We start from the raw sequence: 265,705 nt of genomic DNA, 5'->3' as shown, positions 1-265,705 counted from the left end.
CAAATACCAGGCTTATATATCAGGTTCTAAACACCGGACTCCTATATCCAGTTATCTATATGATGTCTCAATGTGAATGATTTAATGTTTAAGTCCCTCAGGTTTAAATAGCCAAAAATCTAACTCCTTTCCCAGCCTCTGCCCCCATCTTACAATGTCTTGGCAGCATTCAAAAACAGTTGACTGCCCCCTCCTTGAAACCTACTTTACTCTTGAAGAACTTCATGCTCTCCCATTTTCCTCCTCTGCTTGTTCTCTCCTGCCCGGTCTCTAACTGTAGGAGTCACCCAAAGTTTGTTCATCAGCCCTGTTATCTAATTGAATTTTTAGGGGACGCCTGGATGGCTCAGTCAGTTAAGTGTCAGACCCTTGGTCTCGGCTCAGGTCATCGTCTCCCAGTTCATGAGATCGATCTCCATGTCAGGCTCTGCACTGACAGCATGGAGCCTGCTTGGGATTCTCTCTGCCTCTCCCTGGCTCATGATCTCCCCGTCCCCCCTCAAAAATAAATAAACATTAAAAAAAAATTGTATTTCTTTCCAGATGATTTTTTTTTTTTTTTTTTTTTTTTTTTTTTTTTTTTTTTGAGAGGAAGAGGGCCAGAGAGCGGCAGAAAGAGAGAGAATCCCAATCAGGCTCTGCACTGTCAGCGTGGATCCCGATGCAGGGCTCAAACTCGTGAACTGTGAGATCATGACCTGAACTGAAACCAGGAGTTGGTCACTTAACTGACAGCCATCCAAGTGTCCCTCTTCACAGATGATCTTAATCAAGGCCACAGCTTTAAATGCCATGTAAGTTCAGATTCATTCTTTGAACAGATATTTATTGCACAGTTGCTGCACCTACTGCTTAGATGGCTTAGACACTGGAACAAAACAAAATCATTGTGCTCCAAGGATGTGAAGCAACTGACACTCTAGTATGCTGGAAGTATCTTTTGGATTAATCACTTTGGAAAATTTCTGTTGACTGTAATGTCCCATGACTAGGAAGTTCTACTTCCATGTATATATCCAACAGAAACATATCTCTATCAAAAGACATACACTAGAATGTGCATATTTATAATAGCAATATTCGTAATAGACAAACAGTAGAAACTACCCAAATTCTCATCAGTACTAGAATGGACAAATAAAATGTGTATATCCACACAATGGACATGAATGAATAATGTGGATAAATGTTATTAACAAGGTCGTGTGAAAGAAACCAGATGCAAAATAATACATATCATATGATCCCGTTGTACAATAGGCAAAGCTTGGCAAGATAAATCTTCCTGCTAGAAATCAGGCTAGTGATTGTCCTTTTGGGAGGAGTGGGGTGTTGGCCTGATATCCACTAAAGCAAGTGAGACAGCTCTGACAACATGCCAACTCCTGACTGGCACATGATTGAAGCAATAGTATCATGCAACAATACTTAACACCTTAGAATTCTCTATTCTGCTGTGACCTATTTATTTTAACCCACTGATGAGCTCAACCTTCAATTTAAAACACAGCTCTAGAGGGGCGCCTGGGTGGCGCAGTCGGTTAAGCGTCCGACTTCAGCCAGGTCACGATCTCGCAGTCCGTGAGTTCAAGCCCCGCGTCGGGCTCTGGGCTGATGGCTCAGAGCCTGGAGCCTGTTTCCGATTCTGTGTCTCCCTCTCTCTCTGCCCCTCGCCCGTTCATGCTCTGTCTCTCTCTGTCCCAAAAATAAATAAACGTTGAAAAAAAAAAAAAAAAAGAAAACCCACATGGACTGGAATGTTGGTAAAAAAAACAAACAAACAAAAAAAACCACAGCTCTAGATAGATGATCCTGTATAACTTCTGAAGTGTGGAGTAAAAATTACTGTTTAGTAAGGGAGTAGAAGGGAAACAATACACGATGGAGTGAACTTGTCTCTGACCTTTACCAGCTGTGTGACCTTGGCAACTTATTTAATCTCCCTGTTCCTGTCTGTTCACTTACAAATTAAACGTAATGGTGACCTAACGGAGCCTAAATAGCACAGTAAGCACTTAGCTTAGTGTCTAGCATGGCAAACATTTAACAATGTATTAAAGAATTAGAGTGGCAGTTTCCTGCCCCTTTCCAAGCCCGACCACCTTTTTTATTCAGGCTTGTCTAAAAATAAAGCCCAAAGTATAGGAACAATAAAAACGGAGCTTTACTGGTTGAATATGGTAGGAGGGGGCCTACGCTCCATGGAAAACACACGAATGTGCACAGGGTCAGAACTGAAACATTCCATTTTAATTTTACCCTGCCTGTGGCCCCCTCACTCTATGAAAACACAGCAGATTCCACAATAGATTTTAGTGATTGAATGATTGGGACCCAACTCATCTTACTTAATAGGTGTATTTTATAGAACACAAGATTACAATTTCTGTGCTTGTAAGGCAGAGAAAGCAATTCACGGGCATAATCCAGTCTGTAATCATGTCGTCTTTGGTGCAAACTTTGGTGATTTCAATTAGTCACCAGTGCTTGAACACTCGGGATGCTTTTCCTGACAGTACGGATTTCTCCAAAATGGCAGACTGGGCTAGGCTTCCCGTGTGGCCATGACTGGCTGATGGCAGAACAACAGCAGGTGCCGTCCTTAGGTGGGCCTGCGCGCTCCAGTCTGCACTTCCTGTGGATTCCCCACTCGAGACCAAGTGTTCGCTTTTCTCATAGAAGAGAAATCTTACCCACTCCCGTCTTGTGAACTACCTGGCCCCTGCTCGAAGGCACACCTTCCTGTGACAGGGCCTCATACCCAGATTTCTGCAGTGAGGTGGGCCACGCTCCAGCTGAGTAAGCACCAAGTCGGGGAGCACAACACCCCTCTGATTTTCCCCAAAGCAGCCCAGGATGCCCTTTGAGTGCTCCTCCTCTACTGCTCCATCTTTCAGACTTCTGCTTTACGTTTCTGGACAACACTGATTCCCACCTGGTTCTAGTTACTATCTTATTCTTGTTGCCTGGTTTTGGCAACTTCTCTGCTCACAGTTAACTACCCTGCTTCATTTCACTTCACCTTGCTAACTCCTAAATGCACCCTGTCTTTCTAGCCATTAAATGTAAAAAGATCTCAAAAAGTTCATTTTATTGAAACAATTATTTGTTAAATGAAGGAGTTAATGAATGAGGGAACACGTATCAATTTCCATTTATAACTTTCGACCCATCGTCTTTCATAGGTAGCTCTCGTTCTCATAACTGGACCAACAACCTTACAGTGTTTATTTCGCTACCACTTTTAAGGCCCAAATTGTACATTTTCCAAGCAATATATATATAGCTTTTGACCTTATGCCTTGATTTCTTCTTTAACTTTTTCTAGGTTATTCTTTTTTTTTTTTTTAATGTTTATTTTTTGAGAAATAGAGTGTGGGCAGGGGAGGGGCAGAGAGGGAGACAGGGGATCTGAAGAGAGCTCTGTGCTGAGAGCAAGGAGCCCGATGCCGGGCTGGAACTCAAGGGCCATGAGATCATGACCTGAGCCGAAGTTGGACAGTTAACTGACTGAGCCACCTAGGCACCCCTCTCTAGGTTATTCTTGAAATTAAAGCTAAATCTTGCTCTTCTAACATCAGGCCTCTACTAATGCTCTCCCCAAATTTTCCATTTTCAAACCACTTCTTAAGTTGCCACTTCACTCTTAACTACTAATTCACTTATCACTACGTTCAGATTAAATTTCCTTGAGGAATTTTCCTTTCAGTATGTCATTTTTATTTTTTATCAGTCTCTATTCTCCCAAAAGCTAATTTTCTTTCAAAGAAATGTCTTCCATTCCAGGCTCTTTGTAATATCAAGATACTCTCACATTTGAGAAATTCTTTGTACCTCTAACAACTTCCTGTCATTCAGATTCATTTCTAGGCTATTATTGCAATGCCATAAACTAAAAGGTAAGTGAGGGGATGGTATTAAAATAAACACTGTGTCTTCTAAATGTAAAATCTAGGGGGACTATGTGTTTTTAAATTTCCAGTGCCAGAAGATAATTATGAAATTATCATAGTAATATCCTGACACAAAGGTTTTCACTATTAGAATAAATTCTGTGACTTGAAATTTAAACAGTTTGAAAATTGCTGAATATACCATTAGGACTCTTATGGTGATAAAAACCTAAGTTAGACTAAAACAAGGGTTCAGAAAATTTTTAATTTTTTTTTTAACGTTTTATTTATTTTTGAGACAGAGAGAGACAGAGCATGAACAGGGGAGGGGCAGAGAGAGGGGGAGACACAGAATGGAAGCAGGCTCCAGGCTCTGAGCCATCAGCCCAGAGCCCGATGCGGGGCTCGAACTCACGGACCGCGAGATCGTGACCTGAGCTGAAGTCGGACGCTCAACCGACTGCGCCACCCAGGCACCCCATAAAAATTTTAAATATTTGTACTTTTCTTAAAATGAATATTGGTATATGGCTAGACAATAAATAATTAAACCTTAAAAATTTTTTTTTTAATGTTTATTTTCGAGAGAGAGAGGGAGACAGAATCTGAAGCAGGCTCCAAGCTTTCAGCACAGAGCCCAAAGCGGGGCCTGAACTCAGGAACTGCGAGATCATGACCTGAGCCGAAGTCAGACGCTCAACCACCTGGGCCACCCAGGTGCCCCAAAACTTCAGTTTTTAACCATAAATGTATAATCAGATTATATCTTCATACATACTTTCACATGTTTCTTAAGACTATGCAGAAAATATTTTTGCTATAAAACCTTGTAAAGTGTACCATGTTTATTATAACTTAATAACAAAATTCCATAAAATACAAATTTAAGAACATTCTAAGTTTATCATAATTTTATTGTAACTTATCAAAATTACATAGATACAAAATTAAGCAGAAACTGATGAATTTTCTGTCTTCAGATGGTCTTAGAATCTCAGAAACCTTGAAGTTTGCTGAAAATAGAAATTCATAAAATTAGTTTGGAAACCTAATTTATTATACATTTCTTAATATTTAATTGTAGTTCATTTTAAAAATAGGTCATTACATGCACATTGTTCCAAATTTAGAAGGGGACACAGTGAAAAATCAGTCTCACACTCCGTCTCTGCTCCCAGAAGCAATTATTTGTCCTTATAAAGATAATGTAATTATATGTAAGCATGTATTGTGGGGGTATATGCTTTAAAAACACTTAAGTGGTAGAAAACAATAAGCACTATTCTACACCTTTTTTCAATTAGTAACAAGTATATTTATAATTTTTAACCTAATCCCTTCCTTTAAGGCTTTGGAATTTAAATTCAGAAAGTTCTGAAGAAGCGCGCACATTTAAATGGATACACGTTTACACTGTTTGTTTTGCTATTACAAAACCTACAGTAAAGTGCTAGTACCTACTTTTATTTTTTTAATTTTTTTTAAAACATTTATTTATTTTTGAGACAGAGAGAGACAGAGCATGAGCAGGGGAGGGTCAGTGAGAGAGGGAGACACAGAATCCGAAACAGGCTCCAGGCTCTGAGCCGTCAGCCCAGAGCCCGATGCGGGGCTCGAACTCACGGACCGCAAGATCATGACCTGAGCCGAAGTCGGATGCCCAACCGACTGAGCCACCCAGGCGCCCCTTAATGTTTATTTTTGAGAGAGAGAGAGACAGCATGAGCAGGGGAGGGGAGGAGAGAGAGGGAGACACAGAATCTGAAGCAGCCTCCAGGCTCAGAGCCTGATGTGAAGCTCGAACTCACGAACGGTGAGATCATGACCTGAGCTAAAGTCGGACGCTTAACTGACTGAGCCACCCAGGCACCCCACCAGTATCTACTTTTAAACATAAACCTAAGTATACCTGGAGGATAAATTCCTAAAAATGGAATCGCTGGTATATATAGTCTAGGTGTTAAGAAATCCTGTCAAATTCCCTTCCATAAAAGTTTTTACCACTTTTTATTCTGGCCAACTATGTGTGAAGATGGGTATTTATTTCTCCACTACATCACCCATACTGTGTTTTAAAATAAACAACTGTATTTGAGAGTACATATGGAAACAGGGTTAACCTTATCTACTTTGACTACAGTTTCTGTGATTAAGTCTACAGTATGATTTCACAAATAATCTACTAAATGATTTCTTCTAAGGAGAAGCTAAAAATAGCAGGAAGACCAAATCATTCCACCGTATCTTCAAATTGTGTTCTGTTCTCTTGAAAATAAATGTACATCAACCTGTTTGAGCCAGCACTGAAAAGATTCCTTCAATTATTACTACTAAATTATAGTTTGGAAATCATGTCAAAACTTTTCAGCAGCTGAGTCCATAGAAGATAAAGGAGCCAACTATTTCAACTCAACCAACAGTGAGCATCAACTGCAAGTCAAAGGCTATGCTAGAAGCTTTTAAGGAAGACGGGTACACACATGACTTCTAACACAATAATGTCAGGAACTGTCAAAGAGTTCTGCAAAAAGTGCTTAGAACGCAAACAATTCTGCATGTCAATCGGGCAACGTTACCAGAAACAGCTGAAGTCTTTGCCATCATAATTAATACATCAGTTCATTTCCTGTTGTGATTTACTTACTTGTATCCTGACTCATTTTTTAAGAAAAGAGTATAAAATGGCTTGCAGAGATGTCATAAAAAGATAAAAGTAAATGAGGAAATTCAAGGGCAAAATACATGGGAGAGAAGATGAAGCCAGAGCTGCACCCAAAATTTATGCTAGTAATTCCTCTGCTGCTATCAAAGTGGGCTACACATCTGGTTGTACTTCCTAGCAGCTAAAGCAAAGGGAGCTTCTCAGAAGATTCACAGTCTCCCCTAAGATAAACAGTTGCTTGGGACAGACACAGAATTCTCTTGTCCTGAGACCTACTGAAAGTTCCCGGTACTGGTTTTCACAGCAGAGTAAGTTTCATATCAAATCGCAGTTCAGTAAAAGTCATCCTGAAGGTGGACAAAATATGCTCCTGGCAGACACCCCTCAGAGGTGACTTAATCCTGGGATCACAAAATCAGATGCCCTCAGGGGCATCCAGGTGTAACAGTAGGGAGCCATGAGACTGGAGACAGGTGCTTCCTCTTACCTAAGGGCATTCCAAATCATGTCGGGGTGCGCAGTTTAGGATTCAGTGTGGGTTAGGTAGAGTCAAACATTTGTTGGGCTTATAGAATAGACTAGAATATCTGCGACCTTAATGAGTATCTGTCTGGCTGTATTCATTCCACAAATTAAGCAGTGTCTGGAATGCCGTAAGAGTCAAATATGTGTCAAGTGAGTGAATCCGAGAATAAAATTTACAGTATCTCAAAGTGAATGGACTTAAATCCTCCATGAGTTATTGAGCAGCAAGAACAATGCATTTTTTTTTCAAGAAATATGTAAGAAACTGTTAATCACGGTTTCAGGGTTAGGAAGCATATGTATTTTTCCTTTCCAATTTTATACTTTTAAACATTGAAATTTTTATAATGTACTCATGTTTGCTTTTATTTGAGTAAATATGTTAATTGCCCCCAAAAATGAAAGACAACTGGGCTGTGTGTTCAAGATTATATTCTCTGACAAGAACCCAGAAGGCAGTTACTTGCTCACTTGGTCTTATCTGAATGTGGGAGCATTTTCAAAATATGATTAACTGAGAAATCGCATGTTAGGATGCCCGAATCCAAGAGAAATAGGGTCAATAATGCATATTCTTGGGCCCTAAACTAGAGACATTTGATAGGTCTGGAGCAGAATCCTGGAACTTAACAGGATTAAGTTCCAGCTTAATCCTGGATTAAGTTCCCGCCTCCAGCAGGGAACACAAAAGCAGTTCCCCACTGCCACAAATTATGCAGCCGGCCTTCCCACATTCAGGGACATTGCAGGGGTTGCCACACCTGGAGTGCAATGGATAAGCCTTGCCCTGGGAAAACCACTTTCATGACCATGGTATCTCCTGGGCCAGGGTAAGAAACTTTTTTGTTTTGTTTTTAAGTGTTAATTTATTTTGGGAGACAGAGAATCCCAATCAGGCTCTGCGATGTCAGCACAGAGCCCAATGCAGGGCTCAAACCCCCGAACCCTCAGATCATGACCTGAGCTGAAATCAAGAATTGGTCACTTAAACCAACTGGGCCACCTATGCTCCGCACCTCAGAAACATAACATTTTTAACAAGGATCCCAGAAGATTTGGATGAGAGTGGTCTATAGATCACCCTTTGAAAACCACTGCCCTCCCAGGTCATTATTCTTTTTTCCCAAGACAGCCTCCCAACCCCAACCCCTCACCATCACCACACACACATCCAGTCCCTGCCCCCCCCCGCCCTCCCCCCCCCCCCACACACACTTGTTTGCTGCCAATTTAAGGCAGATTACCTAGGTTTTGAGAATCAACCATGTGGAGGACGGGGCTGACCTCTCTGAATAATGATGTCATCAGAAGTCAGCCTATAAAAGAACTAACCCAGCTCCAGAGCTGTTCTGAGATATTCCTCAGAAAACAGTTCTTAATCTGTTTTATCGCAAATGTGCCATCAAGTACATACAATTCTATGTCCCACAGCATGACCAGAAATTCAGCCTAGAACATTCCAAAAGACAATTACAGATATTTTTAAAAACCTCAGCACACCTACAGGACTTGTGATTTTCAGCAATACACTACTAAAAGACACCTCCTTCTTGCTGTTTCTGGGGGTACACTTACCTGTCTTCTACTATCTTACTGGATGGATAAAAAACTTTGAATGAAAATCCACTTCTTGGAAAAGATCCCTTTGGGAGAAAAAAATGCCTGTAAGTGAACACTCAACTGTCCTAAAAACAATTCCTACTTTTAAAATCAAACTCCTTGCTCATGACTTAAAAAGAAAGTTGTAAGATGTGACTATAAAGTAATGAGGCAGATGTTCCCCCCCATCTTTGCTGAGAGAAGATATTACTATAAAATGGCTCCACCTGAAGCAAAAGTCTTTCAAGTTGGCTAGACTGTCTTCTACTAACATGTATCTGGAAATGCTTAGGGTGGCTCTACCTAGCCTAAGAAATGCTGTACTGTGCAATGCTATATACACCTATAAGACACGTAAACATCATGTTGAAGAAAGTTTTCCTGCCCCTGTCTCCCTCCAGTGAAAAATCTAGGTTGATGCCCCTCTCAGGTGCCCCCAAAGCAACTGAGCAGTAATCCCACAATGCATCCACTACTAAACTCTAGGGCAGAGATGGTCTTTTTGTTTCAGTCTCCGTGTGCCTGCCACCAACTCAGTGTCTGGCCCGTTGCAGGCATTCGTTAGTGGAAGTGTCAAGAAGGGATGGAGCAATGTCAAAGGCAAGTTTGGGGCTTGCCCAAAAGGTATAAATAAGGTAAAAAAGGACAGAATGATGGTGTAGAGAGGGCTGTTTACTGGCCTACCGGATGAGAAAGTGGAAAAATTCAGAAATAAGGTGTTATCAAATAAAGCATTAACTATGAGAACACCCAAAGAGTAAAATTTAAATAAGAAATAGCCTCATTGTGAAAGAATATTGGAAGAGTGAATAAAGGTTCTAAAAAAATCAGGCCACAAATTTCAAACAGTGAAACCAAACTGTTGATTGTTGTATAAATGAGTAACCAATAGTAAGTCATGATGTTTCTAGAAATGGCCTAGACAAAACAAAAAAGTATTAAAATAGGTCTAACATTCATAAGAATCAATGAAGAATACAAAGTAAAAATCACTACTGAAGATAGTTTGTATCACATCAACAATGTTTATGCAGTAATTCCCCAAATATGAAAAGGCAATTCTACTTCTGTAGAAATTGTGTCCGAGTAAGAATTCCCACATTCATCCAGCTTAGGTTTCTGGGACTTGCACAAATTTCCAAAAGTCAAAATCATCCACAAAGGACATTAAAATATTTAAAGAGAATGAGATACAGGCTCTGAAAGCAATTCCCAGAAAGGAATCCTAAGGTAAGTTACCTTGAAGGGGAAAAATACTCATTTGGATGTATAAGCTTTGGTGTATTCTTTTTTTTAAGTTACATTACTTTACAGTCACATGCTATCCTGAAAGTTGAAGAACTTTCTGTGTGTACCACATTAATTCAATGTTTCCTTAATAGCATATTTTTACTCCTAACAGTGATTTTACTAAATTTTTTAATTTAAAGAAATGACACTCCAGTCTTGACGAACTATGCCCATATAAGGTCGATGACGTTCTTACCGGGTTCATACAGAGGCACTCTGTATTGGTCACAGTGAAAGGATCGTATTTGTCTGCAATGACCAGGAGATCAGGCACAGGGTACACTCTCAGAGCATAGTCATATGCCCAGTACACTGGGCAGACATAGAGGGGGAGAGGGGTCAGGTGTCCTTGGGATAAGATCGTCTTTACAAACTACAAAACAATGATATAAAACAAACTTCAGCTCATTTGTAAAAGTTAAAATTGCTAACAAATAACTTTACATTAAATATCAATTACCAGAAGGACTTAGAAAATTTGAGAAACAATTAGGAGAAGTTTAAATCACAGAACTTTGAGAAACACTGATATGAAATGAAATTAGCTATCCTGTATTTTAGGAAAAAAATCTGTAAGTTTTCATTTAACACCACTTATCATAAAAGCTACTCCCCCAAAGTAGTCACACTGGAACAGTTGTACTTTTAACTGTATAATAAACTCAGTTATTAATTTTGTTCATCTAAAAATAATTCCACAGCTTGAGTAATGCCAAGAATAAATACGTAGCCCACATAAACTTTAAATATTATAAAATAAATACTAAAAATGCTCTGTAAGATGTACCTCCACATTTCCCAAAATGGTATATGGGGATCCATATACCACTTCAGGGAACCCTGAAGCTACAAGATCAACATTACATACCCTCCCGATGTGGACAGATCATATAAAATAATGAACGTGATGAGGGAAACATTAAAAAAAATTTTTTTTAATGTTTATTTTATTTTTAAGAGACAGAGAAGGAGTGGGGCAGGGTCAGAGAGAGGAGACACAGGCTCCAGGCTCCAAGCTGTCAGCACAGAGCCCGACGTGGGGCTTGAACTCATGAACCGTGAGATCATGGCCTGAGCCGAAGTCAGACGCTTAACCAACTGAGACACCCAGGTGCCCCGAGGTAAATACTTTTTAAAATAAATACATATGTATTTTGAAGTACAACATAAGATTTATGAGTTTTAAGGCAAAACGGGAAGACTCAAAGAAATTTCTGGTTCATTCTGGGCTTCCCTCTGCCCATTAGGGGATACTTCAGTGAGAAAGTTGAGAAACACTGACTTAGTAACAAAAATTAACTTACTGGCAAAAGTACTTTGAACCATAAACATAAAAGGTCAAATTATTAAGTGACTTAACAGTATTTTATATAATGCAACACTTATGATAGCTTAATAAAGAAGACTCTTAACTTACATGATTAGGAATATCCAAATTGCTACTAGGGAAGCGGACACAGTTTCTGCACATTTTATTCACTAAGTCCTCACGGAAGACAATAATTTCTTGTGTACAGTACTGAATTCTGAAATTAAAGCAGTAGTTGAATTTGACTTCCTCAGCAAAAAAAAAAAAAAAAATAAAGGAGATAGTTTAAAAGGCAAAATGTTTTATGATACAAAGCTATTCCCACTACCCATCGTTTACCACAGCAAAAATTCAGCTGGACTCTATCCTTCCATTCATTCGACAGTAATTTACTGAGCTCTCCGTATGTGTCCAGCACTATCGTAGGGATGAGTGAACAAAACAAAAAGATCCCAGCCCTGATGCAGTTTATATTCTAATGGAGGGAGGGCAGTCAGAAAAAATATCAATAAACATGATAATTATATGGGATGTTGGGAGATGACTAAGTGTATGGGAAAAAGAAAAACAGGCTATCAGGGATCATTTGTGAGGTAAGAAGGGCTAGATGGCTGGAGGATTAAACAGGATGATGAAAATAGGTAGGGCTGATAACGGAGTCTGATTTGAGCACAGACATGAAGGAGGTGAGAGAGTCAAGCAGATATGCAGAGGAAGAACACTGCAGGCAAAGGAGGAACACAAGACAGGCAGAGGGAGCGGCTACAGCAGAGGCCCCGAGACAGAGCATGGCTGGCATGTCTGAGGAACAGAAAGGAGGCTGTGGTGACTGGAATAAATGAGGAAGAGAGGAGCAGGAATAGGAGGCCAGATCATGCTGGGCCCTGACTACCACGGCAAGGATATGGCTGTTACTGAATGGCACAAGGAGCGCCCAAATTTCAGGATCAGTAAGGCGGAGGTGACATGCTTATGTGTCAGAGGATCACTCTAACACAGCACTAAGAACAGACTACCGAGGGGCAGGGGTAGACACTCGAGACCTACGAGGAGGCTATTACAGTAATCCAGGCTAGAGCAGATGGTAGAGGGTCACAGAGGCGGTGACAGGTGGCCAGATTCTGCATATATTTTGGTCTTCCTTCACATTTTTGAAGGACTGCCTGAAACACTACATGTGAGAGAAACCCAAAAAGTTTTGGCCCGAGTGACTGGAAGGACTAAGGTGCCATGAACTCTGATGAGGAAGAGTACAGAACAGGTTGGGAGCTGATAGGTGGGAAGTAGATGAGAAGCTCAGTGTGAGGTTGTCTACTAGACACACACGGGGGATGATGACCAGGTATCTGGATGCATAAGTCTGGAGTCTGGGAGAAAGGTTTGAGCTGAAGATGTAAATGTGGGAGTTGTCAATACACAGATGGCACTGAGAGCTTTGGGAGTAGCTAAGGTCACCAAAGGAGTGAATGCAGGCAGAAAAGAGAGAACCAAGGACTGTAACCTCTGACTATAGTAAGTGGCATGTGCAGTAACACATAATCTGTTTCCCTCTTCCATTGTAGCTTTTCTTAAAGGATGTGTAATGAGAATATCGATTTTTAAATCTCCATCTGTTTTTCAGCTTCTAAATTCATTATCAGTGAATTCAATAGTGATAAAATATTTTTAATTTTATTTTTTTAAGTTTATTTATTTATTTTGAGAGAGAAAAGCATGAGTCAGGGAGGGGCAGAGAGAGAAAAGGAGAGAGAATCCCGAGCAGGCTCATCCCTGACAGCAGAGAGCCCGATGTGGGGCTCGAACCCACAAACCGTGAGATCATGACCTAAGCCGAAGTCAGAAGCTCAATTGACTGAGCCACCCAGGTGCCCAGTGATAAAATATTTCTAAAGTTTTGAGAAACCTAAAATAAAGAGAAATTTTCTCTTTATATTTACCTCATAGTAGTCAAAGTTCGGAGACAAAGTTTAAGAAGCAAGTTAGTTTTGAAATGAAACGAAAACAAGCATAACACAAAATGGTAATATTTACCTGCAAGGATTGGTAGTAAAAATTGAAAATGGTACTCTTTGTCTGAATTCATCAGTGATGCTTTCAGCAAGTGGTGGCCTATAGAAACAATTTATGTGGTGTAGGATAGATTTTTAAATTTGACAAAATATTTTTAACTGTTAGAAAAATCTAAACACAACTTACCTTGGTAAGATGGAACCAAATCCAGGATCCTCTGGACCAGGAACAAACACAAAACGACTACTATAGCAAAATTCAATATAATTCATTAAAAAAAAAAAATTATTGCAACACTATCCAGTAGTCTAAAGTCGAGTTACTGCCTTGAATTAAATAGTAATTTTTAATATTTTTTAAATTTCATGCATTTTAATAAATGAACTAAGTCTCCAGACTACCACTGTCCAGCAGACCTTTCTGCAGTGATGGAAATGTCTCTATGTGCACTGTCCAGTTATTGAGTGCTTGAACTGTGGCGAGTATGAGTGAATTTTTAATTATATTTAACTTTAAATAATTTAACTTTAATTTTTTTGAGAGAGTGAGAGAGTGCTAGAGAGAAAGTGCTAGAGAGAAAGTGGGGGAGGGGTAGAGGGAAAGAGAAACTTAAGCAGGCTCCACCCCAGCGCAGAGCCACAGGGCTCAATCTCGCAGTGGTGAGATCATGACCTGAGCTGAAATCAAGAGTCTGGACACTTAACTGACTGAGCCACCCAGGAACCTCTAAATAATTTAAATTTAAAGAGACACATGTGGCTAGTGACCATCATATTGAAGAGTACAGCTCTAGACAAAGTACTGTCACCAAGAACTTAAAAATATAGTTGAAAGTATCACTCTTTCCTTTTCAATATTTTTCACTATAAATCTCTAGTACAGTATAACATACATTATCATGATGTGAGGATAATTTTTTCTTAGCATACTAATCTTCTCAAACTTTTGTTCCATTCATTTCGTAATAATCATGGATATAAAATTTAGAATTCATTTTTTGTTTGTTTTTTAAAAAACTTTTAAAAATATAGCAATAGAAATCATTACCTTTGGTGGATATTTGGATATTCACATATTATGTCTGCCAAAGTTTTTAAGGAATCTAAAATTTTAAAGGGACATTAAATTTAATTTGCATTTAATGCACATAAAAGTCAAATTATATTTGCTTAGCTACAACTCTACATCTTTTAAATGAAATTAAAATATTATAGATCATTTCTTATCAATTTCATTTATATAAATGTAGAAACATTTATTCAATAGACCTTCAATACCTTTCAAAGCTTGAACTTGATTTTTTCCATATGGTGCAGATGAAAAATTACCACACAGAATAAAGCAGGTTGGAGGTGCTGGTGAATAACCTAAAAATAAGAGAATAAAATGAATATCACTTTTCTAGTCTAGAAATCAGATTAAAAACCCTTTAACCATGAGGTTTTTCTTTTGTTTGTTTTGTTTCCTAAGTAAACTTTGGGCCCAACATGGGACTTGAACTCAAAACCCTGAGATCAAGAGTCACATGCTCCACTGACTGAGCCAGCCAGGAGCCCCTAACCATGAGTTTTTAATAACAAAAACTTACTAGTTTAATAACACCTTATTTTAATAACCAGTATTTTTAAACAATAGTAACAATACTGCCCATTTATTGAACACTTACTATATGCCAGGCTCTGTAATAGCTTGATTCTCACAACATCCCTATAAACTGAGAGAGAGATTAAGTAACCTGCCCAAGGTATCAGGCTGCAATTTAAACCCAGTTCTGAGTGGCTCAATCAGTTGAACATGTGATTCTTGGTTTCAGCTCAGATTATGATCTCCAGGTTCATGAGATAGAGCCCTGACTTGGGCTCTGCACTGACAGCGTGGAGCCTGCTTGGGATTCTCTACTCCCCATCCTCAAAATAAATAAATAAATAAACATTTAAAAAATAAATAAATAAACCCAGTTCTGTCAGACTCCAAACCCAAGCTCTTATCCATTCTTATGCTATACTTAGGACTAATTCTTAGCTCTCATGAACACACATACGCATGCACAATTATTTTTCAAATGTAAAAATTTAAGTTTTTTAAGATGGGCTCATTTAAAATATCTCACTGCTGAATCAACATTTGCAGGAAAATAGACTACTCAAAAAGATACATTTGTAACAATTTAGTTTTAAGACATGAACCCTCGTTCGAGTTTAAAAGGGTAGAAAAGAACGGCACCCACCAGAAAACATGGTGTGAAGTTTTCCCAACACTTCTCCTTGGTCTAACCAAACGTCAGATATAAACACAAACATGGCATCTTTATTCTCTTCTTCTAGTTGTTTTAGTTTTGCAGAAGTCTTCACAGATGTATTAGAAGGCCCTCCAAAAAAATTAATATTTCCATAGTATGCCCTAGGTAATTATGACATAATTATTAGCTTCTATCCTATATTCTGTAGGAGATGTTTTTCTTTCTTTCTTTTTCTTAAAGATTTTATTTTTTTTTAATTATTTTTTCAACGTTTTTTATTTATTTTTGGGACAGAGAGAGACAGAGCATGAACGGGGGAGGGGCAGAGAGAGAGGGAGACACAGAATGGAAACAGGCTCCAGGCTCTGAGCCGTCAGCCCAGGGCCAGACGCGGGGCTCGAACTCACGGACCGCGAGATCGTGACCTGGCTGAAGTCGGACGCTTAACCGACTGTGCCACCCAGGCGCCCCTAAAGATTTTATTTTTAAGTGATCTCTACACCCAGCATGGAGCTCAAACCCACAACCTCGAGATCAAGAGTCAGGTGCTCTACTGACTGAGCCAGCCCCATGTTGGAGATGTTTTTCTAATAATTTTACAAATTTAGTTTCTTTCTACCTAATGAGGTTATTTTCTCATCATTGTAAATAGTGCCATGAAAATGTACTACTTGTAGCACTTAAAAAGCAAATAAGTTTATTTAAATGCCCTAAAATAAGAAAAACAGAAGCAGTGAATAAATACTTAATAGGCTGTTTCTGTGTCTTTTAAAACCGACTAAAGCAGGGGCGCCTGGGTGGCGCAGTCGGTTAAGCGTCCGACTTCAGCCAGGTCACGATCTCGCGGTCCGGGAGCTCGAGCCCCGCGTCAGGCTCTGGGCTGATGGCTCAGGGCCTGGAGCCTGTTTCCGATTCTGTGTCTCCCTCTCTCTCTGCCCCTCCCCCGTTCATGCTCTGTCTCTCTCTGTCCCAAAAATAAATAAACGTTGAAAAAAAAATTAAAAAAAAAATAAAATAAAACCGACTAAAGCAAACATTAAACTTCCTATGTAATTGAAAGTAGGAGGAATGCACATTTGATTTAAACAATATCTAATAAAAGTGCTCAAAATAAGTACTAACCATTTAACCGAACAATTCCATGTTTAGAAATTTGTTCTAAGGGATTAAGGAGGTCTACAGAGACTAACATACATGGCAGAATTATAAAAATTTGGATGTTACAAAGCAATGTATGTGTCCATTATTAATGTCAAAAAAAAAGGATATAAACATGCGTAGTCACACATAAAAAGAAACTCTCTCCTTGGATGGATGGATGGATGGATGATGTGGTTCCTAAGTAAATTATGTACATATATAAACATATCTCAGATTACAATCTTAAATCCTTAAAAAACCTCATTTTAGGAGATTTTATTTTCTTTATTTTACAAAAGAGAAAAAAAGGTTCAGGAGGGTTAAGTGATTTGCCTGCGGCCCGTCCCAGTTAACAGATGCAAGTGCTCAGTTTCAGACCCTGTCTGAGAGCCAGGGCCAGAGCTTCGTGCACTACTCTGCACTGCCGCCTATCGTCTCCACTGCCTGGCAGGCTCTGTATGAGGCTGAAACCGAAGGGTTACTGCTCACGGCCAGCTTCCTTGATTATACCTCTCATTCCAAAGTAGTAATTTTGAAGCCTGTATGGAAATAAAATGTCAAAAGCGACAGAAATTTTGCTCGAAATAATATCCCAAAGAAAACCTACCATGTTGTAAAAAGCCACAAACTGGCACTAAACGCATTCACTTAAAAGTGAGTTGGTTTGATGAGGGCTTGTGTCCTCATTTGCATGAACGGCACTTTCCCCTAGGTTGCCTCAACAGGAAGAGAAGTTGCCCTGACAGTAACTTCCAGCCAGCAAACGTGGCCTGTATACCTTGATTTTGTACAGGTATACTAGGACTAGAATCTTAATTCTTACACTTCTTGAAATCACTTTCACCACAGACAGAATCTCAAGATTAGGAGGCAACTTTAATTCCCCCAAAGGTGGCAAACTCAAATGTTCACAGGCTTCAGGAAGGGAACACTGAATAAGGAAGCAGCAACCAGCTGAGGCCTCCTAGGTATGAGCTAGGGTGCACTGACATGTCCTGCCCAAAGCGCCATCACTGCAGTGGAGTGATAGCTGGGGGAGAATTCAGGGACCATGTTGCCAGATCTGGTTGTTCAAGACGACTCAGAAATCTAGACTTTTATGAGAAATCTCTTAATTTTTAAACAACGGAAACAAAAGGTACCTCAAAGGGAAATACCTCAAAGGGGAAAAAAAGAAAGAAAGCTCTTCAGACTACATTCAACCCACAGGCCACCAGCTACAACTTTTACACCATCGTTTAGCCTCTGCTCAAAAACCTGAGTGACAGGGGTGCCTGGGTGGCTCAAGTCAGTTAAGCATCCGACTTCAGCTCAGGCCATGATCTCACAGCTCGTGAGTTTGAGCCCTGTATCAGGTTCTGTACTGACAGCTAAGAGCCTGGAGCCCACTTTGGATTCTGTGTCTCCCTCTCTCTCTGCCGCTCCCCTGCTCACACTCTGTCCCGCTCTCCTTGAAAAATAAATAAACATTAAAAAAAATAAAAAAAAACAAAAAACAAAAACCCTGAGTGACAGGGAACTCTCTCTTCTCAGAGAAGGTCCTTTTGGAATGGCTCTAACATTATGATGCTTTTGCTTACATTAAAGAGCTTTTTCATCTGCCTCTTGTAACCTTTTTTTTTTATGTTTATTTATTTTTGAGAGAGACAGAGAGACAGAGTATGAGTGGGGGAGGGGCAGAGAGAGAGGGAGACACAGAATCTGAAGCAGGCTCCAGGCTCTGAGCTGTCAGCAGAACCCAATATGGGGCTCGAACCCACGACTGCGAGATCATAATCTGAGCTGAAGTCAGCCACTTAGTTAACTGAACCACCCAGGTGCCCCTGCCTCTTGTAACTTTTAATCATTAGTAGAAAAATAAGGCTTTATATTAACATGAAAATTATATTCTTCTAAGTGTCTTCCTATCTCTTACCTCAGTTGAACTTCTAATCAACCCCATAGATAAGCGAGACAGGAAGACTGGAACACGTGCCCATAAAAGCCAAAGTAGGGAGATACGAATACAACTAACCAGGAATCAACGTGCTAGTTTTCAGATGCACATATAACCCAGTCTTCCAACTCTTTCTATTACTCTTTGCATTCTGACACAAAGCCTGAGTAACCGACAAATGATACACACTCTTAAAACCACTACTGCCAGTATTATGAAATTCCTGTAGGGCTTCAGCCAAACATTTTATACCTAGTAGTACTAGAGGGTTCAGTGGGTGGAAATCCGAAGGCATTGACATGAAACACCTGATCTTCAAACCAGCCTGAAAAAAGATAAGTAACAAGTCACTTTCATTTGTCCAATTCTTCTTGTCTGAAAGGAAGAAAGTTATGGAAGACAAAGCAGTAATGCTAAGTTGCTGTCTCATCTTCTGTCAACTAACTACAGAGGTTGCCAGTCCCACCTAGCTACAGATCCAAAGGTAGTCTCAGTTCTATATTTTTAAAAAGTCATGAAGTAGAAACAGACTCAGAAGTAAAACTTTTCACTTTTTAATTTCACAATACATGTTAGAGTACGGAGACATGAGGTACAAAGATTAGGAAATGTCTCACTTTATGACCCTAAGTAAAATCTGGTTTGTTTGGGTTTTTTTTCAATTTTATTAAGACATCATTCACATATCCTTACACTTCACCCTTTAAGGTATACAATTCAGTGGTTTTTAGTATATTCTCAAGTTGTATAACCATCACCACTAATTTCAGAATATTTTTATCACCCCAAAAAGAAACCCCAGGCCCATCACCAGTCTGAGTTTTTTAATGTTGTCAAAAGTATGCTCTTATAAACAATGTTCTCCCAAATGATACCATGTTAATACATTTTAACCAATGTAGAAATGGTTTTACTGCAGAACGATGAGGAGGACAGCAAAAGGTATACTGACTTACCTTCTGCTAAGACAAAGCATGACTCTGTGTATAAACCACTATGGAACTGGTATACAAGAGTTGAGGAAAATAATTCTATTTCTATGCTTGAGGTGGTGATAAAGTCAACATAAATTCTGGGCTCAAAGGACTTCTGACTAATAAATTCAAAGACTTCACATTTGAAACTGTGAGTAGATCATAGCTTAAAAATTTTTAGGTTTAAATTTCCCCATTCTAAGATGTAGCTTGGTAATAATGTCAGTATAGATCATTCTTAGCATGGTATAAACTTCCTCACTGACTTGTTTGGATTCTCCAAATAAGGGAGAATTACAGTTTCTTTTGTCTCTGGCTAGAATTATGTCTCAATTCCTGCATCATCATCATACATAAGTTACAATAGGAAACCAAATAGGTTAACTTAAGAATGATGTGTAATCAATATCCCCAACTCATATAACATAATTTTAAAAAATATATAAAGGATATAGCTTTACTAATATCCAGTTGTACGGTTCCCGTAGGATCTTCCAGAAAAAATTTTCCCTAAAAAAGTTAAAAGAAATATGTCCACATTTATGTAAAAATGGATACTCTGACAAAATAATTAAAATACTGACAACTTTGACAACAGAATACAGTAGAGTACAGTGGATTTCTCAAAACTAGCAATTCCTGGCCCACGTGTTTCCATTTGCTAGTCTGGTAGCCTCAGATTAATCACTTGATGGAGACTGAGACTCCTAAGAGGGACGTGGAGAATGACCTCTGCAGATCAAGAGACGGCAAGAGGGATGCTCGGTGGTGGCCGTATGGGCCTCACCAGGTGCCTCCACCTAAGAGAGCCAACAGTGTCCTTCTCTGAGGGAGCAGGATGTGGTCTGCAGCCTTGCTTGTTAGAAACTCAGTACTCTCAGTTCCAGCAGAGGTCACTGAGGACTAATTTCAGGCTATGCAAACTGGCGGCCTGTCAAAGACACTCCCTGATGTCTACTCAGGAAACCAAATGCAGATGCAAAGGCTACCTGGTAACTGAGGCAGGAGCCTTCAATGAAGAATACATCCCTGTACCCTCTGCAGAAATGCTATACAGAACTGACATTTCATCAGTCCAAAGGCTGAAAACAGTTTGATGCTTATTAAGTTTAACTTACCTCTTTTAACTGGGTTATCATTCCAAGAACAATCACATCTCCAATTTTGGTTGTACTGCCCAATAGGGTTTCTACCGTTTTAAGCTTAAAATGAGACAAAATAAATTCTTAAAGGTTGAAAATTTGTCCTTTGAAGAAACTACTCTTTTTATAAATAAGTGAATTTTTAGTGTGCATTTCAGTATTTTCACCTACTTTGAGTAGAAAATCAGATAAAACTCAGATATAATTTATCCTATAAAAAGCTAAAATACCAACTCAGGCTCTTAGCAATGAAGTCTCATCTCATATTACAGGAGGTTCCGCCTTATCCAGTTTTGCTTTTCATAATTTCAGTTACCCTCTATCAACCATGGTCTGGAAGCAGATGGTTTTCCTTCTGATGAATCACCAGAAGGTCAATAGTAGTCTAAAGCTATGTCATGTTTACATCATTCACCTCCCATCTCATCATGTAGCCATTTTATCATCTCACATCATCATAAGAAAGGTGAGTTTGGTACAGTAAGATATTTTGACAGAGAGACCACATTCACATAATTTTTATTATAGTATATTGTTATAATTGTTTTATTTTATTATTATTGTTGTTAATCTCTCACTGTGCCTAATTTATAAATTAAGCTTTATCACAGGTATGTACGTAGAGGAAAAAACATAGTATATACAGGTTTTGGTACTATCTGTGCTTTGAAGCATCCACTGGGGGTCTTCGAACATATCACCCTTGGATAAAGAGGGACTACTGTATTCTGAATAATGATAAGTACATTTACCTTTAAAATATAGAAAAGAATATAAATTTTATTTATTTGGTCAATACATCTTGCAAATTAGTAGGCTATTTAAAAAGTTATACTAGCATTTCAAAAGGTTGTCATTATTATTTATTTACATCCTCAATCTGACCATTATATTTTTATCTTTAAGTTAAAGGTAGTAACAATTGGGGCACCATTTTAAAAAATCCTTTCTGATGCTTTTCTTTTTTTTTTTTTTAAGTTTTTTTTTTTTAATGTTTATTTATTTTGGGGACAGAGAGAGACAGAGCATGAACGGGGGAGGGGCAGAGAGAGAGGGAGACACAGAATCGGAAACAGGCTCCAGGCTCTGAGCCATCAGCCCAGAGCCTGACGCGGGGCTCGAACTCCCGGACCGCGAGATCGTGACCTGGCTGAAGTCGGACGCTTAACCGACTGAGCCACCCAGGCGCCCCTCTGATGCTTTTCTATACACAATCTTACATATATGTATATGTATATATATGTATATACCATAATATACCATTACTAAACACATACAGTTTTTGTTTTATTTGCAAAGATTAAACCATATTATTACTAATATTATACAACTTAACTTTTTAAATTTAATATCTCTTAGAAATCGTTTTATTTAACTATGCATAGATAAACTTCATTCTTTTTAATGGATATAGATATGTACAGTACATATACAAAAATTTATGTTACCAAGTTCCTATTAAAGGACACATAAGGTGCTCAGTTTTCTGTTGGTAAAAACAGTGCTTAATGTTTCTTGCACCTCTTGGCCTAGTGCATGGGTATAACTGTTGCACATACTTCTACAAATTCCAGAAACAGAATTGCTGAATGAAAGGGTGTATAATGTTTCATTCTTAGAGGAATTACCAAGTGAAGCTTCTTTTTGTCTGTAAAATTTTTTTTATTACAAATACTGCCTGTTTACTACTCAAAAATTTTAAAAATATAGAGAAGGAAAAATAAAGTCAGATATAATCACATTAACCCATAACATTTTTTTTAATGTCTATTTATTTTTGAGAGAGAGAGATACAGAGTGTGAGTGAGGAAGGGGCAGAGAGAAAGGGGGACACAGAATCTGAAGCAGGCTCCAGGCTGTAAGCTATCAGGACAGAGCCCGATGCAGGGCTCAAACTCACGAACTGTGAGATCATGACCTGAGCCAAAGTCAGACACTTAACCAACTGAGCCACCCAGGTCTCCCAAATAATTTAGCTAAGTCTTAAAGTTAGTTTGGGAAAAAGGAGAGGAGAAATAATGCTTCTGGGCTGTGGGCAACTAAGTTGCCACAGGAAACCTAATATATATAAGAAAACACATAGATGGTCTTTGGTAGGGAAATATAAGTAATGTCAATTTCCAAAAGTGAATACAATTTTTTCTCTCATAAAAGTTAAAAGCAGAAACTGTCAAACACTATAAATGTTTTCTCCTATGTTGCTACCATCGAACCTTAATTTGTGCATTGTGTAGTATTATATTTTAGTATCAGACTACTCATCATGACTTCTGATCTGTCATGGCAGAGAATGTAATGAACCTTAAAAGAGGGTGGGCCTCTTCAGAATCTATACGGAACCTCAGAGAACTGGCAGGGCCTAGAAGTAGCAAAGGACTGTCTCCCGGCAGGACTCTGTGTGCTAAGAGAGGAATAAAGCCACAGCCGGGCTGACAGTGACTAGGTGTGTGGCTGGAACAAGTAAACAAAGGGCATAGGAGTACAAAAGTGGAAGGAGCCCATGTGACAAAAAACATTCTCCCTCCCACCTCTTCCTCAGGCCCCAGCAACCCTGTGGTCTGTCTGTGCTGTCTCATTTATCCTATAAATGTCATTTCCTTAGTGCCTTAAGTAAACTTTTTACTCCAACGGACAAAGCACATTTTAGATGAGTAAGTGTGTGGGCTAGACAAGGACCAGGATTTTGGAGTTTGAGTGAGAGCAGGAAGGGTAATGTTGAGAGTTGGTCAGAAAGCCAGTGTCGTATCCAGCAAATGGACCAGAAGGACCAGGGATCTGTGTTGGTGGCCAGTGACGGTCTGGGGGCTACCGTAGTCTCAGGGCCTTCCCTCCCTGCTGCTTTTTTTTTTTTTTTTTTTTTTAAGTAAGCTTCATACCCAGTGCAGAGCCCAATGCAGGGCCTGAACTCATGACCCTGAGATCAAGACCTGAGCTGAGATCAAGAGTCGAACACTTAACTGACCAAGCCAGCCAGGTGTCTCAGGGCCTATCCCAAAGAAGGAAGTAGTAGCTTCTATTAGAGATTTGCAGGGCCCAGGACACAGACAATGGTCTTTCTCAACAGTGAGAATGCACAGGTCAATTAGCTAGCTAAACAGTTACCAGCGGTCCATTCTCATTTAAATTTCAATAAGTAAGAATTAAGCAATAAATATTTAACTTGTACACTTACGCCTCCTAAATAACTAACCTGGAATTTGCTTCCGGTTTCATCAGGATGAGAACCTATCACTGGAGGAGTAAATAATTCATGTCTGTGTGTCCTCTATAAAAAAGACAGATTCACATGAATTACTGAATCAGACATTTTAAACTAAAATTCATTAAAACAGTACTCTGACAAAATCTTGTCCTTAAATGAATGTTAATATTGCCTATTCTCAATAAATTTGAAAGCCCACATGTTTTAATATACAAATACCCAGAAGTGTAATTTGGAAAATAAAAAAATTATTTCAAAGAATTTTTTTTAAAGAAAAAGCTCTATCGTATAGCTGCCAGCAGCACACTCTGGACTGAGTGTCAATACAAAGTATGTATGAAGACAACAAACCAAGGGTCACCCTCAAAGCACAGGGGTTTGTGAGACAGGAAAGTAGAGGGCCACCATACTACGAAGGACCCCAGGCAAAAGGGGGCATTTAACGAGATCCTAAGTGATAAATAAGACTTTGCTAGTGAGAAACCATATGAGGCTGAGACAAGACATTTCAGGCAGAGGATGGGATGTGTCACAAGAAAGACTTACAAGAGTAAAGGAGTGTTTGGGAAGTGACGCAAAGTGTAGTATAGTTGGAATCTGAGGTACACAAAGCAGAATGTCAGACAGGGCAAGAGATTAGCTGGAGCCTCTATTTGGGGAACCATATCCCCTGCCCCACTGTGGTCCATGTGGTTTAGGCAAGGCTGGTGTCTCTTCCCCCTTCTATAAACAGGCCTAGTGAATAAGTACCCCACCTGTTGGCCAGTGAATGGTCCAGGCTCAAGCTAAGAGCCACTAAGAGACCTTTGCTAGAACTACCAGAAGAGAGGAACTTTCTCCAAGTGCAGCTGAGGCTACTAGGGGCCTCTGTCATCTCGTAGGGAGAACCTGTTTGAAAGTAAAATCAATTTTTATAAAATTGCCAAGAGATGGAGACAGGTAGATGCCTCAAGACGTGGGATATCCTGGATCCAGCCATGCTTGAAACTGGTGGACCTCCAGACCTCTCCACAAGTCAATAAATGCCTCTTTCTGTTTTAGTCAGTTTGAATTTCTGTAACCTCCAATAAAAGAGCCCTGACGATACCGACTTTACACGCTAAGTCAGGAAATTTATCTGGTAGACAATAGAAAACAAAGATATTGAAATAGGATAAAAATAACATCAGATTTGCTTATAGGAAGATAACTGTGATAAAATGTGAATGGACGAAAATGCAATGCTTTCATTTCACAGATAAGAAAAAATGAGGCTCAGAAGGGTTACGTGACACACCCAAAATAACATGATAGGCTTTAAAATCTAATTTTTAAAAAGAAAGAAAAAAGAAATGTGGTATTTACTTGGGCATCTTCTCTGTGAACAGCATTGTGCCAAGCAAGTGTGGCAGGGGAAATACACAAGGAGCATCTCATAACGGGGATAAGCACCCCGAAGGCAAGGCAGGGCCAACTCCAGTAAATGATGCACAAGACAGACTGACATAGTCAGTGCTTTAAGGCAGAAGGAGATTGCATCCGACTCATCAAGAAGAGTTTCAGAAAAGAGGAGGAATTTGAGAAGGTTAGGAGGGTTTCAATAGCAGAGAAAAGTGGGAAGGGAAGAGCAGCCCAGAGAGTGAAGAATAAAAGCAAAGTTACAGAAGGAGAAGAAATGAACAATAGTTATGTTTCATTTTTCGCTCTAGTATGGTACAATTAGAGGAAAAGTAGAGATTTTGGCCAAAAAGGTGCGATGGAAGATCTCAAACACTACATATATATAGTTTGTATTTAATTCAATAGGCAATAAACCTCCTTGAAAGACTGCAAAATCATGACAATATCAGAGCTACACATCAAGGAAGACTGATCCGGCCACATTATGTAGGTGATGGAAGGAGAGGACAGGCATCCTCAGGGTTCACTTTCTTCATCCTTTTTTTTCAACGTTTTTTTTTTTTTATTTATTTTTGGGACAGAGAGAGACAGAGCATGAACGGGGGAGGGGCAGAGAGAGAGGGAGACACAGAATCGGGAAAGGGCTCCAGGCTCTGAGCCGTCGGCCCAGAGCCCGACGCGGGGCTCGAACTCACGGACCGCGAGATCGTGACCTGGCTGAAGTCGGACGCTCAACCGACTGCGCCACCCAGGCGCCCCTCTTCATCCTTTTTCAGAGCTTACTCGCGCTGACCATCCTGTCCTTAAAACCTTCTCCCGTATACCACCACCCTGGCCTGGCCCCCACATTCTCCTTTCTTCCCTTCTCTCCCCACCACCCCATAGGGTCTCACCCATACCTGCAGTTCCATCCACTCCTCTGGGCAGATGCCCCCTAAATCTGTCTTCCCACATCTCTTTCTTTAGCTCTATATGTACTTTTCACCTGATTTCCCACTGACAACCTTAATTCAAAAATGTTTAAGACAGTACCTGTGTCATCTGAATCATCTTCCCCAAACATTCCCTTTTTCTTATTTGTTACCATGTTATTCTACTGTCCTACTCTCTGACTCAAAACCTTAATCATCTCTGAGTCTTTACTCTCTGCCTTCCCCTTCACATCCACTCTGTCACCATGAATGATGGCTTCCACTGCTCCAGTGTGGTCCCCTGTCTACAACCGTTGCCACTTCCTTCCCCCCAGCTATCATTTATGGCAGGACTAATAACAGACTCCTCTAAGGCTTCTCTTCCATTCTTTGTTGTTGTTTTATTTTTAATGTTTATTTCTTTTTGAGAGAGAGAAACAGAGCATGAGCAAGGGAGGGGCAGAGAGAGAGAAGGAAACACAGGATGTGAAGCAGGCTCCAGGTTCTGAGCTGTCAGCACAGAGCCTGACACACGGCTCAAACTCACGAACTGTGAGATCATGACCCGAGCTGAAGTCGGATGCTTAACCGACTGAGCCACCCAGGCGCCCCTTCTCTCATATTTTTAACCCATCCCCAAATCTGCTGGTAGAGAAGGGCTCAAAAAACCCAGCTGTGATGGAGTCTCTCTGGTATTCCAAGGCTCCTTGTACCAAGAAAACAGAGTCCCAAACGCCAAGAGTGGCATCCACAGCACTCTGACCATCTGGCTCCCGCTTGCCTTTCCAAACCAATCCCATGCTGCTCTTCTTCACGAGCCTTCCTCTACACACAAAAATGGACCCACTGCTTATCATTTCCTGCAGAGTTCACTCTTTCCCTTTGCTGTGTCTTTGTTCACACTGTTACCACTACCTTTTCCCCATTTCACAAGATCAAAGCAACCAACACCCTGATTTTCCCAATGAATACATTCTGTTTATATCTCTTTTACAGCACATAAAACTCTACTTTATATCTTGTTTGTGCAAATGTCTTTAACTTCATAGACTGTAAACTGCACAAAGCTAGCATAGTGTAGTAGGTAAAGGCCAGACTCCAGAGTCAGATCAACTGGGTTCAAATCCAGTCTGTACTTACTATATGTGATCTTCGGTAAATTTCCTAAATTTATCTAGGTCTCAGTTTCCTCATCTGTAAAATGAGGATAATAGCTTTTATACCTACACTGATGTTGTGATGATTAAATGAGGTAAGTAATGTCTGTAACATACTGGACACAGTGCTCAGCATGTTAAAAACCAGTAACAAATGTTAGCTATTTTTATCATCACATTTGTTAATTGTTAATTGTATCCTCCATCTGGTCTCAAACACAGGCCAATAACAGTCTATTGAACAAGCTTTGGACCACAAAATTCCATCCTTTAAATTAACTCTGAGTGTTACCTAATCTTAAACAGTCTCATTTTCTACCCTCAGCTTACCTGGTGCAAAATAGTATATCGTTCACGAAACAGCTCTGCTTTATCTCTTGCTGTTCCAAATAAATTTGGTGCAGGGTGGTTGGTCATTAATAGACTAGAAAAAAAAAGGAATGCTTATTTATAACTATCACAGTATACAAAGGTAGGCCAAAAATGAATCATGGGCTGTATGCCTTCTGAAAGAAATGTCCATCTGAAATTAGCTTAAAATCAATATACTTACGGAAGAAATTTTTTTCTTTCTGAACTGTATACAAAGCGTGGAATATCAAATGCTCCTATGATATTGAAAATATGTTCCCTGAAAAACATCCCACAAAAACACAGATCTGATTTACTAACACATACGAATTCTAGGTGAGCACAAAAACTTGTATTACAATCTTATGGCATATAAATTAAATATACTTTCCACAGGTCATATACACAATTTCTTTTTTTTTTTTAAGTTTATTTATTAAGTTTGAGAGAGAAAGCGAGTGAGAGAGTGGGGGAGGAGCAGAGAGAGAGGGAGAGAGAGAATCCCAAGCAGGCTCCACAGTGTCAGTGCAGAGCCCGACATGGGGCTCGATCCCACGAACTATGAGATCATGACCTGAGCCGGCACCAAGAGCTGGATGCTCAACCAACTGAGACACCCAGGCACCCCCACAATTTCTTATAGTGTCATAATATGGGGGTAAAATTTTCCTTTCAGAGACAAGAAAGCATTGCCAATACTCTCAAGAAAAAAAAATCAAGCTAACTTTTTTTTTAATTTTGAGAGAGAGAGAGCACAAGAGCACACACAAGTGGGGGAGGGATACAGAGGCAGAGTGGGGGAGAGGGGGACAGTGAGTGAGAGAGAGAGAGAGAGAGAGAAAAAGAGAATATGAATCTTAAGCAGGCTCCAAGCTTAGTGCAGAGCCCCACTCGGGCTCAATTCCACAACCCCAGGACCATGACCTGAGCCAAAATCTAGAGTCAGAATGCTGAACCAACTGAGCTATCCAGGCGCCCCTAATCAAGTTAACTTCTTTTTCTTTCTTTCTTTTTTTTTTTAGTTTTCTTTGATTTCCAAATCTCTTTCTTTTGCTTTCGTTCTTTTTCAAAACATCTTTATTTATTTTTTAATTTACATCCAAGTTAGTTAGCATATGGTAAAATAATGATTTCAGGAGTAGAATCCAGTAATTCATCCCCTATGTATAACACCCAGTGCTCATCCCAACAAGCGTCTTCCTTAGTGCCCCTTACCCATTTAGCCCACCCCCACCTACAGCCCCTCCAGCAACCCTCAGTTTGTTCTCTATATTTAAGCATCTCTTATGTTTTGTCCCCCTCCCTGTTTTTACATTATTTTTGCTTCCCTTCCCTCATGTTCATCTATTTTATGTCTTAAATCTCACATATAAATGAAGTCATATATTTGTCTTTCTTTGACTAATTTCACTTAGCATAATACCCTCCAGTTCCATCCACGTTGTTGTAAATGGCTAATCAAGTTAACTTCTAATTAAGAATGTCATCTGTTGAAAAAGAACATGTACGTATAAAATAGTTATGTCTTAAAAGAAGTCTCTCCCCCTGGGTACTACTTTTATGAGCTATAATATTAAAGAATATCATTTCCAACAATTTTCTAATCCAAAATTATGCAATGTTATGCAAAAGTGTCCCAGGAACCAGGTATAACATAGAAAAAGAGCCCCCCCCCTCCCAAATACTGGCATATTCTTGACACAGTGTTAGAGAAGGAAATTCAACAAAATAACTTCCTTTCAGTGTTAATAACATAACCACATTTGAAAGAGGTTTCAAAAAAACTGACAGCACTATTGTAGAAACAGTCCAACCTAAAAAAACCTTCCCTAAAATTTTATGTTAATCTACCAGATTGAATATGGTCAAAAACATTCTTGCTGCATTGGTGGCAGTACCTAGCGTAGAGCAGCCTAGAACGGGTGGACGTGAAGAAAACCTAGATTCCAGGTACAGTGCTGCTATTTTCTAGCAGATCGATCTTGACAGGTTACTGGGCTTGTCACGCCACCTCTTCATCTATAAAAACGAAAGCCTCTCTTCTGTGATAATTAGTAACTTTCTGACAACTGAAATTGCAAAGACTGTTTACCTTTTAGTCCCACTGGACCTCCACATTGGCTAACTGTGGCATATAAAGGGCTAGACAGAAACAACAGTTAACTCAATGCTTATTTTATGATTATAATCCTTACACTTCCATACAGTCATTTTGGATTTCTGTTGATGGCTGTACCCGAGTATCTTAAATAATGAGTTTGCAAAGTTAAAATTAAAATTCTTCAGTTTTCTTTGTTCTTATCAGCTCTACTATGGTAACGACTCTTTTCAATGATCTCCATTGCCCCAAAGAGGAAAAAACTGTTAAAGTTATTACTCTGTCCATTTCCCCAGTTGTTTTCCTCCCAGTTAAACCCTGTGAATCTAGAAAGAAGTCATATTCAAAAGAGGAAAGGGAGGGCACGGGCTCGTTTGTGGTTCAGTCAGTTAAGCGACCGACTTTGGCTCTGGTTGTGATCTTGAAGTTCGTGAGTTCGAGCCCCTCATCGGACTCTCTACTGTCAGCACAGAGCCCACTTCAGGAACTCTGTCCCCATCTCTCTTCCCCTCCCCCACTCTCTCTCTCCTTCTCTCTCAATAAACATCAAAAGAGGAAAGGAAAGATGGACGCTTGGAAATAAAACCCAGAAAAATTACTGCCATATGAATTTATCAGCTCTAATAGCATGACTTAGTGGCAAGAATCAAAAAACTAAGGTTCCACCCTCTTTGCTATTCACCATGTGACCCAACATAAGTCGCTGAACTCTTCTGGATGCAGCACTTTCCTAAGAGCAAAAGCAAAGTATATGTCTAAATATTCAATTCAATCCAGGAGTAGCATGCAGAATATAAAGTCAGATCAGATGGGTAGTGGCAAAAGTTGGTAATGGCATAAACAAGACTCTAATCTCAAATCTTAGGGAAAAAATAGTAAAGATGAGTCATTTAATGAGGTTTATAATGCAAACTATCAATTAAAAAGAAATACCAAGAAATAACCACTGTACAAATGCTGACCACTAATTATTTCCCCAAGAAAATAATTTAAAACAAGATTCATAGCATCTCCGGCACGGGGGAAGAGTTCATTTTATCCACATACATAGTTTCATCTACAGACTGACTGCATTCCTGGACTGCTGCTTCCACTACAGATCGTTCAATCATGTTTGATGACACTGAAAAGAGAATTTAAAGTCAAATTTTAGAAACAGACAAAAAAATTACTTATTTCCACAGGTAGCTTTTTTCTTAAAAATAATCTGCAAACACCAACCCTGAGATTCTCATTACCTAGTTCTTATGACAAAGGGTTAGGTCAGAACAATAACAAAAGCCATATCTCAAAAACCTTAAATCTTCTACACCCAAAGACACTTGTGGTATCATAATACAAGTCAAATGCCTTACTTTTCTAAATACTGTTTACTAACAAATTCAGTTATGCAAACACTTCTGTAAACTCCTAGGATTAAGAAGGTTACATTAGTATAACTTTCTATCACAATTGCTATGTTTCCATAGGCACGATAGTAACAATTATAACAGCAACCACTTATTAAGCCCTTAGTAAAACGTGACACTATGCTCAGGACTTTACAAGCATTATTTCATTAGATTAGATGTCCTTATGGATAGATTGTTGTTTATATGCTCATATCTTAAAAGGGGGAATGGGTGCCTGGGTGGCTCAGTTGGTTAAGCGTCCAACTTCAGCTTCAACTCTTTGTTTCCCCCAAACTTTTAGGAGTACTGAATCTAAGTAAGACAAAGTAGAAAGCACACAGAGAGACAAAAGTGACCATGAGGACTAGATCAAAATCAGGAGTCAAGTGCTGGAAAGCTGGCAGTAACACAGCTCCTTGAGTGGGAAGAATTTTAACAGCCTGGGGGGGGAATGTCCTGAGTTCCAACAGAACTAGAGGTTACCCCTTGGGAAGAAGTGCTACCTACCATGCATGTGTCTCATAACGCAGGAAAATTTTAATAGGGAATCTTCAGCTTCCACTTAAATCCATAAATCTAACTGAGGACATAGAACTCTAGAAATGATTTAAGAGCTATCGGAAAATGTTACTTACAGGGTTGCTTTTCAACTGCATCAATGATCTTTTCCAGCACATCTTCAAGTTCTATTTCACTGATAGGTGTAAGAGCTTCTGTGAGGTACTTAACAGCTTCACTGAGAAGGAAAGAAAAGATGAGGCATGTCATTGGTAATTGAGGCTACAAGTTTGATGCCAAAAACTGGCACTTATCAATCTAGCACTGAAATTAAGATCTACTCACTCCTCTCTGCAAGTAGTGCTCATCTCTCCTGCCCTTTCTGAACAAATTCTTCCTTCTATCCCCTGCCAACAAAACCATTCTTAAAGCCCCAAATCACAACCTTCTTTTAAGAATGCTTCCTAGGCATGGGGTGCCTGAGTGGCTCAGTTGGTTAAGGGTCCAGCTCTTCATTCTGGCTCAGGTCATGATCTCACAGTTGGTGAAACTAACCCCCAGATCAGGCAGGCTCTGTGCTGACAGCGCGGAGCCTGCTTGGGATTCTCTCTCTCCCTCTCTTTCTGTTCCTCCCCTGCTCTCTTTCTCTCTCTCTCAAAAATAAATAAACTTAAAAAAAAAAAAAAAAAGGCGGCTTCCTAGGCCAGCTCTCTCTGCTGCAATCTCCCCTTCCTTCTGAATTGTTAAAATTCCTATACATCTCAGGCTGATACATCACATTAGCTTTGTACTATTTATCACCTTACATTTTTTTTAATCTCCTTAGATTTAAGGAAGACTTCATTTGCTTCAATGTCCTGAACACAGCAGACACTTAAGCATATATTTATTAACTTGATAATGCATTTGCTTAAATTCTAGTAATTTCATCGTTGTTTTCCATTTTAAAATTTAAAAATTAGACTAGAAAAAATTATGATATATGACTAGTCATAGAAGCAATGTTCATATTGAAATCACATGAATCCCCCCCCCATGACTCCAAAAGAACTCAATAAAGCTGAACTTTAAAAAGAAAAAAAAATCTGCATGAATCCCTGATTTAAATGCCAAGAGGGCTCAGAATGAACACTGTCTAAACAATTAGCTAATTGCATGCCATTCTGTGTTTGTAGCACACAACTTCACACTTCACATCAATGTTATTGTTATAGTCACCCCACTAATTGTTTTTATCTTGGGTTGCTTATTGATTGTTTCATGTGTGGGTATTACCTCTCCAATTTATCATAGATAAATTGGTCCTTGAAAACTGGAACCATGCCATCCTTTGGCAGAATGCCAAACAAATTTGAAGGTGATCCATTAGATATTTAATGACTAAGTCCCTAAAGTCACACACATTTTGGGTGAATTGGGACAGCTCTTAGGATAGCTCAAAGCCTATAGACCTATAGAGGACCTGGCCCCTGCCAAATCTTGTTAGGCTCCCTCAGTGCTCTCCTGCCTCAGAGACTTTAAATGGTCATTTCTCCCCACTCTTTTCTTCATCTAGTGAAGTCATCTTGAACAGTCAGCTCAAACCACTTCCTTAATGATGGACTTCTTTAACTCTAGAGTAGTTACCTTGTTGTACATTATCAGAGCGCTACTTTCCTGGGACCTTTTTAAAGTTGAAATTAAATAACTGAATTATTTAATATCCATGGTAGAAAGACTTCTAAGACAACCCCTAATAATCCAGGCCTCCTGGTATTCACATCCATGTGCAACCCTTCCCCTTGAGTATGGGCTGGACCTCGTAACTTGCTTCTAACAACAGAATATGGTAAAAGTAATGGAACATTTTACTGTATTGCAGTTTTAAAAGAAAAAATTTTAAAGCAACAAGATGTCACAAAACTCTCTCTTGCTGGCTTTGATGAATTAAGCTGCTATACTGGAGAGGACCACATGGCAAAGAACTGAGGGTAGCCTTCGGCCAACAGGCAGCAAGGACTGAGGCCCCAAGTCTAATAGTTCTGGAGGAACTGAATCTTGCCAACCACTGAATGAGCTTGGAAGCAAATCTCGCCCAGATGACCTTTGAGATGAGAGACTGAGAGGCCCTGAAGCTGAGGACCCAGCTACGCCTACCTGAATTCCTGACCCACAGAAAACGTGAGTTAGTAAGTGTGTGCTGTTTTAAACCTCTAAGTTTTGGGGTAATTTGTCACACAGCAATAAATAACTAATACACTATCTACCCCCAATTTCCACAGTGTCTTTCTCTTGTACTCCTTGCTCCAGCACAGTGATCTTATGATAGACTAAAGCCTGTAAAGCTATACAGATCTGGCCCAGATCCTGTACAGATAGCATTTCAGTGTATTTCCGACTAAATTCATTAATGAATGACAGCTTAACATTCTAAGGGAATAAATTCTAAGGGGTCAAATTCTAAGGGAAAAGAGAACAGTTTATTGATCAATTGCTCATATTTTCAAAATGTCAGAGACGAACTGAACAAAATTCATTATTTTCTCTCCACCCTTGCCCTTGTTCACCACTAATCCAAAAGCAAAGTTAAAGTCTCGTAAAAGTCGAGGTGTCTGGGTGGCTCGGTCAGTAGCGCATGTGACTCTTATCCTTGGGTCTTGAGTTGAAGTTCCTCCATGTTGGATACAGAGCCCACTTAAAAAAAATTAATTAATTTAAGAAAAAGTCTCATAAGGGGCGCCTGGGTGGTTCAGTAGGTTAAGCGTTGGACTTCGCTCTCAGGTCATGATCTCACCACGGTTTGTGAGTTCAAGCCCCACACTGGGCTCTCTGATACCGCGTGGAGCCTTCTTCGGATCCTCTGTCCCCTTCTCTCTCTGCCCCTCCCCTGCTCTTCCTCTGTCTCTCTCAAAAATGAATAAACATTAAAAAAATTTATTTTTAAGTTTCATAAAACTCATTATTCCAAAACCAAAAACTTTCCACATACAGCAAGAGCGATCAAAGCCTGGTACAAAAAAAGTACATTCTATCCAGCAGGTATTTAAATATGTCTGTAAAAAACATTGTATTCTAAAAGACAACAACAACAACAACAAACAGATTTAGTGAAGAAAATCTTAACAAGAGTGCATTCTGTAGGGACTAGAAAACATGATTATGGCCAGGAAACCTGACTATCGGAAAAGTTCCAAAGGAAATGTTCAAGGGGGTTGGAGGAGGAAGACCTAGGAAAAGATCTAGTAACATGCTTCAAATTTAGCCACTTCTTAACTCTCTAGGAATTGTCACTCAGGAGTAATGCCTAATCCAAAATTTAGAAAGGGGAGGGCTCACAATTTTCTCAAAACTGTAGGTTGATAACTATGGACACGCATGTGGGCTTTCCCAGGTTGCTCAACTGACGACTCGGTAACTACGTGTAGTCGCTCTATTATTCCCATTTTGCGGAGGCAGAGACTAGGCGGGACGCGTGGGGGGGGGGGGTGGAGAGGGGAGGGAGACGGATACCGAGAGGCGCTCAAGTCACAATGCCAAAAAACCGCTGCTGCGACACAGCCGCTTCTCCGGCTCCTTGTGGCACTTTGCAGGAGGAGACCGTGTCCCACCGGGGAGTAACGTTTCGATTCCACGCGAACGTCGGGAAATCGAAGTCCTCGAAGCCTGTAAGACCCTGCCAGATAGATTTAACTCTAGACTTTTTCAAGGGTCTCTGTAATTTAAGGCCAAGCCTACGATCGGCGCGCGGCGCGTCCCTCTGCCCGGCGCGGTCGCCTGACCCTGGCCCTCCTGGTCCTTCCCGTAAACTGCCCCCAGGGAGACTCACCCCCGGAGCAGCAAGCCACGCAGCTTGAAGGCGGTTACTGCCCGGTTCCTCAGCCGCTCAGGCGCCATGTTCGCGTTTTGGCGCCACGGCCGCTGCCCCGCCCCTGCCACGCCCCTTCCCGGGATCGCCCCGCCCCCGCGCGGCCGCCGCCCAGGCTTGGGTGCCGCAAGCCCAGCCTGCGCCCCAGCCCCCGAGCCGAGAGCTCGGCGCCCCCGTCCTGGCGCGTCGCAGCCCGTGACCCTGTAGGCTAAAAGAAGAGACGACCCCGCACGCTTTTGTTGCCCAGAGACTGAAAGGAGAAAGCGTCCTTTCCTGGTGTCTGGTTGGTAGTGTGCTTCCCTCCCCCACGCGCGGTATTGACCTACCGTCACATCGCTGCCCTCATCGCTGTCATCTTCCGGGACTCCCATCCGGCTCATCCCAGACCCGGGAGCCCTGTGTACTCCTGCTCTCTATTTCACACGGGTTCTGGAAACGTTATAGGGTTTTCCCCAACATTCACTCGAAGCTGCTACAAAAATCACCACCATTGCCACCCACCCCGCTTTGTATTAGAGAACTTCCTTTGTTCCATGCAATGTCATAAGCATGAAGTATATTAACTGTCGTATTGCTCCTAAACCGAATGAGCTGTGTGCTATTTTTTCAACACCCTCATTTTACAGATGAGAAAACTGAGACGCAAAAATGGGAGATGCTTCCCTCAAGATGAAACCTTCACTAAGTGGTGATGCCAGGATATGAACTTAGTCTGATTCCAGCAAGCGAATTTGCCACACTTTAAAAACACTTGTTTCGGGGGCGCCTGGGTGGCGCAGTCGGTTAAGCGTCCGACTTCAGCCAGGTCACGATCTCGCGCTCCGCGAGTTCGAGCCCCGCGTCAGGCTCTGGGCTGATGGCTCAGAGCCTGGAGCCTGCTTCCGATTCTGTGTTTCCCTCTCTCTCTGCCCCTCCCCCATTCATGCTCTGTCTCTCTCTGTCCCAAAAATAAATAAACGTTGAAAAAAAAATTAAAAAAAAAAAAAAACACTTGTTTCGGGGCGCCTGGGTGGCTCAGTCGGTTAAGCGGCCGACTTCAGCTCAGGTCACGATCTCTCTCACGGTCCGTGAGTTTGAGCCCCGCGTCGGGCCCTGGGCTGATGGCTCGGAGCCTGGAGCCTGCTTCCGATTCTGTGTCTCTCTCTCTCTCTGCCCCTCCCCCGTTCATGCTCTGTCTCTCTCTGTCCCAAAAATAAATAAACGTTGAAAAAAAAAAAACAAAACACTTGTTTCAGTGAGTTGAACAAAACCATAGAGTGCTTATAAGTGAACACGCAGCCTTATAAAACACGAGAACAATTTCTGAGTACTGATATACAGTGACTTCCAACGTACATGATTTACTTCTTTAAAGGTATAGTAAAGGAGGGGCGCCCGGGTGGCTCAGTCGGTTAAGTGGCCCACTTTGGTTCAGGTCATGATCTCACAGTTTGTGAGCTTGAGCCTCACGTGGAGCTCTGTGCTGACAGCTCAGAGCCTGGAGCCTGTTTCAGATTCTGTGTTTCTCTCTCTCTGACTCTCCCCTGTTCACACTCTGTGTGTGTCTCTCTCTCAAAAATAAACATTAAAAAAAATTTAAGTATGGTAAAAGGAGAGAAAATAAGAATATATACATGTATATGTATTTACTTGGGTTTGTATTTTAAAACTCTTGAATGTTACACTAGACACTGAAAAAAATGGTTAACTGTAAAGGACAGGAGGGTATAGGATAGAATGAGACTTTCTTTTTGGTAAGACTTTCAACCGTAGACCCATTTATATGTCTTACATATTTAAAAAAATATAAAGGAAACACGTAAACTTAAAATTGAAAGCACACCCAAATCAATACACTTAACTGTGCATTAAATTGGAAATATAACATCTTGGAGAACACTGGTTATTAAGCACAGTTTCCTGTATATTTTCAATAAAATATATTCTGAAGGCAAAAAAAAAATTGCAAAGAAAAATTGAGCTCTTATGTAAGAAGGGAGACGAAATAAAAATAGATAAACATACAGTCTGATTCTCATTATTTGAGGTAGTTATGTTACATAAAGTCACCACCAACACTGAATTAGCAAATAGTTAATCATTGCTACCAGAGGGAATATAAAGCCTCTGGTCATATTTTCATCAATGGTTAGGTACATAACCTTGTTTGATGGATGCTTCCATTTCAAGACACTTTTAATACATATTATTGATGCATTGACATTGAACTCAAGACCAACAGCACTATTATTCATGCCTGAAGGAAACTTATCTGACACATGTATTAGCCGCTCAGGCGCCATGTTGTGCCTTGAAACACCAGAACGCACTTTAGCACTATGCTTGGAGGCCATTTTAAACAGCAAAATCACCAACAAAAATCACAAAGATGCAGAAAATGTAGCACTAAATATACCTCGAAAAAGACACCTGTTTATATGTGAGAGATGAAAAACCAAAGTGTCGTCTTGTTCAGTCTCAGCCACAAACGTGTGTGATGGGCAATGAAAATTTTGCACTGCTCTGTGCATGTCTTCGAATGACTGTGAAAGCCCCCAGTATGATTTAGGAGTTACAAATAAATTTTATCAATTAGGTAAATTCACAAATATGAAATGTACAAATAATGATGACTGTATCTGCTTAACCACTAGATAGATAAACAGAAAACAAATGGTTACCTATGGGTAGTAAAGTGGAGGGAATAGGGATATAAAATGTTAAAAACATCAGATAAGAGTTTTAGGGAACAGATATTTGTTCGGTCCCAAAGTGTTATCCTACAGGTTACTAGCTAATAATACAAAGGATAGAACTTACCTTTTACAATGGATCATTCAGAGGTTACCACTTTAACCAAGTATCACACTTAGCATCATCAATAGTGGGCTACTTTGAAGTTTTGTTATTGTTATAATGCAATATGACATATACAGTGTTACCTATGAAGCATGCTTGCCAAAAAGGTTAAGCTAAATTTAATCAAACCTAGATCTAATTTCTGGCTTAAGGAAATACAGAGAGGGAACTAAGCCAAATTACACCATGAGGACAATCAGACAAATCCAGAATGTGGGACAATCTAAAAGCCAACTGGCCTATTCTGTTAGTGTCAATGGAGGAAAACAGATGAAAGCAACCATTCAGATTGTGGATAGCCCCCCAGTGATTTTTGCTTCTGGGTGTTCATAACTTATATACTTGCCTCCCACACTGAAGAGGACTGACCCATAACACTAAAAGGATATTGTAGAAAGGACAGCTTATAGCTTCCAAAACCAGGTCATAAAAGATATTGCTATTTCCATCTTGCTTTCTCTTGGGTCACTAGCTCTTGGGGAAGCCAACTGCCCTCAAGAGCCTTTATGAAAAGTCCACGTGTTAAGATATCAAGGTCTCCTGCCACAGCCAGCACCAACTTGCTAACCATATCTCCTTCACCTGGCTACCTCAAAAAGTCCTGATACTTCAGTGAACAACTCTATGCTGATGACTCCAAAATCCGTATTTCTTATTCCTCTCTGCTTTAAAACCAACTCAATATGCCCGCACGTGAACTCACCATTATCCCTTTCAAATCTGTTCCTCTTCTCTTGTTCACCACCCGAATTCATTACCTTTTCATCCACTGACCAAGCTAGAAAACTAGGCAGCATCCTTTCCTCCCTCCTCTGCTTCATCCCCCATAAACCAATCAGCCACCAAATCCCTTGAGTTCTACTTTTTTTTTTTTTAAGTAATCTCTACACCCAACATGGGGCTTGAACTCACAGATCTCACTCTGATATCAAGAGTTGTATACTCCGCCAACTGAGACAGCCAGGCACCCCAGGTTATACTTTTTAAGTATTTCTCAAACCTGTCCACCTGTATCTCCATGAGGCCTCATTCAGGACACCAGCCTCTCTAGCCAGCAGCGCCTGACCTGCCAACTGGTCTCTTTGTCTCCAATCTTGCCATCAGAATAAACTTTCTAAAAATAATTATTTCACTTCCCAAGTTAAAACACATCAAACTCTTGATGTTAGGATAAAATGAACAGGACATCTTTCTTTCTCCTCTCATGTTCCATCTTCCAGGAACACTTCTCTCCCTCTTCCCCTCTGTTTGCCTGAACAACTTCTGCTCATCCTTCAGCTTCTAGCTTAGACTGTATGTTCTCTCAGGAATCTTCCCTGACTCTCCCAAACCTGAGTTAGTGGCTTTCCTATGCACCTCCAAGGTGCCCTTGACTTTGGCTATCATCACACTTTCTACATAGTATGATAGTTGTCTGTTTGCTGCTCTATAGCCCCCACTGAACATTAAGGTCCAGAAAGACAAGTGGGACATTTCAAAAATACAATATCAATATTACTAGCAATAAGAAAATGATAGAGTGAGGACTTTTAGAAACTATTTTTTTTACATACATTGCACATATGGGAAGAGTGCTATTCAATGAGTTTTGATGAATTCGTAAACCCATGTAACCATGATCCCAACCAAGATATAGAACATCTCCATCACCCCAGAATGTTTCCTTATACTCCTTTTTACAAATCCCCTCTCCTTACCCGCAAACACCCACTTTCCTGCTTTCTATTGACATAGATTAGTTTTGTATATCTTAAACTTCATGGAGATGAAATCACATATTTTTTGTGTCTTGCTTCTTTCTTTCCCTCCAGATTTATGAGGAATTACTGACAAATAAAAACTGTACATATTTAAGGTGTACAACGTGATGTTTTGATATATCTATACATTGTGAAATGATCACCACAATCAAGTTAATTAACATATCCATCACCTCACATAGTTACCATTTTATGTGTGTGGTGAGAATGGTTAAGACCTACTCTCTTAGCAGATTTCAAGTATGTATTACATTATTATTATCTTTAGTCACAATGCTGTATATTAGGTCTCCAGAGTCTATTCGTCTAACTGAAAGTTTGTACCCTTGACCAACATCCCCTCTTTTCCCACACCCCTTAGCTACTGGTAACCACATTCTACTCTCTGTCTCTATAAATTAGATATTTTCAGGTTCCACATATAAGTGAGATTATGCAATACTTGTCTTTCTGTATCTGGCTTATTTAAATTAGCATAACGTTCTCCAGGGTCACCCTTATTGTTACAGTGCAGGATTTCCTTCTTTTTTTTTAAAGCTGAATAATATTCCATTGTATATATATTTATATATCACAGTTTTTTTATCCATTCGTTCATTGACAGACACTTAACACTGTTCACATATCTCAGCTATCGTCTAATACTGCTGCAATGAGTGCAAGAGAGCAGATATAGCTCTTCAAGATAGTGATTTCATTTCCTGTGGGTAGAAGTGAGACTGTTGGATCATAAGGTAGTTCTATTTTTAATTTTCTGAAGCACATACATATACTGTTTTCCATTATAGCTATACCAATTTGCATTCCCAAAAACAGTGCACAAGGGTTTCCATTTCTCCACATCCTCGTCATCACTTATCTTTTGATGTTTTGAAAACAGCCAACCTATTAGATATGAGGTGATGTCTCATTGACATTTTGATCTGAATTTCCCTGATTCGTGATATTGAGCACCATTTCATATACCTGATGGCTATTTGTATGTCTTCTTTGGAAAAACGTCTATTAAGGTCCTTTGCCCATTTTATAATAGGTTTTTTTTGTTTCTTGCTCATTTTTGCTATTGAGTTGTATGAATTCTTCACAGATTTTGCATATTAACCTTTATATTGGGTATATAATTTGCAAATATTTTCTCCTATTCTGTAGGTTGCCTTTTCATCTTGCTGGTTGTTTCCTTTATTGTGTACAATCTTTTTAGTTTGATGCAGTCCTCCTTGTTTATTTTTACTCTTTCTGCCTGTGCTTCTGGTGTCATCTCCAAAAAATCACTGCCAAGACCAATGTCAGAGAGCTTTTCCTCTATTTTTTTTTCCTAGGTATTTATGGTTTGGAGTTGTGTGTTTAAGTTTAACCCATTTTGAGTTGATTTTTGTATATGGTGTAAGTTATGGGTCTACTTTGATTCTTCTGTATGTGCTGTTCAGTTTTCCCAACACTGTTTATTGAAGAGATATACTTTCCCCATTGTATATCCTTGGCTCCTTTGTCATAAATTAATTAGCCATATATACATGGGTTTATTTCCAAGCTCTATTTTGTTCCATTGATCTACATATCTATTTTTATGCTAATACCATATTGTTTTGATTACTATAGCTTTGTAATATAGTTTGAAATCAGGAAGATATACTTTTTTATAGTCATCAGATTGGCAAAAAATTAAAAAGGTAGATGATATCAAGGATTAAAAGCAATTGGACTTGTTATCTGCTGCTGATGGGCATATAGACTGTTACAATTACTTTAGAAAGCAAATTAGTATTAACCAGTAAAGTTGAAAAAATAGCTACTTTGTTACAAAGAAAGAGTTGAATAGTTCTGACAGATACTTTGTGGTGCACAAACCCTAGAATATTTACTAATAGCCTTGTTGTTATAATAAAAATGAGGACGAACTTAGGTGACCTTCAACAGTACAAAGGATAAATATATTCTGAAATATTCATACCATAAAATGCGATAGCAATGGAAAAACAGAATTTCACCCCTACACGCATGAAGTAGCCTCAGGCGTATGTTGGGTGAATAAAACCAAACCATAGGACAGTATATACACCATGATTCCATTTATACAAAGTTCAAAAAATAATCTATGTGGTAAACTATAAAGAAAAGCTAGGGAATAAGTAATGTGAAATTCAGCCTAGTGATTATGCTGGGGTGGTGGGGGCAGGGGCTGAGAGGAAGAGACAGCAAAGGGGTTATCTTCTTCTTCTTCTTTTTTTTTTTTTGAAAGAAAGTGGTGAATACAGAGATGCTCATTTTTGTCATTATTTTTTTTTTGCTTTAAAATATTGTTTGCCTTTCTTCATTATTAATACAAGCTATTAAAAATTGCAACAGCTCTGAAGGGAAGTTGGGTCTTGTTCATGCCTTTTTGTTGTCCAATATTGATGGGGTTAGTTAGACAAGGAAAGATGCTCTTAGACTCAAGTTTGGGAGTTTGGGAGAGGAGTTTGGTAGCCTGAGTTCATCTAAATAATAGAGAAGAATTTAGCATTCCTTGGGGACAATCTTGGAGGGAAAGAATGTTGAGGGGAGTCAGCAAAAGGTTCTGAGGCTGGGGACTAAGAGAAGGCCAGTGCAAAAGTGATCAAGTCTCTCTTCTTTTTTTTTTTTTTTATTTTTTGAAGGTGGGAGAGGGGCAGAGAGAGAGGGAGAGAGACGCAGGACTTGACCCACAAACTGTGAGATCATGACCTCAACCAAAATCAAGAGTCAGTCACTTAATTGACTGAGCCACCCAGGCACCCCAACTCTCTCTTTTTCTTTTTCTTTTTCTTTTTCTTTTTCTTTTTCTTTTTCTTTTTCTTTTTCTTTTTCTTTGAAATATTTATTTAAATTATTTTACTTCATAGATAATCACAATACCCCTCCAAAAAGCAACATTACCTTGAATGAGTTATCAAAATTTAGGAAGAAACAAAGTTCTTATTTATTTATTTATTTATTTATTTATTTATTTATTTATTTATATTTTTAAATATATATCCGAGTTAGTTAGCATAGTGCAATAATGATTTCAGGAGTAGATTCCAATGATTTGTCCCCTATGTATAACATCCAGTGCTCATCCCAACAAGTGTCTTCTTTAATGTTCCTTACCCATTTAGCTCATCCCCCACCCACAACCCCTCCAGCAACCCTCAGTTTGTTCTGTATATTTAAGAGTCTTTTATGTTTTGTCCCCTTCCCTGTTTTTATATTATTTTTGCTTCCTTTCCCGTATGTTCATCTATTTTATGTCTTAAATTCCATATATGAATGAAGTCATATGATATTTGTCTTTCTCTGACTAATTTCACTTAGGATAATACCCTCTAGTTCCATCCACATAGTTGCAACTGGCAAGATTTCATTCTTTTTGATTGCCAAATAATACTCCATTGTTTGTGTGTATACATATATATATACATACATATATACACATACATAGTATTTATATTGTATATATATGTACAAATTGTATATATACATATATACACAAATACATACACACACATATGTATACATATACATACATACATACATATAGACATATACACACACACGCAAATATATATACCACATATTCTTTATCCATTCATCCATCGATGGACAGTTGGGCTTTTTCCATACTTTGGTTATTGTCAATAGCACTGCTATAAACATTGGGGTGCATGTACCCCTTGAAACAGCACTCCTGTATCTTTTGGATAAATACCTAGTAGTGCAATTGCTGGGTTGTGAGGTAGTTCTATTTTTAACTTTTTGAGGACCCTCCATACTGTTTTCCAGGTTGGCTGCACCAGTTTGCATTCCCACCAGCAGTGCAAAAGAGATCCTTTCTCCGTATCCTTGCCAACATCTGTTGTTGCCTGAATTGTTCATTTTAGCCATTCTGACAGGTGTGAGGTGGTATCTCCCTGTGGTTTTGACTTGCACTTCCCTGATGATGAGTGATATTGAGCATCTTTTCATGTGTCTATTGGCCATCTGGATGTCTTCTTTGGAGAAGTGTCTCTTCATGTCTTTGCCCATTTCTTCACTGGATTATTTGTTTTTTGGTGTTGAGTTTGAGAAGCTCTTCATAGATTTTGGATACTAACCCTTTATCTGATATGTCATTTGCAAATATCTTCTCCCATTCCGTTGGTTGCCTTTTAGTTTTGCTGATTGTTTCCTTCTCTGTGCAGAAGGTTTTTATCTTGATGAGGTCCTAATAGTTCATGTTTGCTTTTGTTTTCCTTGTCTCTGGAGACAGGTCAAGTAAGAAGTTGCTGCGGCGGGGGTCAAAGAGGTTTTTGCCTGCTTTCTCCTCTAGAATTTTGATGGCATCCTGTCTTACATTTAGGTCTTTCTTCCATTTTGATGTAATCCATTTTATTTTTGTGTATGGTGTAAGAAAGTGGTCCAAATTTGGTTTTCTGCATGTCGCTGTCCAGTTTTGCCAACACCATTTGCTGAAGAGACTGTCTTTATTCCATTGGATACTCTTCCCTCCAAGACCCTCTTCTTGACCAAACTCTAGGCAAGTTCTCCTGAGCACTATTCTCAGCTAAGCTTCAACCTTGGCCAATGGAAACTGCTTACTCTCTGCAGGAATGATTTCATTCCCCACCCCCCACCCCCACATACATACACTTAGAGACTTGAACACTAGCATAGTTTCTAATAGCTCAAGGCCATACCACCTAGAATGACCCCAGGATCCCTTAGAGTGCCTTCTGGGAGGGGGGGGGGATAGCTCAAGGCTGTCAGGAGAATTTTGTGTGTTCCAGCCCCAAAGCTGGTGATAGGCAGACAGATCCCCTCATAAAAGCCCCCTCTTGGAGCAGTTACTTTGGAAAGTTTGTGATTATAAATACTTTCTCTGCCTTTAAGATGTAAACCTACCACCCAAAAAATGTTTCTCTGAAGACCAGAGAGCTGTCTTTTTGAAATGCAAACATTTAGGGAGATAACTGTCCCTCTCAATCCCAGTTCCTGAGTGGGGAAAATAAAGGCTTATCTTTGGTGGGTGTCTTGCTTTAACTTGCACCAAGATAGAAGTTTGTTTCTTCTCTGGGTAGGCTCCAATTAACAAGCCCAGATGGCTTAGTCACATGGCTTAGCACTTAGCACTCCGTGCCTTCCCTTAGCAAACCCCAGCCTGCCTTTCAAAAGTCTTCTGCCTTCTGTTTCCACAAGTTGATTTCAGGTCACACTGGACCCTCTTCCTTATTGCAGTAGTTTACTACTAGGGGAAAAATAATCTATCTTCACCTCTTAACTAGTGTCTGACTTCATCTTTGACAAAGGCTACAATGATGGCGTGGCTAGTGGAGTTTTAGAAACAAGGGTATACGATGTTCCATTTGAAATGATTTCTTTCTATGCTATAAACCCCATCATCTTTTTACTTTAACCTTTTATGTCAGTAAAATTTAGTAGAAATGCAAATGACTTTGTATTGCTCTTGAAATGACTTTTAAGAGTGGGCTTTTATCTTATTTAAGTTTTTTTGAAGGAGATGGGTTTACGCATGTTCTTACTTTTTAAGAGTAGGCTTTTCAAGAAAATAAGGCATGCTTCTGATTTTCATGTCTGGAGTGATGCGTCAGAGAAGAGATGTAGCATGCTCCAGCGATAGAAGATTCATGTATCTGTGAGTGGAATTATTCTGGTAGCAGTAGGAGTTTAAAGCCAGAAGTGACTATGAGATTATAATCCTTGTAAGAATTCACGGAAATCCTCGAGAGGGCTTTGGAATTCCGCTGCCGGTGGAAAGAGGGTTGCTGGGACAAAGACCACCAGTAGGCATGTGGGTAATATGGTAATAACAACAAGCTACTACTGCTAACACCATTTACTGAGGGCCTACTTTACACCAGACCTGTGCGATGTGCTGTCCATCTTGCTGTCTTCAGTCCTGACTTCCCCGTTTGCCCCACAAGCCAAAGTAAATGTTCTAATAATTAAGTTATATTGTTTACTCCCTGCTTAAGACCCTTTGGGCCTTAAAGTTGAGACTCCTTAGCATCAGCAAGGCTGTGTGATCGCCTGTCCCACCTTTATCCTTGGCTAGTCTCTGCTCTCTAGAAGTATTCTAGTCATCCTCAACTATTTACACAACTTGTAAGAAAATGCAAGTGTCTCTCTTTGTGCACTCCCTTCATCAATAGATCGCAAATTTCCTTCCCATTTTTCTGCTGTATTTTGTCCACATTTCTACTATACCACTTCTCCTCCCACACTGCATTTATTTCTTTTCTTTTTTTTTTTTAATTTTTTTTTCAACGTTTTATTTATTTTTGGGACAGAGAGAGACAGAGCATGAACGGGGGAGGGGCAGAGAGAGAGGGAGACACAGAATCGGAAACAGGCTCCAGGCTCTGAGCCATCAGCCCAGAGCCTGATGCGGGGCTCGAACTCACGGACCGCGAGATCGTGACCTGGCTGAAGTCAGACGCTTAACCGACTGCGCCACCCAGGCGCCCCTATTTCTTTATGTATCTTTCCCTCTGACTGGATTTTGAAGCCCCTGTGGTAGAACTATGTCTTACTCATCTTAAAATTCACTTTGTCTTTTTGCTCATTTAATCCACAAATATTTATTTAGTACCTACTTGGTATCAGGGTCTGGGGAGTCAGTAATAATAAGATTCCTTCAGAGTTTCCCATCTAATAGAACCTGAGAACGAACTATCTACATTAAGCAGGTACTTAATAAATGTGTACTGAATAAATGAATAAGTGAATGGAACTTGCTCTGAGTAATGGGCAGTCACAAGTTCTTCAAGCGCATTTATAGACACTGGTAGAATTATTATCTTCCCTCCTGACTGTAGTTTTACTTCAGTAGCATCATTTACTAACAAGGGTTAGCCAGCTTTGTCTGTAGGAGGTCAGACAGTAAATATTTTCAGCAGTATGGACTATATGCTCTTTGTTGCAACTGCTCAACTCAGGCTACTCAACCCTGCAATTATGGTATAAAAACAGCCATAGTCAACACTTAAATGAATTAGGGTGCCTGTATGCCAATAAAACTTTATGTACAAACGATGAAATTTGAATTCTTATCATCTTCACAAGTCACAAAACGGCATTCTTCTTTTGATTTTTCTCAACCATTTTGTTTGTTTATTTATTTATTTAGAGTGCATGAGAGCGGGGAAGGGACACAGAGAGAAGGGAAGAGAGAATCCCAAGCAGGCTCCGTGCTGTCAATGATGAGCCCAAGGCCAGGCTCAAACTCACCAACTGGGAAATCATGACATGAGCCCAAATCAAGTGTCCCAGGCTTAACTGACTGAGCCATCCAGGCACCCCTTTTTTCCAACCATTTAAAAATGTAAGACCATGGGAATGCAAGCTGGTGCACTCTGGAAAACAGTATGGAGGGTCCTCAAAAAAACTAAAAGTAGAACTACACTAGGACCCAGCAATTGCACTACTAGGTATTCATTCAAGGGATACAGGTGTGCTGTTTCGAAGGGACACATGCACCCCATGTTTATAGCAGCACTATCAACAATAGCCAAAGTATGGAAAGAGCCCAAATGTCCATCGATGGATGAATGGATAAAGGAGATGTGGTATATACATACACACACACACACACACACACACACACAATGGAGTATTACTCGGCAATCAAAAAGAATGAAATCTTGGGGCGCCTGGGTGGCGCAGTCGGTTAAGCGTCTGACTTCAGCCAGGTCACGATCTCGCGGTCTGTGAGTTCGAGCCCCGCGTCGGGCTCTGGGCTGATGGCTCAGAGCCTGGAGCCTGTTTCCGATTCTGTGTCTCCCTCTCTCTCTGCCCCTCCCCCGTTCATGCTCTGTCTCTCTCTGTCCCAAAAATAAATAAACGTTGAAAAAAAAAATTAAAAAAAAAAAAAGAATGAAATCTTGCCATTGCAACTACGTGGATGAAACTGGAGGGTATTTGTAAAATTAGTCAGAGAAAGACAAAAATCATATGACTTCACTCATCTGAGGACTTTAAGAGACAAAACAGATGAACATAAGGGAAGGGAAACAAAAATAATATAAAAACAGGGAGGGGGACAAAACAGAAGACCACCAGTGGGCATGTGGGTAAATGCACAAATATGCATAAATCTGGAGAACAAACAGAAGGTTGGTTGCTGGAGGGGTTGTGGGAGGGGGGATGGGCTAAAAGGGTAAGCGGCATTAAGGAATCTACTCCTGAAATCATTGCTGCACTGTATGCTAATTTGGATGTAAATTTAAAAAAATAATAAAATAAATAAAATAACATGAAAAAAATAATAAAAATGTAAAACCATTCTTGGCTGTGGGCTATACAAAAACAGGCACAGACTTACTTTGGACCCCAGGCGGCAGTTTGCTAGAATACGTTTCAGAAAAATCCCTAATTAAAAAAATATATTACACACACCCCCATTCTTATGGATAACCATCTTTGCTGGAGGTTGAGTGGAAAAGGAAACCCACACGAAGCATTAATTAATATACTGATTTATGTCACAGCAGCATCAATAGACCAGAAGCCTATTTATCCAGCGAATAAGAGACAGAGTTAGGTTGTACTGCCAAAATCACGCGATCCCGAGTGGGAAGAAATCAGCAGGTGGCAGGGTTCCGAAGCCACGGCACCGCCCTCACAGTTCAGCCTAGAGCATCCCTAACGGGCGACGCCACCCCGGGCCAGGCTTCCCGGCTTCCCGGGCGGGCTGCGGGACGGCGCAGACGCACTCGTTCCGCCTTCCCACCAATCTCGGCCCTCGACGCGTTCCGTTCGTGCGTGGAAGAGCCCGGCGGGAGGAGAAGCCGCTCCGTGGGCAGGGGCCGAGGCGCGCCCAGCGGCTGGACCGGGCGACGGCGCGGATGGCGGACTCGCAGCCGTTCTGCGTGGCGGAGGAGCGCAGCGGCCACTGCGCCGTGGTGGACGGAAACTTCCTCTACGTGTGGGGGGGCTACGTGGTAAGGGGAAGAGGCGGGACGGGGCGGACTCGCGCTGGGAGCCCGCCCGGCCTCTGGGCCCGAGCGGACGCCGAGCGCCCGCCCACACCGGCCCCAAGACGGGGGTCGGTCCGCGGCCCGGGCCCGGCGCGTCCGGCGACCCCCTCGCCCGCCCGCCCCTCCGCCGTCGGCCGCTCTCCCAGCCGCGCCAGGGCTTGACGCCGCCCCGCCGTTGCTTCCACTTTGAAAGCCTTCAAACCCGCGTTCTGGGGCTCTTCCCACTGTTCGCTCCCCACCCTCCCCCCGACCCCCCGCAGCTGTCCAGTAACCCCCGGGCTGACCGGCACTAAGTCTCTGCGCGATTAATTATCTTTAAATGCTTGCGCAGACTTAAAGGCACCACGAGGACGCCGCGCTGTATTGTTTTGTAAATATTTCCTTATTGCAAGGTTGCGATTCGGAGTATTGAAATCGCTGAAGCATTTGACTATTTCTAAGCGATTTTTAGTGGCATTCCTTTATCGGTGGGTAATTACGAAGTTTTTTTCGAGTCTCAGAATAGACTCGTATTAGCAACAATTTAGTAAAAATTGCTTAAATACGCTTATTACGATGGAGGTTTGAATGTGTGTATTTGTTTTGTTTCTATAATCATAAGATTATAGAAGCAAAGATTCTAAAGCCAGAAAACAGTTCAGGAGTATATGCCAACGCCATCAGTTTACAGTTTTTGGTTTTTTGTCTTTTTAAAGAGATCCATCTGGAAGTTCTTTTGCAAGTAGAACCCACATTTTCTGACTGTCTCGATACGATTATATGACAGATGTAACATTACTGACTCACTCACTGAAATAAAGTACATACTATCTATGTTAAATGATTCTCAGATCCAAGTTGGTTTTTGTTGTTTTGTTTGTGTGTTTATTTTTAATTTGGTGCAGTATCAGGACGGGAAAATTAGAACTGACCTTTGAGTGCCTACTATACCTGGCATGTGCTAGGAACTTTCATATTCCTAATCTTATATAATCTTTATCGTGCCTTGTAAGGTAAGTAATAACCCCGTTAAAAGTAAGGATGATGAGTCAATGGGAATGAATGATGGCCATTTGACCTCAAGGGTAGGAGATTCCAACCTAGGTATATTGGATTTCCAAAGGCTATTTTTTCTGTGATAAACTAAGGTAAACTAGATGACTATGTTTTCTTCATGTCTAATCCTTACACCATTTGTTCTTTATGAAAAAGGAGCCTAGATCTATTGATGGTTTTATGTAGAAGAAATATTTTGATTGTTTTTTTAGCTCTGCCACTTGAAGATGTAGAGGTGTCAAACTTCATCTGCTATATTGATTCTTAATATTGTAAAAGTTAAGTGAAAAAATCTAATTTAACATAGTAACTGCAATATCTTGTATCTGGTGACAGTATACATTTCTTTTGGGCCTATAAATGAAGTGTCTGAATATTTTTATCTCATTTTAATCTTGAAAATTATGTAATTAATTAGATTCCAGGTGTTCAGGTGGCAATCATTGAATAGAATCACTTTGTTTTCTACTACTTACCGATTCAATGATACGATGCTGTTAAGAACCACTCTGAAAAGTGCCATGCAGATTTAGAAAGAGTTTGCTACAGGCATACCTTGGATATTGCAGGTTTGGTTCCAGACCACCACAATAAAGCAAGTCAAATGAATTTTTTGGTTTCCCAGTGTATATAAAAGTTATGTGTATGCTATATTGTGGTCTCTTATGTGTGCAATGGCATTATGTCTAAAAAATGTACATACCCTAATTTAAAAATACTTGATTGCAAAAAAGTGCTAATTATCATGTGAGCTTTCAGCAGGTCCTAATCTTTTTGCTGGTAGAGGGTCTTGCCTTGATGTTGATGGTTGCTGACTGATCAGGGTGGTGGTTGCTGAAGGTTGAGTGGCTGTGGCAATTTCTTAAAAAGAAGATGATGAAGTTTGCAACATCAGTTGACTCTTGCTTTCATTAATGATTTTTTTTATAGTATGTGATGCTGTTGGATAGCATTTTGCCCACAGTAGAACTTCTTTCACAACTGGGGTCAATACTCAGACCCTCTTGCTGCCTTACCAAGAATAGAAAATGTCATATTCTAAATCCTTTGTTGTCATTTCCACAATCTTCACAGAGGCCTCACCGGCAGTAGATTCCACCTCAAGAAACCACTTTCTTTGCTCATGCATAAGAAACAACTCCTCCATCTGCTCAAGTTTGATCATGAGACTGCAGCAATTCAGTCCCATCTTCAGTCTCAACTTCTAATTCTAGTTCTCTTGCTATTTCCACCACATCTGCAGTTACTGCCTCCAGGGAAGTCTTGATTGAATCTTCAATTTGTAAAAAAAAACAAAAAAACAAAAAAACTAAAAAATAAAAAAACAACACAGTATCAAGGGGGACTTGGGTGGCTCTGTCGATTGGGCATCCGACTTTGGCTCAGGTCATGATGTGGCGGTTTGTGAGTTCGAGCCCCACGTCGAATTCTGTGCTGATCGCTCAGAGCCTGGAAACTGCTTTGGATTCTGTGTCTCCTCCTCTCTCTGTCCCTCCCATGTTCATGCTCTGTCTCTGTCTCTCAATAATAAAATAAATGTAAAACAACAACAACACAGTATCTGTGAAGCGCAGTAAAGCAAAGTGCAATAAAACAAGGTATGCCTGTACTTTTTAAATTCCAGGAATTATCAGCAGCTAACGAATGTCTAAGGCATGAGTGGAAGGAAAGAGAGTGGGAGGCAAAAAAGAAGACCTAGCATATCTCGAGGAAAAGTAGAATCCTTCCAACAAGTGTTTTATTGAGACCCTTCTGAAAAGAAGATAGCTGAGAGCCCTTGGAATCTGGAGGTAATCCAGTAGTCAGTAGTTAAGAATAATCCAATAATTTCAGATTGTATGTTCTAATCACAGTTTTCTTCCTTATTTTTTTTCTTTTCTTTAAGTTTATTTTGAGAGAAAGAGAGTGAGCACAAGTGGGAAAGGGGCAGAGAGAGAGGGAGAGAGAAAATCCCAAGGAGGCTCCACACTGACAGCACAGAGTCCCATGTGGGGCTCAAACTTAGGAACCACGAGATCATGACCTGAGCCGAAGTCAGATGCTTAGCTGACTGAGCCACACAGGTGCCCCAGTTTTCTTCCTTATCACCAAAAAACAATATGTTGAAATTCATGAACATACATCCTAAAACCTGAATAGTCCACAGATAACCATCTAGATTAACTCATTATTATCCAACATATTCTATAGGAAATTGCATCTGAAAACAATTCTACCTCTCTCTAGAGATGAGAGTGGCAGTGCTGAAAAAAGTAAGTGGCAAATTTTAATTGGTGCCAGAATATTCTTTTTTGTAATGTTTATTTTAGAGAGAGAGCGAGCGAGCATGAGTGGGGGAGGGGCAGAAAGAGAGGGGACAGAGGATCCAAAGTGGGCTCTGTGTTGACAGCAGAGCCTGTTGTGGAACTCGAACCCACAAACCAGACTGTGAGATCATGACCTGAGCTGAAGACAGACGCTCAACCAACTGAGCCACCTAGGTGCCCCAATACCAGAATATTCTTTTGCCTCTTCTTCCATATTCTTTCTGTATTACTGAACTTCATGCAATCTTTAGTGCTGCTACTGGGAACACTGAAAAGTTATGAGCAGTTTCCCCAAATTTTGGAGGAAAAGCGCAGTGTTTTAGCATGTTTGTAGCTGGTATGCTTTCTTCTTAGGGCTTAATCATATGAACAGTTTTATTTTCATAACACAGTTATGTTAATACAGTTGATGTTGATACATTTTCCCCTAAACTTTTCCTTATAGAAAATATCTGCACAAGTATGCTTAACTACATATTTCTGTTTTGGACATAGACTTAAAGGGAAGAAGACTCAATTTAGAATATGTTTTCAAAGAAGCAAGGTGGGAGGTTTACAGTGCCAGATATTAAAACATACCACAATATTACAATACTTAAGTCAGTGCTCCTGATGCAACATGAGATAGCATGATGGAATGGAAATGAAGTTACATAAACAGCCAAGCAAACCAAACATTCAAAAGGTAGCATTTTAATTCTGGAAAAGCAGTTACTCATTCAATAAATGGTCCAGGGATAGCTAGAGGAAAATGATAGTAGAGCCTTAGGATTGAAGAGTTAAATGTAGACAAATTAAGCTATATCATGCCAGAAGAAAAACAGTGACTCTTTTAAAATTTTGAGTTGGGAAAATAAAAATGAATTGGGTAAAACTATGAAGGAAAAGATAGGTAGATAAAACCTTTTTAAAAATTTAAAACTATGTTTTTTAAATACCATAAAGTGAGAAGGCAGATGAAAGACTGGGGGAAACATTTGCAACATCTAGGCAAAAATAAAGATTAATATCTGTAAAAGTAAAAGTATTTCCATAGAAAAATGAGCAATGAGTATGTACAAGAAATTTACGAAAGAAGAAATACAATATGAGTCGTAAGAAAAACCCAACTGAAAAAAACAATGAGATTTTTCTTCTCCTATTTGCAAATATTAAAAAGAATTTTTGAAAAGAGCATGGGGAAATGAATTAGTCTGGTAATGGGAATACAGATCTGTGTAACCTTTTTAAGGAGAAATGTAGTGATGTGAATCAAAAGCCTTAAGTGCATATTCTATTTAACTTAATAGTTTTGTTTTACATATTCATATATGGTCACATAGGCCATCCATGTCACATGGAAGACATTTGTCCTTTTTAGATGCCCCAAATTTGGACCTCCTTCTTTTATTGTAATAATCACCCACCAAATGAGTCTATTTGGGGTATTTATTGTAGTTGTCTACCTTCTACCTAGCCCATATAATGTAAATTCTATAAAGATTGAGATGTTGTTCCCTGTTGTATCCCCAGTATCTAGAAGGGACATAGCTTATGGTAAGTGACCAATAAAAAGAACCTGAGTGCCGTGTACTGTACTCACTTTTCCAGCCTCCCTTGCAGCTAGATTGTGGGCAGGTGGCTTGGACCCAGTTAGATGAATCTGTGCTAGATTTGGACTCACAGTAATAATAAGTAATACGTAGTAAGATGCAAAAATGAGGACCTAAAGAGGATTCTTACCCAGCAATAGAATCTGTAGGAAGAGCAAGGTCCTTGGCATAAAAGGTGGTGCTACAAGTTGTGGTGTCATTCTTCAGTGACAGCAGCAATTAGCTCACCAGACCTGTCCTATGACATGCTTTCAGAGCTTGTCCTAACTCGTGTGGATCAGAGGCTGGTTCTCCAGCTTCTTTGATGACTTTGTGAGTAACTAGTCATTTCTGAAAATTTTATTTTCTTAATTTTAAAGTTTGAAATGTATATACAGAAAGAATGTGTAAAATAAGTATCATTTAAAGGTAAACACCTTTAATTGCCAGTTTAAGAAATCAACTGGAACCAGTACCTTAGCAGCTTTCTGCTTGTCTTTCACTGATTACAGTGCTCCTTCCACCCCACAGGGTACCAGGATCTTGATTTCTTATTAATCACTCTTTTCATTATGATCTTACCACACATGCATCTGTCTCTAAACAATATATTATTTGGTTTTGGAGTCATAGCGTATGTTTTCTTTTGTGACTTAATTCTTTTAGTAATGCATGTTTTTTAGATTCACACATTGCTTTTATTCAGCTAGTGTGCCCTTGCATGGCTGTACCTGTTTTTAGCTGATGTCCATTCTGATTTGTCAGTTTCTGTGCTATCTGGTTATTAAATATTTTGAAAATCATCCCTGGATTCATTCATTTGATATATGTCCTCTCTAATATTCTGTTGTGTGAATTTACTGCAATTTATTTATTCTGATGTTGAATGTTTGAATGGTTTTCTTTTCTTTTTTTGGTATTGTTAAGCAATGCTACATGGAATATTCTTATAACACATCTCCTATTATACCTGCACAAGGGCATGCACTCTCTCTAGGGCATATACCAAGAGGTGGACTGCTCGGTCACTTGGTATACACATCTCCAAATTTACTCGGAAATGTCACTGCTCCCAAAATATTTGTATCGATTTACACTCCCACCAGCTTCCTCCTTGCTGCACATCCTTAATAACATTCAGTACTGTCTGGCCTTATTTTCCCAATCCTGTGAATGTGACGTGATATTTCATTGTGGTTTTGTTTGCTTTTCCGTGATTACTAATGACGTTAAATGCCTTTTCATTTGAACAATTATGAACTATTTGTGTTTCTTCTTCGGTAAAAATGCTGGTTCATGTCTTTTGCTCATTTGTCTGTTGGATTATTTGTTTTTTTCTAACTGATTTATAGGAATTCCTTAAGTATATGGCTGTATGAATTGAATATGTCTTCTCAGTTTATAGCTTGTCTTTGTGCTTTCTTGATGATTGTCTTTTGTTCAACAGCATTTCTTCATTTTAATGTAATTTCAGTCTTTTCCTTAAAGCTTTATGCTTTCTGCATCTTTAATCTTTCTCAATATGGAGATCATAAAAATGTCCTATGTTATCTTCCAAACAACGTTCAGTTTTGCCTTCCATGTTTAAATCTTTTGTTATCTGAATTTTTTGTTTGTTTAAATGGTTTAGAATAGGGATCCAATTTCATTATTTTTTCAATATGGATAACCACTTGTCCTTGTGTCATGTATTAAATAGTCCCTTTCCCTGTGAACACGCAAACTCAGTCTGTCACACATGAAGGTTTCATGTGTGTATGATATGTTTCCAGGTCCTTTATTAGGTTCAGTTGGTCTGTTTACTTTGACAACCACACCGTGTAAATTGCAACTGCTTTAGTAGAAGTTTGAAAATGTTAACATATAAATTTAAATCCCCACTCTATCTTGTTCTTCAAGAATATCTTGTGTTTTTTTAGAGCCTTTTGTGCTTTTGTATAAATTTTCTTTACTATTTTTATTTTGTAGTAAAATATGTAAAACTTATAATTTGCCATTTTTGCCATAGTTTAGTGCACGATTCAGTGGCATCAATTACATCACGATGTTCTACGATGTTACCACTATCTGGTTCCCAAACTCTGTTTCTCCAGATGGAAACTCTATACCCATTATGCAATAACTCTCTCTTAGTTCTTTCCTCAGTCACTGGTAACTTCTAATCTTTTTATGCATTTGTCTTTTTACAGATATTCTAAGTAATTGGAATCATACAATGTTTGTCTTTTTGAGTCTGGTTTATTTTACTTACCACAATGTTTTCAAGGTTCATCTATGTCATAGTGTCAATCAGAACCTCATTCCTTTTTATGGCTGAACAAGATGACATTGTGTGTAAATACCATATTTTGCTTATCCATCATCTGTGATGGGGTACTGGGGTTGTTACCATCTTTTGTGTATTGTGAATAATACTGCTGTGAAATTGGCACAAATATGTGAGCCCCCATTTCCAATTCTTTTCAGTATGTAGGAGTTGCAATGCTGGGTCATATGGTTATTCTACATTTAGCTTTTAGACGAACTGTGTAATTGTTTTTCCACGGTGCTTCCTCGTTTGTATAAACTTTAGAGTCAGATTGGCAAATAAAGTTTCTGTTGGGATTTTTTGTCACTGTATTCAAGTCTTCAGATCTTTCGAGGGTGATAGACATGTTATGAAATTGAGTATTCTCCTCTAATTATATAGTATATCTATTTAGGAGGGTTTTTAAAAACGTCTTTTGATAAAATTTTACAGTGTCTTCATAGGAATCTTGTACATCTTTTGTTGTATTCTTAGTTTCTTTATATTTTTTAATTTCTATTGCTAATTTTTTACAAACTAAATTTCCTGATTGTTGCTGGTGTTCTGAAATACAGTTTTTGAATACTTTTGTTTTTTCCCTCCTACTTTTTATTTGTTTTCTTTTCTTTACTGCACTGGTGGATCCAAAGTACAATGTTAAATAGAAGCCTTTTTTTTTTTGGTCTTGTTCCTAATCTTAGAAGGATAGTTTTCGACTATTAACCATTAAGCTTGATGTTTGCTTTGGTTTTTGTTTATTTGTTTGTAGATAACTTTTTTCAACTTGAGGAAGTTTTCTTCTATCTGATTTTCAGTGAATGGCTGTTGAACTTTGGAGAGTGATTTTTCTGCATCAGACTGAGACAATCATATTTTTTCTCCTTTAATCTCTTAATGGGATAATTTATACTATTATATAAATATTAACCAATGATGCATTTTCTAGGTTAAATGCAAGTTAGTATAATAGGTTATCTGTTTTATACATTACTGGATCCTGTTTGCTAATTCTTGGGAGGGGCATTTTTACATCTGTGTTTATAAATGGATTGGGTATTGTTCTTTCTTTTATATTCTGAAGTGGTTTTTGTAAGATTGAATTAATTGTTCTTTGAATGTTTGGAAGACCACATCTGTAAAGCCATCTGGACCTTTGTAGAGGAGGTTTTAAATCTCTGATTCAATCTTTTTAAAGCTATGGATTGTTAGGATTTTCCATTTTTTCTGATGTCAAGTTTGGTAAGGTTCCCTCACCCCACCTCCAATCTCTATCCATTTCCTTTAGTTTTAAAAATTTCATGGCATAAACTAAAGTTGTTCATAATACCCTCTATTTAATCTCTGTAGTAGCTATAGGTATGTCCCTTTTTTCATCCCTATATTTATTTAGTAGGTCCTTCCTTTCTTTCCTTTTTTGAATAATTTTGCCAGAGGTTTACCAGCCTTCTGAAACACCAGCTTTTGGTTTACTTAATCTTCTCTGTTGTATTTTTTTATTTCATTAATGTTTGCTTTTTATTGCCTCCTACTTTTTTAAATGTTTATTTATTCTGAGAGAGAGAGGCAGAGAGAGAGAGAGAGAGAGAGAGAGAGAGAGAGAGAGAGAGAGAGAGAGAATCCAAGCAGGCTCCATGCTGTCAGCGCAGAGCTGATGCGAGGCTCTATCCCACAAACACATGAGATCATGACCTGAGCTGAAATCAAGAGTTGGTTGCTCAGCTGATGGAACCACCCAGGCACCCCTTTCCTCCTACTTTCTATGGGTTTATTATGCTGTAATTTCTTGAACTTCTGAAGTTGGATGCTTAATTCATTTTTTTTTGAGACTTTTAAATTCTTTAAGTGTGTTAGACTATATATTTTCTTGTAAGTACCTCTTTAGCTCTCCTCCTCCTTTTGATAAGCAGTATGTTGTTATTTTACAGTCTTAATATTTTATACTTTTCACTATCATTTCTTATTTGGCCCATAAGTTGTTTGGGAAAATATTTTAAATTTCTGTGCTATTTTTGTAATTAGGTTTCTGTTACTAATTTCTAACTTAATTGTGTCATACAGTGTAATCTATGTCTATCTATGTCTATCTGTTGCCAGTCGTTTCAAATATGTTGAGACTTGCTTTAAGGACTAGCATATGACCAGTTTTCATAAATATACCATTAGGTCTTAAAAATATATATATATATATTCTAATTATCAGGTAAAGTGTTTTATTTATGTCTATTTTATCAATCTGCTGATTGTGTTGTTCAAAGCTCCTTTATCTTTTTTGATTATTTTATTTCCTGTTCCATCAGTTACTGTAACAGGTCTTTAAAACTCATACTCTGACTATAGATTTGTTAATTTCTCCCTGTGATCCTGTCAGTTTTTACTTTAATGTATTTTAGGCTGCCTCTTTATATGTATATGAACTTAGAATTATTATATCTTTCTGGATAATTGAACATTTTATTATTTTGTAGTGATCCTCTTTATCTGTAGTAATATTACTTTCCTTAAAATGTATTTTCTCAGTACATCTATACCAATTTTCTTTTGGTTAGTATTTGCATGGCATACCTTTTTCTACCTTCTCATGGAAACTTTGTATATATCTTTATATTTTAGATGTGTGTCTTACAAGCTGAAAATAGCTGGATCTTGTTTTTGTCTAGTCTAACATTTTGTATATTTTATCTGAAGAGTTTAGCCTATTTTCACTTAATGTGATTCTGATATACTATTTTCATCAAATGTGTTTATGTGTTTTATTTTCCCCTCGTCTCTCTTTTCCTCCTGCTTCTTAACTTTTTCATTTTGAGGATTGTTTAAGGAGTTTTTCGTTCTCTTTCCTTTTTTTTTTTTTTTTTTTGGTCTTTGCTTGTGTAGAAATTATATGATTTATTTATAACCATGTGGGAACTACTCTCTTTCAACATGAATACTTCACAAAGTTCAAAGTTAGTAGTTTTCCTTCTTCCCAGAGAGTTCAGTTACTTAAGAAGGTTTTAAGTCCAGTCACCCTTTTCCCTAGGTAGTCCTTTCCTGTTTCCCTCTCCTTAAGCATAAAAAAAAGTTTAGCCCATTTTTGTGGGTTTAAATTTACCCATACATTTACTAGTATCTCATCATACTATTTCTTATGACATTTCAGATCTTTAATTGCATATCATTTTTCTTTTGCTTGAAATAGCTGTTAGAATTTCTTTTCTTGGGGTGCTTAGGTGGCACAGTCAGTTGAGTATCTGACTGTTGGTTTCAGCTCAGGTCATGATCTCATGGTTTGTGAGTTCGAGCCCCTTATTGGGCTCTGCACTGATGGTGTGGAGCCTGCTTGGGATTCTCTCTCCTTGTCTCTGAGCCTTCTTGTGCTCTCCCTCTCTCTCTTGCAAAATAAATAAACTTAAGAAAAATTTTTTAAATTTCTTTTATTTTTTTTAAGTAGGCTCCACACCTACTGTGGGGCTTGAACTCACTGCTCAGGGATTAAGACTCTGGTGCTCTGGGGGCGCCTGGGTGGCTCAGTCGGTTAAGCGGCCGACTTGGGCTCAGGTCATGATTTCGCCCATGAGTTCGAGCCCCGCGTCGGGCTCTGTGCTGACAGCTCAGAGCCTGGAGCCTGTTTCAGATTCTGTGTCTCCCTCTCTCTTACCCTCCCCTGTTCATGCTCTGTCTCTCTCTGTCTCAAAAATAAATAAACGTTAAAAAAAATTTTTTTTTTTTTAAAAAGAGTCTGGTGCTCTGGGCACCTGAGTGGCTCTGTCAGTTAAGCGTCAGACTTGGCTTAGGTCGTGATCTCATGGTTTATTAGTTCGAGCCCTGTATCTGGCTCTACAGAGCCTGCTTGGGATTCTTTCTCTCTTCCAATCTCTCTGCCCCTCCCCTATTCTCTCTCTCTCTCTCTCTCTCTCTCTCTCAAAATAAATAAATAAACTAAAAAAAAAAAAAGTTGGATGCTCTACTGACTGAGCCAACCAGGCGCCCCTAGAATTTCTTTAAATGAGGGTCAATTATTGGCCAGCTGTCTCAACTTATGTTTGTCTGAAAATTTCTTTATTTTACCTTGGTTCTTAAAATATATTTTCACTGGGTGTAGAATTCTAGGTTGACAGTTACTTTCATTAAGCATACTGGCTAATACTTAGTCTTGGTTGTTAATGGGAATTCAGTCATTAGTTGCCATTTTGTTTGAAGGTGATTTGTTTTTTTATCTGGCTCTTGTTAAGAAAATATGTTTTTCTTTGATATTCTGCAGTTTTACTGTGATGTATCATGGTATGGATTTCTATTTATCCTGCTTGCAACTTGTTAGGACTTCCTAGATCTCAAGGATTGATGATGTTCAATGATTTTGTAAAATTCCCAGCCTTTGTCTCTTCAAATATTGACTCTTATTCTATTACATGCTAATGAAATTCTGGTTAGACTTAGTTCTTCTCTCTCTTTTTCCATGTCTGTTTTTAAAAAAATATATTCCATCTCTCTGGGTCATATTTCTGGATAAATCAGTTAACAAATTCTCTTTTTTAGGGTCATCTTCACAGAGCAGTTTTAGTGAAAAGATGGGCTCAGAAGCCAGATTAATCTGGATTGATGAGAGAATGTGAGGTGAAACAGGAGGGACATTCACTGTAGTTAACATGGAAGTTTTATTGTGGAGGGAGCCAAGAAATAGCAGATGGGGTTAAGGGAGAGTTTGTTTGTTTTTAAAGATGAGGGATATCAAGGCATGTTTGGACATCAATAGGAATGATCTGGTAGAGAAGGAAAACTTAATGATGTAGAAAAGAGGGGATAATTTAGGAATGAAATCTCTGAGAAAATGAGAGGGAACTAAGTCCAAATTTTTCACTTCTGTGATTCATTTGTGTTTTTGCACCACCCCATTTAAAGATTAGTGAAAGGGATATATTTTTAGGTTTACTTATTTTTTGAGAGAGAAAGAGTGTGAGCAAGGGAGGGGGAGAGAGAGGAGGAGAGAAAGATATTCCCAAACAGGTTCTGTACTGGCAGTGCAGGGCTCGACTCATGAACTGTGAGAACATGCCCTAAACCGGAATCAAGAATCGGACATTTAACTAATTGAGCCACCCAGGTGCCCTCAAAGAGATTTTTTTTTTTCAATCAGGCTAAGGTGAGTCTGTAGTCAGTTTAACAAGTATTATTCACTTATCCATTCACTCCTCAATCAACAAACATTACATTTGCCTTTTATGTGCGAGGTACTGTGCTCCACTCTCAGAACAGAATTCTAACAAGATAAACATGACCCATACGCTCACGCTCATGAAGCTTATAGGTTAGTGGTAGTGGTGGGTGGGTGTGATACAAAGGACTTGGAAGTGAAGTACAGTACTGCAGGAGAGCAATTAACTGGGACCTTAATCCCGTAACCTTATTCTGGGAGATTAGAGAAGCAACATTTAAACTGATTTCCAAAGAATGAGCAGCTATCCAGGCAAATTCCGGAAGAGCATTCCAAGAAGAAAGATGAGCACAGATGAAGGCCCTGTTGAAGCAAGGAATTTGCAGAGATTTAGGAACTGAAAGAAGACTAGAGCATAGTGAGTAAAAGGAAAGATAACCTTTGGAGGGATAGCATGTGCCATATAATGCAGAATCATAGAAATTTTAGACAATCCTGCGAGCAATGGGAAAGCATTGAGGGACTTAAGGAGAATAGTGACAATCTATTTTCATACTGTTTCTGTTGTAAAGGTGTATACATGAGGCTACTGGACCCTGATGCCGTTAAATCTTAGGATCATACAGTTACCACACTCCTTACAATTATTTGTTTACTTATCTATCTAATAGGGCTTCCACAGCCAGACATGAGTGAAAGTTTCCTTGGAATTAATACAATGGTTTTCTTCTTTGTGCATGTGAGTGTGTGTGTGCGTGTGTGTGTGTGTGTGTGAGGTAGGGGGAGGAAGGGGAGAGAGAGAAAGGTGGTGGCAGGGGTCAGATACTTGGTAGTCAAGATACTTTTTTTTTTTTTTAATTTAACAAGCCAATGAGAAAACTAACCAACTCTTTTTAGCATGTTAATAATTTACTCATCATACAGTCTTAGAAATTCTTAAACTGCTATCTTTTAAACTAGTTATTTTTGAATTATTTTACAGACTAATAAGTTATGGTGGATTTATGTAAGAATTTGTTTTAATCCCTACATTTTTACACTTAAAATAAGTAAGATTTCTCTATTCTTATTTCTCTTTTCATCACAAATGTCAGAATGTACTATTCTGTTGATGTTATCTGCTTCTTTAGAGATTATTTGGATTCTGAGTTGTCATTTTGACTAAATTTATCTTGCTCCTTAGATTCTATATTTAATGAACACCTAACACTATGCCTTGCACATAGTAGGCACTCAAAAAATATGCTCAGTAAATCAAAATATCTGTTAGAGTCGTCTTAATTATAGGTTATAAAAATTTACTTCCTTATTTCCTTCCTTTCATCCAAAATATATTGCCCTCTTTTGATATCCCTTTTCTTCCTGACTTTGTAGTCTTCAGTATTCTGCTCTGAATGTTATTATTTTGCCATTTTCCCTTACTCCAAATCCCTTTTTAAGGTTTAATTGCCCTGAGTCTTTTTCTTGAGACTCATATACTTGCTATTTTGTATTCTAAACCTTTCTTGTTTGCCCACTTTCTCTTAGAAAATGTCTTTTTTTTCTCCTTTTTTTTTGACCTATCTTAGTTTAAAGAAACCTTCTCGGAGCCTGTTTATGATTTTGTGTCTTGCAGCATTTTAATCACAGATTTCCCATCTTGAGGAACCATTTAATTGTTACTGTGTAATTGATAAACATAATTTTATGTATTCTGTTTTTAGTCAATTGAAGACAATGAAGTATATTTGCCTAATGATGAAATTTGGACCTATGATATTGATAGTGGGTTGTGGTAAGTAATTTTAAATTGCAGAATGTCCAATCTTAAAATCTGATTTAAATATTTTCATAGACTACAGGGAATTTAAGACCAAACTTAGAACATACTGCAACGTTTAGCATGACCCTTTGCTTTTCTTTGAATGCTTTATTCTCTCTGGCTCTTTCTTTCCCCTACTCCCTTCCTCTCTCTGCTCGTTCTTCATTGTTTACCATTCCTCTCAAGGTTCAGGCAACCCCAGAAGACTTTGCTTTGTTGTACCAGTTAATTCCCAATTCTAGTGCCACCTGAAGATTTTGCGATTTTTTTCCCCAGTAGGTTGAAAAATCTTTACCATGGATTAGAGTTTTTACCGTATTGGCTACCATTGCATTTCAATTACAGTTGTCAATGGCAATTTTCACTGAAAGAGTACTCATGGAGTTCAAAGGGAATTTTAATTTGCCTTTCTAGAAAGTCATGGAATTCCATGTTATTCTTGCTGCAGGACCATGCACCTCATGGAAGGAGAACTCCCTACCTCCATGTCAGGAAGTTGTGGTGTTTGCATTAATGGAAAGCTGTACGTTTTTGGAGGATATGATGACAAAGGATACAGCAATCGAGTAATATTTTCTTTCAATTCAGGAGTGCAGCAAAATGTAATATTCAGTGTATCACTTAATCTCGCGTACAAATATTTAAAGGAGAAGATATATGTAGAAAATCTTAAGCTTACAAGGTTTTAAAAATAGAGTGAAAATGCAGCCATTGTGTTCGTCTCTTCCATGTCTTTCTGCTTCAGAGTTCGCTCCCTGCTTAGTTGGTGTCTATAGGGCAGAGCATGATGAGAAAAGATCCATTTCAGTATGTTTTATATGTCATTTTTGCTTCTAAAACACAGCTTTCTTTTTTTATTAACTTTACAATGAAAAATTTTACCTTGCAAAAAGAAAAAAAAAGTTATATTATTAAGTTTTGGATCACATATCCCTCAGACACAGACTTGATTTTTAAATGCCCTGTCTGCTAATGGTGTTCTTCTCTTTTAAAAGCTTTATTTTGTTAATTTGCGAACAAGAGATGGAACCTACGTTTGGGAAAAAATCACCAATTTTGAAGGACAACCACCCACACCACGTGATAAACTTTCTTGCTGGGTATATAAAGACAGGTAATACGGCAGAATCATCTCATTAAGTACACTTTAGCAAGGGTGGTGGCTGAAATAGAGAAAACTTGAAAGTCTGAATTTTTTCAAGATGTAATTATAAACTTGTTTTGACTCTGTTGGTAATGGCAGTTCTGCATCCTGGGTAAGAGCCATGTCATAAAAATAAGCATTGTGGATGCAACTATTTTTTGTAATAAATTTATTATTTAATTAAAATTTCTAAATAGTTAACACATTCACATGGTTCAAAACTCAAGACCATATTAAAAAGTCTACAGTGAAAGGTCTGGCTCCCACCCCTGTCCCTATCCACTCTGTTCCCCCCCCCACCATGCACAAATAGCTGCTTCAATTAATATCTTTTGTATTCTTACATCAGTGGTTCTCAACCTTGTCTGCAATTGTAATCACCTGGGGATTTTTTTTTTTTTTTAATTTCCAAGCCCAGGTGATACTTTACACTAATTAAATGATCATCTCTAGGGTTATGATGTTTTGAAACTCCTCAGGTGATTCCAAGATGCAGACAGGTTTGGAAGCCACTGCCATCAGTGTTACTTTATGCAAATAGAAGCAAATACGTAGGAGTGTGTGCATGTATTCCTTTTTTCTCTCTCTTCCTTACACAAATAGCAGTGTATTCTGTACACTCTTGTGCACCCTGCTGCTTCCATTAGTTAGCAGTGTACCATGGAGATATTTCATCTTTCTGAATCCCTAGTTAGAAAGCTGATTTTCTTCCTCCCTCCCTTTTTTCTTCCTTCCTTCCTTTTTTTCTTTCGTAGCTGCATAGCATTCCCCTTTGAGGATATACCATGGTTTATATAACCTTTCCCCTGAAAATGAAATAACACTTAGATTATTTCTGTTCCTTTGCTGTTACAAACTATGCTTTAATTAATTTAAATGAAATTTATCCATTGGATAAAATTAGATTGCCTTTATAATTCTGACAAATGTTTAGTTTGCCAAAGCTGTTTTAACAAAGTACCATAAACTAAGGGGCTTAAACAACAGAAATGTGCTTTCTCATGTTTCTAGAAACTGGAAGTACGAGATCAAAGGGTCAGCACAATTGGTTCCTTCTCTAGGTTTTGAGAAAAAATTTATTCCATGCCTCTCCCCTAACTTATGGTGATTTGCTGGCAAACTTAAAAAAAAATTTTTTTTAATGTTTTATTTATTTTTGAGTGACAGAGATGGAGTGTGAGCAGGGGAGGGGCAGAGAAAGAAGGAGACACAGAATCCATGAAGCAGATTCCAGGCTCTGAGCTGTCAGCCCAGAGCCGATGCAAGCCTTGAAACTGTGAACCACAAGATCATGACCTGAGCTGAAGTTGGAGGCTTAACCAACTGAGCCACCCAGGCGCCCCATCTTTGATGTTCTTAGGCATGTAGAGACATCACTCTGATCTCTGCTTTCATGTTCACATAGGATTCTCTCTATCTATTCTTATCTGCCTCCAGATTTTCCCTTTTTATAGACGCCAGTCGTGCTGGGTTAGGGCCTTCCCTAATGACCTCATTTTAACTTGATTGCCTCTGTAAAGAACCTATCTCCAAATAAGGTCATATTCTGAGATACAGGGGCAGGGGGCAGGCATTAGGACTTGAACATGAATTTTGGAAGAACACAATGAAACACATAGCAATAGATTTTGCCAATTTTTCCTCCATATAAGTGGGCCATTTTGCATTCTCAACAATGGAATGCTTATTTCTCCGTAGTCTTGCCAAGAGTTTGTTGGCAAACTCAGATTGTTTGTTTGCCATACTGATAGATGAGAAATGTCTCAGTCTTATTTTCATTTTTACTGAAACAATTTTTGTGAGTTTGAATGTATTTTCATATATTTAAGGGAAATTTTGATTTCTTTTTCTCTGAACTATTTGTGTCCTTTGCTAATTATTTTCTATTTGAGTTTTGCTTTTATAAACTCAGTTTCTAGGAGTTATTTATGTATTAAGGAAATTAGTGTTTGACTCTGATATGATATGGTATGAATATATTTTTTCCAATTTGTCATTTGTCTTTTGAGTTTGCTTATTACTATGTGTTCTACATGCATTAAGCAGATTTTTAAAACTTACTTAGATAAATTTATCAATAATTTCTTTTTTTACCAATAATTTCTTTTATGGCTTGTTGATCTTGAATCTTGATTGCAAAGTTATACATTAATTCACCAATGTATTTTTCTCTAGTACTTTTGTCATTTTATTTTTTACATTTGAATTGTTGATTCATTTGGGGCTTATTCTGAGAATAGTATGAGATATGGATCCAGGTTTCTCTTTTTCTGAATGGCTACCTGTCTGTAACTCAGTTATTTCAGATGCTACCTTTATCATGTATTTACCTAATTTTCATTGGTATTTGGATCTGAGTTTTCTATTCTGTTCCATTGATCTGTTAATGTATAAATACTTCACTAGTTTAGATATTGAAGCTCTACAGAGCATTCTTATAGGACTATTATAAATCATAAGTGTATACCTTAAGTAGTTATCACAAAATGACATACTTATGTAACCACCACTCAAGTAAAGAAAGAACATCATCGGGGCGCCTGGGTGGCGCAGTCGGTTAAGCGTCCGACTTCAGCCAGGTCACGATCTCGCGGTCCGGGAGTTCGAGCCCCGCGTCGGGCTCTGGGCTGATGGCTCGGAGCCTGGAGCCTGTTTCCGATTCTGTGTCTCCCTCTCTCTCTGCCCCTCCCCCGTTCATGCTCTGTCTCTCTCTGTCCCAAAAATAAATAAACGTTGAAAAAAAAAATTAAAAAAAAAAAAAAAAAGAAAGAACATCATCAACACTGTAGAATCCTTCATTATGTCCACTCCTAATGAGTATGCTTAGCCCCCTTCCTAAAGGAAACCATTATCCTGACTTCTGGTATCCTAAATTAGTTATTGTTTTTTATATTTTATATATTTTTGTTTTTTTATGTTGTATATGGCATCCTATAGAATTTATACTTTAACCAAAATTATATTTTTGAGATTCATTCATGATGTTGTATGTACCTATGGTTTGTTTTCTTTCCTGTATGTTATTATATTAAATGAAATACTGCAATGTATTTATTCATTCTGTTGTTGATAGACATTTGGGTCATTTCTATTTTTTGACTCTTCAGAATAATATAGCTATGAGCACTCTTCTATGTATTTTGGTACATAAGCGTTAACATTTCTGTTGGGCATGTATCTCTTTATTCTCAATGGTATAATCTGATTTCAATATAGTCTAATTTATCATTTTTTCCCTCATGGTTAGTGCTTTTGTGTCCTAGACTTAATTGATCCTAACCTTACAAAGTATGTTTTTGGTCCTTTGAAGTTTTTCTTGTTCACATATACAAGGAACTGGTAACAGTGGTTGCCCCAGGCAGGGAAATTGAGTGACTGAGAGTAGGAGAAGGACTTACTTTTTACTACACCTCTTTAAAAAGTCATGATAAAATACATGTAACCTAAAATTTGCCATTTTAACTATACGTAAGCATCCAGTGCAGTGGACAATTACATTCACAGGATTGTACAACCATCACCAGTACATCAAACCTTGGATTGCCAGTAATGTGTTCTGCAAGACAAGCAAACGTTTCTAATAATTTAAAAAAAATTTTTTTTAATGTTCATTGATTTTTGAGAGAGAGAGAGAGAGCACATTGGAGAGGGGCAGAGAGAGAGGGAGACACAGAATCTGAAGCAGGCTCCAGGCTCTGAGCTGCCAGCACAGAGCCCAATACAGGGCTTGAATCACGAACTGCGAAATCATGACCTGAGCCAAAGTCGGACGCTTGACTGACTGAGCCACCCAGGTGCCCCTCTAATAAATTTTAACTTGATAAACAAGCAGTGTCTTGCAATGCGAGTAGTACATGATGCCGATTGTCCCATGATCACAACTAAGCCAATGGTTCTTGAAATTTGCTTTGATATACAAGTGCTTTGGATTACAAGCATGTTTCTGGAATGAATTATGCTGTCAAACCAAGGTTTTCTGTATTTAGTTAAAAAATTTATCATCACTCCAAACAGAGACTCTGTAGACATTAAGCAATACCTCCTCGTTCCCTCTTCGCCCCAACTTCTAGTAACCTCTAATCTACTTTCTACCTGCATGAATTTGCCTGTTACAGATATTTCATGGAAGTAGAATCATTCAATGTTTGTTTTTTAGTGTCTGGCTTATTTCACTTAAAATGTTTTCAAAGTTCACTATGTTGTGTGTATCGGGGCTTCTTCCTTTTTAAGGCTGAATAACATTCCATTGTATGCCCTGTTACATATTTGTTTATCTGTTCATCTGTTGATGAACATTTGTTTCCACCTTTTGGTTATTGTGAATAATGCTGCTATGAACATTGGCTTACAAGTATTGTTTGAGTCCCTGTTTTCAATTCTAACAGAATTTTCAGGTCATATGGTAATTCTATGTTTAATTTTTTGAGGAAGCACCAAACTGTTTTTTACAGTGACTATGCCATTTTATATTCCCACTGGCATTGTACATGGGTTCTAACTTCTCCATATCCTTGCCAACACTTGCCATTTCTTCCTTTATTTCTTTTTTCTTTTTCTTCTTCTTTTTAAAAAATAATGGGCATGGGTACCTGGGTGTCTCAGTTGGTTAAGCATCTGTCTTCAGCTCAGGTCATGATATCACGGTTTGTGGGTTTCAGCCCCTCATCAGGCTCTTTGCTGACAGCTCAGAGCCTGGAGCCTGCTTTAGATTCTGTGTCTCCTTCTCTCGCTGCCCCTTCCCTGCTCATGTTCTGTCTGTCTGTCTCTCTCTCAAAAAATAAAATAAAAATTAAAAATAATAGGCATCATAGTGGGTGTGAAGTAGTGTTCATTGTGGTTTTAATTTGTATTTCCCCAGAGACTAGTGATGTTGACGATTTTTCATATGCCCGTTGGCCATTTGTAGATCTTCTTTGCAGAAATGTCTATTCAAGCCCTTTGCTCATTTTTAAAAATTGGGTTGTCTTTTTGTTGTTGAGTTATAGAAGTTCTTTACTTATTCTGGATATTAATCTCTTATTGGATATATGTAGTTTTCTTTTGTTGTAATGTTTTTGGCTGGCTTGCCTCATAGAATGAGTTAGGAAATGTTCTTTCCTCTTCATTTCTTTTTAAAAAGACTTTGAGAAGGTTGGTATTAATTATTCTATAAATGTTTGATATCATTTATCACTGAAGCCATCTGGTCCTGGGCTTTTCTTTGTTGGTGGGTTTTTTGATTACTGATTCAATCTCCTTATTATAGTTTTATTCAGTTTTTCTATTTCTTACAAGCCATTTCTGATAGTGTCTTTCCAGAAATTTTTCTATTTCATCTAAATTATCCAGTATGTTGGCATAGTTTTTTGTAGTATTCTCTTAAAATCCTTTTAATTTCTGTAATGTTGATAATAATATCCCCTCTGTCATTTCCAATTTTAGCACTTGGAGTTTTCTCTTTTTTTCTTTGTCAACCTAGCTAAAGATTTGTCAATTGTGTTGATCTTTTCAGAGAACCAACTTTTAGTTTGTTGGTTTTTTTTCTATTTACTATTTTGCTTATACCCTTTAATTAAACTAAACCCTTCCTTCTGTTATCTTTGGGTTTAGTTTGCTCTTCTCTTTTTTGTTCCTTAATGTGTACAGTTCTGTTATTGATTTGAGATCTTTTAAATAAATTGTAGGCATTTACAGCTATAAAATTCCCTCTGAGTGCCATCTTCATTGTACACCATAAGTTTTGTTTTATTGCATTTTCTTTTTTGTTTGTTTTATTGTGTTTTCATTCATTTCAAGGTAATTTTTAATTTCCTTTGTGACTTTTTTCTCTACCCATTAGGTTGACAGGTTATTTGTTTGTTTGTTTGTCTTTTCCTTTCAGCACTTTAAAGATTTTATGACATTGCTTTTGGCCTCCATTTTTCTGGTGAGAAATTCACTCTCATTCGTGTTTTTGTTCCCCGGTATATGTCTTTTTACTCTGGCTTTTCTTTATTTGTTCTTTATTTTTGCTCTTCATTGATTTGATTAAAATGTTCCTACATGGGGGAGCATGGATAACTCAGCTGGCTAAGCTTCCAACTCTTGATTTCGGCTCAGGTCATGATCTCCTAGCCCCATGTTGTTGTTGGCACTGAGTGTGGGGCCTCCTTGGAATTCTTTCTCTCTCCCTCTCTCTGCCCCTCCCCCACTCATACTTGTGCACATGCTCTCTCTCTCTCAATAAATAAATAAACTTTTTTTTTTTTTTAACAAATATTCCTGCTTGTAGTTTCCTTTGTATTTATCCAGGTTGGAGTGTGCTGAGCTTGGGTTGGTGGGTTTATATCTTTCATCAGTTTTAGAAACCTCTTAGTAATTTTCAAATATTTCTTCTACACATTTATTTGTCTCTCCATCTTCAAGGGCTCCTGTTTAGTGCACATTAGGCCATTTGATATTGTTCCACAGAGCTTGGGCTCTCTGGGTCCCCCCCCCCTTTTCTTCTCTTTGTTTTAATTTGAATACTTTTTATTAACCTCTTGACCTATCTTCAAGTTCACTGGTATTTTCCATTGCTATGTCCAGTCTCCTGTGAAGCCTGTTTATTCAGGTCTTTATTTCTTACATTTTCCCCCATTTTCAGCATTTCCACTTAGTGGTTATTTTTCATCATTCTGTGTCTCTGCTGGAATTGTTCTGTTCTTCCTGCATTTTGTCCACATTTTACAAACTAGGTCTGTTATCATCTTTATCATAGTTTATCATAGTTATTGTAAATACCATGCTGACCACCTTGTGGTCAGCTTATATTGGCTCTCTGCTTTCTTGATCATAGGTTATTTATTTATTTATTTATTTATTTTACCTTTTCATGTATGTTGTATTTTTTTTTTACCACGTGCTAGACATTCTGTGTGAAAGAATGGTAAAGATTGGAAAAAATGATATTTGTCTTCAGAAAAGGACATGTCCTTTATGTTTTTCTCAAGCTGCTAGAGTGGGAGTTCAGTCAGTCTCATTTGTAGTTGATTTGTGTTTGAGGCTGTTATAACTTTAGTTTGATTCCATTGTACAACTGGCTTCAGATGTTTTGAGGCAAGATCAGGACTTTCCTTTGCTAGGACCCCATGTTTGAGCATCGCAGATTTTCCAAAGATGTTCTGCTGTGCTTCACAGAGTTCCAAGCCTCAGAACCGTGGAAGGTCTCTCCCTGTTTTGTAGCCTCATTGGTAGGTCTTTGGATTACTAGGGAGTTCTCTTTGCTCTCCAGTCCCCCCTTTCGCTTTCCATACCTTAGGAGATCATTTTCAGCCTTGTATGTCCTCCTCTGGGCTTTTGAGAGCAGGCATCCTGTGTGCTGTAATGGCTTGGTATGCTTCTGAGGTATTTCCGTCAGCTCTTCTGTCCTGATCTCAAATGTTAGAAGACTCAGTTTAGTAGATTATTGCCTATTGGTGACCAACCATGAGCTCTCTGAAGGCTATGTGAAAGACTTGTCGAGTGGATTCAATCTCCCACTGTGCTGATTTTCTTAAGATTCTAATTTGCCATGCCAGCCTACATGCAGCTATTACAATTTTGGGTGTCTTTTACAAAGCCTATCTGTCCCGGATTCTTCCTCCTCTTGCTATTGCACCAGGAATGAAAGCAGCTGTGCGCGTGTCTCTTCTCTCCTATTGAGAACTCATCACTTTCTGGCATTAGTTCATTTAGGATTCTTCCCTTCTCTCCTTGATTTTTTTTAAACTGGTTTTGTAGTTTATTTGGCTTGTTTAGATTACTAGGGGGAGAGAGAGATGAGCTCCTTTGCAAACAGACTGGAAATAGAACATCTGAAATGTGTTCTCTTGTACTTGTTTTTCAGATTAATATATTTTGGTGGCTATGGGTGTAGGAGACACAGTGAACTCCAGGACTGTTTTGATGTTCATGATGCATCTTGGGTAAGACAGTAACCACTGTTTACATTTTCCTCAAATTTAGTATCCCCTTAAAGTCTCTAGACACAATGAGCCCAATCTTTCTCAGTTTAAATTGCCATAATTGACACTGTGGAAAAAAAATGTGTTTTCTTTCTTTTGGATTTAGATTCAGTTGGAGGAAGTTCTCTCACCTAGTGGTATTAGCCTTCATGGCTACTGGCAGAGTAATTTCTTACATTCATCACTCACACCTGCTTCTGTTAGACAAGTGGTGACTTTAGCACAACTTGGAAAAACTTTGTTCATAGATAACCAGAATGGCTGTTGCTGATACACACCTCCTTTTAGGTATGTCCACCAGAACTATTCATAGCTCAGACTGGCCTCTGTAATGCAGTAAGTTGATAGTGACATTACCTTTCCTACGTCTTACTGGTTAGAGAATAATCTATTACTAATGAAATAAGACATGACATAAAAATGAAACCTTTTAAGAGATAACTTAAATTTTTTTTTAATGTTTATTTATTTTTGAGAAAGAGACAGAGACAGAGAGAGACAGAGGGGTAGGGGCAGAGAGAGAGAGGGAAATAGAATCTGAAGCAGGTCCAGGCTCCGATCTGTCAGCACAGAGCCAATGCTCGCACTCTTGAACCGAGAGATCATGACCTGAGCTGAAATGGGACTCTCAACCAACTAAGCCACTCAGGTGCCCCTAAAAGATAACTGTAAAAACCATTGATCCCAGGGGTGCCTGGCTGGCTCAGTCGGTGAAGCATGTGACTCTTAATCTTGGGTTTGGAAGTTCAAGCCCCATGTTGGGTATACAGATTACTTAAAAATAAAATCTTAAGCTAAACCAAACCAAACAAACACAACATTGATCCCAGCACCAAGATACATAGTAACTCTTTGGTTTTAACTTCTACTAGCATATAGTATTTTTGTACATTATAATATAAATATATATGTACACTTCATGTATATGTTTTTGTATATGGGTATTTAAAAAGTTCTCTGTATTTCCATGGTTTTTGAGTTTTAAAATAAAATATGTGTAAAGTTTTGCTACTTATAGTATTACTGATAATTTTCAGAACTATACATCCCCATTATTTCTATCTAATTTTTTTACTCATTTTTTTTTCTCCTCTAGTACAGGTTAGGCTAAGGATCATGTCCTGAAGTTTCTGGTATACCAGTAGATTTTTTTCTCTTAGATTTTAAATTAAGTAAATCATTTAGTTTGTTTAATTTGTTTCACAAGTCCTGCCAAAAATGAATGATGTATTTCTGGCACAGAACATAAAACCAACACAGTGGTAAGCTAAAGTAGTAACAGAGGATTTCAACAATCCAGAGATGCTAAATATAGTATAACTGCTAAATGGGTACCTCGCTGACAGTTTTGTTTCCTAGAAGACAAAGAAGAGAGTGAGCACAAGTTTGACCTATGCGAACAAACTGCTTGGTTAAATAGAAGTGGTTGGAACTCTTTGGAAACAAGAACCATGGTCCCCTAAAGTTCCTAATTGCAAAGATTAGGAATTCTGAGCATGTACTCTAGGAAAACAGATTGCAAAATATAAATGTCATTCTGTTCTTTGCAAGTTTAAAAGAGACAATCCTTGAGAGGATTGGCAGGTTATCAATGAGTAAAGTTATGATTCACTGGAAGCAATGCTATGAGAGGACAAGTTGCCAGGTGGTGGCTGTTACTGGCCCGGAGGCGACACTTTGTGAGCCACTGCTGTACGCATTAGCTTTATGACTATGCTAACACTTAACTCTATTTTTGTAATGGTGCCTATTATTTCACTGGTAAATATGCAATTAAATTTATAACATTAATCTAAAAATTATAAAAGCTTTTAAATATTTAAAAAACTTCTGTTTTAGGAAGAACAGATATTCTGGGGGTGGCATAATGATGTTCAGATATTTGATACAAAGACACGGAGTTGGTTCCAACCAGAAATTAAAGTAAGTATTGTAAAAAGTTACCTTTCTTTATATTGATATATCCATTGATAGTTTAAAAGGATACAGTTTTGCTAAGTTATTTGGATTTTAGCAATTGAGTTTATATTTATATATTAAGGGGGTCCCCGAGTACTGTCACTAGTAGTTTTTTTTTTAATCACCTATTTTTCTCCAGGTTAGCTAAGGTTTTCTAGAAAAATCTTCTAAGGGGCGCCTGGGTGGCGCAGTCGGTTGGGCGTCCGACTTCAGCCAGGTCACGATCTCGCGGTCCGTGAGTTCGAGCCCCGCGTCGGGCTCTGGGCTGATGGCTCAGAGCCTGGAGCCTGTTTCCGATTCTGTGTCTCCCTCTCTCTCTGCCCCTCCCCCGTTCATGCTGTGTCTCTCTCTGTCCCAAAAATAAATAAACGTTGAAAAAAAAAAATTAAAAAAAAAAAAAAAAGAAAAAAAAAAAAGAAAAATCTTCTAAAGAGGGTTCCATCATCATTCTTTAGCCACAAGTGTGATGTCCTTATTTAATAATGGCACTTTTAAAATGTCCTTTTATAATGAAGTCCACAATTTTAAAAAGCCCATATTTCATAAACTCTTGAAATCTACATGCGGTTATAGCATGACAAAAAATACATTATTAATACTCTTTCAAGTGCTGGTGAACAAACACAAATTCAAGTTGGTTTAAGATATAACGAATTTTCACATGGGGAGAAGTCTGTTTTGGAGTGGCTCACACAGTGGAAGAGCTGCAAGGGCTTGAGCCTCAGGAACTTGCCCAAGTTACTCAACAGCAACAATGTTTTCCATCTCTGTTAGTTTCTCTCTGCTTCTCTTTATATGCTAGCTCCATTCTGTCTACTGCAGACAAGCCAGCTCTTTTAGGAGGGAATATGGTCCTGGCTATCCAAACAGTCTTTTCTACTGGTGCTGTATTCTTTCAATGTCTACAAATAAGTCTTAGAAAAGGACTCTGGTTGTATTTGGGCATGTTCCCACTCTCTACATTGGTCCCTGTTGCCAAGGGGATAATTGGTTTAGGCCCAAGTCTCAGGCCTACCCTAAGGGAGCAGGATTTTGTGGCTGACGAACTCACCAGAACTGTGCAGAATGGAATGCTGAACAGGCAAAACCAAAATTGTCCACTAATATGCATATATGACATACATACATTTGAATTTTAAGATTTATGTCTTTTGTTAATGAAATAAAAGCATTTTATCTCTGTTCACATAATTATATTGGAACAAGCAAGTGCAGAGAAAATTGTTGAGAATGGATCTACTGAAACTCATCCTAGATCTTTTTCAGGCATCTGTACCCTCTATTTAGAGAAAAATCAGGGATCTATAGCTATTGAAGGCGAATTTCTAGAACATGCTCCTGTAGGGGCACCTGGCTGGCCCAGTTGATGGAGCATGCAACTCTTGGTCTCAGGATCATGAGATCAAGTTCCATGCTGGGCTGGAGCCTACTTAAAAAAACAAAAAAAAGGATGTGCTCCTGGGGATGAGGGAGCTGAGGTACTTATATTTGAACTTCAAGTCTTTCTCTGGCTCCTTCTTTCCCTTCTTACCTCAGTTCATAGCCCTCCCTTCCTGCTGTAGTAGTCTTACATGCACATGTCCCTAATTTAGTTCATATTTACCAATATTTTCACTGTAATTTCTCTGATGATTTCTTCAAATAAGTTTTTATATTATTTATATTTTATCTGAAAGTTTTTCTGACATGGTTGTAGCTGGAATCCACTCTCTTCATTTTTTAGGGACACTCTTAAATTACTTTATTATTTCCAAATATCAACATCAAAAGACAAGGCAGCATGGTAGAGTGTACCAATTATTGGTGTAAAAGTTGAAAAAAATTGGAATTGCATTCTAATTCTGTCATAAAAGAGCTATGTCCTTCAGATAAGCCATGTAATGTGTGATCTGTAAAATAGAAGGGTTGAAGGTGTTTTTCCTACATGGGATTTTTATCCCTTAAGAACAGTATGTTAGTAATTGGGATCTTTGAGTTATTTTCAGTATTTCAAGCAACTTAATAAGCATTGTGCATTATTTATGCAGTTACAGATTAATGCAGATGCCATTTCTTTGTTTTTGTTTAGAATTATGTGAACTCATTCAGAAGTTTTAGGTGGTTATGAGATGTATTTGATAAAAATTCAATATTTGTTGCATAATAGATATGTTTATAGTAGAATAATTTTTCCAAAATTTCAGATCAGGGGTGGGGTAATAATAAAAACTATGTTTTGCTGGAATGACTGGGGACCACATTTCAGAAGGTTCTCTCTCATTTAAGTGTTAAATTGGTAATATCTGAATAATTTCTTACTGTATTGGTTTCGGGACAGTGATTCAAGTAAGCCTGAAAAGTCGAGGAAATTCTGATATTGAATGTAGAGTTTAAACTTCCTGTGCCCACATTCAGTAGCCAATGTGCTGAAAATGTTGAAAAGGCTCTTTTAGAACTTGGAATGAAATGCATAAACAAAGACTCCTACCATGAACACGTGGAAATTATGCAGAAAAATTTCCCTTAGAATCTCATTAATTCATCTACCCATTATACTCTGTCTTTACCCACGAATACAAAACTTCTCCAGAGAAAAGATCTGCTGTATTTGTTCAAAGTAAAGTATAGAAAAGTGTTATTAGTTAATGGGAAGAGTTTTAACAAGCTACAAAGGACTGTTTGGCTTAAAGCAAGAGTGAAAGTTTTACTGTGGAATTTGAGATATCAAGAGTTTTAGGGGGGCAGATTTAATTTTTCAGGGTCTCTGAGATTATCACACTGTGCACTGCTTGCTCACAATATTACCTCAGGGGTGGGGGAGGCAGGGAAAGGGAAGTGAGGAAAGAATAGTTTAAATTTGATTTTTAAATATTTATATTTCAAGGTGAAATTTATATGAAATTTTATTTTGCCAAATAGTGTCAGGCATTTAAGAAAAACACTTTATTCATTTTTTTAATTTTATTTTTTATTTTTTAAAATATACATCCAAATTAGCATATAGTGCAACAATGATTTCAGGAGTAGATTCCTTGGTGCTCCTTACACATTTAGCCCATCCCCCCTCCCAAAACCCCTCCAGCAACCCTCAGTTTGTTCTCCATATTTATGAGTCTCTTCTGTTTTGTCCCCCTCCATGTTTTTATATTATTTTTGTTTCCCTTCCCTTATGTTCATCTGTTTTGTATCTTAAAGTCCTCAGATGAGTGAAGTCATATGATTTTTGTCTTTCTCTGACTGACTAATTTCACTTAGCATAATACCCTCTAGTTCCATCTACGTAGTTGCAAATGGCAAGATTTCATTGCTTTTGATTGCCGAGTAGTACTCCATTATATATACATACATACATACATACATACATACATACATACATACATACATACCACATCTTTATCCATTCATCCATCGATGGACATTTGGGCTCTTTCCATACTTTGGACTTTTGTGAATTATTGAATTATAGTGCTGCTATAAACAGGGGGGTGCATGTGTCCCTTCAAAACAGCACATCTGTATCCCTTGGATAAATGCCTAGTAGTGCAATCGCTGGGTCGTAGGGTAGTTCTATTTTTAGTTTTTTGAGAAACCTCCATACTGTTTTCCAGAGTGGCTGCACCAGCTTGCACTGCCACCAACAATGCAAAAGAGATCCTCTTTCTCTGCATCCTCGCCAACATCTATTGTTGCCTGAGTTGTTCATTTTAGCCATTCTGACAGGTGTAAGGTGGTATCTCATTGTGGTTTTGATTTGTATTTCCCTGATGATGAGTGATGTTGAGCATGTTTTCATGTGTCGGTTGGCCATCTGGATGTCTTCTTTGGAGAAGTGTCTATTCATGTCTTTTGCCCATTTCTTCATTGGATTATTTGTCTTTTGGGTGTTGAGTTTGGTAAGTTCTTTACAGATTTTGATACTAACCCTTAGCTGATATGTCATTTGCAAGTATCTTATCCCATTCCATCAGTTGCCTTTTAGTTTTGCTGATTGTTTCCTTCTCTGTGCAGAAGCTTTTTATTTTGATGAGGTCCCAGTATTTCATTTTTGCTTTTGTTTCTCTTGCCTCTGGAGACATGTTGAGTAAGAAGTTGCTGAGGCCAAGATCAAAGAGGTTTTTGCCTGCTTTCTCCTCGAGGATTTTGATGGCTTCCTGTCTTGCATTTAGGTCTTTCATCCATTTTGAGTTTATTTTGTGTATGGTGTAAGAAAGTGGTCCAGGTTCATTCTTCTGCATGTCGCTGTCCAGTTTTCCCAGCACCACTTGCTGAAGAGACTGTCTTTGTTCCACTGGGTATTCTTTCCTGCTTTGTCAATGATTAGTTGGCCATACATTTGTAGGTCCATTTCTGGGTTCTCTATTCTGTTCCATCATTTTATTCATTTTTTAATGTTTGAGAGAGAGAGAGAGAGAGAGAGCGCAGGGGAGGGTCAGAGAGAGAGAGGGGAGACACAGAATCTGAAGCAGGCTCCAGGCTCTGAGCTGGCAGCACAGAGCTCAATATGGGGCTCTAACTCACAAACCATGAGATCCTAACCTGAACTGGAGTCAAATCTCAACCGAGGGAGCCACCCAGGTACCCCTAAGAAAAACACTTTAAAAAGTAAAGGGAAACAAAAATAATATAAAAACAGGGAGGGGACAAAACAGAAGAGACTCATAAATATGGAGAACAAACTGAGGGTTACTGGAGGGGTTCTGGGAGGGGGGATGGGCTAAATGGGTAAGGGGCATTAAGGAATCTACTCCTGAAATCATTGTTTCACTATATGCTAACTAATTTGGATGTATATTTTAAAAAATAAAAAATAAAAGAGAAAGTAAAGATCAGGGTGAGTAAATTTCATTCTTGAAGAGCAGTATTTATCTATAATCATTACTATTTACAATTAACTTTTTTTTAATGTTTATTTATTTTGAGAGAGAGAGAGAGCAATTAGTAGGGAAGGGTCAGAGAGAGAGAGAGAGAGAGAGAGAGAGAGAGAGAGAATACCAAGCAGATGTCATGCTGTCAACACAGAGCCATACGTGGGGTTCGTTATCACCAACCGTGAGATCATGACTTGAGCTGAAACCAAAAGTCAGGTGCTTAACCAACTAAGTCACCCAGGCATCCCTACAATGAACTTTTGCATCAGGGTGTTTATCGAATTATAGGGGTAATGGTGACTAGGTAGTCAGGTATTTCTCATACTGAGCATGAGTGTGACTTCCTTAGAGATGTTTCAAGTTTTGCACTCTGTTTCCTCCTCTCTGCCTGCAGGGTGGAGTCCCACCGCAGCCGCGAGCCGCGCACACGTGTGCAGTTCTTGGAAATAAGGGCTATATCTTTGGCGGACGTGTTTTGGTTAGTGTTTTTCATGAAAATGATATTTTTATGTGTGCTTCTGCTCACAAAGATTATTTTCTGATTTGGGGGAACAACTGAACATTTAAAGTATCTAGGTAAATAAGATACCATTCAATAATAAATCTTATTTATCTTCCATCCCCTAAACAGACTATACATGAGTAATCACACATGATTTATAAATCATATTTTAATGAGGAGAATCCTTCACTTCTGTGCATAACCAGAAAAGCTTAATGTCTTAACATTTAAATCCTATTAGTTTAAGGCCTTTTCTTCCTTTCTCCCTTGACACATTAATTGGGTAGCTCTATAGTAATTTGATTAATGTTTAGCATTGTTTCTTCATATGTAAACTTCTGATGCTAATAAGTAAAAATAAGTAAAAATAAGTAAGATGGAGATAGTCTATCTTTAACCTGAAGTAATTTTAAAACCAAAATTTGAGTCCATGAAAAATGTGAAACAGGGACTAATTTAACACACTTTTATTTTAGCAAACTAGGATGAATGATTTGCACTGTCTGAACTTAGATACCTGGACTTGGTCTGGAAGGTACGTTTGAAATTTAAGTATGTTTTAATCAAAAGGCATTTGTGTGTGTGTGTGTGTGTGTGTGTGTGTGTGTGTGTGTGTGTGTGTGGGATCATAATCCAAATTTGAGTTTCTAAAACTGAATTAGTATCTTTTTCCTTCAGATTATATGTCTAAGCAAGGAATATACAGATTTAAATGCAGAGTTTGTTCTTAACCAAATTATATAAAACATGAGAATACCAGAGTTTGAAACTTGATTATGTAAAAGTACTGGTTTTATTCTAAGTATTCTTGAGAACTGGCCAGTAGAGGAAACGAAGGAACAGTTTGTTGGTGTCATCACAAGTAAACAGATAATGAAGTATGTAAAAGATTTTTTTTTGTGGTTCAAAATATACATTTAACAATAGAATAAATATATTTAGGTATCACTTCAGCTGTTCATGTAGTGATATGGAATCAGAGCCATATATTATTCCAAAATAGAAATACCATTAAAAATGAAACTCCAAAAGTGCCAGGAAAAAAATATAGCAGATTGTCTTTAAAATCTTGGCATGGAGCAATCCCTATCAAAAGAACACCAACATTTTTCACAGAGCTAGAGCAAACAATCCTAAAATTTGTATGGAAGCACAAAGACCCCAAATAGCCAAAGCAATCCTGAAAAAGAAAACCAAAGCTGGAGGCATCACAATTCTGGATTCAAGCTGTTTTATAAAGCTGTAATCATCAAGACAGTATGGTACAGACACAAAAACAGACACCCAGATCAATGGAACAGAATAGAAAACCCAGAAGTGGACCCACAAACGTATGGCCAACTATTCTTTAAAGCAGTAAGGAATATCCAATGGAAAGAAGACAGTGTCTTCAGCAAATGGTGGTGGGACAGCGACCTGCAGAAGAATGAACCTGGACCACTTTCTTACACCATACACAAAAATAAACTCAAAATGGATGGAAGACCTAAACATAAGACAGGAAGCCATCAAAATCCTCGAGGAGAAAGCAGGCAAAAACCTCTTTGACCCCCGCCGCAGCAACTTCTTACTTGACCTGTCTCCAGAGATAAGGGAAACAAAAGCAAACATGAGCTATTAGGATCTCATCAAGATAAAAACCTTCTGCACAGAGAAGGAAATAATCAGCAAAACTAAAAGGCAACTGATGGAATGGGATAAGATATTTGCAAATGACGTATCAGCTAAAGGGTTAGTATCCAAAATCTATAAAGAACTTTTCAAACTCAACACCCAAAAGACAAATAATCCAATGAATAAATGGGCAAAAGACATGAATAGACACTTTTCCAAAGAAGACATCCAGATGGCTAACAGACATATGAAAAAATGCTCAACATCACTCATCATCAGAGAAATACACATCAAAACCACAATGAGATACCACGTCATATCTGTCAGAATGGCTAAAATGAACAACTCAGGCAACAACAGATGTTGGCAAGAATGCGGAGAAAGAGGATTTCTTTTGCACTGCTGGTGGGAATGCAAACAGGTGCAGCCACCCTGGAAAATAGTGTGGAGGTTTCTCAAAAAACTAAAAATAGAACTACCCTATGACCCAGAAATTGCACTACTAGGTATTTGTCCAAAGGATACAGGAGTGCTGTTTCAAAGGGGTACATGCATCCCAATGTTTATAGCAGTGCTATCGATAATAGCCAAAGTATGGAAAGAACCCAAATGTCCATCGACAGATGAATGGATAAAGAAGATGTGGTACACAAATACAATGGAGTATTACTTGGCGATCAAAAAGAATGAAATCTTGCCATTTGCAACAACGTGTATGGAACTAGAGTGTATTATGCTAAGGGAAATAAGTCAGAGAAAGACAAATATCATATGGCTTCACTCATATATGGAATTTAAGATACAAAACAGATGAACATAAGGAAAGGGAAGCAAAAATAATATAAAAACTGGGAAGGAGACACACCATAAGATACTCTTAAATACAGAGAAGAAACTGAGGTTTGCTGAAGGAGGGGTGTTGGGTGGGGTGATGGCCTACATGGGCAATGGGTATTAAGCAGGGCACTTGTTGCTATGAGCCCTGGGTGTTATATGTAAGTGATAAATCACTAAATTCTGTTCTTGAAATCATTATTACCCTATATGTTAACTAGTTCAGATGTAAATTAAGAAAATAATAATAATTTAAAAATCTTGGCATGGAGAAAGTTTTCCTAAAAATGGTTATAAACCCAAAATTATTAAATAAAAAGACTGACTTATAAGATCACTTAAGAATTCAATTTTTCGGGGCGCCTGGGTGGCTCAGTCGGTTAAGCGGCCGACTTCGGCTCAGGTCATGATCTTGCGGTCTGTGAGTTTGAGCCCCGCGTCGGGCTCTGTGCTGACAGCTCAGAGCCTGGAGCCTGTTTCAGATTCTGTGTCTCCCTCTCTCTGACCCTCCCCCGTTCATGCTCTGTCTCTCTCTGTCTCAAACATAAATAAACGTTAAAAAAAAAATTAAACAAAACAAAACAAAAAAAAACTACTTACAAGAATTCAATTTTTCTGGGGGCCCCTGGGTGGCTCAGTTGGTTAAGGATCTGACTGTAGGTTTCAGCTTAGGTCATAATCTCACAGGTTTGTGAGTTTGAGCTCCGCGTAGGGCTCTGCACTGGCAGCTCAAGCCTGCTTGGGATTTTCACTCTCCCTCTTTCTGCTCTCTCTCTCTCTATCAAAATAAATAAATGAATATTTTTAAAAATATTCTGTATGTAGTTTTCTGTATAGAAAACTATACCAAAGCTAAAAGAAAAATTGGAAAATACAAACAAAAAACAAACTGGAAGTCATATTGCAGTGTTTTTAACAGGGCCTAAATCCACAAGAACTCAGAAAATCAGTAACAAAAGGACAAATAATCCAGCAGAAAAATGGACAGAGAACATAAATGAACAACTCACAGAAGAAATACAAATGGGCAAAAATTATTTTAAAGAGATGTTCAACTTCAGAGACAATCAAAGAAATGGAGCTAAAAATAATTACAAATGCCCAATGTGTGATGAAGTTGTAACAACATAATTAGTGAGAGCATAAATTGGTACAGTTTTTCTGGAAGGTAGTTTGGCAATATATTTAAAATGTAAAATGGAATTTCTGCTTTGATTCAGAGTTTCCCCAAAGACAGTAAGTGTGTGTGTGTTACAACATTATTATAAAAGCAAAAACTAGAGGTCAACCTTCATGTTCACATTTGGGGATTATTTAAATCATGGTACATTTGGCCAGTGGGCCATCATGCTTCCTTTACCAAAGAAAGTTACACTTCATAGAAATATTCTACAACATATTAGTTGAATGAAAAAAAAGTTGCAGAATAGAATGCATGATCCTATTTATGTATTTTTAATAAACATGTTTATATGTGTATTAAAGCCTAGAAAGATTATACCAAATTATTATTATTTCTTATTGCTAGAGGACAGGATTATAAGAGAACTCTCCTTTTTAAAAATACTTTTGGAGCGCCTGGGTGCCTCAGTTGGTTGAGCGTTCGACTTCGGCTCAGGTCATGATCTCACAGTTCGTGACTCGAGCCCTGCATTGGGCTCTGTGCTGACACCTCAGAGCCTGAAGCCTGCTTTGGATTCTGTGTCTCCCTCTCTCTCTACCTCTCTCCCACTCACCTCTGTCTCTCTCTCAAAAGTAAACATAGAAAAAAATAATAATAAAAATAAAAGTATTTTTGTTGGGATGCCTGGGTGGTCAGTCAGTTAGCGTCTGACTTCAGCTCAGGTCATGATCTCACAGTTCATGAGTTTGAGCCCCATGTCAGGCTCTGTGCTGATAGCTTAGAGCCTGGATCCTATTTCAGATTCTGTGTCTTCCTCTCTCTCTGCCCCTCCCCTGCCCACCTCTGTCTTTCTCTTTCTCAAAAATAAACATTAAAAAATTTTTTTTAAATATATACATATTTTTTAAATTTAATATTTATTTATTATTGAGAGACAGAGAGAGACAGAGCACGAGCATGGGAGGGGCAGAGAAAGAGGGAGACACAGACTCCAAAGCAAGCTCCAGGCTCTGAGCTGTCAGCACAGAGCCCAATGGGGGGCTCGAACCCACAAACCACGAGATCATGACCTGAGCTGAAGTCAGTCACTTAACCGACTGAGCAACCCAGGTGCCCCTAAAAAAAAAAATGTGGTTGTTGAATGTTTTGTAACCAAAACGATTCTTATAATCAATACAAAAAATAAAAATATTTCCATTTTAGAAAAAAATATCTTCCACAAATGGCGTGTATTATTCTGGAACATTCCAGAATGCTGAAGAATGATGCCTTCTCACCTCCTGAATTATGAGTTAAACTTTTGTACTTATGTTTGTAATTTTCCAAGAATAGGACAGTATTTTTAAAAAATCTTCAGAGGTTTGTCCTGGATCTGGAATGGCTCGCATGCTTTTATTCTGAAGCTAGAATAGCTAGCATTTTAAGGCAAAGAAACTTTGGGAAATCGTACAGCAAGTAAACCAGAGTAAAAGGAACAACAACAAAATCCCATAATATCCTCAAGGAAATCAGCTGAAAATATAAAACTAAACATGGGCCAACAGTAAAAAGTTACAGACATGAAAATGGTTATGTTGAAAAACTGGGGAAGTTATATTGATTAAACAAGAATGATGTTGAGTATGCATTGTGAATTAACTAGGACTTTTTAATTTTCAGTATGTGTTCTGTAACCAGGTGGAATAGACACTAAGTGGAAAGATTATTTAAATTCATCTAAGAATTTAAGAATATTTTTAAAATCTTAATGCAGGTGGAGTTCATAAAATCAGCTGTTTTTAAAAGTAGTGAAGGCAGTTTTTTCCCCTTTAATCTGAGATGATCAAAAACCTTTTTATTTTGACTTTTTATTTGACTAACCTAGATTTTTCTATTTTTTTCCCTTGCCACAGGATTCCTGTTAATGGAGAAACCCCCAAACATCGGTCATGGCATACTTTAACACCAATAGCTGATGATAAACTTTTTCTATTTGGTGGTCTAAGTGCAGACAATATTCCATTAAGTAAGTCAACTAAAGTGTAGCCTACAATTATTATCTCCTTCTTTTTTCTTAATTGTATTTGATATTTAAGGTGTCTCTTTTTCAGATTTTCTGGTTTACCTTTATCCCCAACTGTATGATTGCATTAAGAATTAGAAAAACCTTTCTTTTGTATCTTTGGCTCTCCATGTTCTCCTGTTTCCTAGATATATAGAAAAGAAAGGGTAGTTGAACCTAGATGAATTAAAGCCCCTTTCAACTATAATATTCTGTGATTCTGTGCCTTCCTGATTTTTGATCCCAGTACAGTGTAGGCTGGAATGGGGATTAGAACAGTCTTCCCCAGAAGGCTCTGGAAATATAAGGTGGGAAGGCAGTTGCTTCTCTTTCTGTTCCAGAACTGTAAAGAAAGTGCTTAGCTAGAATTTTTAAACTCCTGTCACTGCTGATCCCAATAGCTATGGTTTTGTAATGCAGGTTTTTTTTTTTTTCAGCAGTAAAACTGTGGCATCAGGAAAGACAGATGAATAAGTATCCACTTCCTAGTTTGACATAGTTGATGTTTCATGTTTTCTTAACCCAGAAGTTTTCCGTGGCTAGAGGTGTTTTCATAAGAAACCTTATATACCATTAAACTCATTTATATAATTCCATATGGGATCTGGAAACACGTATTTATTTTTCAACAAAAATGCATCAAGCATCAGCTTTGCATCCAGCAGTCTGCTGGACAACAGACAAACTCCAGAGGCTGGTTAGAGAAACAGGGATTTCTAGCAGGGGATGTTAGTTATTGCAGATTATTATGCTTCTCCAACCTGAAGGTTCGTAATTAAAAGAGATTTGGAATCTAATAACTAACATCTATTTTTTCATTGGGGGTTGTTTAATAGAACATCTTTTTGAGCTCTATTGTTTCTAATTCCTATTTGCTGATTTTGGTCCTTGACCTGTGGGAAATTCTATGTCCTAACTCTTAGTCCAGTCAGTTTCCTCCTGTATAGATTTAGTGTAACATACTGGTATTACATGATACTTAGAAGTTATTTTAATCTTGTTGACTATGATAATGGCATTGTGATTATGTATGTGATAATGCCGTTGTCATTCTGGAAAAATATGTCTCCTTTTAAAAGCCATGTTTAGTGAAGTATATATGGGGAAAATGACAGGAGATCTAGGATTTGGTTTAGAATAACTGAGCCACAAAAGTAACAAAAAAGAGAGAAATGGAGAACATGTAGCAAAATCTTGATAGTTCTTGAACCTGAGATATGTGAGGGGTCATTATCATGTTCACTCTACCTCTCTCTATCTTTGAAAATTTTTGTGAGAAAATATGCATACACACAAAAGATAGTTGCATAAATATAGCATGATAAATTTGGGGGGAAATGTACAAAGACCTAATCTTAATTTCTTAACTGTCATAATATTGCAGGTGATGGTTGGATTTATAATGTCATAACAAATTGTTGGAAACAACTTACACACTTACCTAAAACAAGACCCAGGTAAATATAGAACTTAAAGAATAGTAAAATAGTTAAGAATTAATCAAGTATTAAATATAGCATTGATTTTATAGTGTTTGCCTTTAAAATTGTAAATCATCAAGAAAGATATCTTTCAAATAAGCTTGATGTTACCCAAATAATTTAATAATCATTTCAAATTATATCTGATTGTTAAAAATGGTCTATTCTGTTTTCATCCATATTTGCATATTTGAAAATGTTACTCTTTTAGGTAACTGTATAATCTTGCCTCATAAATATGAAAAGCCTAAGAAATTGGAGGTATCATATAATGTTAATATTTTTAATAAGTAGACAAGAATGGATTTGGCTTTAGTAGTTATTTGGTTTTGGAAGAGGTTTATTGCAATTTAATGAGAAAATAAGTTTCATGTTAATAAAATAGATGGCAGATATTTATTTTTATTAACTGATCTATTCACTTATATGAATTTTTAAAAAAGAAACATGTTAGTTATTTGTGACATATTATAGAGAAAAAAATGTAGAAACAGCATATTATTATTAGACTACAGTTGATCCTTGAACAACACAAGTTTGAACTGCATGGGTCCACTTATTATATGGATTTTTTAAATAAATAAAATACTATAAATATATTTTCCATATGATTTTCTTTTTTTCCCATATGATTTTCTCTCTCTTTTTTTTTTCTAAGAGAGAGAGAGAGGGAGAGGGAGAGGGAGAGGTGCGTGGGGAGGGATAGAAGTTGAGAGAGAGAATCTCAATCAGGCTCCATGCTCAGCAGGGAGCCTGACGCTGGGCTCAGTCACACGACTGTGAGATCATGACCTGAGCTGAAATCAAGAGTCAGATGCTAAGCTGACTGAGCCACCCAGGTGCCCCATCCCATATGATTTTCTTAATTACATTTTCTTTTTTGTAATTTGAGTGTAGTCGACACATGATGTTACATTAGTTTCAGTGTACAACATAGTGATTTGGCAAGTGTATACATTGTGTTACGCTCACAAGAATAGCTACCGTCTGTCACCATACAATGCTACTACAGTGCCATTGACTATATTCCCTATGCTGTACCTCTTATTCCCATGAGTTATTCATCTATTACTGGAAGCCTATATCTCCCACTTCCCTTCACCCATTTTTGAAAAATACTTATTTATTTCGAGAGAAAGAGAGAGAGAGTGGGGAAGGGGCAGAGAGAGAGGAAGAGAGAATCCTAAGCAGGCTCCATGCTGTCAGCACAGAGCCTGATGCAGGGCTTGATCCCACAAACCCATGAGATCCCGACCTGAGCTGAAATCAAAAGTCAGAGGCTGAACCAACTGAGCCATCCAGGCACCCCATCCCTTCACCCATTTTGCCCATCCCTCCATTCCCTTTTCCTCTGTCAGTCATCACTTGGTTCTCTGTATTCATAGGTCTGATTTTGGTTTTTATTAGTTTGTTTATTCATTTGTTTTGTTTTGTTTTGTTAAGTAACATTTTCTTTAGCTTACTTATTGTAATACAGTGTATAAACCACATAACATACAAAATATGTATTAATTGACTATGTTATTTGTAAGGCTTCTGGTCAACAGTAGGCTATTAGTGGTTAAGTTTTCAGGATCCAAAAGTTACATGCAGATTTTCAGCTCTGTGGGGTATCAGTGCCCCAAACCTCGTGTTGTTCAAGGGTAAACTGTACAGAGAAAACAACATTAGTATTGTAATTTTTTTTTTCTAATTTAAGTGAGTAGTATAATAAAGATATATTCATAGGAAATTGATAGAACATTTATAATCATTATAGTTAGTAATAGATTTTACTGTTTTCATGCCATGTATTTAAGGATTTTTTTTGCTACAGATTATGTATACTAGTGTGAAGTCAACTTAATGACATGCATTTCAGAAGTTTAATAAGTGACAATGAAGTAACTTACTTGAGAAAAAAGCCTGAAAAAAATTGTATATATTTCAATGTGTACATCTATATTAATATGCACAAAAAATTTAGAGTTTATCATAATTACATAAGTGATTCTTATATTTTCATGTGTAGAAATTCATTGCAATGTATTATTTTAGCAATTTGGATCTTTTGAAATGTATTTTTTAACTTAAAGAGTTTTATATTAAGATATGGGAGCCCAGAGTTCTAGTCCTTGCTCAGCTACTACCTAGCTTTTTGGCTTTGGGAAAGTTACTTAAAGAAACTGAGCATTAATTTCTTCATCCCATGAAATGAGGAAGCTGGACTAGAGATGTTCTTAGTTCTCTTACAGTTGTTTGATTGCATTAATATTGGGCCAAAGTGGTATTAAGAATATGTTTAATTTTTAAATTGCTCCTATTTTATAATTCTATCCTTAATAAGTAATTAGAGCAACACAACTATTATCAATAATATATTAGTTAGAACTGAGCTATGTAAAGACATTTCTTTGAATTCAGCTGATGTGTCATGTAAATAATATGCTTTATTAGAATGTTTAGGTGATAAGTTTAGAACAGCTGTGAGAGGACATAAACTATCAGTCTGTAGACAAAACATCAGGTTGCAAGCTAGATGTCACCAAAATCAAGGCAGGAAAGGCTTTCCAGTGTTCTTCGATGATGAAGTCCAGGCCAGAGTTTCCCTAAGGCAGATAAGACAGAGGCAGATCTATCTTCAGGTATGAGGTGAGGAGGATACAGTTTAGTGTAAGGAGAACATATATATGTGGATGTATACTAATTTTTATGAGTGAGAGTTTACTTAACATCTGAATACGTTTTGTGCAAACTGTTCCAAGTTATACTTTAAAATGTGAATGGCCCAATTCTCCTCTTGTAATTCTATACAGGATTTCTCAACCTCGGCACCATTGACATTTTGGACCAAGTTATTCTTTGTCATTAGTCCTTTGCAGTGTAAGATGTCTAGCAGCATTTTTGGCCTTTACCCACTAGATGCCAATAGTATTCCCCCACCCACCCACCCACCTGGAGTTGTGACAGTCAAAAACATTGCAGATATTATCAAATGTCCCGTGGGGGCAAAAATCACCCTTGGTTGAGAACCACTGTTCCACAGCGTACCACCCTCTCCTCCAGGTCTCACTGTGGTTAGAGCAACGCTTGAGTGAAAGGCCAAGTACAAAGCCGTATCTAATTGCCTGTGTCAGTGGCTGTCAACAAGGACCCCTTTTTAAATGTGTCTGTGAAAGAAGTCCAATAAAGTATTGGCTTATAGAGCCTTAGGTACTTACTGTTGGGTCCCATGACTGTTGCCGAGGTTATACATGGCCTTCTCTCCTGGAAATTAAGCATTCCTTATATTCCATTTCCTTTATCCAGTCCCCATCCCCGACCCCACAATATAATATGGGTGTTGATGAAGATTTATGTCAATTTATGTTCTAACATATAAGTTGGAGAATTGGGCAGAGTGTTTCCTAAATAAAATCTCTTATGGCTCAGTTCTATCCTGGGTCCCGAGTGCAACTGTCCTTGAATGTGTGAGTGATTGTGTGAGGAAAGTATTTGATTTAACAAATTGTGCATAACCCTACTGTTTGCACTTGCTAAAGTTAAGTGAAAAGTATTAATGTACTAAAAATAAGTTATGTGGTAATAAGGGGTAATATGTAATTGTTTGGGATGTCTTTTGCTGCAGCAATTTGGTCTATTAAGAAAAGTCATCAAAATTCTCTAAGAGTCAAAGCGATGACTTTGTAAATTTCTTGATTTAGCTTCTAAAATTGAGAAATTTATGTGTACTTTTTTTCCTGAGAGAGCTCCCAGAAATCTTGAATTTTACAAAACTTAAGATTATTCTTTGTAAATACTGTGAAATTGGAGATGACCATGAGCTATCAGACCATTTCAAAAAGAACATTAGATGCTCTACTCTTATGAAATAACTTGTTTATTTAATAATTGAATATGTAATGCTGGTTTTTGTATTTGCTTTTGTTAATCAAGAGTTTTGGGGCACCTTCTGTGTGCAGAACAGTGTTTAGGTATTTTTAAAGAGAAGCATAAAATTAGATTACCCAGGTTCCAGTGGTGTGCTGGTAAAGGGTTAACGGCTGCTCTCCAGGAAAAGTAAAACCAAAAAGCCCAGCTTTGTAGCATTTTCTGGTTTCCATCATGGCCAGTTTCAAGCTACCAGCATGATGGCACTGAACATGGATTGGAAGAGGGATAGGCACAGTTGGTTTCAACTAGCTGCTAAGCCACTTCCAGCACACCACTGCCAAGATTTGACCTAAGGACCTCATGTGTGGACCTTTAGAAGACCCACACATCAAAGAATTAAAGGAGTGTATAGGGCAGTTTATCTTCAAATATAAGTCAGAAGATTATAAAATGTGTACATAAATGTTGAAAGGTGCTGACCAGAGAAGGTAACAGCCAGTTAGTTTGGGGATTTGGAACACTTCCTGGGGATATTGAGCCTATGTTTAAGGCACTGCAAGAACGATTTATCATCCTAAGCATAAGAAATGGGGTGAGCAAAAGCCTAGAGATAGATAAACTTTTCTCTTAGGGGATGAAAATAAATGAACTTGGATGAAGTAGAGGGTTCACTGCAGGGGGGGAGGGGCCAATAATTAAAACTTGTGGGAAAAAAATAGCTATTGGTTATGAATATTAGGCTAAGAAAAATGGCACAGATGCTTCCTGATCAGGACATGTCCATGGTTAAAAACATTTGAAAAATGTTATTAATCAGCTAAATGTAGCTGAGAGAGATTAGAGACAGAAAAATGAAGAACATGTTATGGTATTTTGTACTCAGAGCGATAAGTAGTATGACAGTCTAAATGTGAAGGGAATGCCAAGTTGGGTTTGTCAGATGATGGGAACAGAGAACAGGAAAGAAAAGTAAAAAATGATGAAAACAGTAACATGGCAGAGAGTCCTAAGAAAATTAGGGAAAGTGTCCATTTAGCAACAGGATGGTCAGTTCCTTTCTAACTAATTTATTTCAGTGAGAATATCTATGAGATAAAGAGACTAGAAAAAGGTTGGGGGGGGTATAACAGAAAAGAATTATTGGGTGGGGGGTCATTTTAATTGACATGATTTAATGAGGATCTAATCTTTTAGTGATTCTCGAGGAATCTTCAAAATCTAACCTCTTTTAGGATATGCCAAAGTTCAAGTTCAGTCATGCCCATTTTGAAATAGATTAAATGTGAAAGTGTGCAATTTAAAATTGATTTATATGTAACATATGGTTTCGTTCTTCATAGTATTTTACTCTCCTTATAATTTTCAACTATAGGTTATGGCATACAGCCTGTTTGGGGAAAGAAAATGAAATAATGGTATTTGGTGGGAGCAAAGATGATTTACTTTCCTTGGATACAGTAAGAAAATTTCCTATCTAAATATTTCCTCTGAGTAGTTTTGTTATTTAAACTAAATGGCTATTTAACAAGATTGTTGATGTTCCCACATTGCAAAATATGGAAGAACATGAAATGTTACTCTGTGGTATGACTAATCTTCAGAATGAGTGGCTTTTGTACAGCATTTAAGGATATTTTGAGTCTACAAATCAAAATAGGTCTATTAACCTCATTAGCCAAGTTATTTTTTATTTTTATTTTTTTATTTTAAAAAAATTTTTAATGTTTATTTATTTTTGAGAGAGAGAGGAAGACAGAGTACAAGCAGGGGAGAGGCAGAGAGAAAGACAGAATCTGAAGCAGGCTCCAGGCTCTGAGCTGTCAGCACAGAGCCCGACACGTATTTTTTTAATTAAAAAATTTTTTTTAATGTTAATTTATTTTTGAAGGAGGGAGAGACAGTGTGTGAATGGGGGAGGGTCAGAGAAAGAGAGAGAGAGAGAGGGAGACACAGAATCTGAAGCAGGGTCCAGGCTCTGAGCTGTCAGCACAGAGCCTGATGCAGGGCTCGAACCCATGAACTGTGAGATAGTGACCTGAGCCGAAGTTGGACGCTTAACAGACTGAGCCACCCATGCACCCCTTTGTTTTTTTAAAAAATTTTTTAATGTTAATTTATTTCTGAAGGAGAGAGAGAATCTCATTGGTCAAATTATTAAGAAGACCTTTTAAAGGATGACTCTTCCCTTTCTCTTTGAGTCTCACCATAGTATAGATGTTTATAATTTTATCGAATTAAAAGATTTGTAAGGTATAGTTGATATTTTATAAGAATGGATATAATGTATACGTAAACTAAGTAGAGTAATAAGTACCCATGAAATTTACTACCTCCCTCGGTAACTAGAACATCAATGCTAGTTTCTCCCGTCAAGAGGAAACTAGTTTGAAATTTTTAAGTGTATTTTCTCTCTACTTTATGTGTCTTTTGCCACTGCTTCACTCATTTTAATTTTAAGATTAAAGCATTGTCATTTTAAAATCTGATAAAACTAAGGCCAAAGAAATAAATGAATAGCATTTGGAGAGTGTTGTTCTTTCACTCCTAGCACCTCGGGAAGTTCAGAGCGAGGTGGCCATGCTCATACTGTGCTGTGTTGGGACGGGAGTTGGGCATTGGTTGCTCTGGTTTATATAGGACATTTGGGAATCGAGGGACTTGGAGCCATCAGGAAGAGTGTGCTCCGGCCAGAATCAGCCAAGTTGGTGCCAGCTCTCTGGTGGATATCTCTTCAGACTAGTTCTCTCTGGAGCTGCACCTGCCCAGTGGCAAACCCTGAAATGAGCTGGTTTCTCTCCAGGGGGGTTGGCTGAGTTTGCAGTTTTGGGGCCTCCAGTTTGAACGTTATGTATATTGGAAGTTTTAGAACTTTTTGGCTAAGAATTCAGTGCTTCAACAAAAGATCAAAACCACGACTTGGCATTTAATTAAAAAATAAACTTTGTGGTTTGTCTTCTTTTTCTTGGCACTAGAAATCGGTAGGATACAGAGTTTATCATTAAAACAGGAATTCTGATTAAAATCATCATAAATTATGGAATTCTAAAGACTTATTTGAAAGGATTAGGGACATTTTCTGCCGACTCTTCCACATTACTTTCAGATGAAAGAATCATTATTCAAAAAATCTTCTGGATCTGAGATTTCCAGATGGGACCCTTTGTGAAAGAGAGACAAGAGAAAGAGATCTTAAAATAAGAGTCATTTGGAAGAGAAAAGTTCTGCTTAAAAAACAAAACTTGAGGGGCGCCTGGGTGGCGCAGTCGGTTAAGCGTCCGACTTCAGCCAGGTCACGATCTCGCGGTCCGTGAGTTCGAGCCCCGCGTCAGGCTCTGGGCTGATGGCTCGGAGCCTGGAGCCTGTTTCCGATTCTGTGTCTCCCTCTCTCTCTGCCCCTCCCCCGTTCATGCTCTGTCTCTCTCTGTCCCAAAAATAAATAAACGTTGAAAAAAAAAATTAAAAAAAAAACAAAACAAAACTTGAAAACCACTACTTTTCTCATTTTGAACTCACTGTTCTAAGAGAAAAACATGTTTCTGAGTTTTAAATTTGCAGTTGTATAGGTTGTGGTTAGGTAGAAATTTGGTCGCTGAAAAAAGGTAGCAATGTACCCAAAGTTTGTGTGGATAGCAGGTGTTTATATGTATGGTGTGTGTGTGTGTGTGTGTGTGTGTGTGTGTGTGTGTGTGTGAGTAAATAGCTAGAGGGAGATTTTTTTGCTGCTTTACGTAATCTCTGTTACATTTACAAAAAGAAAATATTTAATTATTAATGCAATTTTATTATTTTGAACACCTTTATAATTCTTTTTTTTATGTTGATTAGGGCCACTGTAATGATTTATTGATTTTTCAAACACAGCCCTATTCACTACTCAGGTAAGTATTTTAATTATATATACATATTTATAACGCTATTAATATAGGATAATTTCTTTCGTCTTCCTTTTTGGGAAGCATTATAATTTTTCAGGTAGATTAGGATTTGAACTTAATAAAATATTTACATCTTCCGAAAAGTATAGTCAAATTTGTAATAGTGAACCATACACCAATGTGATTTTTAAAAATTAAAATATGCAGTATAATCATTTTTATTTTGTGCATAAAATTGCATTTAGTTCATATAGAAGTATTAAACACGCTGTATTTCCTTGATTTAAGTCTGAAGTTTTTCATATTTTAACTCTTAGCAAATCAGTGTGTCCAATAATAGACACACATACATATATATGCATTTACTTAAGTAGAATTTCTTTTTTAACACCAAATCTGTTATTAAGTTGATGGTGTGACGTGGTGTCTTAATTCACACACGCTTGCTTGCTTATTTATTTATTTATTTAAATTTATTTTGAGAAAGAGAGTATGTGAGCTGTGGGAGGGGCAGAGAGAGAGGGAGAGAGAGAGAGAATCCACACTCAGAGCAGAGCCTGACTCGAGGTTTGAACCCGTGAACTGTGGTATCATGACCTGAGCCAAAATCAAGTGTTGAATCCTTAACTGACTGAGCCACCCAGGCACCCCTCGAATATTCTTGCTTTAAATTTTTTTTTTAATGTTTGTATTTATTTTTGAGACAGAGAGAGACAGAACATGAGCAGGGTTGGGGCAGACACAGAATCCAAAGCAGGCTCCAGGCTCTGAGCTGTCAGCACAGAGCCTGATGCGGGGCTTGAACTCACAGACTGTGAGATCATGACCTGAGCTGAAGTCGGATGCTTAACCGACTGAGCCACCCAGGCACCCCTATTCTTGCTTTAAAAGGAGTATGTACGAGGGATAGTTGGAAGATTGGGGAAGAAGCCCCTGTCTCTGTCTGAGAGTCAGGAGGAAGGTTCTGAGCGAAGTAGAAGTGGCCCAGTGAACAAGTGTGGTGTTTTATGCAGGAGGAATAACAACAGGTGAAGGCACATGAGAGAGACATATGTGTTGTATGTCAAGGAGTAGGCTGTAACTTCCAGACGTTCTACAACTTGGACCACTTCAAAACCATTGGACCAGCTCAAACTGGACCATCCTAATATCTTTCATAACTGCTCCTTCTCTTATTTCAGTGGTTCCTTCTGTTACTGCACATTAGAATCTCATAGGGAACCTCGAAAAGTATTGATGCCTGTGTTCCATGCCCACATGTTATGATTTAATTGATCTGGGGTGTGGCCTGAACTTAGGAATTGTTGAAAGACCCCAGGATAATTCTAATGTGCAGACAGAGTTTGGAAGTTGCTGATGTAATGATTATACTGCCTTGTATTGTTACTTACCTTTTACTGTGAACAGAGCTACTTTCCCAAAGTAGATTGCAAGTTCCTTATATACAAGGATCAAAAAAATACAGTATTGGAGTGCCTACCATGGGCAGGCACTGTGCTATAAAATGAAAAGTCACGATCTTTCCCTTGAATTGCTAATAATACAGAAGGCAGGGTTTCAACAACTATAAAAGAAAAATAATGTTGCTTTAAGAGTAACATATACGAAGTTAACGAGACTCGTGGAAGAGAAGGCCCTCTGTCCACGTGGTTAAGATGGTGAAGGTTAGGGGAGTCTTTGTGTAAGAGGGAGGGTTCGAGACAATTTGCTATGAACAAGCAGTGCATGGGGGTTAGTACAAGATATGCGAGTGCAGTATGTTCTGGAAACTGAATTCCTGAATATTCCTGAGACAAACATATGAGGTAGGGAGTTGGACAAGAAATCAGCAACCATATATCATCCAGAGCCTTGTGTTTCATGAAGATAAGTTAACATTATCTAGTAGATCAAGAAGCATTGACTAATTTGGAGCAGAGGAATGAGATGTTAATATTACAAATTAGATGTTATACATACAAAAATAGATGTTAATTGACTATGTCATCTGTAAGGTTTCCTATCAACAGTAGGCTATTAGCAATTAAATTTGGGGAGAGTCAAAAGTTATATGTGGACTTTCTACTGCATGGGACCTTGATACCCCAACCCTCTCACTGTTGAAACTATATTTATTTATATGCTGAGGAGAAGAACCAGCTGTTGGAAACACAAGAAAATGGGGCGCCTGGGTGGCTCAGTAGGTTTAACCTCTGACTCTTGACTTTGGCTCAGGTCATGATCTCAGAGTTGGTGAGTTCAAGCGCCGTACTGAGATCTGCGCTCACAGCACTGAGCCTGCTTGGGATTCCTACTCCCCCCTCTCTGCTCCTCCCTAGCTTGCTGTCTATCTCTCTCAAAATAAATAAAAATAAACTTAGAAAAAAAAAACACAAGAAAATGAAGGAAAAATTGGTGCAGCGGGGTCTCGAGGAGGTGGGTTTTAGTGAACAGGTAATTGAATTAGTCGTTGAGTAGAGCAAAAATACTTTTTAAATAATGAAGAAAGTAGGGATGTAGAGGCAGATGAATTTGTTGGCTGGGGGGCAAAGCACTGAGAAAGCGTAGTTGGTAGCAAGGTAAGAAAGAGGAGAGGTGAGGACATGGACTTAGGAGTGGAGAAGATTTGAAATCACTGCTGCAGTGGCTTTGAGAAGATACCGACTGGGGCTGTATAACACAGCACTGCAGAACACTCAGGGGGCTCAGCTGAGACCTCGGAGAATTGAAGGGATGGGCCCTGTCTGCAGAAGCTGGTTTTCTCCAGCCGCACTGAGCAGGTGGCTGCTGCAGAAAGGAGCTGGCTGACTGAATTCTCCCATGGTTGGAGTTTAGCCAGGGTGATGTAACAGAGGGACAGCAGAGACGGGGATGAAAGTTTCTGGCAAGAGAATGAAGTGCAGATGGGCCGGGCTGGGAAGGAAAGGAAGCTGAGAACAGAGGGGACTTACTGTCTGGAGAACTGGGAAGAGCGAAGGGAGTGCACATAGGAAAAGGATGTAAGGCTTCTGGTCCCTCCTAGAGGAGAATCTGGAAGTGGAAGGTTTTAGAGGCAGAACTGTCCTGAGTGAGGTTATAAAGACTCAAAAGAGTTTTCCACACAAAGTTCTCAACAACAGGGGCGGGGGGTTGGGGGGGTGGGGGGGGGGGGGAAGGGTGCACCACCTGCAGGTGAAATGACAGCAGCCTGGAGCGACAACAAATACTCGAGTAGCTCCTGGACTGTGTTAACGGAGACACGGGAGAAGCGGCACTCTTTTCTCAAGAAGGCTGCAGGCTACGCACTTTTCTTAGATTTCAGTTAAAGCAAGGGCAGGAAGTCAGAGGAAGCAGAGGTGTTTGCGGACACAGCTGGTGTTCTAAAAAGCACAGAGTTTGGAAGGAAAGATAAACAATGATGGGGAAGGTGGACCAGCATAGAAATGAGAGAAAGGCACAGCACAGACTGGATGGGCTTGTGTTTGGGGCTGGAACTGAGTGTGACTATCAGTCAGGCTTCTTGGTGTCACCCTTTGCCCCTAGCACAGTGCTTCTGGGAATGCATACACACCCTTTCACACCCTTTTCATGCTGGGCTCATTTTGATGCATCAGAACTTGAATTAAAAACAAAAACCAAAAAACCCGTTGACTATAGTAGGAATTTAGTGGTATTCTTGCGTTGAGGTGTATTCACCACAACCAGTGGCCCACAGTGCAGCCAGAGCAATCTTTTTATTTTAAATTATTTAATAATAAAGGATTCCTTTTATTTTAAATTATCTTAAATTCTATTTAAATTTTAAATTTAAGTCAGAAGGCGTTTGGCACCTACTGTGTTGAGGCAGTGGAAACAAATAGGAATTTGCCGCAGAGGCTCCTCATCTAAAGATACTTGTCTGATCTAATGTATTTGTGGGATCATGCTCATCGTACATTTGGATACCTATATAGGTTTAAGATGAAATACCACTGGTGCTTGTTCTGATAAAAAAATAAGATGTATTTACCAAGAAAACTCACACAGTATGAAAGGTATATGGTAAAAAAAAAAATCACCTTTGAGCCATCGTCCACAATGATCTTTGTTAAGAGTTTGCTGTTTATCCTTCCACACTTTAAAATGAAAACAGTTGTGGTTTTAACCATGCTAAGAGGCCACTGGAACCTTGAGAGCAGTATACATATGCATGTGTATGCTCACGTGTGCATGTGTGTCTAAAGGGTCAAAGTATGCATCCTGTTTATAATCTGCTTTTGAGACTCGTACTGTGGGTATCTGTCATGTAAACATATAATCATTTATAGACCTATATTTATGTTCGTAATGGCTGTCCAGTGTTCTGTTTCATAGAAGTACAATTTCTTTACTAGTGTATTGATATTTATTTAGGATATCTCAATTGGGGGCTATTATTAGAAATTTTGTGTTGTCATATTCCTGTATATGCTTTTGGAAAACTTGCATGTCTCCTCAGGAGAAACTCCTAGAAGGGCTGTTGGTGGATCAAGGCACGTGCACATTTTATACTGTGATGATCACGCAGTGGCTCCCACTGCCTTAGGCAAACCGCACATTCCTTACTGTGGTGTTCAGGGCCTCCACCTGTCTCTCTACCTCATTTCCCGCCATGTCCCGCTCTCGCCATTCTCTAGCTATATTTGAACCACTCAGTTCCAGTTTCTGGAATAAATCTTATATCTCATTTCTAGGGCTTTGCAGGTGTGTGTCCTCTATCATGAATAGTTTGTTGATACTCTCAAGGTCTCGGCTTGGACATCCCATCTGGAAGGTTTCCCTGGCTTGCAGGGGTTGTCTTCGCTATTCTCCCTGTCTCGTTCCCCTAGAACCCTGTACCTGTCAAGGCCATTTCATGTTATCCCAGTCTCAACATTGTTTATCCTCACTAAATTGTAATCTGCCTGAAAGCCGAAATAGGGTTTTTCTCAGTATTGGATTTCCTGCTCTTAAATAAGCTCCTAAATAGTGCACACGAATAAATATTTGTTGAATCAGTGAATGAATAGCAATGACAGAGTCCATCTCCTCATCTGACTTGTCCCTTCTCCCTGGTGGAAGGGACACAGGAGCTATTGTGTTAACATAGCCGCAGAGTTAAACTTACATCAAGTGTAAGATTTGTGTCATTCACCTGCACATCTCCATGTCTGTGTACAGCGTTTTCACTCTCCTTGCTTAGAGTTTTCACAGAGAGAAAAGTCTTCCTGAAAGTATGGAAGATATAAATATCTAAATCCTTGTAAAAATGACAACTGAGTTTAAGTACAGCAGAATCAAGCGAATTCATTTTTAAAACTTTTAAAAAAGATTTGCTTCCCTGTTTGATTTAAAGCTTATCAGTTGAAATAGATGATTTTTTGATAGCTCATCAAGTTTCTTTCGGTTTTAAAATGCAACATGTTCTTCAAAGTAGCTTAAGATAAAAAGGGAGTTGGAATCCTTCCAAATAGGAAGGATTCTACGAGGTAGTGGAATCAGAGGGGAAAAATGACCACCCAGACTCCCAGGACGGGAGAACCTCAGGTGGGCTCTCATTGGCTCTTTCTGCATTGCTGTTCCATTCCTCTCTTCAGACCTGCTCTCTCGGGGTCAGTGTCAGTCACTAAGTCACATGTGCCAGTGAAGTGAGTTACAGTGGGGGGGGGTGGGGTGGGGGGACCAGGTCACTTGGCTTCAAAATGGATGTTAGATGCTTCATCTTGGGGCAATGGAAGAAAAAGACAGTTCTCAGAGAAGAGTAAGTGGTTATTGGACTAGGAGGATAAATGAAAAATGGTCTGCTACAGACTAACATGCTTTGAAATTAAATCTGAATCTTTTCTGTTTAAATAACATTATGCACGGTGCATAGTAAGTTGAAATTTCTGTTTCCATGGGCTTTTGGTCAGATTGGCCTTGAGGCTATAAAAATATACAATTATTGTGGTGCTCTGGAAAGAACATGTATCCTATCATGTTCCAAACAATACAGAGGAAATATGTTATCATGTAACAATTTTATAATAATTTTTTTAAGAATACTTACCTATAAATATTTTATAAGTTCAGATTCAAAAACTAATAATTCTGTAATATTTTATTTACAGGTCATGCCTAGACTGCATTGGTAAAAATGCTATAGTTTTAGAAAGTCAGATATCTTTATTACCTCCTAAACTTCTGCAACAAGTGCTCAAAAAAATAACATTCTGGACTGCAGCTAATCACCGAGAAGAACAAAGAATCCAAAAAGAAGAAACTGAAAATAAGTATCAGTGGATCAGTAGCAATTAAGTTGTCATATACTCTCTATATTTAATATGTGTACACATTTTAATTAGACTGTATATTTACACCCCCCCCTCAAAAATTGGAGGATTTAGAAGATAGAATTTGAAACAAAAATGCTATGTCCTGGTGATTATAGGCCATGGAATATATGGGAATAAGATGTTAATGGAAGATTATATTTTATATTTGTAAACTAATTTCCTAATTAGCTGCAGGAAGAAATATACTTTCTGAAAGTACATACAATTGTAAGAGATTTTAACTCACTGTGTACTCTTTACTGAAAAGTTTATATGAATTTGAGGAGAATGAGAAATTAGCCCAAGGACTTAAGAAATCCCCCAACATAATAATAGATAAAAATACTATACATCAACTTTCAGAAAGAATGGATTTTCTCAAGCCACTTAAACATTATCTAAAGTTTCTCATTAAGTAACCCAGTAATTTAAAAACTTCTCTTTCAATAACTGATGCAGCTGGGCAAAATGATAAAATAGGCAAGCGCCGATATGGATTAAATAGTGGACTCCTACCCTTTAGCCCTTACCTAGTAAAGTCTTATTGAGCTTCATTGTAACTTGTCCCCACCTTTATTTGAATAGCAGAATAAATGCCTTCAGTTGTCTTTCATTACTCCTAAGTTACTAGCTAATCCAACTTTATAAAGACCATGTTTTAAAGTGTCTAAAGTGGAGATTAACTTATCATACAGACTTTGAAATATGGGGAAACAGTAGATATATTAGCTTTTGAGACCCATCAAAATATATTTTTGCCCTGGAAGAATGCTTCTAAAGTAGTTTCTGCAAGTAATGAAATGGGATGGTAACTTAGTAATTTGCCTTTATAGCAACCCTGCTATTTGGCCCATAGGGAAATATGTTGTCTTCCTATTTGTTTTCAGTATTACCTGCCTATACAGAAATAGCATCCTATATTTATATTCCTTTAGCCAGTACTTTTGCCATAATTAAGAAGTTACTCATATTATCACAGTTATACGCTTTCATTGAATTACTAATAACAATGAATTATTAAGAAGCTCAGTATATAAAATTATTCTCCTTAACACCACCATTCAAGTTATCTCTAAAATTTAAAATACTAGAGAGAATATATTTCTATATTGAAATATATATGTAATTTATAATGATAATTATAGTAGTTTGTAGTATCTCATTAAATTTTAGATATATTTTATATATATGTACCATATTTTGGATGTGTAAAGGCTTCTATTTATGTATTGAAGTACTTTGTGCTTACATTTTATTTATTGTACAAACTCTATAGATATACTATTTTCCTAGTTTTGTTAGTGTAAACCAGTCATTAGAGTTGATTGTGCAAACAAGATTTCAGTATAAGTTTTCTTTTTCTTTTCTTTTTCTTTTTTTACTATTTTTAGGCTGAAAACAGATTTAGAAAAAGGATCTCACAGGCAATATACATCCTAGAAGTAATTATTACCATGAACTTCTGTTATCAGCATTTTTTAAGGGGAAAAAATATGAAAACCTATTGGATAGGGATACATGACATTGAATTGAATGAACATCGTTTAAAGTGTAGATTATGGGAATTTAAATTCTAGATTAGGCAGACACCTCTCTAGCCTCTTAGAAAAACACTTCTGGTTTTAAATAGTTTACTTGGAATGTTAAAAGTTGGAGTCGGCCCCTGGAAACACACTGGCGTTTAGGCTTCAAGAGAAATCTGTTGCCTGTGGCACACAAAACCGGTGCTGCTCTTTTTTGACTTAATATACTGTGCTGGTTCAATAGTAGGAGTGGCAGGAAATTCTGATCCTTACCTGCAGGTTCCACAAGTTGACTTCAACCAGGTTTTGCTTCTCTTCTGTTAGGAGCTGTAGAAATTCTGGGAGCCTGCAAAGCTCTTTCAAAACCTCAAAGCCAAGCATTATTAATCCTTCACTTCTCACTAGCTGATGGTTTCCTATCAACTCTTGTGCTGCTGACCTCCATGGTGTAGAGGAGCCAAAGACACTGACAGCCTCAGAACTTTCTCTCGGAACTCCCCTTGTGGGCTCTCTGTTCGGAAAACAATTCTGCAGGGGTTGATAGTTTTTTTCAGGTGGTTCACAAAATAGGTTTCCAATCTCATCCTCAAGGAAAAAGGATTTCTGGCCATCTTTCTTTTGTCTTTCAGGATATTTTTCCAGTTGTCAGGAAGGATTCTTTTGAGTATTAATCATCTTTAGTGTGATACAGTAAATAGCCCATCTAAGTTAGTGTACATTTTTTTTCCAAACAGTGTCTTTGCACACATACCCTTAAAAAACGATTAGCCTTTGGATAAAAGCTTAAAAGTATTCTTTAGAACTTTTTACTTTCAGTCCAGGATGAAGTGGTGCTTTCACTAATTCCTTACTTATATTGTACGTGTATGTGAGAGAGAAATAATATAAAGTCACGAATTTTCGGGGTAGTATGTACTGTCTGACAAAAAAATTTTGACTTCAGAAAATTTCAAAAGAAAAGAAGCAATTTTAAGAAACAATGCTCCCTGTCCACCTTGTGTATGTGTGTGTGTATGTGTGTGCGTGCACATGCATATGCACACACCTGTTTTTTCATTGTATTAATGTGATTCTACTGGAATTTCTGGTTTGATGAGGTTACCATCCAGTCCAGCATGTGGGTACAGCAAGATCATTCTTTATCACCCTGTTGCAGACTGAATGTGTTTCCCCCAAATTCATATATTGAAACCCTGCTCCTCAATCAATGTAGTAGTATTTGGAGGTGGAGTCTTTGGAGGTAATTAGGTTTAGATGAGGTCATGAGGGTGATGACCCCATGATGGGATTGTTGTCCTTATAAAGGGCAGAAATCAGAGCTCACTCTTCTCCTGCCATGTCAGGATGCAAGCCCATGAAAAGGGCTCCCACCTAGGGTCGAATCTGCCAGCACCTTGATCTTGGACTTCCCAGCCTCTAGAACTGTGAGAAATAAATGTCTGTTGTTCACACCATCTGGTCTGTGGTATTTTGTTGTATCAGCCAAGCTAAGATGCACCTGCGGTCCAAAACTTACATTAGGATTCATTCATTCTTGGTGGTATACATCCTACAGGTTTAGACAGAAGTATAACAACATGTATCTACCATTATAGTAGCATATAAAATAGTTTCACTGCCCTAAAAATCCTCTGTGCTCTGCCCATTCATTTCTCCCTCCCCACTAACCCCTGCAACCACTGATCTTTTTGTTTTCTCCATAGTTTTGCCTTTTCCATATGTTATATAGTTAGAATCCCATAGTATGTAGCCTTTTCAGGTTGGTGTATTTCCGTAGTAACAAGCATTTAAATGTCCTCTGTATGCTTTCATGTTTGAAAAGATCGCTCATGTCTTTGCACCACTGAATAAGAATATTCCATTGTTTGGATTGAACCAGAGAAATTTTTTAGGATCTTCTGCATAGACAATCATGTCATCTATGAACAAAGTTTTGTTTCTTCCTTCTTAACATTTTATTTCCTTTCCTTACTGCATTGGTGATGACTTCCAGTACAATGTTGAAAAGTAGTTGTGAGAGGGGACATCCCTGCCTCATTCTTGATCTTAGTGGGAAAGCTTTGAGTTTCTCATAGCACTAAGTATGATGTGAACTGTAGGTTTTTGTAGATGTTCTTTATTAAGTTGAAATTTCTTAGTTTGCTGAGTTTTTATCCTGAATAGGTGTTAAATAATTTTTCTGCTTCTACTGATATGTTCATTTGATTTTTCTTTAGCCTGTTGATGGTGGATTCCATTAGTTGATTTTTGAGTGTTGAAGCAGCCTTGAATACTGGGGCTAAGTCTCACTTGGTCATGGTGTATCTCTCTTGGTCATGGTGTATAATACTTTATTTTTTTTTGGATTTGATTTACTAATATTTTGGTGAGGATTTTTGCATCTGTGTTCATGAACAATATTGGTCTGTCATTTTCTTTTCTTGTGATGTCTTTGTCTGGTTTTGGTATTAGGATAATGCTGGCCTCAGAATGAGTGAGGAAGTATTCTTTGCTCTATCTTATGAGATTATGGAATATTGATATTTCTTTAAATGTTTGTTAGAATTTACCAGTGAACCCATCTGAGCCTGTTGTTTTCTGTTTGGGTAGGTTATTTATTATTGATTCAACTTCTTTAAAATTTTTTAGAGAGACAGAAACAGCATGAGCAGGGAGGGCCAGGGAGAGAGAAGGAGACACAGAATCTGAAGCAGGCTCCAGGCTCTGAGCTGTCAGCACAGGTACCTCCCGAACCCATGCAAGATCATGACCTGAGTCAAAGTCCGTCGCTTAACAGACTGAGCCACCCAGGCACCGCTGGTTTTATTTCTTTAATAGATACAGGCTTATTCAGAATGTCTGCTTTTTTCTTACGTGAGTTTTGGCAGATTGTGTCTTTCAAGGAATTGGTCCATTTCATCCGGGTTATCAAATATATGAGCAGAGGTGTTCATAAGATCTCTTTATTATTCCTTTAATGTTCATGGGATCTGTAGTGTTGTCCCCTGTTTCACTTCTGATATTTGTAACTTACATCTTCTCTGTTTTTTTCCTTACAGAGCCTGGCTTAGAGGCTTACTGATGTTATTGATCTTTTCAAAGAACCAGCTTTTAGTTTTCTCTATTTCTTGTTTTCAATTTCATTGATACAGCTTAAAAAACTTTTTCTTCCATTTGGGTTTAACTTGCTCTTCTTTTTCTGGTTTCCTAAGATGAAAACTAGGAGGGTTGATGTTACATCTTTATTTTTGTCAAATATGTATACGCATTCAATGCTATTAAGTGTCCCCCTAAGCACTGCTTTCACCCATCCCAGAAATTCTGATAAATTGTAAACATAGTGGCAGTGACTAGGGAAGGAGTTTTAGGCTATGAAAATCTGAGTGAGGAAAGCCTGTGTTAATTGTTCAAAGTATCCCTTCCAAGCAGTGGTAGCAGCGTGAAGATGGGGAAGAGACAGGATAATAAAGCACACTCCTCTCACCAAACGCATCCAAGTAAAGTGGCACCATTACATTAGGGATTTAAGATGCATTCAGGTACAACCCTATTTTACAGGTGACTAAGTTTAGGTTGCAGTAATTCTTTTCTTGACCTAATTGAAATGTATCAAAATGTAACAAAGCAGTATCTGTGTGTGTGAACAGAATTTGCCATCCTCCCTTAAGGACTGGACGATGATGGTTTCTGAAATACTTTTTGAGCACAATTTTCCAGACTGGGCTTGGAAAGTAAGATCTCTGCCGAAGCAGAAGAGCTCAGCGAGCAGGGGTGCCTGGAACCGCTGTGCGGGCACCGTCGGGGTGGCACCAAGTCGGGAGCCCCACGCGCACCCGCGGGGCATTGACTCTCTTTTGAAGCTGAGACCGCTAACTCACTGAGCAATGTCACAATGTCACTACCCCTTTTCAGACTGTGAACCCTTGGAGAACATTCCTCAATCACACAAGGAAGATTTGTCAGTAAAAAAAAAAAAAATTTTTTTTTTTTTTGCGAGAAGGTGGCTACTATTCTTCCCATCTTTGTAGTGCCCGCAGCGAAAGGAGGCTCAGAGAGTGTTTGGAGCTCAGTCAACACACCATCTCGGGGCCCAGGCCGGCCGCGGCGGCGGCGGCGGCGGCGGCGGCAGCGGCGGCGGCGGCAGCGGCGGCGGCGGCGGCGGGAGGACCCGGCGCTGGGGGCGCTGAGCGCCCGCCGCGCTTCCGGAGCCCCGTAGGAGGCGTCAGCGGAACGGGCGGTTCTGGCCGCGGCGTAAACAAGGGCCGGCTGCGGCGGGCGGCGAGTGGCGAGCTGGAGGCGGGGCGGGCTGGCTGGATTCTAGTCCCGGCCCCAAGCGGACCCCCTTTCCGCCCTGCTCCCGGCGGGGCCCCGCCGCCGCCGCGCCCCCGACCCGCGCCCCCGCAGCGCAGCCCAGGGGCTGTCCTCCCCGAGGAGGGCTGAGAGGGCGCGGGCGGCCAGCGGGCGGCCTTAACCCCGTCCCTATCGCCGCCCCTTTCTGCTCGCCTGTCGCCGCCGTGCATTTCTGCCTTTTCTTTTGTCTCTTTCCCCCGCGCGGGTGTGGGGATTGTTGGTGAACAAACGTGCAGCCTCAAGATGGCTGATGGCAACGAGGATCTGCGAGCGGACGACTTGCCAGGGCCAGCCTACGAGAGCTATGAGTCCATGGAGCTCGCCTGCCCCGCCGAGCGCAGCGGCCACGTAGCCGTCGGCGACGGGCGCCACATGTTCGTCTGGGGCGGCTACAAGGTCAGTGGGCGGCCGGCCGCGGCGGGCGTCGCTCGGCTGGACCCCGAGTCCGGGTCGGCGGGGGTGGGGGGGGGCAGAGCGGCCGCCCGGACCCCCCCTCCCCTCCCCGCGTCGCGACTGTGCCCGTCGGTGCATTTTCTTGCGAGCGGGCTTCTCCTCACCGGTCCCCTAATCCGCGCCGACGCTCCTGGGCTGCTGTCACTCCAGCCCTCTGCTTACGGGGCCCGCGGCGGCCCTGGGCGCTGTGGACGTTGGAGCGTTGTTTGGGGGAGGGCACGTTGGGCGGCGCACGACTACGATACGTGTTATGTTTTAAAAGGTGGGGCGCGGGTGGGAGGTAAGAGAGGTGACGTTGTGTGATGTCACTCTTATCGTTTGTCGGCCCGCTTAGAGCACTTCATTCTCTGCAGCTGGGGTCCTTTGGCCCACGGATACCGTTGCTCGCTTGGGCAGTAATCGGGGTGTAGGAAAACTCTCTAGAATTCCCGAAGGCCGCAGGGATGGCCTTATTCAACCTTCCCGCCTGTTCGGGAGGCCTAGCTACACCTGTGCAGATGGCCGTCACCCTGCTGTTTGAACATTCCAGGGCTGTTATGCTTTCAGCTGAGAAAGAGTTGACAATTTTCAGAGGAAACCCCTATTAAGAAAACTAATGGAGAAGGCGCCACCAGCAACCAAAAAATCAGTAGCAACAATTGTAACTACCAAGTTCAGCTCTCTGACCCCTGCTCATAAACAATGTTTAGAGCCAGTTGCATTTCTTGTTACCACTGGCTTCCTGTTACCAGGTGTCTCCTGTTTAAACTTTGTTCTCTAGTTCTCCTGCCCTTTTGCTATTAGAGCTTCTCAGTAAGATCCATATCCTAGCACTGGCTCATTTCATTCGCTGGGGTTGCTCTGAGACATTCCTACCAAAAGGTAACTCTTTTTAGTCCCGTTTGGTCTTAACATTGATCTCCCTGCCCCCATTTGCTTGAGATCTGGTCCACTACACCTGTGTGCTTGATGACTGACTTTATGACTCTGGTAATAGGTTTTAGCTTCTTGCACGTTGACCTGGTCATAACTGAACACTTTTGAGATGACTGTCAAAAAAGACAGATGGAATAAACCACTATAGCTGTCCTGACTAATTTAGTTTAACCACAAAAGCATTTTTTTAAAAATTTTATTTTGCCAGTCCTAATTAATCTGTAATGCTTTCCTCAGCCCCCAGTGAATAGCTGGTTAGAGGACGGTACTTGGTAGGAGAAAGAGGCAGTTATGTAGTGACCCGTATTAAAATGTCAATCCATTGGAGAAAAGTTAACCTGTTAGTCAATCACACTGTGGTCTAAACTACATATTCATAATTCTGTTTGTAAAAATCAGCAGCATTGAAGGAACAGGACTTTTCTTTGGGGAGTGGGGAGAGCGAGGGTTGTCAGGAAGGACGATTTTTTTTTTAATGTTTGTTTTTGAGAGAGATCAAGGTAAGTGCAGAGAAGGGGGGCGGGGGCAGAGGACTCGAAGTGGTCTGTGAAGGGTCTGTGCTGACAGTAGAGAGCCGGATGTGGTACTTGAACCCATGAACTGTGAGATCATGACCTGAGCTGAAGTTGGATGCTTAACAGACTGAGCCACCCAGGCATCTCAGGAACGAAGGTTTCTGATGGTGAGTGTTTGAGGGCCCAGAAGTCTAGGATTTAGGCAGGATGACCAGTGATGACCAGTGAAGTGGAGTGGTTCCAAAACCGGCTGTCCTCAGTATTTTGGCGAGAACTCTGAAAAGCCCTTGGATATTGTTTTTGAGGGCGATAAACCTTAGCTTCCCACACAGTAGTCCCTTTCCCTCTTCAGACCAGGCTGAGCTATTCCGGGTGAGCCTGCTGTCATGCTTCCAGCCTTCTTTTTGTTAAGTGGTGGAATAGAAAGAGAAATGTCTACAAGGCCACGTGCACTAATTCTGTATGGTACTCAAGCTTATTAGACTCTGACACCCATTCTCCATGAACTGCTATTGTTCACCGTATGTTGACATTGTTCAAAAAGTGGGGAGGTTCAAAGGCTAGGAAGGTCACGCAGTGATTAAAGTTGCCAATTCAGGGAAAGGAGGGTAGAATGCTGATTCCACAGTTACTTGCCAAGTAATCTTGGGCAAATTACTTACCTCTAAAAAACCTGTTTTCTTGTAATCTCAACTACTTTTTAGGGTTGTTACGAAGATTAAAGAAAGTAATCCATTGGGGCACCTGGGTGGTTCAGTCTGTTAAGCGTCCGACTTCAGCTCAGGTCATGATCTCACGGTTCTTGAGTTCGAGCCCTGCATCAGCCTCTGTGCTGACAGTTTGGAGCCTGGAGCCTGCTTCGGATTGTGTCTCCCTCTCCCTCTGCCCCACTTGTGCTCTGGCTCTCTCTCTTAAAAATGAACATTAAAAAAATTTTTTTTTTTTTTTTTAAAGAAAGTAATCCGTTGATAGTGTTCAGATAGTTCTGGCATATGGTAAACTTATTCTGTTAAGAATTACTATCTGAGGGGCGCCTGGGTGGCGCAGTCGGTTAAGCGTCCGACTTCAGCCAGGTCACGATCTCGCGGTCCGTGAGTTCGAGCCCCGCGTCAGGCTCTGGGCTGATGGCTCGGAGCCTGGAGCCTGTTTCCGATTCTGTGTCTCCCTCTCTCTCTGCCCCTCCCCCGTTCATGCTCTGTCTCTCTCTGTCCCAAAAATAAATAAACGTTGAAAAAAAAAAATTAAAAAAAAAAAAAAAAGAATTACTATCTGAAGGGAAATGGAGCAGAACAACGAACAGAAAATTTTGCACATTGACTGAATAATTGCACACTGGCAATTCTGCCATCTGTTTCTTGGTAGAGAATGGATGGATGAGAGTAAAAAATGGCTAGAAAATGACACGTGTTAGTGTGAGTCAGGCACTCACACAGTAGAGCAGTCTTTAGTGTGCAAACCATGGCATAGCTGACCTCTCCTGAAGTCATGCAGCTGAAACCCGGTGAATGGTCTGTTCAGCATAAAGTGACATTAGAGATTTCCTAGAGATGTCGTAACTTCCTGCATCATTGCACCTGCTGCATCAAAAACATGAATTAAGGGTGAGCTATATTAAGCATTACTTTGAGTATGTGGCCTGGAGCAAGGAAGATTGTCCATTTGATAGTATTGTTAAGACCCATTTAATATCTCATAACTCTTATTACTATCTCAAACAAGGTAGATATGAAAAAATATACAGTAGTGCTTCTTTAGAATACCAATTATTTTTTATATTTGCTATTTTTTTTTTTTATTCTTAGAGTAATCAAGTCAGAGGATTGTATGACTTTTATCTGCCTAGAGAAGAACTATGGATCTACAACATGGAGACTGGAAGATGGTAACTGTGGATATTATGAGGGGGACTAAAAAATTCAAGTAAGGTTGCAAATAAAAACTCTGTGAAGCCCATTCTAACAAAACTATTTTATTTGAAGATGCAGAGTTATCTCTATGTTCTAAAACCAACCTTGTACTAGTTTGGTTCAGCTGCTAAGCTTAGATACATTAGCAACTCTTCAGTAATTAGTTGGTGATTTTATTTTTTAAGTTTATTTGTTTTGAGAGAGAGAGAGAATCTCAAGCAGGCTCTGTGCTGACACAGGCCTGGAACCTACGAACCATGGGATCATGACCTGAGCCGAAATCAAGAGTCAAGATACTTAACTGACTGAACCACCCAGGCACCCCTACTTGGTGCTTTTATGACCTTGGAAGAAACTTGTATTCAGAGCTCTATGTAGTATCATTGTAATACTAAAATAAAGAGGTAGATAGAGGCTTCCAATCCTGGAATGAAAATATTATAAAAGTTCCATATATGATGTTTTTTCAAGATGTTATATCTTCTGTTACATGGAAAATGAAAAAATAATTTCTAGATTGTATCTGCTAGAAATAAAGGTGGTGTTTTATTTTAATGAGCTCTGCCATTAAAGTTTCTCTACAAATCTCTTTAAAATAGTGTGTTTTGTTTAAAAAAAGAAGTTAAATTTGCCTTCCATACAACCGGGGATATTCTGAAAAGGATCTTTTGCCAGTCTTGTGACAGTGGTCCTCAAAGAGGCTCTTGGCAGAATCTTAAGAGTTCAACTAAAAATGGGGCGCCTGGATGGCCCTGTCGGTTAAGCATCCCACTTCGGCTCAGGTCACCATCTCACGTTTGCGAGCTTGAGTCCCACTTTGGGCTCTGTGCTGACAGCTCGGAGCCTGAAGCCTGCTTCAGATTCTGTGTCTCCCGGTCTCTTTGCCCCTCCTCCACTTGCCCTCTGTCTCTCAAAAATAAATGTTGAAAAAATTTTCTTAAAAAGTTCAACTAAAACTAAGTCAGGATTATTTCTGTACATAGCAAATCAGTGTTGATCTGAGCTGTTGGCTCATCTATGTTTTGTTTTGTTTTTTTCAAGAGAGAAATTGATAATGGTATTCCTTTAATAGGGGAATTCTACGAATTTTTAAAAAATTGAGCCCCATAAGGAATTTGTAAAACTAAGCCTGCCAAAGTTAAAGCTTAGCATAAAGTGATAGAGTGAGCAGAAGGCCTTAACAGACCTATTAATACTGTGAATCTTAGGCCTTTTTGATTCAGATTCATTTTTAGATTCAGAAGGATTTAAAGCATGCAAAGCACTCCCAGGAGTGCCTGGCCTAGAGAAAGTATTACCCACGTGCCTGTAGTAGTACATTAGGTTTGAATCAGATTCATTTGAATGGCTAAAAGGTGACTAAATAAAACACACTTGTGGAATTAACCGGTCAGGAGTGGTATGTTTTCCTTTTAGGTACCTGGGTGACTCAAAACCAAAAACAAAATAGCCACTTATGGTTATATCAATAAAGAGCAGGTTAGTTTGAGAAACATAAAATGGTGTGCTCCTGGGCTTCCAGAGCTCACCGTCCCTGTGTGTGGGGTCAGCTGGCGCAGCCTGTGGAATGGGTGAACAAAGAGGAAGGAACTCATTCTTTGAATTAATTTTAGATGTAGACGAGACCCCCAGACGCTATCTAGCCGGCCAGCCCACTTTATTTTTTCCCTTTATTGTGGGGATAGAAGAAAAACAAGTAACTTTTGCATTTCTTCTCTTTTGGGAAACATTTACATTCAGTCTTTTTGCCCTCAGGAAAAAGATTAACACAGAAGGGGATGTTCCTCCTTCTATGTCAGGAAGCTGTGCAGTGTGTGTGGACAGGGTGCTCTACTTGTTTGGAGGACACCATTCAAGAGGCAATACGAATAAGGTGAGTGTTTCTAAGGGTTGTGGTTTAAGAGCTCAACTAAACATGGGGTGCCTGGGTGGCCCTGTTGGTTTTTACTCTTTTTCAGACAACCTCCAATTTCTAAGGTTAGCCCATACTTATTCCTGTCCTGGTTAAAACATGCATGTCCTTGATAACGGTATGAATGTGCATTTTAGTATTTTGTCTACCAGTCCGTATTTCTCTATGCCTTTTGTAAAGTCAACTTTGATAACTTGTTTGCAGTAATTTCCTGAGTGGGTTTTCTTTGTGCTCTTTGCAGCTGTGGTTCTCTTAGAACCCTGGGGTGTTAGATAAATATTAGCAAACCAAATGAAAACAAGATGCAATGATGAGGAGCAGGGTAAAATGAACAGACCACCACTCAGCTATGAGGATAAATTAATACAGAATTTTATATAGTAAAATTCCCGTAATATGGTACGATAAGGTACTGTTGTTCAGACTTTGTGTTTTTTCCAAATAGGAAAAAGATTAACAGTTGTTTTCTCAGGCCAGCAAGACACAAATATCAATCAGAAAGATGCATATGATTTAGGGAGTCTCTTAATAAATTTATTTAGCAACGTAGCACCTTATATACTGAGCACTTGGTTAGACATTGGAGACACAGAGACGAATGATACAGTTCCCATCTCTAGGTGCTCACATTCTAGAGGGGATACACATAATAAGTAGATGGTTCCAGTAGCATATGATAAGAAGATACATAGAGCCTGGCTCATAAAATAGCTCAGTAAATATTGTTAAATCTGAAAAAGAATCCTTGACATTGTGTTTGGCAGGATGGAGGAAGAGAATAAGTAAAGTCTTTAACCAAGAGGGTTGAATAGAATCATAACTGGGAGAGGTAGCCAAGATGCAAGTATCAGGAGGCAGAAATATAAGCAAATGTTTTGTTCACGGAAATGCTAAGTGGTTTGGTGTGACTGGAGCATATGGCTGACAAAGTTTCAGACTATTCCTAGGAGCTCTAGGGATTTCTTTGAGATGCCTTGGGACCCCTGTGGGAGGAGCGTCATGGTGTTAGGCAGGCTTCAGATCACCCCCCTACCCCTCCATCTTAACAGGTGTAGCTCTACTTCAGTTAGGCTTTTGCTTAAGATTTTGTGTGAAGTAAGGGTTCTGTGCCTAAAAGATTTTGTGAGGCACTGCTACAGGCTGTAGTGGAGGTGTGTGTGTTTTAGGGCAAGGAAGAGAAAAAGAACCTTAACACCACATGAAGCAGCTTGGGGAAAAAAAGAAGCCGTGGCTTTAGGGGTAGACAGAAATGGCTAGAGTTGAGTATTTTTAAGTCTGATCAAAAGAAAGCTTAGGAGTCTTAGGAGAAGTAAAAAGATATACATATAATGGCCAGGTCTCTTCAAGTATCTGGATGTGAAACCTTGGAAAGACAGACCAGTACTTAATCTTTTAAGATTTATCCTTTGCTCCCAAGAGTTAAGTAGGCGCTTAAGACATGTTTGTTAAATTGAATTTGAAGGTGAAATTGCGAAGTTGAATTCTTTTGGTGATACCGTCTTCAAACCCATAAATAAGATTAGCATAACTCAAAGTGCCTATGTAAGGCACAATATACTTCTGTTCCTTCATCCAAAAAATGAGGCTGTTAAACTGAGAACAAACTGAGGGCTGATGGGGGGTGGGAGGAAGGGGAGGGTGGGTGATGGGTATTGAGGAGGGCACCTGTTGGGATGAGCACTGGGTGTTGTATGGAAACCAATTTGACAATAAATTTCATATATTTAAAAAAAATGTGGCTATTAGGAAAAAAAAATGAGCTCAACAGGGTGCTTAGCGACTTAGGTAATTTATATTCTGGCATAAGTTCCTTATGTATATTTGGACCAGTAACAGTCTGTAGTCACAATTGTAGATGCACTGAATTAGATGACATTCCTATAGTCATAAATCACAACAAAACTAAATGCCAAGGTTGAGTTTCTTTTGCATAACCAAATCTAACTGAAATCATTGCTTCTGACAGTTCTACATGCTGGATTCAAGGTCTACAGACAGAGTACTACAGTGGGAAAGAATTGATTGCCAAGGAATTCCTCCATCATCAAAGGATAAACTTGGTGTCTGGGTATATAAAAACAAGTGAGTTAGCAGCCCCGTAGGTTTGGGTTTTTATGTGCAAAGTGGTTTGCCATTCAAGTATCCATAGCCCATAAACACTGTAACCCTAGAACATAACTTCTAGGGCCCATATGAGGATTATGTGAATTAATACATCAAAGCCCTTTACACCTAAGACATAATTAGGCACAGTAGGCATTATTCTATGAATAAGAATTTTCATATACTCAAGCATGCCTTCTCAGTTCCTAGCATGACAAAAGAAAAACTTCTTGTAACTTCCTAACCTGTGGATGTTAGAATGTTTAGTGTCTTGGTTTTTTATCAAACAGGTTAATATTTTTTGGAGGTTACGGATATTTACCTGAAGATAAAGTATTGGGAACTTTTGAATTTGATGAAACATCTTTTTGGGTAAGTGAAGTTTCATATTTGTATATGGTCTACTTAGTATGTTGAAATAATACATCTTATGTCTGCTAGTCTTGTTCATTTTGCCTTGTTCATAAACCAGACAAGGATATGTAATTTTACAAATATTATTTGAAAAATAACTCAGATTCTTACTCATTTTCTGTAGAATTCAAGTCACCCAAGAGGATGGAATGATCATGTACATATTTTAGACACTGAAACATTTATCTGGAGTCAGCCTATAACTACTGTGAGTTACTGAAGAATAATGAATTATTAAAGTAAGGCTGCCTAGAGGAGAAAGGGAATTGGGAGGTGGTGTAAAATTGACAGTTCATTCTTGTTTTTCTGGAGAAAATCCATTGCTTTCATTATTCTCCAAGAAGTCCATACCTCAGAAAAGTTTAATGAATATGTGGACTAACCTGGCATCTACTATCTAATAGATGTTAAGGGGTATTGCTTATAACTAAATAAATGACCTGGCAGTAGACTGTTAAGTTAATTAGATTTCTTTTTCCTCTGACGCAGGTGTCTTATAATGTGCTACCTTTTTATTTAAAAAAAAAAATAAAATAAACAAGCATTCCATTAACTAGTGCATTCAGTAATATATCTCCAAAATCTAAAATTACAGCTCCCAGGGTTAGTACTGCTGTTGACTAGACATCTGCACTTGAGCTTAAAAGCTCAAGCGTCTTGCATACCCTCATCCCACCTCCAGAGAAGACTGGTGTTTATTTTAAAAAATTGCTTTTGTGACTTTTATAGGGTAAAGCACCTTCACCTCGTGCTGCCCATGCCTGTGCAACTGTTGGAAACAAAGGCTTTGTGTTTGGAGGCAGATATCGAGTAAGTTTGTGAACAGTTTCAATGATTTGCTTATGAGTCATTCAAAATGATAATTACTTAATTATCCTTTTTCAGGATGCTAGAATGAATGATCTTCACTGTCTTAATCTGGATACGTGGGAGTGGAATGAATTGTATGTATCACTTTAGATAATTTCTAAAATTTTTTAATATTTTTATTCTGTTAGCATAGAAATTTAAGCAGGTAAATAACTCAATTTAAATAAACATGATGTCTAGATCCTTAAATAAGGAATTTTATTTTTTGATTTCCTGTTCCACAACATGTGCTCAATGTTTGTTGAAAAGGTCTAAAGTTCACTCTGCCTTCTAAAAACATAGTTAATACCAAGCATGCAGCTATTAATACCAAGAAGCTTTTGGGACACCTGGGTGGCTTAGTCGGTTAAGCATGTGACTTTGGCTCAGGTCATGATCTCATGGTTCATGGGTTCAAGTCCCGTGTCAGGCTTTGTGTTGACGGCTCGGAGCCTGGAGCCTGCTTCCTGGATTCTGTGTTTCCCTCACTCTCTGCCCCTCCCCGACTTGTACTCTCTCTCTCTCTCTCAAAAATAAATAAAACATTTAAAAAATTAAAAAAAAAATACCAAGAAGCTTTTTAAATTTAAAGTCTCTTCTGTCAAATATTCTGTATAAATTTTCACAGAAAATTTAAATATTTTTCCATATTAAACAGTAGCTACTTTTAAACACAGAAATTGTAACTTAGCTATTATTTTCAGAATTCCACAAGGCATATGCCCAGTTGGCCGATCTTGGCATTCACTAACACCAGTTTCTTCAGATCATCTCTTTCTCTTTGGAGGATTTACCACTGATAAACAGCCACTAAGTAAGTCCTTTAAAAATATAAGAAATCATTATCATTCATATGTAATATATAAATAGAAGAAAATAATTCAGTCTATTTTAGATGTATCAGAAGGCTATAGGGTTGGTTGGAGGTTTGCTATTATTTTTGATCCTATAATCTATAATTGTTTTTGTACTATAACATCCATCTATTCTGTCCAGTGCAGCCCTTAAAAGCTCCACCTAAGGGTTGTGACATGCAAAGGGCTTACTTGATTAACTGCAGGGAAAAACCAGGATATTTACTTTCTCTTTCTACTTACAGTTTATTACCTTTCTTGCTAAAGCTGTGCCCTTTAAACATGAATGTCTCATTGACCAAATAACGTATTTCATGGCTCTTCTTTCTTCGCTTCAATCAGGTGATGCTTGGACTTACTGCATCAGTAAAAATGAATGGATACAGTTTAATCATCCCTATACTGAAAAGCCAAGGTATGAAGTATTTAAAAAGTAATTCTTGTACATCTTTATGGACTTCTATTATTCAGTACAAGACTGGGGACACCTGGCTGCCAGTCAGTAGAGCATGTGACTCTTAATCTCAAACAACCCTGAGTCCCACGTTGGGTATAGGGATTACTTAAAACCTTAAAAAAGATGTACAAGACTGGTAATGATTGAGGAAATTGTGGCTGCATTACATCCACTATTCTTATGATAAACACCCTAGCATTCACTAAGGTTTAACATCCTACCTTTTTTTTTTTTAATGTTTGAGAGAGAGAGAGAATGCACACGTGTGAGCATGAGTGGGGTAGGGACAGAGAATTCCAAGCAGGCTCTGTGCTGGCAGTGTGCAGATACAGGACCCAGTCTCAGGAACCGTGAGATTGTGACCTGAGCCCGTATCAACAGATGCTTAACAGACTGAGCCACCCATGCGCCCCTAACATCAAACCTTTTGAAAGAAAAGAAAACCAATGCTATCCTTGTATTAAATGCTTTCTTTTCTGTCATGGTGCATGAAAAACAGGGCTGGATGTTGACTTCTGCTGTTTTTATCATAAAATTGATGTAGTTAAAATTTATAATCAAGGTCTTTACTCCAGTGAATTGAACTGCTTCTAGGTTTGTCACTTAAAAAAAAAAAACTTGAGAGAATTTCAAAACCTTGAAGAATGTATATGGGGGGGAAATACAGAACTTTCTATTAGATTGGTAGGAGCACTGTATAACAAATACTAAATCAAATCACCCAAAGAGAAGAGTTATTTTTGTTAATCTCAAGAAGAATTCTTACAAAAACTGCCAAAGCAAATGATATAGTCACAACTGGTATTCAAAGCATATTTAGGTAGGTCAGCCTTCATTTCCCCACAAGTCTCTAATTTAAGTACACTTATGCCATAAAGGCTTCATCTGGCAGAAAAATTCTTCCATAGAATTACCAGGCCTGAGACTTTGAGTAGGTCAGGCAGATTCACAGCATCCTTCAGATTTTTTCTTTAATGTCAACTGACTCTGCCTATGAAAAGAAGAAGATTGAGAGGGCATGTAGCACACATCTCCCGTAAGATTTTTATTGCTAACAAAAACCTAGAGAACAGATCATTCAGTTCAAACCCGTCATTGCATAAGTTAGGACTGGACCAGATAGATAAAATGGTAACATCCAGATAAAACTGACATTAATAGATTTTTCTAGCTTTTGCTACTTAAGATAATTGCTGCTCAACATTAGGTTTTGGTCTGTACTGAAGATCTCTAGTCTTTATTTCATCATTGTGTTCGTAGTGTAAATTGTCAACTTGGTGTCTGGGTAACTTAAAACTCTTGTTTTAAATTAGATTATGGCACACAGCTTGTGCCAGTGACGAAGGAGAAGTCATTGTTTTTGGTGGATGTGCCAATAACCTCCTTGTCCATCACAGAGCTGTAAGTGTATTAAGTATACTACCCTGTATAAAAGGACACTTCATCATATTTCTGAAACTTGTGGAGTACTTACTTTTTAATATGTTCTTCATTTTCTGTTTTTCAGGCACACAGTAATGAAATACTTATATTTTCAGTTCAACCAAAATCTCTTGTAAGGTAAGTAACTTTTTACTTGGTACTCAGATTATTTTAAATTAGTGCTCTTGAAAAACCAGGCTTACAGATAATTTAAAGGCAATGACAAGTTTCCATTGATAAAACTAGTTCTTTAAACAAAGTGGGCTTTTGTTTTTTGGTAATTCTTCAAACAGTAAATTTATTTTTCTCTTGTCCACTTTCAGGCTAAGCTTAGAAGCAGTCATTTGCTTTAAAGAAATGTTAGCCAACTCGTGGAACTGCCTTCCAAAACACTTACTTCACAGTGTTAATCAGAGGTTTGGTAGTAACAACACTTCTGGATCTTAAGGCTTCATAGATAATGCCTCTGATCACCTTGCATGGACAGCAATTCTGTAAACATCAGAGAGTGGCATCGTTTGTATAATTATATGCATTGTTGTAGTTTGCAGCTTTTTGGTTTTAATGTGCATGTGAATGGCCTAGAGAACCTATTTTTGTGTCTAAAGTTTACAATAAATGTATTTAACACCAGTAACTGTCTTCTATTAAAGCAAAAGAAAATGATACTTGGCTTTTTACCCCAAGGAATGGTTATTATATTTCCTTTTTGGTAACTTCAGGATATATAGCTATAGAAACATACTAATTATTCTTATCACTATCAAAATGGTGATGTTATTTTTTTTAATTTATATATATATATTTTTAAATAGCAAGAGTAGTCTGTTGTATTTACAACACTGGCTATATGTATAATTACAAAGTTGTTTTTTTTTTTTTTTTTTTACATTAATTTCAAATGGAAAAACGTTATCAACAGGACTAAGCTGGTAAAAGAAGTTTTGGAAGGACCAACAGCTGTTTAGTGCTTTGACCTTAATGCTTTGGTATAGGGGCTGGGGCAAATGGTCATATTGACTGTAGGTAGCCATTGTCTCATCATTTAAAAAGTGACAGCTTTTTAGCTCATAAAAGAATGGAAATGACGTAGGACTTTATTCTCCATTTGTTAGGAGACAGAAGAAGAAAGCTGTGTCAGGAGTCTTTAGTGGTAAGCCTAAAAGTGCACTTATGATATCCTAGGTTAAGATACTCTGTAACATGCTGATAATTACTAGAGGTAGAAAATAAAATGGTACAGAACTGAATGAGATTACAAGGAAGAAGTGAGGATGAAAAGTGAAGTTGTATAAATGAATGGAAATGATCAATACCATTTTTTCTAGGTGTTATTTCTTAGGCTGAATTATGTCTATTTTAAATCTGGTCTAATATATTTTTTGACAAGTACAGGTAACGGCAGAAGGCTTCCAAGACTTAATCCTAAATGTTTAACTGCCCCCAAGCCCCACCACCGCACCAGAACACGAAAAACCACCTGTGATTGGCCTGTAACAGAGCTCTGACACTGTACACGGTAGATGACCAAGTCAATGTCCGAGCAACTGAGCCACTTCACTCCAGTTTCTGTACAACATGAAATGAAAACTTAGTATTAACCTCCCAAATTTTAAGAAAACGTGGGAGAATAACTGCAGATGTATACAATTAGCATTTAACTGTCCACAAATATTTTAGGAAATCCTATCCGCGTTTCCTCTCTATAAAACTGGAAAAAAAACAGTAAGTCCTTTTGGCGAATATAGCAAGGCAATGTTTAGTTCATTTTTAAATGCGGAAGTCTTGTGACATGGTGTGTTTTCATCTCTGAACTTCCAAAAGGCTATAAAATTGGCTCTTCTCAAATATTTTAGGGTTTCATTTCAGCTATTTTCTTTTTACATTCAGAAGATTGGGTGCAGACACTTTGACTTTGCCAGGAATATTTCTTGATAAATCCGTGTCCTAAAAAAAGAGAATTGCTGAATATCTTCACATGCTATATGGTAGTCATGTTTCTTTTATGATAATTATGTGCCCTCTGCTGTCAAAAGAAAGGCATTTCCAAAATTTCCAACTGAAATGATATTTTACTTCTTCTAGTAAGACAGCATTTTCTACCAAAACGAGCTGCAGCTTGGCATGTATTAAACAAAGAACCAAAAGTAGAAAAGTATAACTGCTAACATTTTTAATTGCACCACCCATCTCCAGACTTCTGGAGGAATACTTTACCTTTACACTGCGAAATAAGTCTTTTTCTCTTGCTGTTGCTTCTTTGGAATGCATGAAACTATTCAAGGCTGTTTTTGCAGCTGTAAATAGAAAATAGAAGAATCTACTTCTGTGCAGAGAAGAAGCGATCAAAATCATTCATATAAAGATTTTAAATACCTTTTCCCTTTTTCTGAACTCCAGGAGTAAGTTTCACTTTGTATCTTTAAGAAGGAATTACATGTATTACTAAATAGAAATTTCAAAACAATTCATAACCATTATGTCAGCTATTTTGAGTAAACTAAAGACGACTTACTTATAGTTTGTCATGGTGGAGTAAGGGGCACAAATTGGGATGGCAAATAGTAATACATCTTCAGGATGTGGCTGCCCTGTCAAAGAGTCAAAGAGATTTTCCTAAAAGGGAAAAGAAAAACAATTATAAAATGCATACCAGTCCTAGAAAAAGGAAAACTCTAATATTTCAACTCATATTTTTATCATTTTTATCTTTTTCTGATCTTTTTCCCCCACCCTTCCCTCGATAGACCTTCAGTCTTAAGACCAAATGGTATTTATATTTCTATTCTTCACTAAAAATTTTTTCCATAGCATAATTCTCACATGATTTTCAAAATGGCACTTGTAAATACATACAAGGGAAAAAGGAGAAAAAACTTGTTGGATAACAGTACATTGCAGAAAACTGCTATGGATTAAAAATAATGTATAATAATGACCACAAATAGATTTAAATTCATTGCATGGAAATGAGACTGATACTTTGGCTAGACCAGTAGTTCCTGACCACGGGGATTTTTCTGTCCCCATTCCCCACTCCCCTCCGCCCCTGGACACTTTTGCCTGTACTTAAGGAAGAATCTTCTAGCCTTCTTAGAGTTGCTCTTTGGTGGGCTGCCTATAAGATGAGCCGTATTTATTTAGCAACATGAATAACCTTAGACAAGATGCTTGGTGTTCAAGTAGTGTTTACTATGTGCCATGGACTTCTCTAAATGCTTCATGTGTATTTTCAAAACAACTCTCTCCTGGTAAGGACAATTATCCCCACTCTTCAGATGAGGAAACAGAAGCACAAAAAACAATGGCTCAAGGTTGCAATTATATGTAGCAAAGTTAGGATTTAAACCCAGAATGTTGGACTCCAGAGCCTGTGATCTTGTCTTAGCTTTTAAAGTTTTAATTAGTGCTTGCTTCGGCAGCACATACACTAAAGTTTTAATTAGTTAGAAACTGTGTGTCAAATGTTTTGGGAACTAGACTGTAGTCATTGTGTGTCACTGTAGAGACCCCAACACAAAAATCATACCTCATTACCCTGTTGATCCAGATCTTGCTCTTCCTGCTCCAAACATAAAATTTTAAAAGTCAGCTATAACTTAAATTGAAATTCCACATGATTAAAAACTATGAGGAGAAAAAAATATTAATATAGCAAGACTGTCACATTGAACCAACAGGTTATGGACCCCAAGAATGTATTCTTCAGTGTCACAAAACTCTAGTGAATTAATTTGTGCATCTAATATTTTATTATTTTTTTTAACATTTATTTTTATTTTTGAGACAGAGACAGAGCATGAACGGGGGAGGGTCAGAGAGAGGGAGACACAGAATCTGAAACAGGCTCCAGGCTGTGAACTGTCAGCACAGAGCCCAATGTGGGGCTCGAACTCACGGACCGAGAGATCATGACGTGAAGTCGGACGCTTAACTGACTAAGCCACCCAGGTGCCCCTGTGCATCTAATATTTTAGAGAACAATGCAATTCAAAGAGAAAAAGGATTGTTCTCTGAAGTGTTGTTTTTTTTTTTTAAGGACTTTCATTTGGAGTACATGCTAAAACAGTAAAACGTAAAATGCCAATTTAAAATTACAACTAAATCTGGTGTTTGCCAAAAGGAAATGGAGAATCCTAGGGAACAGAACTTTTATTTTTTAGTCTTTAAACAGTTCTAAGAATTTTTCACTATTAAGGTAAGCTTAGGGGCGCCTGTGTGTCTCAAGTTGGTTAAGCGTCTGACTCTTGATTTTGGCTCAGGTCATGATCTCACCAACTGTGAGCTTGAGCCCCACATCGGGCTCTGTGCTGTATGGAGCTTGCTTGAGACTCTCTCTCACACACACACACAATAGGTAAATATAAAAGAAAAAGGTAAGTTTAATTTTGTTTTGCTTTGCTTAGATTATCTCCAAATAGATTTTTTATGTATGATTACACCCCAATATTTATGAGTTTACAGTTTACAGAATTACAAATATGAGAACAGTGTAAAAAAATCTGAGGATCAAACTGAGTTATAACATCACTAAACAGTAACATTGTCCAGAGGAAAAAAACAGTAACACATTTAGAATCCCTGTAAGCATTATCTGCACTGAACAGAGCAAACCATTCTAACCAAAGCTTTAACTGCAATAAATAAAATACAGGCTAAGTGAAATTTTTTCCAATTTTATAAAATCATTTGCTCAAGATTTCAAGATCTCAGGCAACCATCTTAACTGGAAAAAAGTTAACTTCTAACTGGTTTTTCAACCAGAGCACTTGGCAGTTTCAACATTATGTAAGATAATACAGCATATACTCTCATAGAAAAATCTAGAGTAGCGCAAATTTATTCCTACTCTTCAAGATAATCCCAATTATTTGTCTTATTTTAACAAAGTTCCCACTAGAATCAAAGCCTCTCCATACAATTCTTTTCTAAAGGCTTGTGATAAACTACTTACCTATGAACATGACCATTTTTACGCTTACATCCTGGAAATGTAGTCTTTTAGGTTGTATTTCTAAAATGACTTTTCCATTAAGGATAAAGTTACCACTTGTCCTGGTTTTAGCACTTGTAAGCCTCATATTTTGGGAACCTGAAGTGGTTAGTGACCCTAATTAATGAAGCAAAAGCCCACATATGTGTGGTAGCCTTACCTTGTCATCATGTGGATCATCTACAGCCAAGTCTTGTAACTCTGGAGTTACAACCTCAAGGGAGGGAGTTTCTTTCTTTATGCTGTCTGAAGCCCTTTGTCCACCTCTAGGTTTCTGGGGCTGTTTCTTCACAGGTTCATCCTTTGTTTTTCCTTTCTTCCCCTTCTTCCCCTTTTCTTCTTTGTTTGAACCTGCAGACTTTAATTCATAAAGATAATGTAAGTATGTTCAATATTGTCAATATTTTAAAAGTTTTTTATTTGTTTAATTTACACCCAAGTTAGCATACAGTGCAACAATGATTTCAGGAGTAGATTCCTTAATGCCCCTTACCCATTTAGCCCACCCCCACCCCCCACAAACACTCCAGTAACCCTCTGTTCTCCAGATTTGAGTCTATTATGTTTTGTCCCCCTCCCTGTTTTTATATTATTTTTCCTTCCCTTCTGTTAATATGTTTTGTATCTTAAAGTCCTCATACGACTGAAGTCATCATATGATATGTCTTTCTGTAATTTCGCTTAGCCTAATACCCTCTAGTTCCATCCATAGTTGCAAATGGCAAGATTTCATTCTTTTGATTGCCAGGTAAGACTCCATTGTATATATATATACCACATCTTTATCCATTCATCCATTGATGGACATTTGGGCTCTTTCCATACTTGGGCTATTGTTGATAGTGCTGCTATAAACATTGGGGTGCATGTGTCCCTTCGAAAAACCATACCTGTATCCCATGGATAAATGCCTAGTAGTGCAATTGCTGGGTCCTAGGGTAGTTCTATTTTTAATTTTTTGAAGAACCTCCATACTGTTTTCCAGAGTGGCTGCACCAGCTTGCATTCCCACCAGCAGTGCAAAAGAAATCTTCTTTCTCCGCATTCTTGCCAACATCTGTTGTTGCCTGAGTTGTTCATTTTAGCCATTCTGACAGGTGTAAGGTGGTATCTCATTGTGGTTTTGATTTGTATTTCCCTTAAGATGAGTGATGTTGAGCATGTTTTCATGTGTCAGTTGGCCATCTGGATGTCTTCTTCGGAGAAGTGTCTATTCATGTCTTTTGCCCATTTCTTCACTGGATTATTTGTTTTTTGGGTGTTGAGTTTGAAAAGTTCTTTACAGATTTTGGATCCTAAACCTTTATCTGATATGTCATTTGCAAATATCTTCTCCCATTCCGTCGGTTGCCTTTAGTTTTGCTGATTGTTTCCTTCTCTGTGCAAAAGCTTTTTATTTTGATGAGGTCCCAGTATTTCATCTTTGCTTTTGTTTCTCTTGCCTCTGGAGACATGTTGAGTAAGAAGTTGCTGAGGCCAAGATCAAAGAGGTTTTTGCCTGCTTTCTCCTCGAGGATTGATGGCTTCCTGCTTTACATTTAGGTCTTCCATCCATTTTGAGTTTATTTTTGTGTATGGTGTAAGAAAGTGGTCCAGGTTCATTCTTCTGCATGTCGCTGTCCAGTTTTCCCAGCACCAGTTGCTGAAGAGACTGTCTTTATTCCACTGGATATTCTTTCCTGCTTTGTCAAAGATTAGTTGGCCATACGTTTGTGGATCCATTTCTGGGTTCTCCATTCTGTTCCATTGATCCGGGTGTCTGTTTTTGTGCCAATACTGTCTATATTTTAACAAAAATGTATTGAATCCTACCATATGATAGGCCGTGGTCTGGATGCTCCTTAAAAAACAAAGGAAGAAAAGACTTTTAGATGTTACTTACCCCCAGCAATTTCATGATGAGTTCACGTTCTTCTTCATCTTGGTCTTTGTATTTTTCCTTCATTTTTTTCATTTTACTCTACAAAATCAAAAGATTTTACTTGGAAAACTTCAGTTAAAAAATGTCAACAAATGTTTGTAAAGAAAAGGTGCTCCTGGGGCACCTGGGTGGCTCAGTCGGTTGAGCGTCCGACTTCGGCTCAGGTCATGATCTTGTAGTCTGTGAGTTCGAGCCCCACATCGGGCTCTGTGCTGACAGCTCGGAGCCTGGAGCCTGCTTCGGATTCTGTGTCTCCCTCTCTCTCTGGCCCTTCCCTTCTTGAGCTCTGTCTCTCTCTCTCTCTCTCTCAAAAATAAAAAAAAATTTAAAAAAAAAAAAAAAGGTGCTCCTATTCTCTGTCAGAAATGGTTACCAAGCAAGGTACCATTATAATAAACAACATGGAGGCTAAGAAGATGGATAAACCATAGTCCTCAGCCTCAAGGAGTTTACCATCTGGTAGAAAAAAATACATATAAGAGCAAGGATAAATTAATACAACATATTCTAAATGCAAACATTATTCCTAAGATACTTCAGAGAAAGAAATTTCTTTCAGCTTAAGCAAGAACTGTGGGGAAGAAATAAAGTAAAACTTGAAAGTCTTAAGTAAATTTTATAGTATCAGGGATTATATAAAAAGCAGGATTATAAGGTAAAAACAGGACAGTATACTAACAGCAAGTTATTGCATTTGGTTGGAGTCAGGATATACATATAGAGGAAGAACAGGAAACAAGGCAGCAAAGCTAGTCTGGATAAAGGCAAGGCACTTAAGGCTTTGAATTTTCTCAACAAACTGGCTTTAATCTTTACCTTTTACCTGGGCTACACTTCCAAATCACCTAGTAATTTTTTTTTGTCTAGTAATTTTTAAAAACAGACATCTAGGCCTCACCTGCAAAGATTTTATTTTTGTCTTTATTAATCTTAGCTGGGGCCCAAATACAAATTTTACAAGATCTTATAAATCTTGTAAAATCTTTACAAATTTTACAGATTTCTTTAAACAGGACACAAAAAACTATAAAAGATTGATGATTCAGATTTCATTAAAATTAACAGATGCTGCTCATCAAAAACACATGAAAAAAAAGCAAGACTGAGGGTGCCTGGTGGCTCAGTGAGCTGAGCATCTGACACTCAATTTTGGCTTGGGTCATGATCCCAGGGTCATGGAATCAAGCCCTGTGTTGGGGCCCTTGATGAGCATGGAGCCTGCTTGGGATTCTGTTTCTCCCTCTGCCCCTCTCTCTCCAGCTCAAGAGCTCCCTCTCTAAAATAAAAAAATAAAAAAAGGAAGCCTGAAAAGTATGTCTAACCTATACATCCAAGAAAAGACCTATATTCAGAATTTCAAAGAACTCATATACATTAATGACAAAGCTGGACAACCTAATTTTTACAACTGGGCACTTCAAAAAGAGGACCGATGTCTAATAAACATGAAAAAGTGTTCAATATCATTAGTATTCAGGGTCATACAAATTAAAGCCAGAAGAAGACTGTGGTATATACATGCTTGAATGACCAAAAGACCCCTGATGATATCAAATGTTACAATGCAGAACAATTATAATTCGGATATTCTGCTTGAGAGGAAACTGGTGAAGTACTCCAGAAAACAACATGAATGCTATAAATCAGCATTCAACTCTTAGCTATACACAACAGCGATTAAGATTTTTTTTTTTTGGTGGGAATACTAATTAGGCGCAAGTGTGGGCTTTCTGGAAGAGTGAGTACTGGAAACATTTAAATATCACATGATGGTGGCTTCACAGATACATGTGTGTTTAAAAATTCACTGATCTAAACAGTCTAGATTTGTGCATTTTACTATATGTACATTATGCCTCAAAAACAAAAACAAAAACAACCCTGAAAGGGGCGCCTGGATGGCTCAGTCTATTGATTGTCCGACTTCAGCTCAGGTCATGATCTCACGGTTCGTGGCTCTGTGCTGACAGCTTGGAGCCTGGAGCCTGCTTCAGATTCTGTGTCTCCCTCTCTCTCTGCCCCTCCCCCACTTGCACTCTCTCTCAAAAAAAGTAAAAGCATTAAAAAAAAATTTCTTTTTAACCTGACAGTAAAATGAACAATATTATCATGAAACTGAACCAAGAAATGGAAAACCCAATGAAAAGAACAGTTTGGAAAACAGAAGTTAGGAAACTCAACTTTGAAGAAACAAAACTGAATGGACCTATCATCACTGGAGAAAATTTAATTAGCATATACAGTACAACTTTGGTTTCAGAGCATAATCTGTTCCATATACATGCTTATAGTCCTAAGCACTTGTATATTTTTTGTTTTAATGTTTTATTTATTTTTGAGAGAGAGACAGAGTGCAAGCAGGGAGGGGCAGAGAGAGAGACACACAGAATCCAAAGCAGGCTCCAGGGTCTGAGCTGTCATCACAGAGCCCGACACAGGGCTTGAACTCAGACCATGGGATCGTGACCTGAGCCGAAGAAGGCCACTTGGCCAACTGAGCCACCCAGGTGCACCCCACCTCCTTTTTTTTTAATGTCTAAGCACTTGTATATCAAAGTGAATTTCAAGAACCATTGGCTCCATTGTGATCCAGCATCACATACTACTCGTATTCCAAGATATTGCTCGTTTATCATTAGCTAAAATTTATTAGAAATGTGTGCTGCTCTTGTGAAACACTCACAGAACAAGTTACTGGTGCAGCCTCTCTGGAAAACAGTATGGAGGTTCCTCAAAAAACTAAAAATAGAACTACCCTATGACCCAGCAATTGCACTAGTAGGCATTTATCCAAGGGATACAGGTGTGCTGTTTCGAAGGGACACCTGCACCCCCATGTTTATAGCAGCACTATCAACAATAGCCAAAGTATGGAAAGAGCCCAAATGTCCATCGATGGATGAATGGATAAAGAAGATGAATGGATAAAGAAGATGTATACACACACACACACACACACACACACACACACACACACACACAATGGAGTATTACTCAGCAATCAAAAAGAATGAAGTCTTGCCATTTGCAACTATGTGGATGGAACTGGAGGGTATTATGCTAAGTGAAATTAGTCAGAGAAAGACAAAAATCTATGACTTCACTCATCTGAGGACTTTAAGAGACAAAACAGATGAACATATGGGAAGGGAAACAAATATAAAAACAAGGAGGGGGGACAAAACAGAAGAGACTCATAAATATAGAGAACAAACTGAGGGTTACTGGACGGGTTGTTGAGGGGGGGTGGGCTAAATGGATAAGGGGCACTAAGGAATCTACTCCTGAAATCATTGTCGCACTATATGCTAACAAATTTGGATGTAAATTAAAAAAGTAAAGAGCCAAAAGTAAAGTACAGAAACCAAGAGAGGGGGATGAACGATATGATCTTCGTGTACGTGACTTCTTCCCAAAATTGGTATTTTGTATAACGAAGGCAGAAATTTGGTCTTTCTTGTTTACCACTGAATGTGCAGTACCTAGCAGGGTAGCTGGTACAAAGTAAAAGTAAAACCTTGCATTGCAAGTAACCTGTTCTGCATGTGTTCCACAAGACAAGCAAACATTTCTAATAAATTTTAACTTGATAAATGAGCGATGTCTTGCAACACGAGTATTACGTGACACCGAATGTCACATGATCACAAATTTCCTGATTACCAAGTGCTTTGGATAACAAGCATGTTTCCAGAACCGATAATACTCACAAACCAAAGTTTTACTATACTTAAAAACCGACCCACAAACTGCCAAAATACCAGGTCCAGTTATAAGCAAACACTATCTATCACATTTCAAGGAACGATCTCCATTTTATACAAAGTTCTAGAGAGCAGAAAAAGGAAAACCTTCCAAACTTATTTTATGAAACTGGTATAACCTAGATAGCCAAACCCCAAGGGCAGTATGAAAAATCAGAGGCCAATTTAATCGATTTTCTTAAGTAATTTACCACATTAACTAAGGGAAGAAAAAGCATAAGGAAGTAAAAGAAAAATGCAGAAAAGGCATTCAATAAATTTAATATTAAAAATAACCCTTCATAAAGGCTATCTACCAACCAACAACTCCCAGGAAACATCCCACAATGATAAAAATCTTAGCAACAGTCCCTTTAATGTATAATTAACAAAGATACACACTATTATTATTTCTATGCAACACTGTACTAATGTTTGAGCCAATGCAAAAAACAGAAGTAATAGATATTAGGATTAGAAGAAAAGCCATTATTTGGAGACACTAATGCTGCCTACAAATGGAATACTAAAATGTACAGTAAGATTACCTAATACTAAATCAATGTAAGAAAATCCTCTCCCCACAAACCAGTAATGATAGGAAGTGAAAGTTTTAAAAATATACCATTAACAAAAAGTAAGAAAAATTATAAGCAGGAACAGATAAGATGTATAAAACTCTATGGGAAAATATATCTTTACTGAAGACTATAAAATATTCTTACAAGACTATAGTCACATTCAAGGACAGGCAAACTCAATGTGGTAAAGATGAAAGTTCTCCACAAAATTATCTAAAACTTCAATGTCTTTTAATAAAGATCCTCAGGATTTGCCTTGGAACTTTATCTGCAGAATATTTCATTGTATGAAAGCACCATGCTATTTTATGTTGTTGGGCATTTAAGATTTTTTTCAATTTTCGGTTTGTTTTTTGCAATTACAAATATCAACCTGATGAATATTCTTATGCTAGTGCATGCACATGATTTTTTTAGGATAAATTCCTAAAGGTAGAATTGCTGAGTCAAAGGGTCAATACATTGTTAGGACTCTTGATGGGAATTCCCATGGTGTGCACTCAAACATTTACTGAATGACTGAATACACATTTTCTATTAATTTGATGGGTGGAATTTCCTTTTATCACTTTTTTTTTTTCACATTTGCCATTGGTCTTTCCATTTTATAAATGGTTCTTTTTGTCACCTGGAATCATTTTTTTTTAACATGACTAACCACTAATTTTGAGTATTTGATACTTTCCCCAATAATCTGTAATAGTATTTTATCACATACTAAATGTTTAAAAATTACAGTTAATGTCTTATGTCTAGATTTTATTCAGTTTCACTTTTTGTATTTGGCTTTTTCTATGTTAATACCATACTGTTTTAATAGTTCTAACATGAAATGTTTTACTACCTAGTAAGGAAATCCCTCCTCAATCTTCTTTTTCAAGATTTCCTTAGCAACTCTCTAATATTTACTCTTTGAAATGAACTTTAGAATTATTTTATCAAGTAAGTTAAAATCTCAATTGTGATTAAACTCATGTTGAATGTACAAGTTTATTTACTTTGAGAGAGCATGCACGGTAGGCAAAGAGAGAGGGAGATAGTATCCCAAGCAGTCTCCACGCTGTCATAGTGCAGAACCCAATGTGAGCTCGAACTCACAAACCATGAGATCATGACCTGAGCCAAATTGAGAGTCAGTGGCTTAACCGACTGAGCCACCCAGGTGCCCCTGAATGTACCTATTAATATGAGGAGAATTATATTCTTCTCTTCCATATGCTCAGCATGTCCTTTTATTTTATTGAGGTCCACTGGAAAAAAAATCCAGGAAATTGTGACCACTATGGATGGAGGGAAAATCATAAAACATGACCTTTATTAAGATTTCAAAGGAATTTAATTTTTATAGTGATAAATGGATACATATTAGCTCACAATTTCCTCTTTTTACACTGCTACAGCATTTTTTAAAGTATATTCTGTATCTACTACCTCTTCCTTCATTATCCACCTTTAATAAGAAATATAGGACCTCTAACCAAAATCTCATTAATATTTGAAAAAAACAAGTATCACTAAATATCACTAACGACCAGCACCAGCTGTTACTAGCAGAGTGTCACTAGCAAATCACAATCTTCTAATTCTTCTTCTACATAAAATGAGAGCTTGTATCTAGATGATCTTCAAGGAACATAGAACAGTGATCTCCATGTTCCCCAAACCTTGTCTCTTTTTAACTAATTTTCAAAGAAACTCACATAGGATTATTTTTTTGCCTACATCTTTTGTTTCGCTTAAACTTTAAAAAAATTAAGAGCCTCATAACTTCATTTGTGAGCCAAGGAGTACTAAGTTTAACAGTTTACTCCCAAGTTTTATTACCTTTTGTCCTCGCTTCATTGGCTGCACAGCTGGGACACTTTTGCTTGTGTTCTGATGAGTTTCAATGTGTAGAGCATTTTCTTTTTCTTTGTCCTTTACCTCTATCACTTCTAAATCCCCTGAGTCACTTGGAAGCTTTTTCTTCTTCATTTCCCTAAACATAAATGAAATGGGAACATCTAATTCTTTGAATTTCAAATCTTTAGTGCCTTAAAATAGTACAGGGGAAGGAGAACATGTACAATATGTAAAAGATCATGGCTCCTGCTTAACTTCATAACCACCAGGCTACACTATAAAAGAAGCACAAATCATCACACTGGAAAAAGTTGAAAATTTTTTGTTCATGGATTTATCATTCTGTCAGCCAGGCTTAATACACCATTACACCCTTTACTTATCCTTACTCAGTAGCCACATTCAGTCCCTCCACACCTTAATGACCAGGCACTGGGATCTGCAGTCTTGTTAGCATAGCCTTGACCGATCTTAAATATTCAATAAAATATCTGTTGCCAGGTTAGTTGAATAAATAATGGATAAAAATATGCAGATTAAGGAGGAAGGGGAAATTCTATTACTATGCTATTTTTCATGTGCAATCTTTTTATCCCCACTGCCACTGTCTAGTCCAGGTCCTCATCACTTCCTACCTAGACCTTCCTCCAGTGTTTCCCCGTAATCTGCTCTATGTGAACTTCTAGTCTTCCTACCTATATCACATTCCCATTTAAAGTCTCCCAAAAGTGCTCATCACTTTCAGGAGAAAGTCCAAAAATCCTTAATTTATCATTCTAATAACTTCTCCACTTTTGGTCCAAATTCACTTTGCCAATCTTACCATCTACCAGTTCACAAACATGAACTTTTTGCTCCTTTCACCTCAGTCTATCATTTCCCCAAAGCACTATGTGTAATATTTCCAATTCCGTGCCCTGTTCTGTTCATGCTTATTTTCTTCTGAATCTCTGACCATCCTACCTTCATTTACCTAAATAAGTTCTAACACATCTTTAAGGTATACTTATGATGGTATTTCCCAAAACACCTGAACTCATAGCAATTTCTTACCCCTGAACTACTGTATCCCTACCATATGGCTCTTTCCTGATCCAGGACTCAAAAACTTCTCGAAGGCACACATTTTATATTTTACCTCTTTGTATACTCAGTATCTAGCATAGTGCCATGTCCTCAGAGAGATCACTGAAACTGTTTCATGACTACCTTCGTAAAACAAAAAGGCCTATCGTCCACTCCACCCTAGGGTCTCTAGAGTGCTTTACTAGCTGTATAGCCTTTTTCTTTTCTTTTCTTTTCTTTTAGCCCTATAGTGGGTTTTTTTCTTTTACCCTATAGTTGTTTCTTTCCTTCTGCTTCCCCCTTTCTATTTGCCTTCCGAGGCCTGCTATGTTAAAAAAAAAAAAAAGAAAAGAAAAAAAGTCTTTTTATTAAATAAAACTTTCCTAGTTATTTTCAAGTATTCCTGTCAATATTATCCTAGAACCAGTCAATTTAATGCACTGCAATCGCTATTGCATATATTTATGTAACAAAGGGTCTCACTCACGTTACTTTACCTATATAACTGATTGTAGTGACAGATCAGGGCTCTAAAACAGAAAAACCTATGAGAGCTGAATATTAAGAACTAAACAAGGTTTATGCTAAATCTTGGTAATTTTAATAAGGGAAGTCTTTGGAATAGCCAAGTGATCTGTCATAACTGAACTGTCGTTAAGAAAAAAAATTATATGCTTTTCAGTTAGATAACACAAATATGTTTACCTTCTTTCCTTGGCCGACAAATGTCTCCGGCTCTGTAATTTACTGTCACTCTATTAAAATTAAAACAAAAAAAAAAACACAAGCAAATACAAACAATAACATCACTACTATTAGTTTTTCAGAAAGTAAAATTAAAAAGTACAAAATTACTCATTGAGAAGAACATGATGTTCTTCACAGAACTTTGAAAACAGCTTACCATACTAGAAGATTCTTCTTTTGAAGCCAATTTCTGGAGGGACCTATGAAAACAGAACGAGGCATCTACTAGGTTGTAAAAGGCATTCATTTAAAGTCTGCAAACATTCCCATATCACACGCTTAATTACTGGCAATCCTACAAACTTTCAAACATTGACAAAATTTTAAAAAACATAATCAAATTGCTCATCTCACACTTCTAAATATATTCTTAAATAGCAGACATGTATTGAACACTTACTATATCCCAGGCACTGCCAGATGCTTTATATACAAATAATCTTCACCAAAACCCAATGAAAGGAGTAACATTCCATTTTCACAGAGAATGAAACTTAAGCTGAGACACAGAGTAAGTTACCCTATGACACCCCCTAAGACCCAATTCTGGTCAGACTCCTAAGGTGTTCCTAATTACTCCAGTGATAGAGCTTTCAGAACTATGTTACTGTTTACCTGATGATCAATAAGACATTAAAGATTAAAACACCTATTTTTTTTTTTAATGGAACTGCCTCTCTTACATTATTAGCATTTATATTCATTTACTTGTTTCTATTTTGACCTACTTTGGCCATTTTCATATTTACTGTATTTTTCTACACTGGGTCCTCGAAATTTCTTTACAGAGATCTACCCCCCAATCAAACAGTAAAAAGATAATAAGACTGTCGGACAATGGAGGGTAAAGGTACTGAAGTCAATCATGTTATTATCTTTGTAAGGATTAACTCTTCCATCATTCCCAGCTATAACAGGTTTTAATTACCTTTGAGATTGAAGGTGGGACAAATCAATGGTAGTGTCAGGATAATTTAATGTGTCTTCGCCTTCATCCATCATTTCAGCAACAGGTTCTTGATCTTTTACCACTTCTTCAGATTCTCCTTCATCTTCCGAGCTCTCTTCCTGAATTATTTCATCATTTAGCTCATCTCCACCACTGTGAATAGTGATATCCTCCTGGTCAACCTGACTCATAAGCTCCACTTCCACAGGAGTTTCGTGTGATTCCTCTTTATCTTCGTCACTGCTACTGTCACCTCCGTCTGTAGAATCATCATTAAGAAAAGTCAGAGTGCTATCACCATAACAAACCTAGAGGATTACCTTGAAAACTTCAAAAACAATAATATTCTGTTGATTCTCTGTGTCTCCAAGACATCACCAAAAAAAAAAAAAAAAAAGCCTGATCACATCCCCAAAGGGTACTCAGACAAAAAAGGATTCTCTTGTATCATGAACTGGTTGGAATAAATGCTCTCCGAGATACTTTACACCACAATAAATATCTTGGACAATGCAACCATTTCTATAACGAACACTTTAACTTGTCTTGGTTAGGTATTTCCAAAGAGGAGGACAGGAAAAGTAATTCCATAAATTCTGCTGTTACTGTAATTTGCACATGAGAAGTGAAATGAGACAATACATGCAATATAATTGGCACAAGAAGGTATTCATACCTTTGCAAAAGAAACACTGTCTAGTAATAATATTACCTAATTGGCTCCCTAATAAAAGGAGATGCCATCACCATCTGACAAAGACGGTTGTGAGAATTCAGTTAAAAATAATGTAAATAGGGGCGCCTGGGTGGCTCAGTCGGTTAAGTGGCCGACTTCGGCTCAGGTCATGATCTTGCAGTCCATGAGTTCGAGCCCCGCGTTGGGCTCTGTGCTGATAGCTCGAAGCCTGGAGCCTGCTTCTGTTTCTGCATCTCCCTCTCTCTCTGCCCCTCCCCCATTCGCACTCTGTCTCTCTCTGCCTTTCAAAAATGAATAAATGTTAAACAACAACAAAAAAAATAAAAATAACGTAAAGAACTTTGTACAGTGTCAGAAACATTGTGAAAATTCAAAAAAATAAAATCTTGTGATACAACAGTAGTCATAAATGAAGCCACAATATTACTCCTAAAGAAGAATGACCCTAGGAAAAAGAATAACTGTAAAAGTAAAACAGTGGGCATACTTTCCCTATTCCTTCAGGTAGGTGAGTAAATTTATTCCAGCAACCACAGTTGCTCTCTACTTGAAGCAAATGTATTATTACATCAAGCCAAAGTCTCACATGAGAAATTCTACTTATTATAAATTCATCTCTGTATAAGTTCTAATTATTAAATCCAAAGTAAATGCTCATTCACAAATACCTGAGTCTATCTTTGCTGAACACATTTACATATGACCCATTAAATACCGAAGTTTTACTACATTTGTTTATATAGTAGTTATGGTCCAATTAAATACTTTATAATTCATTAGAACAAGTATGTTTAACATTTCCAAAAACAAAATTCAGTAAAATTGACAGCAACTGTATTTTTGAAATTTCAATTATCCCAAAGTAGATACGATCTTCTAAGAATTCAGAAGCAAAACTAGACAAAAGGTAACACTATAAGCTACTTTATTAAAATCTGTAAACTACCTAGTTGTTCCATTTCTTCTGATATGAGTTCACGTGTGCAACTTGCCAATGTTTCCATGTCTTCATCCTGCACTCTGACTTTTCTTTCACCCCGGTGTCTCCAAATACAAGACTCATCTACCTATGGAAATAGTTATTTTTCACTGATGAAACTTTAGGTAAGACTAAAGAAAATTTAAAAAAACATTAACAAAGAAGCTGAAGGATACCTTAAAGAGAAAACTAAACCCCATCATTAGATACGAGGGAGGAAGGAAATTCTTCTTTCCTATAAAAGATAATAAACATAAATGTTAAAAATTGTTTTTTTCCATTTTATGCTTACAAATTATCTGACACCAATGGTCACATTTATTTGGTCTTTTCTCTGTCATGAAGGAACAGAGAATTTGGCATTATGTATAGGAACAGGAATTAAGAAAGAAAAAATATGAATGCTTGCTCTCATCTTTGGGTTAGTCAATCCCTGAATAATCTTTTAGAAAAAAAGGTCATGTTATATGAAAGCACATCCTCGTCAAGAAAAATATCTATGGAGATGACATAACAAATGCTAAATCTGCCACAGCAGCACAAAATTTTCCTTATTTAATAATAGATTTCATATATGAAATCATAATAATTTCTATTCTGAAAATATTAATAAGTAATGGTCCTCAAACCGGTCTCCATAATCATTACCTCGTATCATGAAGCTTCCTGTTGTCAAATATTCTCCAGTTGGTGCTGTTTTAGACACCTGAGGAACACAATACCACATCATACTGTTGTCTTAAGACACGTGTTTTTAAATTTTTCACTCAAGAAAGTAAAGTCATATTTAAGTAAATAGCACCATCTCCTGAAAAGTTTATGATTTAGTAAAAATTCTCAATACTGAAATATCTCTTCAAAGACAGAAATACCATTGGCAGTAACAAAGAAAAGAAATAATGAAGGATATACTACATCAATAATTTTCAAATGCCATGGATTAGAGGCAGAACTTGTTCACACATTTCCTCTGGTTTGAGATATAATAGGAAAAATAAGAAAAGTTTAATGAAACTATATTTACTAAAATAAAACTATACTGGGGTGCCCGCCTGGGTGGCTCAGTCGATTAAGCACTTGACTTCGGCTCAGGTCATGATCTCATGGTTTGTGAGTTTGAATCCTGCATCAGGTTCTGTGCTGACAGCTCAGAGTCTGGAACCTGCCTCAGATTCTGTCTCTTTCTCTGCCCCTCCCCCACATGTGTGTGCATGCACTCTCTCTCTCTCTCTCTCTCTCAAAAATAAACAAAAAAATTAAAAAACAAACTATATTTACTAAATAAAGTCCTTTCCTAAGATACTGTTTTGGGGGTAGTAAAATAACCTTTCATTTTAGGAAATAAAATGATGTATTTAAAAATTGTGTGTTATCTGCGAAACCCCCAAATCTGAGAGTACCTTTGTCATAGTTTTTGGAGGGATTAAAAGCACACTAATTTCACCATTAAAAAACCTGTTCAATGAAAGAATTAAAACCACTTTTATAACAGGTAGAAAATATAATACCAGAAATGATACTAATTTCCTGAAAACACAGTATCATAGTATAAGCAGAAAATAATGACTATAGATACAAGATGAACCTAAGGGAGGATAATAGTAATGAACTCTTTATCTTGCTGTATAGCTGTAAGACCCTGTAATATATCATTATCAATTGCAATTATTGAAAATGTGAAACAGAAAATGAAGTCAAATATGGAGTGAAGTATCAAATAACAGCAATAACGACAAAGAAGGACAATTACTAAAGCGAAATGAATAAAAAACACTGGATATAACTATTTTCCAGGAAGGGCCAAAGAGAGATCAGAAAATTCCAACAAAGATGAAGAGGAACACTCTTCATCTTATATAACTGCATAAATCATTCTCTTCCTTTAGGTGTCTGCTCAAATCTTACTTTCCTAGAAAGGCCTTCCCTGACACTACTTTCAAAATGGTAGCCCCAATCACTCTTTAGTGCCTACTCTGCTTTAAAGAAAAAACGTTATAGCACTTGTTACCAGACATTATGTATGTGTTTTTCTCCACCACCAAAATGTCACCTCAATCAAAGTAGGTACTTTGCCTTGTTGACTTCTATACCCTCAAAATTTGGTACACAATAGCTCTTAATAAATTAAGAAAAAGGACCACAGCCCTTATTACCTGATGATGGTACACCCACCAAGCACTAGTGATAACTCGTGCATCCCAGGCAGCACTGTAGCAAAGTGCCATTGTGCCGGCTTCAGTCAAGGTCCGAGGCGGAATGGGTTCTCCTGTGATATAAACACCACAATGCTTCAGTATTCAAGTATAGAGTTTCTATACAGCAAGACCTGAAAATCACATGCAACATGATGGATTTGATCCTCTTACATCTTAAATACTGATACCACATTTTAATTTCAATATTACATGAAGTTATGATTTTTATTAACAATATATTTACATCACTCACATTCAGGGAAATGCAAATCAAAAACCACAATGGACTATCACCTCACACCTGTCAGAATGGCTAAAATCAAAAACACAAGAAGTGACAAGTGTTGGCAAGGATGTGGAAAAAAAGGAACCCTTGTATACTGTCAGTGGGAATGTAAACTGGTGCAGCCACTGTGGAAAAAAAGTATGGAGGGTGCTCAAAAAATTAAAAATACAACTACCATATGATCCAATAATTGCACTACTGCGTATTTACCCAAAGAATACGAAAACACTAATTCAAAAGGATATATGCACCCCTATGTTTATTTCAATATTATTTACAACAGCCAAATTATGGAAGCAACCCAAGCATCCATCAATCGATGAACAGATAAAGATGTTGTGTACACACACACACACACACACACACACACACTGAAATATTACTCAGTCATAAACAAGAATAAAATCTTGCCATTTGCAACATAGATGGATCGATCTATAGAGTACAGTGCTAAGCAAAATAAGTCAGAGAAAGACAAATACAATATAATTTTACTCATATGTGGAATTTAAGAAACAAATGAACAAAAGAAAAAAAAAGAGTCCATCAAAAAACAGACTCTTAACTAAAGAGAACAAACAGATGGTTACCAGAGGGGAGCTGGGTGGGGGGATGGGTGAAATAAGTGAAGGGGATTAAGAATACACATTTATCTTAATGAGCACTGAGTAATACACAGAATTGGTGAATCACTATTGTATACCTGAAACTTACAGAACACTGTATGTTAACTATACTGGCATATTTTATGCCAGATAAAAAAATAACAATTACAAATATATATTTACAAAGCAGGTTTTTAAACAGTCTAAGTAAATAAAACAAATCAGAGAAGAAATGCCTTCTCACTTATGTCAATAACTCTAACTTCATTCCAGAAAGAATCACCCAGAAAAGCCTAGTCAAAGTTTGAATTCTTCCAGAATTACTATAAATCACCTAAATTGTCAAAATGAAGAGCATATTAATAATATATCCCTACCATTAGATTTCAAATACTTTTTAATTGGGATGTAATTCATGTACCATAAAATTCACCCTTTTAAAGTATATAATCCAATGGTCTTTAGTATATTCATAAAGCTACATAACCATTACCACTAATTCCAGAACATTTTCATTATCCCTCAAAGAAATCCTATATCCATAAATAGTCATTCTCCATTTTCCCAGCCCCTGCCAATCATTAACACACTTTGTGTTTATGGATTTGCCAATTTTGGAATTTCATATCAATGGAATCATATATGTCTGCCTTCTTTCACCTAGCATAATGTTTTCAAGGCTCATCCCTGTTACAGCAATTATCAGTACTTCATCTCTTTTTAAGACTGAATAATATTCCATTGAATGGATATACAACTTGTTTATTATCAACTGATGAACATATGGGTTGTTTCTATTTCTTGGCTATTATAAATAATGCTGTTAGGAATATCTGCAAACAAGTTTAGTGTGGTCAGTTTGTCTATATAACTAGGAGTCGAACTGCTGGGTGACAAATTTTATGGTTAATTAAAAACAATTTTTTTTTTAACGTTTATTCATTTTTGAGAGACACAGCATGAGTGGGGGAGGAGCAGAGAGAGAGGGAGACACAGAATCCAAAGCAGGCTCCAGGCTCTGATCTGTCAGCACAAAGCCCAATGTGGGGCCCAAACCCATGAACCATGAGATAATGACCTGAGCTGAAGTCTGGCACTTAACCAACTGAGCCACCCAGGCACCACCCCCCTCTCCCCCCACCGTCTTTTCATTTTCTTAATAGCGTCTTTGAATTAAGGTTTTTAATTTTGATTTGTCTAATTAATCTGTTTTTCTTTGGTTACTTATGCTTTTGATGTCTTATCTAAGAAATGACTTCCTGATTCATTATGAGATTTATGCCTTACTGTAATAACAGTTTTATAGTATTAGCTTTTAAGCTTACGTCTTTGATGCATTTAATTTTAATAAATGGTGTGAAGCAGGGGTCTAACTTTATTCTTTTGTACATGGATATTAGTCCAAGCACCACTTTTTGAAAACAGTATTCTATCTATCCCCATTGAATGGCTTTCATACCCTTGTGCAAAGTCTACAGACTATAAATGAGAACTCTCAATTCGCTTCAACGATTTATCAGTCCTTCCTCATACACCTTGCTGTCTTTATTACTGTTGCTTTACAGGAGGTTTTGAAATCAAGAGGTTTGAGTCCTCCAATTTTGTTCTTCATTTTAAACATGATTTTGCTGACCTGGGTCCTTTGCATTTTCATGTGAATTTTAGGATCAACTCATCAATCTTTGTTTAAAAAAAAAAAAAAAAGGAAGCTGGAATTTTGACAGATTACATCAAATCTGGAGACTAATATGGGAAGTACTGCCATCAGAAAAATATTAAGACTTCCAATCCATAAACACTGAAAGTCTTTCCACTTAAGTCTTCTTTAATTTCTTTCAATGATGTTTTTTATATTTGGGGTGTATATCTTGCAACTTCTTTTTGGTGAATTTATTCATATTTTTTTAATGCTATTATAAATGGATGTTTTATTAGTTTACTTTAGTACCGTTCATTGTGAGTGCATAGAAATACAACTGACTTTTTATATATCATACAAATGTATCCTGAACATTTGTAAAGTTATTAACTAATAATTTTGGGGGAATTCCTTGAGGTTTTAAACATATAAGATCATGTCATCTGCAAATGGAAATAGTTTTACTTGGTCTTTACCAATGTGGATATTTTTTATTTCTTTTTATTGCCTGTCTACTTAGAACATCCATACAAGGTTGAATAGAAGTAACAAGGATAGGAGCACCTGGTGGCTCAGGAGGTTAAGTGTTTGACTTCAGCTCAGGTCAAGATCTCATGGTTCTTGAGTTCGAGCCCCGCATCGGACTCTGTGCTGACAGCTCAGAGCCTGGAGCCTGCTTCAGATTCTATGTCTCGCTCTCTCTGCCCCTCCCCCACTTTTGCTGTGTGTCTCTCTCGCTCTCTCTCTCTCTCAAAAATAAATAATAAGCATCAAAAGATTATTTTTAAAAATTTTTTAAAAAAAGGGACAACAACAGACATGTTTGTCTTGTTCTGGATGTTAAGGGGAAATTTTTCAGTCTTTCACCATCAAGTATGATGTTAGCTCTGGGTTTTCCATAAAAATCCTTCACCAAGTTCAGGAGTTCCCTCATATTCCTAGTTTGTTGAGTGTTTCTATCACAAATATGTGTTGGATTATTGCCAACAGCCTTTTCTGCATCATTGAGATGATCACGTGGTTTTTGTCCTTCACCTATCAATACATTGATTTTCATACATTAAATCAACTATTCCTGGGATAAACCCCTTTGTCACAGTGTACAATCCTTTTAATATGCTGCTGGATTCAGTTTTTTAATATTTTGTTGAGAAATTGTGTGTGTGTTCATAAGCAACACTGGCCTGTAGTTTTCAATTCTTGTGACATCTTTGATTTTGTTATGAGGGTAATACTGGGCTTAGAGAATGAGTGAGGAAGTTTTCCCATCTCTTCTATTTTTTGGAAGAGTTTATGAAGCACTGGTGTTCAATCTTCTTTAAGTTTGGTAGAATTTGCCAGTGAAGCTACCTGGTCCTGAGCAGTGTTGTTTTTTGTTTTTGTTTTTTTTTAATTTTTTTAAATTACTATTTCAATCTCTTTACTTGTTATAGGTTTGTTTGATTTTCTATTTCTCCTTGAGTCAGTTTAGCTAGTTTGTATCTTTCTAGGAATGTGTCCATCTCATCCAAGTTATCTAATTTGTTGCCCTACAACTGTAGGTAGCATGCCCTCACAATCCTTTTCCCCCTCAGCAAATGTAACTTCTTTATTTATTTATTTATTATTTATTTATTTATGTTTATTTATTTTTGAGACAGAGAGAGACAGAGCATGAACAGGGGAGGGGCAGAGAGAGAGGGAGACACAGAATCTGAAACAGGCTCCAGGTTCTGAGCTGTCAGCACAGAGCCCGACGCGGGGCTCGAACTCACGGACCGTGAGATCATGACCTGAGCCGAAGTCGGACGCTTAACCGACTGAGCCGCCCAGGCGCCCCAGCAAATGTAACTTCTAAAGTTATTTAATAAATGCTCCAGACACAGACTAGAGATGTGACTAATGTTTATCACAGTGAAAAGTTCATTCTTCATTTAAAGAAGCCATTTCTTTATGACAGGACTTCATTCTGCTGTCTTACTGCACGTTCGCCACCCAGAATACTACACAAGTATTGCTAAAATGGTGTTTTATAAGAAGCAGCTAGGGCACTTTTTCTTTTAATCTTCTTGATTTCTGCAAAGTTGGTAGTAATTTCCCCTCTTGTGTTCCCAATTTTAGGAATTTGAATCTTCTCTTATTTTTTTGGTCAGTCCAGTAAAAGTTTTATTAATTTTGTTGACCTTTTTTAAAAAAACAAGTTTGGTTTCACTGATCTTCTCTATTGTTCTTCTATTCTGTTGCATTTGTTTCCACTCTAATCTTTATTAATTCCTTCTGTCCCTTACTATGGGTTCTATGCTTTTCTTTTTCTAGATCTTAATGTTACAGTTTTGTTAATGATTTGAAATGTTTCCTCTTTTTATAAACATTACAGCTATAAACTTCTAAGCACTGCTTTAATTGCATCTCCTATCATTTTGATATACTGTGTTTCATTTCACTCATCTCAAAGTATTTTCTAACACCCCCCTATGATTTTCTCTTTGACACTGGTTATTTATGACTGTGTTTAATTTCCACACATTTGTGAATTTTCCAAATTTTCCTCTAGTAGTGATTTCTAATTTCACTCCATTATGGTCAGAAAACTTACTTTGTATGATTTTAGTAGTTTTAAATTTATTAAGACTTGTCTTCTAGACTATCATGTGGTTTAGTCTGGAGAACATACTAGGTGCACTTAAGAATTAGCCTACTGTTGTCAGGTGAGGATATCAGAGATTTATATTAAGTCTAGTTAACTTAAATTATTTGTTCATATCTTCTATTTCCTAGTCAATCTTGTATCTAATTATTATATCCATGACTTAAAGTTAGGTATTAAAGTCCTGAAATATTATTGCTGAACTATTTCTCTCTCTGATTCTGTCAGACTTTACTTGAAGGGTATTCTAGGGCTCTGTTGTTGGGTGCGCATATATTTATAATAGTTATAAATATGTTGATGAATTGACCCTTTTATCATAATAAAGTGTCCTTTAACTCTATTAACAAATTTTGTCATATAATAAGTTTTGAATTAAAGTTTGGAATAATAAAGAGAATAAATAAAGTTTTGAATAATAAAGAGAAATATATTACCTGTTGGATTCTTAATTACACAGCTAGTAGCTCCATGAAGATCAGCATGTACATAAATGTCCCCTTAAAGACAAATGAGAAATAATACTTTAAGTCCTGTTCCTTTTTTTTTTTTTTTCTTTTTAATGGTTTTAATGGGTTCAAAATCCAAAGGGGATAAGAAGGCATATAAAGTCCATTTCCCACCCCTAGGAGATCTCTCATAGTCCTCCTTATAGGAAACAGCAATGGTAATATGGCAGATTACTAAAATGGTCAGTTCCTCTCTCCCTTGTTAGCCATACCTCTTTGCTCTGTGACCCTGAAGCTTCTCCCATCAAGTGGAGTCACTTCCCAATCTCTCGAATTTGGACCTGCCCTGTGATCTGCCTTAGCCAGAATATAGCAGCTGTGACCAAGTGCCAGTTCTCAACCTAGGTCTTAATAGGCCTTATGTGCTTCCTCCCTTTCTCTCAGAAACTTGCTGAGTTACCGTGTAAGCAAGTCTAGGCCAGCTTGCTGGAGGGTGAGAGATGAGTCATCTAGCAAATGTAAAGGTCCTAAGGACCATGGATATTTGACATGTATGATGAGCAGTCAAGAGGTCAGACTAAGGGAAGAATGGTAAGAAATGAAGAAGGAAAGAAGCCAGGAGGCTTGTAAGCCACAGTGAGAACTGTGAGTTGTATTCTATGTGTGTGCTACCAATGAATAAACAAATGAACAAACAAATGCAGGAATGAGATCTTTCCTCTTTTGTTAAGGAAAAAGCAAAGTTCCTAACAAGTAAAATGAGCAGCCATTGCTTGCCCCAACAGTTCGTCTGGGATTTGAAACTCAAAGAAGAGAAAAACTCATACTGCCCCAACACAAGCTGAGCTCACAGAGAACAAAGCTACAGAAGAGAGAGACCATGCCCTAAGCACCATGGAATACCATGATCCCTGCTGCTTTCTTTTCTGGTCTGGGATCTGCAGTGGATATCAGATTAGTTCTGATTATTGGTTTCTGATACCCACACCGAAGGTTCAGCCACAGCGAGGTGGCTGTTATCAGCAAAGAAAAATAAATGAGAAGACTTACATACACCACAGGGCTCAAGTTCTTTTTCTAAATATGGAAAAAAAAGTTACAAACTTCTGCACTAAAAAAACAAGCCTTTAAAAATTTGATCCACACTAACTTTGGAGGACTGAAAGCTATTTTGTTATAATGTAGAAGAGAATCAAAAGTCCAACACTGCAGATTCGCTCACCATTACTACTTTAGGAATATTCACTTAAAGTGAAGATTAAGTGTCAAAATGCATATTCAACAAACCATAAACCATCAGGATAAACTCCTTCTACCTATTAAACCTGTCATAGAAGATGAAAATCTACATCTAATATTGAAATAATTGATCCAATTATATGACAAAATTCTTTAAAATTTTTATCTTACCTAAAAAATATTTTTTTTAAATCTTACCTACCTGTTGTCAAGTATCTTTTCACAATCATTTCATTCTGTTGCTGATCTCTTCCACCTATAATTAAATAGTTCTCTGAGCTAACGAACCACAGAAATTTCTCAAACCTACCAAATTGAAAGAAAAAAAGTTAACATTCTTTTGCTTTATAGTCACCTGAATTCACATCCTTTTTGCAAACAAAATTCCAAGACGCTATCCTACCTTGTAGGTTAAGACAACTTGATGGTTTAATTTATTAAAGCATCAAACTGAATTTTATTGAAATCTTATCATACAAATTGGCCAAGGATATTCTTATAAAAGTCTTAGAAGTAATTAAATTCTATGTTTGAAAATATGTTCTCTCCTTATCTCCCTCTCATATAGTCCCTTCTTAAACTCAAGGATAACATAACAATGAATTACACAAAGCAACAACATACAATGTCACATGGTCCCTAGGTTTAGTTTTCTTTCAGTGGGGCACTGGCTAACTTTTGAGGCCACAAGAAAGAAGTTTTCTCACTCTGTCCTGAATCAACTGAATACTTACATATATGGTACTCTTTATACTTTTATACTTCTAAAGGTAATTTTTGCTCTATAAAACTAACTTTTCTCAAAAGAAAAAGTAATTTGGTTTTCATGATTAATACATACCATCATGATAAAAAGTAAAGAGTATATATTTGTATAACATTTACAAAACGACAAAATAGAGATGAACAGAAATGTTTTCTATATTACATATGACTATTTCTTTGACTTAATCTACAATTTAAAAACTTCTGATTAAAAATGATAGATTAAGCACTGGCATTAAACTCCCTTTTAACACCCAAAATATATAATAGCACATGTATTGTGTTCCTGTTTTCTCATCTGATTTTTTATTAATACATATACATGGTTCAGAAATGTTTTAAATCAGACAAAAAAGGTATAGTTTAAGATCCTGCATCCCCTTTCAGTTCTCATTACCAATATCAAACAGAAGTCCACTGTTACTAGCTTTCTGTATATCCCTCTCCAGAGTTTCTTTATATATATAAAAGCTTTAAAAAATGCTTATTCTAAACCTTTTCGTTTAAACACAACACACACTATTCTGCAAACTGCTTTCTTTTTTTCACTTAAAAATGTTTTCTTGGAGCACCTAGCTGGCTCAGTTGATGAAGCATACGACTCTTGATCTCGGGGTTGTGGGTTCGAGTTCCACACCGGGTATAGACATTACTTAAAATCTTTTTTTTTTATTTTCTTAAAAAAATTTTTTTTAACATTTATTTATTTTCGAGAGACAGAGCATGAGCCGGGGAGGCGCAGAGAGAGAGAGAGAAGACACAGAATCCGAAGCAGGCTGCAGGCTCTAAGTAAGCTGTCAGCGCAGAGCCTGATGCAGGGCTCGAACCCACAAACTGTAAGATCATGACCTGAGCCGAAGTTGGATGCTCAACCGACTCAGCCACCCAGGCGCCCCAACATTACTTAAAATCTTAAAAAAGTCATCTTCATTGTTGAATGGATGTACTATACTTATTTAACAATTCTTCTATTGATGGTAGAGAGGTTTCTAAAACAACATAAATGCACAAGTACAATGAGAAACATAAGGATGTATTTCTAATTATTTTAGTAAAGGAATATAACAGGAAAAAAAAAATCAGGAGGAGGCAAAAAGACAAAGAATAAAGAACAAAATAGAAAGCAAACAATAGGGGCGCCTGGGTGGCTTAGTCGATTAAGGGTCAGACTCTTGGTTTCAGCTCAGGTCATGATCTCATGGTTCAGGAGTTTGAGCCCTGCATTGGTTACATGCTTACTGCAAGGAGCCTGCTTGGGATTCTCTCTCCCTCTCTCTCTCTGCCCCTCCCCTATCTCTCTCTCTCTCTCTCTCTCTCAAAATAAATAATCTCAAAAAAAAAAAAAAAGAAAAAGACAGCAAATAATAAAATGGATAGATTTAAACCCAAATATATCAGAAATTGCATTAAATGTAGTCAGTTCTCCAGATTAAATGTAAAGACTGTCAGACTGGAAAATGATATATACACTCCTTTAAAATATTAAAATATAAGGATATAAAAGGATTGAAATAGAATGATGGAAAAAGATTTATCATGCAAGCACTAACCAAAAGAAAGTTGATGTAGTTTTAATATCTCACAGAGAAGGGAAAAAGAAGTTAGAAGTTAAAGGAACATCTGATTACAGTTAATAAAAGGCTCAATTCTGCAGGAAGACATACAGCTTTGTATTTATACTGCCTCATATATATAAAGCAAAAAATGGCTGAAATAAAGGGGAATGACACAAGTGCACAAGTATATGATCTTTTATTTATTAAAAAATAATTTTTTTAATGTTTATTTATTTTTTGAGAGAGGGAGAGAGACAGCATGAGTAGGGGAGGGGCAGAGAGAGAGGGAGACACAGAATCCGAGGCAAGCTCCAGGCTCTGAGCTGTCAGCACAGAGCCCTACACGGGGCTGGAACTCATGAACCATGACATCATGACCTGAGCTGAAGTCGGACATTTAACTGACTGAGCCACCCAGGTGCCCTTATTTATTTAAAAAATTTTTTTTTTAAGTTTTTTTTTTTTTTTGAGAGAGAGAGACCAAGTATGAGCGGGGGAGGGGCAGAAAGAGTGGGAGACACAGAATCTGAAGCAGGCTCCAGGCTCTGAGCTATTAGCACAGTTCAAATGGGTCTTAAACTCGTGAACCGTGAGATCATGACCTGAGCCAAAGCTGGACGCTTAACCAACTGAGCCACTGAGGCACCCCACAATTATGTGATTTTTAACAAAACTCTCAGTAATTAAGAAAACAATCACTAAAAAAAGAATTAGTCGGGGCGGCTGGATGGCTCAGTTGGTTAAATGTCTAACTCTTGATTTTCGACTCTGTGCTGACATCATGCAGCCTGCTTGGGATTCTCTTTCCCTCTCTCAGCTCTCACACTCTCTCTCTCAAAATAAATAAACACTTTTTTAAAAAATTAGTAAAGATGCTAAAGATTTGAAAAACATGATTGATGGATGTGATCTAATTAATATTTAGAGAGATGCACTCAACAACTATACAACAAACACTCTTTTAAACTATATATGAAACATTTGTAAATAAAGTGGACCATAAATATGCTGGACCATGAAGCAAGTTTCAACAACATATGTCAAAGGGTTGAGATAATTCAGAATGCTATCTCTGAACATTATGCAAATTAAGCTAGAAAGCAATGACAAAAATATAACCAAAAATCTTCATAGGTTTGGAAATTAATAAACACTACTTTTAAATAAGGCATGGGTGAAGAAATCACAATGTAAATTAGAACACATTTTGACATGAAAGATAATGAAAATAGTATATAACAAAACTTTTTAGATACAGTTAAAGCCAGATTTAAAGGGAAACTTTCTGCCTTAAATACTTATCAGAAAAGAAGAGAAGCTGGGAGAAAAAAAGCAATATACCAAATTTCCATCTCAAGAAATTATAAAGGGATATACAAATGAATCTCAAAGAAAAACAGAAAGAGAAAAATAATAAAACAGAGAGCACAGATATAATAGAGGAGATCAACAGTTAAAACTGGTTCTTTTTTTTAAGTTTATTTATTTTTGAGAGAGAACGCACTCGTGCGCAAGAAGAGCATAAGCAGGGGAGGGGCAGAGAGACAGGGAGAGACAGAATCCCAAGCAGGCTCCATGCTACCAATGCAGAGCCTGACGCAGAGCTGGGTCTCACAACCATGAGATCATGACCCGAGCCCAAATCAAGAGTTGGATTTTTTTTTTTTTTTTAATTTTTTTTTTTCAACGTTTATTTATTTTTGGGACAGAGAGAGACAGTGCATGAACGGGGGAGGGGCAGAGAGAGAGGGAGACACAGAATCGGAAACAGGCTCCAGGCTCTGAGCCATCAGCCCAGAGCCAGACGCGGGGCTTGAACTCACGGACCGCGAGATCGTGACCTGGCTGAAGTCGGACGCTTAACCGACTGCGCCACCCAGGCGCCCCTAGAGTTGGATTATTATTAACTGACTAAGCCACCCAGGTGTCCCAAGAACTTCTGAGACATGAAAATTACAAGTCAATCCTATTCATCAATAGAGATGTGGGAAAAAGAAAGGAAAGAGAGAGAAGAGCAACAAAATTTTTAAAAATGGAAAAACCAAGGGACAAGTGATCAGGCTCAAGAAGCTGAATCCCAGGCTGACAATGGAAAAAGCCAAGAAACAAATCAATCTACACTGTGTAACCCATAAAAAACTTAAAAACAGCACAAGGTACTGCTAGAAATAGGTTAAGCTGGGGTTAAAAAAAGGAAAAAAGTTCCAGCTGTGAACATGGTAGTAGCTGCTCCTTCCACATCCTAACAGAAAGCCAGAAGTTAATGTTCTATAAAGTGTACGAAAAGGATATTCAAATTAGGGGAAATGTGGCACAGTTGTAAGTAGGAGAAACATATGTAAAACAGCAATTAGGTAAATGTATGAATTACTGGGTACTAAGCCTCTGCAACCTATTATTCCCATTGGGCTTCCAAAATGCTGACAACCAGCTCTTCACTTTCCAAGCAGGGGAAAAACAAAAAACAAAAAACAAAAAATAAAAAACACCTTTCCTGAAAAATGAGACCAGCTGAGGAGGAAAAAAGCTAAACACAGTGAGAATTCCACACAAAATAGCCCCCATACATCATTTTATAAGCCTAACCTCCCACAGAGAACTTCCAATGGGCATTTTCATGCTCTACTATAAAATGTGAACAGACAATACGAACAGACAATTAAGGATCACAAGACAGTAATAAACGTCCTTAACAAAAGCTGAAGACAAACCCAACAAATAAAAGAATATTAAAAAAAACAAACAAAAAACCAAGGGGTGCCTGGTGGCTCAGTTGGCTTAGCGTCCGACTTCAGGTGAGGTCATGATCTCGCGGTTCATGGGTTCGAGCCCTGCATCAGGCTCTGTGCTGACAGCTCAGAGCCTGCAGCCTGTTTCAGATTCTGTGCCTCCCTTTCTCTCTCTGCCCCTCCCCTGCTTGCACTCTTTCACTCTCTCTCTCAAAAATAAATAAACATAAAAAACAAACCAAAAACCAGCAAGAAAAGAATACTTTTAAATAAAAATACATCAAAACTACTCTGATTATAAAGAACTTGAGCAAAAGTTTTTAAAAAGTAACAAAAAAACAAAAACACTTAAAAATTCAGTGGAAGGACTGAAAGATAAAGGAAATCTCTCAGAATATAGAACAAAAGGATTAAAAGTTGAAAAATAGAAAATGCAAAAAAATTGGAGGACCATCCAAGGAGTCCCATATTAAAATTTTTTTTTATGTTTATTTATTTTTGAGAGAGAGACAGTGAGAGCCAAGTGGAGTTGGGGTAGAGAGAGAGGGAGACAGAATCTGAAGCAGGCTCCAGGCTCTGAGCTATCAGCACAGAGCCCGGCGAAGGGCTCGAACTCACAAACCGCGAGATCACACTGTGAGCCAAATTTGGATGCTTAATTTGACTGAGCCACCCAGGCGCCCCCAAGGAGTTCCATATTTAATAAATAAGACTTCCAGAAGAAAACAAACCAAAAAAAAAAAAAATCCGTAAGAAATATTTCAAGAAAATTTATCAGAACTGAAAGATTCCAAATTAAGAGACTCAGAGTATTCAGCCTAATAGATTAAAACATCCTCGCCAACCTACATCATTGTGAAAATTTGGAAAACTGAGAGGAAAAAAATTAAGATCTACAAGTTTACAGAAAGGCAAAAACAAATTTTCAATAAAATATAAACTATCAAAATGACATCAGACTTCTGAAGATCAAATTTGAAAGCTAATGCAATGAACAATGACTTTAAACCTTTTCAAATCAGAATTCTATCAGCCACACAATTAAATAAAACAATTTTTTTTTTACATATCAAAAACTTCAGAAGCTTTACATCCTATACATGCCTTCTTATGTAGCTTCTAGAGTACACATTCCATCAACTAAGAAAAGAAGTAGGAGATTCAGGACAGAGAATCCAACACAGAGAAAGGTAAAGAGAACTTCCAGAATAAAATAAAATGAAATCTTAAGATCTTTAGGGTAACCAATTTAGAACAAAGTAGGCCAAAATCTCAGGAGAGACTTCTGCAAGATACGGATAGAATTCCAATGTGTCTGAACACACCTGGAAGAGGAAGGTAAATGAAACAAGACAATTACCACCTTCACGAAGACAAAAAGCTGAGCAGGGAAGGAAAAGAAACAGTGTTATATGACTCAGCTGTGACTACAATAAAATATTACTGTATATTAATGCTGGATATCTACCTTGACAAATTTATGTCCCTTTACTGGGAGGCTGGCTGGTGTGTATCTGTGTAATGGAGCACCAAATGGAAAGAATAAAATCTTCATCTTCCATAGTGGGAAGTCATTGACAGAGTATAAAACAGAAATACCAAGAAGCAGCAATATAAGCACATTACTAAGAGGAAAGGAGGTAAATACCAAAACAATTAGCTAAAAGAGCTAAAAATAGTTTCCATAAGGGAAGAGGCAACAGGACTAGGGGTAAAATACTGCAAGGCTACTGGTTTTTGCAACAAGCTTTGTAGAACTGCTTGATTTTTCTAAACAATGTACATGTATAATTTTAATTAAAAAACAAAAAAACTATATTTTTAAAAGGTAGAACACTTACCAGTATACTTTTCTTGCTTTCTGAATAGAGGTAACTGTTTGGACTTCTTTTAACGTTTGCTTTGTTTTTTTTTCTGCTGATTTAAATGCCTATTTATAAGGAAAAAGTTTTTAAATAATTTGTTGACAATGTATTTAAATAACACTAAGTAAATAAGACAAATTATTTTTAAACATCACAAAATGGCAACTATTTACATACATACACCATATACACACAAAATAAAGATTTGTGCCTTAAATATTAAAATAATTTAAGTCAAAGGTTAATGTATACAAATATTTGCTCAAGACCTACAAATTTTAAAAAGTTTCATTTGTTAACAGATACTGAGTATCTGTCATACGATAGGTTCTGGGCTAGATGCTGGGACACAATAGTGAATAAGAGGAAGTTCTCACTCTCACCCTACTAGAGGGTCGAGGAGAAGACATGAATATCAAACACATAATCATTCAAATAAACATGTTAAGTGCTTCTAAGGATGCTATGAGAATATAACAAGAGAACCTAACTTATAAATGCTTATGGTCAAAGAAGGTATTTCTAAGGAAATGGCATTTAGGCTGAAGTCTGAAGGGTAAATGGAATTATCAAGGCAAAGAATAGGAAGAGCACTATAAGCAAAAAGAAAAGGCCAACTTCACCAAGAAAGTAGTGATTACACAGTAAAATGTCAAGAAATGAGGTTGGAGAGAGAGAGATAGAAGACAAGTCATGAGGGCTACTCATTTAACAGATACACATATTTTTAATGTTTATTTATTTTTGAGAGAGAGCGTGCATGGGCAAGTGAAGGAGGGGTTGGGGGGGGAGGGTGGTGGACAGAGGATCTGAAGCAGGCTCTGTGCTGACAGCAGAGAGCCCCATGCCAGGCTCAAACTCACCAACTATGAGATCATGAACTGACACGAAGTTGGACCAAAGTCAGATGCTTAACCAACTGAGACTCCCAGGCACCCCTTATTTAACAGATATTAATGTTACTATGTTCAAGGCAATATTCTAGGGGCTGGGACAAAGCAATGAACAAAACAAAGATCTTACTTTCATACAATCTACATTCTAGAGGAAAGATCAACATATGTTGGGAGGGGTGTTTTTTAAGAAGAAAAATAAAGCAGAATAAGAGGGAGTGGTTGAGGGTACTACTATTCTTTTTTTAATGTTTATTTGAGAGAGAGAGAGAGAGAGAGAGAGGACACCAGCAGGGGAGGGGCAGAGAGAGGGAGAGAGAGAATCCCAAGCAGGTTCCATGCTGCCAGTGCAGAGCCTGATGCAGGGCTCAAACTCATGAACCATGAAATCATGACCTAAGCGGAATCAAGAGTTGGCCCCTTAACCAACTAAGCTTACTAAGTAGTACTACTTTTAGTAAATATGGTCAAAAAGGCCTGTCTGGGGCATCTGGGTGGCTCAGTTGGCTAAGTGTCTGACTTTGGCGCAAGTCATGATCCTGTGGCTCGTGAGTTCAAGCCCCACATTGGGCTCTCTGCTATCAGCTCTGAACCGGCTTTGGTTCCTGTCTCCTACTCTCTCTGCCCCTCCCCAGCTCGTACTTTCTCTGTCTCAAAAATAAATAATAACATCAAGAAAAGGGGCACCTGGGTGGCTCAGTCGGTTAAGTGTCTGACTTCAGCTCAGGTCATGCTCTCACCATTTGTGCATTCGAGCCTGCATCAGGCTCTGTGCTGATAGCTCAGAGCCTGGAGCCTGCTTTAGATTCTGTGTCTCCCTCTCCCTCTGCCCCTCTCCCACTCAAGCTCTCTCTCTCTCTCTCTCTCTCTCAAAAATAAATAAACATTAAAAAAAATTTTTTTAAACATCAAAAAAAATTTTTTTTAAAGAAAGGCCTCTCTGATAAAGTCTCATTTTAGTAGACATGCCAATGAATGGAAGGATCAAACCATGGAAACTTTAAGGGAAAAACATTCTCTGTAGAAAGAGCAACAAACACAAATGCCCCGAGAAGGCAGCATGCATCACTGTTACAGGAACACCTAAGATCCCAGTGTCGCTGAAAAGAATGTAGCAAGAGGAATGCAGGTGATTAAACTGGAGGGGAGTGGATCAGGTAGGACCTTACAGGACAGGAGAAGGGCTTTGACGTGTCTTGATAAGATGGGAAGCAAATGGATTTTGAACAAAGAGAAATAACTTCATTTTTTATTTAAAAGGATCACTATGGCTACTGTTTGAAGAACAGACTGTAGGGGGGGAAGGGTAGAAGGCAGAGACCCAAGAAGAGGCTACTGTTACAGTCTGTGTGAACAGAAATGACGGGGGCCGGGATTATTGAGAAGTGGTCAGATTCCGGTTATACTCTACAAAAGACCTACAAGGATTTGCTGATGGACTGGATATAATGTATGAGAGAAAAGCCTAGGATGACTCCAATACTTTTAACTCAAGCAAAGGGAAAAAGGAAGGTGCTATTTATAGCATGGGGAAGACTGGGGAAGGAGCAGGTTTGGGGAAGAAAATAAACACTGGAAATACATATAATTACAGCAAAATTAAGTTTGAAAGTTATTTCTGAATTAGAAAACCTCATTTAAACGAAATAATTAAAGCCACTCATTTAAAGCAGAGAAAAAACAATTCACATTCACTCTAAGAAATAGTACCTTCTCAGCAGCTTCAACGGTCTTTTGTGTTTTCTTAGCAGCATACCTCTTGTGATCATAGTATCTAGAAAAATGCATTTCTCTTAATTTTAAGTAAAATTAAACTATTAAAATTTTAAGTAAAATTAAGCTATTCTTTAGCTTTCTATTTTTGTTACTTCTAATTTTACACATTCAAATCATATGGAACAAATTTTGTGCATTATGCAACTTTGTTTTGTATGTTTTGAAAACAAAGTTGTATAATGCACAAAGATTTTAAAAAGTGTTTTCACCCCAAAGCACATACATACGTAATATATATACATATATTATCCTGATTATCCTGATTTATTGCAGATATTTTACTTACAATTCATACTTAACACTTACTTTTTGGCATTGGCATATGCTGACAAGCTGAGATCAACATCAACAAGTAATGGCCTATTTTTTTGAGGCTTCTGCAGCTGTTTATTCTTTTGCTTTTTCTTTTTTCCTTTTGGTGCTTCAGTTTCATTTTTTTCAACAGTGATGTCACCATCAACATCGTCATCTTCCTCCTCTGATAACAAGTATGGATTTCTATTAAAAATATTCAATAGTATTTCACTAATGTCAATGACATCACTTTTTTATTTTCAATTTTTTTCCTCAATGAAATTATAAAGTTATTTGCAGTATTTAAATAGTTGCATTATTTTAATGTAAATAATGTTTTTTCTGTATCTTCAAGGATAAACTTCCAAATACAAGCGAAAAAATTTTAAATGAATACAGTGAACAATTAAACAGCAAAATAAAAACAAGCATTAACTGCTTAACTAAGAATCAAACTCACCTTAGTAGCATTGTAACATGGTTTGTTTGTAGTTTTAATTCTTTAATTGCACTTGCAACAGGGTCTCCTTGAGCCTGGGCTTCTTTCACAATTAACCCAATTTCTGTCCAATCTATCTGGTTGGCTAAAGCACTTCGAACAACCTGAATAGCTCTGTCAACTATCTGTAGGTTCATTTCTATGAGCTCTCCTTTAAGTTTGTCTATTTCCTTAAGAAACAAAAACAGTTACTGTAATACCATGTTAAAGTTATGTTTTTAGTTTTTATTTTAATTCCACTTAGTTAACATACAATGTTTTATTTAAAGTTACCATTTTTGAAATCTGGGAAAAAGCTAAACAGAATACCTGAGCCTGTTGAAGAGCTTCTAATCTGTTTTCGTGATCCTTCCGGACGTTATCTAATTTCTTCAATGCTTGTTTTTCCTTTTGTGGGCAAAACATATTTTTCAAAAATTAGTTTTCTTCTGCCTTCTGCACCTTTCCTCTCTTACATCCTGAAACTCTCCCTCCTCCACTTCAACCCCACAATGCTGAGGTTCCTGCAGTCCAACACCCAGGTCTACCCTACCCCAAAGTGTTTCAAGCTCCCAAATTACCTCTCCCCACTACCTACTTCCCATTCCCTATATAGGAATGTATTCTGACTACAAGACATTTTCTTCTTATCACATAACTGGAAAGTTTTAGGGAAATGCATTCTTAAAGAACACAAATTACCAAAAGAGCTTCTTTTTAAGTTATTGCTGCTTTTAATTTTCTCAGTATTATTTCTACAGAGTACTCTTTTTCTTAAATTAATGCCACAAAGTCTCACAGTAGTTAATTTACCTTCTATATAGCATTTTAGCATTTATCATTGGCATTTCAAGGTTATTGATTTGAGGCAAATTTTCTAACACTAGTAACAGAATCATCAGTTAATGAAGGTTTGAATCATGGGATGTAGTATTTAAAAGATTTGAATCATAAGAATGGTGACTATTAAAAGAACACACAGTGATTACTAAAATAATTCATGAATATTCTGATGCACATAAAAACATGCAATCCAATGTTACTGCTAAATATGTTTACTAGCTAAAGTGCTGCCACCATGTGGCAGGCACACTATTTAATTCACTCAACCCACCAGCTTTGAAATTGTGCTGTTAATTTTTTAAACAGAGGGGAGGGCACAGAGATTCATATAATTCCAAACTTTTGCACACATACTTCAAGAATTTATTAATATTTTTGAAAAATTAAATCCTCTTCAAATCAAGAGTGACTGTGGCTAATTTCTAAAACAACTCTGTGGCAATGCTCCAAAATCATGGTCAAATGTACCGAGAAACAGAGCATATTAAAACTTCCTGTGGAGTTTGAAAGCCCACTTAGAATAAAACCCAGTTTAATGAAAAATACACTTATTTGTACAGAAAGAACGTTTCCCTTTCTTTTCGCCTACTTAAAAATCTCCTTGGAACAATGTTCCCTTAACAGCAAAGGTTGAAAAGCTTTGGGTTGCTGTAATAACCCATATTATACTAGGGAATAAATAACAGGACTCACCTTCCCATTGTATTTTCCATTTTAGAGACTATCTTACGTACAGATGGAACAAACGAGGGAATGCTTTTCAACAATGAGATCTCCCCTGGACCATTATCAGTGAGCCAAGGGATCAGGGCATTCCCATACTACCGCTGAAATGTCACCAATTCCTACATGAAAGCATCGTCTACACAGCAAATCACACCAAGCCTAGTTAGTTTAATGTTTTTAATAATACCATACCTGTTGTAAAGCTTTTAAATCTATTTTCTGACCTTCTATCTTGGAATAAAATTCATCCACGGCCTTATTTAAAAAACAGAAAAAAGACAGTAACTGGTTAAAAAAAAAACAAAACAGGGTCTCTACTTCAACTTAGATACACAGAATTTTAGAGTCCATTTTGTTTCATAACACTACCCAAAGAACTTGAACAGATTCCCAGGAAATGTATTATATAGCTCAAAGGGCCAAAAATCAAATTAAGTTCAAACCTTTGGTCCTTCATCTTGAAATAAAGTGACAATAAAAATTTCCAACAGTTTTTATTTGTGATTGCAATGATCTTTAATGCTCAGATACAGTGATTGTAAACCAAAAATATTTTTAATTTATCAATCAAGTTGGTATTAATTTGATAACTCATATCATACTAACTGGTCAAAAAAACAGAATTAGAAAACCCACCTTGTCAAATGATTCAAATTCTATATATGGACATTGTGAATGTTGAGAAAACAAGAAAGGATGAAATTCCTCATACCTGCAAAACATATTTATTATATCATTCAAGAACATTAATAAATATCCAAAGTAAACTGACTCATGCCTATATGCTTACGTGAGTATGTCTTCAGTTGGTTTATCTACTTCCAAGCTTGGTTTTATTTCTCTTTTCTGAATGATGTACCCCTACAAAAATCCAATATTAAAATTCATTTCTCTTCATAGTTAAGATGTATCTTCCATGACTGATCCCGATTTTATTAAACTTACAAAATTATTCTAGTTTTAAATAATCTGCTGCATTTGTCTATTGATTGTATCAATTCTCAAAATGATGTTTCTAGGCTCAATAAGTATTATTAAATAATACTTTTTTTCATATGGACAAGAAAAATAAGGAATAAAGAAAATTAAAACTAGTGATTTGATAAAATGATGGGATTATCCGTGTACATTTTGCTTTTTTCTTCCTAATTTTAGATATTCTGCAACTTTAAAAAGTCAATAGCACTTTACTTTCAGGAGAAAAAGTCTTAGGTTTACTTTGTTGGTAAGAAATTTTAATTCATTTTAAAAACTGGGCAGGTGTATCTGCACTGAATTTAGCTGGAATTAATCAGAACTTCCTCTGAACTTCTAGTATAAAGTTATACTTTGAATAGGGAACAAAAACAAGATATGAGATGATTCAGAGGATGTTTACCTATTAGAGTGATGTAAATTGCTAATTTTTTAATTAAGTGCTAGCAATTAAAAAGTATTTCTCTAAATAAAATCAACCTAAGAGGAATTATTTTCAAATTCCTCAACTTTCCTGGTATGCCAATTGTGACCTGACCTAGTACTTTCTATAAAAAGAAGAGAAGAAGGGCGCCTGGGAGGCTCAGTCAGCTAAGCATGTCACTCTTGATTTCAGCTCAGGTCATGACCTCAGGGTTCATGAGATCAAGCCCCATGTCAGGCTCTGTGCTGACAGGGCAGAAGTCTGCTTGGGATTCTCTTTCCTCCTCTCTCTCTCTCTGACCCTCCCCTTGTTTGCATGCTCTTGCATTTGCATTCTCTCCCTCTTTCAAAATAAATAAACTTAAAAAAAAAAAAAGGAACAGAAGAAAAATTATAACCCAACAGCAATTAGAAAAAAAAACCCAAAAAACCCTAGAATAAGCATATTACAGATGTTGAATTTCCAAATTAACAAAAAGCTTACATGTAGTGATACCTAATTAACTGTGAATTCTGAAAATCTAAAGAAATAAAACCACAATATACAATAGTACAATATACAATAATAATATGTAGTACTACCTTTCCACTGAAGTTGGATGTTGTTTTCATATAGTCTTCTGCTTTCTGCAGACAAACAAGTACTTTTTCAAGGTCTAACAGAACAAAATGGAAAAAAGGAATGCCAATCAAGTGTCAATTAACTATTACAAAACCATACTGAAAACAGAAAAGTGCTTAGGAAATAATAAAAGTGTTCAAGAAAATTAAATATAGTTACTTCGTGTTTATAATCAGTATATGTAAATAAGAATATGTTTTGGCCAGCTTGTGATCCCAATAGTTTTTTACTGAATCCATCTTTACCCTCATGATGTTAAAGATACTTTGTTTATATACTAAATTCCCATATATATGTGGGCCTGTTTCTGAATTTTTCATTTTGTACTTTTTCAAAAACTATTAGGTTCTTAATATACCTTTATCTGTAAAAGGGTTATTCTCCATCACTACTATTATTTTCCAGAGTTTTCCTGAACATTTTCACATGCTTTTATTCCACAGTATTTATTTAAAAAAGCAGAACACTGCAATTGCAAAAACAATACCACCTGTTGGCATTTTGATCAGGATTGCACTGAATTAGTATGTCAAACACAAAATCACTCACTAAAACATTAATTTGTATTTTTAAACATAAAAACATTTACAGCATAAAAATTAATATCCCCAAATCTTAACTGATATGTAATCCCAAAATATAAACACGAAGAATATATTTTTGTAATTTTACATGAGAATCTGCAAATAAATTTGTCAAAAGCCAAGTCTTCCTTTTCCCTTATATTTCCTCTAATTTTTTACTGTCCTAATCTGGCAATTTAGTTAGATTCCCTTAAGTAGTTACAAAAGCCTAATTCATCACATAGACACACTACAGCTCTTACAGAATTAAAATGCATGAATAAAGCTATTACTAAAAGCACTCCAACTTCCTAGTCAGAAGGTGAATAACTCAAGTACATCAAGTGTTATACCAGATCCTACCTCAAGTATGGTAACCACTTCAATTATTCAGGGGAAGGAGAATATTGTAAAGTTGAAAAGTACTAAGGTAGGTCAAGAGACTGAACTGTGAGTTACCAGGGATAAAGTGCCACATTAGAGCAGGAAGCCAGAAATACCATATGGATAGAACATTCATAGACCTGGGGCGCCTGGGTGGCTCAGTTGGTTAAGCGTCTGACTCAAGTCATGATCTCACAGTTCATGGATCAAGCCCCATGTCCCTCTCTGCCCCTCCCCTGCTCGCATTTCTCTCTCAAAATAAATAAATAAATAAACAAACATAAAAAAATTAATAGATCAAATATTTTACAGTTTTTACAGATTTACTACCTGCTCACTTTTATTACTTTCCCAGAAAGAATTTTCATAGTTTTTTAAAAAAGGAAATACATGAAAATGGGCAAAAATTGTAGCATGCAGGCATACCTTTACTTTCAAATTTTTCATCCACTTTGACATTGCCAGAGAATCCATTTTCTATAAGACAGTGTTCAATGAGAGCTGGTCCATAGGCTATAAAAGCAGAAGATATTATTTTTAGTATTCCCCTATATAATATTCAAAATATAATACGAAATTTACATCCCAATATAAATATCTACTCAGAAGTCAATGAAAATAACAATTTACTTATTTTGCTTTTTATGATTTTATTTTTTTACTTTACTTATTTTGAAATGTAATTAGAAATGATAATTCAAGTACTTACAAAAATTTGAGACTATAACTGCAGAAGTCAGTGCATAAATTTTATAAGAATTTAATGGAATTGAGCCACATATAAAGGATTTCAAATCAGGAATGAAAGACTGCTTTAGTATCCAAAAACTGGTTAATACAATACCCCATATTAATAAATTAATTTTAAAAATCCAAACTTAACAATTTTATGTATGCTATACTAACAGTTGGAAAGCTGTAAAGGTAACTTATTAATGCATTCTAATTTCAGAAGAGAGGACAAGTGACTCCCTAATGCCCAGTAACTGAGGATACCTGCCTGCCCAAGTCCTCTCCAGACTCATCAGTATAGGGATGAGTAATGATTTTTCAAGTATAAGTTTATTGGATTATCTTTATCCTGATTGAAAGTACCTGACAGATTCTGGGGTACCCTGAGACACACCAATTAAAAACAAAAACAAAAACTCAAGTGGTTATTAAATCAAAGATTCACAATGAAAAGAAAAAAAACACAATTTCTCAGAATAGTACACTAGCACTAAAATGCTAGATAACATACTATCAGTTTATTTAGCTGTATTGCTTTTAAATAAAAGCTAACACATAAAGGTCAAACTTCATGTGGTATAACAAATTCCTCTTTCCTTAAAAATAAATTCTTATTTATTCAAAAGATAATTTTAAGCTCCCTTCTACATTATCAAGTTGTTGTAATACTCTCTTGAGTTATAAAAGATTTAAATATATTCCTGAAAACTACATTTTCTTGCAAACATTTCATTGCTCTATTTAGGCTTACTCACGAAGTAATGGATTAAGAACTCTCTTCAGTAGTTCACCTTTAGGTGCACTGGCTATTATTTCAGTCAGTCTGTGAAAACAAAATTGACACGCCCCTCATTATCTTTTATTTAATAAAACTTACAGCAATATTCATATTTACAATACTTTCATTTCCATCAAATTGCCTAATCATCACAATACTCTAACATACAAGAAGAATTAGTTCACTTTGTAGGTAAGAAAATGGGTCATAAAAGTAATTTACCCAAGGGTAGTAGGTTCCTGAGCAGCAGACTAGGACCTGAAACCAAGTCTTCTAAGAAAAACCAATACTTTTCAACTTAGTCATATTGTTTATTGAAAATGTGCCCATATGTGTTAAGAAAGAGATGTTCCCATATAACAGGTAAATGTTTGTAGAGCTTCGTGATAGATCTTAACACCTGGAATGGCTTTACCTGATTATGCATTTAGTAAGAGCTCTTAAGGATGCTGTTTGGCCACTCTGATCCCCAGATCAGCAGCACAAACATCACCTGAGAACTTGTAAGAACTGAAAATTCCTGGGCTCTACACCAGATCCACTGAATCAGAAACTGGAAGCAGGGGCAGGATATGTTTTATCAAGCCCTCCAGGTGAATGTGACGCATGCTAAACTTTGAGAACCTCTGCTATAGCTATTAGCAAAACCTTCCAGCCAGAAGAGTACCTAAAATCAGCACCTTATCCTACGGTACTCCCTTTTCTTAGCTAAACCATTTCCATTTGTACTCTGTGCAAGATAGCCATCTGTCTTCCCACAGAATAGCTAGTAAGTTCCCTCACTTTACCAAGAAATCATCAACACCTGAAGTAACACCAGACTTAGATTAAAAAGACACACAGCTGCTACTTGCAAATGAGGTTTAATTGCTTACATGCACATTTAAATAGTTCAAGCAGTCCAAATTTAGTTATTTTATGCAAATGAACAAAATATTTTATGTGACAGTTCTTTAATATTCTGACATATGATCTATTTTACCTTTTAATACAACATGAAATGAGTTTAGAAACAAAACATGTTACCTTTCCAAAGTAAGCAAAGGTTCAGCAGCTCTAGCATGATCAACTGGGTAGCGTTCACGAACAGCAAATTTAACATCATCTGACTCATCAGTTCGAAATCTTAGTATATTCAAAATTAGGTACTCATAATCTGTAAGAACAATGTTTCCCTGTAATAAAATAAAATATAATTTATTGCTTTTCCCAATCATTCTTGAAACTTCTTAAAAAGTGAGAAAGAAAATGGGGTCTCTTAAAAACCTGAATCAAAGCTACAATGAAGTTACAAACAAAAAGCACTTGAGTCACATCTAAACAGTGCTCCTTGCACTTGTCCATCATAGACTGAAATAAGATAAACAAATAAAAGACCCCAAGTTTGAAACATAATGAAGGAATACAAAGCAACTTTAAACTCACTGTCTGATTGTTCTACTGAAGTCACTAATGGAAGTACAACAGTTATCACCTACTTTTCACAACTTTGCTTTACACCGCCTTGCTTTTACAAAAGACCTACATTAATACCGGTCTTCACTGACCGAAAGAACTCTGAAATTAATTTTCACTTTTATGAAAATAAGGCAAGAAACAAAAAAAAAGCACTCAGTTTGTTTGGCAGTGACCTGTTATAGAGTCAGCAGGCAACTCAAGCAGTGAGTCAAACCCCATTCCCTGGGAACTTAACTCAGCATTTCAGCATCAAGCCATCATAGCTTTGAACTGTGAGCATCTGTGCTTTACCTCTACTTATTTTGTGCATCTATAGTAAGATATGTCCTTACAGTATCAGAAAACCCTAAGAGAAGGTATTTTCTGGGGATGTTCAAAAGTTTTTCTATATAAGTTGGTGACAACTGCTTCTTTGCTTTATGCCATTTCAGCTTACAAAAGTTTCCATATGAACGCTCTACTTTCGGAGAGCAGGAGAAACCTGTAGTCAGTTAACACCTTGATGATCACCAGCTAAACTTACTGTTGTCCTTGCAGGAGGTAGGTCTACAAATACCGTGGCTTATTAAAAACAATTCAGAACAGACAGATATTTCAGAAACCAAATAAAGAGATATTTATACTTTCATCTGCAATTTGTCTTTGGATACCAATAGTTATGTGGCAAAATCAATACAGATAGTTACACTTTATACCCACGTGGTTCCACACTTGTAATGTAGCCTAATGTAAGAACTCCATAAAACCAAAAGCTATATGCTTAAAGATATTCACTGCAGTTTATTTCCAATAGAAAAAAATGGAAACAGCCTAAATGTAAAAATTGAGGAAATTGCTGAATTATGATAAATCAACCTAACAAACTATTTAAAAGCTGTTAACTTATGAAGACTGTTTTGAAAAAGTAGGAAAATGGTTATAATCTTAAGTAAAAAATAGCAAGACACAGAAAAAAATCTGTATCCTAGGAAGTGGAAAGCAAATATATGGAAAAATGAAAGTATCTATTAAAAAGTTAAGATTAGGGGTGTCTGGGTGACTCAGTCAGTTAAGCGTCTGACTCTTGGTTCCAGCTCAGGTCATGATCTCACTGGTCTGCAAGTTCGAGCTCCACCTTGGACTCTGTGCTAAGCATGGAGCCTACCTGGGATTCTCTCTTTCTCTCTCTCTCTCTCTCCTCCCCCACCCCATCCCTCTCCCTGACTTTCAGTCTCTCTCTCAGAAAAGAAAAGAAAAAGTTAACTGAAAAAGCAAAGTTTGGGTGAGGGCTTGGAAAGAAGTCCACATAGTGTCTGACTGAAGAAGATGTAATTTAACGTGACTTGCAAAACAGACCCAGCCATAGAGCCTGGCACAGAGAAGGTGCTCAATAAATGTTTGTTGAATCAAAGCGTGCAGTTATCAAGAATATCTGGCAGATTCCAGCAAGGCAGTTACTTTCCTGAAAGCATTTTTTGCCTTAAACCAGGGTTTCCCAAAACTATTCTGTAAGATGGTTCCCCCCACCTCCATAAAAAAAGAACTCTGAGCAAATAAAGTTGGCAATTCTGTGTAACATATCCTTCTCTAGGGGATATACACATCACATTATTGCATTAAAGGCACTGATAAGTCCTAGAGTTAAAAAAAAAAAATTTTTCCCCCTTTATTCTCAAAGGCTCTCAAATTTTAATGGCTATGGGACCTATTTTTCTAGGTACACCTATTATCTAGGGAAGGTAGTATCTAAGAAACATACTTTGGGAAATACTGTGCTTGACTCTGATGTACTCAATAAACTACTTTCTGACCTTAACTTACTTTCTCCAGCATCTTTCTTATTGGAATTTTATTGCAAATTTATAAACTGACTTTGTTAAATGAATTTGAGCAGCAATCACCTCTTTAACCAAGGTCTAATCAACTCTAGATAAACCATACATCAAAATTCCAGACATGAAGCCTAGGAGATCAAACCCTGGTATAAAGAGAGGGAAGAGCAATCTTCAAGATCTACTGTAAGAGTCAACCAACCTACCTCTCTTAAGTATCACAATAACTGCTGAAAATTCCCAAGCACATACTTTCATGTATAAAATCCTTAATCTGTATTTCCGACTCATCAATAACTGGACCTCTGAAACCTAGGCAGTATGCATACTAATAGCTCAAACCCCCAAAAATAGAAAGGCCCTAAATGCAATGGGGTATCCTGGATTGGATTCCAGAACACAAAAAGGGTATGTACTACAAAAACTGGTGACATCTAAGAAAAAGTCTGCAGTTTAACTAACAGTAATGCGTCAGTGTTAACTTCTTAGTTTTAACACATGTACTGTGATTATGTAAGAGGTTAACATTAAGAAAAATGAAGGATATACAAGAACTTTTCATATTATCTTCACAACTTTTCTATAAATCCTAAATTATTACAAAATGAAAAGGTTGTTTAGATTTTTTTAATTAAAAACAATTTTTTTAAGTTTATTTATTTCTTCTGAGAGAGGGAGGGAGCATGAGCAGGGGAGGGGCAGAGAGAGAGAGAGAGAGAGAGAGAGAGAGAGAGAGAGAGAGAGAGAGAATCCCAAGCAGCCTCCACACTGCCAGTGCAGAGCCAGACGCAGGGCGTGAACTCATGAAACCGTCAGATCATGACCTGTGAGCCGAAACCAAGAGTCCTATGCTTAACCAACTGAGCCACCCAGGTGCCCCTAGATTTTTTTTAATAATAGCAAAGATTACACAAAATCATTATATGCAAAGAATTTTTACATATCGTTAAGGTCTAAGTTTAAATTGAAAAAGGAAAAAAAAAAAATGGAAAGGTCCATGCCTGGTACATAAGTTTAAATTTAGAATGTAAGCATACTGACCGAAACCTAAGCATGCCTTCAGTTACATTCTAGAGATTTTTTCCCCCCACAGATGAAAAAAAAAAAAAAAAGGTATTTGGGTTTTTTGTTTGTTTGTTTGTTTTGACAGTGGTGGGAAGAGGGGAAGGAGATCATAAATAAGACACCATACATAACAGTGGTTACCTTGGAATGAGGAAATGGTTTGGGCTAGGAAGGGTAAGACTTTCTATTTTAATTTTATGTACTTCTCTATATACTGAGAATGTATTCATGAACTACTTGTATAAACATATCTAATTTAAATGGTAGTCTAGATAATTCCAACCAATGTCCTACTGAGAAACAGAAAAACAGGACAAAATACACAAAGCTTGTATTTTGAGAAATCAAAAATGCAAGCAAGACAGTAAACCTTCACAGGACCAAAACCTAGGAGAAGAAAACTCAGAAAGATGAGTCACACATAGGGGGCTACTTTTCCCCTAGGATCGTTTGTCTAACAGTTAAGAAACAACTGATAGGCTGAGAAGCTGAGCATAAATTTTGATAGACTCACGGGACAACTAAGGGGAATAAAAACTGGAGTTCAGAGCCCAAGTGAAAGGTGACTGGGGCAGTGGCAGATATCCTGATAAGTCCTGAGAAATCCAGTTCTGAATAGTGACTCCTAAAGGCTGCTTCTTAAGGGAAGGTGTGAACCAGAAATATACCAGATTTTCCAGGCCCAACTTCTAATCAATTCAATTCTTGATTGGAGTAAGGTAATCTGGAATTAGCTGTACCCTTAGCCACTTGTCAAAAGCAATTATCTTCTCTAGATAAAGACAAGTCATTCTGGATCTCAGACTACAACTACTGTTTTTTCTACTCAGTTCCTGGCACAAAATGAAATAACCAGGCATGTGAGGAGACAAGACAGTGTAATTAAAATAAAAAAAAAAACAACAGACAATAAAAATAGCAATTCCAAGTGATTCTTGTCTGGTAGCAATAAAATTAGTGAATTGGAAGACAGATCAAAGAAAATCGGGCTGAATTTCCCAAAACTGATGAAAAACATCAACTCGGATTCTAGAAACCCTATGAACCCCCAAAAGATAATTACAAATAAGAACTCAACTAGGCACAGCACAGCAAAAAAACTGAAAACCAAAGACAAAGAGAAAAAATTTTAAAGCATCCAGATAAAAAGGCCAGATTACCTTCAAAGGAGCTGACAGATTTCAGTAGAAATAACAGTTGCCAGAAGACAATAAACTATTATTGTAACTGTCAAAATTTATTTAACTAATGAATAATAAAACCACTAGATGGTAAAACTGGTTGTAAGAGAAATGAAATAAATGAACTATTTACAATGAGAATAACTGTGTAAGATTGTCAATTCAAGGCAGTAAGACTGTAACCACTGAGGATATCTTTTCTCTGGACAGATACAATTTGAATCTCTACTGGATCAAATAACTTTCATTGCTATCAGGCAAGAATCATTTGCATTGCTATCAGTTTTCTACAAGTTAAAGTCTACACTTAAAGAACTGTAAAAAAACAAAACAAAACAAAAAACCCTAATCAATAGTAAATAGCAAATTCAAGATACACAACTCTAGAAGAAAAACTAACCCCCATAAGTGCCTGCTAGACAACACCCAGCAGGATACTAAAATGACAGTTTGGTCCTTTCTGTCTCTTTTCAAATTTTAGATACTTTTTTACAGTCCTTTCTCATCATAACATCTAAAATTATTTTGATGACAAATATACATAAACACAAGCTACTCTCATTGCATCTTGGCCTGATTTACATAGGTCCAGCAAGAAATGTTAAGTAACATAAATATATCTCCTCAGATATAGTCAGCAAATCTAGAGTCACAAGGTATGAAGCAATTACTAAAGCCATAATAATCACTGCTGCCTGGAGAATTCATAAGAAATCTGGGATTTTATTTTCAAAAGTTTTCTATTATCCCAGAGACTTAAAAATTAGTATTTGAAACCAAACAAAAATCACTACTGATTGTGTCAGTGGTAGACCTATAAATACAGGTAAGTTCCTCTTTAAAGTTATTCAGATCTACAGTTATTCAAATCTATTCAAATTCTTTACCACCAATAGGCTAGGATCATATACGCCACAGAATAGGTAAAATATCAGTTTCTCAGGATGTTTTGTGGACACTGCTTCTACATATAAAATATAACCTTTGTCATACCTAGTTAAGTGAGACTTATTCACAAATATGACACCCTAAGTTTGACCTAGTTTGCACAATTTGCCTTATTATATCTTGGTAAAAAGAATTACAAATTCTTATTGAACCTATGTAAACATACACATTGCCATTAGCTGTAAAAAAAAAAAAAAAAAAAAAACTCAGTAAAAAATCTCATTTGTTCCTAAATTCTAAAGGATCAATGAGAGCAAATCACCATTTAATTACATATCACTCCAATTTGCAGAAGTACAGACTACTAAGGATGAAGAGAAAGGTAAAGGGCTCTATCATACATCACCATAAAATACTCATCATAACGCCAAAAATATTCTAGAAAATAACTAACCACAATTAGATTCTCTCCAGTTTATTCAGTCCTGTGTAATTTATTCTGATCACCCTAGAACACAGGTTAGCATTCTATTTTCATGGAAGCACTTGCTTCTAGATTAAAATGAGTCTTATAAGTCCTACCTTGGCCCTCTGATATATTTTGGTATTTGTCTACACACTGTGGGCTCATACAACATGAGTCTATAAGAGCAGAGGCCAGCAAACTTTTTTACAAAGCAAACTCTGTAAAAGGCAAGACAGTAAACATTTTAGCATTTGTGGCCACATATGGTCTCAGTTGCATATTCTTTTTTGTTTTTTAAGAGCCCTTTTTAAAATATAACCATTCTTAAGCTCACAAGCTTTATAAAAAGGGGCCACAGGCTGTAGTTTACCAACTCCCATTTAAGAGTATCTGGTATGTCCTTCTACCAAGGTTCTGAACCTGACTTCTTTGTTGAAGACCCAATTTATAATGACAAAATTATAGGGACAGAACAGATTGGTAGTTGTCAGGAGGGAGGGATGGTAGGAGGAAGAGGAGTGGGTGGGTATGACCATAAAGGGGTATCACCAGGAAGATCTCTGTGGTAATGGAAAAATTCTGTATCTTGATTGCAGTAGTGATTACATGAATCTACAAAGGTGGTAAAATGAACAGAACTAGATGCATACATTGTACCAGCATCAATTTCCTGACTTTGATATTGTACTATAATAATGTAAAGTGTAACAACTAAGGGAAACGGACATCTCTATCTCTGCAACTTCCTGTGAATCCACAATCATTTGAAAACAATAAAGTTTTTAGAAAAATTTTTTAAAGAGGGTATCACACAAATTTCAATTGACCACTCACTACCTGAGACCACACACAAAAATCAATTCCAGATGGGCTACAGCTGCTGTTCCCTGCCCATATTTTACAGTATAATAGTATTACACAGATAATTAACAATACAACAATGAATTATCCTTCATCTCACCACCCAAATTTAACTTACCCTATCATAGAGCTCAATGATTAAGTGATAAGCAGCTTCATCACTTCCAAATTGAAAATCTACAATTCTATCCACACCAAGTTGTTTTGCACTGACTAATCGCCGACTCTTCAAATGTTTTCGGCACTAGTGGGAAACAGAAGAAAAGGGCATTCATATAGTAGAAGTGAATTCCTAACCATTTGGTATTGGCTTGTAAATAAGCTTCCTCTTTTCATATCCATCAAGAATAACATTTAAAAAATAGTAAACAAAAGCCTGCAGATGATAATCAAAGGAAAAACACTTTGTCAGGACTCTGACTGCTAACTCTGAAACAGTATTTTGTACTTTGCCCTATAGAGAAATGTACTCTGTTGTTTATATCACTGCTAAATCTCTTTTTCTTACCCTGATGACCTCACTCAAAGCCATAACCTTTTTTCATAAAGCCTCTTTCCAGTCTCATCTTTTAAGGATCCCAAATTTCCTTTGCGTTCAATATTAATTAGTGGTTTCCACCAAACTTCCATTTCAAATACAAATTCTGAACCATGAGCTTATTGGTATTCTGTAAGTTAGTCTTCAATGTACATCCAATTACCTTCTGTTCCCACAAATGTATTAATATAGCCCAGACAGAATCTTTCTGGTACTGTCTCCAAAGCTTTTGACCAACTTAGCTCAAATCCAAATATAATAACTCTTATTCCTTATCAAATCCCATTCTTCCTATCCCTAGTCATGATGTTCTTTTCTAATTAGCAATTAAAATACAATTAACGTTTTAAACCCAAATATAAATTACTTGGTCAACACCTATTGCTTTAGATTATATGTACCATCCTTTAGTACAAATATTTAAGTATAACATGAACCAGAAACAAGACTACTCTGCAGTGCCTAAAAATTCTTAACCACTGTTTCTAATTCTTTAATTTGGAAGGTTGCTTACTCAAGACCAGTAAGAAAGAATGCTTTCTTTTTTTTTTTTTTTTAATTTTTTTTTTCAACGTTTATTTATTTTTGGGACAGACAGAGACAGAGCATGAACGGGGGAGGGGCAGAGAGAGAGGGAGACACAGAATCGGAAACAGGCTCCAGGCTCCGAGCCATCAGCCCAGAGCCTGACGCGGGGCTCGAACTCACGGACCGCGAGATCGTGACCTGGCTGAAGTCGGACGCTTAACCGACTGCGCCACCCAGGCGCCCCAAGAAAGAATGCTTTCAAGACTCAAATTCAAGATAAATTTTACAGAGAAGCTAATATAAATTCACCTTTAAAAATATATACAATCATTTTTAGAACCAATGTCAACTCTTTCATAACCAAGAAGACTTCTTCCCCAGACCTAATAGTTCAAATTGACGAAAATTCTCATTTTATGTACTTATACATTCAGGCAGATATAATAAGCCTTTTCAAACTTCTAACAATCTCTCCCTCCTATATTCAATAGTTCTAAGAGTGGTCTATAATGGTTTTGATTTAAACAGTGACCTACATATAGGGCTATTTTTTAAACTCCCAGGGGAAAATCACAATCCTCCCAGAGGCCCCTACTAGTATTTTTATTCAAGAAAAACAAAGTTAAAATGGAGATAAAAGGCATCCTTGAAAGGAACAGAAATCCACACCATGGAATGGAAAAAAGGGAAGATTACTTATCATGAGTATAGATGGGCATACAGTACATACATAATGTTTGTTTTATTTATTTCCCTATTAGCAGCTTGGTGAAAACAACAGTGGGACAAGGCTATCACTGGCATCCCCAAATGTGAGAATGAAGAACAATCACTGTGATTTGCCACAACTGAGCATGACTGTGCCATACAAAGGTAGCAGCTCTTTATTTTAAATTATTTATCATGTGCTTAACACTGCATCTGCTCCATTGGAGGGTATCTCTCTATATATATTTAGATTAACATGTACACCTAACTCATAAAATTCTTTTTTTTTTTTTTTTTTTTTTTTTTTAAGAGTGTTTGGCCTCCTATTGGTATAGCCTGATTTGGGGATTTTTACACAATCCCAGTATCATGTATCTTATCATCTGTAAAGCTAAAATAACCGTTCTTCATATCCACTGACATATTAAACAGCTCAAAATATACGTTATTAATTTATTTTGAAAAATGCTATACAAATACCAAGTGTCACCATTATTATGGACAATTCCCAAAAGAACCATTTGGGGTTACTATAAATTAAACTTTTTAAGAGTTTGATAATTTTGTGACAGGCCTTGTGATTTGGGAAACACTTACCTAACTTGTAATCCAAAACAGATTCTAAGTTGCTGGGGATAAGATTCTTCTCTGTAAAGCCTCTAATGAAATAACACAATGCCAAAACAAATAAATTTCTGAAGGAAAGTGAGGAGGAGAGGAAGAAGGAAATTAATACATATGGAGCCCTAATATGTGTCAGGCATTGTGTTAGGTGCTTTACATGTTACTTCAAATAATCCTCACCAATAACCCCATGAGGGAGTTATTATCCGCATTCTACATTTAAAGAAACTAAGTTTCAAGAGGTTAAGTTACTTTTCTGGGTTATAAAATTATTTAGCGGCAAAATCATTAATTCAAAGTTAGGTATATTTGATTCTAATGTCTTTCTTCTGTACCACATAAACTTTCAGTATCTTTGTTATGCCAATAAACGGACAGGTAATACGTCCACAAATGCAGACTCTCTGTTTTAATAGAAAAAAACAAAAAAAGACAAAAGCAAAGAGAGAAGTGAAAAGTAAAAAGATATGACTGGTAACATACTAATGTCATTGAGTATTTCAATAAAATACAGATTGGCAGCTCAAAAGTGAGCTGCAGAAAACTAGGAAAAGGTTAAGGGGGGGGGCATATCACAGAAAACCAAGAATACTAGAAGACAGGATATGAATTCAGAAATTTGGGAATCATAAAAGGTAAGAAACTAATGAAAATGATGCTTTAGAAAAATTAACTCTGGTCTAACAAAGAACTGTTCTGATAGCAAGAAGTATACTGTAATTCAAAGGACTTTATGGGAACGTTATACAAGTTTAAACTAGAATAATGACTGTGGGAACTGAAAGATCTAGAGCATACTGGGGTGCGAAGGGTAACAGGGAGAAGTCAATAAATGTCTACTTTATTCATCCCAGTATCTATCAACTATTTTATCTATATTTTATTCACAATAGTGAAGGAAAACCAAACATTTTAAAACTTAAATTGTTAGTGACCAATCTCAGGGCCTTAAAATTTAGCTTCAAGTATAACTTAAAGTTTACCTTCATGGCAAAACTAGATGGCATCATATTCTTAGGCCACTCAAATTCTGTTGTGTGAATTCGTATGCCAGATTCAAGTAAAAGTGTAGCTTTAAAGTCTGGTCTGTGGAAGAAAAAAGTTAAATTTTTCTTTAAGGCATTTGTCAACGCTAACTCAATAAAACAGACTAAAAGTGCAGGTTAAAAAAAAATCAGTAATCTCATATTTAATTACCAAAGATCAAACAAGCCTGTAAAATGCTCTTACTTTTGAAGACGAATAAGATAGGTCTTATTATCCACATCATAAACATTGTTTACTCTCATTCCTAGTAAGCTGCAAGAGAAAGGAAACAGGTAACAACATTTGAAATACAAAACTTCACTCAAATTAAAGCCGCAGGAGGAAGCAGGGCCTTCAAAGAGGGGATCTTCAACTCAAAGGATATGGAGTCAACCAGGGAGCAGAGTGAAGGCCACCAGGCATTGAGCCCAAAAGAAGTGTAACTTCTTAAGAACAAAAGTTAAGACAAAAAGAGCAGTCCTAAGAACACCATGCAATGCCCTGCGTCCTTGAAATGACCCGGTATTTGTAAGGAAATATCTAACCCCCTTTATTACAAAAGAAAAAAAAGGTAACAAAACTCTCTAAAAAAAATGACAAAGCTCACACAGCTGCATAACAGAAACCAGATCAGAATGTTACTTTCAGCTAAAACGCCAATATTTGGTCTCCTAGGAATGAGGAGGAGTGTCAAAGAAACAAGGCCTCCGGTCTGGAAACCCCTGAGGCAAAAGACTGCTGGGCACCCCGGCGTCTACTTGGTGTCTCGTGTCTTAATAAACGTTCGCTGCCAGACCGGGGCAACTCAGGCCAACAAGGCGAGAGCTCGGCGAGGGCCCCGCCAAAGCCTGACACAAGATCCGGCGAGACAAGCAGCCCGGGAGTGCGGGGTGTGGGGCATGCGGACGCTGGGGTCCCCAGATATCCCGAGGGCCGCGGGAAAGATGTCACGCGCTCGCCCACCCAGGCCTAGCCAGGTCCGCAGAGGAGCACTGGGGGATTAAGTGGAAACATCAGGCTGGTCTTTTTTTCCACCACGGGGCACCGGCCTCTGCCTTCTGCATTCCCCGCAAGAGCCTAGTCACCTATCGGTCAATACCTGGCATTCAGCTCCGCGAGTACCGCGCGGAGGTCAATGGTGCTGAAGCGAGTCTTCATGGCGAGGTCTGAGGGTCGCTACCGCAGTTTTCTCCACTGACTACCTGACTCAACGCCGCTACTCTTATGCGCAGGCGCACTTGGCCGAAATCTACGGCCGCGCAGAAGACCCAATATTCCTTGAAGCGAAAGTGTTTGCGTCGCTTTTCTGAAGAATTGGAATATCAAGTCGCCGTCAACTAGCTTTTCGTTATACCAAAACAATTAGACATAGATCCGAACTAGTGTCTTGAAACTGCATTCCTTCCTGGAAAGCTGACGGACTAGTCCGGTCACCTTTCCCTCTTGTGTTTCAGGACTCAAGCTGACCTCCCTAGCGACCTCTGCTGGTCATAACAATTTATGATGAGAAAACTGGGAGGATTTCCCCCAAATGGGCGGTAGGGTTCGGTATGCAAGAGCAATGAGCCCTTTCCATTCGGTTAACTGGACGAGTAGAATTTTGAAATATAACGAAACGAACTACCCTACAATTACCCTCAACAATAAAGGCGAAGAAACGTTCAAAAAAGAGTTCCTATTTTGATGGACGCTCTCTGAAGAGCGTTTTGCGATGTCTTGTGGGATTCTCGTCTAACCTCGGTCTTGGCATCCCCTTGCCTCAGCATAGTACCTGGTATACAATAGGAACTCCGTAAACGCTTGGCAACCTGAATATTCAGGTGTTTTGCTACATAATGTTTTGAAATGAGATACAAAATAATAGAAGATTGCCCCACCATGGGGGACTCGTGGGGTAGTAGGAAAACTGCCGGGCAAGAATGCAAGTATGCCACTTCTCGTTGTGTTACGATAGATACAAGGAAAGAACGCAAAAGAGACAGGGTCTCGCTATGTTGCCCAGGCTGGAGTGCAGTGGCTATTCACAGGCGCAATCCCACTACTGATCAGCACGGGAGTTTTGACCTGCTCCGTTTCCGACCTGGGCCGGTTCACCCCTCCTTAGGCAACCTGGTGGTCCCCCGCTACCGGGAGGTCACCATATTGATGCCGAACTTAGTGCGGGCACCCGATCGGCATAGCGCACTACAGCCCAGAACTCCTGGGCTCAAGCGATCCTCCTGCCTCAGCCTCCCGAGTAGCTGGGACTACAGGCGCGCGCCACCGCGTCCGGCAAGGATCCTGAGCCTAGGGAGGATTCTCCAGCCTGCCGGCTGCAAGTCGTCACAATTTCCAACAGCAGAAGGCGACTGTAAATTCGAAGGGCGCCGATGCCGTTTCAGAAAAAACCGGGAATTGTAGATGCTAAGGGGTGCTGCCATAAGACATACGGCACAGGGCATTACTGCATCGTAGGGCACAGTAAACCATGCTGAAGAACTCAAAATGTGAAATAAACCATTTGGAGAGTTTAGGAAAGAGTGGGAGCCAAGTTTGTGCTCCAAACTGCAAAAATGAGAGGTCCGGCTAGACATAAACAATACTAAAGTTATTATGTTGGCTCTGAAGGCATCCCTAAAAGATCGCCTAGATATCTTGCATAAAAACATACGAGTAAAACTCCACAGTGAAAGGGACGACACTCAGGTGTTTCTTTAAAAACAAAAACTGAAGTACTCAGCAAAACTCCCTCCTTAGGGCACTAGACCGATAAGATAGGAGCAGGAACACTAAGTAATACAGGGAACGCCTGCCTATCAACTAATTCATTCATTTCTTCTGCTTTGTCTGTCAAGGAAAGTGGGCATCAGAAAGAGCATGCAAGAAAATACTTAAGGGAGAGAAGTAGATCAAGATAAGAGTAAAAATGACCAGAGAACTGCATCAATTACTATTGAATTCTATCATTCTAGTTTTTGAATTTCTTTGAGAAAATTCTGAACCAGGGATACTTGAGGACTTGTTGGGGGGGAAAAGAGGAAACAGGATGTGGGTAAATCATCTGATTTTCAAAGAGTAGATAAAAGTGACTATTTGAAACCACAAACAGGTGCTATTAACATTTGGCCCAACCAAAAATTTAGAGAAAATTATTAATGGGTGACTTATGAGCACCTAGAATCATGATTCTCGAACTTTAGTGTGCATTCAGTAATTACTGTGGAGATAATTAAAGTTAATTCCTGGGCACCACACCCAGAGTTATTCATTAACTTTGGCTCAAGGTATCTGCATTTTTCACTGCCAAGATGAAAGGGGCCTCTGGCCCATACTTGAACGTTCATTGATCTCTAGAAGATGAAGTGGTGATCACTAGGAACCAATGTAGTTTCACTTAAAATAAGATTTTTTTTTAATTTTTTTTCAACGTTTATTTATTTATTTTTGGGACAGAGAGAGACAGAGCATGAACGGGCGAGGGGCAGAGAGAGAGGGAGACACAGAATCGGAAACAGGCTCCAGGCTCTGAGCCATCAGCCCAGAGCCCGACGCGGGGCTCGAACTCACGGACCGCGAGATCGTGACCTGGCTGAAGTCAGACGCTTAACCGACTGCGCCACCCAAGCGCCCCTAAAACAAGATATTTAATCTTACTTTCTACTCAATTCATGGAAATATTCTATACGTAGTCTTTGAGATTTTTTTAAATTTGAGGTAAATTCACTAACATAAAATTCACCATTTTAATTCATCATTTTAAAGTGCACAATTCAGTAGTTCTGAAAATATTTACAATGTTGTGCAACCATCTCTGCTATCTAGTTCCATAAAATTAGGGTGCATTTGTCACTTAAGACCTACCCACCCACTTTGGAAGTTTCCAGTGGACACTTTTCACCACAACAGTGAGAAATAAATTTGTGAGGGGAGCCTCAGCATCCTTGAAGAGCTCCGCGATCACATTTCTCTGTAGGCCAGAACCTACTGTGGGGAACTGTTGCTACTAGCTTGGGAATCCTAAATGCAATGGGAATAACTGGATGGTGAATTGTCAGGGTCCAAATGGCAGCATTCCATCACCAAAGGCAAACTGGGTATAATTACCATAGTGGGCAGCAAAGTCAAAACAGCAATCAGATTTGTCTGACTGGAGACCTGTTATGCTGGCTGTTTGATCATGGTGTTCCTAGCAGAAAAATATATGGGAAGCCTACTAAATTCTCACTTGATCCATATAAGAGTTCTAGCTCAAGTGAACCAAAATCTAGCCTGAATCATAAAAAGTCATAGCCCTTCAATCAATTTCCAGACTTGATCAAGTTTACAGGCCCAGCGCCCCTTGAAAGAAAGGGAGTCCAGGTCCCCTTAAGGAAGGACCCTAGTAAACTTCCAAAATTTTATACTGTTAATCTCTCTCTTAGTCTTCCCCAAGGGGACCTATGAATGTTTAACAGGGTAACTATGCTTTGGGATAAAAAGAAATGGTCAGTAAATCATAAAACTGAGTGTTTTTATTTTATTTTTGAGAGAGTATGAGTGGGGAGGTAAAGAGATGGGGGGGACTGGGGCGGGGGGGGGGACAGAGTATTCAAAGCAGGTTCTGCGCTGACAGCAGTGAGCCAGGTGAGGGACTCAAACTCATGAACAGTGAGATCATGAGCTGAGCGGAAGTCGGATTCAACCAACTGAGCCACCCAGGCACCCCTGAATCATAATTTTTAAAAAAAAATCCCTTTTGGGGATTGCTGGACACTGACTCTGACCTGACCCTAATTCTGAGACACCCAAAATGTCACCTTGGTCCACCAATCAAAGTAGGGGCTTATGGAGGTCAGGTGATAAATCAAATTTTAGCTCAGGTCTGCCTCACAGTGGCCCCAGTGGATCTCCAAATCTACCTTGTGGTTATTCCCCAATACTAGAATGTATGATTGGAATAGACATACTCAGCAACTGTCAGAATACCTACACAGCTTCTCTGGCCTGTGGAGTGAGGGCTATTATGGTGGGAAAGCTCAAGTGGAAACCACTAAAACTGCTTCTACCTAGGGAAATAATAAACCAAACACAATACCACATTCCTGGAAGGGTTGCAAAGATTAGTGCCACCATCAAGGACTTGAAAGATGCAGTGGTGGTGATTCCCCACATTCCACTGAACTCACCCATTTGGTCTTTGCAGAAGACCAATGGATCTTGGAGAATGACAGTGGATTACTATAAACTCAACCAGATAATGACTTCAACTGGAGTTGCTACACCATAGTCTCATTGCTTGAGCAAATCAACACATCCCCTAGTACCTGGTAGGCAGCTATTGATCTGGCAACGTCTTTTTTTCCACCTTTGTTAATAAAGACCACCTAGAGCAATTTGCTTTCACCTGGGAAGGCAGCAATCACTCTTCTACTTTAGCGGTATCAACTCTCCAGCCCTATATCATAATTTAGGTTCACAGGGTTTTGATCTCCTTTCCCTTCCACAAGATAACACACTGGTTCGTTACACTGATGACATTATGCTGGTTGAACTAGTATGTTGCACATGGTACAACAAAAAAAGAGGTACAATGCCCAGTGGGCCTTTTGAATTTTGGAGACAACATATCCCTCATTTGCGTATGCTACTCAGGTCCATTTACCGAGGGACCCAAAAACCTGCTGGTTTTGAGGTACAATAATGATTCCATTGAACTGGGAGTTTAGACAGCTGCCTTTTCCACTTTGGGCTCCTCGTACCTCTGGATCAATGGCAAAGAAGGAGTTATGGTGCTTACTGGGGTGATTGATTGTTCCTGACTACCAAGGGGAAATCTGCTACTCCACAGTGGAGGTAAGGAAGAGTATGTCAGCAATACAGTAGAAATTTATTATGGGGGCACCTAGGTAGCTCAGGTGGTTAAGCATCTCTTTTATTTAAAAAAAATTTTTTATGTTTCATTTATTTTTGAGAGCAAGAGAGACAGAGCATGAGCAGGGAGGGGCAGAGAGAGAGAGAGAATCCAAAGCAGGCCCCAGGCGCCAGGCTCCAAGCTGTCAGCACAGCCCGATGAAAGCCCGACACGGGGCTAAAACTCATAGACTGCAAGATCATGACCTGAGTTGACGTGGACACTTAACTTACTGAGTCACCTGGGTGTCCCTAAGCATCTGGCTCTTGATCTTGACTCAGGTCATAATCCACAGTTTGTGAGATCGAACCCCTTTTTGGGCTCTGCGCTGACAGAGTGGAACTTGCTTGGGATTCTCTCTCTCCCTCTCTCTCTGCCTCTCCCCTCAAAATAAATAAATAAACTTAAAAATAAGTATGGTTTAGGAAGACATAAATGAATATCTAGTTGACAAGTGGTGCACTTGTGATAGTTAATTTTATGTGTTAGCTTGGCTGGGCCACCATGCCTAGGTATTTGGTCAAACATTTATATTGTTTGTTGTAGTTGTTGTTTGTTTGTATAGTAAACCAAACACTTCAGTTTTTTTTTTTTACTGAACTAATTTTTTTCCACTTTTTATTGTGTTTAAATATACTCTAAAGAAAATTTACCATCTAAACTATTTTTAAAATACATTTTTTAAATGTCTTTATTTATTTTTGAGAGACAGAGTGTGAGGGGGGAGGGGCAGAGAGAGAAGGAGACACAGAATCTGAAGCAGGCTCCAGGCTCTGAGCTGTCAACCAGAGCCTGACATAGGGCTCAAACCCAAAAGCTGTGAGATCATAGCTTAACCTACTGAGCCACCCAGGTGCCCCAAATATATAATGTTGTAAACCATCACCACTGTTCATCTTCATAGCTCTCTTTGTCTTGTAAATCTGAAACTCTATACCCATTAAACAACAACTCCCAATTTCCACTGCTCCCAGCCCCTAGAAACCTGCAAGCTAACAGCTCTACAACTTTGACTACTTTAAATACCTCATATAACTGAAATCATACATTTGTCTTTCTGTGATGGGCTTATTTCACTTAGCATAATGTTCTCAAGGTTCATCCATGCTGTAGCATGCTAGAATTTCCCTCCTTTAAAAACATTTTTTTAATGTTTATTTTTTTATTTTTTAATTTTTTTTTAAAGAGAGTCAAGTTTGGAAACTTTTTTTAATGTTTATTTATTTTTGAGAGAGAGAAAGAGCACAAGCAGGGCAGGGGCAGAGAGAGAGCGAGACACAGAATTCAAAGCAGGTTCCAGGCTCTGAACTGTCAGCCCAGAATGCAACGTGGGGCTCGAACTCACGGACTGTGAGATCATGACCTGAGCCGAGGTCGGACGCTCAACCGACTGAGCCACCCATGCGCCCCAATGTTTATTATTTTTAAGAGAGAGAGAGAGAGAGAGAGAGACATCTCTTGCACGCGCATGAATGGAGGAGGGGCAGAGAGAGAGGGAGACACAGAATCTGAAGCAGGCTCCACGCTCTGAGCTGCCAGCACAAAGCCCGATGTGGGCTCGAACTCATGAAATGCCAGATCATGACCTGAGCTGAAGTAGGACGCTCAACTGATTGAACCACCCAGGCGCCCCTACAATTTCCTTCCGTTTTATGGATGAATAATATTCCATTGCATGTATATACCACATTTTGCTTATCTGTTCATCTATCAGTGGACACTTGAGTTGCTACAACATGTTAGCTATTGTGAATAATGTTGCTATGAACATGGGTGTGCAAATATCTCTTCAAGACCTGTTTTAAATCTTTTTCAGTACATACCCAGAAGTAGAATTGCTGGATCATATGGTAGTTCTATTTTTAATTTTTTGAAGAACCATCGTACTGTTTTCCACAATGGCAATACCGTCTCACATTTCCACCAACAGTGCACAAGTATTCCAATTTCTCTACATTCTTACTAATGCTTCTTATTTTCTGTGTTTTTTTTCAAATTTTTTATATTTGCCATTCTAATATTTATGTATTTGCCATTCTAATGGGTGTGAAGTGATATCTTGTAATATTAATTTCTATTTCCCCAGTGATCAATGATGTTGAGCAGCTTTTCATATGCTTATTGGCCATCTGAATATCTTCTTTGGATAAATGTCTATTCAAGTCCTTTAAAGCAGAAATTTCTTTTGTATTTAAAAATTTTTTTAGGGGCGCCTGGGTGGTGCAGTCGGTTAAGCGTCCGACTTCAGCCAGGTCACGATCTCGCGGTCCGTGAGTTCGAGCCCCGCGTCAGGCTCTGGGCTGATGGCTCAGAGCCTGGAGACTATTTCCGATTCTGTGTCTCCCTCTCTCTCTGCCCCTCCCCCGTTCATGCTCTGTCTCTCTCTGTCCCAAAAATAAATAAAAAACCTTGAAAAAAAAAATTAAAAAAAAAATTTTTTTTAACTAAAAAAATTTTTTTTAATTAAAGCTCATTTAATTTAATTTAATTTATTTTTTTAATTTACATCCAAGTTAGTTAGCATATAGTGCAACAATGATTTCAGGAGTAGATGCCTTAATGCTCCTGACCCATTTAGCCCATCCCCCCTCCCACAACCCCTCCAGTAAGCTAATTTAATTTAATTTAATTTAATTTAATTTAATTTTTTTTTTAAATTTACATCCAAGTTAGTTAGCATATAGTGCAACAATGATTTCAGGAGTGATTCCTTAATGCCCCTGACCCATTTAGCCCATCCTCCCTCCCATAACCCCTCCAAGTAACCAACCTTCTGTTTGTTCTCCATATTTAAGAGTCTCTTATGTTTTGTCCCTCTCCCTGTTTTTATGTTATTTTTGCTCCTCTTCCCTTATGCTTATCTGTTTTGTCTCTTAAAGTCCTCATATGAATGAAGTCATATGATATGTGTCTTTCTCTGACCAATTTCACTTAGCATAATACCCTCTAGTTCTATCCAAGAAATTTCTTTAAAAAAAACACAAAGTTTATTTATTTATTTTGAGAGAGCACAAACATGCACAAGTGGGGGAGGTGCAGAGAGAGAGAAAGAGAGAGAGAATCCCAAGAAGGCTCTACCTGCCAGCATATAGCCTGACATGGGGCTCAAACTCAGAACCGTGAGTTCATGACCTAAGCCAAAATCAAGAGTCAGACATTTAACCAACTAAGCCACCCAGGCACGCCTTGAAGCAGAAATTTCTAATTTTCCCCATATATGCAGTTGCTTTTGAATGTCATAGTCTTTGTCATCTGGCTCCCCAAAGGGGGAAAAGAAAAAGGAAAAAAATAAGAGACGAGAAAAAGGGTGCTGACCCTTGCAATCCCCTGGAAGTTAGCAGGGACTTCCAACAATGGTGCGAGATGCAACAACAATGGCCACCTACCTCTTTTCCTGCACCTCTGTGACCAGAAACTGCAATGGTCAGTCAGAGCATAGATGCTCAATATTTGGAAAACTGGGTCCTTTTGTGCATTCTGGCTGCCAAACGCTATGCAAGCTGCTCCAGGAATATGTATACATCTGCCTGCTGTGGAGCTAGGCGCTGAAATTGACAAAAGTTAACCACAGTTTACCATCCAAGACTTTTTCTGGAAGTTGCAGCCACTCAGTTCTGAAATAGGTACCCTAGACAGACTCTGCCAGTTGTTGTCTGCTATCCTTCAGTTGTTGTCTAGGTGGAGAGACAGATTCCTGGTGCTTCCTACTCTACTATTTTCCCAGAATCCTCTCTTTTGAACTAATTTTGGTAAGTCTTTATTTATTCCTTGTTGTTTGTGGCCACTGAAGTTCTGTTCCATTAGAATAATGTGCCACTAATGGTTTGACAGAGATTTCCTTAAATGTTTGAACCAACCAACCAAACAGACAAACAAAAGAATTCTCTCTGATTTTGCAGAATGGACTATGTTGGGGTACTTCAACATTTAGCATGTCAGTTTATAACTCTGCCTTAGCCTTCATTTCCTTCTTGTTCTGAGCCTGAAGTCCAGCCCAAAGTGAGAGCTTAGTGAGAGGTCTCTTCTGAGCATGCATTCTGCCTTGGGCATGTATTTGACCTTCTGGATTCCCTGGAATATACCAGAGTTGTCAGTCTATATTCCTCCAAGTGCCTCCTTCTTCAGCTTCTTTCTTCTTAGCCTTTTTGATCTATTTTTTGCCCTATTAACTCTTGCCATGGCTGGCAGGAGCTAATACATTTGCCTTTAAATGCTTTCAACAAATATTGCTTGTGAAGCCTTTCTGGCCCTGGAAAAGCCCCTATGTAGTTAAAACAAAGGAAAACTTTCGAAGTGATCCTTTAGGGAGCCACCAGGCAGGTCAAAATGGACAACAATTTTTTGATAATTATATCTGTAATACTTCATCTGCTGTCAGCACTTTGCACCAAGAATGTGAACCCCCAAAAAAGTAAAGAACAAGAAAAGCATTGTTTTGGAGAGACAGTGGTATTTTTAAATCAATGACATGTGTACTCTAAAGATAACAGAGTTACAAACATTAATATGACTATTTATATGCTCTTGAGATGGATGAGGCCCTTCAAAGTAAACACCCAAAGTATAAACCATAAAGGTTAAGACTAATAGAATAGTTGTGAATACATACAACTTTTAAGTTAGTGTATATCAAAAATATTACACCATTAACACAAACTCTTTTTTTAAAAAAAAATGTGGTCAACATCATGATATACTGAACTTCTTTCATGGATATTGTAGGAAATTGTAGTAAAGTATAACCAAGTATCAGGAGGGTGGCTGAAATAGACATTCTCTAATGGTGTTTTTGTACATGTTTTGTACAAATGTACAAGTGTATTTGTAACTGAAAACCATGCCTTAACCCAGGACAGAGTTTTTCGTATTGGCGATTTCAGGCATGCAAGCAGGCTAATGAATTAAATATACTCAGCAGAGCATAACAAGAATGCTAAAACTCACCTTACATGGATCATTTTTAAAAAATGGTCTCCTCCTCACCCTCAATGAGACAGAAGCTCTACAAGGACAATAATTTGTCTATACTGTTTCTGCTTATCTAGTATAAATATATGATCTGGTAAATATTCGGCACTTACTTAAACAATTTTTTGAATGGGTAGATGGCTAGATGAATGGATGGATGAGTTCTAAATTCTTATAGTTTAAAGAAATACAAACCATGAGAAAAGGTATCAACCCTAAAAACTGGTTCAACATGAAAAGTTCTTAAAGAAAAAAAAAAGCACAAGTATATTACAGAAGACAGTTACTGTAATGAGTTCTTCCTGACCTCATAGAGGTTTTTTTCAGGTACAGACTAACCTTGACCCCTCTCATGTATTTTCATGTGTTTTCTATTGCTACCGTAGCAAAGTACCACAAATTCAGTGGGTTAAGCAACACACATTTATCATACAGTTCTGAAGGTCAGAAGTCCGGGATGGGTCAGCAGGGCTGCATTCTTTCTGGAGGCTCTAGGAGAGAATTGGTTTCCTTGCTTTTTCCAGCTTCCAGAAGCTGTCCACAGTCTTTGGTTGGTGGCTTTGCAGGACTCCAATCTCTACTTCCAGGCTGTATTTATCTTCTTCTCTGACTCTGATCGTCTTGCCTCCCTTCTTCATAAGGATTCTTATAATTACACTGGGCCCCCTGGGATATTCCAGGATAATCTCCCCATCTCAAGATCCTTAATTTACTCATACCTTTTACCATGTAAAGTAATATATCATAGGTTCCAATACGAGGATGTAGACATCGGGGGGGGGGGGGGAGAGGTCATTCAATATTCTGCCTACCACACTTCAGTTACAGAAAGCTGAGAAGTTCTCCTAGAGGTTGTGGAAAAGACTGAAGGGGAATAGAAACTCCAAAGCCAGCAGAGGTGGCAACTCAAATGCAGTCCTTATAGTCACAGTTAAGTCATTCTGGGCTAAATTTAGGGATCCATTGGGGGGGTAGGGGGGATACGGGGGTGAGGGAGGTAAAAAAATGTTCAAAGTATTTTTCTCCTATTTTCTGGGTGGAGTGGGGTAAAGATTTAAAAAGTAAAAATGCATTTCTGTATATTTCCATTTAGTGACAGTGCATTGATTTGGAGGTGACTTTTAAAGTCTTCAAATGTCCTGAAGAATTGGAGTAGGACTTAGTCCATGAAGTTGTAGAGGGTAGACCCAGAAGCACCAGAAGAAGATATTTGTTCAAGGAGGGCCTTTTCTAACAGTTATTTTTGTTAAAAAAAAAAAAAAAGAATCACCTCAAAAAAATGGAATACCATTAGCTTTATGAAAAGCTTACTACACTGTCCCTTTCCTTGTTATTTTACAAGTGGTGTAAATCTGTGTTTAGTGCTTAGTCTTTAAATTCCCAATAGATTATCAGATTAATGTTAAGACTGATGTGGATATTTGATCAACTTCCGCAGCCCCTAAAATGTCTGAATTTAAAAGGGAATCCTTTAAAAGACAGTTCTTTCATAGAGGTGAAATTACAATCACAACCAAGAACTTCTGACAACTTGAAAATTCTATTCCTTCAAACTTTGCTCATGTATTTCCTTTTTAAAATGAGATAGGGACACCATCCTTGCTCGCGGCAGCTCGGTGGCGGGCGCTGAGGTTTTGCTCTCCGCAATACTGAGTTCGCATGCAGCCGCGCGCGGGGGGCTCGAAGTTACCGGCGCTTCCTTCCATCTCTAACGTCGGCTTTTGGCAATCCAAGAATCGAGGGGAGACCGGGTGACGGCATTCGGCCACGCTGGCCCCTTACCTCTGCTCTCACAAGGGCGTCTGGGCGCCTCCTAAGTTGTCCCCGCCACCCAAGGAAGGAGTAGCAGGGTACCCCGTCGGAAGCTCAGCCCTATCCATAAACAGTTGAATGTAAGGATTCGGGTGAAAGGCTGCTGATCTGTCAGATCTTCCGTCTGCAATATTTGAAAGCAAAAACTTTGACCTAACAGTGGTGAAAGAAGGTAACCTTTCCTGGCAGGACGTGGGGAGGAAAGGTCCGGGGAAACAGTGGTAACAGAGCAGCAAGCTGGACCGCCGCCAGGAGAACTTGGGCAATCTGGGGTCAGAGGCGCATTTTTTGTGCTGTGGCCCGGCAGCCTTTTTCTCCAACAGGCTGTGAGTGAACGAGCAGCCCCTGTTGGCGGCGAGGGTGATTAACAGTCTTTAGCAGAGAAGTTTTGGCGATGGTCCGATAGGGGTCAGCAATGAGGTGGCTACTAAACGCCAAATATCCTGTGTCATCGGGTGAGTTTTAACCCTAAAGGAGACACAAAATAGGAGACAAACGTAAAATACTGGGGAGAGTCAGTAATATAGGCCACTTACATTCCACTTATTTTTAATGCGCCTATTAGTCGGCTCCTGAGCACATAAAAGATGGGGGGAAGCTTCTGCCGTTTATTTAGGAGACACAGGCTTCTCAAATCCAGAGAGCCAAACAAAAGAGACGGGGTCTCGCTATGTTGCCCAGGCTGGAGTGCAGTGGCTATTCACAGGCGCGATCCCACTACTGATCAGCACGGGAGTTTTGACCTGCTCCGTTTCCGACCTGGGCCGGTTCACCCCTCCTTAGGCAACCTGGTGGTCCCCCGCTCCCGGGAGGTCACCATATTGATGCCGAACTTAGTGCGGACACCCGATCGGCATAGCGCACTACAGCCCAGAACTCCTGGGCTCAAGCGATCCTCCTGCCTCAGCCTCCCGAGTAGCTGGGACTACAGGCGCGCGCCACCGCGCCCGGCGCTCAGAAAGCCTGCAAAGAAGTACTAGAGGCTGTGGTAGGATGACGTTATCTGGAGGCGGAGCAGGGGCGGGGCTTCGGGAATGGATACGCCCAGTGCGAGGCGGTCCGGAGGCTGAGGTCGTGTGACGTCTTCGGGGATGGGTTGCCGTCCTGCTTTACGACGCTCCGAGCGCTTGAAGCCGCTTTCGCTGTTCGGGCTTAGGCGCTGGGCGTGTTGCTCCGAACGCTGTGTTCCTGTACTTAAGCCAGGCTTTAATACATACTGCACCTTTTCGAGGAAGTTACTTACCAGGGAACTATCTGTCCCTAAATGTCTCATTGTCTACAGCAAGTAGGTCCTTTCTCCGTACAGCTGTAAGAGGAAGTGTAACCTGTAATAGCAAGGGGTTGGGGGTCCGCAAAAGTGCCGGGGCCCGCTCACTTTTCACTACTGAAATGCAGGAAGCCTAAGGGAACGATCTGCTTTTGTCGTCCCCGCATGTTCGTTGCCCGTTATTGTTGGAGAAAAATCGTGTCTGGGTGGATGGGCGCAAGGATTAGGATTTGGCAGCCTGGAGGGTTTTTCGGAACAAGTCTAGGTTAGGAAGGGGTAAGGAGAAGAAGGAAAAAAGGATTTCCAACCATAGTAGATCTCCAACCACCAGACTTCTCTGTCCGGTCACGATCTTCCCCATTCCTGTTTTCTTCTGGAAGGTAGTCCCGACTTACCCCTCCGTTGCATCACCTAACTGCTCCCTCCTTCATAAATTAAAGGCCATCAGAAAAACTTGGTCAACTTCTTGCCACTCCCTCCTCTAATACATCTTCAAGGAAGGACAACTTTGTTGTCGCTTCCTATCTCAAATCCAGTAGGTAAAAATGCCTCCATCAGTCATTTCCACACCCATCCTATCTCTCTCTCTCTTTCACTTGTGGAGATACTGAGCTTTCTTTCATCTTAAAAGCTCTCCTTTGGCCTTGCCTCTCTTTCCAAATGGAATCGGTGTTGTTTTCATGGCTGCACTTTTTTGAAAGCATGTTATACAATTACTACATTCACTTCCTAACATTCCATCTTTAGTCCACAGTCCACCTATACACGAAAACTATTCTGATGCTCCCATGCCTAAGCTCCCAACTGGCAGATCTAAGGGACCCTGTAAGACCTCTGTCCACATAATTTATCACCCCCACCCCCAGTTTGTGTCATTTATGACCACTACCTCCTCCTTGAAATGTTCTTTTCCCTGGTTCTTGTTGACAGCCTCTGACAGGTCCTCCAAAGCTTTGGCAGTCTCTCCTCTGCCAACTCTATAAATGTTGCTGTTCCTTGTAGCTCCCTTCTAAATCTTTATTTTCTTGCTATGCTCTTCATGAGTGATCTCACCAATTGCCAAGGCTCTCAAATCTATAGCTCCAATATGATGCTCTTTCCAGAGCTCCAGATCTGTATTTTTAGTGGCCTACTGGATGTCATCTTGAAATCATTCAACACTTCAAATTCAACTTGTGCAAGCAAAACCGACCATCTTCTGATTCCTACCTCCAAACTTGCCTGGCCAATTTCCCGTATTCTCACTCTTTGCCAAAATATTTATTTGGTCATTTCAGAACTCTTTCAGTCATCTTTGACCACTGTTTCATTCATTTAACAGCAGATATTTTTTTCTTGCCTATCCAATGACAGGTACTGTGCTAGATGATAGAGATGAGATGTGATGAAAACAGACACTTGGGGAAACAAACAAAAAACAGCAACACATACACACACACACACACACACACACACACACACACACACTTGGGTACTTATCCCAATGTATACGCTGTGATAAGTATCATTCAGGAAACAAAGTGCTGAGAGAAAAGCAATGATGGCAAGAATGGGGAAGGGACACACTTTAGAGAAAGTAGTCAGGTAAGCCTCCTTGAGAAAGTGTCATTTAAACTGAGACCTGAAGAATGAGCTATCAGTTAAGGTACTTCGATTGCCAGCAATAAGGGTTATGTGTAAACCAAAGTAAAGGAACTCCTCTGAAGAAGGAACTGATTTAAAGGAAATGGGGGAAATGTGGCAGAATGGTAGTTATCCCTGTCTGTTCTCACCTTTTACTAATATTTAGTTGGGTAGATGAAACCCTACTTAGAGACTGATGGGATTTGATGTAAGGTCCAAGAGTGAAAGGTCAAGAAACAATTGTTGAGATATTTTTGGTGCAAAAAAAGGTGGTTTTATTAAAGCATGGGTACAGAACCTGTGGGCCGAAAGAGCTGCACTGGGATTGTGAGGAACAACCAGTTATATACTTTTAAGTTTGTTGGGGCAGTAGAGACAAAGAAAGTTTCCGAAAGGATTTTCATTATGTTAAGACTTACAGGATCCTGGAGGCCTAGCTTCTGTCAAGCTAAGGTTCCTCTTTGCCACTAGTAAAGTATTAACATTAAGACAGTTGGGAGTTCCTAGAGGAATGTCATACTCAGTCTGTCTTAAGTATTTGTCAGTGGGCTGCAAGTTGTAAGGAAATTTAATTTTATCTACACTTTTTTTGCCTCTGTTCTCCACATCAGAAACCACATTTCTCAGTTTCTCCCACAACCAAGCGTGTTCAAGTTCTCACCAATGGAATATGTGTGCAAGTGATAGTTGCAGCCTCTGCATCATTTGCTTACAAATAAATCTTTTGTCCTCTACTTCTGCTATTTTGCCCTTCCCCAGAGCTAGATGGCGCCAGTGCAAACCCACAGCAATGCCCCAGCTTTATGCAAATGAAGAAAGTATCCTAGGGTGTATAGCAGAGCATCAAGAGGAAAGAAACCAGGGTCCATTAACGACCTAATGGAGCTGAGCCACCCTGCCAGCCTTGGTCACTTCTACCTCTGGACTGTTACATGAGAATTAAGCTTCTGTCTCATTTAAATTACTGTATTTGAGGGGGGCAATCTCCTATTATTGTAGCATACTCAATACTCTAATGGATATAGGGAAGCTCACAGATGACAACCCTGACTAACCAGAACTCAGAAAGGACAGGAACAAAAAGAGCTATAGGCATCTGCAGCTTACCCTGATTGGACAAATCAGCCTCAACCTCCTGTAAGAAGGGTCTGATTTTCTAGTTTGAGTCCTGTGCCCTCCTACAACCTCTATATTCATATCCACTTTTATTATAATTATGTTGTAAATAAAACTTTTATGTTCTGTTTTTCTCATTTGTCAATATACTTTTAGTGGCAGTATAAGCCTCTCAATTTGATGCATAGCTTATAATGATTTAAATCTAACGACGGTCAATTACACTAACCAGTTTTCAATCATTCTATACATTTTACCTGCATTGTTTTATAGATTAGTAATATGTATAACATCCAGTGTTAAGTCAAGTATTCACAAGCCTGAATTGGTGTTTGCTTTTTTTTTTTTTAAGGTTTTGTAACTTTTTCTTCCAGCTTTATTGAGATGTAATTTACAAATAGAATTGTAAGCTATTTAAAGCGTACAACATGAATATATATATTATATATATTAAAAGGATTCCTTCCATCAAGTTAATACAACCATTACCTCACATATTTCCTTTCTTCCCCTTTTGGTAAGAACATTTAAGTTCTACTCTCTTAGCAAATTTCAATTATGCAATACAGTCTTAAAGTGTTATAGTCACCATATTATACATTAGATCCTCAGACTTTTTTCATCTTATAACTGAAAGTTTGTACCCTTTTACCAACTTCTCCCTATTTCCTCCCTCCCCAACCCCTGCTCAACCACTTTTCTACTCTTGTTTTTATGAGCTTGACATTAAAAAAAAAAAAAAAAATTCCACATTTAAGTGATACCATGCAGTATTTTTCTTTTTCTGCCTAACTTATTTCACTTAGCATATGCCCTCCAGTTTTATCCATGTCACAAATGACAAGATTTCCTTCCCCCTCTCTCTTTTTTAATGCTTATTTATTTTTGAGAGAGACAGATAGAGTGCAAGTTGGGGAAGGGCAGAGAGAGAGAGGGAGACACAGAATCTGAAGCAGGCTCCAGGCTCTGAGCTGTCAGCACAGAGCCGGACGTGGGACTCGAACGCACAAACCGTGAGTTCACGACCAGAGCAAAAGTCAGACACTTAACCGACTGAGCCACCCCAGCGCCCCAAGATTTCTTTGTTTTTAAAGACTGAATAATATTCCATCATTATGTATATATAGATAAGCATTTTCTTTAATCCATTAATCCATTGATGGATACTTAGGTTGTTTGCATACCTTCACTATTTTAAATAATGCTGCCGTAAACACAGAAGTACAAGTGTCTCTTCCAGATAATGGCTTCCTTTGGATATACACCCAGAAGTGGGATTGCTGGATCACATGGTAGCTCTATTTTGCATTTCTTGAGGGACTTCTATACTGTTTTCCATAATGGTTGAACCAGTTTACATTTCCACCAACAGTGCACATGGGTTCCCTTTTCTCCACATCCTGGCCACCATTTATTATCTAGGTTGTGCCTTGTTTTTTTAACCTATGTGCACGTTTTTTTAAAGTTAACTTTTATTTATTTAAGTAATCTCTGCACCCGATGTGGGGCTCCAGCTCAGCACCCAGAGATCAAGAGTCACATGTTTGTCCATCTGAGCCAGGCAGGCACCCCTAGGTTGTTTACTTGTAAATAGTTCAACAAACTAGGTCTTGTCAGGCTATTTGAGGTTTTGCTTCTTCAAAACATAACCTGAATGAGTTAATTTTTAGGTGCTTATTAAACAGTAGCACTCATCCCAAATGGTTTGTCTCCATACGTCCACAAAAATCCACTCCATGGAGCTCAAAACTTTTATACATTAGTCCTTCTGGGACACTAAACGACGAAGAGCGTGGAGTCAGACGAAGAGGCTTTCTGCCCAGGTCGGGAGAAAAGGCTTTAGGGCAAGCAAGGTCCGAGCTTACGTCCTCAGCAGCCATCAGGGAAAAGTACCCGACAAGGCTGAGGCTGGCCAGGGCCGAAGAGGCCTCAGTTGCTAGGCCCGAGAGAACACCCGAGGAGGAGGCTCCCTGTGGCAGAAGAAAAGCACGCTCAGAGGTCACAGAGAAAAAAAACTGGTGCACCCTGGGTACGATTGCCAGCCAGGATCGCTCAAGTTTACTCCCGGGCTGCTGAACGGGAGAGGAACCTGGGAGGGGGAAGGCGGGGCCTCCGGGAACGAAGGTGGGCCACCAGGGGAGGGAGGGGCGAGGCCACTTCATGGAAAGGTGGGGCCTCCAGAGGAAAGAGAGAGGCGAGACTGCCCTGGGAGGAGAAGGGGGCGGTCAGAGACCTGAAGTGGTTGGGAACGCTGGAGGCGAAGGGGGAGAGGGGGAGAGGAGGCGAGAGGCGGGGTTACCCAGCGAGCGAGAGGCTGGGCCCGCAGGGGAAAGGAGGGCGGCCGCCAGGGGGCGAGGCGGACAAAGTGCTCACTACCACCTGGGTCCCAGGATCTGGCGGTCCGGTACTGGGCTGCATCATCCCCCCAAAGGCTCACCTGTCCCTGCCCTTTGACAGGCTGCCGGTTCGCCGCTGCTGACCACAGGAGGATCACTTGCAGGCGGCAGGATTTTCCCCAGGCTAGGTTATTTGCATTTCAGAGACAAGCCCCTGTGGGCTAACCTTGATTCTATTACATTTAATAAACGAACAATGCATTAACGAGAACGAACACTTTGACATAATAAACGTTTACTTCTTGGGCACACCCTACATGGAGGAAGAGCCTTTAATATGGTTAATGATATCTCATATATCCAGAAACTCTTTTCTTGTGGCAGGTTTTAAAACTTAAGAACAAATCCTAGTAGTGGGCAAAATTATTCACCCTGTCACTCCGCTGGACCGATAAATATAAAAGTTACATTTGGGAGTGCTATTTTCTTCAATTTGAATACGTTTTGACTTTCATCCAACGGTTCTGCGGAAATGTTTTAACGTTTTAGAACTTAGTAGAACTCCATCCGAGCCTGGCTATTTATTACATTGATTCTGATCTGGTGGAATAAATCACATGCCCACACCCAAACTTCAAATCCTGATATTTAACACTTGATCGCAGATATTGATTCTTTACGCCAGCGTGGCAAAAGCTTTCTGCTGTATTTAATTTATTCATCTTGAAAGTATTAGAATGCATTAGAATGTTTCATTTTCATCAGATAGCGTTTGAAAGAGTGCTTCCTTTGTTTGGGGCCTCCGTAGACTTAGGCTAATGTCGCGGCCAGCCAGAATAACTGGCAAATTGATTTACTTTTTCGTGACTTTCTATTCTCAAGGCTAATTATTTTCCCAGGTTAATATATCGGAACAGCCTGGCTTTTGGTAGGAAAACAAGTACTTTAAGTTGCATACTGCTTTCACTGACTAAGGTGAGAGACGATCAAGATAACACTCTTTGCTTAAATCACTCTCATCCAACAACTAGTTATCGAGCACGTGCAAGGTGCCCTGAAGTCTTAACTGTTGGTTAATATTGGGGATAAAGGTTAATTTTGAGAATAAAAGTGTAAACAGGGAAACAATGAATCTGCTTGATATGAAACAAATAATGTGAATTGGTTTATGTCTATTCACCTTGGACCCTGAGAAAGGGCATAATTTCTGAGAGGAATGACTGGAAAAGTATCTAATCTTGCATGACTGCTGGCCCCGAGTATGGCTAATATAAAAATCCTGAGGTTTTTCCTATGTGGAGTTGGTGAGGAGGGAAATATCTTCCCCTAGACTTCCTCCCCTTGTCATGAATGGGGGGAAGAACACTGAGACCTTCCCAAGTTCAAATAGCAACCTACTTTCACTTTTATTTTGGAGGGGGGATATTTTAAGCTTTTCTCTGTGTGTACTGAAGGAACAGGTTGCTTGTGTCTGTTCAAATGAACCCCCTCACTAAATGAAAGAGCTGTAATTCATTGTATGGCATACCTTATTTTCCACGGAGGGCAAAGTCTGGCATGTGGCAAGAAATAAAGACAAAACCATTACACATTAGTTGCAATATTCTCTTAATGGAGACAATCTAGAGTCACTATGATGTATGGATAAACAATATTATATATTACCAAAAGTGTATTTGTATAACCAAGGCAAATATATACAAATGCTGAGGTATGATTTATCATTATCAAAACTAACAGTAATGCTCTTATGCATTAACATAATAATAATATAAACTATAAGAGAGATTTACCCTTTTATGATAATTTTATTAAAATAGTAAGTCCCTGGGGCCCTCAGTTGGTTAAGTGTCTGACTCTTGGTTTCGGCTCAGGTCATGATCTCACAGTTTCTGGGTTCAAGCTGATGGTATGGAGCCTGCCTGGGATTCTCTCTCTTCCTCTCTCTCTACCCCTCCCCTGCTCTTTCTCAAAATTAAATAAACTTAAAAAAAATAAAAAAAATAGTAATTCCCTTTGTGCATTCATTCATTCATTCATGAACTCTACCCATGAATTCTATATCATTCCCCACTAAGGAAATGGAATCAAAACCACAATGAGGACTGCCTGGGTGGCTCAGTCGGTTAGGTGTCCCACTCTTGATTTTGGTTCAGGTTTTGATCTCACTGTTGTGAGAGGGAGCCCCACCTCAGAGTGCGGAGTCCGCTTACGATTCTCTCTCTCTCTCTCTCTCTCTCCCACCCTCTGCCACTTCCCCACTCATGCTCTCTCTCTAAAATAAAAATAAATAAAATTTAAAAAATAAGATACCACTTCACACCTACTAGGAATTGCTATAATTTAAAAAACCAAACAAAACCAGATAATAACAAGTGTTGACAAGAATTTGGAGAAATTGGAACTCTTGTACATTGGTGGTGGAAATATAAAATGGTGCAGCTGCTGTAAAAACCAGGTTGGCAATTCCTCAAAAAGTTAAGTATACAAGTACTTCATGGTCCACAAATGCCACTCCTAGGTAAATGCCTGAAAGAATAAAAAACTGGGACTCACTTATTTCCAATGTTTGTTACAGTGTTATTTACAATAGCCACAAGGTAGAAACAACCCAAGTGTCCATCAGCTGAAGAAGGGGTGGACTAAATGTGGAATGGAATATTATTCAGCCACAAAAAGAAATGAAGTTCTGACACATGCTATGCCACAGATGCGCCTTGAAAAAACATTGTGCTAAGTGAAATAAGCTAGACACAAAAGGACAAATAGTGTATGACTCCACCTACATGAAGTACCTAGAACAAGCAAATACATAGAGACAGAAAGTAGAAGTTGAGGGGAGCAGGATATTATTGCTTAATGGATATAGAGTTTATGTTTAGGGTGATGGAAAAATTTTGGAAATAGATGGTACTGGTTGTACAACCTTGTGAACATAATCAGTGCTTCTGAATTGTATACTTAAAAATGGTTACAATGGCAAATTGTATGTTTTACATATTTTACAATACTGTATGTATGTGTATACATATGTATGTGTATATATACATATACACAAATCAGTTGGGCATATTTGTGTGAGTCTGTATCTAGATTCTCCATTGTGCTCCATTAATCTATATGTCTATCCCTCCATCACGATCACAGTCTTTTACTGTAACTATATAATAACAAGTCTTGAAATTGAATAGACTGATTTCTCCCGCTTTTTTTTTTTTAATTGTTTGGCTTTTCTAGTTCCTTTGCTTTTCCATATATATTGTACAGTAATTTTGTCTATAATGACAAAAAGTCTTGCTGGGATTTTGTAGGAATTGCATTAAACTGGAGAAAATTGACTGGAGAAAATTTACCATGTTGAATCTTCCAATCCATGAATGCAATATATCTTTCCATGTATTTAGATATTCTTAGATTTATTTAGCCAGTGTTTTGCAGTTTTTAGCATACACATCCTGTTCATGTTTTGTTAGATTTATTCTTAAATATTTCAATTTTTTGAGTAATTATAAACATTATTGTATTTTTAATTTCACTGTCCATATGTTCATTACTACCATATAGAAATACAATGCATTTTTGTGTTTATCTTGTAATCCTGCAGTCTTCTGAACTCACTAATTAGTTGTAGAAGGGTTTTTTTGTTTTGTTTTTGTAGGTTTCTTAGGACTTTTCTATGTAAGCAATCATGTCTTTTACAAATAGAGGCAGTTCTATCTCTTCCTTTCCATTCTATATGACTTTTATTTCCTTTTCTTGCCTTAACACACTGGCTAGAACTTCCAGCACAATCCTGAATAAGAGGAGTGAGGGTAGATATCTTTGTCTTGTTCCTGATCTTAGGAAGACAGCATTCAGTCTTTCATCACTGAATATAAGGCTAGTTGTAGTGTTTTTTTGTAGATTAAAATTTAAAAAAGCAACTTGGGGAAGTTAGTTCTTTTTTTTTTTTTTTTTTTTAGAGCATTAGCCATAAATAGGTCCTGGGGCACCTGGGTGGCCGACAAGAGTCGGTTAAATGTCCAACTCTTGATTTCAGCTCAGGTCATGATCTAATGGTTTGTGAGTTTGAGCCCCACATTGGGCTCTGTGCTGACGGTGTGGAGCCTGCTTGGAATTCTCTCTCTCTCTCTCTCTCTCTCTCTCTCTCCCTCTTTCTGTGCCCCTCCCCTTCTCTCTCTCTCTAATAATAAACAAACTAATAAAAAAACATAAATAGGTGCTGAATTTTGTCAAATGTCTTTTCTGCATTGACAAATATGATTGTGTGCTTTCTTCTTTAGCCTGCTAATATGGTGGAGTACATTGATTTTTCAAATACTGAGACAACCTTACATCTCTGAAACAAATTCCATTTGGTCATGGTGTATGGTGCATGACTGGTGTATGATTTTTTTTTTTTTAGAGAAAGAGAGAGAGAGAGGAAGAGGCAAAGGAAAAGGGAGAGATAGACTCAAGTAGGTTTCACACCCAGAGCAGAGCCCAATGCGGGACTCGATCTCAGAGCCCTGAGAGGATGACCTGAGCTGAAATCAAGAGTCGGATGTTTAACCAACTGAGCCACCCAGGTAACCCTGGAGTAGGATTTAAAATATATAGAGAGAGTAAAACCTTGGATTGCGAATAACTTGTTCTGTGAGTGTTCCACAAGATGAGAAAACATTTCTAATAAATTCTAACTTGATAAATGAGCGATGTCTTGCAATATGAGTAGTATGTGATGCCAAACATCACATGATCACAACTGAGCCAATGGTTCTTCTCTCTCTTTCTCTCTCACTCGCTGTGGGATTGTGGGTGATCGTCTCTCCTATGCTCAGATGCTTGGTCTCAGGCCAAGGTGTTTGGGAGAAATGAGTGATTTTTCAGAACGCTGGAAAGTGCCCACAACTAGCACTAGTGTATTTTTGTCACTTCAAAGCACCTATGGACGGTCCTTTGCTTTTCCATACAAGAGTAAGCTTAGGAATGCTTGGCTTCATTCTAGGTCAGGCTGCCTTTAGATATAGAACCTTTCCTTTTCTGCCTTATTGCCAGCTACACTAAATACAGTATATGACAAGAGTTTATTAATACTGTACTACAGTCAACATCCGAGCAAACACATACAATGGCTCCCATGCAGAAAAGATTCCATTGAGCCAATAGATAGCAGTGATTCCATTAGTGATAGTGAAAGTTGTCCTACACAATAACCCTCCTCCCTGTCTCCCTCACATCAGCCATGAAGGTTTTCAAAAGTAAGTGCAGGTTAATTTATTTTTCTTTATATTTTGTGTTTTCTTTATTATTTTGTATTATATTACAGTACTGTAATCATTTTTATATGAATATTTTGGGGTTGTAGAACAAATAATCTGAGTTTCCATTATTTCTTAGGGGAAAATTTGCTTTGATATATAAGTGCCTTGGATTACAAGCATGTTTCTGGAAGAAACTATACTCACAGACCAAGGTTTTACTGTATATTGCTGAATTTTACCTGTTAACATTGTTTAATCATTTTGCATCTTGGGGCCCCTGGGCAGCTCAGTCAGTTAAATGTCTGATTTTGGCTCAGGTCATGATCTCATGGTTGATGGGTTTGAGCCCTGCATCGGGCTCCACATTGATAGTATGTAGCCTACTTGGGATTCTCTCCCTCTTCCTCTCCCTCTGCCCCTTCCCGACTCACGCTTTCTTTCTCTCAAAATAAATTAAAAAAGATTTTTTGCATTTTTATAAATGAGTAATATTGGCCTGCAGCTTTGTAATTATTTGCTTTTCATATCAGGCTAATACTACTTTTATAAAATGAATTGGGATGTGGTCCCTCCTCTTCTATTTCCTAAAAGTCTTCAAATGTTTGGTAGCATTCTCTAGTGAAACCATCTGAGCCACCAGATTTCTTTTGTAGAGTTTTAAAAGTATTCAATTTCCTTAATAATTATAGGGCTACTCAAATTATCTATTTCACATTAGGTGTGTTGACGTAGTTTGAACTTTTTAAGAATTGGTCTTTAATTTGTCAAATGTACATGTGCAGAGTTGTTTGTAGCATTCTATTATTATCATATTGTTATCTGCAGGGTCTATTGATATCTCATGTTTCATTTCTGATATTAGTAATTTGTGTCTTTTTTTTGTCAGTCTTGCTAGATAGAGGTTGTCACCTTAATTGATTTTTCCAATGAACCAGCTTTTTTGTTTCATTGATGTTCTCTATTGTTTTTCCGTTCTCAATTTTATTAATTTCTGTTTTTTCATATTTCCTCCTTTGGTTACTTTGGATTTATTTTGTTCTTCTTTTTCTAGTTTTCTAAGATGGGAACTTAGATTACTGATTTGTGACTTTTCCTCTTATTCTCATGTGTGCATTCTATTGCTATAAATTTCCCTCTCAGCACTGCAGAAGCTGGTCCCACAAAATTTGATATGTTGCATTTTCATTCATTTCAATGTATTTTTCTTTCCCTTGAGACTTACTCTTTGACCCATAGGTTACTTGGAAGTGTGTTATTTAGTTTCCATTTAGAGACTTTCCTGTTACCTTTCTAATTTTCCAGTTTGATTCCATTGTGGTTGGAGAATATACTCAGTATTATTTCATTCCTTAAAATTTTCTGAGATTTATTTTATTGCCCAGGATATGGTCTATTTTGGTGTATGTTCCATGGGTAAGAATGTGTGTTAGGTGAAATATTCTACAAATGTTGATTATATCCTATTAGTTGATGCCACTGTTCAGTTCTATAGCCTTGCTGATTTTCTGTCTAGTTTGTTCTATAAATTGTTAAGAGAGAGGCACTGGGGTCTCCAACTATAAGTGTAAATTTATCTATTTCTTCTTCCAGTTCTATCAGTTTTTGCTGCACATATTTATGTTCCTTCTGTTTATATTGTAATTGCCTTTAATACATTTCCTCTATATACATTTAGAACCATATCAGATAGTGGTCTAAATTTTTGATGCAATCATCAAATGTAATTTAGAAAAATGAAGAAGGAAAATCTATTGCACTTACCTATATTTTTGCTTACTATGTTCTTTATTCCTTCCTGATGTTCCAAGATTCCTTTAAAAAAATTCCTTTTCTTTCCATTTAGAGAACTTCTAACTTCTGTTGGACGTTTTTTTAAGGCTAGGTCTGCTGGTGAAATTCTCTTAGTTTTCCTTCATCTGAGAATGTTTTGATTTCCCTAACAATATTTTACTGGATATAGGGCTCTGGGTTGACAGTTTTTTTCTTTCATCACTTAAAAAATGTTATGTTGCTTCCCCCTGGCCTCTATATTTTCTGGTAAGAAATCCACTATTGTTTAATTTTTTTTTTTTTTTCCCTTGTGGGTAAGGTGCTTTTTTTCTCTGGTTGCTTTCAAGATTTTTTTGTCTGCAGGTTTTAGAAGTTTGATTATAATGTGCTTTGGTGTATCAGATTTACCCTATTTGGAAGTTCTTTCAACTTCCTAAATCTGTAGGTTTATGGTTTTTGCTGAATTGGGGAAGTGTTTAGATATTACATCTTAGGGAACTTTTTAAGCCCTACTCTCTCTCTCCTCTCCTGGGGTTCCAGTGATATGAACATTAGCAGTTTTGTAATAGTCCCACAGGTCTCTGAGGCTCTTCTTGATGTTTTTTACTCTATGTTCTCTCTGTTGTTCAGATTGGGTAATTTCAGTGGCTGTATCTTCCAGTCCACAAACTTTTCCCTCTGTCCCTATCATTCTGCTGTTGAGCCCATCAACTGAGCTGTTTGTTATTATATTTTTTCAGTTCTGAAATTTCCATTTGTTTTTCCTTGTATCTTCTAAATATTTGCTGAGACTTCCTATTTCTTTGCTGAGACTATTTTTTCAGTTGATTCAACTGTGTTCACAATTGCTCACTGAAGCAATGTTATGATCGCTGCCGTAAAATCTCTGTCAGATAACTCTAACATCTTTATCGTTGTAGTGTTGGCATTTATTGATTGTCTTTTCTCACTCAGTCTGAGATCTTGGTATGATAAGTGAATTTTGGTTGAGATCTGAATATTTTGAATATTATAACAATCTGGACCTTATTTAACTTTCTGTTTTAGCTGGCTTCCTCTCACACCTCTCCAACAGGAAAAGTGGAGCACCATCTAATTACCACCAGGTTAGGTAGTCCTGATTCAGAAGTCCAGGTTCCTCACTCAGACTTTGTTGACACCCTAATGGGAGGCTCCTTGTTACTGCTGGGTAGGGGTGGGAGTACTGGCTTCCCACCAGGCTTCCAGTGATACCTCCCTGGTTGGAAGGGATACGAATACCTCATTACTGCTCCCACATGTTTTTTCATTAACACTACACCACAAGTGGTGAGGGGTGTTGGGGATGAGTGAGGTGTTGGGAAGAAGGGGTGGCCTTGTTACTATAAAAATACTGACTCTCCACTAGGACTTTTCTGATTCTACCCCAGCAGACAGAAAGGGGTGCCTCCTGTCAATGGAGATGGAAGTCTAGTTTTCCACCTGGTCTCCACTGACACCAAGTGTTTGCATGGGGCTTGTTACCCCCTGGTGGGGATAAAAGCCCCTATTCTCTACTCCACCTAGTGGTGGTGCACCTCATGAAGAGTCCAGCAAGGGTAGCAGTGCCTGGGTGGCTCAGTCAGTTAAGCTTCGGACTCTTGACTTTGGCTCAGGGCATGATCTCACAGTTCATGAGTTCGAGCCTAGTATCGGGCTCTGTGCTGACAGTGTGTACCCTTTCTGTCTCTCTCAAAAAAAAAAAAAAAAAAGAAAAAAGAAAAGAAAAAAAGGAAAAGAAATTCCAGCAAAGGTGGAAATCTAAGCTACTCACCTGGCCTTTGCTACCATGGGTGAAGGTAGGGCCACAGTCTTTTCTTTGTTGTTTGGCTGGAGTACAGTGGTTATTTTCCAAAAGTTTTCTGTCTTGCTAGGTTGCCCCTTTCCTAATCCTTTGGCTAAAGAGAGCATTCTTTGGTTAGAGTTTTTTGTTTTGTTTTTGGCATTTCTGACTTCTTAAGCTCCAAGTCTGGGATATATGAGGAAAAAGCAAACCCAGGGAACTCACTACCATGTCACTGCTTGGTCTCTAGTCCAGCTGCAGTCTGCTTTCTTCTCTCCGTCTTTCAGAGTTTTCTTATGCTTGTTGAATATGTAATGTCCAGGGATTTTTGCTGTACTTAGAGAGTGGAACTGGAAAAAGTATGTCTACCCCATCTTCCCAGAAGCGGAAGTCTATTGTATTAATTTTTATAATTGCCTTCTGTTTAGGGCAAGTGATGCTAATGGAAAAACTCCTCCAGTGATTCTGTGATGTCCTTTTCTCCTCCCACATTAAGATAACTATTGCTATAATGTATCAGAATACATTAAATTATTCTAAGAGCTCTGGGGGTGCCTGGGTGACTCAGTTAAGCATTTTCTGTCTTCAGCTCAGGTCATGATCTAATGGTTCGTGAGTTCAAGGCCCACATTGGGATCTCTGCTGTCCGCGCAGAGACCCCTTCAGATCCTCTGTCTTCCTCTCTCTCTGCACCTCCCCTGCTCATGCTCTCTCAAAAATAAAAATAAATAAAAACTTAAAAAAATTATTTGAAGAGCTCTATAAAGCAATTCAGGGAGAGGTCAAAAGACCAGGTTACAGACTTGTTTAGAGCTTTTTATATAATGAATTAGATTTACCAGTAGGCCACTCGTTCCCACCCTAATTCTAATGTGGTTTTATTATGCAACAGTGATGGCAGTTATTATGCATTAGATATTTGTATATTGTATATAATTCTTCATAAGGCATAAAAGTCTGCAACTTTGATACATTTACATTATTTTTAAAATTTTTTTTGCTTATGCACTACATTGTCATATTTTGTAAAGTTCGTACTTTTTAAAAAAATTTTTTTTTTCAACGTTTATTTATTTTTGGGACAGAGAGAGACAGAGCATGAACGGGGGAGGGGCAGAGAGAGAAGGAGACACAGAATCGGAAACAGGCTCCAGGCTCTGAGCCATCAGCCCAGAGCCCGACGCGGGGCTCGAACTCACAGACCGCGAGATCGTGACCTGGCTGAAGTCGGACGCTTAACCGACTGCGCCACCCAGGCACCCCAAAGTTCGTACTTTTATTTGTAAGTAGCAGCATCCTACTGGAGCTCCCTGTAGCAAGAAGAAAGGTAATTTTATACAAAGATACAGGATGTCTCATAAAACTCAAAGGTTGGTATGCAGACAGACACCAAGAAGGGCCTGGAACTGTGCACTGGAACCTAGGAAATAATCTGTTTTGTCTCTGCTCCTTTCTGTGCATCTGGTTTTTTTTCTTCTTTGTCCCTGAAGACTAACTTCTGTCTGCCACCCAATACTCAAAGCTGAATATGGCCGTGACCCAGTCCCTAGTTAGTAGGATATGGATCCACTGGGAAGAGACAGACTAATATGGCCCTTCTTCACATCTGATTTTAAATTCTCAGGAATGAGAATCTGATTGGCCAATTAGAATAATGAATCTACCTGTGGTCCAACTGGTATGACCAGAAATGTATGTGTTGAAGAGTCTCACGGAAAAACCAGGACTGTCAGGAATCTACTACTATATTCCTGTGGAAGGGGGGCAGGTAGCTGTTTCCAAAGACATCCTATGCACCGGGCATAGGCTTATGCCTCTATTCCACCCATATGTATCGGGAAACTTGTTCTACTCCTAGAATCTTTGATATACTGTTAAGGATGTGTCCATATCAAATTGTTATAAAGTCTCAGGTTAACCTTATATAACCAAGGTTATTACTGCGTAAGCATGTTGAATTCATGACTTATAATGTCAAAAAGATATAAGCAGCGGAAAGACCCGTGTTTACATTTAAAAATGAAGTCCCGGGGTGCCTGGGTGGCTCACTCGGTTGAGCGTCCGACTTCGGCTCAGGTCATGATCTCACAGTTCATGGGTTCAAGCCCCGCATTGGGCTCTGTGCTGACAGCTCAGAGCCTGGAGCCTGTTTCGGATTCTGTGTCTCCCTCTCTCTCTGTGTCCCTCCCCTGCTCACGCTCTGTCTCCCTGTCTCAGGAATGAATAAACATTAAAAAAAATTTTTTTTTAATAAAAAGAAATACAAGAAAAAAATGAAGTCCCAATATCAGAAACTGCTTCAAGAATTCTAGAACTTTCCTTTTCCAGCAATAATCTAGTTAGTTTGGTAAGGTGGCACACTGGGTAGCTGACCTTCCTTCCACAGTGAAGAGACCACAAGCACTGTTGTCCTAGTTCACCAGAGAGGGTCATAGCACTCTAGACTCCAGTCTGTGAAATTGTAATGTTACCCTGAAGCCAGATTTTGGCTTAGTAGGTTTATATTATCTGTTACTGTGGACACACAATCCAGTAGGTGTCTTTCTAAGCCTATTGAAACATAAATCTTTCTTAACACAGAAAGGAAACAAACCCATAAATTTTGCCCAGATAAATCATTGTTAAATTGGTTACAGTGCAACATTTACCTAGGATTTTACAACCATTTCCACACATAAATTTTGGACACTGTGCTCAAAACTGTATCTTAGAATAGGACCTACTACAGACAGTTGTATACTGAAAGTCCAAAGGTACTCAACAGCAAAAACTGCTCCCTTGTTTGTTCTTGGTATGCCTATGACGTGTACACGAAGCAAAATAAAAGAAGGTTATGGAGGAGGAAATCTCATCTTAATCTACCTGGTTATGTTTTTCTAAGGAATCTTTCCTTTCTAACCCAAAGCTAGGTTTGGATTAGGTTAAGGTATCAGTTTACAAGATTGCCAAGCTCCCTTTTTCAACACAATTATCTCCTTTTCTCCTTTATTCCTCCCTTCTTTTTCTTCTTCCTTCCTTTCTTCTTCTTTCTCACTCATTTTTATATTCATTCATTTGTTCTCTCTCTGAAGCAGCACTGTGTGGCATTTAAAATCATCTTATTTATTTGGTTTCTAATCCATAAACAGTTTTAAATTTAGTGGCTTACCACCTTTTCTTGAGATTTGGACGATTAATTTTTTCTCTGGGTCCTGTAACATGGAAAGTTCTTCCATCTTTGCTTTCACCACCAACTTGGCCATTAGAAAGATCTCCTTGAGAAGCTGAATCCCTTACCAGCAAGTCAGGAAGTAAGGCAGATCAAATGCAGAATACTATGCTAAAGGAAAAAAAAACTAATATAAAGAGCTAATATTGCATGATGTTTTAAATCAGTAAATCTATTTGTTTAGTACCATTGTGACTCATTCATCAATCAGAGGTCAGTATTTTACTTACATGCCGTTTCCTTCATATATCTCTAACAACAGGAGAAAACTAACAAAACAGAAACAAAACAAGATAAAGCAAAAAACAAAGCCTATAAATTAAGAAATTTAAAGCTGGAACCACCATAAAGATAGAACAAGGTTAGTTTTAGCCCTCAGCTATTTGGTGTCCCTTGAATATCTTCCTGAAGAGCACACTATCCATACCAACACACAGCCATACAGTATGTTATTGTATAATAACAACACATCTGAGTAACTGATAGTACAGAGCCCGACAACTCTTACTGTAAACACTACACACAAACTGTTGTTTTATTACTTAATTACAAAGCTTGGAGGATTCAGTTAAGCAATCTGAACGACTTAGCTGCTCTGTTCTTAAAAAAAAAAAAAACTTTTTCAGAAAATCAATATTGCACTCTTTGTCAGTTTAGACAGAAATAATAATCTTGTTTTAGCTTAAAAATACTTTCCTGATACCTAAAACCAAATTTCTGACATGATATGCTTCTTTTTTTTCCCCCAGAGAGAGAGGGGGGTGGGCGCAAATGAGGGAGGAGCAGGGGGAGAAGGAGAGAGAGAATCTCAAGCAGGTTCCATTTCCAGTGCAGAGATGTGGGCAGAGATGTGGGGCTCCACACGGGGCTGGATCTCACAACTGTGAGATCATGATCTAAGCCAAAATCAAGAGTCAGACGCTTTAACAGTTGAGCTACCCAGGCTCCTCTATATGCTTCTTCTTAACAGGAAATGTTATGATTATCTCCAGGAAATGAAATGTTTCCCACTCCAACAATCTTAATTCAAATGGTTGATATAAAAATGATAGTCATGTACTTCCATGGAAAAAAACACAACTTTAACTGGTTGGAAATGATGATTCTAGAATTCTACTCATCTGACTCCATCTCCAAATGGCCACATAATGGTAAAATTACTAGCATAATCAGATCTCTAGTTTGCACAACGTTAAAGATTTTTTACTCATTTATTATTTTTTTCATGTTTATTTGTTTTGAGAGATAAAGCACAAGCACAAGCGGGGGAGGGGCAGAGAGGGAGGGAGAGAGTGAATCCCAAGCAGACTCCATGGTATCAGCTCAGATCCTGACCCGGGGCTCAATCCCACAAACTGTAAGATCGTGACCTGAGCCAAAATCAAGCCAGACGCTTAATCAGCTGAGCTACCCAAATGTCCTAGTCAAAGATTTTATTTTTCATTCTTTAAATTAAAATGTTTGCCATTCAGCATTCTTTTTTTTTTTTTTTAATTTTTTTTTCAACGTTTTTTTTTTTTTTTTATTTATTTTTGGGACAGAGAGAGACAGAGCATGAACGGGGGAGGGGCAGAGAGACAGGGAGACACAGAATCGGAAACAGGCTCCAGGCTCCGAGCCATCAGCCCAGAGCCTGACGCGGGGCTCGAACTCGCGGACCGCGAGATCGTGACCTGGCTGAAGTCGGATGCTTAACCGACTGCGCCACCCAGGCGCCCCTCAGCATTCTTATTTACAATCAAACTGACCATGGTTAACTTGAACTGAAAATAATTTTATTGGAAGTATATTAGGAGACCAAAGAATTGTCAGGAAGATTGTAGAGACAGAGAAAAGGCCCTGTTGAGACTATGCCACAGAACAGTTTTCTGGTGCTTTTACTATAACACTTGTTGCCATTGGCACTTCTGCCACCATCTTATTGGACTCAGTCACTCTGGGCACTTGTCACAGCAACTCTGTAATTCTGAATCTCTCAAAATTCAAAGCCTGTAGTAGGACATTGATTAATTAAGTGGTTGAGCCCACTTACCCAATCCCTAGCTACCAGGGAGATAGGAAAAGGAATGCATCTATTTGCCCTCCTTCTTCTTCCCTTCTACCTAGTTTGGGATTAAATCAAATAGGAGAGGTATTTGCATACTGAGCAGCCAAATGGCAAGTATCCACAGACAAGTTAATCTAGAGCTTATGAATTTGATCATCCTATGGTTGCCAAGTATTCCATCTTACTTTCTTTTCATTGGCGCTGACTAGTTGAGAGTGGTTCCATTAATAATTCAATAACTTTGGCTATAATGTTAGCAGATTTTCAGAATACTTTTTTAACAAGAATCTCAAAAATATTTATGCCTTTTTCTGACAGGTCTAATATCTTGGTAAGTTATACCAGTGATTAAAGTGTTACTGCACTATACTATGCAAAAAATTGTGGGTGGAGATATGCATCTTGGGGATGAGGAATAACAGAATAAGTAGAGTTCAGGATTCATAGACTTTTTAATGTGAAGGGAAGTTAGCAATTAGTTCAGTCATTTCCAATTTTAGCGATACATTAGAATCACTCAAGGAGGCCTTAAAAAAATACTGGTGGGTAGAACTTCCAGCATAGATATTTTGGCTTCATTGATGTGGGGTGGGACCCAAGCAGTTATGCAGTTTTAAAATGCTCCAGGTGATTTTAATATGCAGCCAGGGCTGAAAACTATTGATCTAGTCCAGCTTACTGAGTTCACACAATTATTTGGTACAGTAGAAAAAAGAACACCGGACTTGGATCAAAAAAAATCTTAATTTGAATCTCCTCTGTACCATTTTATTCATCTTAAGAAAGTAGCTTACCCTTCTCAGTGGCTCAGCTCTTTCAACTCTAAAGGGAAAAAACAAATACTGCCCTAATCAATTAAGAGATGTCTCCATTGCAGAAATAGAACAAAATGATGATCAGTGAGGATGAATAACTTACCCAGGTTAAACCTAATCAAGGAGTGTTGGGAGTAATTTAAGGATGTCATTCAGCCTTTTCTATTCACTTGTGCCACTAGAACATGTTGCCTCAGTGTTTCTTTTTGCGGTCTGAAGCAGTGACTATTAAGCAATTTGCTAAAATATCAACTATAATTCAATGTGTTTTTAGCTTTATCATTTTCACCTTTAATATTGCTAAAAATGAGATGAAGTCTTCGTACTCAGGCATAGCTCAAGGTTTTGATTGGAATATAACTTTTTTTCTGGTTAAAGAGGAAGAACTAGAAAGTGATTTCTTAGCGAACACAGAAAGAGGACAAACGAGTGAACTATTATTTTGGTTCCCAGTGTCTCTTCAAATATTTTTAAATATTTGTATCCATTAAAGTTACCAAGAATACTTACAAATTAAAATTGTTTTCATTGTCTTAATTGGATTTTTTAGTTTTATTTTTGAGAGTCTTGATCTTCACTACGTTATCATCAAAAAATATTTGAGATTTGGGGTGCCTGGGTGGCTTGGTTGGGCGTCCGACTTCGATTCAGGTCACGATCTTATGGTTTGTGAGTTTAAGCCCCGCATTGGGCTCTGTGCTGACAGCTCAGAGCCTGGATCCTGCTTCAGATTCTGTGTCTCCCTCTTTCTCTGCCCCTCCCTCACTTGTGCTCTGTCTCTCAAAAATAAATAAATGTTAAAAAAATTTTTTTAAACATTTGAGACTTTATTTTACGACATGCCCAGTACTATGGTAGGGACTTAGGGTTCAAAAATGAAAAGGACATGAAACCTCTCTTAGAAAGCTTATAAACAGATATGTATAATACCAAGGGAGGGCTAATTCTCCTGCCTCAGTGTTTTGGTTGGAAAGGATTAGAAATTTTTCTAAAGATATGCTTTATAATAGCTTCTTATTTATTCTTTATTTCTACCGCTAATAGTATTCCTGGGGCTCTAGTCTTCTTTAAACTAGATAGAGCTCAATGCTGGGTACGTCTAGACTAAGGGCTCAAAATGAAGCCATAAACAAGGGATGCTATCTTCCTCAAACAGGTATGTAGTCTGACCATTCTCACTGTATGATCAGAACTGTCATTAGCACTGCACGGGATAAAAAGAAATATATGACTTAGTCATACAGAATGAATGATTAAGAGCTTTAGGAATTCAGAAATAGGGTAAATAGCATGGGCACTATTGTTACAGACTTGTTCATCTTATTTGAAAAGCAAAAACCTAAGCCATTTTTATAAGTAAATCTTTTTCGTACAACATGGTATGTTAGTCAGGAATATCATAAGACAACATATGTGGTTGTTCAACAGATTAGAAATTATGGTGTTTTCTGAAAGGGGAGCCTTGTTTCTAAGTAACCTGGAGAAATCTTTTCATTTATAGGCTTTGAGTTAAAAAGCAAAGATCAATTTTTCTGTAGTGTTGGAGCATTCATTTGTGTTTAAAACTTAAAAGAGTGAAACAAGGTACATATTGAGAAATGTAATACTTTGTTTCATATATGCATATTTTAGTTTATGTGTAAAATATTTCAAAGAATGGAAATAATATTTTTTAAATTTACTATTTTTGAATTGCTTTCAAGAAGAAATCAAGAAAATGTTTCATCAATGGTATGATTTAATAGTTGCTTAAATTGTTACTTTTTACAGATATTTTTCTTTTATTGAAATTCACTTACTTTTCAACTGCCATGATTGTATATACAAAGTTAAAATGTTCACTGTATTTTCTGGCCATTATATTGTTTACGATTATTACTTAAAATAATTTATTGTATGATGACCGACTCTAGATATCCAATACTCTAACCCCAGACAAAAATAGTATATCCCTTTCCTTTTTTGTTTGGTCTTATTTGTGTGGTATAAATGACATTCATTCATTCAAATAATGATATCCCTGGGGACATTATGTTGACAAAATAAGGTCTCTGCCTCAATGAAGCTTGCATTCTGGTGGAATATAAATGGAAGATGGCTTTCAAAAATAAACTTTTTAGCCCTAACACAGTGCCAGTGCCAGGTAGATGCTAAGTCTTCAAGCTGCTTCTGTTTTTCATTACAACACTCCTTCCATTGAAAAATAAATCCAAGCCCGGCAGATCAATCTCCCATCAACTTGGAAAAACTGGAATCTGCTATCAAAACTATTATGTTGGAATGCAACAAAATATAATCCCTCTATTTGCCACATGTAAATATATAACAATATATATATGTTAACTATATACATAGTCAAATAAAACAGTACTGTACCACTTTATAAAGTACTTTAAAAATACTGTAATTGAGATTCTAAAGAATTGTGTGAGGTAGTCAGGGAGATAGCATAATGTGGGGGTTAAGAGAGGGTCCCGTAGAGTCATGATTTAATCTCAGCTATGACCTCCAAAAAACAATTTATCCTCTTTGTCCCTGAGCTTCCTCATAGGTAGAATACTGATAATATTCAAAGTTACTTCACATGGTTGCTGTGCAGATTAAAAATATATATTTAAAGTACAGTATTTAGTACAGTGTTTGCCATAACTAACACTCAATAAATGGTGACTGTTTTTGTTAGCGATCATTCTTTGTCTGATTTTATAAAGCAAATGAAGTTTATGAAGGTTGAGGATTCACAGCTATAAAACGCAAGGCAACCCTTTGAACTCTAATCTTCTCACTCCAAAATCCTTCTTTCAGTTTTATGACAGCGCCTATTAAGGCAGATGGGAAGTAAATTAGACCATTGTCAGAATATTAGTAACTCCAGTAAGTTTATTTTAGCTGGAGCTTATAAGGTTATCATTCAACCAATCTACCATTATCAAGTTTTCTTATATTGTGAAATAAGTATGTTATCCTATGCTGTTATAGCATCTTCCTTTTTAAAAAAAGCTATTTCCTGTTTTTCCTCCCCTTGGTTCATTTATTTTAAGCTTTCGCCTAGCTTTAACTCTAACTTTATCGCTAACCATTTGATACAAAAAAGGTTTCCTGAAGTCTTCCACAAACATTTTGTTATTTACCCTCCAACAGAGTACAAAGAGCAAGGTCGGCATTACACTTGGTTTACACATGAGATAACAAACTTAGCAAGGTTAAATGCCTAGATCCAGGCCTAGATCTAGTTAGTCTTTCTGATTCTAAACCGTATGCTAAGATTATTATCACTAGGCTTCTTAAAGTCAAGAGAGTGTGGGTGAGAAGTTACCGCTTATCACACTAAAAGGACGTAAATACTTGAACAGGAAAAGTTTTCACCTTAAAAAGCTGAAAATGCGCCAAGGCACGGGAACTCTTGGTAACACTGTTACTTTTAAGTAACGTGGACGGGTCCTGAAGAGATATATAAAAGACAGGGCTCAAACACTCACAAGAAGGGTTTCATTGGTAACCCAAGCCTAGTAAAAGCGCCGCGCTGTCTAGCAGATTCCACACAAAACACGGGCCTCCCCACTTGTCTTTCAAGAAATGAACAGAACACGAGGGATAAGGGAGGCCAAGGAGGAGTTGGGGGAGACGCAGAAACAGCAGGACTGTAACAGCAGGCTGTTGCAGGGCTTTCCCGGGAGACTGAGGACGCGCGACGGCTGGGGCGGGATGGAGGGAACTCGCGGTGCACACGGCGGGCACCGACGTCTGAGAACAGGTCTGGAAGTAGCAAGCGTGGGGAGGCCTTGACCGCGGGAGCGGGCTGCCCGCGGCCCCACCCTGTAGAGCTCCCCAGTGGATTTGCTCCTCTGGTTCGAGGGGGATGGATGAGGAGAGCACGCGGAAGAGAAACGCAGAAAGTACTGGGGCCGCTATTGTAGCGACAGGTGGGCGCGAGTCAAAGTCCGAGTTTCGCGGGTCTAGGGTCTGGCCGCACCCGCGAGGCCTCCGAGCCGCCGTAGCCCCGCCCCCTCCGCGCGTGGCGCCCCTGACGCTTGGCGCGCGGGCCGCTCTCCTTACAGAGGTCGCTCTCGTTGAACGGTCGGTCTTGTTGCGCCTGCGTGATCGGGAGGGGAAGTGAGGCGGTTTCTTCGGCGCCTTTTCCGGCGGCGGCGGCGGCGGCAGCGGCAGAGCTGGGAGGAGGCGGAGGTGGAGGCCAGAGGGAGCCCGCGCTCAGGGCGGCGGCTGGAGGTAACCTCCTGGACTGAGCTGGGAAAGCGGGCCACCTCGGCCTCCGCTCCCCTCTGGTGCTCCGCCAGTAACTCCCTTCTTCCTCTCTGTGTCTCTGCAGGCGGCGCACCAAGTTCCCGCGAGGATCAATGACCTGACGAGGCGCCGGAGCCGCGCTGACTCTCGGGTGGCCTGGGTCGGTGAGCCCGGTGCTGGTGGACCGGCGGGCGGCCCGGAGGGCCTCGGTCTCCCGCGGCGGAGTGAGGAGAAGGCGGAGGAGCGGGAACCGCGGCGGCGCTCGCGCGGCGCTCGCGGGGGGAAGGGCAGTTCCGGGCCGGGCCGCGCCTCAGCAGGGCGGCGGCTCTCCCGGCGCAGACTCAGGGCCCCGGCGGCAGCGGCGTCTGGAGGAATCAAGTTGTGCGGTCGGTGATGCCCGAGTGAGTCGCGAGCCCGGGCCTCTGCCCCGAGGAGGAGGCGACTCCCACGCAGGCCGCACGGGCGCTCTCGCGGCCGGGAGGCTTCGTTTCGGTTTCGCGGCGGCTGCGGCGTTGTTGGCTGAGGGGACCCGGGACACCTGAATGCCCCCGGCCCCGGCTCCTCCGACGCGATGGGGAAGGTGCTATCCAAGATCTTCGGGAACAAGGAAATGCGGATCCTCATGTTGGGCCTGGACGCGGCCGGCAAGACAACAATCCTGTACAAGTTGAAGCTGGGCCAGTCGGTGACCACCATCCCCACAGTGGGTTTCAACGTGGAGACGGTGACTTACAAAAACGTCAAGTTCAACGTATGGGATGTGGGCGGCCAGGACAAGATCCGGCCGCTCTGGCGGCATTACTACACCGGGACCCAGGGTCTGATCTTCGTAGTGGACTGCGCCGACCGCGACCGCATCGACGAGGCCCGCCAGGAGCTGCACCGCATTATCAATGACCGGGAGATGAGGGACGCCATAATCCTCATCTTCGCCAACAAACAGGACCTGCCTGATGCCATGAAACCCCACGAGATCCAGGAGAAACTGGGCCTGACCCGGATTCGGGACAGGAACTGGTATGTGCAGCCCTCCTGTGCCACCTCAGGGGATGGACTCTATGAGGGGCTCACATGGTTAACCTCTAACTACAAATCCTAATGAGCATTCTCCACCTATCCCCCGGAAGGAGAGAAATCAAAAACCCATTCATAGGATTATCGCCACCATCACCTCTTTCAATTGCCACTTTCTCTTCTTTTGAATTTGAACTCTGGAGTTACTGTTCTACGGTTGGGGAGGGGGGGGTTAGGGGTTTCCTTTTTTTGTTTCTTTTTTTTTTTTTTTTTTTTTTTTGCTTTGCGTTAGGAAGCTCTGATCTGACATTTGCCATGAACACAAAGTGCTAGATGCTCTTAATGACTTCCAGCAAATGGGATGGGGGAAATATAGCAGTTTTTGGTAAAGTCCTTTATAATAATGGTTTGATTTTTTATTTCGAGAGAATCTTTTTTGCAATGTATGCTTTTTTCCTTTTTGCCCAGTTTCCTTATCACTTGCTGTAGATGGCTTATTTTGCATTCATGCAGACTATGTTGCAAGTCTGTTTCATCTAGTAAACTGAAAATTATTGCTTAATCAAACTGCCGTTTGTCTTTTATATTTAAGGCCTTTACCCCTCCCTTCTGAGTTTTACCTTTAACTTAGTAATTTCAAATGTGACCTTTTATATCTAAGACCAGTGTAGTAAACTTAGCCTACAGTGGCAAATCACGAGTAATATCATTGTAATATGTTCCAGTTGCACATCAGTATGTTAAACAGGTAATGTAAGAAGTTTTTTGAAATGTCAGCTATTAAGTTCTGAAACATACATCATGCATGAGTAGGGATAAAGCTCAAGTTCCTTATTACATAGCCAACTTACACTGCATAAAGATACGAAAATGTAACCCGTCAAGAACACAGGTTTTTTTTTCACTGCAAAGTTAGCAACTTTGCTGTTTTCCCTCTTTTTTAACTTTAAAAGTAGACTTTTTCCAGAAAGTGGAGCAATAATGGTGTATGCCACACACACATGAGATCTCTGTAGATATCTTACGTGACTTTGGGGCAAAACTGGAATATATACTTTACCACATTTCGAATATCTAAGACCAATAGTTAAACAAATTATTAGAATGTTTACTTTGTCCATTAATAAAACATCTAACAATTCAAATTAAATACACCTTCTACCTAGTTGGAAAAACACATTCCTGTTTTCACGTTAGAGCAAGTGATTAAGCTGAAGATAGAAGTCTTTTTTTATAGATGAGTGATCCACATCTCCATTAATTAGAACACTGGAAAAGATGTTTTATGAAAAAAGTATTTAATTCTGTTTGTAGGATTAACTCATACAAAGAGTAAGTCAGATATCCTGTTGGTTCATTAATACACTATCTCCTTTAAGGAAGGAAATGTGATGAATGAATTATGTGTAGACTTGAGGAATGACAAAGGGGAAGTAGGATGAAGAAAACGAACCTACAGATGACAATGAATGTAAACTTATTTTTCTTCAAGGGTAAGCATTGTGCTCACTGGTGATAATAAGGTCCTAGCAAGATTACTTGCTTAGCTTGTTAGGACCGGTAACTAGGTTATTGAGACCACTATGATTGATACTTTGAACCAAATGTTAATGCTTGATACAGAATTGTGAGCAGCATCTGGTTCTCATATAGCCTTAAGGATTAATTTTAGAGATCCTCAAGGAATTAAACATAGGGAATTTAAGAAATGTAGACTGCAAAGGCAGTATACAGGAGAAGGTAGAGTGGGTTTTGTTCATGAGGGTGTCTGAAAACTAAAATGGAGCGGGATATCATGGTACATAGTTGGACAGTATTGGTCCTTCGTGCTTTGGCCATATTGTATAACGGAGCTTTTACCAAAGATGTATGAGAAGCATAAGGCTACAAAAAGTTAACTATTCAAAGTAAAACTCTTGACAAACATTTTACTTAAAGCAGATGAGAAAAGGTGCTATGTTGTAGGCTCCTGATGGTGCAGAGGGATTTTTGAATTCAAAATGCAACTAAGGTACAGAGTTCTCAGTTTTGCTTTAGAAAGATCTCTAGAAATCAAGCTGACAGACACATCCGAGAACATTTTAGTTGCTTTTAAAATTCCCAAAGCTCCACCATAAATTTAATTCTTAAGTGTTTTAAGTGATTGCATTTTAAGGTATATAAACATGGGTTATACAAATATCAATGCTATAGTAACATCCTTAGACAAGACAAGCACAAAGGTATAAATGCCTAAACTGGAGGAAACTTGAAACCCTCATCTTAATTCTTAAATGTAGTATTTCTAACTTGTGACAGACAGATTGATAGGCAGCCATTTTTTTTGTGTTTTAAAATACCTGGGAGCATAGTTAAAATTTTATACATCAAGTGATTGCTATTGAATGTTGCAGGTGAGATGTGGTGGTTATTTTTAGTTTATTTGAACTGTCTAACTGAAGGGGGGAGGGGGGAAGCAAATATTTGAAATTTGGAAAACCCTAAACTTTTTGGTAAGAACTTGTAATTTTCATTTACATTTTCTTGAAGGATATAAAAGGTGGATAATTGATGTAGTTAAATTGAACCATAACTATTGGTAATCACGGGGCAGGTAATTGTAGCCTGCAGAAAAAAGTTACAATCTAGAATTTAAAAAAGATCCTGAAGTTTTTGTTTAATTGCATCAATTTCTGTATTTATGTGAATTTATAAACTGCAGTAAGTTTTTGAATGAGGTTAATCTTGTCTAATATAAGTAAATGAGTCTGTAGACTGTGATCTCCCCAAACTAAAAAGTACAGTACTTGGAATTGTGTTCTTTATGGTTGTAGTGTTGGTAAAGCACTAATATGCAGAAAATAAAGGAATTACACAGTGCAGTTTCTCACGTTATGTTACTCGTTTGGACTAGATTAAGTGGGACGTGGTGTGTTGGGCCATGTTATTCTCCAGGGAAATATGGTATAAATGACTCAATTTGGGAGTCACCTAGCTGTTATAAGAACAAAAAAGATTCAGTTTGGTTCTTACAATGCTGAGTGTATAAAAAAGTTTTGTACTGACTTAATTCCACCAAACTTACTCTGATTTTGTGATTATTTAGGACACAAAAGCACTTGAAAATAATTTTGAAAAATTAAGCTGCTAAGCAGTTTCTATTCTACCATTTTTCCAAAATCACAACCTTAGTGTTTTTAGGAGTAGAGAATTGTATCTCTAAAGAATTGGCCTACAGAGTTGTCCTAACCCTTGACAAATGACTTTTAGATTTTAAAGTTAGTCTTCTAAATCCAAAGTTGCTTGTCTCCTAAGAATGCCTGAATTGTAGCCATTTAGAAAGTAAGAGTAGATGAAGAATAACTTGTTGGATAAAGGATTTTTTAAAAACACATTTCCTTTTCTGTAAGCATTCCCTCTTATATCAGCAATTTTTGTAGCTTGATTTTAGAATGTCTTAGTGTAGTCTCTAGTGTGATTTACTCCCCACATTAATGTTAATATATTTACTACTGTGATTTACTAATGGCTGCCAAGTATCAATTTATCAGTGCTAGAAGTAGAAAATATTTTTCTCTTTAGTGGGTTTTTATGTTTTTCATATGTTTAGAAATATAGTAGCCATGGGGGACCTGGGTGGCTCAGTCGGTTAAGCATCTGACTTTGGCTCAGGTCGTGATCTTGCAGTTTGTGAGTTCAAGCCCTGTGTCCGCCTCTGTGCTGACAGGTCAGAGCTTGGACCCTGTTTTGGATTCTGTGACTCCTCTCTCTCTGCCCCTTCCCCGCTCACTGTCTCCAAAAAATAAATGTTAAAAAAAAAGAAAAGAAAAGAAACATAGTAGCCATAATCTGAATGGTGGTGGGGCTTACTAAATTCCCAGTTAACCGTCAGTATCTTGCCAAGTATCTATCAGGGTATCGTAAGACAAATCTTGTTGCTTGTAGGGAAAAATTGTAAAACCACATACAACAATTAGAAACTTTTAAGTCTGCCTAATCACTGAGCATAATGTATTTGGAGTATAACCTTCAATAGAATTAATTTTTTGTTTTGTTTATATTGAATGCTGAAGACAAAGTAGGAAAGATTGCAATATTAGGAAGTTTATGAAAAAAAGAGAATGGTGGGACATAGAACTGTAGAAGAGGTAAAGTAACTTTTCCCTGATTTGCTAAACTTTAAACTTGCCAAACTAGATTAGTGAGTTCAGTGGGCAAGGAATACATACAAGTGAGATCAAAGAGGCAGAACAAGTCTGTAGAGAGGTTTAGGAATGACAACTGAAATATGTTATAAGTAAGCTAAAGTAATGGTAACCTTCCTGGGAATTAGTCTGTAAGAAAAACCATTTTGTGGGACAGTAAGAAAATGCTTTAATTTTGAATATTTTTTTTCCTCTAAAATGTTTTATGACTACTGGAAACAATTTTAAAAGCAAAGTATTTGTCAATCTTGTCCTTGAAAACTTTGCTACTAGTTAAATTGTTTCATTTGGATATATATCTCCTCCGTAGTATTTGTTTTATAGTTGCAAGAGTAGATTTATTTATTGAGAGCCTACTGATCTGCCTGCTACTGGTCTAGGTACAGGAGATCCATCAGTGAAAAAAATACAATATCTGCTTTCATGTAATTTATGCTGGTGGGGGTGGGGTGGGGGGAAATAACAAAGATCAAATAATGAATTAAGCTATGTAAGGTGATGTACTATGTATTACATAGTATGTTATATATATAGGAGGACAGGTAGGAATGTCTTCAGAGGCCTTATTGAGAAAGTGACATTTGAGCAAATACTTGAAAAATATCAGTGGAATTGACATAGTAACAGAAAGATAATACTGTGTGGTATATAGAGCAGGGGTGGGGAACTGAGCCTAGGGCAAATGTGGCTGTGACCTGTTTTATAGGGAGTAAAGGAATGGTTTTTACATTTTTAAAGGATTTTTACAGACTGAAAAAACAAGGGTGACTAGGTGACAGTAGTTAGCCTGAAAAGCCTGAAATATTTACTATCTGGCCCTTATTAAAAAAGTTGGTTGACCCCAAGTCTAAACCCCAGTTTTTAAAATATTACCAAAATATATAGGAAATCCAACAATCCAAAGTAAAAGACCATGGTTAATGAATGAATGAGTCTTATCAAAACTTTAAGGAACAGCACATACAATTTACCACACTTGAACATTTAGTGATCCTTGAGACTTGTGATTGAGTAGTCTAACCTGGAGGTTTTTTTCTCTGAAATTTAAATGTGTGGAATCAGTAGTTTTTCAAGTTCAATTTTAACATTCTTTAAGATCTTGTGAATCATTTCATTAAAATTGTTTCCCTTATTTTTATGGTAGTTGTACTGGTTTTTGGATATAAGTTAAATGTGTTTCCCTGTTGAAGGGCCCTTTCCTCCAGATAACCTAGATTAGTTTGGAATAGGTTCAGATAACATCATAGAACGGACTTTTATTCAGTTGGTATTACTGTAATCAAGTCCTGAGTCCAGTATTTTATATTATGAAACTTTGTAAGAGGAAGTGTTTTGTTGACTTGGAAACTAACATGTCACAGGATATTTGGTTTCTTCTGGTGTTAATTCCTCCAAGTGATATAAACTAGGAAATTCACACATGAATTATTTCTTGCCTAGAGAGTTGTTCTATACTGCTTACGTGGTAGAATGTAAGAATCTGTAACTGTCTTAAAAGAGAAACTAAACAATAATTTAACAGGAGTTATGGGAGTAAATTTTATGGAGGACATTTACAAATGGGCTTTAAAAAATAAAAGCACTTGTAGTTCATAGAAAGATCTATGTGAAACTGGATATTCATGACCATAAAAACTCTTTCCCATTATAACTAAATAGACTGTCCTGAGAAGGTCATAGCATTATGGGGGGGGGGGGGGACCATTAAAGGAGTTACAGAAGCAGGGATTTAGATCTTTGATGTTTGTTCTAATTTGGCAAACTAAAGTGCTTTTTCTCTATATCTTTATTTCTAAGTCAGTTTTGTAAATAAGTCCTAGGTTGGCGCTAGGCCTAAAGATACCAAATTGGGAAACATTCTAAAAATATTAAGAGTTAGCATCTTTTGAATGTTTGCCACGTGCCAGACATTGTTCTAAGCATTTCATGCATATTCTATTCATCCTCACCAAAACTTGGGAGAAAAGGCTCCCATTTTATAGTTGAGAAAACTGAGGCTTAAGAAGGTATATGTTAATAAGTGGCAGAGCCAGACTTTGGACTCCAGCAGTCTGTGCTATACTATGAGTATGGCTGAAGTGAACCAGTGGTTAACAATGTGCTTAATATTTTGTGTGTGTGTATTGCTTATGAAAAGGTTAGTCTGAGTAATATAATTTCATGTTTGTCCATCACCCAGTTTTGAGTCCCTATATAATTTGAGCCTTCTGTATAATGGAGAATGTGGTATTGGACTCTGAGAATTATTTTTTTCTGTAAAAATCACATGTGACTACTTGGTAGATTGCAAATTTTACAGATCGTCATGAAAAAATAGAAGTTAGTTTTCACCGAGTTGATTATTTGGATGCTTGTTTATACAGAGGCTCCTTTTGATTTAAGAAAAAGGTTTTAGAAAATTTAGAGTGTACGATTTACATTGTGTTTCTACCTAATAAATTCACGACTACAGACATTTAGGTATTGTTTAATAAGTGAATTTCTTGCTTTTTAGATCCTATTGTAGCTCACTTTTTGTATGTGAGATTTACTTAAAGAACATTATATCCTCCTATCAGCAAGAACCTGGAGCCTAAGGTTACCTAGAGTGCTTTAATAATATACTTTGGTGTTTAAGCCAGGACTTAAGAGTAAAATCTGATAATTTTGCTAAAATGCAAGATGCCATACTGAAAAATCCTGTTTTGTGAATAATTTCTATTTGAGGTAGAAATTTAAGGCTAGGGAAGACATACGCTCGAAATGTTCAGTCAGTTATCAAGTGCTCTATCAAATACTAGACAGTGCAAAGAAGTATTATATTGTGGGCTGGAATGGGCTAGGGAAGGCCAGTGGGAACTGAGTTGGACCCACAAAGGGGAATTACAGCATTATTGATTGTATGCTCACTGTGTGCTAGGCACTGTTCGAAGTGCATTATTTGCACTATCTCACTTAAAATGTGTAAGTAAAAGTGCATTGGTGGTATATCATATAGTATTTAGGAGATGGAGAATAGACTTGTCTGGCTAGGGTTGCCAGATTTAGCAATTAAAAATACAGAGTGCCTTGGGTGAAGGAGAGTGGGAGGCACAGGCTTCCAGTTTTGGAACCACTAGGTCATGGGGATAAAAGGTGCAATATAGGGAACATAGTCAATGGTATTATAATAGCATTGCATGGTGACAGATGGTAGCTATGGTTGTGGTGAGCATAACATAGCATGTAGAGTCATAAAATCACTATGTTGTACACCTGAAACTAATAGAACATTGTGTTCAACTCTACTTCAATAAAGAAAGTAAAAGGTGCCCAGTGAAAGTTCAGTTTCACAATCTTTAGTACAAGTATATTCCATGCAATATCCTAAAATTATATATAAAATATTATTGTTTATCTGAAATTGAAATTTAACTGGGTGGCCTATATGTTATCTGCAATCCTTTGTTTGACTCAAGTGGTAGAGGAGGAGATATGGTTCAAAATAGAAGTTGAAAACGCGGTTTTTAGAAGGCCTCAAGAGCTAGAGCAAGTAGTTTGGACATTTTTGTGTGTGTGATGTGAGCCACTAAAGTTTTAAAATATTCCCATAGTAGGAGAGACTCACAATGTTTAGGACTATTGAATCTAGTAGCTTTGTGTAGAATCCTCAATCAGGGTCATGAATAGAAACTGGAAGAAACAAATCCTTTCAAGAGACTTAATAATTCAAGAGAAAATGCAGACAAAGTATAGGATACAGAAGATGAGAAACAAGTGAGATGAAATAAATTGGTAGACATACATTGTGGAGGGAGAAATAATGATTTTGATCCTTAATTTTTATGCAAAAGATAATGATGACATCATTGATAGAAAGAAACCAAGATGTAGAGCACCTTTGAACAGAGACACTTTAATAATTGGGTAAAATGCTTCATTTGCAATCTTGATATTAAGTCTGTTAGGCATACTCTGTTTTGTAATTATTCTGTCTTAGAGCATTTTTGTACAATATAAATATAATGCAAGCTGCCAATGTAATTTAAAATGCTTTAGCATCACACTCTAAAAAGTAAAAAGAGGGACACCTGGATGGCTCAGTCGGTTAAATGTCTGTCTCTTGAGTTTGGTGCAAGTCATGATCTCACAATTCATGGGATCTAGCCCTACATCGGTCTCTGTGCTGAAAACATGCACCCTGCTTGGGATTCTCTCTCCCTTTCTGCCCCTCCAGTTCATGATCACTCTCTTTCTCAAGATAAATAAATAAACATTTAATAAAATTAAAAAAGGTAAATATAAACAGGTAATATATATTTTAATAATGTTTTATTTAGGGGCTCCTGGGTGGCTCAGTCAGTTGAGTGTCAGACTTGGGCACAGGTCATGATCTCCCAGCTTGTGACTTGGAGCCTCGCGTCGGGCTCTGTGCTGACAGCTCGGAGCCTGGAACCTGCTTCAGAGTCTTTGTCTCCCTCTCTCTCTGCCCCTAACCCACTCGTGTTCTGTCTCTGTCTCTCTCAAAAATAAATAAAAATTAAAAAAAATAATGTTTTATTTAACCCAACATATCAAGTATATTATTTCAATGTCACTAGTATAAAATAATAAGATACATTCCTTATTTCATGCAAAATCTTCAAGATGTAAGTGTATATTTTATACTCGAAGCACATCGAATTTCAGACTAGCCGCATTCCAGAGCTCAATTGTTATATATGGCAGGTGGCCATCATATTGAACAGTTCATTCTTAGAGGGTGGTTATTTCTAATACCATGCCTACAATTTCAGAAACTGTACTAGAGAGTACCAGTTAAGATCACTGCAATATGATGAAACTTCTAGGCCAGGGATTCCCAAAATATGGTCTATGAGCCAAATCTGGCCCACTGCCTGTTTTTGTAAATAAAGTTTTATTGGAACATAACCATGGTCATTTGTGTATTGCCCAAGTCTGCTCTTTCACACAACACAAGACCATACGGCCCACAAAGCACAAAACATTTACTATCTGGCCCTTTACAGAAATTTGCCAATACCTTTCTAGATCCCAAACTAAAGTTTCAGGGATAAAACACATACTATAACATTTAAATGAGTTTTCAGAAATAGTATTGAAATAGTTAAAAGGTAATGTATATATATATTTATCCATTTATTCACCAAGAATGTATTTACTATGTTCTAGGCACTGCAGTAGGCCCAATAAACAGGAATAAATAAATGTCATTAATCTTTAAGACGGTCATAGTTTCGTTGAAAATAGGGATGCATCCATAGATAATTACAAAGATGTCCTATAACACATGGTGCATTGAGCGTACACCAGTGAGACACCTTTCTCTGGCTAGGGAATGGGAGGTAGAGGAATGGAAAGCTGCAGAAGAGGTCTGTCTGAGGTGAATTTTAAAGGATGAATAAGAATTATTCAGAGAGAAGGTGATGACATTTTAGTCAGCAGAACAGTTATATGCAAAAGTCAGGTGTTAGCATAGCACCATCACGAATTGACAGCTTCTTATGCCTGGAGCATAGGATGGACTTGTATTAGATGAAGATGGGAAAATGGTCAGGGGCTGGATTATGAAGTGCCTTCGTTTTTTATAGGAATTTTGGATTTTATAATTTGGGTCCTGAGAAAACCTTGTGGGATTTTTAAGCACAAAATCGCATGAGACTTACATTTTAGGGTGCTTACCAACTACTGTAAAGGATGAATAAAGGTCCTAGGCAGGAAACCTATTGTCGACTAGTTGAGAGAGATTTCCCTAGTTGAAGCAATGGGTATACGGGTGGAGAGGAGAGAACATATTTGAGAAATATTTGAATTACATTTTGCAAAGTATATTCTGTAGAACACTGATCACCAAAGATAATCCTTTGGAAAAAGGCTTCCAAACTCTTTGGGAAATGCTTCATATTATATCTGCATTTGAGAGTCACAAGTCACGTTAGCAGTATATTGAAGGGTCTTAGAAGTCTTGCTTTAACCCAGTATTTCCCAAGCTCATTTGATCACAGAACCCTAATAATTTTTTTAAAAAACTATGCTGTGGAACAAAGGTTCATTCCAAGAACTATAGTTTAGGAAACCCTATTTTAGGCAGAATCACCAAGTTTTGGCCAATTGAATGAAAGGGAACAAGGGAAAAAGTCTACATGAGTGACTGTTAATGAAAATTAACATTTATAAAGACAAAAATTAGAGGGAAAAGAGCAAGTTTAAAAGCAGGAGGCCCAGTTTTGTCAGCAAGTTTTGGGTGCCTATGGCATGGACATCTACATGGAGATATGCAGTAGAGAGGTCAGGAGACATCTAGTCTACAGATAGAGGTTTACGTGGTAGCTTGTAAATGGGTTCTTGAAACCACAGATGGTAGTGAGATTTCCTGGGAGTGAGAAGAATGAAGAGCAGAGGATATGGAAGACTTCCCAGAGGAACGCTGATGTTTAAGGGGTGGGTGGAAGAAGAGGGTATTAACAAAGAAGACCCAGAAGAAATGGGAGAGAATATCAATGACTTCATATCCTACAGGGAGATCAAGAAGGTTGAAGTTCAAAATGAATTCTTTAGAACTGACATTAGAAAGCCATCAGGACCTTCCTTAGGGATATTTGAATGAAGTGGCCAGAAACTAGTTTGCAATGAAAGAGACAGGAGGCAGTAGAGAAGTTGCTAACAGAAGTGTTCCAAAAAAGCTGGGGATTAAGGGTTGATAATAGATGTTAAGGATGTGATAGTCAGAGGGAGATAGGTGCAAAAGTTTATATAAATAAATACATTAATAAATAATTAATTAAATATTTTACACGTTAATATACACTTTAGCATACACTTAAATATAGAAGGGTCATTTAATTTTCAAGACATTATTTCAGGTAAGCGTTGTACGTATTGATTGTTGAGGGTGGAATAGGAAATGAGGAATATGTGCTTCCTACCACCAGTTTCCTAGAGGTAAGGAAAAATTGGAAAAAGAAGCCATTTGAAAAATGTTAATCTCAATTCCTTTGAGCTGCTCTTTTTCCATAGGTAGGGTTCTCCTCCTGAAAATGCCTACAATGAACATGCCCAAGTAATTCTAGTCCCACGGCAACTACGGATGTAGATGGTGCCATCCCTATCTCTCAAATGTAGAAAGTAAGCCATGGTGGCCATGGCCTGTCCAAGAACTCATAGAAGTTAGTGATATAACTGAAACTCAAAATTCCTTTGTATTATTATTCATATAGTCATGGAGCGAAATTTAAAAGATTTTCTTTTTTTAAAAATGTGTATTTATTTTCGAAAGAGCATGAACTGGGGTGGGGCAGAGAGAGGGGGACAGAGGATCTGAAGCGGGCTCTGTGCTGACAGCAGAGAGCCTGATGCGGGGTTTGAACCCATGAACTGCAAGATCATGACCTGAGCCGAGGTTGGATGCTCAGCCGATGGAGCCACCTAGGCGCTCCAAGAATTTCTAATATGTAAGCATCGTGCTGATTAACTTAACCCCTATTTAGGTAAAATATAGAGTTTCCAATTTACTATGAAACTTCTCTTAAGATTTGCAAACCGAAGTTTAATACTTTCTGTCACCATCAGTTTTGAATTTTAGGATATTTTCTTCCATGATTTAGGGTTAGAGGGAAAAAATCTATAGGATGACAAAATGGAGTATAGAATTAAATAATGGTACACATTATTAAATAATTTATGTGTGCCTGCCAGTGTGCTACTGGCTTTAAATGTAATATTCACAACAGACTAGCAAAATAGGTGGTATTCTCTTCTATTTTACAGATAGGAAACTTAAAGCACAAATGTAAGTAATTTTTTTTCGTTCTTTCTTTTTGTTTATTTATTTTTGAGAGAGACAGACCATGAGTGGGGGAGGGGCAGAGAGAGAGGGAGACACAGAAGCTGAAGCAGGTTCCAAGGTCTGAGCTGTCACCACAGAGCCTGATGCGGGGCTCCAACCCATGAATCGTGAGATCATGACCTGAGCCAAAGTTGGACGCTTAACCGAGTCACCCAGGCACCCCAGTAATTTCTTTATGATACCACAGCCATTCCATGGGAGAGCCTGTATTCAAACCCAAGTCTTGTTGAATCCAAAGCAATAGACTTTAGGAAAGGAGGATTCTAACAAACTGTAATAAATTATAATTTTTTAACACTGAATTCAGTAAGTCATGGTGGCTGTGATCCAATAATCTGTCTGTCATCAGTCCAGTTTATCAGGAATACTTGTGTCTGATCCCGGAGACAAAGCAATATTTTGGAGGGACCGAGGCTTATTTGAATGTATGAAGAAGGTGCTTCTGTCCAATGAGTGAGAGAGAGTTGGCAATTAAAAAAAATTTTTTTAATGTTTTTATTTTATTTTTGAGAGAGAGAGAGACAGCGTGTGAGTGGGGGAGGGGTAGAGAGAGAGGGAGACAGAATCTGAAGCAGGCTCCAGGCTCTGAGCTGTCAGCACAGAGCCTGATGTGGGGCTTGAACTCACAGACTGAGAGATCATGACCTGAGCCGAAGGGACACCCAACCAAATGTGCCACCCAGGCACTCTGAGAATTGGCAATTTTAAATAACTCCTAAACATTCTTCCTTACTAGATGCTAGAACCTGAGGGCATGGCTGATAAGAAAGGCATTGGGAATGGGGTGGGGCACAGATGGTGAGGAGGAAGAGGCCTTCCTCTCTCCTATCCTATGTTAGAAGAGGTGACATCAGGTTAGTTTGAACTGTATCTCTCTATATCCTTAACTAGGGGATGGTTTGCAAGTTACTGTTTTTCAACAGCAGCATCAGGACATGTGACTAGTGAACCCCTTATAGTTGCCTGGATCTTGTCTTGCTTTTACTTGGGGAGGAGGAGCCACATGTATTCTGTTTCTGTTGTGCATTTGGCCAGGAATTACGGGCTTGTACAGACATGCCTTTGATGTATTTGTGTTTAATTATTTTAATTTGTCTCTGTCAATCTGGACTTTGTATTAGGTAAATTCATGAATTTATTCGCAAAGAACTCAACATTTGAGGTATATAAATATTTAAAGAATACACGGAAAAACAAGGTGAAGCACAGACTTTCAAAGGTTTGCGTCGGGTAGCAGGGAAATACACATTTTAATGAAATCATCTTTGTAGCAGTGACAAGTTAACTGTTCATTTTTAAGAGGTGGAAGAAAAACCCCTGGATGTTTTCAGTAACTTTCAGAAAATCCATGTAGCATGTGTAAGTTTGATCCACTGTTAATTGGATTATATGATAGGACTGCAACATCAAAAGTGTATAAAAGCTTATAGAAAGACAGTTTGTTTAAAAGATTATGATGTGGTAGTACAGGAAAGCTAGCTTTATAGTATCAGCGGTTTATCCCCCCCACCCCGCCCTCATACAGAATTAAAATTTGAAGGGGGAGAGGAAGGCAAGGCTGTGTTAAAGCCAGGAGGTTGAATCATCTAAGGAAATGAGTCAGTGGCTATGAACCATAACTTTCCTTTTTCTGAGGCTTTGACTTTGAGGGCTTAACGTTGAATTATTTTAAAAAATCTCCTTGCTTGCTATCAGTAAATTGAAAACAATTTTTTTTTTTTTTTAGGAATTTAAACATAATTAGTATTTGGGATTCATTTTTTTCTTTCAACAAATATTTAGCAGAAACACAGGGATATTAAAACCAGTAGTTATGTTTTAAAAAGCAGTAGTTACATACTTCAGACTAAGTAAATATGTAGTGATTTGGTAATAAGGGATTATGTCAGTATCTTTGTATATATATTTGGCTCTAGGTAACCAATAGTGATTCTTTTTTTTTTTTTTTAAGGTTTATTTATTTATTTTGAGAGAGACAGAGACAGCGCAAGTTGGGGGTAGAGAAAGAGGGAGAGAGAGAGAATCCCAAGCAGGCTCCACACTGTCAGCACAGAGTCTGACATGGGGCTCAAACTCACAAACTGAGATTATGACCTGAGCCGAAACCAGAGCCAGTTGCTTAACTGACTGAACCACCCGGCTGTCCCCCAGTAATGATTACAATCAGCTTTTAAAACAAGATTTTTGAGGTTAATAACTGGTAACTCATTTATGGATTTAAGAGGAAAAACCTGGGGTGCTGGTAGCTATTGACAATCATATTTCTATTCGATACACTTGAGTTTTTTCCTAAGCCATGAACTGTTTCTTAGGAACACTGAGCCCATGGGAACCTTGAGCCCGTAGGAACCTTGAGCCCGTAACTGAAATGAACACATTGCATTATGGCTTATTTTTTTAAGCTTTAAAGATCTGAGCTGTAATCATCAGGTTTGAGAGTAAGGACAGGTAGTTATCTCAGAGTGAACACTAGTGCTATTAAATGAAAAGTTTCAGCTTTTTGTGGTTGCTTATCTTTATGAGTTAAACTTTTTATATGATTGGATTGCATTTCTTATTCTTTTCAATTCATGACTAATACTTAAGATAGTGAATGCATTTCTCATAAGAATCTAGTATTTAGAAAACTACTTGAGGAAACTTCTTTTAATATTTTATTTTAATCAATCAATCAATCAGTTAATTAACTTTTGAGAGAGGGAGGTACAAGTGAGCGAGGGGCAGAGAGAGAGAGGGAGAGAGAGGGAATACCATACAGGCTCCACGCTGTCATTGTGGAGCCAGAAGCAGGGCTCGAACCCACCCGATGCAGGGGTCAAACTAAATGAACGGTGACCTGAGTGGAAGTAGGATGCTTAACCAACTGAGCCACCCAGGCACCCTACTTGAGGAGTCTTAAGTCCTATTTTTGTCATCTACACAAACGTGAAATATAGAACAAAACATTAAATTTGTATTCCTTTTTTCCCGCAGTTAATGTAATAATATGCTAGAGGCGTCTTGGAGAAAATCTTTAAATAAACGTTGATAGGTACTCTTCTTTTATTATTTGTTGGATATGTCATTGAATGGAGATTTTATTTATTTATTTATTTAAAAAAATTTTTTTTAACGTTTATTTATTTTTGAGACAGAGAGAGACAGAGCATGAACAGGGGAGGGGCAGAGAGAGAGGGAGACACAGAATCTGAAACAGGCTCCAGGCTCTGAGTTGTCAGCACAGAGCCCGACGCGGGGCTGGAACTCATGGACCGCAAGATCATGACCTAAGCCGAAGTCAGACGCTTAACCGACCGAGCCACCCAGGCGCCCCTGAATGGAGATTTTAGACTAGCATGACAAAACTAAATTACATCCTGGGCCTAATCTTCCTAATTAGTAAGGTTGGCAGGGCTATTTTTTCTGTATACTTAGACATGTTCATTTTTCTCCATTCATAACTTTGGTGATATCTAGACTTTTCTTTACTTTTTCTTTCTGCATATCCCATCCTAATAAAACCTAAATATGTTGCCTACTGGTACGCCTAATAATTTTTGCCTTGCTGAGCCTCAAATCAGTGAGTTAGGAAACTGTGTGACTTTTGGATTCTGAATTACAATATTAGTAACACTAGAGGACTTAGGATCTGGAAACATCCTGTGTATGATGTTGTGAATGCCATTCATAGCACGGAGGGAAGACTGACAGTAGAGGAGATCCCTCTTTCCTCAAAGTGTCATATAAGACATTTTCTATCTTTTCATAGGTATTTTAGTTCCCTGCCTGACAGTGTTGACTTGGGGCAAGAGCACAGGGCTTTGAGTAAGATAGACTTAGGTTTGCATCCTAGCCCTGCTACTCAATAGCTAAGTGACATTGGAAAGTTTATCTCTTCATCTATCTTTTCTAAAAATGGGAATGGTAATGTTCACCCTGTAGGGCTTTATCACTAAAAGTTGTAACTTAGGAGAAAGTGTCTAGCATAATACCTGGCATGGTAAGCACTCAATAGAAGTTAGTTCTAGTCTCCTTTTCCTGCTCTAGTTTAATAATTAAAAAAATTTAAAGTAGAAGTAAAATCCAAAATTTATGCTAGCATCATTGAAATATTTAAAGATGAAATTATATGACTTGGATTTGCATTCAATTAATCCGGGAGTAGGATTACACATGAAAATCTATACAATTGTTCGAGTAGAGTGAATATGTACATGGGCATTCATTGTATGTTTGGAAGTATCCATAATAAAAAGGTTTTTTTAATGTTTATTTATTTTGAGAGAGAGAGAGAGAGAGAGAGAGAGAGAGAGTGCAAGCAGGGGAGGGGCAGAGAGAGCAGGAGGCAGAATCCAGAGCAGGCTCCAGACTCTGAGGTGTCAGCAAAGCCTCACGCAGGCCTTGAACTCATGAACCGTGAGATCATGCCCTGAGCCGAAGTCAGATGCTTAACCGACTGAGCCACTCAGGAGTCCCCATAATAAAAAGTTTTAAAACTTATACTGTACGTAAAAAAATATTTAGTGAACAAAGACTTTCTCAAGGTGATGAGAAACCATCTATTTGTTGGTTGTATCTTTTACAAAAATGTTTATTTTTTTGAGAAAGAGGGAGAGAGAAAGGTGCAGAGAGAGAGGGAGAGAAAGTATCCCAAGCAGGCTCCACAATGTCAGTGCAGAGCCTGACGCTGGGCTTGATCTCATGAACCTTGAGATCATGACCTGAAAGCCTCAAGAGTTGTACACTTAACGGACTGAGTCACCCAGGCGCCCCTAATTGTGCCTTTTTAAAGATGATGATTGAGAACAGGCATTATTGATTTATGAATGGTGGTAGTTTTTCCCCCTCAACTACACAAAATGAATAGTTCTTTGACTAAGAAGAAAAAATGTCAAGTGGGAAGCCTGAAAAAAATCCTGAAGAAGTCAGTTTAAATGCTTTTGTCTAATTATCTGAGTCACTCCTCAGGGTGGAGGTGCTGTGGCATGGCTCACAGCCAACATAATTTTCAGCTGAAAAAAGAGAGCAGTTAGGCCAAGAAACACAGTAACCAAAATGACTAGTATGATACGGGAACCAGCTTTATGTACTGACATTTTCTTTGTTATCTTAGGATAATAATGAAGAGCTACTGGCGTTTCTTCTTCTGAACCATATTAATTTTCTAAGAATGACTGTATACTGAGTTACAAACATTCGAATAAATTCCAGAGAGCAAACAAATGTGGACTACTTACTCATAGGGATATGACTGTTCTATACAGCATTGAAATATAGAAGGAACAAAAGACTTTCTTGTGTTTAATGATTGATTAAAGGCACATTGCTTACTGCAGAAATCTAAAGGTCTACTTTTTTAAAAATGCCTGCAAATCTTGTTGGAAGAATTCTAGAGACCAATGTATTTGATAACCATTCCTGGAAAATAGAATTGCCATTGACATATCTAAACAATTGGATTCATATTGTAGTATATAATTAATGAACTTAATATTTCAATCAGACATGATGTTCTTGATCATTAATTACTTATTTTTAAAGAAGAAAATTAGAAGTGTCAATTTACAGAGAATGGGAACTTTCACTTTCCTGACCTCCATTTATAGAGTAATCGTTTCTTTAAAAAAAATTTTTTTTAACGTTTATTCATTTTTGAGAGAGTACAAGTCGGGGAGGGGCAGAGAGAGAGGGAGACACAGAATCTGAAGCAGGCTCCAGGCTCTGAGCTGTCAGCACAGAGCCCGATGCGGGGCTCGAACCCACAGACCATGAGATCATGACCTGAGCTGAAGTCAGCCGCTCAACTGACTGAGCCACCCAGGCACCCCAAGACTAATTGTTTATTTCTTAAAGCTTTCCCCAAGGGTGTTGGTATCCACACCATAACGCGGTGTAGTAAATTAATATTTAGATGACTTTTCATTAAAGTCTCAATTCAGAAATTGTAATCATTCAACAATGACACTCACCTGCAGAATATTACTATGAAAGAGGTATGGGCACCCAAAGTGCCTGTAGGCACCCAAGAGGTTGATTTAATTTTTAATAGGGTTGAGAAGTAGTAAGGGAAGAAGGAAGAGAGGGAAGGAAGAGACCTGGAAGGGAACTAACATTTATTGAAAATTTACTACTGTGGGTAGAAAATCCTTTTAGTACGTTATTTATCTTATAAGAACTGCTTGACATTACTTGAAATTAAGAGCAGTTGTTCCAAAGTCAGATGGCCTAGTTCCCCATTCAGATACATAATAGCATATACTACTATGAGACCTTGGGCAAAGATTGCATAGGACATAATTATTCTTTTTTTATCTGAAATTTAAATTTAACTGAGTGTCCTTTATTTTATCTGACAACCTTATCACAGGGGATTACATTAGTGAAATCTTAGACATTATCTAGAACAGTGCTGGTGCATGTAAGTGCTCAATAAATGTTTGTCTTTATTTTTGGAATCATCCCATCCTACAAATGATGGAAAACTCAGGTTAAATAATTTTCATTTTTTTCCATAAGTCAAAAGTAGTTTACCTGGATTCTAATTCCCTGCGGCCACTTTAGAAAACTAGTTTAACAGTTCCTCAAAATGGTAAACATAGAGCTACCCAGTGACCTGGCAACTAATCCAGCCCATGCTCTGGGATCAGATTAAACACTGTTAATATCGAGAGGTGGGGAACACTGGGGGCCATCTTCAAGGATGTCTATCATGGCATGGAATGGATGTCTACCAAATCAGGACAGAAGATACTTCAGTACCTTACTCTGAGGGGTTGCCGATCTTTCTTTTTAGAGGGAAAGCAAAAGGTTAAAATATAAAAATACGAGAATTTAGAAGTCCCTTTTCAGTCCCTTAGGAGAACTAAATGCTTATAGAATAATTTAAACATATTGCAGTTAAAGAACTGAAACTCTCTCTTTAACACAAATTAAGGGTTTAATAGTTGGCTCTCCTAGATTCTGTGAACTTCAGAGAGAGTAGCTGCTGCAAAAAAACCCATAATGGGCAGAATATATGTGTGTCTACGTATCTTAGCTGGCTTTTTGTTAGATATATGTTTGAACTATCAAGTGAATGTTAATTTTTGTGCATAGAAGACTCGCATACATTTATTGGCTACTAGAGTATGTTACTGTGTGAAAAATATATAATGTGAGCAGGCCGTGTTTATCAATTTGTAATATCTTCTGCAACAACAAATAAAAAACAAACAAGACAGGCAACGGTAGCCTAAACAAGGAGGGGCTTATTTTCTCACACAGTTTAAGTCCAGCAGTAGGCAGTCCTGGCCTGGCACAGCCCAGAGAAATAATCGAGGACCCGGAATCTGTGTTTCACCCTTGTAATCCTTAGTGTGCTGACGTGTTGATTGATGATACCACAATGGATACTGCAGCTCAAGATATCTGTGCCCATTTTTAAGGCAGGAAGAAAAAGAGAGCAGCACAATTGGCCAGAATTGGGTCACATGGCCTCTCCTGGTTTGAAAGGATGCTCAGAAAAAAGGCACTGACTCTCTCCAGCCTCTCAAGTGGAAGAGGACAAGGATGAAAAGGGTTGAGAATGGGTTTTGAGTTAGCTTTAATAAAGGGAATCATGGTAAAAAAGTTGACAAATACTGCTTTAAATGCTCAACAGGAATTGGATAAGTTTACAGGGGGAAATTAAAAATTAGGGGTACAATAAGAACCAAGAATTGATTGAACACTGTGGGTTAGTTCACAGGACACGGAGGAGCCCAGCCCTATCAGGTGAAGAATAATGTTGAGAAGTGATAGAATTGGGTATGAGGCTGAGATTGACTGTAATAGTTAATAGGACATCCCTGAATGATTTTGAGCAGGGGAATAATGTGTGAAGAAGAGGGTGAGAAATATTTGCTAAGATGAATTATAAGAAGGTGAACTGGAAGGTGAGGAAGCTAAGACGCTGCTATAATAATGCAGTTGTGAAATGCCAACTATTAAGACTGAATCACATGTGATTCTAATATTCAACTAATTTTGACCTACAACATCATTAGATTCATTTCATGTTGGAGGGGATGGTAGGATGTCCATATGGAGAAGTCTGGTAAGTAAATGAAGACAGAGGACACAGACTTTCTGAGACTAAAGTATTGGAGAAAATGTGAGTATCTAGATAAAAGTAGGTACTTTCCATTCTATAGTTCCTGGGTGATTTCATTTCCTTTCAACGCTGAAGCTGTCACTTGCTAACAGCTTTAACCCCCACATTTATTTCTAAGCTCCACACTCTTATATTCAACTGTTCACAGGACATCTGCCTTCATATATTCCAATGGACCCTTCCAACTCATCATGTCAAAATAGGTATCATTTGTCTTCCTTCCCTTTGTTTCATCTCTTTCATATACGGCTCTTATTTTTTGTCTCATTTAATGATATCAACGTCTGACTTGCTGACTATGCTAAAAACTTTGAACTTGTCTTAGATTGTTCCTTCTTTTTACTCCCTCCATCCCTTTGCCCATAGACCTGATCATTTCTGCTTGTTGAATCCATTCTTACTTTCCATCTCCCACTGCCATTCTCTTAGTTCAGGCTCCCAAGACTTCTCTTCTGGATTATGAAAATGCCTTTTACTTGCTTAGGTCTTCTCTTAGGGGATCGTCCAAACTGCTACCCAAGGGATCGTTTAAGATACAAATACCACCTTGTCTCTTTCTTGCTTAACCCCTTTTAATGGCTTTCAATACACAATGAATAAGGTCTGAATTTATTACCAGGGCCTAGAAGAATCCTCCACAACGCTCACTTTATCTCCCACTTCACTTCCTTACACCCACCCAAGCTCCTCTAAGTTCCTCCATACCAGACTTTTTGTCAAATTATATAATTCTTGCTCAAGTGTTTTCCTCTGGCTCATGGACAATGTGGTCTTGGAGTGTCCTGGTGTCTTGTACAGTTCCTGGCTCATCGTTGGTGCTCCATCCATATTGGTTCAGTGCACTGACAGAACGTGGATAAGTTGTCCCCAGGAGAAAGACTAGGACAGGGGAGCAAAGCTGATCCAAAGGGATGCTCGTAATTAGAGGATGGAGAAAAAACTCAATGGATCAATCAGTGAGATTAGGCAAGAATCATTCACTTAGCATGTTGTAGGACACTGTACAGACTATAAGGATATATGCTGGTGTGTTAAGTTAATGAGATATTTATTTTGGTTTATCTTTGTCTCCGGTTACATCCAGTCGTCTAAAGCCAGACCTTTCTCTGTTACTTTGATTTGTAGTTTCTAAACAGCTCTTACAAGTTCTGTCATATTTTCATAAAGGTACTCAACTTATAGGTTTTTGTAACTGAAATACAAATTTTAAATTGGTGAGAAGAAGTACAGAGGGAAAATGTCTGAACCTAAAATCCCAGAGGTAAGTTCCTTCCTAGACACTTACCAAGTTGACAATGTTCCTTTGTCACATTTGGAAATTATACTTTCTAGGAATGTTATTGCTTGTGCTCACTATTGGTCTCCTGACTATACTCAGCTCCCACAGAGTGAAAGTGAGTACGAAACATGATGTTCAATCCCTTCTCACGCTCACCAACCACAGAAGTGGTATTATCATATAAAATCTAATTAGAGGCAAAACTAGCAACAATTATGCTCTAAATATTAATTTCCAATTGTTTACAACCTAGTGCTTAAACTCCACTGTATATATTTTGTGGTCTATTGATTGTCCCAAATATACATACTATTGCCTACACAGAATTTTTACATTAGTCTTCCCATTCCTCTTGTTATTTAGGGGATCACTATGTTCATATATTCTGTTCAATGTTTCGTTTTTTACTTCCTACTGGCCTTGACTCCTAGGACTCTCTAAACTATTCTTCTTGGGTTTGTGCCATATTATGTTCTATTCTTTCTTTTTTTTTTGCCCCCAAAGTTTATTTATTTATTTAGTTTGAAAGAGAGAGAGCGTGCACACAGCTGGGGAGGGGTGGGTGGGGGGCATGGAGAAAGAATGCCAAGCAGTGCAGAGCCCGACGTGGGGCTTGAACTCACAAACCACGAGATCATGATCCGAGCTGAAACCAAGAGTTGGATTCCTAACCAGTTGAGCCAGGCTCCCCTGTTTGATTATTTCTTAATCCAAGTCATAGCCTCACCAAACTCCTTCTCTTTCAATAGCCTATCTTATCACCAACATTGGCTCTTGATCAAGCTCAACCTGCTCATAAGAGATCCTGGCTTATTTAGCTTATTCAAAGTCACCCACTTCAATTTTTTTCTTAATTTTCTTCATTCTTTTAAAGTTTTCCTCTTGCAATTTTACCTTCTGTAGTCTTTCATTAAGGTTTTAAAATTATGAAAGTGAGCCATGTTCTGTATGAAAAATCTGGAAAATGCAAACACAACTGGGAGGGGAGAGGAGAATAGTTTGTAATTCCTCGACCCAACTACTAGCATAGATATGGCTATTCTCTTTCAATTTTCTCTTAGCATGAAAATGTATTTCCCCATGTCATAAACTCTTCAAGGCAATTTGTGATTGTACTAGATGTTCCACTTTCAAGATTACGATGTCATTATTTTCTGTTAGAATATTAACTTAAAAGAAAAAGACCACTGACAATACCAAATTGCTTTCAAAGAGTATTAAACCAATGTATGCCCCGCAGTAGTATGGGAGTGCCAACCTCTCTGCATTTTTTTCCAGTACTGAATATTATTATGCTAATTTGATAGGCATATTTTTGTCTTTAAAGATGATCAAAAGCCCTAAAAAAACAACACCAAAGAATTCATAAAGCTCATAGAGTCAGAACTTAGGAGTCAAAGGAAGCTATAGAAGCCGTCTAGTCCAGTGCTGAGGGGTATTGGGTATGGAGCCAGAGGCAAGCACTACCCAGGATTCAAGATTTTCGGCATCTCTTATAATCTCGAAACAAAATCAGCCTTAGCAATTTTTTTTTTTTTTAAAGATTGAGAAAAGTTACAGTTATGTCAGCTTCTAGAAGACCTGGTACATCAATAATATTGGTGTCAACACACATTTCACCAGCTAGCTGTCCTCTTTCCAGTTATAGGTCCAGTGTATGGACATCTTTGTCCCAGAAAAGGCCAAGTTAAGCCAGGACCATTCCAGTTTGTTTCCCCTCCAAAGTTTTGTTTCAGTTTGGCACATACTGGCCACCAAGGTCAGTAAACAGAGAAAGGTCAGTCAGTTGGGATAGTCGAGGTATCCACTGACTGGGTCTGGAAGGCTATGGAGGGTGGAAAAGAGAAACCAGATGAAAATGGTATGAGTAAGGCAGACTCTTTCCTAAATCAAATTAAAACTCCTGTCATGTCTACTTCCAAGAAGAAGAAAAGTAGCTGGTGAAAATCATATGCTTCAAAGCAGGTGGACTGGTCAAAGAAGGCACCCTTGAGTGATGGAGAGTTAATGCATAATAAAGAAATGCTTTAAGTTGCAGATATTGCATTGTCTGATTTTAAATTAAAAAAAAAAACTCACCAACCACAGGTATTTTATTTTTCATAAATAGGCCTTTGTGTTGCTCACTGTAGACTATGCTTTGGATATAGTATCCCAGAAGGAATTTTTTTTTCCCTCTCTCTCTCTCTTTTGCCCTCCTCTATTGAGTGCCAAAGCAGGCCAGATCCCGTTTATCTAGAGTTTATAATCTAATGAGGAAGACGGTGAATAAGGAAATGAACAAATGGATATTTTGGAAGAGTGAAATGCTTCCACTGAATGGTCACGGGAGTCTTTCAGAGGAGGTACTATTTGAACTGAGACCCAAACATGGACAAGGGACCAGCCTCGGGAAGATCTGGGAACAAAGTGTTTAATGAGAACATGGCAAGAATAAAGATCCTGAGTGGGGAGAAGAGACAGCATGTCCCCAATATGCAGCTTTGGGTTTGGGTGAGAGATCATTTGTGTTATATTCAGGAAGTATCTATCTATTGATGGGGTGAGAGGTGTTTTTTTTTTTTTTTTTTTTTTTTTTTTTTTTAATGTTTATTTACTTTGAGAGAGAAAGAGAGCATGAGCAGGGGAGGGGCAGAGAGAAAGGGAGAGAGAATCTCAAGCAGGCTCCCCACGGAGCCTGATGCGGGGCTAGATCCCATGTAACCATGAGATCATGACCTAACCTGAAATGAAGAGTCGGACATTTAACCAACTGAGCCACCCAGGCACCTCTTAGTGAGAGTTTTTAATCAAAAGGTGATATTGTATTTTTATCAAATCCTTTAATAGCATCTACAGAGATGACTATATATATGATTTTTCTTTCTAGATCTATTATGGTGAATTACATTCATAGATTTTCCAACATTAAAGTAAACCACTGTTCCTAGAAGGAAACCTACTTGGTGTATTACTATTTTAACATGCTGTTGGATTCTGTTTACTGACAGTCAATATAGGCTTTTTGGCATTAATAATCATTAGTGCTATTGGTCTGTAGTTTTATTTTTTGGTGCTGTCTTTATCATATTGGTGTCAGCGTTGTAGTCATTGATATTGTTACAAAGTAACACTTAATAACATTATTATAATTATTAAGTATATTTAATTATAACTATTATAAGTTAACATATGCTTTGTGACTCAGTCGGCTAAGCATCTGACTTCCAGTCAGGTTATGATCTTGAGGTTTGTGAGTCTGAGCCTCACGTCAGGCTCTGGGCTGACAGCTCAGAGCCTGGAGCCTGCATCAGATTCTGTGTCTCCCTCTCTCTCTGCCCTTTTCCCACTAGCGCACACTCTCTCTTTCTTAAAAACAAATAAAAATTTTAAAAAAATTTAATGTTTATTTATTTTTGAGAGAGAGACAGCGTGTGTGAGTGGGGAAGGGGCAGAGAGAGAAGGAGATGCAGAATCTGAAGCAGGCTTCAGGCTCTGAGCTGTCAGCACAGAGCCCAATACATTAAAAAAATTTTATAAGTTAACATACAAAGCAATACCGTTAATAATATTACAAAGTAAGAATTTATTTTGTAGATTATTAATTTCCTTTATTTTCTACACAAAAGAGCAGTTTATTATCTTTTAAATATATTTTTTAATGTTTATTTTTTGAGAGAGACACGAGTTGGGGAGGGGCAGAGAGAGAGGGAGACACAACATCCAAAGCAGGCTCCAGGCTCTGAGCACTGTCAGCACAGAGCCCTACACGGGGCCCGAACCCACAAACTGTAAGTCATGACCTGAGCTGAAGTTGGCTGCTTAACCAACTGAGCCACCCAGGCTCCCCTACACAAAGGAACAGTTTAAATAACATCACAAATGTCTTGAACAATTTAACTTTGTAGTTCTCAACCTCGGCTGCATATTGGAATCACCTGGGGAGCTTAAAATCTACCACTACCTCCCAGAGATGCCAATTTAATTGGTTGGGGGCACAGTCTGGACTCCTAGATGTTTCCAAAGATTCTGAGGTGATTGCGATGTACGGCCAAAGTTGAGAGCCATTGGTTTAGCTGAAGTCTCCCAGTGAAATCATCTGGGTTATGTTCTTTTGGTGTGGGAGAGCTATGGGACCACTTTTTCTGTTTCTTCTCTATATAGTTGATCTGCTTAGATTTTGTCTCTTTTGGGGAAGTTTCATTAAGTTACACTTCCTTAGATAAATATTTGTATTATTAAGATTTTTCAAATTTCTTTGAAAGATTGAGAAAAGTCAACTTTCATGAATGTTTTAATTTTTTCTGTGTCTGACTATTTTTTCTTATGTTTCGTTTATTATCTGTATTCAGGATTTGTCTTTTTTTCTCCTTGATTTGTTAGATAAGATTTTATTTGCCTTTTTGTTTTTAAAGCACCAGCTCTTGGGATTTATTTCTATTTTTCTCTGTTTTTTATTTAAAAAAAATTTTTTTTAACGTTTATTTATTTTTGAGACAGAGAGAGACAGAGCATGAACAGGGGAGGGGCAGAGAGAGAGGGAGACACAGAATCTGAAACAGGCTCCAGGCTCTGAGCTGTCAGCACAGAGCCTGACGCGGGGCTGGAACTCACGGACCGTGAGATCATGACCTGAGCCGAAGTCGGATGCTTAACCGACCAAGCCACCCAGGCGCCCCGATTTTCTCTGTTTTTTTAATTAATTAGTCTCTACCTTTATCTTTATTGCTTTATTTTATTTTCCTTAGAAAATAAACAAACAAGAATAAATAAACCTAACCACTTGAGTTATTAGAACTTAAAGTTTTTTTCTTTCCTTTTTATGTGGACATAAGTATTATCTAAGGCTATGAGATTCTCTGGAACTATTGTTTTAGTTTTACCCCTAAAATCTTGTAGTGCTTCATTGCTGCTATAGTTTAGATATTCTCATCTTTGATCCAAGAGTTGTCTATTAAGGGTAGTTGACTTTGACTGGCTGGCTCAGTCAAAAGCACATGTGACTCTTGATCTTGGGGTCGTTAGTTTGAACCCCACATTGGGTGTAGAGATTACTTAAAATAAATAACCTTAAAAAAATTACTTTCAATGTTTATTTATTTTTGAGAGGGAGAGAGACAGAGTATGAGCGGGGGAGGGGCAGAGAGACAGGGGACACAGAATCCAAAGCAGGCTCCAGGCTCTGAGCTGTCAGCACAGACCTTGATGCAGGGCTTGAACTCATGAATTGTGAGATCATGACCTGAGCTGAAGTCGGACGCTTAACTGACTGAGTCACCAAGGCGCCTCATAAACAAAGTTTAAAAAGAATATTCGATACTATTCTTTTCTTTCTTTTTTTTTTTTTTTTTGGAAGTGAGTTTTATTCTCTTATCAATAGAAATACTTCTAAATACATCCAAATTCTGTTAGCTGCTGATGCTGTGGAAAAATAAATAAATAAATAAATTCTGTTGCATCAGACACCATTATAAATCTTGTAAGAAATATCAAGATGAACATGGTGTTCTATCATTCCAAACTTTCAGATCTCTCAAAATTATTGAAGAACAGTAGGAATGAAACATCCTACATCTGATAACACAGAAACTTATCAAGAGAATACAAGTTCTGGGGCTCCTGGCAGGCTCAGTTAGTAGAGCATGTGACTCTTGATCTCCGGGCCATGAATTTGAGCCCCACATCCGGTGTAAAGATTACTTTTACTTTTTTTTTTTAAGTTTATTGTCACTGATTTTGAGAAAGAGATAGAGAGACAGCAGGGGAGGAGCAGAGAGAGAGGGAGGTAGAATCCCAAGCAGGTTCCGTGTTGTCAGCACAGAGCCTGATTTGGGGCTCAAACTCACGAACCCTGAGATCATGACCTGAACTGAAGTCAAGAATCGGACACTTAACCGACTGAGCCACCAAGGTGTCCCCAGAGATTACTTTTAAAACAACAAAAAAAGAGAATACAAGTTCTTCAAGGCTTTCCATTTTTAAGTGTCCCTTGTGTCAAGAATCGAATTTTACCAGAGAGCATTTATTGGATCACCGTAACAGCAATCACCTATTTCAATGTTTATTTATTTTTGAGAGAGAGAGACAGAGAGAAAGGGAGACACAGAATCCAAAGCAGGCTCCAGGCTCTGAGTTGCCAGCACAGATCCCAATACAGGGCTCAAACTCACAAACTGTGAGATCATGACCTGAGCTGAAGTTGGCTGCTTAACCGACTGAGCCACCCTGGCAGCCCAGCAATCACCTATTTCAGATAGTTCCTGTGACATGTCCTATTTGTGTGTCTCTCCCTTGGGCACATCCTAGCCAGATTACTGGGACTTTTTTCTAGTTACTTAAATCAAAGATACCAGTTTGAGTACAGAGAATTTGTGAATCTTCAAGCAGATAAGGAAACCCAACATTAAACTGCTGTTGAAGAATCTCTTCAAGGAAACATCTGAAGGCTGTAGACAAATCTGCATCTTTGTACCTTTCACTTCAAGAAGTGAAACCTTTCAAGAAGAAATCCTTCCGTGTCCTAGTCCATGTGGAGTTGCTGGAAAGTGAGAGATCGGAGCACAAAGCCACAAAGCTGGAGAGCACCGACATGCATTCGCCCTCCATGCTTCCACAGGAGCAGCAAGGATAGGTGATACTATTCTTTTTTTTTTTTTTTTAAGTCTATTTTGAGAGACAGAGAAAAAGCATGAGTGGGGGAGGGGCAGAGAGAAAGAGAGAGACAATCCCAAGCAGGCTCCACACTGTCAGCACAGGACAACCTGGGGCTTGAACCCACGAACTGTGACATCATGACCTGAGCTGAAGTTTGAGACTTGACAGCCACCCAGGTGCCCCTAGTTGGTACTATTCTTTAAATTTTTTTTCAACGTTTTTTAATTTATTTTTAGGACAGAGAGAGACAGAGCATGAACGGGGGAGGGGCAGAGAGAGAGGGAGACACAGAATCGGAAACAGGCTCCAGGCTCTGAGCCATCAGCCCAGAGCCTGACGCAGGGCTCGAACTCCCGGACCGCGAGATCGTGACCTGGCTGAAGTCGGACGCTTAACCGACTGCGCCACCCAGGCGCCCCGGTACTATTCTTAATCTTCCATTTCTTTAGATGATGTCTGTTAATTCTCTACTAGCAAAAATGATGAGATTAATTTATTTTTTCTTTATCTCCCTTCCCTTTCTTTTATCACCTAATTTTAACTATAGTATCTATTACCTATATCCTATTATTATAAAAAAAGATTGTGTTGTATTTTTTGGTAACTGTTAATTATGCTTATATACTCAATTGATTTCTCGGTGTAAAGAAAACTTTTAGCCCCAGGTATTAAAAAAATAGAGAAATCAGTACTCTTTAACTACTTCCTACCTTTTCCCCATTCCCCTCTCAACTTTCTTATTCAGTTTCCACTTTGTCAGAGTTCACAGCGTTAGAACTCGGTTCTGTAACTGCAATTCTCCATTTTGTTTTAGTTCAAGTACAACTATTAAATAGATTCAATGTTCATGGGCAGTTCTTTGCTGTAGGTTTTCCATTTATGTCTTGGTTGACTGAAATTTGTCCTTTGAGAGTTTCTTCAGATGGACCTCATGGGAACAATATTCCCTGAGTGTTTGCATGTTCAAAATTGTTGATTGCCTTTAGAAGTGAATGACAGTTTGGAGTACGTATTTTCTTTCTGGGAGATACTGCTATCCTAACAGTGAATGTCATCATGGGGAAATCTGAGGCTAATCTGATTTTTCACCTTTATAAGTGACTTGATTCTTCTCTCCCCTCCTCCTTCCACCTTGGCTAATGAAAGCATCTCTATTTTAAAGTAACCTTTTAGGGGCTCCTGGGTGACTCAGTCAGTTAAGTGTCTGATTACTGATTTCCGCTCAGGTCATGATCTCATGATTCGTGAGTTCAAGCCCTTCTTCGGGCTCTGTGTTGACAGTGCAGAACCTGATTGGAATTCTCTGTTTCCTTCTCTCTCTGCCTCTCTCTCTCTCTAATAAGTAAATAAACATTAAAAAAAAAAGACAAATTAAAAAAAATGACCTTATATCTTCAAAGTCAAGTAAATCTTCTACAACCATTCCAAGTCAAGATTTTTGTGGGATAGGGTGTGCCATTTCAGTCTGTAAATTCAAGTTGCCTTTTATTCCAGGAAAGTTTTTTGTTTTTTTATATAAATGTTTACTCATGTTTTGAGAGAGAGAGAGCATGAGTGGAGGGAGGGACACAGAGAGAGAGGGACAGAGATTCTGAAGTGGGCTCTATGTTTACAGCAGTGAGCCTGATTCGGGGCTTGAACCCATGAACCGTGAGACCATGACCTGAGCTGAAATCAAGAGTCAGACATTTAACCAACTGAGCCACCCAGGCTCCCCCAAATTTTTCTTTTTGGCCCAGGATTTTGCACGTGAGACATTTTAGCCTTTTCTCCTCAGCCAATGAACAGAAGCAGCTACAGAGCTTTTCAAGGTAGTCTCTTTTTTCTCCTCATGAACATATGACTTCCTGTGAATATGGCTTATTTGTGGGATTCCAGTGTAGTCCCACCTTCTCTGCTATTCAAAACCAGGGAGACTCATTCTAGATAGCTAGGACTGCCAGAATAAAGTACCACAGACTAGGTGACTTCAAACAGAAATATATTCTCTCACAGCTCTGGAGGCTAGCAGTGCAAACTCAAGGTATTGGTTTCTTTAGAGGCTCTGAGGGAGAATCTGTTCCACGCCTCCATCCTAGCTCCTGGTGTTTCTTGTCTGGTAAATGCATCACTTCAGTCTCTCATCTTCACATGGTGTTCTCCTCTCTGTATCACCCTGTCCACATTTCTATATTCTTATAAAAGACTCTAGTCATTTGATTAGGGCCCACCTGAATCCAGGATGACCTCATGTTATGTTGAGTCCATCTGCAAACACTATTTCCAAACAAGGTCACAGTCAGAGGGGTTAGGACTTCAACACATCTTTCGAGGGGACACAGTTCAACTTATAATACCACCTCATCCTCATTGTTTTACCGACAATGCTTTACAAACACTTCATTTTTCACCTCAGTATATGCATCTCATGAGATGTGAAGCCTTGGGTGCCCTCCCTCAGTTCCCTTCAATTGCCTTTGCTTAAACTCCATTGCTTTTGGTATCCCTTCAACCTATCTTGTGGTTAGGAGCCTCACCTCTTCTACATTTTTTATTGACGATGAGATTTTTATTCCTGTCTCTTGTTTCCTTTGTTTTTGTTTGGGCGGTTTCTAAGAGATGAAGGAAATGCCAATTTTATGTGACATCTTCAAACTGGAGAAGCCTTGGGTGTTCCCCATTCTTGAGGGGTCATTGACACATTGAATTGAACAAGAAAGGAATGTACACTATTTTTAATGCTTATTTCATCAAAATAGCCTTGTAATATCCTAGTCTCAGTCTAGCAGACACCAGTTTTATCTACCAATTCCTCACAGGTAGGAATTCATAAAATTTACTTATATCAAGACTTAAAAATATTTCATAAGGATCATATTGAGCTGATACACAATTGCAATTATTTTTTACTTTTATATAGCAGTGTTAACACTTCTTTCATTATATGATAATTAGAAAGCTAATATTTATTTATTTTTCTCAGTGTATAACGAGTCTGTGTTGTATTTTTAGAACTGTGTAGTGTTGAAAAGTCTTTTTAAGGTCTAAATGATTTTTACTCTAGTTGAGCCTTTCTAAAAATAAACATTTTAAGAAACCTAAAACTATTCTGTCAACTTAAGGGATTCATTTCCAGGAATAGCCATTCACTTCTTATATATAGAATACTTTAAAAATTCTTAGTCCCCAAATATTCCTGGAATCTGCTGATTTATTGAGATTTATTCTTGTAATACTTTCTACTAAGTCTACTAAATACTTGATTCCATTTAATGCTAATAACAGGCCTGACTTTTCAAGTCTCTCCAAGCTTGTCAGTTTTGAATTATTGCCACTTCAGCTTCGTGTGATTCTCCTGAATGGCAGAGTCAGCTAAGTAATGGAGGCACTCAACATACAGAACTGCTCAGAATTACAGAATACAAAGCAGCTCATTTTAACCATTTGTCTGCTCAGGACTAGGAGAGGTATATGATGTAGTTACCCAAGTGATTTTTGCCACAATAGGCAGGAATTTGGGGAAGACGACTGCTTTTTGAAAAACAACACTCCTGGCCTACCACTAACCTAATCATGTGAGAGCCAATGTGGCACAGTGTTCAAGGATGTAGCCTTGGAGCCCAGCTGCCTGGGTTCAGATCTTGGCTCTAAAAGCTGTGTGAACTTGGACAAGCTTCTTAATCTCTGTGCCTCAGTTTCTTCATCTGTAAAAGGAGGGTTGGGGTTGGGTTAAATGGGTTAACATAAGTAAAGCACTTTGAACGGTGCCTGGCCCACCTTGAGCACTGTACGAGCATTAGCTATCAAGACAAGCATTAGTTACTGTCTTCATTTACTCCCTGGACCTACAGCCAAACCAGGAGAGTAGCAGCCAATGACTAGCTACACCGAGAAGTGCTAGCCTAGTGATTAGGAGGTGCTCAAAAACCACTGATGAAACAAGTCACTGATTGGAGAAGTTTTGTGTGAAGGAAGGACACCAAGCTCGAACCCTTATCTCAATATCTGCCAGACAGGAAGTTGCTTTCAAGAAATAAAGCACCTCAGAGTGCCTGGGTGGCTCAGTCAGTTAAGTGTCGGACTTCAGCTCAGGTCATGATCTCATGGTTTGTGGACTTGAGCCCCGTGTCGGGCTCTGTGCTTGATACCTCAAAGCCTGGAGCCTGGTTCGGAGTCTGTCTCTCTCTCTCTCTGTCCCTCCCGTCTCACACCCTGTCTCTTCCTCAAAAATAATTAAACATTAAAAAAAATTAAAAAAAAAAAAAAAGAAAGAAAGAAAGAAAGCACCTCAAATCTCCAAGAAGACTGTCTGGCCCATGGGTGCTCTGTAGCTCTCAGTGGCATCTGAAGAGTTAATGGCCCTATTTCAGAGTGGGAATATTTAAGCCCCTCATTCCAGCCACAAGGAAGGAAGGGTAAGGTACTGAACACCAAGGAATGAATAGTTCCTAATGGTAAACAGATAGAAATTGTTGGCCCAGAAAATAAGCAACCAGATAAGATGAAAGAGATTAAGTAATAAAATTAAGTTACTCTATCTGCTCTGTTTGTGAATATTTTAAGTCAGTAAAACCTTTCCCTTTTTATTTCAAGAACTTATGAATTTTTAATAGGTAAAGTTCTGGGCAAGGTGTTTGGCTTCCACTTGCATCTGTGTGGAAAAGGCTGCAGTACGGTACTCATGACCGTCCATATCCTCTGTATCCCCAACCCTCTATATCCCCAACAGACCTCAACTCATGGCTCCTCATGTGATATTTCAGTTTTCTTGTGGGATGACAAAGACCTGTAAATCTATGTTGGTGCAGGGGCGCCTGCACGGGTTAAGCATTGGACTATGGGTCAGGTCATGATCTCATGGTTTGTGAGTTCCAGTCCTGAATCAGGTTCTGCACTGACAGTGTGGAACCTGCTTGGGATTCTCTCTCTCTCCCTCTCTCTCTGCCCCTCCCCCCCCTCTCAATATAAATAAATAAACTTAAAAAAAAAAAAGCTATGTTGGTTCAAATAATAGGAGGCCTAGGGATAAGATAGAAAATAAAAGCCCTGTTTAATAGGTCAGGTGGTGCTATGAGAAGCCATGAGAGCTTCCAATCCAGGCTTTAGGATTTACAGGCTGCTGATTTCAGGAAAGTTATTTAATGCCTCCAAATATATATATATATATATATATATATATATTTAATGTTTAATATTTAAGTATATATTAAATATATAATAAATTTAATATATAAGAAAACATATTAATATATTAATATACATTAATTATAATGTAATTATAAACATTGTAATTATAAATTAATTATAATATATTAATATGTAATATATTAATATATTTTATTATATATTAAATTTATTATATATTAAATATATGTGTATATATACATATATATATATTTTAAGTAAGCTCTACAGCCAATGTGGGGCTTGAACTCATGACCCTGAGATCAAGAGTCACATTCTCTACTGACTGAGCCAGCCAGGTGCCCCTGAAGTTATTTAACCTTTCGAACCATATTTTCCCTATCTGTAAAATGGGGTTAATATTATCTTCTGAGGCTGTGGTAAAGAAGAAAGGTAATCTATGTAAAATGAAAGGCACAAAGTAGGCCCTCAACTAATAGAGTGTTTCTCATTAGTAACTGAAGACAGAAGCATCTGACCTGATTATATTTAAACCAGCTTGGTATTTCCTGCCTCCAGCAGTAAGGTGAAAGCTAGAAATCAGGATTTTTAAATATATACACACAGAGATCCTATTCAAGATCTCTATGCATTATAGAATAATGGAGAATCTACATTTTTGGAAAATTATTCACTATAGCACACGATTAGAACAACACGGCCACTTGCTCACAATGAAACAAGTGAGTTCTGATGTTAGCTGTGTAGTGGTATAAAGTAAGATTTAGACTCTGAGGGCGGAAACTGTCCTCTTCAGGATTCCCGGAAACAGCTGCTCTGGTGTGGGGTACACAGGAAGTACCGAAAATGCTTGTTAAGTATTTTATTAAAGTGCACCTTATACATATTCATACACACATACATTTCGAGAACTCATTTCTGTACCTTTGAGAATGAATCTTAAAAGAAAAAATGTAGTCAAGCAAAGCTTTTGCACGGACTGCTAAGGTTAGGGTTGAACACTGATTTATCCTTTCTCATAGTCTAGGACCCCTGGTGCTGTACAAAGCAAGAAAGCCAGGGTAGGCAAAAAGATGGGAAGGAAGTAAACAATGTGAACTGTGGTTCTATTAGCAGACGGACTTCAGGTTAAGTTTTTCTACCTATGTTTTAATTTAGTGAACATACTCCTTTAATACTTTTAAACCCTGATTTTTTCCCTCCAATCAGGGACATATAGGTATGGACATGTCCTACCCTCCACCGCTCCCTCCACCCACCCAATACTCATACTCCCTCTTACAGATGCATTCTTGGCTAGGCTGAAGCTAAACCAAACATTAAATATAGAACTAAGGATTGAATGAAAGTGTCCTTACTTTATTGTTTTCTTGAGATTTAAGTACTGATGTTCCAGGCCTAAATAGCTTTGGTTCTTGTATACACCAGCTGAATTTACAACCCATCATTTTGTCCATGAACTTCAATTTTGATATTGGTTGAGGATTCCAGAAAATATTATCATACAACAGATTTGGATTTTTAAAATCAAAGTTATGCGGGGCGCCTGGGTGGCTCAGTCGGTTGGGCGTCCAACTTCGGCTCAGGTCATGATCTCGCGGTCCGTGAGTTTGAGCCCCGCGTCGGGCTCTGTGCTGACAGCTCAGAGCCTGGAGCCTGTTTCAGATTCTGTGTCTCCCTCTCTCTCTGACCCTCCCCCATTCATGCTCTGTCTCTCTGTGTCTCAAAAAAAATGAATAAATGTTAAAAAAAAATTTTAAATCAAAGTTATGTGAGTATATAGTACAGAGTTAAGTAGTTCTTGCCCTGGTTATCTATTGCTACATAACAAATTGCCCTAAAATCCAAGGGCTTAAAACAATGATAAACATTTATTATCTCATTATCTGTGGGCCAAGAATTTGGGACAAGCTTAGTTCTGGTCGTTCCGGGGTCTTTCAGGGCCTTTCGTGAGGTTGTAGTCAAGGTGTTGGCCATGGCCAAAGACATCTGTAGGCTTGTCTGGGGCCGGACGATACACTTCCAAAGTGGCTCATTGTCATGATTGGTAAGTTGGTGCTGGATGTTGGCAGGAAGCCTCAGTTCTTCACCATGTGGACTTCTCCATAGGGCTGCTTGTGTGTCTTTACACATGACAACCGGCCTCCCTCAGATCCATGTGGGAGCCTCAATGTCTTTTATGATCTAACCTCGGAAGTCACATTTCATACAAGGTCCTATTGGTTACACAAGGCAGGCCTATTCACTGTGGAAGGGGACGACACCAGACCAGACTTCTCAGGGTCACCTTAGAGGCTGGCTACTAGAGTTCTGCAAAGTTTGATATACACGCATCCAAATCTCTCTGTCACACCTGTGGAGTAGAGGTGGGGTTGGTGGAGCGGGTATGTCGGGGTAGATTTCTTTTTTTCCCGAGATAGAAATTTTTAATTTTTAGCTGATTCTTTTGGTATGCTTACTTTTGATATAGATTTTCTCTCTCTTGCACTTTCATTTTTCACCGCCTGCTCCACTCCGTGTACCTATTTCTAAGATGGTCTCCCTGCTCTTCTCATTCCTATTCTAGTCTACTTGGATTTGCAGGTAAATAAAAGTATGGGGTGCTGAGGAAGGGCCTGAGATGCCCTTCTTTGAGTAAAAATATTTACATTTCAGAGAATGGTTTCTCTGGAATGATATTCAAAACAAAACAGTTACAAATTGGACTTGTGCTTAAAATAAGGATGTGCGACTCATTCATCACAGAAAGAAATAGAATTCATCATCTATGTGATAAAGACATTTGGTTGTCAAGAACTAATGTGACACATGATGAAGTTAGCTTTGTTAGAGGTGATTCCTGGCCTCACCGCCATGGCCTACGGAAGAGCCAAGATGAATTTACATATTTGTAAAGACAGCTGGATGATTGCATATTTGTTAAAAGTACACGTGCTTAATCTATGTAAGCTTTTTAGTAGATTTATATCTGCCAACTCCACAGGGCTTTGTGCTGCCTCCGGTGCCCCCACCTCATGGTGATGGGTCCACAGAAGGAGAGCTCCTTACGCTGAGGTCTGTCTGTGCCTCAGCCAATGAAGAGCCATGGCAAGGGCAGACTCTGGACACATCTAGAGTGCCTGTATCTTCCTTTGTTTTCCAGGCTCCTTCTAACTCTACCAGTCATCTGTCACCATCTCCTGGGGTCAGCTTCCCCCTCACAGTCTCTTCTAAGTTTTTATTCCTTTAGAATTGCTGTGGGCCAGGAAGCAAAATAACGAATGGTATTTCATTGAAGTCTAAAAATGGATATTACTACTATTAATAAAATGAAACATTTAATGCTGCTCAGTCAGTATTAGATGAAGGCAGCCACTGGGATCTGGGCTGGAGGCTGGAGGGAGTCCAGTGCTGGGTAAGTTGGAGTGGAAGAGGTGTGCGTTAACCCAGAGGAAACACTGACCTGCTGGTTCTGAGTCACCTGTGCAGAGCAACTGCAAAGGAAGCCTCACTGGGGCATTTCCAAGAGGGCAAATGCCTGGTCCCTAGTGTGTGGGTGGGGGTAAGGGATGGTAAGAAGGACCTTTGAATTCAGTCTGTACAGCTGCTTCAGCATACCAGCTGTGTGACCTTGAGCAGATTATTTAACCTCTTGAAGCCTTAATACCACTTCTTTCATTTTATTTATTTATTATTTATTTATTTATTTATTTTTTTTGGGACAGAGAGAGACAGAGCATGAACGGGGGAGGGGCAGAGAGAGAGGGAGACACAGAATCGGAAACAGGCTCCAGGCTCTGAGCCATCAGCCCAGAGCCTGACGCGGGGCTCGAACTCACGGACCGCGAGATCGTGACCTGGCTGAAGTCGGCCGCTTAACCGACTGCGCCACCCAGGCGCCCCAATACCACTTCTTTCAAATGGGTGATAAAAGTACCTGGTACGTAAGGTTGTAAGAATTAATGAAAAACTGTGTGTAAGGTACTCAGCACATTTCCTGGCATATAATAAGCTTTCAAATATTAGCATTTATTAAAAGACACATACATACACACTGTATTTTCCCATGGGAGCCCATTTTTATTTTGTTTTTAAGTTCATTTAGTTTTGAGAGAGAGAGAGAGAGAGAGAGAGAGAGAGAGCACTAGTGGGGGAGGGGCAGAGAGAGAGAAGGAGAGAGAGACACAGAATCTAAAGCAGGCTCCAGGCTCTGAGCTGTCAGCATAGAGCCTGACGCTGGGCTTGAACTCATGAGCCATGAGATCATGACCTGAGCCAAAGTCAGACACTTAACCAACTGAGCCACCCAGGCGCCCCATGGGAGCCCATTTTTTAATAGGTAGGACATTTAAAATAAGAATCCTTCTTATTTTCCCCAATAATTAAAACTTCTTGGTAAAAAAGCAGTGTTACAGCAAGAATAGGTCTTGTGGAATAGCACTTAGGATATGATTATGGGATGGAAGCTATCCACACATGCATACAATGAAGACTCTAAGTCTTTGGAAGCTATGGGCCATACAGGCCAGGTCCCTTTAAGAGTTAGATTTTGACCTGAGTTTAAAGGGCTGGAGGGGAGAATACGGAGAATTTTAGGCAAAGGCCACGAAGGAAAGGAAGATAATCATCTAAATAAGTTAAGTAGCAGCTGAGAAGGGGATGAGGTTAGGTGTTCATTAGCTTCCAGGGAAAGAACCACATCCTGTGAAGCTTAAGCAAGAGGGACTTGATTAGATTAGCTCACGGAAGTGAAATCTTGCTAATCTTGCTTGGCTCCAGGCAGGGCTGGATCCAGGGCTCGAAGGGTGTGGAATGGGAGGGCCTCCACCTGGTAGATTCTCTCCAAGCGGTGAGCAAGACTCACATTCTTGAAGCTGACTCAAGAGAAAGCCTTTTCCGAGAACCCACATTTCAGAGAGGTCTCTGGCTTGGTGTGGCTCACAGGTCCAACTTTCTCCCAGTCACTGTGATCCTGGAGGAACAGGGGTGCACCGGGCGGGGTGGGGGGAGAGGGTCAGCTGACTGAACCACATGGATGGGTTCACCACCACCAGGAGGAGTTTTGCTCTCAGCAGACAGGGCAAAGGATGCTGGGCAGCCAAGAGGACTACAGCCAGCCCCAGCAGGCAGTGCTCTGCCTAACCTCCCACACCATCTGCCATTGCCTCATGGGCACACCTATCTTCTGTTTAGCTTGACATGGGACCCCTGAGCCAACAGGACCCCCTGAGGTGATCATGGAGTCATGTGATCATACGAGTTCCTGGAAACCCAATCTTAGAGCAGATAGTTGCCAAGAGAACTAAGTGAAGACGGTTCCTTTTGTTCCAAGAGATTTGGAGCTATGACAGAATTCACAGAACACAAGGTCAGCAGAGTGAAGGATGGAGTAAGGGTATTTTTCAGGCAGTATTAAATGAATGCAGCCACCGGGACATTTGGGATCTGCCTGTAGGTTGGATGGAGTCTAGTGCCAGGCAGGTCGCCATGGAAGAGTTGTGACTGAACCCAGGTAACATGCTGACCTGCTAGTATTGAGTTACTTGTATGGCTTCATTTCCAGTGTCCTTCCCATGTGCCATATGTGGTCTTCCATTCAATAGAATATTATTCTTCCTCCCTCGTAGAAAAATCTCATGAACACTTTTAGAGAATTGTTTACTTACAGTAGGCATCAGCACACATCCTGTGCTGGATATGCATGCTTCAAAGACTCCTGGGTGGCGAGGCACATGGGGCTAGGGCATGTACAGGTGGGGAGAACAAGCGCAGATTACTAGAATGCTTTAGAAGTCCTTTTCTGCTTCAGATAAGTGGCTAATTAAATTTGGGGTTGGCTATTGGAAAAGTGCCAATTATGGAAACGAGCATCTGTTGATCACACTTTGCTTCAGACGTTTGGCTCCTCGCTAGAGCACTGTTGGAGAGAGAGCAGGGAGCCGCTGCTAGCACCATGGAGAGGAAAACATGGTAGGAGGAGTGATTCATCATATTTACTTTCAGGCGTTCGTCTTGTAACACGATTAATTCAGTAGAACTCAACTTCCAGAGAAAAACGGACCATTTATTGTTTTAGATTCAGGCTTAGGCACAGCAGGTGGATCTTCCAAATTGCCTCATCTGACATTTCCTAGAAATATAAGCTAACGTTATTCCACTTTTTGGCAACTGTAACGTTATATTTGAACATTCTACCAGTCAGTTGGCAGGACTGGGAATTTCGAGCACTTAACTATCACTCTTGAATTTGAGCTTGATTTTGTTGAGTGATTTTTAAGCATGAGACAGTCCTTTTTTTAGATCTGGAAATCATCTCAGAAAATTTAAGCTATTTGCCAAAGGTCACTGAATAATAATACACAGATTAGAGCTGGGAACTGATGAATACTGATTGGAATCCAGTTCTCTTATATCTCAGAGTCACTTGTAGAAAGTGACTGTGATTTGTGATGTGTATAACTTCGTTTAGCACATGAAATCAGTGAAAATTTTTGACATCCATCTTCTGGCTTTTCCCCCTGGTACTTCTGGGGCTTGCTTACTGTGATGTCTGCTCTTACCATCAGTGAGAATGCAAAGCTGTAAATCATATTTACTCTTCTTCTAGAAGCAAACTTTCCTGCTGTGTTGGGCAGACTATACAGGCAAATCCACTTTGCCAGCAGTATGATACCACAGTCTAGGTAATGGTGTCTTTTGATCTTTTCAATTGCAAATGGTAGGCCTAAGCAAATTAAATCCAAGTAAGTACAATCAGTTAATTACTTCTTAATTGTTAGATGAGTCTGATCTTTACCAGTTGTCTCTAAAACATCACTTTAATTCACTATTTTAATATATTTTTCTACTCCTTTGGGGTTTCTCTGTTCAATAATCCTTTAGGTTAATCTTCATCTTTTTTGCTTGTTTGTTTTATAGGTGTCACAGATTTGCCTCATATTACTCTGCATTTTTGTGGTTCTTTACAATAACTGTAGCCTTTCTTGCTTATAGATTTCTGATATTTGAAGCTAACTCTTAGGTTGATAAGATACAGGCATTCTGGGGGTGGGGGTGTAGGTATATGTTTAAGTTGATGAATTTGGATTTAGACATGTTTATTTAGGTACTTCCGGTACACCCAGTCAATATGCACTTCGAAATGGGTTGGAATTCAGAAGAGTTCAGGGGCAAAAAATACATCTTTGGAATAATCAGTTTATAAGCAACATGTGATACCGTGAGAACAGATGTAAACATCCATTGGGGGAAAAGGCTGGTATTAAGGACAATGAGGTGAGTTGTGAATAACTCGGGAAGAGAGAGAGGCCAGTGCATTCAAGGAAACTGGGGGTAAGAAGGCAAGGAGAGAAAACTGAGAGGTTCTTCAGGATGGAGAGTGTTGACCTTGACCATGTTTCTTCGGGAGAAGAGGAACAGGGGGTACTAGTGGCAAGGGAGAAACTGAAGAGCGAGGAGAATGGGGCCTGTTGATGGCTTGACATTTCAGGACAGTGGGGACAGTATCAGGAACACCACGGAAGGGCCTGGAGGGGGGTCACACGCTCCTGTAGCTGGAAGGAGGGAGGTGAGTGAGAAGGGAAGTTAGGAAGTAGAAAGTAGAGGAATAGAGAGAGTTATCAGTCCTAGACCCCTTTCTCTTCTCAATGAGGCAGAAGGAGCATAAGCTGAGCACAAAAGGAGCGTTGGTGGAGTTCAGGAGCATCTTGAGAAATTAAAATATATGATGCATCTAGATTTTGCAAAACTGACAGATTACCTTTCCATTTTGGAATCTAAGTCATTTTTCACTTCTTTCTGAGCCCTAGAACGTCATGATCAACAGTAAACAACGTACACCAAAGCCATGGAAGTATGAGGGCCTCCATCATGGTTTGTAAAAGCCATCCTGGGAATTTCTGACCAGCCAAAGGCTTGCCTTCGGATATACAACCTGGCATAATACAGCAAATCTATGCAGAGCTATGCAGATTTGAGATGTAAAGATGGATGGCTGAGCAATTGATACCTCAACTAACCTGATAAATTGACTCACTCTCTGAGAATGTTATATCTTCTTTGGAGATAGAGTAAAAACTCCTTGGGGTAGGGAGGTCCTCTGAGAAATGATAGTGTTCCTGAGGTAATAACAGGCTGGAAGGCCTTTTATTATGGATGAGTGTGACAGCTAAGAAACAGAAAGAAAGAAATGTGAGTCATACAGAAGCCTCATTCGTGACCTTTGGCCGTTGTCAATCATATTTAGGAAAATATTTTATGTTTTATATAATACTTATAAATGCTACATACATAAGCTTCACTTCTGATGGAGAGTGAGACGATTCTGTACTTCACTTTCTCCCTCTGTGTTAGCATTCTTGCTGCAGCATGAGGCAGAAGCTTCTTCTTTAGCAGGGTGATCAGCCGTGAGGGAAGGGACTGGGAGGAGACACAGGCTCCTGTGGCTTATTGGAGCTCTTTGAATTTTAAAATTTGCTCATTTCCCTTTGGGACTTCTTACCTTTGCCCTGGGTTTCCTGCTTCAGAGCCTAACTTGGAGTAAGCCCAGAGCAGGCTCACCCCACACATCCACAGAACTCAGCAGAAGCTTGCCTGTTCTTGTCCAGCCTTCACATAGCACCTCAGGGGAGGGTACAAAGTAGCTTTCAAAACCTCAGGTACAGCCAGCCAGAACCTGTTTATTGTTGGCCAGTGGCCAATGCTGAAGCCACTGGTGCTATGGCTCTCAAGGTCCTGCTAATTGGCACAGTCAGTTACACACTGGTTGGGGACAGTGGAGGGAGGCACAGCCTAGGGAGCACTTTGCTCTCCCTCTGGCCAAACTAACAACACGAGACCCTTGGATATAGAGTGAACAAAGTGACAAAGTTAAGGAAAATTAAAACAAGAAGCATTGGAAAGATTTTTGCCTCTGTTTAAAATTCCCGAACTTTTCCTTTTTTAAAGAAAATTAGCTAACAAGCACTTACAGCATGCTGGTCGTTTATGGCTTATAAATGCTCTCTAAGACTTTGTGACACTCACTGTGGCACAGCTGTAGGTTTGAATGTACCCTTAGACCTCACCCAGAGTGTCCCTTTCCAGAGCATTTTGTCTCCTCTGTCCTGTCCTGGATCCTGATGAACTACTAGGAAAAAAAGGAGATTGTTCTGTCAGACACTGAGGGTTTTCCCCTGCAGCGCTGTCAGATGTAAGAGAGGACTCCCTTCCTGCCTCAACCTATAACACGGGCTCTGTCTGCTCAGAATGCCCACTTCTCAAAGCTAGAGAAGCATCAAGGAGCCATCACAGATGCGGATATGTCCCTGGCCATCGTCATGACCCGTTGGACATCTTCCTCCTGTGCACGTGAGTGGATTTGGAGACAGCCTGTGAGCATCTTCTTCCCTGTTTTTATAAAGTGTTCTCGGTTTTCTACTGAATCTTCAAACACAGCTTGTGTCTTACTATGTATCACGGATAGTGTTTTCCTGCGTCTGAGGAGCTTAAAAAATAGACCATGTTCCTATTTTTCTGAGAACTTAGTTCTGTCTATAAGTAGGGAGATAAAAATACTTTCTAAATCTATAGTCCTTAAGTTTATCTGTCCTCTTTAGCTTCACCAGGAAGCCAATAAGACCCATGTGCTTCAGGGTAGAGGTAGGAGGTGACAGGTAAAGTGAAAAGATTGCTCTGAACTTAAGTGTCTGCTGAACATTTCAGTCCCTGAGCCCAGGGGATTGCTACAGTAATCTAAAATCAACAGAAGAAGCAATCCAGGGCCAGTGAGTAGGGCCAAGCGCATGGCAGGAATCAGGGTCATGAGTTACAAATTGATCTGGGAGTGAAATTATGAGCCTGCATAAAGCTTTTACGGGGCTTGATTCCAGGAAATAAAGGGAATGCATTGCCAAGGTAGTTAATTTAAGGCCGGAGCTCTCAGAACTTTAACACTCTTTTGTTTTCCCTAAGTGGTTGGGAATGTGGTGGACACTCCCCCACAGTATCTCTGCTCTGGAGGGAATGCCCCCTTGCATGTAGTAGTGGGGAGGTGCAGGGTCCTACATTGTGTCAAGGGTGATCCCCTCTCCCTGGCTCCAACATCCAGGGTATGGTGCAGCACCCAGGCTCAGCCAGTCACATCCTCCTCTCTGGGATTTTGACTATCAAGGGAGTGAAGCAAAGATTCAAGGATAGTTTAGGAGCCACTTGTGGTGACAGTGTCATCCCGTGGGCCGCAGTGGGCATGCACAGTGTCCTGTGGCATGACCCTGACTGTAGTCCTTGCTGCCCCTTTTCTCTTGACCTTCAGCCATTTCCTGAACCTTGTTCTCTTGAACCTCCCATTCATCCTGGGATCTATTCAATAGCCTTCCACTACATTCCAGCTTAGATAAAGTTAGCCAGGGTTTGCTTCTATTGCCTGCAACCAAGAGTTAGATTGGACCATCTGATGTTCCTGTCCTCAAATCCAAAGAGATGCTCCCTCTGTTCCTAGTTGGTCTCTGTTTAGAATGGTCTGGAAGCAAGCTTGCTATACCTCTTCACATAAGAGCAGCTGTATTAAGGGATTTCTAAGATAAATCTAGGATCAAAAGTTTGGGGTATGTTCCCGGAGTAGACACAGCTCACGTAATGTAGAGAGAAATTTCATCAAGTATGGGCTCTAAATAATCAATGTTTGCAGGTGTGAATCCCAGGCCACAAATTTAGGTGGCAAGAGATACTGAGTTTTTTCATGTATTCAAATCAACTTAATTTCAACTTTACATTTTCCTAAGCAGCAAGAAGGAATTGTTGACTTAGGCACTGTTGGCTTTCTCCAGAGCCCCTTCGTTCTAAGGGTCATTTGGAAGCCCACGGTCTCATAGAGACAAGATACCATGGGGAGGCCCTCTGGGAATCAGTCATTGAACTGTATCAGTGACTGCTGAGACACCCATTGTCCTGGCCTATAGTCCCTTCAATCATGCTGGCTCTGTTTTCTCCCCTGCGGCACTGGAAGCGTGGGGATCTTTGGCAAGGCGGCTGCCTAGAGTTCTGTCTCTTCACGTGTACCACAAAGATAAGCCTTTGAAGATTTGGTTGCCTCCTTGGGGCAGTAGTATGGAGATAGCTCTGGTTCCTGATGCTTGAGGAACCCATAGACCTCTGTCCCTCTCTCTTATCTCCCAGAATCCTTTGGTCTGACGAACATTCCACTTTTTTCATGTTTCCCTTGCAGGAACCCCCTGCCCCAATACATTAATCAATGGGCTAAGCTTTTGAAAGCAAAAGTCAAGAGGAGAACAATCTCACAGGCATCTTGTGCTTTCTGCTCTGCAACAAGCCTCCTTTGAGACAAGGAGGTATAGAACCTGGTCTTTGCTCAAATAGAAGGGAGAGGGGTCACTACATGGTGTGGGAGGGGAATAAAAACAAATTCATAGATTAAAAACGGTCTGGTCAGAGGGCCTGGTGGCTCAGTTGGTTAAGTGTCTGACTCTTCATTTCAGTTCAGGTCATGATCTCACGGATTGTGGGTTCGAGCCCCACGTCAGGCTTCGCACTGACAACTTGGAGCCTGCTTGGGATTCTCTCTCTCCCCTTTTCTCTCTGCCCCTCTCCCACTTGCGTGCGTGCTCTCTCTCTCCTCTGAAAATAAATAAAAAAACAAAAACATTTTTTAAAAAGTCTGGTCAATAACATTTAAAATTAATAAGGAGGAAAAATAACATAGAAGTGCTAGAATGCTATCAGCTGCCAAGTAGAAGGGTTAATTGGATTTGTATTCGGTGTCACTGTCTTCTGTGATTTCTTAGAGTTTCATAAGAGATGCAATCTCATCTCTGAGCTATTCTGGCAGGAATAATGTCACTCCCTCCTTTCACATCCCAACTTTTTAGAGTCAGGAATGAGGAGTGTTTCTTGTCTGTATTCTGTAAACCAAGTCAGCAATCCCAGCTCTAATTAAAATGAGATTTCTGCTCTAGCTGAAAACAAATATTTGTGTTACAAATGAAATAGCGTGTAATCCATAATCAAGTTTCTTATTGAGTCCCATGTTCCAGCTGCTTCTTTGAATAGAATCCACTTACTATAGACTTTCTAATCTTGGGTAGCAAGGTACCTTAGGTGAAGTATCTCTCCAGGCATGTAAGCCTAGTAATTCACTGATACATTTAAAATAAACATATGCTAAGAATTAATAACAGAAATACCATATGATCCAATAATTCTAGTACTGGGGTGTATACCCAAAGAAAATGAAAACACTAATTTTTAAAAAATGTTTTATTTATTTTTGAGAGAGAGAGAGAAAGAGAGAGAGAGAGGGAGAGTGCACAAGCAGGGGAGGGGGAGAGAGAGAGGAGGACAGAGGATCTGAAGTGGGCTCTGTACTGAGAGCACTGAGCCCGATGTGGGGCTGGAACTCACAAATTGTGGGATCGTGACCTGAGCTGAAGTTGGACGCTCAACCCACTGAGCCACCAGGGGCCCCCCAAAAAACACTAATTTGAAAGGATATTGCTCCATTGTGTTTATTGCAGCATTATTTACAATAGCCAAGACATGGAAGCAGCCTAAGTGCCCGATGATAGATGAATGGATAAGGAAAATGTAGATATTATAGAATATTACACAGCCATAAAAAGAATGAGATCGTGCCATTTGTGACAACATGGATGGACATAGAGGGTATTATGCTAAGTGACGTAAGTCAGATTGAGAAAGACAAATACTGTATGATTTCCTCCTATGTGGAATTTAAAAGCAAAACAAAATGAATAAATAACAAAAAGCAGAACAAGTGTTATACATACAGAGAACAAACTGATGGTTGCCAGGGGGAAGGTGGGTGAGAGGATGGGAAAAATGAGTGAAAGGGGGTGGAAGATACAGGCTTCTGATTATAGAATAAGTAAGTCATAGAAACAAAAAGCACAGCATAGGGAATATAATCGATAGTGCTGTAACAGCACTGTATGGTGACAGGCCACAGCTGCACTTGTGGTAAGATAGCATAACATATAGATAAGTCGAATCATTGTGCTGTACACTGAAAATAATGTAATGCTGTGTGTTGACTATACTAAAAAAATAAAAAATAAAATAAGCATATACTAAATGTGTTATATTTTTAATGTTTATTGTTTATTTTTGACAGAGCACACACAAGCGGGGAGGGACAGAGAGAGAGGGAGACAGAGGATCTGAAGCAGGCTCTGTGCTAACAGCAGGGAGCCCGATGTGGGCTCAAACTCACAAACCATGAGGTCATGACCTGAGCTGAAGCCGGATACTTAACTGACTGAGCCACCCAGGCGCCCCATCATATGCTAATAAAAAAAAAATCATTATAGGGGCACCTTGGTGGATCAGTTGATTAGGCATCTGACTTTGGCTCAGGTCATGATCTCATGGTTCATGAGTTCGAGCCCTGCAATGGGCTTGATACTGTCCACACAGAGCCTGCTTCAGATCCTCTGTGTCTCCCTCTCTTTCCGCCCCTCCCCTGTTTGTGCACTCTCTCTCAAAAATAAATAAACATTAAAAAAAAAGAGAGAGAGAAACAACGTAAACAAAAAAAAATTCATTATAGATGCTGATTCCAAGAAGCAAAGAATCCACATTTTGTGAATTTGCAAGTCTTGTTCATTCTGCACAGATGAAGGCTGGATTCTGGCAAAATTGGTAAATGAATCACCAGATGAGGGAAGGTCAGATCTTCATAAACCCATAACCACTTTCTGCTTTTCATTTATTCCATAAAACAATATGTATCAAGTGCCTGTTATGGGGCTTGACCTCCTATAGACCAGGGCGTACAATGGTGAACAAGCAGTGGAGTTGTAGCTCTGCTGGGTCATGTCCCTGGGACACCCTCAGGGACATGGAGGATGTGTCCTTGAGGGTGATGTATCAGGTACGAGTGAGGAGTCACCTCAGCTGAGCTGACCTCTTGTCTTTGGACTTCTAAAACTTTCACTGCTTACATAATGAAGATACAGCAATAACAAAGGCCCACGTTGAAGAAAATCTGCTACTGGAGGGGAAATAACATTTTTATCCCATTTTGTTGGGGGGCAAAAATAAAATATTTAAACTTAAAATAATAGGAGTTTTAACACACCTATTTTCCAATTTTCAATATTTTCTCAACTACATTAATGTCCTGGGAAAAAAATTAACTGGTAAAAAATACACTGAGGGGCACCCGGGGGGCTCCGTTGATTAAGCTTCTGACTTCGGCTCAGGTCATGATCTCGTGGTTTGTGAGTTCCAGCCCTGCGTAGGGCTCTGTGCTGGCAGCTCAGAGCCTGGAGCCTGCTTCAGATTCTGTGTCTCCCTCTCTCTCTGACCCTTCTTTGCTCAACTCTGTCTCTGTCTCTCTCAAAAATAAATAAACATCAAAAAAAAATTTTTTTAATAAATAAATAAATAATACACTGAAACACGTATATGGGGATGCACATTTTTTCTTTTGCCTTGGGCTCCAATATGGCTTGGCATAGCATTTTAGAAGACTGTTTTTATTTAAACTTCTGCTATTTTGTGCATCATGAATTTTTAAATTATTGCATTAAAATATTATTTATCTTTATTACAGAGGGGTTTTTTTTGGCATCCTCTGTGCCCCAGGTGAGTGCCTCACTCTAATCCTGGCCTTGAATGGCAGAGCTGGGATTCAAACCAAGGCAATCTGGCTGCAAGTCTGTACTCCTTTTTTCTTGTTTTTAGTGTTTATTTTTAAGAGAGAAAGAGAGACACAGAACGTGAGTGGGGGAGGGACAGAGAGAGAGGGAGACACAGAATCCGAAGTAGGCTATAGGCTCCGAGCTGTCAGCACAGAGCCCGACTCGGGGCTCAAACCCACGAGCCGTGAAATCATGACCTGAGCCCAGGTTGTACACTTAACTATCTGAGCCACCCAGATGCCCTTGCAGGTCAGTAGTCTTGACCATTACACTACTCGTGTCCTAGAACTGTTGATTTTTATAATTTTTATATCTACATCTATTTATCACTGTTTTTTCCCCTGAAACCAAAAAAATGCCTTGAGAGCACAGGCCAGTTTTATGCTGCCTTCTTGTATCCCCAAAGCATCTAGCATGGTGTTTATTTGGCACATAAGGGTGTTTGATAATGGTTAGCCAACCATTTTAGACAAAGGGAATCAAAAGAGACTTTTTTAGTGTCCTGAAATTTACCATCATCACCAGCTGCTTTTACCACAATTTATAGTTTTGCGTTAATTTTGCATTTTAATTTTACAAAAATAATTAACTGAATAACCTATCTCACATAAAGATGATGAATGAACACATATGAATAAAAACGTTATGAAAATAAAATGCTTTATTCAACCCCGTGTTCTCTTTTTGGCGAAACTCTTCACATTTTGTGGAAATCTATGGCCTCTGGGAAGAAATCCTAGAGATTTTAGTTTTGTAAGCCAACAGATCACTGTAATAAAGGGAAGGTAGAATGTTCATTGACATAATTATCAGCTCTTTGGTTACAAGCTGGGAGTTTCTGAAATAAAACCCTTCTGTGATTTATGCTTCGCTACAAACTGGGAACTCGGCTCGTCACCTCCTACACCCGGCTGTGAAATCCTCCTCACCTGTGGGTGCATCCACCTCAGTTTAGTCATGTCATGCCTGGTTGGTTATATTTTCTCTAGCACTACTTCTGGAAATGACAGGAGGGGCGTGAGAATTTTGTCTACTGCCACTGAAGTACTAGAAATGTGACTGTTTTAGGGGATGGGATCAATGATGAATGCAGCAATCTTTGAGAGCTCTCTTCAGGGTGGGAGTCTTGAAGACAATATAAATGAAATGAGAGGCACCTGGCTGGCTCAGTCAGTTAAGTATCCAACTTCAGCTCAGGTCATGATCTCACAGTTCCATGAGTTCGAGCCCTGCATCGGGCTCTCTGCAGTTAGCGTGGAGTCTGCTTCAGATCCTTCTCTCTCTCACAAATAAATAAATATTAATTTTTTTTTTAAAAAAATAAAGAAAATGAGTAGCACTAGAGAACATTTATGGCAGGTGACTTCTGGAGGGTGTCTCCTGCCGGGCAAAGCTGTTGTCAAAACTTCCTAATCCCTTCTTGCCGATCCAGTTCTGGGCTTGATTAAAAAGTATACAAATCCCTTTGATTTGTTTGTCTGCATGTTAAAATCCTCTGAGCAGGTTTTAGCTTCTCTTGAGTTTTATTTTGGAGTATTCTATACTTACTAGTTTATTTACTCATTTTACGAAAGAGAATAGAGCCAGACAAACTGTCACTTGCTTGAAATTTGGGAATCATATGGATGCTCCCTTATGCTCCTGGGCTCTGCAGGGAATAAAATACTGCACTCAGTCTAACTCCAAAATCATATCACTATAGGAGGCAGGATGAAGCATTGTGTAATCATCCCAAATGCAGCTATTAAAATTTGTGTAGGGTGTGTCTCATTATGAAGAAATGGGGTGTAAGGGACACTGGTTAGAATTGTTAGTTTGCTCGACATACAGCTTTGCTGAACATCACCCCATCGGATTTGTAGCCTGAAAACCTTTCTCCATTCCTGGTGCAAATGCAGGCACGTCTTTGGGGGGGAAGAAGAAACACTCCTGGGGAGCGCATTATTTTCTGGTGCAATCCTTAGCTACACTGCAGGCACATCCATATTCATCACCTAGACCACTGTAGATTGTCAATGGGGTGGGAAAAAGCTTAAAGCTTAACCAAGACTCAACTTCATTGTAACTTCTATTTTAATAATCTGAGAAGAGAAAATGGTCAATTAGGTCCATCTGAATTAAACTGGAGAGAGACAGTCTCCAAATGTAGGAAGGAGGGTAATAAAAAAGTTGTGCAAAGTGAGGAGAAAAGTTGCAAAGGGTGGACAGTGGCAGGGTCCAGTGCCTAAATTCTGGTGCTGAATGTCTCGTCTCTGAGTTCTCAGGGAAAGCAGGAATGTTTTGAAAACAAGGCAGCCAGAACTCCATGGGAGGTAAGCCAAGCTCAGATGAGGACGCAGCAGAAGTCAAGAAGCATCTACTCCTTCTGTATCAAGGTTGGTTCTAAGTACAATAGTAGAGTGCTTGACATTTAAAGACATAAGGGCTTAAATTTGACCACTAGTCTTAGATTTAGATGTCAAAAGATTAAGAAAGTAACAAATGGGGGGTGCCTGGGTGGCTCAGTCGTTAAGCATCTGACTTCGGCTCAGGTCATGATCTCAACGGTTCATGAGCTCAAGCCCCAATTCAGATGAGCACGAGCCCCACATCTGGTGAGCCTGCTTCTCTCTCTCTCTCTCTCTCTCTCTCTCTCTCTCTCTCTCTCTCACTCTGACCTTCCTGGGATTCTTTTCTTTCTTTCTCTCTCTCTGCCCCTTGCTCACTTGTGCCCTCTTTCTCTCTCTCAAAAAAAAAAAAAAAAAAAAAAGTAACAAATCTGGAGGTCTGGAAGGATGTGATTCAAGGAACATGAATTGAGAGCTCAGTTACCTGACCCCAGGGCTGGAGACACAGACTTGATTAGACATAATGTTGCCCTTACAGAGCTACGATGTGTCCAGGATCATGTGTCTTCTACTCTAGCTCACTACAGGTTTCCAGGATTGAATGGTATCAGAAGAATTGCAAGTATGCTTACGGAACCACATACTAATCCGTATGGAAATTATAACTAGAAAGGTCTGCCCTCACAGGACTCCCTTTGCTTCCCCGACTTCAGTGGTATTGCCCACACTTTGCAACCCCTTTGTATCAAGCATCTTTTATGCAGTGTTTCTCCAATACCTGCCTTGACTTCTGCAGAATTCTACTCTACCACACATTTGCCTCCCCAGAGAGCTAATTATAAGCCTCTATTTTAGTGCCTACTTACAAATGAAAGTGTGTGTCAAAAGCAACACATACCTATATAGAAATTTCAAAGGGTGTAATTCCAGAACAGTGATGAAGCAATGCTCTTGGATATGTTTGCCATCCAAGTAGTGGTTCAGGGAAGTTGAAATAGGTCTGGTCAGGTCAGTGCTGGCCTAGTGGATGCCTCATTAGTGTTTATTGATAATAACCATCACAATAATGATGCAATGACCTAGTGCAAGCTTATTTGGGACATTTTCTATTTATATGAAGAGGCAGAGGAAACCCCGCAGTCATCAAGATCAGAGCTTGGGCTGCACCAGCCTTGTGGGTAAATTCACACCTTTGCAGACCTATATGGTTTTTCACCAGCCCATCTCTGTCTTGAGAAATAATGTGTTTGATGTAACCATGGCTTAGAATACAGTAAAATCTTGGATTGCAAGTAACTTGTTCTGCAAGTGTTCTGAAAGATGAGCAAACATTTCTAATAAATTTTAACTTGATAAGTGAGCGTAGTCTTGCAATATGAGTAGTACGTGATGTTGAATATCACGTGATCACAACTGACCCAGTGATTCTTCCCTCTCTCTCTGTCTTTCTGTCTCTCTTGTTGCAGGATTGTGGGTGATCATCTGAGCTCAAATGCTCAGTCTCAGGCTGCAGTGTTTGGCAGTAATCAGTGATTTTCAGAATGTTGGAAGGTGCCCACAATGGGCACTAGCGTATTTTTTGTTACTTCAAAGCACCTACGGATAGTCCTTTGCTTTTCCATACAAGAGTAAGCTTAGGAAAAGATTTGCTTCATTCTACGTCATTGGATAGGTTCCTTGTTAAAGCTGAACGAAAAGAAAAAGATTCCATTGAGCCAATAGAGAGCAGTGGTTCCGTTAGTGATAGTGAAAGTTGTCCTACACAATAACCCCCCTATCGCTTGTCTCCCTCACACCAGCCACGAAAGTTTTCAAAGGTAAGTGCAGGTTAATTTCTTTATTTTCTTTATATTTTGTACATTCTTTATTATTTTGTATTATATTATAATATTGTAATCATTTTTATATGAATATTTTGGGGTTGTGGAACAAATCATCTGAGCTTCCATTATTTCTTATGGGAAATTCGCTTTGATATACAAGTGCTTTAGATTACAAGCATGTTTCCAGAATGAATTATGCTCACAAACCAAGGTTTTGCTGTATTTGAACAGTGGGTATTACAATTTAGATTTTTTTTAATGTTTATTATTTATTTTTGAGAGAGAGAGAGAGTACAAGCAGGGAAGGGGCAGAGGGAGAGGGCGACACAGAATCTGAAGCAGTCTCCAGGCTCTGAGCTGTCAGCACAGAGCCTGACACAGGGCACGAACTCACGAACTGTGAGATCATGACCTGAGCTAAAGTCAGATGCTTAATCGACTGAGCCAGCCAGGTACCTCCACCATTTAGATTTTTAATCATAGCCTTTCTTACTAATGTTACAATCTCCTTTAGGCCTTTCGTCTCTGAGCCAGTTCTGATCTGCTGGGATGCTATTATCACTTCCTCTTCTCCAGTTCATGGATGGAAGGTGGAAGGGGAGGGGGAATAGACATGGGAACAGTGTACATGCTTCTTTACCTACATCTTGGATTTTGAAGAGGTAAGTAACTCAGACCTTCCAAATTGTCTTCTATCATCTATTCAAGGTCCAGAGCTCTATAGAAATGCCCCTCCCCTTAATACAAAAGAAACAAAATCTCTGTTCAGAGCTTCCATGCGCTTTCATGTTTACAGACGGAATTATTTGTGGTGCTAAAAATCTCCAAGATGTCTGCCTTATTGCAGATTCCTAGTTTCTGTGGGATTATGTAAAAGCTTTGTGTTGCTAGCCCCCCCCCCCCCGCCCCCCCCTACTGTCTTCCTTCCATCTTGAAGGAGTGTTGAGCATTTTATTAAATTGACAGCAGGGGAATGTTTTACCTGCTTGACTTGTTCTTCCTATTTTATTCAGGTTTCAGTCAAGTGTTTCTACACTCTGCTGGGTGTGGGAGGCCGTGAGTCACCAGGAGAGAGGATATCATTCTCTGTGCACGTCCAGGGTGTTGCAGGATGGTTGAGGAACTTCTCGTCCGGGCTTCGGGCCACCTTGCTCCTTCCCTTGTTCTCTCTTGGATATCTGCTTGGCTACTGGTTCCCAAGGAGAACCAGTCAGTTGAGTATTCCAATATTAAATTAATTCCTCTTTCTGTGCAAGTGGCCAAGCAAGTTTTTACTGGAAACAGAGATGAGAGCCTGAGGAAAAATGGGGGCAGGGAGGGAAGAGACTGAGTTTAAAAGGCAAAGGAACCTACGGAAAATTGCTTTTCTGTCTAGTTACAAGTTTTATGACACATTTCCATTGTCCGTGATCTTTGTGCACGAGTAGACAAAGAAAATGGTTCAGTGAGAATAACCTCACGTTAATCAGCTTGTGTCAAGAAGCTTCCTCTTTCCTGTTGGCACCATCTGCTGGGTCCATTAGAGCTCGGAGAGGGACCTGACCCCTGGCTGTCTGTCTCCCATGAGTCACATTTTGCACATAACACCTCCTCCTTTCACCCTCTTTCAGACTAAGGACTTGCTCAGGATTCTAGTGGCCGCAGGCTTGGCGCGAGACTGGGGAGTGGCCGGCTGAAGAGAAGCTGTGCGGTCAGGTGAAGGTGGAGGTGGACACCGGGCAGCTGGGGTTCCTCTCCAGGCTGTGGACTCTCTCCTCATACTCAGATGTTCACTCACCCTACGTCCTGTCTCCCTCCTACAGGCGCTTCTGGAGCTACCTAGCTTGGTTACATCCCTCTCTTTTTAAAGCCCGATGTTACTACTTTATCAAGAGTAATACCCAAAGGTGTTCAAATTAGGTATTTTGAGCAGTTGGTCCCAAATGCAACTGTATATCATGGAGAACAGGGGGCAGGGAGAGAAGTTGGCTTAGAAATACACATTCTAGGGCCAGGTGGCTTTAGTGGTGCATTCTACCAAAAATTTAAAGAATAATTAACACTAATTGTTCTCAAATTCTTCCCAAAAATTGAAGAGGAGGGGACATTTCCTAGTTCATTCTATAGGCCAACATTACCCTAATACCAAAGCCATA

At 38.6% G+C, this 265,705-nt stretch overlaps 5 protein-coding genes, 1 long non-coding RNA gene and 1 other non-coding gene across 9 annotated transcripts; 4 read left to right on the top strand and 3 right to left on the bottom strand.

Annotated features, from left to right (window-relative positions):
* Positions 1-4,792: 4,792 nt before the first annotated feature.
* Positions 4,793-35,581, bottom strand: POLE2 (DNA polymerase epsilon 2, accessory subunit). The gene is made up of 19 exons (XM_047079715.1): positions 35,513-35,581; positions 31,845-31,945; positions 30,866-30,941; positions 27,923-28,000; positions 27,700-27,793; positions 23,910-23,984; positions 20,696-20,779; positions 20,031-20,087; positions 19,560-19,608; positions 18,856-18,928; positions 15,516-15,688; positions 14,566-14,655; positions 14,336-14,390; positions 13,475-13,534; positions 13,310-13,387; positions 11,387-11,495; positions 10,166-10,342; positions 8,656-8,723; positions 4,793-4,906 (listed from the first exon to the last, which is right to left on the bottom strand). The coding sequence occupies exons 1-19, from the start codon at positions 35,578-35,580 to the stop codon at positions 4,888-4,890; spliced, it is 1,584 nt and encodes a 527-aa protein (XP_046935671.1). The 5' UTR covers position 35,581; the 3' UTR covers positions 4,793-4,887.
* LOC124512664 (U1 spliceosomal RNA) lies at positions 7,757-7,918 on the bottom strand. The gene has a single exon (XR_006962188.1). It is a non-coding gene; the product is annotated as a U1 spliceosomal RNA (small nuclear RNA).
* A 13,329-nt stretch (positions 35,582-48,910) lies between the features above and the next one.
* On the top strand, positions 48,911-101,822 carry KLHDC1 (kelch domain containing 1). The gene is made up of 13 exons (XM_047079714.1): positions 48,911-49,085; positions 63,152-63,222; positions 63,698-63,815; positions 64,245-64,363; positions 72,219-72,297; positions 74,176-74,259; positions 79,537-79,620; positions 80,121-80,179; positions 85,108-85,220; positions 86,641-86,713; positions 91,962-92,046; positions 94,415-94,467; positions 100,530-101,822. The coding sequence occupies exons 1-13, from the start codon at positions 48,990-48,992 to the stop codon at positions 100,714-100,716; spliced, it is 1,221 nt and encodes a 406-aa protein (XP_046935670.1). The 5' UTR covers positions 48,911-48,989; the 3' UTR covers positions 100,717-101,822.
* Positions 101,823-106,814: 4,992 nt separating this feature from the next.
* KLHDC2 (kelch domain containing 2) lies at positions 106,815-119,019 on the top strand. The gene is made up of 13 exons (XM_047079712.1): positions 106,815-106,981; positions 110,271-110,350; positions 112,131-112,248; positions 114,254-114,369; positions 114,681-114,762; positions 114,929-115,012; positions 115,534-115,614; positions 115,690-115,748; positions 116,358-116,467; positions 116,850-116,922; positions 118,278-118,365; positions 118,472-118,524; positions 118,710-119,019. The coding sequence occupies exons 1-13, from the start codon at positions 106,829-106,831 to the stop codon at positions 118,831-118,833; spliced, it is 1,221 nt and encodes a 406-aa protein (XP_046935668.1). The 5' UTR covers positions 106,815-106,828; the 3' UTR covers positions 118,834-119,019.
* A 1,100-nt stretch (positions 119,020-120,119) lies between these two features.
* Positions 120,120-173,693, bottom strand: NEMF (nuclear export mediator factor). Of its 3 annotated transcripts, none has more exons than XM_047079708.1 (33): positions 173,598-173,693; positions 172,703-172,771; positions 172,456-172,558; positions 169,193-169,318; positions 162,371-162,519; positions 161,322-161,389; positions 160,261-160,347; positions 158,848-158,921; positions 157,658-157,728; positions 157,504-157,579; positions 157,060-157,122; positions 155,629-155,706; positions 155,281-155,489; positions 154,833-155,024; positions 154,461-154,524; positions 151,834-151,922; positions 145,145-145,248; positions 143,692-143,754; positions 138,057-138,169; positions 136,552-136,609; positions 136,080-136,138; positions 135,871-135,991; positions 134,207-134,486; positions 133,436-133,478; positions 133,237-133,286; positions 131,449-131,602; positions 125,262-125,339; positions 123,540-123,737; positions 121,916-121,951; positions 120,902-121,002; positions 120,763-120,806; positions 120,604-120,683; positions 120,120-120,333 (listed from the first exon to the last, which is right to left on the bottom strand). In XM_047079708.1, exons 1-33 carry the CDS (start codon positions 173,654-173,656, stop codon positions 120,256-120,258), a joined length of 3,237 nt encoding a protein of 1,078 aa, XP_046935664.1. In that variant the 5' UTR covers positions 173,657-173,693; the 3' UTR covers positions 120,120-120,255. The 3 variants fall into 3 exon arrangements, with proteins under 3 accessions (XP_046935664.1, XP_046935665.1, XP_046935666.1); XM_047079709.1 differs by having other exon boundaries at positions 121,916-121,948; XM_047079710.1 differs by lacking the exon at positions 169,193-169,318.
* A 33,444-nt stretch (positions 173,694-207,137) lies between these two features.
* Positions 207,138-218,873, top strand: LOC124512216 (uncharacterized). The gene is made up of 3 exons (XR_006962092.1): positions 207,138-207,148; positions 210,314-210,318; positions 218,000-218,873. It is a non-coding gene; the product is annotated as an uncharacterized LOC124512216 (long non-coding RNA).
* ARF6 (ADP ribosylation factor 6) lies at positions 210,479-212,196 on the top strand. Its single transcript, XM_047079707.1, has 2 exons — positions 210,479-210,600; positions 210,701-212,196. The coding sequence occupies exon 2, from the start codon at positions 211,187-211,189 to the stop codon at positions 211,712-211,714; it is 528 nt and encodes a 175-aa protein (XP_046935663.1). The 5' UTR covers positions 210,479-210,600; positions 210,701-211,186; the 3' UTR covers positions 211,715-212,196.
* Positions 218,874-265,705: the final 46,832 nt, after the last annotated feature.

The sequence above is a fragment of the Lynx rufus genome, unplaced genomic scaffold (assembly GCF_022079265.1).
Source record: "Lynx rufus isolate CCGP_SWC_20201006 ecotype Redwood Valley unplaced genomic scaffold, mLynRuf1.p SCAF_17, whole genome shotgun sequence".
Lineage (NCBI taxonomy): Eukaryota > Metazoa > Chordata > Mammalia > Carnivora > Felidae > Lynx > Lynx rufus.
Note: the sequence above shows the minus strand (reverse complement) of the source record. Positions and strands in the feature narration are given on the sequence as shown.

What these genes read in the sequence shown, in the direction of transcription:
- NEMF (XM_047079708.1), bottom strand. Translation starts at nt 173,656, where the DNA reads ATGAAGACTCGCTTCAGCACCATTGACCTCCGCGCGGTACTCGCGGAG. An exon ending in AAGCTCTTCAACAGGCTCAG is followed by an intron (nt 155,490 to 155,628) that starts GTATTCTGTTTA and finishes TTGTTTCTTAAG; the next exon opens with GAAATAGACAAACTTAAAGG. An exon ending in CCGTTGAAGCTGCTGAGAAG is followed by an intron (nt 151,923 to 154,460) that starts GTACTATTTCTT and finishes CCTTATAAATAG; the next exon opens with GCATTTAAATCAGCAGAAAA.
- POLE2 (XM_047079715.1), bottom strand. Translation starts at nt 35,580, where the DNA reads ATGGCGCCTGAGCGGCTGAGGAACCGGGCAGTAACCGCCTTCAAGCTG. An exon ending in GAAAGAAAAAAATTTCTTCC is followed by an intron (nt 27,794 to 27,922) that starts GTAAGTATATTG and finishes TTTTTTTTCTAG; the next exon opens with TCTATTAATGACCAACCACC. An exon ending in GATATACTATTTTGCACCAG is followed by an intron (nt 23,985 to 27,699) that starts GTAAGCTGAGGG and finishes TCTTTTTTATAG; the next exon opens with AGGACACACAGACATGAATT.
- KLHDC1 (XM_047079714.1), top strand. Translation starts at nt 48,990, where the DNA reads ATGGCGGACTCGCAGCCGTTCTGCGTGGCGGAGGAGCGCAGCGGCCAC. An exon ending in TCTTTGGCGGACGTGTTTTG is followed by an intron (nt 79,621 to 80,120) that starts GTTAGTGTTTTT and finishes CTTTTATTTTAG; the next exon opens with CAAACTAGGATGAATGATTT. An exon ending in TGCAGACAATATTCCATTAA is followed by an intron (nt 85,221 to 86,640) that starts GTAAGTCAACTA and finishes ATAATATTGCAG; the next exon opens with GTGATGGTTGGATTTATAAT.
- KLHDC2 (XM_047079712.1), top strand. Translation starts at nt 106,829, where the DNA reads ATGGCTGATGGCAACGAGGATCTGCGAGCGGACGACTTGCCAGGGCCA. An exon ending in GGAGTCAGCCTATAACTACT is followed by an intron (nt 115,013 to 115,533) that starts GTGAGTTACTGA and finishes TGACTTTTATAG; the next exon opens with GGTAAAGCACCTTCACCTCG. An exon ending in CACTGATAAACAGCCACTAA is followed by an intron (nt 116,468 to 116,849) that starts GTAAGTCCTTTA and finishes CGCTTCAATCAG; the next exon opens with GTGATGCTTGGACTTACTGC.
- ARF6 (XM_047079707.1), top strand. Translation starts at nt 211,187, where the DNA reads ATGGGGAAGGTGCTATCCAAGATCTTCGGGAACAAGGAAATGCGGATC.